The sequence below is a fragment of the Ixodes scapularis genome, unplaced genomic scaffold (genome assembly GCF_016920785.2).
Source record: "Ixodes scapularis isolate PalLabHiFi unplaced genomic scaffold, ASM1692078v2 PGA_scaffold5__190_contigs__length_132052651, whole genome shotgun sequence".
Lineage (NCBI taxonomy): Eukaryota > Metazoa > Arthropoda > Arachnida > Ixodida > Ixodidae > Ixodes > Ixodes scapularis.
Genome location: NW_024609880.1, coordinates 123,202,561 through 123,490,918, shown reverse-complemented (window position 1 = coordinate 123,490,918; position 288,358 = coordinate 123,202,561). Strand labels below are relative to the sequence as shown.

General features: G+C 46.2%; 4 protein-coding genes, 1 long non-coding RNA gene, 1 other non-coding gene and 1 pseudogene across 6 annotated transcripts; 5 read left to right on the top strand and 2 right to left on the bottom strand.

The window, feature by feature from the left end:
- The first annotated feature begins 90,858 nt into the window (after window positions 1-90,858).
- LOC115321692 lies at window positions 90,859-91,485 on the top strand. Its single transcript, XM_040222250.1, has one exon. The coding sequence runs from the start codon at window positions 90,859-90,861 to the stop codon at window positions 91,483-91,485; it is 627 nt and encodes a 208-aa protein (XP_040078184.1).
- Window positions 91,486-123,453: 31,968 nt separating this feature from the next.
- On the top strand, window positions 123,454-129,940 carry LOC121838252. Its single transcript, XR_006078429.1, has 3 exons — window positions 123,454-123,500; window positions 127,721-127,875; window positions 129,797-129,940. It is a non-coding gene; the product is annotated as an uncharacterized LOC121838252 (long non-coding RNA).
- Window positions 129,941-142,255: 12,315 nt separating this feature from the next.
- LOC115321688 (ribonuclease H2 subunit B) lies at window positions 142,256-155,217 on the top strand. Its single transcript, XM_029981941.4, has 10 exons — window positions 142,256-142,661; window positions 143,519-143,584; window positions 143,674-143,778; window positions 144,643-144,707; window positions 145,203-145,314; window positions 146,094-146,264; window positions 149,252-149,333; window positions 149,868-149,925; window positions 153,182-153,259; window positions 154,910-155,217. The coding sequence occupies exons 1-10, from the start codon at window positions 142,589-142,591 to the stop codon at window positions 155,003-155,005; spliced, it is 906 nt and encodes a 301-aa protein (XP_029837801.2). The 5' UTR covers window positions 142,256-142,588; the 3' UTR covers window positions 155,006-155,217.
- Window positions 155,218-156,447: 1,230 nt separating this feature from the next.
- LOC115321687 (serine/arginine repetitive matrix protein 2) lies at window positions 156,448-198,749 on the bottom strand. Its single transcript, XM_029981940.4, has 17 exons — window positions 198,567-198,749; window positions 195,270-195,361; window positions 193,816-193,908; window positions 191,192-191,391; window positions 188,504-188,640; window positions 182,197-187,664; window positions 181,837-181,902; window positions 180,179-180,515; window positions 178,267-178,358; window positions 173,910-174,014; window positions 173,104-173,183; window positions 172,913-172,964; window positions 171,908-172,097; window positions 170,114-170,333; window positions 168,844-169,001; window positions 164,858-164,987; window positions 156,448-161,420 (listed from the first exon to the last, which is right to left on the bottom strand). The coding sequence occupies exons 1-17, from the start codon at window positions 198,706-198,708 to the stop codon at window positions 159,740-159,742; spliced, it is 9,243 nt and encodes a 3,080-aa protein (XP_029837800.2). The 5' UTR covers window positions 198,709-198,749; the 3' UTR covers window positions 156,448-159,739.
- LOC8029568 lies at window positions 156,477-158,060 on the bottom strand (annotated as a pseudogene).
- A 291-nt stretch (window positions 198,750-199,040) lies between the features above and the next one.
- LOC8029565 (mannose-P-dolichol utilization defect 1 protein) lies at window positions 199,041-259,083 on the top strand. Its single transcript, XM_029981942.4, has 6 exons — window positions 199,041-199,222; window positions 200,283-200,348; window positions 202,114-202,246; window positions 229,617-229,821; window positions 256,340-256,522; window positions 258,950-259,083. The coding sequence occupies exons 1-6, from the start codon at window positions 199,135-199,137 to the stop codon at window positions 259,001-259,003; spliced, it is 729 nt and encodes a 242-aa protein (XP_029837802.1). The 5' UTR covers window positions 199,041-199,134; the 3' UTR covers window positions 259,004-259,083.
- Window positions 231,482-231,555, top strand: Trnai-aau. The gene has a single exon. It is a non-coding gene; the product is annotated as a tRNA-Ile (tRNA).
- Window positions 259,084-288,358: the final 29,275 nt, after the last annotated feature.

Sequence of the window (288,358 nt, the reverse complement as noted above, 5' to 3'; positions counted from 1 at the left end):
GAGCAACTACACTCGGGAGCTCAAGGACCAAACAAAAGCGTGGTGAGCTTTGTCGAGGACGTTCTTTGGCTCGTCAACCGCGCGGATCACGAGGCCATGGAAGAAAAGGAACTAAGAATTCTTATGCTTGGCGTCAAAGAAACGATTTTTAGAGGCCTTGTACACTACGCACCGTCGACCCTCGGACATTTCGTGACGGAGGCCACGAATATCAAACGTGCTGTCCAGACACGAGCCTCCCACTACCAGCGACTGAATGGCGTCGTTGCATCCTCCTCGTCAAGCTGCTACCTTGGCTCCACTACGTCGTATACACGCGAGATCATCCGGGACGTTGTCCGAGAGGAGCTCCGAAAGCTACTCCCCGCCGCTGAGCGCCCGGCGTCGCTGTCAGTCACCGAGATGGTACTCGACGAGGTACAGCGGGCCTTGCAGCCTGAAACTCCCGTCGATGTGCCAGCCTCCGGGGAACCAACGCTGTCCTACGCCGCAATGGTCCGACGACCACCGCCAGCAACCCGCCAGTACCAGCACCCAACGTCCACTCAACGGGAAGCCCCTACGCCGCATTAGACTTGGCGCATTAGGAACAAGCTCCTTCGTACGTCTGAGCCGAACCCCCGGCGCCAAGAAAGACGGACGCGGGGCGCACGGCTGACCGCTGCCCGCTGTCTAGCCACTGCGGGGAAGCTGACCACGTCTACCACAGAACACACAGAAAGAATAAAACACATGAAGGACGAACACAGACGCGCACAGTTGAAAGAACTGTGTGCGTCTGTGTTCGTCCTTTATGTGTTTTATTCTTTCTGTGTATTCTGTAGTTTTCAACGCGCTCAGTTTCGTGCACGTCTACCACCTTTACCCTTACCGGTAGCCAGAGCTATGCGGCTTCCACCCCGACGACTTGCGCCCACGCTATATACGGTGAGCGACCTCGAGAGATTAATGGCTTCCTACAACGTCCACCCTCTCCAATCTCTGCGCATCGACGTGGGTCCCTGCCACCCTCACCACGACATCCAGCTGTGCCGATGCATAGGTTCCGCCTTGAAAGCCTGTCGCCCTCACCCCTCGTCGGGGAACTAAGCGCGGCAACCTGTGGAGGGGTAGTTGCCGAGAACGACCGTCGGAAACACCCTCCATGAACGCCGGAGGGCCCACACTCTAGCGACGACCAGCATCGGAATGACGATTCCGCAACGGTGCTCAACAACCTCAATGTTGTCATCGACGGCCACGACGCGTCAGAACGTGTGGATACCGGAGCAGATTACTGCGTTTTGGATGGGAAGCTCTCTCGTCGCCTTCGCAAAGCCACGATGCCTTGGGACGGCCTGCAAATACGCACCCCAAGAGGACACGTCATCACACCCGCTGTGAGGTGCACTGCTCGCGTTGAAATCTACGAGGAGACCTGTCCAGACAAGTTCTTCGTGCTTCAGGACTGTGCGAGAGACGTCATCCTTGGTATGGACTTCTTGTGTGAATCCGGTGACATGATCGACCTTGGAGCGAGCTGGTTGACGCTGCAAAAGCCCGTCCAACCCCCGGAGGGATCCAAAACGGCGCCAGCCACCGTTCGAATCATTGCGGATCACGTCAACCTGCCGCCGCGGTCGAGTGTCCTCGTGGCCGTCGTGACCGATGTCGTCGCCTACGGGAAAGTTCTTCTGGAAGCAAACGTCCAACTGCCTCTCGGAAGAGGAATAGGCGTCGCAAGGGGCGTAACAGGGCTGCAAGATGGATGCACTGTGGTCCTCGTGACGAACTTTCGACAGGAGGTGCAGCACCTCACGAACAATGACGCTGTAGGCCAGGTCGAGGAACTCCGGAACGCCGCGGAAATTGCCGCGATCTACGATGAACCATCGTCCTTTAAGCCGTACAGTACAGCGCCGGCGTAGTGCGACGTTAACCCCAAGCTCAGTGTTACGAAACGACGACTGCTCAAAGACCTCCTCGCCGAATTCAGCGACTGCTATGCGCCGACGTCGAAAGTGCGCCGGACAACAGTTGCGAAACATCGCATCATTACCAGTGAGGATGCGCTACCCGTTCATTGGCCGCAGTACCGGGTCTCCCCGAAAAAAAGAGAGGCCACTCATGAACAAGTACAAAAGATGCTCAACGACGACGTAATTCAGCCTTCAAGCAGCCCGTGAGCCTCTCCAGTCGTACTGCTGCAAAAAAGGGACGGAACACTTCGATTCTGCATAGATTAACGGCGGCTCAACGCGGTGACGGAGAAAGATGTTTATCCGATCCCCTGCATCGACGACTCACTGGACCGGCTGCTCTACTCCCGATACTTCTCGTCGATGGACTTGAAGAGTGGCTACAGGCAGGTCGAATTCGACGAACGAGATCGCGAGAAGACATCCTTCGTTACGCCGGTCGGACTGTACGAATTTAAAGTAATGCCCTTCGGACTATGCAAAGCGCCGGCAACATTTAGCGCGTTATGGACACCGTGCTGGCTAGCCTTAGATGGCAAAGCTGTCTTGTCTACCTCGACGACGTCGTGGTATCCTCGACCAACTTCGCCGAGCACTTGCGACGCCTTCGGGCCGTCCTTCAGGCAATCAGGACCGCCGGACGCACCCTCAAGTCGACGATGTATCAGTTCGCCTACGGCGAACTGAAGTTCCCAGCTCACGTTGTGAGCAACGAAGGTGTTCTTCCGGACCCTGAGAAGACTCGCGCCTTAGCCGTCCGAAGATTCCTCGGACTTTGCGCGTACTCCCGGCGGTTCGTTCGGGATTTCGCCAAGCTACACTCTAAAAAAAGGGAGTAGTACTTCCTCCCTTAAAGGAGGAACTCACGTGTCCCTTATATTGCTCTATAAAGGGAGGAAATATCCTCCCACAAAACGGGGAGGAAATTCGCTCCCCTAAGAAGGGAGGCAAATTGCCATCTTTTTTCTATCAATGGAGGAAACTTTCTCCCCTTGCGTAATTGATATAGCTTCCAACAGAGGACGCTCAAAACGGCAAAAAAAAAAAAGTTGGAGAGGCGTTTTTTTTCTTCTTTAGGTTCTGCCGACATTCGAACGCTACATGGTAGAGATGCACATGCATCACTGAACACACAGGATACACGGAACACAAGCAGATCAACCACGTACACAACAGCAACAACGTAGCGACCACCGGGCGCCCTCGCCTCTCTACGTACGCAAAGTTCGCACTAGCTCTATATATGGCAGTCTTATTTTTGAATCCGACTTTTTCGGTGACTGCCATCATTTGGCGCAGAGGTGGAGTAAATATTGCTCTTACTTAATACATTATTTGAATTGTCTTTTGGAATAGCCCACATCTCTTAATTCAACACCCTGAGCAAAGCAAGTGTAGATCATTAGGCTAATTAACTAAAATGTAATAATTGTCTTCTCAATAAGTTCGACGAATCATCTTGACAATGCAGTGCTGAAATGCAGTACACTGTGCTAAACATTGCGATCAAGCTATTGCTTGATTGCAGTGTTCAGTGCCAGTGTAATTATTTCCAGTTTTGGTGGGGTAATGAATCTTTTTAATTGTTGCACAAGTTCAACGGATTTTCAAACAAACAATATTACTGATTTTAACAAGACTCGTTGCCACAGCAGAGAAGATATCTTGGGTCATGTTTTATCACCGGTGTTACAGAAATTTAGAATTGTTTTAATTTACTAATCTGGAGCGTTTTTCCTATAAAAAGTAAGTGCCGGGAGTGATAAAGACCCACGAACCATGACTTTGGTATCCTCAGCAGACAACTAAAATAAGACTGTCTTTGGTGATATAATGCAACCGCTTGAAAACATCACATTGCCCGAGTCGGAAAATTAAAAAGCCCGTGTAGAGAGTTTTAATAGATCGTTTAGTCACTCCCGCAACTTCATACGCAATCCGTTATGGCTTCCGCTATATATACCGTAGCGGAGCCGCGTTTTCATGTTCTAGTAGAACGTTCGCAGCCCGGTGCAGAATATAACGTTGCTAATAATGCTTGGAGTTGGGCTAGTTGGTTTGACATTGAGCCAACAAATTCAAGACATCAACCATTCGTTTTCTTAGTCGCAATTTCGGAAATACGGGTCGGGGGGAGGAAAAAGAGAAAGAAATTAAACAGTTGTTAGTCTGCGCAAATTCATGCATGTTTTGTCTGTCCTTCTGCTTTAACTGCATTTCTCCAGTTTTCTCCGCGTAACTACGCAGCGCAGCATTCCATCAATATAGCGTTGCGAGAGCTAAAGCAACGGAACTCTTTCGGACACTAAAGCTAAAATAGAGGTACGAAAAGCAATTGTTAGTAATCTTCTACTCATGTCTCTATATAAAGAGTATTTTAATTTATTATCGAGTGCTTATGTTCATGTTTGCTCCTTTTATAAGTACGTCCAGTCGTTTGCGACGAGTTTGAGATCCAGGTTGTTGACCCCGGGTTGGCTTGGTCGTGTACTACAGCCGCGCTCGTTTCGCGACGCAAAAGAAATCGCGCGATAACAGCCTAACTCGGCCGCATAAAAAAAAACAAAAAAAAAAACGTTTTTTTTTGTTTTTTTTTTGAGTGCCAGTTTGGCATGTAGCAGGAGGTGTGGCGCAATTCAAACTAAAAAGAACCAGCGGTGAACCGTCGGCTGTGGAAAATCATTCGTTCCTTCAAGCCCGCGGATCTGCCATCCTCCCCCACTTTGCCCCGCAACCAGAATGGAATGTCTGTACTACCCTTTCTTCCAAGTGAACTCTTCCCGAATGCATAGTTGACCTTGCTTTCCTCGTCCCTTCCCCGTATCGTCATTTCTGCGTCGTTTCTTGTGCGGGCCAATGGTTTTTGAAAAACGCGTGTTCCCGCAAGCCGGTCGTGGTCCCAATGTGGACGGACTACAGCGTGTGTCGGACGCAGTCGCTCGCCGCAACGCAGTGCTCGTTCCTATCGACTGAATATGCTGTTCTGTTTTATACAGAACTTAAATAAACGCCTCACGGATTATACTTTCGCTGTATGGTACGTACGCTTTATTTCAAGAGTATACGTTTCTCGTGGAGGTGACGGCAAGCAAGCTACCAAGCGCTCAAGTTGCCGCCACCGCCCTTACACATGTTTGCGGTGGCAGCGGCGGTTCGACCGCCGCTGCCGCCACGAATATAGAGGAGGCATTTTCGACCCTTTTTCAAGCACCACTAGGTCACGCTGCATGTGGATCGGTGAAAGGGAGGAACGGCGGCAACTTCCTCCCCTCCGTTGGTGACAGGGCGGAAAATCGTTTTTTCCTCCATTTCTCCTCCCTTTTTGTTTTAGAGTATCTTCGCCGCTCACATAGCTCACGAAAGACGCCGTGAACTTCGAATGGGGTGGAGCACAACAACAGGCATTCGACGAGCTAAAGTTACGACTCCAATCGCCACCGATTCTTGGCCACTACGACCAATCAGCCGAAACAGAAGTTCACACGGACGCCAGCAATACAGGACTCGGCGCGGTATGGTCCAACGATAAGAGGGTACAGAACGTGGGATTGCCTACGCAAGTAGGGCGTTGTCGAACGCAGAACGAAGTTCCTCGACAACCGAGAAGAAATGTCTTGTCCTCGTCTGAGCCAACATGAAATTCCGCCCGTAGTTATATGGGAGCCCTTTTCGGGTGGTCACCGACCACCGCTCGCTGTGCTGGTTAGCGAGCCTGAAGGACCCATCGGGACGGCTTGCTCGATGGAGGTTACGGCTGCAAGTGTACGACGTGACCGTGGTCTACAAGTCAGGCCGCAAGCACAGCTATGCCGGCTGCCTGTCCAGAGCCCCCGTCGACGACGACGACGACGACGACGATCTCTTTCTTGGTGCAGTAAGCGTTAACGGCATGGCAGCGCTCTAACGGGACGATCCTGAACTGCGTGCGCTGATCGACCACTTAGTGGGACGAGGGGGTACGGTTTCCCGAGCCTTCTCACGTGCCCTTCCGACATTTGCTGTCCGGCAGGGTATTTTTTACAAAGATAACTTTGAGGACAGCAACTCGACGTGGCTCCTAGTAATTCCTACAAGTCTTCGAGAAGAGGTCTGACATGACGACCCGACGTCTAGTCACCTCAGCTATAGCCGAATACTTGCACGGATTCGTAAAAATACTATTGGCCCAAGCTCCCGAAGACTGTCCACCTCTACGTCCGATCCTGCCGCGAATGACAACGACGCAAGGAACCACCGTCGAAGCCGGCAGGCCCTTTGCAGCCGTTCACTCCCCCGACAACGCTGTTCCCTGAGTTCGGAATGGACTTGCTTGGACCGTTCCTATCATCGACGCAAGGAAACTGGTGGATCATCGTCGCGACCGATTACCTCACAAGGTACGCTGAGACAAAAGCGCTCCCGTCGGGAACCGCTGTGGAAGTAGCCAAGTTCTAAATCGAGGCCACCGTCCTCAGGCACGGTGCTCGCGAAGTACTGATTACAGACTGAGGGTCGTAGTTTTTGGCACAGCTAACCTAGTAGAACCTTCGGCTCAGCCACACTAGCCATCTTTGAATGACGGCGTACCATGCGCAGAAGAATGGGCTGACAGTACAGTTAAACAAGACCATCGCCGACATGATTGCCGTTTACCCCGACCTGGAGCACAAGACGTGAGACGAGATTGTACCTTACGTCACATTTGGCTACAACACGGCAGTTCGAGGGACCACTCGAGTTACACCTTTCCAGTTTGTACATGGTCGGAAAGTAACGACAATGCTGGACGTAATGTTGCCCCACGTGCCAGCTAACGATTGTAGAAGAACTTATAGTTGGGCTAGTTCTTGAACGTTGGAAATCATGGTTTAAGGCGCAAAACATCACGGACACATGAGAGAACTCTGACATACAGGCGCCTGTATGTCTGATTTCTCTCTTGTGTCCGTTGTTTTTTTGCGCCTTACACCATAATTTACAGCTAACGATTGGGGAGACGGCGCCCAGGTGGCGTCGTCTCCCCAATCGCTAGCAGTTCAATCAGCTGCCGTCATTTCGCGCCCGGAAGCTTAGCGTGAATGTCGAGCTGCCCTGGTGACGTATACTGTCTTGCTTGGGTGGCGAGGATTCTTCAGTAATCACGGCGATTTTGGCAAAGTTCCGGAGTTCCTATATGTGGCCCACAGCTGCACCTTTCGTGAGGTGTTGCCTTTCTTTTCGGAAGTTCGATACGAGGACCACAGTGCGGCCACCCCGAGGTTCAGCTACTCCTCTTGCGACGCCTATTGCTCTTCCCAGCAGCAATTGAAGGTGTCCTTCCAGAACACCTGGGCCGCAGGTAGCTGCATCGGTCCCGACGGTTACGACAACACTTGATCCCGACGGCAGGTTCACATGATCGGCAGCGACTTGGACGGCGGCTGACGCTGTTTGAGGGTTCTCTGAAGGCGGAGCAGGTGTTCGCGGAGTCAATGAGTTCGCTCCAAGGTCGATGACGGCGCCGTATTCAAACAGAATGTCCATGCCGAGAATGACGTCTTTGGAACAGTCTTGAATAACGAAGAATTTCACACGACACTTCTCGACGTAAATTTGGACCCGAGCAGTGCACATTTCGACAGGCGTGACGAGGCGCCCTCCAGCGGTTCGCATCAGCGGCCCACCCCACGGCGTCGTTACTTTTCGAAGGTGCCGAGAGAACCTCCCACTCAAGAATGAGCAGACTGCTCCGGTGTCCACGAGTGGCTACATCATGGCCGTCGATAACAACGTTTAAGCTGTTGGTCACCGTTGCAGGAAGGTCGTTACGATGTGTGGCGTCGGGAGAGTGAGAGCGCTGCTGCGTTCGTAAAGGCTCTTTACGTCGTCCATCCACGGCAACTTCACCTCCAGGAGTTGCCGCGTTTAGTTTTCCCGTCGGGAAATGGGAGACAAGCTGTCACGGCGCAACCGACAGAAAAGTGATGCGGAACGTCGGGGGTATGGAAAACGGGAACCTCGTGGTGCTGTCGGCGCTGGCGACGGAGGGCGGAGGTATTTCTAGATGTCACGAGGGCGTTCGCCGTACCTTGGGCGAGGGTCGTTCGGCGCAAACCATCGTAGGCCCATTTGGTGGTATGGGCACCTCCGGTAGACGGTGTCAGCCTCACCGCAGTGGTAGCAGAGCGGTTGCCTGTCGGCCGTTCGCCACACGTAGGCCTTCCTTGCCGCAGCTTGTTCTGGGCGAATGCGCACCCGATATTCCTGTCGTCGGGGTACAGCGGCGCAGGAGGTTGACGTCGGGGAGGCGCAATGCACGGGCGCGGGGCTGGTGGGGCTCGTAGGACCATTGCGGCGTACCTCAAGCGGCCTCCTCGTGTGCTGCTATGGGTCTCGAGCTGGAAAGCTCGCTGAACCTCCTCTTGGACGACCTCGGCGAGTGAGGGTGAGTATGGGCGATCTGCAGCGGGTAAAGTCTTGCGGAGCCTTTCATAGACCACATCCCGGACGACCTCTCGAAGGCTGTCGACACCGCTGGTATTTAAGTCCAGAAGGGAAGCTGTGACGCATAGAGCAGTTAGCGCGCCTGCGAGTCACAGGTGGTGGCTTGATCGGGCCATCAGTGCGCACTCGATATTGGTGGCTTCGGTTACAAAACCATCGACAGTCGTCGGGGAATTGCGTACCAATCCTCCGAAAATTTCACTCTTTACGCCACGCATGAGAGTGCAAAGTTTCTTCTCCTCGATAGCCTCCGGATCGGCTCGGGCACTTAGGCGCAGGACATCTTCAACAAAGCTTGTCACGCTTTCGTTGGGGCCCTACACCCTTTCTTGAAGAAGGTCCTCCGCTCGCTGCCGACGGCGGTAGTTGATGAACGCCCGCTTCAGTTCGGCGGCGCATGACTCCCACGAAGTAAAGGAAGCTTCGTGGTTCTCAAACCAGTGCCTCGCGGTGCCTTCAAGCGAGAAGTAGAGGTTCTGGAGCCGGCGCTCATCCGTTCATCTTTTGTAATGGGCGACACGTTCATAATGATGCAGCCAGTCCCCTACATTGTTGTGCGCTTCGCCGTGAAAGAGGTCGGAGTGCAGGGAGTGGCAGGCAGGATAACGACGGGTGGGGTAGTCTCCGTCGCGGTCGTCTCCTTTGGCTTCTGCGGCAGGGTTCCTAATTGCGGGAGCTGGCCTTTGGTACGTCTGCTTGCTCGGGCGTTGGAGCCTTCTGCGAAGGGTAGCCTCCCGGTGCTGAGGTTAGGCGTCTGCGAAGGGGTACGCTTCAAGAGCATAGAATGCTATACCCTGCATCCTTACCAAAACCACGAATGACGAATTATGAGGTGGCAAATAACTGGGGAACTAAACGTTTAATTGAGCGAACTAGCGCCCAAACGTAAATAGGAAAGGGCCAGCATCGCAGGCGTCGCTGTGTGCGAAACAGCAGGATCGAACGCTGGATCGAGACCAACTCAGGCTCGCCACGCAGAGCCCCTTTTGTAGACACGTGGGCTTCTGGAACAATCGGCGTAGAAAGTTCGGCGCGAAGAACATCCTAACCTCAAATAAGCCCCAACAGGGTTCTCGAATTTACCAGAACGTGACATTACAAAAGCAGCAAAAAGATATATCTGTGGCCAGTCATCAAACCTCGGTTTTTCGCGTGGGAGGAAACCACGATAACCGTTAGGCCACGGGTGCGCTGCCTACTAGGCCAGCTGCGCGCGCGGCAATATGAAACTTTTATCACAACTGACAGCTTAAGCAACGCAGGGAATGGCGAGTCCCCAAGCATCTTATCATCGCTCCACTGCCAATCAGATCGCGGCATTAAGCGATATAAGGACGCTCAAGAACGAATCGCGAAGCAAGGCACGTTATCATAATAAAATCACGCCCTGCGTTTCTTAGTATTTCCCTGACTGTTAAATTGTGGTTTACGGGAAAGATTTACTCGAGATATACACATGCATACCTGATGAATGACTTCGTGAGCAAGAAAAGATCCACCATTTTTGACATCCTTTTCTAAGTCGTAATTTCTCAGGACAATGGCGCCCCAATGCTCCATCCCACCAAACTTGTACTCCGGCGTTGTAACAATGTCTGAAACACGGAACGAAGGCCAATTACGCCTTTTAAATGTGACTCCAAAATAACTTGAACCAGTTATGGTACGTAAACCACTCCGGTAATTGTGGTCGGAGTAAAACGTTAAAACTGAAAAACGTGACTCACCGAGCTTTGGCAGTGCGTAATTTATTCCAAAGTAGCGCTCGAAATAACCAAGGTATGTTTTCGTCAGAGAAAGCGCTTTGGAAACAATGTCATCTTCCAAGTCTATCCCGTACACGGTTACCTGCGTAAAATAAAGACCATAATCAAAGGGCAATACGTGTTTGCGGAGTTCTTGCCACAGAACCTCTACAGATTCACACATTAAGAAAGTTCGTGCCTCTGCTTCCCGCAAAGCACTTGGTAGAGTTAATCGCTGCAGTGTACGGAGAAAGACGTTGAAAAATATGTTTAGACCTAACAAAAAGACGGAGAAGACGCCGCAGTTTCAAACGCAGCCGAGTTTATCCGCGAGGGAACAGCAATTTATAGCGGTCTACACAAACAAAAAAAAGAGAAGACAAAAAAATGAAAGCCCTTTACAGCTTCCTGTTACGTCGAATTAGAGCGGAGCTCTTGAGAAGAAGGACGGGAGGGTACTGAAGGGAGGGTAAAACCCTCCTACCACACCTTCAACGTCGTCATCCTGCCTGCTAGTCCTCCCTCCGAGTGGCGCCGGCGTCACCGTCGTCGTCGTCGGCGGGACCCTGAGGTCACGTGACGTCACTTAGGTCACGTGACCTCACGCGGGTCGCGTGACCTCATGGGGTTCACGTGACCTCGTGGGGGTCACGTGACCTCGTGGGGGTCACGTGACCTCACGGTTACGCCGACGCCGACGGCGTAAAGCCCCTCGATGTGTTTGCGCTTGTCTTGCAAGTAGTGTCAAATGCGCGAGTGCACGAGGCCCATGTCTCGAGCGGCCCTTGGAAGCAAATGGCGGCGCAGCACTGAAATGAGCGGGCCTTGGAAGCGAATGGCGGCGGAGCACCCGCTCCTCGCACGTGTCTCGCGCGCTTCCACAACAATGGTTGGCGGTACTTGTAAAAAACGCTTTTATCAAGGGGCTTTACGACGGCGACGGCAATGGCGACGCCGCTCAAGCCGGAAACGGGCGCCTAACAGCAGCGCTCTAAAAAATAGTAAGCGTGGTGACAATTTCTTAATTAAAAAAACAAGGACAAAGAATTAACGTATACGCGCCATATCCTATTATACTGCATAAAGAAACTGTACACGTATCTATGCATTTTTCGCAATGAAGGACGCACAGGTCATATAATGTTTGGCCCTGGTTGTTCAGAGCATACTTTCGCCGTGAGAGTAAACTTATAATTAGCGAGAGTTTAATTAAACAAATTTGGAGCCAAACACCGACAATATTTTGTGCTTTTATGAGCATTCTATATGTATCAGATGAGATACATTTTCTTGAACTCCTAAAATTGTGAGGTCTGCTCAGATGTCTTCTTAAGTTTCAGATTTAACTGCATGTGGCTCTTTAGTGTGGTACAATATGCTATGGGTCGTACGTTGTTTTAGTATTTTTCTCACTAGGATAAGCTTGACGTCCCACGTGCTTGCATAAAAAAAATACCTGCAATCACCTATATTTTGTCTTTCCTTTGAACATGTGAAGGCTGTCATCAAAACTAGCAGAAGGTGCTGAATCAGAGCACCAGCCCAACCGTCGCCAGGGGTTGCTCGTCACCACCCTGGCTAAGCACAACAAGAACGAAGTGTCCTTCGCGTTCGTGCTAACTGTGGCGTGCAGTGTTATGTAACCTGAAGTCCGCTCGCTAATACTGGAAGCCAAAAAAAAAATAACAAATAAAGGAACGAAGTAAAATTGCCAAAAGTTTGACAAGTGTATTAAGCTAATTCTCCGAGATATTTTTATTCGCCATGTTCCGCACAACTCTTACCTTTCCGTCTGCTTTCTTAATATGCGCGTCAAACAAATACCAAGCCAGCGTGTATGTGGACATGACAGGAGTCTGCTCAAAGGTGTCTTCAATCAGGGAGCTTGACCTGTGCAAAGATGCAATTATCCCGAGCATGATCTGGCGTTTCAGTGTAGGACTGATGTCAGTAATCCTGACTTCGTAAACGTACGTTTTATTCTTGTATTAAATGTGTGACTGCTTCTATTAAGATAAACGGTCAAAGTAATACGCTTAATTTCTTCTGAATTACCATATTTTTACCAAACTACTAGTAACTTTTAGTTTAGAAATGCAAGTAGTTATGATCCGGAAAAGTGATTTTTAGTAGCTTTGAAGGTAACATGATGGTGCTTACCCCGAGGGAAGGTTAGAAAAAGTGAAAGCCGTTTACAACTCCCTGTAATGCCGAATTGGAGCGCAGCTCTTGAGGGGGAGGAGGGAAGGGTACTGAGGGCCACGTGTTCTCGGGGGGGGGGGGTCACGTGACCCACCGAGGGCACGTGACCTTGGTGGGGTCACGTGGGGGAGTCACGTGCCCCCTTACGAGGTCACGTGACCTCGGGAGGGGTCACGTGACCTCGGGGTATCACGTGACCCCAGGTCACGTGACCCTCCAGGTCACGTGACCAAAATTTCCCCGCTAGATTTAGCGGGGAAGTTTTTCCGCTAGATTTAGCGGGGAAATTTTTTCCGCTAGATTTAGCGGGGATATTTTTCCGCTAGATTTAGCGGGGAAATTTTTCCGCTAGATTTAGCGGGGAAATTTTTTCCGCTAGATTTAGCGGGGAAATTTTTTCTGCTAGATTTAGCGGGGGGGGTCACGTGACCCACCGAGGGCACGTGACCTTGGTGGGGTCACGTGGGGGAGTCACGTGCCCCCTTACGAGGTCACGTGACCTCGGGGTATCACGTGACCCCAGGTCACGTGACCCTCCAGGTCACGTGACCAAAATTTCCCCGCTAGATTTAGCGAGGAAGTTTTTCCGCTAGATTTAGCGGGTGAAATTTTTTCCGCTAGATTTAGCGGGGAACTTTTTCCGCTAGATTTAGCGGGGAAATTTTTCCGCTAGATTTAGCGGGGAAATTTTTTCCGCTAGATTTAGCGGGGAAATTTTTTCCGCTAGATTTAGCGGGGAACTTTTTCCGCTAGATTTAGCGGGGAACTTTTTCCGCTAGATTTAGCGGGGAAATTTTTCCGCTAGATTTAGCGGGGAAATTTTTCCGCTATTTAGCGCGATTTAGCGGGGAAATTTTTCCGCTAGATTTAGCGGGGAAATTTTTTCCGCTAGATTTTGCGGGGAAATTTTTTCTGCTAGATTGAGCGGGGAAATTTTTTCTGCTAGATTTAGCGGGGAAATTTTTTCTGCAAGATTTAGCGGGGAAATTTTTTCCGCTAGATTTAGCGGGGAAATTTTGCCGCTAGATTTAGCGGGGAAATTTTTCCGCTAGATTTAGCGGGGAAATTTTTTCTCTACATTCAGCGGGGAAATTTTTCCGCTGGATTTAGCGGGGAAATTTTTCCGCTAGATTTAGCGGGGAAATTTTTTCCGCTAGATTTAGCGAGGAACTTTTTTCCGCTAGATTTAGCGGGGAAATTTTTCCGCTAGAATTAGCGGGGAAATTTTCCCGCTAGATTTAGCGGGGAAATGTTCCCGCTAGATTTAGCGGGGAAATTTTTTCCGCTAGATTTAGCGGGGAAATTTTTTCCGCTAGATTTAGCGGGGAAATTTTTTCCGCTAGATTTAGCGGGGAAATTTTTCCGCTAGATTTAGCGGGGAAATTTTTCCGCTACATTCAGCGGGGAAATTTTTCCGCTGGATTTAGCGGGGAAATTTTTCCGCTAGATTTAGCGGGGAAATTTTTTCCGCTAGATTTAGTTGGGAAATTTTTTCCGCTAGTTTTAGCGGGGAAATTTTTTCCGCTAGATTTAGCGGGGAAATTTTTTCCGCTAGTTTTAGCGGGGAAATTTTTTCCGCTAGATTTAGCGGGGAAATTTTTTCCGCTAGATTTAGCGGGGAAATTTTTTCCGCTAGATTTAGCGGGGAAATTTTTTCCGCTAGATTTAGCGGGGAAATTTTTCCGCTAGATTTAGCGGGGAAAATTTTCCGCTACATTCAGCGGGGAAATTTTTCCGCTGGATTTAGCGGGGAAATTTTTCCGCTAGATTTAGCGGGGAAATTTTTTCCGCTATTTAGTTGGGAAATTTTTTCCGCTAGTTTTAGCGGGGAAATTTTTTCCGCTAGATTTAGCGGGGAAATTTTTCCGCTAGATTTAGCGGGGAAATTTTTCCGTTACATTCAGCGGGGAAATTTTTCCGCTGGATTTAGCGGGGAAATTTTTCCGCTAGATTTAGCGGGGAAATTTTTTCCGCTAGATTTAGTTGGGAAATTTTTTCTGCTAGATTTAGTGGGAAAAGTTTCCCGCTAGATTTAGCAGGGAAATTTTCCCGCTAGATTTGGCGGGGAAATTTACCCATAATGCACCGCGCGGTTACGCCGACGCCGACGGCGACGGCGACGCCGCTCAAGCCGGAAACGGGCGCCTAAGAGCTGCGCTCTAAAAAATGAAAGCCGTTTACAACTTCCTGTAACGCCGAATTAGAGCGCAGCTCTTGAGGAGGAGGAGGGAAGGATACTGGGGGGGTGGGTCAAGTGACCTCGGGGGGCGGGGGGTCACGTGACCTTGTGGGAGTCACGTGACCTTGGGACGTCACGTGACGATGCCGATGACGTCATCAGTGACGTCACTGATGACGCCATCAGTGATGATGATGATGACGATGCGGATGCCGGTGACGTCATCAGTGACGTCACTGATGACGTCATCAGTGATGATGCAGATGCCGGTGACGTCACCAGTGACGTCACTGATGACGTCATCAATGGCTATGACGTACACGGGGGGTCACGTGACCTCGGGGGGTATCCCCAGGTCACGTGACCCCGGGGGGGGGGGTCACGTGACCTGGATAACCATCGTGACCCTCGTGAGGGTAACCCTAGTAACCCTTGTGAGGGCAACTCTCGTGACCCTCGTGAGGGTAACTCTCGTGACCCTCGTGAGGGTAACTCTCGTGACCCTCATGAGGGTAACTCTCATAACCCTCGTGACCCTCGTGAGGGTAACCCTCGTGAAGGTAACCCTTTTGAGGGTAACTAACCCTCGTGGGGGTTACGAGGGTAAGTAACCCTCGTGGGGGTTACGAGGGTAAGTAACCCTCGTGAGGGTAACCCTCGTGAAGGTAACCCTTTTGAGGGTAACTAACCCTCGTAACCCTCGTGAGGGTTACGAGGGTAAGTAACCCTCGTAACCCTCGTAACCCTCGTGAGGGTTACGAGGGTAAGTAACCCTCGTGGCCCTCGTGATCCTCGTGAGGGTAACCCTCATGAGATTAACCCTCGTAACCTTCGTAACCCTCACGAGGGTTACGAGGGTTGCGGTTACGCCGACGGCGACGCCGACGCCGACGCCGCTCAAGCCAGGAACGGGCCCCTAAGAGCTGTGCTCTAAAATGCGGACGAATGGAAAGGGCTAGTACAGTCAGCTTCGTTATGAAGGGGAACACGAGTTTGTCTGTCGATCGGCAGCGCCGTAACAGCGTAGTAGCACCTCGTGAATAAAGAGCACAGAATGAGCGTCCTCAGACACAAGCAATCCGAGCCTGCTAAAGCCAGAAGCCTACTCTCGTTCCCACCATGGTGCGTGAAACGCATCTCCGACTTGTGTGTTTTCCTCTTTCTCCAAAGTGGCCCCTCAATTTTCGCCTGATGACGTCATACGAGTGTCCTTTGTCGACGGCCGCGATCCTGGCGGTAATTCCAGCAGCGGTGCTGGACGTTGCGGACGCCTGTTCTTCTGCAGCTTGCTCGCCAGCTTGACGGCCAACGGAAGCTTCGAAGGCCAGGAGTTGGGAAGCCGCGACTACAGCGACACCCGCGGTCACTCCTGCTTTTTGCCGGGACTTCTACGCCGAACCACTAGGATCGGGAAATGCAACAGAATGAAACGCTGGCTTTTATGACGCCATCTGTGTCCATTGGGGACCACTTTAGAGAGTGGACATACTTTATTACATCAGAGATGTATATGACTTATAGGTCGAATTTCTTGAATTTTTTGTGTCGTCGTCCTCACGGAAAAAAATAAACCTGCAGCGATTGAAGTGAAGAGTGCATATCACGCATGCAACACAGAGCACAGCATTCATTTCAATAAAGAACAAGCACAAAGCAAAGCATACGAACCAGATGATTGATGATAAGGTGCTCCTGATAACAATGCAAAGCACGTAGCAATCACCGCATACGTTTCCCGGTAAAGATTACTGTTGCGAACATGTTGCTGTTGCGCAAGCTGCCGCAACGGCAACAGCTTGCGACGTGAGGAGTGACGTCTCTAGCCCTTCATATATAAAATGTTTTGGTACAGTGCATTTGCACGAACTGCCGCTTGCGTCCCAAACGACTTCAGGTCGCACCGTCTTAGCAAGCCTGTTGAGCTTGGTTATGTCACCAGTGCTAACTTGCCTCCTTGAAGGAAGCAAGTTGGTTTACAAGAATAGTCGAAACAGTTTAACCCAGATCAAGCACTCCTTCACCTTTTTGGCGTTCACCAGGAGAATTAATGGTTAAACGAATCAAATATTCATTCCAAGCAGTGGTGTTAAGGTGGCCTTTGTTCATTCTTCTTGTAAACCGGCACGCATAATTACCTTTTCCGGCTGCGCAGAATGGGCATGTTGCTGACGGTTGTGAGCCCCGCAGGCCTGACAAGTGTCAGGTCGAAAGTAGCCTTCAGAGCAGGTTCGTCGAAGCACGGGAAGGCTAGGTGGGCACCATCAGGCTCAAAGAACGTGAGCCACTGATTATATGTTTCATACATCACTACGGGAAGACGGGAAAAGGCTAATTTTACCACACGGTCGACAGCGCGTTATAAAATGCCTTCGTCTGCTACTTTTGCAGAGGTTGTGGTTTTGTCAAAACGCTGAGTTCTCATTAATTCTACTTGAAGGATAGTGGGTAGACCTCAAAGCAAGCTCTCTTGAGGTCTACCCACTATCCTTCAATCAGATCCAATCACAGCTCGGTGTACTGACGTCACCACGACCCCTGCAATAGAAGCAGATGAACTTGCGCTCAGCATAGTCAGTTGCTGGTTTTGGAATGTTGGACAAGCCCCACCCACGAGGCTGTCTGCTTGCCATAATTGATGGTTCCCCCATTTCCAATCGGTTCGCGAGCGTTCGCTCAAATACTGCATTAGGAGAATACATTCTACTCCGCTCATTTGCATTATACAGCAAGCCTACAGCACCAAAGCTCTCCCCATCGGCGTGGGAAAAATTCGTCCGAAAGAATGCGCGCGGATGGCGGTGTTCACGCATTCGCGGTTTCGTGCCTCGCCGAGGGACAGGGCCGCCACCGACGCACCGAGATACCGGATTCGCCGAGACACCAAAAACGGCTGTCTCCGCTGTCTCATAGGCTCTGCACGACGATAGATGGCGGCACCACCCCTCCCCATTTTAAATATAAATCTCTCGAGGCTGCGCGCGTCCAGCCCTTCTAACAATGCAAAACCTGTGGACTCCTAGGCTATTATATTTTCGCGGAGTAAGATCTATTCCCTAATAAAGTATTTTGTTAGTTCGCGACTAAAGCGGAGCGAATGGAGGGCTTTCTGCTCTTAAGTAACCTGGAACGTCCACTTTCTCGCAAAACACTGAGGATACTGATCACTGTCATCTATAATCTAGGAATGAAAATATGTTTACAACAGCAACAACAACAAAAACGTTCGCGCTGTGGCACTGAACATGGTTAAACGTCCTGTTCAATCCCACGGCGCAAAATGTTTCAATTTTTTTAAAACTTCTTTTAGGTTTAAAGATATTTTGAGCTCATCGTTCGCCGAGTTCCTTTTTGTAAATTGCAGCGATTCGCTCTCCAAGATCTTTGCGGGAAAATGGACGTTCCAGGCTACTTAGAGTGCGAGATGGGCTTGTGCTGCAATTCTTAACATGCAATGAAAAGCGAGACATAGTCGATAAATAGACAAAAAGGTCTACAAGCGACAAAACACAATATGCGACTTACTCTTATAGAACCCTCTCGAGTCCTCTCCGAAGCTCCCCCGGAAATTCAGAGACAGGACACACGAAGGTGACCCTTTCCTTATCGGTTTGGCGAGCGGCAAGTGAAGGTAATTTGCGCTCCTGCGGAGCTTCAGGACGTGCGACCTGCATTTCCCCAGAGAATATGAGAGGATATCGATGGACTCCGATGCATGGAGAACAATTTCCTCGGTGTCCTCGATGACGCCAAAGGTGATGTCCACGCTGCCGCCATACCGACTGCTGTTGAAATCTGCAACATACGTGGGATTTTACTCTACCCGCGCGACGAGCGAAATGGCTTACGGAAAGTAAACGATCACAAAACATTTATGCACCGATAAATTTAGGAAGAGGATGAGATGGATGAGCGCCGAGCTCTGGTTCCGGTACCGGTATCCCGTTACTTTTTTTCAGTGATGTAGTAACGAACTCGTTACGTTCTCCAAACTATCACGGGTAACGTAGTTACGTTACTCGTTACTTCTTTTTAACACCTGAAAACAGTAGACAAAATATTTTTTTCGTGTATCTATACTTCGTGTTTTCTTTAGTCCAGACGCAGCCGACGCCACCAGTTGATGGGACCAATCAGAGAGCTTCGAAAGGACACCATCATGGTGCTCGTCATTTTTCTGCCCGTGTTCGATCATCACTGAACCAGTCCTCAACAGAAAAGTCCCAGTGACTCGCATTTTTGACTCTGTTTGATTCGTCCTGCATAGAGAAGAAAGTCGTCTGCTTATTTCACGTGAGTGGCGGTGACGTCAGAACGATAGCGAGCTCTGATTGGCTTTGATTTAAAAGATAGTGGGCGGACCTCAATGCTCGATGCCTCGAGGTCTACCCACTATTTTTTGAATCGGCCAATAAGAGCTCAGCGTCCTTCTGACGTCACAGCCACACCTGCGCAAGAAGCAGACGACTTGCTTTCCGCATTAGATAGTAGCATCGGCTGCGTTTGTACTTAAGCTGAAACGAAGTTTATAACGCCAATTCATTAATCATTACACATATTCCCGATACCTTCAAAATTTTGCCTTTAGTATCTTGCCCACGCAAAAAGTCTCACTTTAGATAAACAACAACGCCCACGGCTTTTGTCCTCAAACCAAAAGACGCTGTCGCCAAAAAAGAAAGAAGGAAACTCTATTACCGTTGTTTTATAAATACAAAGTAAGGCGAAAGTAACACGTGTTATTTTCTATCGGTAACCGTAACGGTTACGCGTTCCTTAATTTTGGAAGTAACGAGTAACGTATTTCGTTATATATATATATTTTTTTTTTTTTTCGGTAACGCTATGCAACGGTGCTTAAAGCTGCCTTGCCTCCGCTGCACTCGTTTGACGCGTCAGAACGCGGAACGCCGGTGTCCGGCGTTTGGCTCATGTGTTCGAACGAGTTCGACGAGTGCAGCAAAGACAACTGCGGCTAGCTTTAGGCTTAGCCACCAACCCTTCCAACCAGAACTCGGCGTTCTAACGTCCCCTCTCGTGTCCTCCTCTCCCTCAGTTTCTCTGCGCATACCGCCCATGCATTGACTGTTGCAACTTGTGACAACTTGCACGCGTTCAATGTTGCAACAAACGACGTCACGGGCAGCGCCGTGCCACGCTGTCAAATCTCGCGATCCTGGCGGTTCCCGGTAAGAATAGGGAGTTTTAGAATAACGTACGCAATTTTAGCGCACGCTAGCGCTAAATTTAGCGCTTGTATTAGCGCACGCGACGCGAGAGAGTTTTAGAATAGCGTTTCTCCGCCGCGACGCAAAAGCCCAAGCATCTCGCGCTTGCGACGCCACCAAGATACAGCAAAAATTTTTATTTCACACACGAAGTGATGTAACTTCAGAAGAAAATGAGTTTTTTGGTCCAGAGTAGCATTTTAACTTGTTTAAACATGAGAACGCGACGCGAGCGGTTGACCGGTCGTGTCCGCTTGCGTCGCCTCGGCAAGAGAGGTCTCGTGTACTGACCTTCGCACATCGTTCCTTCACCGTGAAATGTTCGCGCGTCGCAAGCATCAAGTTGCCGGTGATCGCTGCCAAACCGAGTACATTGTCGTCCCGTATTGAAAATTGCAGTCGCGAGAATGCCGCCGACGTCGCACTCACGACGCCGCCAAAGCAGCCGCCGACATCATCCTGGAAGCCGCCATTTTTTTTTTAACTCTGCTCGTCTTGGCTTAAGCCAACTTCTCATCACGAATCCTCCTTGGAGAAGCGCAAAGACTCTTTGCGTACGCACGCTATTTCCGAGAAATAGCGCACGCTAAAATTGCGCACGCAAAGCGCGACACCTGGTTTGCGTTCGGAGCATGCGCAGTGGCGACGACGCTATTCTTTGCGCACGCAAAGCTTTAGCGTGCGCTATTCTAAAACTCCCTAATGCCGACACAAATTTTGAGCGAACGCTAGTGTCCCTGTCATTGCGGCGTCGAAACTTGTGGTTTTGTGAAGCTTATGGAAACTGTCAAGCTGTGGAGCGACCTGCAGCAGAAGCACGGGCGTCTGCTAGAGTTCATCTCCGGTGCTGTGCCGTTGATAATCGCTCTCACTCGCGTGAGTTGAAACGGGGTGGCGCCTGTGTGCAAATAACCCTCCAACCGCTTCCGGTTCTGAACAAGGCGGCGGGTTTCGCAGTATTTGTGAAATCAAATATAGGCCTCTATCTGGTAAAAATGGCCGCTTATAGAACGGTTGTACTTAATTATTTGTCGCGATAAAAGAATGATGAGTCTAAAACCAGGAAATATATACGGGAACCGGAAGTGTGCCGGGGCTACCCAATAGATGGCGGTACTGAGTTTGTTGCCAAACTATACACGTTTGCAAGTCCGGTCTCAGGGCGCCGCCATCTTCCTCAGTGGGGTGCGCTCTCGGGAGCGGCCATAATCCGATTACGACGCCTTAGCAAGGCTTCGTAATCGGATTATGACTGGTCCAAGCGCACCCCAGACAGGCAAGATGGCGGCGCCCTGAGCCGGACTTGCAAACGTGTATATAGGGCGTATAGAATCGGGGTAGGTGACACGGGGTTGTATGACGTCATCAAGGAGGGATTGAGCAATACCAACTACTGTCAAGACCGGTTTATAACACAGTCAACGGGAATCCGAAATCACTTCGCTATATCCGCTATTTCGTTATAACCGACTTCGTTATAACCGGTCTCGATATTTGAGGACGAAAAGCGCGGAAAAGGGGGGAGGGGAGGGGAGGGGAGGGGGGACTCCTAAAAAAAAAAGACAGGTCATTTTTAGCGGATCTAGTCTGCACCGCCGAACTCTAGTCAGCGTTGCCGCCAGCGCTTTTCACAGCGTCCCACAACGTGCGCGACGCTTGGACCCGCTGGCGCGAAAACAGGAGCATATGTCGCTTTGCGGCGATTCTTGTCCAATTTCAGCGTGTTTTCCGCTTGGGGCGGGTTGTGAGTCAACTAGCCATGACGTCACGCGCGGGCCTTGTGTAATAGATAGTACTGGATCGACGCACCCCATTTGAGGGCGCGGTAAACACGCTGGTCGGAGATGCGTTCCAGGTATACAGTAATACCGGTGACGCCTTACGTAGGCTAAAATAGGGCCGTGCAAATAACGCTCCTTTAGCCAAGTTGTTGTAAACCTTAACCTGAGCGATACTATGAATCTCCGCACGTTGTGCTATGAGCCGACCAACCCGAATTATATTCTGACCTGAGTCCATCGTAATGGTGAGCTTGTAATTCTCGGGCCTGACGTTCTTCGGCAGACGTCCTCCGTGCGAGCTCTCGGAACTTTCCGCCCTTGAAACAGGGATATCTGTTGCGAAAATGCGGAAGGTAAGTTTCCAAGTTCACCTTCCGAATCTACCGCCTTCTCTCGTGGCGGGAATTCGCTGTAATGCGGAGGGCAAGTTCGTCTGCTCCTTGCGCAGGGGGTAGCAGTGACGTCAGAACGCCGAGCCCTGATTGGCTGATCGCGCCCCCCTATCTGAGCGTCGTCTGCTCCTTTGCAGCGTCGTCTGCTCGCAACGTCGTCTGCGTCTGTCTTACGTTTCCTGCGACTTTCGGAAGTGCAGAGGCCAGATTCACGAAACGATCTTACGCCAAAAATGTGCGTAAGACAAAACTTAAGAACGAATTCGTATTCACGAAACGGAATTTTCGTAAGTTTTGCGCGGGTTACGGCGAAATCCTACGACAGCTCCGAAGCTGTCTCACGCACTTCTCACGATCAACTCAGCATGGCCGACAGCGTCGCGGACGCGACGACCCACGGACGTTTATTTTTCTACGTGAGCTTCTCACGCGTCCTGACTTCAAGCGGCAAGAAAAAAGTAAAAATTACTTGAAACAGAGCACGACGAACAAGAACGCTGGATCCACCGACACCGGGGAAAAGCTCAAACGGCCACGATTCCACCGAACGCGACCAAACGAGCTGGGCAGTTAGGCCTAGCAGGCACTCCGCGACTCGGCGACCGTCTGCCCACGACCGGCTGACGTGCTGAATGGAATATGCCCGCGCGACCCTTGTGAACCCTTCCCGTGTTATACTTTGATCGCTGACCTCAATTTTAGATTAAGAGGTCAAGTTTCTTCCTCTTGTTATTTCCTTGTTTACCGAGGCAACGGTGACTCTCGCCGGTGAAAAAGCGGTGAATCTCCGACAGACGCAAGAAAGGTAAAGCAGCCATCGCTTTGACTAGCAGACGTAAAGCAGACGACGTTAACTGCGCCAACCCGCCGGCGCCGTTAAAGAGTGAGGGGTCTCGCCGCACACGAATGGAGGGAAAAAGTATTTGGGAGGGAACTTGCGGACACTAACACGCTCACTCTCGGTTCTAAGCAAACAAACCTCGGCGCCCCGGGACACTTCGCCAGTGAGTCCTTTGACTTCCCTCCTTGATGCACGTCTGCTAGTTGTTAGACAAAAACAACGTACCGCTAGAGTTATTTCGTCTGCCCTCCCTTAAAGGCGAAGTCGAGTTCGCTCCGAAAGTCGCAGGAAAGGTAAGACAGACGCAGACGACGTTGCGAGCAGACGACGTTGCAAAGGAGCAGACGACGCTCAATAGGGGGTCGCGATCAGCCAATCAGGACTCGGCGTTCTGACGTCACCACTACTTCCTTTCTCATGCGCAGAAGACGAAAATGAGCCCACTTGCGAGGCGTATAGACGCCTTTCAAAACTGCGCGCCATCTAGAGGCTGTTGTAGCAATTATCTGCGTCTGCCATTGTTAAGGCACACACTCTCGAGCATTGATTGGAAAAAAGGGTCTCGTCAGCGTTCGGCGAGCGCTCGGACCCATTCGGGCGCTCCGTGCCGAAGAAACGGCGACCGCCAATGTTGCTTGACGGCGTTTTTTAAAGGGTCTATTTATAGCTTCGAAGTCGCTTTACCTGGTTTTGTCTTCGTTGGCAGACTGAGGGCACGGATATTGCCCGTGTGACTAGCGTGCTTGGTTGGGCTTGTATTTTCCGCGAGCTTCTGGGTTCGATCCCTACATAGAAAAGACAGCTTTTACATTCTTGCTTCTTTATCAAATTGTATTTTTCTTCCGATTACACGAAGCCGTACATATACGTCAACACGTTACTTTCAGTGTATATTTAGCGCTAGGTAAATATGTTTCTAACTCTTTCCAGCTCCACCTGCTATTGCGTTGAATTCGCGAAGTCATAGAAAACATAATTATATCCACCGCTGCATCGAGCAATAAACCTAGGCCTTCAGAAACTCTTTTCGAAGTAGTCATCCCTCACGCGTATTGGCCTATTGCACCTATAAGTAAAATTTAAACGAGCATTTCCTAAGACATGAGGCGTAAGAGAAAAAAAAAGAACCACCCAAAGTGGTGCTGAGATTGAGAGCGTTAGCTGCCCCGTTCTGGTCATGCATGTCGAAGTTGATTTGCCTGCAGCCAGTGTGCTGCACAATGTTTGCAGTGGCTTCTTTGCTTTCGGTGGAATGGATAGAGGAGACGTGTGTGAGGAGATGAGCAATTTGGTGGAACCATTCTGCGAGATGTTGCATGTGTTAAAGGCCGACGTACACTTCGCGCTTTTCACTTTTGCCCGCCTCCTCCTTTTCTATGTACTCTCCGCTTTCAACCTTGCCTCAACTCGGCTCCCCTCGCAGCTTAGGAGAGGGGAGCGCTAAGGAAATTATGTTCCCTGCAGAAAACCGAGGTTGTACGTCGGCCTTTAAAAGAAGATTTTTTGGGAAAAGGGTTTAATTTTTTTTTCTTTGATTGGAGTTGCCCGTAACCGCTCAGGCGGTGTACGAAGCGAAAGTACGTACGCGAGCTGGGGGGCGCACACGAGAACGGAAACTGCGAGCGGCACGGGGGAGGCCGGTGTGCGTGTTCGCACCTCGCGACCATGTGGATATTTCGCAACGACGGCTGCCTTAAGGGTGGACTGTATGCGTGTGTGTGTGTGTGTGGGGGGGGGGGGGGGGACAGGGTCGCCGGAGGGTAAGTAGGGAGTTTTAGAATAACGTACACAATTTTACCACACGCCATAAAGCAAGCTCTAAATTTAGCGCTTGCGTTAGCGCACGTTATGCAAGATATTTTTAGAGTAGTGTATCTCGGCCACGACGAAAAAGTGCAAGCATCTCGCGCTCGGAAAATCACCAAGATGGAGTTACAATGTTTAACTCACGAAATGTTGTAATTTAAGAAAAACAAATTCCTTGGTCCAGAGTATCATCGTCACCTCGGCAAGAGAGGTCTCGTGCACTGACCTTCGCCGAGAAATGTTCGCGCGTCGCAGGCGTCAAGTTGCCGGCGGTCGTCGCCCACCTTACTGAGTCTTCCGAACCGAGTGCAATGTCGTCCTGTATTGAAAATCGCAATCGCGAGGACGCGCCCGACGTCGCGCTCAGGACGCCGCCAAAGCGGGCGCAGCCGCGGTCCTTGGAGCAGCCTTTTAGAGCGCAGCTCTTAGGGGCCCGTTCCCAACTTGAGCGGCGTCGGCGTCGCCGTCGGCGTAACCAAGGTCACGTGGCCCCCAAGGTCATCTCAAGGTCACGTGACCCCCAAGGCCACCCCAAGGTCACGTGACCCCAGAGGTCACGTGACCCCTCCCCCGGGGTCACGTGACCCCCAAGGTCACGTGACACCCAGTCACGTGACCCCCCTGAAGCCACGTGACCCCCCGAGGTCACGTGACACCCCTCCCCCGAGGTCACGTGACCCCCCCCCCCCCGAAGTCACGTGACACCCCCAGGTCACGTGACCTGGGGGTGTCACGTGACTTCGAGGGGGGGCATCCGCATCGTCATCGTCATCATCACAGATGACGTCATCAGTGACGTCACTGATGACGTCACCGACATCCGCATCGTCATCGTCACCATCGCTGATGACGTTATCGGAGTCCGCATCGTCATCGTCACTGATGACGTCATCAGTGACGTCACTGATGACATCATCGGCATCGTCACGTGACCCCCAAGGTCACGCGACCCCCCCCCCCCCCAGGTCACTTCACCCCCCCAGTACCCTTCCCTCCTCCTCCTCAAGAGCTGCGCTCTAATCCGGTGTTACAGGGAGTTGTAAACGGCTTTCACTTTTTTTTTAGCCGTGCTCGTCTTGCCTTTAGCCAACTTCTGCTTACGAAGCCTCCTTGGAGCAGCGGAAAGACTCTATTCTTGCCCCCATAATTCCACTTCAATGCTTACAACAACAACCACTCGGCCGACTCAGCGTGATGTATCCGGTTCTTCTCTCGCAGAACTTGTTTTTTCGTTTTGGGGAGCGGTGGAAAGTGTATTTTCCAAGGCTGCGATGGTTCAAGCTTGACAAAACGTCGGGGAAGCCGGCGGGATAGTCCCAAGATCGAACACTAGCTCCGACGTTGTCGCTGTGCGCCGCCATGTTGCCTTGGATTTCGCTTACTATTGGTGAGCCGCTAGCGACGATAGCGCGTTCTTATTGGCTCTTGACTGCGTTTGACCGCGTGTCAACACAACTGTGCGTACAAGTTTGGCGCAAGCGCTCTTCGCAATGCAACGCGTCCGCCTGCCGCTTCAAAACGCACCGCACTCAGACGCGAAAGTGCGTATGGGAGGGGGGGGGGGGGGGGGGGGCGGAGAGCCTTGCCGCAGTTAGGGTGTATGTCTGCGGAACGACGGGAAGAGTGAGAGCAGTGCTTCTCCTGCAGAATAAAGTTGTTCGTTCGTAGACGAGCATTTTTTTTTTGCCGGGATTGAGAGTTAACGTTGTAAAAAAATTGCTTCACTTAGTGCTTTAAAAAAAAAAAACATTCACATCACATAAAAAGACGTGGGTTATATGGGCGTTGGGAAAAGAACCACCTCTCAATGACACTGAAATATTCATGGAGACCGAAGATGAGGCGTCGATGCAAAAAGGTCGAACGCATTGTCTAATTTACAGAACGGGGGCGCCCATCACCACGCCTCTACTGAACAGCTCGAGTACTACGTACTGTACTTTCGCTTCTTCCACCGCTGGTTCTATCATGGGCGCCCCCGATCTAAAAAAAAACAACATTTCAGCGAAAAAAAAAACACGATTCTGTGTTTTGTTCCAATAACACATGCAACATCTCACAAATCGTTCCCCCAAAGCACACATCTCCTCATACACGTCTCCTACGTGAATTCCCCTGAAAGCAAAGAACCCATTGCAAACATTCTACAGCCCACTGGCTGAGGGAAAAACCCCCTTCAACATGCCTCTCCACAACGCGGCAGCCGCCGCTATCAATCGCATCACAATTTGTGTGGTCGTTTAGAATTTCAGAGCGCAGCTCTTAGGGGCCCGTTTCCGGCTTGAGCGGCGTCGGCGTCGCCGTCGCCGTAACCAAGGTCATCTCAAGGTCACGGGACCCCCAAGGTCACCCCAAGGCCACGTGATCTCTCCAGGTCACGTGACCCCTCCTAAGGTCACCTCAAGGTCACGTGACCCCCAAGGTGACCCCCACGTGACCCCCTGAAGGTCACGTGACCCCGAGGTCACCTGACCCGCTCCCCAAGGTCACGTGACCCCTCCCAAGGTCACCCCAAGGTCACGTGACCCCCCGAGGTCACGTGACCCCTCCTAAGGTCACCTCAAGGTCACGTGACCCCCAAGGTGACCCCACGTGACCACCTGAAGGTCACGTGACCCCGAGGTCGCCCCAAGGTCACGTGGCCCCCTCCCCGAGGTCACGTAGCCCCTCCAGGCCACGTGACTCCCCGAGGTCACGTGACCCCTCCCAAGGTCACCTCAAGGTCACGTGACACCCAAGGTGACCCCCACGTGACCCCCAAAGCCACCCCAGGTCACGTGACCCCCCGAGGTCACGTGAACCCTCCCAAAATCACGTGACCCCCAAGGTCACGTGACCCCTAGATCACGCCTCCCCGAGGTCGCTTGACCCCCCCTCCCCAAAGTCACGTGACTCCCCCTTCCCGAGGTCACGTGACCCCCCGGAGCATATTAAAGATGAGGGGAGGAGGAGGAGAAGGAGGAGGGGTCTACCCTCCCCTCAGTACCCTTCACTCCTCCTCCTCAAGAGCTGCGCTCCAATTCGGCGTTACAGGAAATTGTAAACGGCTTTCACTTTTTTAAATAAAAAATATAAGTGTAATGCATTTTTTTTTTTAGGTGAAGACATTACTATTCCGACATGGTATGTTTTCATAGAAATATCGTTACTAACATTTTCGCGTGCAATTGTGAGTGTTGACTCTCCCCGTGACCTAAAATTCTTCGTATTTCACTCAATACTAAGAACTTGGCTGTCTATTGAGAGGTATGAGATTTTGAAAGTTGTACTAATTGGTATAAATTTTTAACGAATAAAAAAAATCACAACAAATCTATATATTTCCGGTTTTTGCTCGCTTCTTTTTTTTTTTAGCACATTCTGACACGTACGAGTCCAATAGGGTGAGTCATCTGAGTGCTGGGGCGAGATATGCCTCTATGAAACCTACTGCAATTTTTCATCATTGGCTTCGGTATGGCCAAGAAGGAGACCCCAGAGAAGGACAGCAGCCACCACGGTCACCGCCAACATCGCCATAGAGGATGCGCTGTTTCGGGAATCGTCGGAAACGGCACTCTGCAGATGGTCTCCCTGCGGAAGCGATAGAGTACATAAGAAACAAGAACGCTGACCTAAAACAAATAAGCGAAACAAGTCTTTAAAGAAAAACAATAAACGAAACTGCACTAGCATTGCGTGTAAAGGAATGAAATGATTCAGTTCGTCGATATAAGGGGGGGGGGGGGGGGTGAAAGAAAAACTATTACCAAGATTTTACTGTAGGTTTATTATCAGTATACCTATTCCGTGTGTCCCTACATTTATCCAAATTTCCTGTCACGAAGCGATGGATGCTGATACAATCTGACCCAATAGCAGCTGCTATACGGTGGCACCGATCTAATGTATCGATGTAAAATTCACTCGAAAACCGGGCGCCTGCACGTAGAAAGCTCACATATTCAACGAAGGTATATTTTAATCGTGGAGGCATTCCTGTTAAATTTCTCGGCGCAACTTCGTTCCTGTGGAAAGTCCTAACAATGCATTCTTAAAAATTAAAAAAAAAATAAAAGTTTACCACCGGTGGTTTACCACCGCTGGACGCGGTCGTCCTTCGGTGGTAAACCTGTACTGGTGATGCCTTTTTTTTTATTTCAGCATGTTTTCTGTTTTATGGTCGTCTTTGAAAAGAGGGTAAAACAATCCGGGTGTATAACAGGGTGCCCCCCTGAACATAGCAGGCTGGCGCTCCAAGCACCAAACGGTGTTTCGAAAAGCAGACACAGAAATGCAGTCGAGAATGCCGCGATTCCTTGATGTCTCCGACGACCACCGTAATAGCGGCGCTTCAACACAGATGGCAGTGCGATCTCTCCCCTGACAATCTGTGTCACCTGCTAAGGCTTCCTCGCCTTGATAGCTGGGATACTTTATTCCCTCAACTTGCCACATGCACGGAAGTTTCGGTGCTGGGACATTTCGGTGCAGGGCCAATCGAAATCGAGGGGTTTTTTTTAGTTCTAAACGTAATAAGTACTATTTACTTAAAAATTATTTTTGTCGCAGTTTATAATTGTATAGACTTGGTCATCTATTTGCACCGCGGTCACTTACTGATATATGATCTAAGTGACTTTGTTAGGCGCAGCTGCACTACCCTGCGTGAAGAATAGAGACGTTGGGCGTTGCGGTTCGTTTGCCGGTGTCTTTTTTCCAGCGTACGCACGCATTACATCGCGTTTACGCGTCGGGTCGACAGAGGCGTTCTCGGCGTTTTCTGGAAGGGTATGCCTTTATTATTGGTATTCCGCGTAGGAAAGGCCCCAACAGCAAGAAGATTAAGAATGCTGAAAACAACCCGAGACTGTGGTAAAAGATGGGAAATATCGTGGAAATTTGAGACATTTGTTCTCTTTCCGCGAAGTTTCGCATCCTTTACCAAAGTCTCGGGTAGCTTTGAACATGATGAACATCCACCAGCTCGCCTGCACACTTACCGTTTCTTTCGTAAAGCTTGAGAAGTTGTTTCTGCACGATAGTTCAGAACGATTCGGAATATCTTCAAATGTGCGTTCACCGCGAAATCGTATCATCGATTGTTTAGCACACCTGACGGGAGAAATTAACGTTCTTCCTATTCGTCACGCGTTGCACTATTTGGCCCCCCGCAGCTTAAAGTTAATTTTCAAATATTGTTTTTACGATTTCATTGTTAACCATTTTTTAAACTTTCGCTGAAACGCCATGTATCTAAAAAAATAAGGTATTTTACTTGCGAAAGAAATAAATCTTGGTGCATGCGTCTTGCGTACTTTTGTTTTTCAACTCACAAAGTAAGCCCGTAAAAATATATATCGAGTCCATGGTGGGGCGGGCGCGTTATATTGGGGTATTTTTTCGTGTTTTACGGGCTTTTTTATTGGTCAGAAAAAAAAAAAAATGCACGCGAATCACGTTGTAAACAGCTGATTTGGGTGTTTTTCAAAGAGCTCTACAACTTTCAATCGTCATTTCTGCTCGTCTGTACCTTTTGTTATTAATTTGTTATGTTAAGTCGGAGTAAACCTTTTCAATCATGAATTCACCCGGCTTTTGGAACATTCTTGCATCTTAATGCAACATTAGAAAAAAAAAAGGTATTTATTCCTAAAGTTTTATTAATCAGGTCTTGTTTACGATAGATCCTTCCATAGGAAATGTTTTGTTTTATACACAATTCAAACAAAACTGTCCCCTTTGGCTCGAATGCAAATTTGTTTTAATGAATTCCCGACTCATGTAGACCTATTTTTAAGTTTTGCTGCGTTCAAACGACTACTTGATATGCATATTTTTGATTTCTGATTTGTGAAATGTTTTGATTTTAAGAGCTTATGTTGTTTGAGATCGTGAACTGTTTCCTGCTTTTTCTTTTTTTTTCAGGGGGATCGGTAGCCGAGTGGGCTGAAGCGCACACCCACCTCGACGCGCGTGGAGCGAAAGCTCGCGCTGTCGAACCCAGGGATCCTGGGTTCGATCCCCACCCCTGCCCGTTTCGATCTGGATGAGTATCGTATCGCCGTGCGGTCGTGTATCACTACTGCGTGGTGCACGTTAAAGACCCCAGGCTAGCAGTCGTACTGCACTGGGAAAATTGCTCATCTAAAGCTGGCAGACTTGTCGCCCCTCTTGATGTACCATTCACCCTTGATGAACTCCAGGCGTCACTCCGTTCCACCGAAAAGCGCACTGCCTCCGGACCAGACGGCATTACCCACCAAATGCTCTGAAATTGGCCAGATGAAGGTCTGCAACTGCTTCTGTCCGAGTTTAACGTAATCTGGTCGACGGGAAACGTACCTGGTGAGTGCCCATCCTCAAACACGGAAAGCCGAGAACCGAACCTTCATCTTATAGACCCATTTCGCTTACTTTGTATGTGGCAAAGCTAATGGAACGCATGATACACGCTCGACTTTCTTGGTGGCTTGAAGCTCAACTATTAGTGCCCGATGTTAGGACAGGCTTCAGAACTCGGCTTTCAACGGCAGACAATATCTTAGACCTGCTCAGCGCAGTTGAACACAATTGGAATGAAAAAAGATCAACGTTTACGGTTTTCTTCGATATCGAAAAGGCTTTCGACAGTCACGACGACGTGATTTCCCAACTCGCATTTGAGTTGAGGATTAAAGCTAAGGAGGAAGAAGTAGGAAAATCGTTTCATGACCCCTGCATTCGGTACATCTACGGAAAGCTAATTTGAGCTCTTACGCAACGGCACGACAATTCATGTCTCCTCCGGGGTGTGAGACTTTGGAGGTCCCTGCCTGACGCCATCACCAGCTTGCCCATCACAGACAGAGACGAGGTGACACAGCTCTGCAAGGCAGCAGCCAAACACCTCTAAACGAACACCCACGAATGTCTTGCATACCTCATCATACGTCACCCACCTCACTTTTCACCCTCTTCACCATCCCATCATCATCGTCCCACACCTCTCAAGCCAAGAAGCCTCGCATCGCCATCATCGTCTAGCTGGCCACATAGGCACATATGTGTACGGGCGGAAACGCCTTCTATGCGACCTGTACTTAAATGTACAAATAAATATCTATCTATCTATCTACTTCTTTGTTTAGCCAGAAACTACATTGAGTCAGCACCTTAGAAACACCGGTGGTAGCGATCGCAAACTCACGAAAACCAATTTTAAATATAACAAAACGACTTCTCAATACCACCTGATAGTTGGAAGGCCGACGTACTTATGACTTTGAATGCTTCTCTCCCCAGCGCCACTCGCGGAAGTACCGCGCAAATGTTTAGACAACTCGGGCTTGAACGGAATCTCGAAGCTTCCATAGTGTTCCGCAACGTGCATTTGACACCATCAAGGTTGCCGTTCTTAGCAGACGATAGGTAGCAGCTTGATCTGAGGATCCGGGGAACTCAGCCAAGCCAGCCAAACTACTCCACCACCCCCCCCCCCTCCCCCCTTCCCACATCGTTAAGTACACGTTAAAGGGAAGGTAAACCGAAATTTGGATTAAAAAAAAAACAAAAAAACAATGCAGGACATGTAGGCGGGACGCTACAATCCCTATAACACTACTCGTAAGGCGATATCTCGAATAGGGCGGCCGTATTTTCGGAAATAGAGGTCAAGATTGAACCAGGCCGACGAGGCACGTGACGTCAAGATATCTCTTTTCCTCCCCTCTTCGCTTTGCCCCCTCAAGGCGGCGAGGCGGAGAAGACCCGAAACTGTTCGCTCTCCCTCTCGGAGAAACAAGACGTAAACAAATCTGTGAAATCCGCCTCCTCTTTTTGAAAAATACGGTCATCCGTTCGAGATATCGCTGTATGAGCGATGTTTTGATGTTCGCAGTATCCCGTAGCACGTTTTTGCCGTTGTGTTTTGTGGAATTCAGATTTCGGTTCAGCCTCCCTTTAAAGACACCAGGCTAGCGGTTGTACTGTACGCGCAACTTTGAAATGGCTGACCAACTATACGCTGTATAAATATGTACACAACCCCTATTATCACTCCATGGTGCTTCCACAACGTGCATCCTACACCATCGAGATCGTCGTTCTTTGCAGACGTTATATGGGAGCTTGATCCGAAGATTCGGGGACCTCTGTCCAGGCCGGCCATACGCCAGTGCTTAGTAATGACGGATATTTCTATTTAATGGCTCCCTCGAGCCACTACTTCTGCGGTGTGAAACTAACACGGTGAGGCGTACTCTCGTGACACATAAATAGCGGCATGACCGCAAATGATGTTACGGGCAAGCTATATATAGGCTATAGGGCGTACAGTTCTCGGATATTAGTACTAGGCGGGATTGTCAGCCGCTGACGCAACCAAGCGGCAACGCTCGCAACTACAGCACCCTTAGACATGCAAAGACGCTTTGCTTTTCTCGCTGATTGATTTTGAAGCGAGAGGCGGAGTTTTCGCCGCGACGTCATTTCGTTTACGCACTCCTTTAAATTGGCTTTACGCCATTTTACCGAGACTTGCGCCGTCTCAAAAGTCAAAATCCTTCCTTCTTCCTTCGACAACCAAATCTTGCAAGAACTACATCACGCAGCGCATGAAAAACACGGAAAACGTCAATTTTGTTTCATCTGACAACGAGTATGTGAATGCCTGACGCCTTTTCGCGGCGCGCGCGTTGGATGCACATTACCTGCGGTGGAAAGGGATGCTGTCGTGGTTCTTGGAGTAAACGTAAAGTTCGCGCAAGAAGAGCTTCGTTCAAAAATGGTCCTTCTCCGTTGCCCGTGGAGGTGTTGACGCTGGCGGCGCTATAGGAACGCTATCCTCCCATATGCCTGCTCGCGGGCAGGCAACAGACAAGAACCTGACAGAAGAAGAATAAAACTTTATTGCTCCAGCACTGTCAGTGGGGTGACGGGTGCAGCCGTCTCAAAAACCGTTTTCGAACGCCGCTCTGCCCTGGAGCTTGTCAACTCATAGATCTAAAATCGTTGCTCGCCCTTATTGTGAAACGGTGTATAACAATTTTCTCCATGCTCGTAAAAACGTCGATGCTCATTTGTGAAAGAATGCGATGGCGCATAAACTCCAAGATTTCCGAAACACGAATTGCTCCACTTGCAGCCTCAGAGGCCTTGAAAGAGGGTAATTGGGAAACATGGGCCATTGTCAGCTTCTTAAATACAGAGTGTGATTTAATGGACAGTTCCTTTTTTATAGAGTGTATAGGGTATGTGTAGCGTGCGCTACAAACCACCTGCTCGAACCGATCTTAATTTCGCGTTCTGCGAACGTTCCTGGGCCCGTTTGCTCGAAGCCAGTTAACTTCAATTGCGGTAAAAAATTAACCGCCCTTCCTTACTAGACACCTGTAAGTACCTAGCCAAATTTGACGAGGGCTGGATGAGCGCTAGCTCCGTGTTTGATTATGGGGTGGTCGCTGGTGTTGCCTGCTGGTTGTTGCGAAAAAAAGTGGCTTTCGTGGAAAAGTACCCAAAAATGTGGGACCCAAGAACGCGTACTACCGGGTTTTCGCGACGCAGCGCAGCATACATTTGAGCTTAAGAAACCATTCTTGTTTCTCGTGGTACAGATATTGGGTAAGGTAAAACTAAATTAATCCTCGTATGGAAAATTTCTAAATGTTTCGCTGTCTGTAGTGAAGACAAGCCTCGTTGAAATTGCCTTCCAAGTTCGAAAGGAAACGACGAAGTTCAGTCTTAGAAACGATGAGGAAGGAGTGAGCAGTGAAAGGTTGGCATTACACCGACAGCGTGGTTGGCCAGCATATAAAAACTGTTACAACGCCACCATACATTGAAAACCACGTAATTTGGCTCCAGTGAAAATAGACTTGTTACTAAATTAGCCAAGCGTCGAGGAGAATGCAGAAAGTAATTCTAACGCTTCGCGCGCGCTGGCCTTCAACGTATAAAAGATTCGAAGTAAATAACCATAATAAAGCTTTGACGAACGCGCGCGCAGGGCAACATTTGTTTCATGCTTTTACTTTAGCACAGATATACTGAAGACGCCAGCACGCGAAGCGCCTGTAAAAAAAAAAAATTGGGTTGTGTGTGCGTTTATACAGCCTAGAACTTGGTCTGCCTCGCAGGGGCGACGAATCTCCCAGCTGTAGATGAGCAATTTAGCCAGTGCGGCACAACCGCTAGCCTGGGGTATTTAACGTGCATCACGCAGTAGTGATACACGACCGCACGCCGGTACGATGCTCATCCAGATCGAAAAGGGGCAGGGGTGGGGCTCGAACCCAGGATCCCTGGGTTCTGCAGCGCGAGCTTTCGCTCCACGTGCTCCGAGCTGGTGTGCGCTAGACCACTCGGCCACCGATCCCCCCGGTGGCCGAGTGGTCTAGCCTCTCAAGCCCCTCTCAAGCTGCTGCAGGTGTCATCAAGAAAGGTACATATCAGTAATGTGTGCGCGTTGAGGTTGTAACTATGACGCATACTCTATCTAACCCTATATTTATCGGTCTGCGGCTACAAACATTTTTGTTGACACTGCCTAGATGATATAACCATTCAGGCCTCGCATACGGTGTTGCGAACTCTTTGGTTCTTCTGGTTAATTGTGCTAAAAAGCACTTGGATGGAAAGTATTACAGCTACAGCATACAAGGGACAATCGAGGTCTTTATCCTGCGTTGTGTGTGCATGGACACTGGTGCCTGTTTTGGATGACGTAATGACAGTTGCAGCAGGTGAGCGTCACTTCGGCATCCCACTCTGCGACGGCGACTCGGCTGCCTCGCTGAGAAAATGTCTTCGGAAGACTTGCTCCGCATCAGTCTCACCCGAGAACTTCTCGGAGGAAGAATGGAGCTTCATACCGGGCCTACATGAAATCGAGAATGAACTATATAAAGGAGAACTACGATTTTCTTCTACAAATGGATGAGCGTAGCAGAGTCGCCGAAACCAGCGCGTCTGCGAATTCAGGGAAAGGGATGTTTATAATCTACAACCTATACAAAGCAACTTTTTGTCAAAATTAAAAGGTCGGGCAGTAAAGGGATAACCCCGGTACGAATGCTGTGTTGGACTTTCCTGACCCCGCAACTTTGTCAAAATTGTTCTAGAAGTTATACTTAACCTTCATATAACTATATGTGTATCCACTCTGTAATGTAGACAACGGCGTACATTTGAATAACAGGGACCTAAAATCCTTAATCCAATACTATCTGCCATATTTCTAATACTCAGTGTATGTGTTTGTGTATGAAAACCTATTTTTGGCCAAAAAAAAAAAAAGACACATTCGAAAGGACACGTCTCTCATGCTAATACATGTCTTCCAATTTACAATGCAGAGGCAAAACGAAAATCAATTGTGTACATCTACCATTTAGCATAAGCACCTTTTGCCGTTCATTCTTGAGTACACTCAAATATCAGATTAAGTTGCACTCGTTTTAAAAGCTTTGCCCTGTTTTGTAAAAAAGAAAGTTTAAAAAAACTTCTGTTTTTCTTCTGGCATTTAATACAGACTTTTGTTTGTGAGCAGATCATACACAGCAGATATCACCGTGGGAGATACAATCGAACGACCGATGACACTATTGCTGTTACAATAAAGCTCCCCACAAGAGCCAAAAGAAGGCTTGCAGGGGTGCAAAAGCACATTGAAATGAGATTGGCGCTTCCGAACCTTGTTTACATTATGCGTAAAAACGGGACGGTTGGCGACCAGCTGATCGCAACATAACACCAAGGATACGAATGTTTAGATGCATAGAACGCAGGAAAAAGACCTCGATCGTCCCTTGTATGATGTAGCTGCCATACTTTCAAACCAACCGCTTTTTATCTCAATTAACCGGAACAACAACCCAAGAGTTTGTAACGTCGTTTAATGCGAGGCCTGAATGGTTACATCATGTAAAAATGTCAACAAGAATGTTTGTAGCCGCAGACCGATAAGTTTAGGTTTAGATAAAGTACGCGTCATAGTTTCAACGCGCAAACATTGTTGATATGTACCTTTCTTTGGACCCGCGTACCTTCAGTTCAACTTGATGACAGCTGCACCAGCGTGAGAAAGCCGAACACTTGCACACATATCTTAACTATGGCAACAATTCTTACCTTCGAGTGGCTTGAACTCTTCATTTGTAGCATCACGGTAGGTCTCGCTTGAAGTTATGATCCTCTCGCACACGGCAACAAACAGGGAACGACACGCTTTGTTTAATTTATACGCTACCGGTCTACGGGCGACGCAAATCTACTCCCTTCTTTTCCACATGTTGGATCGATAACAGCGCCCCCTACATTCGCTGAAACTCCTCAATACTAAGAAAACACTATCGTAGTCAAAGTAAACGAAGACGACGGCACGAGCGTTACTGCAGTCTAGGCCACAACATCGCCGCACGAGTAGGTGGATCTTCCCTTCTAGGACGTGCTGGGTTATCATCGCGACAGACGACTAAAATTCAGTCAAGGATAGCGCTCTGCATAGCAGTGAAAAGGCAGAAAGCATTTCGAAAGAAAGCAGGTGTAAAATTGCCCGTTTTGCTTTTAAAAGTTCTATAGGAATTTTTTTTACCTCTATATTTTTTGGGCTTTGGTTTCATTTTTACACCTATTACAACGAGCGGTGGATAAAATTCTGTATCAAAATGGTTTCACGGTCCCTTTAACATTCTTCCTTTGTCATCTCCTACTTTGTGTTTGTTGTCGAAAAAATGTTTCATTTTAATATCATTCTTCATGAGATCTCTAAGACGCCACATTCCTATTCTTTATGCATGTAGTTTTGCAGATAATGTTCTTCATTTAGGTAACCCATATTTTCGGCCATCCTTTATTGGATTGATTCTATAGATATTTGGTGCAGTGGTCTCTAGACTTTTACTCCGTATTGGGGCGTGGACTTGCTTAGTGAATTGCATATCATTCTTAGTATGAATCTAGGGACCCGATCTTGTATGTGATACATCTGCGCCATTAATATCCTTACTACATAAACATTCAATTTAATATGTTTGTCTATGTGCATACCTAGATATTTGACATTAGAAAGTTTTAGAATAGCGTAAAGACCCTTGCGTCAGCACTGCGTACAACGCACGCTAGCTGTCGACGTGACATTACGGAGCGCGTTGAACGCGCACTTTTAGTATAGCGATATGCAAACGCATACGTAACGATACGTAAAGACTTGCAACGCCATCTAGATGTGCTCCTGCGAACTGCCTCAAACAATCCAAGGCGGGTATTCGGTCAAACCAATTTAACACCGCGAATCTCCTCGCTTTGCTACGAAGTGCGTGAGTCTCTTTCCAGTTGCCTGTTGTAAACGTGTTGTCTTATTTTTTTTTTTTTTTTTTTTTTTTTTTTAGGGCTGTGCGACCAGCAGTTTGATCTATGGTTCGTTCCAGTGTGTTGTGGGATGCCTACTATCTTATGTTGGCCTCGTCATTTGCTTGGAAGTATACAAGTAATAGGTCTCACCGCTCGCGTACCGATCGCACGGTAAGCACCTTTTTGGCTTTGACGACGTCGCCAACTTTCTTGGCTATCGACATCTATCTTTGTGGGCGCTCGAAAGGGTTCGTCGCGTTGATTTCTTTGAGGAGGTTGTGGGTCGCCTGTCAATACCGCCCGATCAGGCCGGGTTTCACTCGCTCCGGGCAAGTCACACGGGGAAGCGCTACTATTGGGAAAAAGTTTAATCTGTACTTAAGTTCGGAGTTCGATGGAGAGGAGGGCCAAGACTGTCTAGTGGTCCGGGTCTTCAGTTGGAGGCCTTGCTCGGCACCGGCTCTTTCGTCTCTCTCCAGCTCCGAACTCCGCGTGTCCTCGACCACCACGAGCCTCGCCCTTTTTCTCTTCTTCTTTCTCTTTCTTCCACAAGGTTGAGATCATCTTCAATGGTGAAACGAACCCGTACAACGCGTGTAGCACTTCCACTGGTTTGCCCCACCGTCGCCATTTTCCAAACTGGAGTAGTCTCACGCTTTCCCGTGCGCGACGAGAGCAACGAGACTCGCAGGCATGGTACCGCTACGTACGCTCGCAAAAAGCGATAGCGAGCGTACGTACGCATAGCTCGCTGCAGTGCGCACGTATGGATCATGTGCAGTGTGGAGGACGCAGCGTTAACGCTAACGTAGAGGGCTTGCGTTTGCTCTTGTACGTATTACTAAAACTCTCTATTACCAGCATATTTCAGTGGAACGCATGAAAAGTATTGCAATTCTGTTCGTGCATTTTTATTGGTAATTCAGTTAGGATTTGTTACCTAGGGTCTTGTTGTACACAGAAGCTACCTGGTTGGACGTGGAAGCTACCTGAAGATAGTGTATTTCGAATTCTGACAGATGTCTTGGTGAAGGGGAAGGTAGTACGTTTTAAGCTTTTGTTTTACTAAAATACTAATTGAAATGGGATAATTTATTTCGGTGGTCCCACTCATTATTTCAGTGTTTCCATCGACGCGCTTGGTCCAGGAACCGCTGGTGGAAGCTCCCCATTGAGCCAGCGAAGCAGGCCTGGTGTGCCCCTTTTTACTTTGGCAAGAGAGACCCGGACCTGGTCAAGTCCTTGACCTACGACGCTTTCGCTGCAGTTGAGACTGGAAAGCTTGGCGATGTACTGCATGAGGTCAACATTACACGCTTAAGTGACAATATACGTTTAAGTATCGCTAAATAAATGAGAAAAGACAGTTTGTAAAACTGTAATAAGGTGGCAAAGAAACACTTTACTTTAAAAAAATGCAGGTCGAAGTGCTATCTGCTTTGCTGCATGAAGCTGACATTGTAACCGTAGGGAATGTGCAGGAACGAGGATAAGAGAAACTTGGTGATAATAATCCTCGGAGAAGGGAAACAGGGGTACAAATGACAAACAAAAATCTTTAAACATGACTAGGTGGAAAAGGAGAGGTCCCTGGATAAATTACAGGGCCAGGCGGATTTTTTCGGTTGCGCACCAGTCACCTAGCTATGTTCGGAGATTTATTTTTGTCCTTTGTCCAGTCATTAGTATCCCTTGTCCAGTGAATATTTCCATCATACTTCCCCAGCTCGCTTTCATACTTGCATTAATTGTATTATCATCACAAACTTGAAGCAACTTCATTGGTGGATCGATGTTTCGGGGCTGAAAATGCTAAACAATCCGCTGGAAGTGCTGAATAAATAATTTACCTGACGCAACTAAGTAATGTGTTTCAGTGACATAAATTTATCAAAACACTGTGACTGTTTAGTAATGGCCTTAACACCCGTTCACACACTTGCAACCGAGTACGACCGAGACAGACAAGGTCGGTTTTTAAACACCTTGCGACGCGTTAGGACCGAATGCGCTCCTGCGGAGCCGGTTGTAAGATGTCGCAAGAGGCTTAAAAACCTGTCTTTTTTCTCTCCATCCTAATCGGTTGCAAGTGTGTGAACGGCTCTTTACGCTCAATCGCCATGACCGCCCCCTCCCCACTACACTCCAGGATTGCAACCTAAGTAGTAAACAAAGCTTGCCTGCACACTGGCCCGGGCTTCAAGATGAACTGTTGATGTGAAAAGCCTGTCAATATCGTTTTTGCTGGGGGTAGCTTTATATAAAGAAAGCCGTAGGGGTGTGATGTCTATTTAATTCAGTTTAATTTTTATATGAGGAGCAAAACGGGTGCCCACAAGGGACTGACCCTACTTTTGCAAAATACTTGCCTGCATTTTTTTTAATCACACATAAGAGGTGGTTAAATAAACAACTTTCTTAATAGCACATTGAGCCAACATGTATTGCCACAGAAATAAAGAATACAAGTTTTCAAACCGTTAAGATTTTTGTTTTTAATTTTCACGGTCAAGTTATTTACGAACGACCAAAAATTTTGGGCGTAATGCAAAAGCCACTTATAACATTCGAACAGTGCATTTCTTATCCATACAAATCCATACAAAGCATAAAATGCCCTTCAAAAAAAAAAAAATCTCAGCTCAAAGGCATATTATTTAAATAATCCTAAAATGTCGCCGAAAAATTCATGTTTATGTAATAGTTCCCGTTTTTTTTTTGTTTTTTTAGACATGTTCTTAGGTAGAGAAAATGAAACTAATTTGAATTGAACAGTTTTAATGTGTTATGGATACAAAAAATGTTGGGCGTACAAAATTACGTGTTTTATTCGTGAGGCCTTCGAGGTTCCGTCGACACGCAATTGTAAAATAGTGTTTTCTACCTCCTCTAAAATGCGATTTTTTTTGCACATAAACTAACCTAAAAAAATTAAATTAGTTTCATTGTGTGGACACGTTTTGCTACCTCATATGAGAATTATTTGAAACTGAAAAATAGACATGTCAAACACCTATGGCTGTTCTTTTCTGGCCACTTTTTTGGTGAGTGGAAGTGATTACGTTCGTCTGCTGAAATCATAGTGAATGCAAATATGACCTTTCACCAATGCAAAACAATAGATTTCTTGGAACTATCAGCCAAACCAGAAAAGTTCGAATTTTTCATAGTCTCTAAGTCATGTATATTTTACGAGAAAATAGCGGGCAAAACGTGGCGAGATTTAGGTGTATAAATGAAGGAGTCTGTTTATATGTTCTATAATATGTAATACCATGGAAAATATCATTTAGTCCTATCTTACAAACTATTTAGAGTCAAGTTCTTTTTTTAAATTCATCCCAGCTTGGGTTTCGTAAGTCATTTTCATGTGAGACTCGGCTTTTGTGTTTCACACATGATCTACATTCCATTCTTGATCGTGGATCTCCGGCGGACTGCATATTCCTAGATTTTTCAAAGGCATTCGATAAAGTATCTCACGAACTTCTCTTTCTCAAGCTGACTAAACTAAACTTAGACACCAACGTTCTTGCATGGTTGCGCTCCTCCCTCACTAACCGGTCCCAATTTGTGACGACTAACAATATCAATTCTGATTTATCTTCAGTTGGCTCAGGTGTACCCCAAAGCTCGGTTCTGGGGCCCTTACTTTTTCTCATTTATACTGACGACCTGCCCACTAATATATGTTCATCCGTCAGTCTCTTTGCCGATGACTGCGTCATTTATCGCGAAATTAACAGTGATTCTGACGTCTCACTGCTTCAGTCAGATATTAACAGTGTTTCTGAGTGGTGTGATTTGTGGAACATGAAACTAAACATTAATAAGTGTAAATCTATGCGTGTTTCCCGTCTTGATACTCCGTGTGCTTCGTGTCGACTAAATAATTTCTCTTTCGAAACCGTATCATCGCATAAATATCTGGGTGCTGGGTGTGCATAGATCTGCTAATCTGTCCTGGTCGTGTCACGTTGAATATATTGTAAATAACGCCAACCGCATGCTTTGATATCTTCGAAGAAATGTTTGTCTTGCTCCCAGCTCATTAAAATTACTTTTATATAAAACATTAGTTCGCACTAAATTGGAATATGCAGCTTCGGTTTGGGGATCCTGGTCAAGAATCACTTATTTCTGAATTAGAAGTGATTCAGAACCGCGCATCTCGTTTCATACTTTCAAATTATCATCGTACATCCAGTGTGACCGCAATGAAGTCTAGCCTATCATTACCTCTTCTTTCACAATGTAGAAAAGTGCTCCGTCTGTGCTTGTTTCATAAGGTATATCATAATAATCCGATTCTAAAAGAAAGACTACTAACAACACCTCAATACGTTTCAGCACGCATCGATCACCGTCATAAAGTTGCCATTCCGTCTTGTCGTACTAAACATTGTTGAGTTTTTTATTCCTAGTGCCTCAACAATGTAGAATCACCTTCCCGGAGCCATTGCCGGAATCCCCGATATCGAGTGTTTTAAAACTGCCGTTTCCAATTTTGTTTTGTAAAGAGCCATAACTACTGTATAATATTTTCTGATGTACACTGTATGTTGTGTTGTACCTTTTTAATAACCCTGTCCCCTCTGTAACGCCTCTGGCCCCTAAGGGTAAATAAATAAATAAATAAATATATGCCAGTGTATCATTTGACTCCTTGTTTTTATGCCTTCTCACCTATGTTTACACTCTGAGGTAAAAATATCACAGACTATTTTATATTATGATAGTAGAAGGGAGAAGAAGTCACCAGCGCTCGATTATTTACTTGACATGATTTGCATGGGTACAAAGTAAAGCAATGTCAAGGAGAAGGTAACGTTCAGAGGTATTATTCGCTGCCGAATATTAGATGTGAAAGCCATGCAGATATTGCATTCTGATCTTCAATCTATGTCCGCAAAGGTTTGGTTAGTTTGTAATTTCATTCAAGTATGCTAAGTTTCCCCAAAGCAACTTAACATCCGTATCTCGCAAAAGCATATAAGCAGTAGTATATCAATATACATTTATATTAAGTCCCTGCTGAGATCATAAAAGAAGTTCATTCTGATTGCTCTTAGTGATTCACTCTTTTTTACTGAATTAATTTGATAGACACTCCTGCGAGCATTACGGGTAGCGATCAGTCGCAATTCTTTGTTTCATTATTTTTTAGTGACGCCTGGATGTCTGCGACCATATGCAAATTTGTTGTCTTTCTTTCTCCCAGCTGTTTTATCCCCAAAACTCAATCGGTGGACGACAGTTCACGGTAGGGTAATTAGTGCCGATTCACGGTGTGTTGTAATTATTGTATTGCTATTTGACAAGTTTACCATCGGTTGTTGATGTATACATCTATTGCGCGATTTGTTGTCGTTTTGAGTTGCCATCTGGCGGTTATTCCGCATGAGCATCGAATTTTGGTTCACTACTTACCATATTGAGCTCTTCCTCGCTGTCAATAACCAGGCTTGGGATACAAATATATAGTCCCATTATATATCTGCAACGAAGTGCATTGAATTGTGACAGTCAGTCTCATTTTCTTTTTCAACGTGTGTTAATAAATTGTGAAGTGGTACATCCGTTCACGCTTCAGCTGATGGTGCGGGAGTGTCTAGGCGGTCGCCGTACCATTCAACCGCCTTCTTTTTATCACCGGACACTTCGCTCTCTGCGCGTGGTTATTGTTGGGAGGAGGGCTTGATCACGTGGCAAAACAGAGTTGAGACCTTCTTTGTTGATTTCGGAATCACGAGCATTTTAGTAGACGCGTCACACATGACCTCATAACTCGATGACGCCTAAACCCCTCCCCCTCAATAAAGTAAAAAAACAAAAGGAAAAGAGTAACCTCTGGTTATGGGTTTTTGTTCATCTCCTCTTGTGTAATGCCACGACAGAGTTTTTCAGCGGGGAGGGGTATAGGCGTCATCGAGTTTTGAGGTCATGTCAAGGATATTTGCTAATCTCAAAAACGTGGGTAGACCTCAAAGCAAGCTGCCACTATTCTTTAATCAGTGCCAATCAGAGCTCGTCGTTCTGACGTCACCACAACCCCTGCAAAGGAAGCAGACGAATCGTGAAAATTGAAGCGGACGCGCCCGCTTCGCGCCCGCTTCGATTTTCACGATTTGTCGGTGTCGTGCGTTTTGTAGTGTCCTGTTTGGACACCCCTTTACTGGTTTACGAACTCGTTCCGGGGTGTCATGCTGAACGCAAAAACGACCAGAAAGTCATGTTAGGGACTGGCGACGAGCAAGATAATCGCGGTAAGTAATAATTTAAACGGAATAGACTAAGGGTGACCACCTGGGAGCAAGCTCGCTAACTAGTGTGCAGACGACAAACATACGGTATAGGACATAGAAAATGCACGGACGCCGTTTTTGCACAATTTTTAATACCTCCCCACCTCTGAATAAAGTTCTAAAAAACAAAACAAAAAATATAAACATACGACTTTTTGTGATACGTTATTCGCGCGCCCAGTTTCAGGCAGACCTTGGAAGTAATCCGTAAGAAGTAACGGACTACTTGTAATCAGTTACTTTTTCAAAAAAAATTGTAATTTCCACGTTACGTTTCCGCGGCAGTAATTTGAAATGTAATTTCGTTACAAAATATTGCCAACAGATTACTCGTTACTTTAAAAAATATGAACATAATACAAAAACTGGAGCAATATGAGCAGTTTAACAAAAAAAATTAAAAGACGTTTACAATCCCCTGTAACGCCGAATTAGAGCGCAGCTCTTGAGGAGGAGGACGAGGGAAGGATACTGAGGGGAAAAGGTGGAAACTCCCCCACTATTAACATGGGTGTGGATCGACGTGTGCTTAACGCAAGTCCCAGAAAATGCACATCGTTAATGAGAGCATCGCGTGTAAATGTGGCGGGAGTTTAGTGGGGCAATTGCTCCCCTAACCTTAACGGGGAATTTTTTCCACTAGATCTAGCGGGGAAATTTTATTCCGCTAAATGAAGCGGAGTAATTTTCCTGCTACATTTAGCGGGGAAAATTTTTCCGCAAGATTTACCGGGAAAAATTTCCGCTAAATTTAGCGGAAAATATTTCCCCACTAAATCTAGCGGAAAAAATTTTCCGCCTAATTTAGCAGGGAAACTTTTTTCGCTAGATTTAGTGGTGAAACTTTTTGCGCTAGCGGTTAAAATTTTTCCACTAGATATAGTGGGGAAATTTTTCCGCTAAATTTCACGGGGAAATATTTTCCGCTAGATTTAGTGGGGAAATGTTTTCCGCTAAATATAGCTGGGAAATTTTTTCCGCTAGATTTAGCAGGGAAATTTTATCCGCTAAAGTTATCGGGGAAACTTTTCCGCTATATTTAGCGGGAAATTGTTTTCCACTAGATCGGGAAATTTTTTCCGCCAAATTTAGTGGGGAATTTTTCCGCTAGTTTAGTAGGAACCTTTTTCTGCCAGATTTAGCGGAGAATTGTTTCCGCTAGTGATGTCACACGTGACGTCACTGGTGACGTCACTGATGACGTCATCAGTGACGATGATGATGACGTCATCACAATAACGTCACGTGACGTCACTGGTTGTCCGTGTGACGTTACGTGACGTAATCGTCATCGTTACTGATGACGTCATCAGTGACGTCACAAGTGACGTCCTGCGTCCCATAATGCACCGCGCGGTTACGCCGACGGCGACGGCAACGGCAACACCGCTCAAGCCGGAAACGAGTGCCTAAGAGCTGCGCTCTAAAAAGGGAACATGGTGAAGGGGAGAAGAACCGACAAGAATACACAATTTTTTGTATGACCGGTCAATAGAACCACTAGAAAAACGTGCAAGGCATAACCAAGTATGCGAAAAACAAAACTCGAGAAGACAACGCTGAGTAGGCGTTGCATTCTTGATCTACTAGCGGAGGTAGACGCTGCTACTGAGCATGCGCACCGCCAGCTTTGTCTGCAGAATTCCAGGGATCACTTCAGGGGGCCCTGAGCTCGCGGGATGGCTGGTGGGGTTGCAGCTTTCACTGCCTTTTCAGCTTGCAGGTGAACGGAGTGCACCTACACTGTTTCTCTTAAATAACGATATTTTATTTTTACAAGGACTACTATAATGAGGGCGTATGAGAAATGGAAAGTAGTGACAAAAATAATTGCTGCAGAAGGGGAACAAGAGGCACAACGGACAAACACAAATTTTGAAACACAGATAGGTGACTGGTGCGCGACCGAAAAAATCCGCCTGATCCGGATATCGAACCCGGGACCTCTCTTAAAGACAAAAGAAACCCAAAGGGTTTCTTTCGTTTTTACTGTTCCCTTTCCCCAGGGATTATTTTCGTCATTCTTGTTCAGCTCGCTTGCACCTTTGAATTTAAGGCCCGTTCACACTCTTGCGACCGAGTTCGACCGAGAGAGACCAGACCGGTTTTTAAGCCTTTTGCGACTTCTTAGGACCGGCTGCGATGCAGCGGAGCTGGTCCTAAGAAGTCGCAAGAGGCTTAAAAACCGGTCTGGTCTCTCTCGGTCGTACTCGGTTGCAAGAGTGTGAACGGGCCTTTAATTGCATTTAATCATGAAAAGTAGTGTTGCGAACCATTTTTGAAAATATAAAAATTGTCTCTATTGTTTTCTTGGTACGTGTACGAGAAAAGTAACGTGAAAGTAATTAGTAACGTACAAGTAAAGTAATCCGTTAGTTTTCGGCGAAAGTAATTTGTAACAGTAATCCATAACATTTTAGGCTCGGTAATTTGTATTTGTGATCCATTACATTTTTCAAGTAACGGGCACAAGACTGGTTTCAAGTATGTGCGCGTAGAATTCGAATTTGGCAAGGTAGGCCTAGTGTGCTGGTCCTTGCGGCCTCAACCTGTACATGCGACTTCCTCGTGGGAATACACCATGAATGCAATGTATGCATATTGGCGTAGCTCCGGTGTCGTGCTTAATCGATTGTGCCAAGGCCTTATACTTGATCCACGATCACCGTCGAAGCGAGTAGGTAGAGAAAATACCAGCTTTTAGGCTTTTGCGTGCGTCATGGTTTAGGAATGTTAACATTGTGTTCAACAGATTCGCATGAATGGAAATGTTGCATACCCGTCAATTCGCCGAACGGCTTCCGGCATGCTTATGGCAACCCTGAATGCTGCCTTGTGGAAGGCGGTTGAAACCAGACCTTTTGGAGGCTGTATCTCGGCTAAACTCATGTAGTTCTCTCGAGCGAACCTAGTGTAGGAAACGACATGCTTAAATAAACGAATATTACGTGATTTCTAGAATTAATAAAACTAGAAAATTCAATAAACCCCTCTTGCCGAAACTATTTTCTAAATTTTTGTTTTGTTTTTCTTAAGAGGGGTTTTAATAAACGTTTCCATTATGTTATTACGAAAATGCTTGAAAGAAAAGAATATTGTGTAAAAAAGGCTCTTCATATTTTTTAACCTTAGAATATTATGAGGACACTGCGATAAATAAGCCTTTTTAAACACGCTTTTAAACATTTTTTTAAATCAGGCGAACGCAAATGTTTTCATGGTGCCTTGTTTTGGGCGTCATGGCTTTCAGCTTGCTGTCCACGTGGCCGTTTGAGTAAACAAAATTGTAATCAGTGTAGTCGTAAAGGCCAGCTTACAGGTTTGGAGTTGAATGCACTGCTTACGTCGAGATAACACAATGACGCCACCTATCGTGTAGCTCTCGCCCACCTCCGGTAGAGTATATATCCCGACTTCTTACGTATCATTCATGCGCCGTGGGCGTAAAATAATTCGGAGAGTTTTAAGCGGCAAATTTTCACATATAGTGCGTAAATTTGACCTTGCAATTACTGGAGAACATTCAGTCTACCGGGTGTATCAAATAGCGGCCAGGCTCTTTAAATCGACCGCAACAATCGGATTCCTAACCTATCGTGCTACGACTTTGTGCAGCGTTGCCCACGGGGGGTGCATTTTTTCTATAAAATTTACATAGAGCGAGCTTATTTGAGGAAAAAGTAAGAAAAAAAAGAGGCTTAACTCCTATAGAAACGCAGCGACGCCACCGGTCTTGAAACAATAGGGCGCCCTATTGTCTGAAGACCGGTGGCTTCGCTGCGTTTCCATAAGAGTTAATCATTTTTCTTTTCTTACTGTTTCCTCGGGTAAGTTCGCTTTTTGTAAATTTTATACGAAAAATGCCCATCCTGCGGGCAACGCTGCACAAAATCGTAGCACGATAGGTTAAGAAATCAATTTTTGCGATCGATTTAAAGACCCTGGCCGCTATTTGAGACACCCGGTAGCTTAGGACATACCAAGACCGAAAGTGTGCCAGTGCTGCGCGATAGATGGCGCCACTGTGCCATGTCGTCGTGAGCAACCCCTAGGGGTTGCAGCGCAGTAGGTTACTCGAGCGCCACTTTATGAACCAGTCTTAACCGTTCAAAAAAGGCAATGGTCAGATTCTTTTTTTCTTTTTGGTAGGTCTGCTGACAGTATAACACGGACTGTTCTTAGTACACTAGCCGTTTAACAATGGTTCCCTGCTAACATTTCTGACTGTGCTTTCTCGGCTGACATCGCAGAGCCAGAAAAGTATCTGTGTCACAAGTTCTACCTGGCTTTTCTTTACGATTAAAGAAAATAACAATAAGATAAAAAAAAACAATAATTATGGTATACAGATGTTGCGACATTAGTAGTTCTGAGATTGAAACAAAAGTACTAAAATACAAGTGTAGAAATATTGATCTAAAAACAGCATAAATTTGACATTCCAAACAACTCTTCTTTTGTCACACTACGTAAATGAAACAATTTCCCTGCAGTTATACGATGCTCACATTTCAATGAAAGACACATTGCTGCAGTAGGCGAGCACCTCCAAAGCAACTTTTTTGTTGTCCGTTTCACGGATCCAGGATGAAATGGTCCCCTGTTCTTCGGGGGAGCCAAAACGTAGAAGCATGCCCAGAACCACAACTCCTTCAAGGGAGGATCTATTTTTCACCCACCTGAAAATACGTTAAATGCATCATCGTGCAAAAAAGAAAAAAAGAAGATATACGACTTAGGTTATTTGACTTGTAAACCCGTTCAAAATCGAATATGTTTAATCAATTTTTTTTTAATTCCATTCGTAAACATGGCAAGAAAATTAGGAAAAAAATGCTTGAAGCTTTGTAAGTCTTCAGACCACGTGTAAGCAATTGGTGAGCAAGAAGTTTGTGCTTAGTAAAAAAACAAACGTACACAGATATACATGTTTATACAGGGATCAAAGTACCATCATGAAATATCTACTGGAGCCAAAACAATATTTTTAAGAATTTCACTTTTTTGCATTCAAAACGCTCAAAATACGGCATATTTTCTCAAAACATCTAAAGTAAATACTTGGGATGTACCAAACCAACGGAGGGCATATGGCACGCCCTAGCAGATTATTCGACGTGAGATTGAAGTCTCGATTTGTGTGATCAAGATTTCGATTACACAAATCACTTTTTCTGCCATGAACCTCCGTCAGACCGCGGGCAACTTGGCCGGGGCTCGAACCCGCCAACTAGGGATCTGTCGCACTTTGCCTCAAAGCCACCGGAACCGCTGGAAACATTGCGATGCCTCGTAACCAGCTCGAATGCAAACCTTCGCCTCTTATATCGGGTTATAATTTTTTTTTCTTTAAATGCAGTCTCAAGTCAGCCTTAAAATTGGAAAATATTTGGGAATGTTTTTTTTTTCGTTATATTCCTCATTATGCCAACGTACAATCAAGATAACAGAGTGGTCACTTGTGAATTTGGAGGGTAGCGGACATTTCATCGAACGCCGTTTCATCGAACGCCTTTTCATTGACCGCCATTTCATCGAATTTTTTTTTTTGGACCGAGTTTTGGAGCATAACAGTGCTTTATAGTTGTTTTACTTTGCGTTTTTGAAGTCTAAGCTATAGTCACCTGTGAAATTTTTTGAAGGTGGTGTCAAATTACTGGAAATAAAATTACTACAATTGTCATTTTTCCTCTTAAATTTTGGCTATTGAAGCTTAGACGGTAACTAAGTAGCAATAGGTGGCTGCAGGTATGCGACTTACTGAAAAGCTTTACTCCTGCACATGACTGGAACCCTGAGACTGCAGGTAGAAAAGGACAGACACCTAAAATACTTTTAAGTGTCTGTGTCGTTCTTTGCCTGCTGTCTCGGGGTTTAAGTCATGTACAAGTTACACCAGCTCGTTTGCGCCCTTACGGTTTATTCACAGAAACATTTAACTGCCAGGACGGCACACTTGAAATAAAATATTATAACGATACTCTGATTATCAATTTATTCATGAATTGGTCTTATATTCTTTATTTTTTTTTGTCAATCTCTTTTGGGACGAAAGCTGCCCAAAGGGTCTGTCAACAGGTCACTTGCAGTTGGGTTCCAGCGTGCGAGAAAAACAAATAAAATCAGCTTTGAAATTCAATGCCTTTTATTTCTGAACACTAGGGGTTATGATGTTACAAGTCCACACTCTTTAGTGTTTGAGATGGTGATCAATCAAACTGAGAAAATCTGGTAGGCTCGTGCTGAATCGATTTGGGGCACAAAAAAGCAATCCTTTCGCTCCTCTTTTTTTTTTTTTTTTTGGCGGTGCGGTTTTTGGTTTTGAAGCATTCTCTCCAGCTTGTCCTCGGTGACATAGTGTTCGGCGGTCATGCAGACCAGGAATTTTCAGATACCCGGGTGTGCACTTCCAACCACCTACAGGAAGCGCGCGTGCCAACTCTCCACAGAGTGGTTTCCCCTCGTCTGGCCCTGGTTCTTGAGTAGGTGTACGGACGATAGGTCGGAGCGAAACTTGGGCGGCGCGCGCACCACCAGGCCATCGGGAAGTGTCCGGGGTTTCCCGATTACGTAGGTATTCACAAACAATTTCAGGAGCGCAACTGCCTGTGCTGGAAAACTGAGCTTAATATCTCATTCCCCTGAATAAAAAAAGCAAAACTAATAATTACACCTGTTAGAACTTTGACTAAAACTACGAAACTGTTAATGAAACTGTAATGCGTAGGCACCCGACGTATTCCATGAGAATTCAGGAAGGAGAGACCTCAGAGTTGCTGCACTAAGCTCCGAAATTTGGCGCCGTCCCTGTCTTCTGCAAATGCAAAAAAAAAAAAAAAAAAAAAAAAGCATTTTGAGACAAACCAAAAAAAAAAGATCGAGGAGTACATTGGCTTGGAACACGCGACGCAACGCATTAATAGCAAGCCAACTCAAAGTCAGTTACAATAAACACCGGAGACAAGGGCAGTCCATGGCGCCTGGCAATGTCGACAATGGCCTGCATGATGAATCACGAACGCAGCCTGACACCACTAATTTGCTGTGGAAAGACTAGATGAAAAGGGTAATACACAAGCTAACTTGTGGTTATGTTTATGCATGATAGTCCTCACACATATCGCACATAGTGTGCATAACGGGACGACTTCCCGCACCTTTGTTTTTCTCGCTCATAAAATTTGCAGGCGTTAAAAGTTCGCATAGTTGCATCACGATCAGCTGATGGGCTAGTTGGTTGAACATCTAGACTATGTATTAAAATGGAAAATGGCTAAGAACAGAAGAAGGGGACAGGACAGAGCGCTTACTTACAACTGACGTTTTAATTAAGCGCGCTTTATTAAAACGTATGTTGCAAGTAAACGCTCTGTCCTGCCCCCTTCTTCTCTTAGTTCGCGTTTTTAACGCAGTCTAGGTCTTCGCACGGGTGGCCCAATGCAATACATAAAACGTACCTGAAGAATTCAGACCGATGTCCTGCAGCACCTTCTATTTGATGGTTGTCACTGTTTCGAGCACATCAGCCCTGGCAGAGTCTAAAGGTGACTCTTATGGGGTTTCAACGACACGACTTTGTGCTCTCCATTAAATGGATCGCGTAAAGTAACTACATGACCTCGACCATCACCACATTGTTCACATTTCCAGTAAAACCGACAGTCGACTTTCTTGTCAGCAACGTATGCATACGTAACGAGACAGAGCTTTGGCTTGCAACGCTTGGTCTCCTGCATCTTCATGTCGAGAGTGTGAATCCTTGAAGGGTGAACCATTTTATAGTGCACCACAAACACGAAGCTTGTGAATCCCGGATGCTGTGTGGTATATTACAAAGAAGACATCGGTTTGCCTTTCAGTTTGTGTTGCCCTTTATGTTCAGTGGCCTCGATCCACTGAGTATGTTTTCTGGTAAGATAAGTGGCTGTTCACCACACACTTTGTTCTTTCTCCTGTCCTTCGCCCCCAAAACAAGCCTGGACTGCAACCACCTCCCCTTCACCGTCATCTTTATGACCAACCCGTTTGCCTATAAATATTCTTCAAGACGCTTTTTAGAGAGGCCAACCAGCAACAAACAATAGTAAAGCCCTGGGTGTACTCCGTCAACCAAAAAGATTGATCCCTTCCGGACCCTCACATAACCCAAGGTTACACGTACGCGCTGTCAGACAATAAAACACTACGGGCTTCCCTGATAACCCATCGTGCTTTCTGTTTTCGGTCTCATTTGTTATTGCTTCATGTGACATCGAGAGGGGTCATTGTTTCATGGAGATCTCGAAGCAAGACACGTTCATGATGGAATTTATCCTCATCACTGCACCCTGTGATATAAAAAAAAGAGGGATGAAGATGCGTAAAAAATAAAAATAAAATACAGGCCGCAACGGCGTTCGATGAAACGGTGTTCGATGAAACAGCTTTCATGAAACGGTGTTCGATGAAACGGCATTCGACAAAATGTCTGGACCCGAAATTGGGTGGATTCACCAGTGGTCGGTATGCTACGTTGTTCTAGCTTGATTGGAATATTTAGTCTATGGACTGCGGAAAGCTTGCATGTTGGATGGAAACTCATTCCGCGATACATGCAACATCTTTTTGATGAAGCGAGTTACATAGGTATAAATATGAACTGGATACAAGCCGACGCAGCACTGGGTGCACACGTTGCGTATCCTATCAGAGTGCCCGAGAATTTTGTTTCCGCAAAACAATTAAAACACTGAAAGTTCCCAAAACTCTGTTGGAACGCCCTTATGGCTGCGCTGTTTATAGTGGCCTAGTGTTTTTCATGGTGGCCACCTAACGCCTTTCTTTAAAAAGGTCGTGAATTTTACAGACTGTCTGATAATAGAAGGAATACGAAATACGCTCCTATGTGGGATATTTAAAATTCTAATCCGCCATACGTTTTGAAAAAAAAAAAGAGAAAAAAAACAGAACTACACAACTTACTGGTTGAATTCTTCGTAACCCTCCTGCCAAACGGAGCTGCCTTCGTTCCAAAGCAACGTCGAGGCCTTCACACAGCTGGGGTGGCCGATACCGCACAGGGTCTTGACAGCGCCGGTTAGAACGTAACTGAGCGTGGACAAGCAATAGTAGGACGAGGAAGTAAATTGTTAGCAGCTGTCTGAGTCAGGGACCACGCGAAGCCCTCGGCGGCCTCGCTCATCTGCTCCGAACGCGTTTGTTCACCGGATTTCCCTTTCTTATCCTTTTTTATGGAGTGTAAAATTTTCTTCTGTCTTTTTATCCTTGGTAAAGTTTCGCTCTAATAAGAATATTTTAAAGTATCAGACGTAGCGCAGACTCCGAATTTCGTCACTCCACAATGACACTAGTACTCGCCAAGACCGAATTTACCGAAACAATATTTGTGCAGCCGGCCTCTTCGGAGACCAAATCGTCTGCTCCTTGCGTAAAAAAAGCGGTGACGTCAAAACGATGACGAGCTCTGGTTGGCTTTGATTGAAAGTATGGTGGGTGGACCTCGATGCTAGATGCCTTGAGGTCTACGCACTATATTTTTTCAATCAGCCAATTAGAGCTCGGCGTTTTGACATCATCGCAACCCCTTCGCAAGAAGCAGACGAACTTGGTCTCCACATGGAGTCAACACCACCTGGTATAATAAAAGCCAGTGAACATCCTGCTCTACCTCCTCGTGACGACATCACACTCAAATGACGCCAACTCAGCCATTGGGTCCGAGCCCGGTGGCAAGCGACCTTCAACGCGTTGGTTGGACATGAGGGTAAGCCGAACGCCGACGCGGCGCCCGTGTCCAGAGTTCGAGCTCCATCTCACTCTGATGACGTCAAAATGTTAGGGCACGCGCTTCGATCATTTCAGATGGCGTTGACCGAGTTGAATCTATCACATGGTCTCAGGGAATGAGTATAGGAAATAATTAACCAGGCTGCTCCAGGCCTAAATCGCTGTACTGATAGGCCCTCTCAGCAATGATGTGAAATGTCGTCTAGGGGTTGAAGGCAGCACAAACAGCAGTGGAGAACGAAGCTTCTCTGGCGCTGATATCATTGTAGATCGAAGTTACTCCTCTGCCTTAGGACCGCAGGCCAGACACATCCGCGAAAATTATACTTGTGGCCGTTCTGAGACTGTAGTACCATCACAAAAGAACCACCTCACTAATTTAAATTCACACGCATTTATGAATTGTTACTTGACTTGCACACATTATCCGGAAGTTCAACTTCAGTAAAAAGATCTTAAGAGACAAGGAACACGAAATCTCAAGTGTTCATACAAGCTCCAATTGAACTCCGTTAAAACACTGGATTTTCACCGGTTTCAGTCGCTGGATCGCATTGAAATAGTCGTTAATCATCAACATAACACTTCAGAGACACGTCAGTCAACTTGTGACCAACCCCGTAAAATGTTCGCTCTTCGACGAAGACTTTTCTACCACGCAAGTAACAGGTGGCGCTTGGTCTAGTGCCGGCTAGGTCGAATCACACTTTGATCTCGCTTAACCTGGCGGTTGCTTCTGCTCTTCACGCCATGGAAACCGATGATCTCAATAAAAATGAAAAAAACGTGGCAGACCGTTGGTCTTGCACCCCAATCGTCCCAAGCGGCCATCATCCTCATTCGTTTCAGGTCGGTCGTATACCTCAAACAAATTGACGCCCATGACCTAGGAACCACAATTTTAGAAGCAGAGCGCCTCACATAAAAAGAAGATCGGGGAAACCTATGTCAAGGTACGTTTCCTCCAAGACCTATTTGCCATCAACACGTACCGCACGTCTGCCGAGAAGAAAAGCTTAGCGTTCAGTTTGCTAACCTACGTAAACGTCAAGCTTGAAATCAAGTCTTACAAGGCCAACAGTTAAAAAGTAGGGGCTGGGGGGGGGGGGGGGGGGGGGTTATCCACCGTCTCAAGCCTCACTATTCTGTAGATCGAAGGCGCTCTCGTCCTTGAGTACGCCAAGCCCCTGGCTGCACGAAGGATTGGAGATACTCAAGCTATTCTTATCACGGTATAAGGGACCCAGGCTGCGCAGATATACCTTCGTTAACCGAGTCGCCTACCATCTATATCCCCATCGACCGCGTAGCACCCAGTGCGCGCACTGCTACGATATAGGACACCATGCGGTCGTCTGCCTATTAAAAATAGCATATAACACGTGCCCCAGGTGCAGAAAACGCTTCCCCCCGAATCAGGACCCCACGAATGTGAGCCGCACTGTGCAAACTGTCAAGGCGAGCACCCTCCCAACTTTCCTCTATGTCCTAGAAGACAGCAGGCTAACCAACCCGTCTAACAGGTCGCAATGGAACGCCTGGAAAACCTCCAACGGATCCTCCACAAGAAATCACTCCGAGCCGGCAGGATTCTCTAACAACTACGAACAATGGCCAGCGCTGCCAACGTCAGATCGCTTCTCCCTACTTTAAAGTGAGGAGACCCTACACAGAGGACCTCAAGCCTGCACCAACAACCGCAAACAAAAAGCAGTCTACCCTCAATTCATCGGGGGAATGGGCACGCACCCTACAACAAACACCTACCCCCAAGGAGATGCAATCCCCCAGTTCAAGATGGGGAAACACGCTTACACCCCTCACTAGGACATCTAACCTCCCAAGACGGGAACAAGAACAGGGCAACAAGAAAGCCCAGAAGAACGCCAAAGTGATACACTTATAGCACCCGTCACTCAGCTACACTCAGGAGCTACAGATTGCACAAGAGAATCCACGAACAGAAAACATCACAGAAGCCCTAAAGGAAGGCATTATGTCAAGAAATAACAGATTATAAATTCATCAGCACACAAACGACGCGCACGAGGCCCACCTTAACGCGCTCAAAACCAAAATGAACAACCTAGAGACAAAAGTCGACAGCATTCCGGCCAAACTCAACCTTTTTCATCAACGTTGTCCAAGCTTCGATTACTTGCAACGCAAGTAATCAAGCAAGAGACAACCTCATACAACAGAAACCTGACCCAGACATCCGAACAAGTTGAGGACATAGAGGCCGCCACGCTCAAAACCGAGCAGCTTATCGCCAACCTTCAAATCACAAGAAAAAGACACGCACTCTCACCTAACAGGCCCCACAAAGCTCTAGCCGCATTACCTGAGGACGACGACGCAACCATCAACGGTAAAAAAAAACTCGCCAACGAAAATTAATCCTCACTCTGGAAACCACACGTCGCACGTTTATGCACTTCAATAGAACTGCAGAGGCACCCGCCGCAAAAAGGACTATTCGTACAGCATCTCAATTCACTATAGTGCAAACCCGATATTATAGCTCTACAGGAAACGAAAGGGCCAGTCTCTATCTGGCTACGACTCATGCGCGCAACCAAGCATAACCAGCAAGGGAGACCAAACCGAAGCGAAATCCATGGCAGTTACTTTGGTATCCAAAAGTTTGGCTTCCATCCAAATGGACGCCACTCATCTCAACACTACGACACAAGAAACAGTCGCGGTCAAAATTAAGCATCCGGTCTCCCAAGACTCCGCCTCAGATATCTTTGTTGTTAATTACCACTGGACACCACGACAGTAGAAGACGGAGACCAAGCTACTGAGAAAGCTAATGAAAGACAACAACAGAGCTGCAACATTTGCTCCTCGGAGAATTCAACAGGCACCACCAGTCATAGGGTTACACAACTAACACCCCAAACGGAAGGAAATTGGCCACCCTAGCCTCGGAACAAGCCATGACACTCCTAAACGACACGACAACCTCAAACAGGAAAGCCAACAGCGTCGAGAGCAATACCTCCCCCGACCTGACATTTTACAAGGGCCGACTTAATCTCTCCTGGACAAACACGCATGAGAGTCTTGGAAGCGACCATTTTATTCTTGGAGTCACCGTCCAAATTGGAAAGGGACACACAAAGAGCGTACCCACTGCCAATATTACAAACTGGGACTCCTTGGTACAGGAACTCGCAGAACAAACGGGCTATTCTGAAAACCTTAGCTCATGGATTCAAACCCTTCACGAAACCCGAGACGATAACAGAAAAAAATATGCGGATCTGAAGACTTTCATCAGGTTGACACACACCTCTTGGCGCTATAAGATAAAAGACATAAAATCGTACAAAAAAGACTCAAGAACAATAACAAACGTAAATTCAAGAAAGCCATACAAAACGTAACCGAGGTAGCAAAGGAATACGCACAGACACTATAGTGACGAACAACTGACTTGATCTCTGTGATAGCCTAAATAGCCAATTACACACAGCAAGAGCATGGAACATACTCCACACGCTCCTCGAACAAGCTAAACCTAAACACTTTTTAACCAAGATACAGCTCCAAACGGGCAACCCTAAGAAACAAACAGAGACAGCACTGATCAACCAGTTTTATGCTAGCGCTGCGTACAAAGACGCCGCAAATATAGTAGACCAAACGCCTAGAGAAACGAACGAAGCAGAAGGAATAAGCTCGCCTTTTACGTTCAACGAGCTCACCAGAACCCTCACCAACATCAAATGAAACTCAGCCCCAAGAGAAGACGGTGTAAGCTACCACATGCTCTATAACCTTCCGGACAACCAACTTGAACACTTACTAAAAATCATCAGCGCCGCTTTGGAAACTGGCGAAATCGCCCAAGAATGGAAAATAGCCACAATGGTACCGATCCCCAAACCGGGTAAATCGCCCGACCAAATCTCTAATCCCAGGCCTATCTCACAAACATCCTGTATAGGCAAAGTTATGGAGAAGTTGGTCCTTGAAAGACTGATTTGGCACATCGACAAGAACGAATGTTTGCCTCACACGATGGTAGGGTTCAGATCCCACGTCAGAACACATGAAGTCATACTCCGCATTAAAGATGAAATATATGAGACTGAAGGCGCCCCCCAGCTACGGACGATCGTGGGACTTGACATCAAAGGGGACTTTGATACCGTCGATCGCGAAGCAATAATCCAAACGACAAAAGATCGAGATGTCAAAAATAGACTAAACGGAATATGTCCAAGAGTTTTAAAGCGAAGCTGTATAAGACCCGTATGTCGGGTTTTTTCTTGTCCGTCAACAAAAAACCATCGCACGCGCCTTATCACCGTTCGCGCGCACCTTAACATTTGTCGTGTGGTTCTGACACTTGCTTCAATAAGAAAACCACAAAACAATTGTCAAAACCACGTGATAGCGCGCAAACGATGGTAAGCACGTAACGGTCCCCGCTTGTGTTTCTCGGTAAAGATTTCGGTTGCACAAGCTGCCATGGCAACAGCAGAGTACGAAGTCTTTCATATGTAAAAAAAAGGGTTTTGTAGAGTGCATTTACATTTCTTTCGTCAATCATTTGGTATAGACCCTTTTGCTGTTTACAAGCATGAACTGCCGCTTGCGTCCCAAGCGACTTCCTAATCGCACAGCCTTTGCAGGCCCGTTGAGTGTGCATATGTCACCAGTGTTAGAAAGCATAAATGCTACATGGACAACAAAGTTGGAGATTTACCGAGGCCTTCAATTGTACAATATTATATATTGGAGGAGGCAAGTTGTTTAATAAGAATACTCGAAATATTTTAACAGAGCTCGCACTCCTTCGTTCTTTTGGCTTTCACCTGGAGAATTGGTGGTTAAACGTTTCATCTACATTTCAAGCAGCGGTGTTAAGGTGGCCTTTGTTCATACTTTTTATAAACCGGAAGTTCTCTGGGACACCAAAGACTAGAGCACCACCTGGTGGAGTTTGCCATAAAAAGGGTCTATAGTGCAGTGGGCAATAGTTGCAGGTGGTACCACAGTTCGCTGTCCAACCACCTTCACAACTGGGATCAGAGCCTTATTTTTTTTATTTTTTTATTAGACAGGTCCGTCTATACTTTGTTTCACCTTATGTGCGAGCGAAGGCAAAGCTGGAAGCGCGAGCACGAAAGCTCCATGCGTTCAGGTTTTGCTCGATCGCGCCAGCTGGGGAGAAGCGCAAAAGACGCTGGTCTCGCGCCTCTAGCTTTGGCTTTGCTCCCAGATAAAGTGAAACCAAGTATAGGTCAGAGTGGACGACCATAATACTCCCCAACACACGGCTGAGAAAGGAGTCCCACAGGGGGCAATTTCTCGTCCTCTTTTTAATATAACCATGAAAGACCTTCCGAACAGATATGAGACCACACTCAACCTTAAACTCGCCGTATACGCAGACGATATTACGCTATGGTGTAACCATGAATCCCAAGGGGAAGAAAAAGAAACGATTCAAAACGACATTGACGCTGCACATAAATATACTAGCGAGCTCGAGCTAACCTGCTCCCAAGAAAAGTCCGAATGCATATTTGTAACTAACGCGACTGGCAGGAAGGCCGAAGAAATCAGGAACCACATGAATCTCAACATCGCAAGGAGGCAGATATGACTCAAAGTCGTCATAAGCATTCTGGGCTTCTGGCTTCAGGACAATGGCAAATGGAACGTTTGGCTAACCGAACTCACCATGCAAATAGAGCAAATACATCAAATGATAAAGAGAATCGCACGCAAGAAAAGAGGCGTCTTTTTTTTTAGCGCTTTTAACCATGGTTCAATACAGTCAACACCAACTAGCCCAACAACAAGTTCTTTTAAAGAAAAGAGGCGTACGAGAAGAGCATCTAAAACGTACTTGAGGCCCTCGTAAACTCTAGGACTCTATACGAGCTACCACACACCTGACTCACCAAGACTCAAACCTCCAAACTTGAAACGGTTATTCACAAAGGCCACAGGCTTGCACTAGGTATCCCACGATTATCAGCGAGTTTCCGTATTGAAGCAACAGGCACCTTTACCGCGCTGAAGGAGCGGTGCGACATACAACGGCAATCCAAAATGACCACTTACTAACCTCGAGGCAAGGAAGACAGATCCTCAGGCAGCAGGGTTACCTTACACCTCCACCTCAACACTAACGGTCTTACCTATCCCTCGAAACATGAACAACAAGGAGGCGTCAAGGATCGAAAGACTCGGCAACTCTCCGATCCCGGCCCACGTCACACGATGCCACACAGACGCCTCACACAAAGAAGAAATGAGCAACACATCAGTTGCCAGTCACCAACTCACTTGGCAAAACAAAAATGCAGAAATCTACACGTCATAGGAAGCAGAGATAGCTGCTATCGTCGAAGCGATCACGTTACCCTACCACCCTACGGAAGAATCCTCATCCGGACGTACAACCATGCTGCATGCAGGGCTTTCCGAGACAACACGTTGCCCACACACATTAAGCATAATATCCAGGATTACCTGCATCTGCGAAGAAACATAACGGTCACGATACACTGGACACCATGCCATGATGACCTTGAGGGAAATGAGGAGGCTCACCTCCTCACACGAGAACCTTTACCAAGAACCCTTTTTATAAGGCCGTCTGATCACAACCCACGCACCGAGAGAGCCATCTGTAGAACTACAAGAAAATTCACACTGAAGCAACTGAAGAAAATGTCAGAACTCTGCCCCCTTCTCAACGCTCACGTGATAGTCAGGAAGAACTACGCCTAAGAGCAGCGCGGACATTATCACTGCTCATAGATAACTTCGTCCATTACATAATTATAAATGCTAGACACCCAACCTGCAAACGCTGTGGTGGATACCCAGGAAACCACCATACACGTTGGGCAAGCCACATTGCCTAATCTTCAAAGCACGCTGCTTTATTCTGCTTACCACCTACTGCACGGACCTCATTCTAAGAAGAATGGTTCACTGCACCAAAACACCACACCACCATTGTACCAAGAAACTCTCCTTCAACACACCATTACAACCCTCCCAAGAGAGGAATCGTAGACACCCCAGAATTTCCCTCACGAGCGCCGGACCAGGCGTGTAACAATAAAGTTTATTTTCTTTCTCGCTGTCTTAAAAAGAACTTGTTCGCGTATGCACTGAAAAAAAAAAAACAACATAAAATTGAAAAAAAAAATCCATAGAGCAAAGCATAACGACCATGTCGACGTGAAGTGTGTTATTGTTTAAAATGCTTCTATGAACATGTGCGAGGTTTACTGTATTTTATTTTCTGTCCTTCCTGCCAGGACCATTCATGTGGTCTGCAGTATGCAATAAATCAATAAAAAAATAGTCACTTAAACTTAGGAGAATATACACCAGACGTTACACGAAACAAAATCGATCTAATGAGGTTTACAAATCTCGCATGACTTCATTAAACAAAAATCAAAGTGAAAGGTGTTAAAACGTAAATTTGTACAGCGAAGTGTATTGAAATCACATCCAATTCATACTCACTTAGTGAAATTTGCCACAATCCTGAAGTCCACTTTCTTTGCTAGGCTATCCATAATAGGCCATAGTCGCTCCTGAAAGAGTTCCGCCATATAATCGGTTAAAATGATTAAGTTACTTTCGTCCCAACAAAATATTAAGATAAACAATAAGTGAAGCTGCATAATGTTGCAGCACATAAAAAGCTTAATAAAAATAGAGATAACTGTTCTGCATCTTATTCCGAATTCTAATAACACTTCACAGCACCCCGATTCTGTCCTAATATAAAAATTGAATGATTATAAAAATAGTGACTGACAACTACCACAAGGTGAACAAACCGATCGGTCGATACTTAAAACCCGATATTAAAAAGAGCACACACACACGTGTGCTCGACAAGATCGTGGACTCCAAAAGAGAAGATGTAAAATTAATTCAATAGTCCGAAATGCCGCAGTTCTCCAGTCAAAATGGTTAATTAAATACTGCATATTGAGCACAGACCTTAAAAAAAACGCAAGGATGCAAACAAGCTGGTGAAGTTGAAAACTAATAAAGGATCAGGGGCTTGACTTCCACGGAACCGCGATGTTCGTGTCATATTAATGCGTAGAGGTACAGCGCGATATGTTACAACAAAGGAAGTAGTAAAGTTGCTGTGTGCCCATTTTCTCTACAGGTGCTTTGAATGGTATAGATTAGGCAAAAAGGCGGTCGAAAGAAAACTTCGTTACCCTCAGAGAGAAAAAAAAAGTAAGTGTAGAGAAATAGTACGAGACTTTTCAATGAATCCCGATATTTTGATCCTCACTTGATCTGTACGAGCGTTATGCCCTTTCTTGGTTTGCTTTTTAGAACGGGACATAGGCCAAAATACAAATTCTGCCTTCCGAAACCGTCGTATTTCAAAAGGTCCCATTTGTAAGACGCTGTGTGAAGATTACATAAAACTAACATTGTTAACAAACTAATTGCGTTGATTTTGTTTCCCTAAAAGTAGTTTTATGTAAAGCAACTTGAAAGAATCCTATTGCTTTTTCGGAAATTCCTAAATTTTCAGATGCTCAATCTAGCGTCGATAACATAAAGTAATGAAACTTAACAACTTTTGGGAGGTTAATCTGAGGACATCTGGAATCAATGTAACACTGCAACGTGTAGGGCTATTGTGAAAAGTTTTGGATGCTCCACTTCCAGTCCGGTAGAAAGCAAGAGAGTAATGAAGTAGTGTTTGCTTACCATGATTGACTCCACCATGTCAGTCCGTTTAAAGTAACTATCCGAAAGATGCAAGAAATTATAATAATGATACGAATTCCAATGTTTCAGGTCAGATGTCCGCGCCCCATACTCCATCTTCCATAGCATAGTTTCCAGGGTCCTACGAGTAAGAGTCATTAATTTCCGAGCATTCTACAGAGGGCTAACGTATCTAATTGTTGTGACGTGCTTACTTAGACACTTTTGCTGACTGGTTCCACAGCATCCAAGCGGTCACCGTATCAATTTCCTGGGAAAGTACACAACGCGTAATAAATATAAAAAAAAAAAGAAGAAAAGAAACGACTTAGCTGCGATCACATAGCTTTTTGAAGTTCTGCGTAGCCACTCTCTTTCCGAATATTTGTATGCCTAAAGCATGCTGGGAGACTAATATAAAATATTCTGGGAGCCCTCAAACTTTTGTATTGTACAATTTTGTCTTCCCCATTGAGGATACAGGTTCTCAAATGTGTGTCCACAAACAGACACAAAACATGTGACATAGCTGCGATCACACAGCCTATCGAAGTTCTGCGCAGCCAATGTCTTACACAATATTTGTATACCTAACGTATACTCGAAGACTAATATAAAATATTGCGGTGTCGTCAAAATGTTTGATTGCACAATTTTGTCTTGCCCATTGAGGATACACGCTCTCAAACGTGTGCTCCGAGAACACCAAACAAGGCCCTACCGGTCGTAACTGGCGCTTATTGAGAGCGTATTGCGAATAATATAAGCTGGCCTTTGCTGCGTTCCGACAACCTTCAACTTCCAGCCAATAAATGTCCCCATTAAGAACACAGTGCACTGTTAGAAAATTCCATCAATCTACGTGGAAAAACCGAATAGAACATGTCCCGTTTTCTGCAAATGCATACAATGTGCTGTTTGCTTTCAAAAACGGGAACTGTACCATATGCATTGAAATGTGCTATTTAGGCAATAAGTATGAGCTTATCCGTATAAATAAAAAAAGCCTTACAAGACTACAGTTTATAGTCGGTTCAACTGGTATAAGCGAATTGAACGCGCCCAAAAGTGCCGGATATCCAGCAATTTTTATGGAACTCTATCAGACCGCGGAAGTACAGTGTCCGTGAGCCGTGTTACGCCGCGCGCAGGAAGACATCTCTCACCCGCGCATGCGCAAGCCGCTGCCGGCCGGCGTGGGCCCGCGAACTGCGGAGTGCTGCTGCCCGTTCGGAAGGCGAGTTCGACGTTGTTATCGCGTCGTCAGAGGCGTTCAGCGGTGCGTAGACGGCTTTGTTTTCCAAGGTACGTATACGTTAAGTTGTTCCTAACGCAGTGTTATTTTACTATCTCTAAGGGTGTCGTATATTCCAAGTTCGGGATGCCCAGCGTGTAGCGTCTCGTCTTCCCAGCTGCATAAAGCTAGCTCTTTTATAGTTCCTGATTCGGGGCGGCATACTGCCCGACTCGACTTAGTATTGATGGTATGCTGCGCTGCGTAGTTACGCGGAAAAAAAACTGGAGAAATGAAGTTAATGCAGAAGGACAGACAAAAACATGCATGAATTGGCGCAGACTATAACAATTGTTTAATTTCTTTCTCTTTTTTCTCCCCCGACCCGTATTTCCAAAATTGCGGCTAAGAAAACGAATGGTTGATGTCTTCAATTTGTTGGCTTTTGAACTTGATGGTGTTTGCTGTAGCTGCCTCTTTGATATACGAACTGGATGGCGTGTTTTTGTAGCGTTTACCTGGGGCCTGGTGTTTGCTCCGACAAGTTTGGTATCTTATTGAGTAGATCTATTTCTTCTTGTCGCAAAGCTAGTGATGGCTCACTGACGCACGCTCCGTGTCTACCCGAGGCCATGTGAAAAGCCTCGATTATTTCACGCTTTGTTCTGTCCTTTGATCTGGCCAAGATGGAAGTAGTGTCAAGGAGAGCTTTGCAGTTGCATTTTGAACAATGCGCTGCAAGGTTGCCAGGTGCTTGCAGTTGTCCGCATGCATGGTTGTGCTCCCTTAGTCTCTCGTTAAGGCATCTCCCAGTCTGCCCGACGTAGGATCTTCCACACGACAGTGGTATTTTGTATACCACACCTTCGACACATTCAACAAATTTGCTCCTGTGTTTCACTTGACACAGTGCCTTGCTGTTAGTCTCGTCCACTTCATTGTTGACCTTCCTGCGTAATCCTTTGAGCCTGAAAGGGGCAGATAGTGACACTCTGACTTCGTACCTTGCGGCGATGTTTTTTATCCACGAGTAGTAACTTCAGCGCACTGTTGCTCTTTTCACGCGCTCGAAGTCTTTCTAAAAATTACTGATTTAGGGGTTTTGGACGACGCTCAGCAAAATTTCTAATTGGAACCATATGACTATTTTCAGTAATTAAAAAGTTAATTAACGAATTTTAATTAATTAGCCGACTTATCGCGAAGATTAACCACCCCCAACTGCCCCCTGGGCGTATAACTCACTCGCACAAATCGGATAAGTGTAGCTTTCATGGCTTTTTTTTTTAAACAAAACTGTAAGAAAACGCTCGGTGTTGCAGACGCATAACGATTCCTCAAACGTATTGCAGTATTCCCATGTATATATTAAGGGTTTCATTCAGCTTGGTTACACTTTCGCTGAGGCATTGTCAATTACATTAAACAAAGTGTCTAACTTTCGGCAGCAATTCGGAAAGAAATATGTTTTGTAGAGCAGCATATTAGCGTTAGCATTTGTGTTTGTTTGGCACGTTCAACAGCAACCTGGAACATGTTGTACCATGTTTTTGTTGAAACTTTGAACTAAGAAAGGCAAAGGCCTGATGTTAACGTGCTGCTTTCTAGACACCCTTATTCACAATTCGCTTGAAAATATTCGTTGCTCACATTAATTGGATGTGCTGCAGTAACTGCGTGACCTGCTTGGGAGGACCGTTTCTCTGTAAGTCATATTATTATGTTGCAATATAATGAAAGAATCAGTATGAACCTGGTATTCAGATACATTGTCATATAGAACCAATACTAGAACTTGTGCATCCTACGGAGCATGCAACTTATATTTTAATCCGCCTTAGTATCGATCGGCTTCAAATACATGAGACCTTGTTCTGCAGGGGCGCACGAATATACCTGTGACCGGGCTATGCTTATCAGTTAGAATAAGTAATATGAACCAAAAGACATGAATGTTGAGCATTCTAATAATGGGTGTATCTCAAAACGTCCCATTCGCATTTGAACCTTGCACATTTCGTCCTATTCTCATTTGGTCCTTCTCGTTTGAACCTTCTCATAAGGTCCGAATCGTGTTTTTCGCAACTGGGCCCATTCTCATTTTGCCCGTTCGCCCTACGACCGAATGGCATTACTTCGGCATGCTTCTAACGTTGTTATGCATTCGCGGCTTTGTTGATGAGCCTTACCTTGCTTGGGCCCCCAACATACCATTAGGTATATGTTATGTGTAGAGGTGCGCACTAAAATCGTACAATGACGCGTCCTTCCCTTCCTCTAAGCAAACGAAAAAAAAAAAAAGCGATGAACATTTAATTTGGAAACTTTGTTTGAACAGAAATAGCATACATATTAGCAGTGGTTCTCAACCACTGATGTTTCGCGGACCCCATGTAGAAAGGCAAAGATGATGGAGGACCCCGCTCGGGGTGAGGGGAATAGAAAGGTATAGGCTATCATGATAATGATTTAATAAATGGATATAACTAATTGCTAGTGTGAAGTAGACTTATCTCATTGACACACGCACGAGAGTACTCACCCAAAAATTGGAACGTTTCTTAACGACGTGAAGAAAAACAACTATAATTGTCGTGCTTGACTGATAAGACATGGCTTCGCGGACCCCTATAGATGACTTCGCGACCCCCATTTGAGAAACACTGCAATATAGAAGTGGTGGCATTGTCCCAGGTCGAGAGACCCCAAAAAACGTGACATTTCGGAATATGATCTGGCTGCGATAAATGCTTGGTCTGTTTTATTGTCACCTAGTAGCTTTTCACGACGATCTCGACGCACTGCTAAAATCCTTGGCAGAGAGAGTATGCCTGTAGCGTGGCACACACACACACGCACGCACAAAATATATCAATGTACTTATTAATATAACCCCCCCCCCCCCCAAAAAAAAAAAAAAAAAAAAAAACGATTTTCGTATAGAACGAGTCAAGTGCGACGGGTCAAAGCGAGATATTTTTGAGAATGGCTGTTTTGAAAAGGGCCAGGTGAAAAGGGCGAAACGAGGACGGGCTCAAATGAGGAGGGTTCAAATGCGAAGGACGAAACGGGAAAGGACCAAATGCGCCAGGTCCAAGAGAGAAGATCTTTTTGAGAATGGTTGTTTTGAGAAGGGCCAAGTGAGAAGGGCGAAACGAGAACGGGCTCAAATGATAACCTCCCTCTAATAATAACCAGAATATTCTGCTTAAGCATTCAGGCAAGCATTTTTGTAATATTGCATTTACTGGTACTGTGAATACCTTTTTTTAACCGAAGTATCGTTGGGTACAACTTTACTAGACAGGCGAGCTGGTTAATATGACATTCTACAAACCGAGATGGAGGCTTCGAAGACGTACGTTTCAATTGAGACGGATGTGTTCGTGCTTCTTTGTAGCCTCCGTCTTGGGCTGTAGAATGTTTTAGAGTTGTGTGCTGACACAAGATCTGAAATGTCTCCAGTTATTACTGAGATCTGATGCCAGTAAGCTGAATCGTTTTTTTTTTTTTTTCTGTGTGTGCGTACAATCACAATTCGTCTTGATGCAAGGATCAGACTTGGAGGCTCATGGTGTGTGCACGGACTGTCCAAATTAAGGGCGTGTCTCGACTTGGAAGTATACTAAAGACGAGGTTTATAATTTGTCCAGATTGGATTACTAACCGATAGAGAAGTTAAAGAAGGAGCCAGGAACTCCTTAGCTTCTGTTATACATCCTCCTCTAAGGAATCCCACCCATTATTTATGTTATCTTTTTTTTCAGGCGACTTGTGGCAATGAACCCGCAGGAGGAGTCCCGGCAGTCGTCAAGAAAAGTTGCTCGGGTGCATATGAAGGCGCATGGAGCCCTCCAAGGGTTCTCGAAGTTCCAAACGAAGTGGAAAGAAACTTCGGTGCTTGTTTAGATTAATCTTTCTTTTCTATTGTTAATATTACATTTTGCTGTATAGGCCAAGATGGTTCTTTTCGAGATGTAGCATATCAGCATAATTTTTGGTCACATTTTTTTAGGAGACTGCTCACTTTGATATTCTTTTTATGGCTGAGCTGCCCCCCAAAATATTTGCGGCATGAACTGTTTTTTTTTTTTATTGTGTATCTGCTTTAGTCATTTAAAAGAAAAATAAATGTAAATATTTTTGAAGCAGCAAACTGTTCAGTCTTCTTTGCAACGGGTCCGTTGCTATGGGTTGGAACCAAAAGGACCAAGCGTGAACTTAGTTTGATAACGATTCTTTTACAAATGTTTATCTGCCTTTATCCCCGTCACTACATGTACAATGCTCTCTAAACTTGACGTAGCACGTGAACACTTTCTCATGGCATTCCTGACTGTTCTATTGAGTATATATGTCACAGATTAATTGTTCTGTTTTCAGGATAGTGCTCGCATTAGATACGACAGTTCAAATTTTCCATACATACAAGTTTGGGGAACATTTGCGCATCGCAGGTAATTTTATGTTGCAAAGACGTGCATCGAGTTGCGCCTGCAAACTGCCAGGACATCCCTGTTTTGCATGTCGCATATCAACTTTTTCAAGGAGGAGCTTGGCATGTGACATACAAAGCCCGGATGTACTCATGAATAGCGGCAGTAACATAAAGTGGGGCGAGTACTATCACAAACAAGACTGAACTTTTTCCGTACGTACAAGAAATGTAACCTGTGTCGTTTTGGACGCATTGGAACATGTGAGGTACTTCGTAAAAATGGTACATGTTCTGGCATGGCTTGCAACAGAACATGTGCTGCTGTGTGCCACGATGGTACATTTCCTGTAGCATACAGTACTTGTTCCGTGATGATGGTGTATGGAATTTGTTGTGGCTGCCCATACAGCAACAACATGTCCCGTATAAAAGAAGTATGGAACATGTTCTGTAGTCCGGTAATACATTACAATTTGTGGCTACAAGGTTAGCATGTATGTGTCCCATATTTTGACAGGAGTTTTTCTAACAGTGTGCTTTTCTTACTGTACCCCGTTTGACCTCACGATGGACAGTGTAGGACGCTACGAGCCATGAGAGCGAATCCACTGCCGTGCGAGCGTCCCGGGACTTTCCAGACGTGCGCAGCAGCGCGGGAGGCACGTGATCACGTGATGCGTTCAAAGCGCTGGATCGGCTTGGATGTGGCTTGATGCGACATCTGCGGTCCAACTTAGGGTGAAACGTAGTGTGCTTCTTGGTTTGAATCTATCAATCGAAGCTGAACTCGCTCTATCAATGGAACGAGGAAAGCGAACCAGAGATACGAACTCAACTGTGATGTTCTATACGTATGAGCGTTTAGCAGATGGTCACGCAATACAAATCTCCGTCACAAGATTGGTGCACAGATTCCAAGAAGTAGCCTTCTCCGCGATGAATACCAAGAGTCATGACTGCGATTCACAAAGGTTGTAAATGGTGAAACTGAGATATGTTTCGTTCCAAAAACAAACAATCGACGAACACTGTGCATGACAATACGGGCTGTTACCATGCGGCTCTCGATCCCGACAACACACTCTGAGAAAAAATGGTGTATTATTACACCCCTTGTCCCATATAATACACCCCAAAACTTCATTTCGACGTACAGCGCACTATAGTCGAACAGACGGAACCAAATTTTACCAAGGGCTTGATAACGGTGCGATATAACTTATATCAAAGACCAAAGAAAGAAAACACTGAGATTTTACAGTAGGGCCAAGGAAACCCCGATTATTCTTGTTGTGTTCAGTAAAACGTACATTAGCTATTTTAATAAGTTGTACCACACGGCTATCAAGCCCCTCGTAAACTTTGGGGCCGCCTGTTCGATTGTGGGGCGCTGTACGTCGAATTGAAGTTTTGGGGTGTATTATATGGGACAAGGGGTGTAATAATACACCTTTTTTTCTGAGAGTGCAGTCTGTTCGCTTGATAAAGAACTGCAGTTGTGCGTAGCGCGAGTTCGTCTGCTTCTTTTGCAGGGGTTGTGGTGACATCAGAACGCCGAGATCTGATTGGTTCTGAATGAAGGATAGTGGGTAGGCCTCAAGGCAGCTTGCTTTGAGGTCTACCCACTATCCCTCAATCAGAGCCAAACAGAGCACGGGGTTCTCACGTCACCACAACCCCCCGCAAAAGAAGCAGACGAACTTGCGCTTCGCATTGAATCCGCACTTGATCTGCAGTTAACTACACGTGCCGGTATTGCTTAGATTGTCGACGTACTTCTCCGGGATGGTACAGACTTCAACATCAAGCAAAGGTTGTTTTTTTTTGTTCTTGTTTCGTACCTTAGTGAAAAGAAGCCTCCATATCAAGGCCCAGTTACGTGCGTCGTAGTTAACGAAGTACAATCCTGCGTATCCAGGGTTGACAATCACGGCTGTGTTTTCGTCGGATGAATCCTCGATTATTGCTGTGCGAAAAATGTAAGAAAAAAAGCTGCGATTATTATTCGACCTGGTTCACAACCATTATTCAAAGAACAAACCTCTCGCAGTTTTGCGAGAAAATGGGTGTATATTGCACAACGTTATCTCGGTGTCCTTCTTAATAATTTTACAGAATAAAACAAAAAAATGCATTTCTTTTTTAATTTGCCGATAAGTTTTTGAAAATATGTGATCTACGTTGTCCGCGCGAGCGTTTGGTAGACCCTTCTGAAAACCCCATCAAGCGACATTGGGGGTCGCCATTTCTTGGGCACACAGCGTGTGATTGGATCCGAGTCGAACCCGAGCGCTGACGCACGCTCGTTTTGGATACGAGCTGAGCCGAGCTCACGCCGAAAGCTGTGGCAGCCCGAACAATGGCGGATTCTGATAATTGGCGCATTGGCTACTAGATGGCGCGTACTTTTGAAAAGGGTCTATGAAGCGCCAAAAGCAAGACGAACCGACCGACCACTATGAAAAAGTTGAGCATGCACGAACCGCGGAAAGGGTTGTTACGAAGCTTCTATTTCCACCCATATTAGCAAGTTAGTAACGTTTCGACATCGTTATCTTTGTGTGCCCAGTGATACTGGAACTCCGCATGAACAGGAAGAATGCCCAGATATCGGTCATCTAAAAGAAGCCGTACTCCGCGTTTTACCTGACGATGGACAGCAGATGACGCCGCGAGTCATTAAAGCCTATCCAATGTCGTGTGAGTATCATGTGACCTTGGAAAGGTGCCGAGCCAAATGTGGGACGCGAAGCCAGGTGACACGTCTACAGCCCTCGATTGACTGTGATCGAGTAGCGCCCGCTGTGGTCCATCGTGAAATGGTGTGCCATTTCCGTGCCGAGCAGCGAATAATAACGCCTAAAGGAAAGTTTTTGGTCTTGGTTTCGAAAATCTTTACAGTAAATCTCAGCAGTATGGTTCTTTAAAATAACTATAGTGATCTTATTATTCTGCACTTTAAAGAGCGTGATAATCTACCTTCTTTCGTGGTCATCCAATGAACTTTCTTCTTGGTTGGCGCAAACCTATCTGGTAACTCTGATGCGCCAAGGAATGTGATCGGTATAGAAAATATGTTTCTGAAAAAGGCAATACAAAATGCATAAAACACTTTTAGCTGCGACTATAAACCAAATGGTAGTAAACAGGAAATATACTTTATTGGGTAAATTACTTAAATATTTTGAATAATAAAAAAGATGTGAGCCTTCTTAGATTCTTAGATTTGGGGCACTGAAAATGTTCTTCGCATTATTAACTTCATACATTTGCAGGAATCTGGAAACCACTGCCTCCGTGAATAGAAAGACATAAAACGCGTGCCACCGACTTTAATTCCGGCGAGATCTTGAGACAGGAAGTGGCATTGCATCATGGTCACGTGCAAGAACCGAATACAGCGAGCAAGTGTTTCGGAACACGTCTTGTGCGCATCGGAACGTAAGGTGGGGAAAGCCAATCAAAAGGCAACAAAAAGAACGCTCAGAGAACAGACTATGGCTGTTTCGTTGACGTAGATATACGAGAGTAGCGCCTTAAATGGAGAGGAGAAACAACCACACGGTTCCAGTCCCCGTGCTTCTTCCCCTTCTACCCAATCAGGATCGTCATATCTGGATTCGATGCGCAACGGCCACATCCTTGTATCCGAGGCTAATGGCTGGATTCATATGGCAGCGATCGTCGAATCGAGCGGGGACCAATCACACGTAGCTTATATTTCTTCCACTTTCTACCTATCTATTAACAATGAAAATAGTTAAATCTAGACCCGATGCTCTCTACGGTCTCATCCATGTAAACTCAGCCAATGACGAGCAGCCAAGCGCGGGCCGTCACTGATTGAGATAGAGGGGAAACAAAATCAGCTGCCAACCTTCGGCGGGTTAAACAAACATTCGAGGAACCTGAAGTGCAGACCAACTTGCATGTCGTATAGAGTCGCAACGTTTCGCAATAGTCTCGCCCTCATTTGCCCTCAGGGATCCTGGGTTCAATCCCCACCCCTGTCCGTTTCGATCTGGTTGAGCATCGTGCCTGCATCCTGTGCGCGGCTAGCGATTGTACCGCGCTGGCTAAATCGCTCATCTACGGCTGAGAGACCCGTAGCCCACTAAGGCAAGGCCTGGCAGACTAACTTCCAATTGTATAAACGTACACGCACGAAGTTTTTTTTCATTTGCCCCGTCCTCCACCGCGAGCCATCTTGAGTGAGAGAAGGAAAATCTTTATTGGGAAACAAACAACGCGTCCGGCCCTCGAGCGAGCTTCTAACCATCGGTGACGCTTCGGTGTCTCGTGGGCCTTAAGCTTGGAGGATAGGAGGGTAGGAGAGGGCGTGACGTTAGCCGCGTAGCCTCCACAAGCCATGCTCCCTTGACGCCTCGCCTCTTTCTCATTTTCCTCCTTACCCTCCTCACTCATCAGGCCAACGTGACCACATCACGTGACCGTAGCTAGCCTTCGTTTACAGCCTTCGATCTGATAAAACCTACCGGACGGAGCGCGCGCAAGCCTGCAAGGAGTCCTTCTAGAATCAACCATGCATCTCACACGTGACATGTCACGTACACCAATAGCCAGAGAGATCTACGGTCACGTTGGCCACAACATCGTTTAAACTTTTTATGACTAGGCTTCACCAATATTGCATCCTGCCCCCTCCTAGTACTTCTAACCAGACTTGTACGTAATCCGTTACAAGTAACGAAATTACTTGTAATCCCTTACATTTATCAGTAATTTAGTAACGGAATAATTGCATATTTTCTAGAGTAATTTTAAAGTAATTCCCTTACATTTTTGACGTAACGGATTCCTTGTAATCCGTTACATTTTTTGTCAGACTCGACCCCATCCTCCCCCCCTTCCCCCCCCCAATTCTAAATAAAGTTTTATTTTTCATTTTTGTAAAGTTGAGCGCTGTGACACTGTCACGCGAATCGACCAGCGCAAAGGGAGGCTTTCAAGAAGGTCGATGCGGTAAGTGCACTGAAAAGAATTAACAATGTCCTTCTCGGTTATAGTTTCATAATGTCACAACACAAGACAACGCTCCGTCTACCCTACCCTTTTTGTGAGTCAGCTTTTTGCGAGCACTTAGAAAATGCTAATAGTCTTTCTTTCTTCTTCTTCCTGTTTCGCCCCAGCAGGACGCATTTTATCTCAAGCAGATATTTTTACAAATAAAACATAATGGTGGCTGACATAGACTTGATATTCTGGGCTTGAGGAGAAAGTAAATTTGTGAGTGGAGCCATAGCGCGGCTTACTTAGTACCCTACCCTTTGCTGCCCGTGACATCAGCGGACGTCTTTCTGGAGAACACCGGAGTAAACTGCAGTCGGTTCGTGCTCTGTGCGTTTTTGAAGTGCACCAAGAAAGGTACACACGGCAAACGTGTGTTTACATTCCCTTGTATTAACCGACATTCTAATTAATTGTTGTTATAAGTGTCCTTCCTTTTCTTTTATTACTTATATTTATATATTAGAAACTTCTTTTTATTCACCAACGTCTCAAGTGAGGCTCGAACTGTTCAGAACCAAAGGAAGAAGAATATCGAGCCAACCCTTATTTATTATTTAAATATCACCTTACTGTTACAACTATGTTTTGCTATTGATGACCTCTACAGCTTCGCGATTTAGACAATGGAGAATGTTAATAGATCGGCCCGATGACTCTAATAACGATATCCGATACTTTGCCGCCGTCTTTGCGTATGCATCATATCGTTACCGGGTGCCGTTATCGCGAGTTTCGGAGGTATCGGAAGGATCTACTCGCTCTCTCGAATAGCAGGCAACGGCTGCAACGACGAAGCTTTGCTCTACATTCGAGGTAAATAGTACTTTCCTTGCTTCGCTGAAAAAGGTCAATGCTCAAAGCTCACGAATGCATGAAGCATTCGTGAGGAACAATATGGCACTCCCATCCAGTGTCTCAGCTCAAATGGTGTTCAGCGTAGCAGTCGACATATTGAATAAGAAATAACGCAAAATGTCTGACGAGACATTCGAGAGCCAGCTGTTGCTCAAAATACTCAAGGTCATTAAATGGAACAGGTGGCAACGATAAGAACTTGAATAACCCTCTTCCGTTTGTTTCTTACTTGAGGGCAATAATGTTAAAAGCAACGCCACGAAAGTAACGGATTACTTTTTGTGGTAACAATCAGTTACTTTCATGGGAGGGTAATTGTAATTGTAATAAATTACAATTGAGCTTTGAGTAATTGTAAATGTAATTCCTTACTATTTTTCAGTAACGTGTACAAGTCTGCTTCTAACCTCCTTGGCCTCGAGCGTGCACGCGCAGCCAAAGCATGACGGAGAGCAGCGAGCGGGTGCCGGAGGCATTCGAAAGTCGCACCTTTCCCTTCTCATCCTGTCAGTGAACATAGAAGACAAAACCCGCGCATTTTGTCGTCATTAGTGAGTCTCCGATCCGCTCCATGCGGCAAACGCGCTCAAGTTTGACGAGAGTACGCGACAAAGCTGCAGGCGCACGCGTCTTGGCGACGCCAACGTGTTAGTGCGTACGCGCTCGTTGTAGACGCTGCAAGATGCGCTTACGGCGACGCCAACGCAAGGTTAGTACGAGGGGGCGCTGGGTGGATCCACTAGTGGTGACGTCAGAAGGAAAAACGCGCGGGCCTTGTCCTTTTCAGTCAGCGACATCCTAAGAAACGCGGGGCGTTGCGACTGCATTTTAACATCAGCCCGCAGCCAATGAGGCTGCCGCTGATAAGAAGGCCGAAGAACGAAACGTGAGCATAAGGAACCTTGCCCCGCTTTTCTTCAGTTGTCAGCGACTGATAATGGCGCCGAGTCGGCCCTCGGAGTACGAGTCCGTCACGCATGCTTTTGCAGGAACGAAGCTACGCCTTGAAATTGTACCAAGTACAACATACTCCGTTCACCTTCAAAACCCCCTGAGGCCCTGCGTCCGCCAGTGTAAACATTTAATCCTGAATTGTTGAAAAAAAGAAAAACGGCGCGGCACAGAGGGTAAGACGTCTGTACACCATTATGGACAGTCTGTGCAGCCATGTGGAGGAGAGTTGAGCAAACAGCACTGAAAACAACTGGCTACTCGCTGTTCCGAATGGCGACCTGCAACATTCGCAGTCTACGGGCGACGCCGAGATATGTAATCAGCTTATCTGACATACACAAACGGAGGCTTTGATAATTTATATTTCTAGAGTTATTAAAAGTTCACAGATGGTTAATAATGCTTAGTGTTGACAACGGTATTAGCATGGGTTGCGGTAGTCACTTGTCAAACTGTGTGTCCACATGGGTGGATGCTGCGACCCAAAAGCTTGAGACATGACTTTCGCGATGCCCATGTTTTGCTCATCATCAATGTCAAACACTCGCGAAGTGAATTCAATCAATCAAACAATTAGTTTGATTGATTGTGTTAAATTTTTCAGGACTAACAACAAATCAGGCTGATACCATTTTAGACAGTGTGTGCGGTGCCACAAGTTCTGATGTTGACGACTCCGATGATGACATTGATTTTGTGGCACCAGAAAACGAAATAGGAGAAGATTTTTCGTCTTCCGACGAATCAAGTGATGAAGAGAAATCCCCGCCGCTAGCCAGAAAAATTTGGAAACCCTCTGCCAACCCCCTTCCACCTCTCGCATACCAGTGATGGAGACTGGGTGCCCAAACAATCTAAGCAAGGGAACTTTCCCACCAGGCGACTACTTTCGGCAGTACTTACTTCCAGCATGTATCAGATACTGGCTAAAAAAACTAACATTATGATCCTGGAGCAAAATGGGACGATCGCAAAAGTAGTCAGGCAAGAGCTGCAACATTCTTTTTGAATATCTATGTTGATGAGTACAAGAGGGTACTCCCGTCTTCGTTACTACTGGATGGCTGGACTTGGAGTGCAGTTGATAATCAACAGCATGGGCCTAGACATGTCTTTCCAGATCCGTTCTAACCTCACGTGCACACTATTAATCGAAGTGCCTAGTGCAGTAAAGAAAGGGGACAGTCTGTGGAAGGTGAAGTCATATGCAAACATGATTCGGGATGGATGCCTATTTCTGCTTCGGCCGAACTGTTCTTCGATCGATAAGCCGATGGTCCCTTTTACGGGAGGGATAGCACTTAAGCAGTATGTTCCAGACAAACCGCACCCCATAGGCCTCACGAACTTCGTCCTTCCGGGACAGGATGGGTTGGTTTACGATTTTTATCTGTACCAAGTATAATCCACTTTCCCAGACTATGGACTTGTGGTGTCAGGGAGTCCTGTCGTGCATCTGTGTCAAACCATCCCACACGATTCCACGCTTCATTTTGATCGGTGGTTCGCGTCTGTACCACTTCTTGAAGCATTGTTTAAATTGGCAAATGGAACAATTGGAATGGGATCCCGAAAACAGCAGATCTGGCTTCAGACAAGGAATTACCACAACAATGTCGTGGGAAATCGGATGGTATTCTAAAACACGATGACAGCCTGTTTATAACCAAGCGTCTAATAAAAAGGCAGGCACGCTTGCATTCACAACATTTGGTGTTGAACCCGTGTTCAACACCAAATGCAGCGATACAGTAAGCAGGGGCACAGAAATGTCGCAGTTCCTCGTCCAATGGTGGTTGAAAAGTACAACGACAAAATAGGGGGCGTTGACGTCTGCGACAGGATGATGTCGTTTTACAGCCAACACCGCCGTACCTCGAGATCGCATTCAAAATCAGTGTGGCTGAGTCACTTTTCAGTACCACACTCGAAGGGGATTCAAGATCCAGCGATGAAGACACGGTGGAAGTTCCGCTCAAGAGGTCAAGCCGCTACGAAGCTTGCCAGTCCGGACGGCACAGGCACTTCACATGCCAAAGAAAGGCGACATAAAGAATGGTGCATGGTGCGGGAACCCTGGCTGCTCAAAAAAGACTCGGCACCGTTTCATTTCCTGGGATATCTACCTCTGGAATGAAACTCACCGGCGCCTCTTTTTTTTATTTTTATACCAAGAAATGAGCCTAATTTTTGGGGGGTTTCACTATAGTTTTGTTATTCTCCCGCCCGAAACCTAACTTGGAATAATTAACTCATAAAATGTTGAATAAAATCTGTGTTAATTTTCCAGGCTTAAATTGTAAAGTCCGACTGTTCAAGGGGTGGAGATTCATTATTACCGAACCTGCGAACTAATACTGCAAAATAAAAAAAAAAAAAAATAAGAAATTTTCAAATGAACCCTTAATAAAGCAGTTAATGGTATTCAATCTTAAATAGCTATGCCAGATTTTTCTCGGGTCCCACGAGGTTGAGCTGGGACTAGAAGCTCCACCTTCAGCGCGAGGTCGCTGACTTCCGCAGTGCTTTGGTTGCGCGTGCCTGCGCGCTCGCTCTTGTGTTAGTAAGAACAGAAAACGTGCATTGAATGCGGTGCTTCTTGTCTCAGCTTAGGGGTGAACGTAGTTTATGCCGGGAAACTGAGGGAGAAGAGGTGACGTGAGGGACGTCAGAATGCCGAGCTGGCGTTCCTCATTCCAACACGTTCGACGAGTGCATTGAAGACGAAGCCAGCCTGCGCCGTTTTTCTCGGCTCTTTCTACTTGCACCGTCGTCATTTGTGAAAACGTAAGACTGCTGGAATATTTCCACGGAACACTTACTTTTTGCTGGATCGATACCTGGCCTGTCTCAGGGAGATGGTTCTATTCAGATAGTTCCGGTGAAAAAACAACTCAGGAAATCCATCGCTCTCCAACCAAGATCTCGCGTGGTGAGCTATGTTCAGCCTCGGAGGACTCTGGTCAGCCTGGCAAGTAAACATATAATGTGCGACGTGTAAGAGTTAACGCGAGCATTAAAAACATGTAGAAATGAGGTGGTAGCGCTTTCATTTAATTGAACCACACTTCATCGATGAGTTCAATTCCCCCTCTACGTTCCTAAATTTTTGCGCATAATATTTGCCAGTCTTCATAGTAAGCCTGGCCTCAGCGTGAAGTGCCATTGGCAACATACCCGACCAAAGGCGTCGCTGTAATCGGCCTTCCACGATTGGCGAAACGCTCACTATAACGTCTTTAATAGGATTATTTCTGCTCTCATCGACGGAAATAAGTGTGAAGTCGGGCTCTCAACAAGGACAGTGTTGATTAAAAAATTGGCTTGCTCTTTATGTTTATACAGCCTTGATGGAGATGCGCCTCAACGGGTAATCGGTCTCTTAGCTTTAGATGAGAAATTTAGCCAGTGCGGTACAACCGCTAACCTGGGATTTTTAACGTGCATCACGCAGTAGTGATCACACGAACGCGTGCCGGTACGAAACTCATCCAGATCGAAACGGGCGGGGGCGGCGGGGATCGAACCCAGGAGGTGACAGTGTTGATTTAGGAGCGTGATGACTATACTCCGCTCACCCCCAAGCTGAAACTGCGGTGGGAGTGCCCGCCGGACCAATCAGCCGCCTCCCTTTGGTCACCTGACCCGTCTCTCTGCGTCTGGCTATGGGCAAAAGCGTGACGACGCGGCGAAAGAGAAACGCAGGTCTGGACCAACGAGGACGTAGCTTCCGTCGCAGTCTCAGCTTAGGGGGGGACCGCACTTTTTACGCACCATCGAACTTGTCGCTAGCTCCTAATGATCTTGGTCGTGATGTCAGGGATAGGAGCCGTAAGAGGGCGCCACCGAAAGATCTCGTCCTGAATAATCAACGGCAGTTTAGGAAGAGCAGAAAATTGTTTATTAATGCGAAAACATTAACTGTCCCATGGAACGACCCGACGTCATCAGCTTTGAGACCGCGCCAAGCGGCACCTTAAAGAGGCCCTGCACTGACATTTCTACTAAACATTAATTTGCACCGAACCTGAGAGCACTGAACGTGGTAACGTAATGAAACTTTTCTTTTCTCGAATTTCGCTTTATTTTAAAAGTTATAGGAAAATCTAAATTACAAAAACAAGCAAAAAATAACCTCCTTCATGATGTCCTTGGTTGCTTGAGTGGCCGTGACCTAGGGGAGGGGCAGTGAGCTCAGCGAGCGCTCACGGCTGCCGCACTCCGTGTCGACGGCTCAAGAGGGCACCACTGAAGCATGTTCTGGCTAGGCTGTATGAAGCGGGCAGCCAGGGCGGCTCGCATTGCATTTGCTGCGCGATTAAACACTAATTCGGCATGACACTTCATTGGCCACAAACGAGAGCAAACACGGGGTAAAGATCAGTTCAGAATGGGAGCCACTTCGCGCTTCTATTCTGAACGCGGATATATATAACATTATCACTTCTGTTCACCTCAATATCTCCGCAGGAATTTTATATGTCGTCGCCAGTTAGTGGAACTTGTATTCATCTCGTAGCATTATCATTATCTGGTTGCTTTTTTGTGCAATTGTGTTTAAGATTTTCTATTTGCATCTTTTTTTTTTTTTTTTGGCGGATGCCCTAAGGGTAAAACCGTTGTGGTTCTTTCGGACTACGAAATAAAAAAGAAATAAAAAATTATTACTAATAACACTCTTATAACTAATTTTGCGCATATATAACACAGTAGGAATATCGCGCCTACATACGTCATTCAATGCCTTGTAGAAGTCCACTTCTTTAAGAGTTGAAAATTGGGCCCGCTGTACTAGTAGCTGCAAAGAGCGAACATGTTCGTTACAAGAAAAATAATGATCGTCTAGATAACTATCAAATAATAATTTAAGTCAATATTTTGCCGATAATGTACGCAAAATAAAATATTACGTCGATCGAAACGGGAAATATGAGACCACAAAAGGTACCTTGATCGCCAAATGAAATTCGTCTCCCATCAGCATGTGAAACATCCTCATTATGTTGTACGCCTGTAAAGAACGCGAAGTTATAAGTTAATGCGTTTAAAAATATGTCATTTATTAACAACCTATACTGATAAATTTTCGTTGTCAGTTAAGGTATTTCTCAATAGATTTTCTTCACTTCGCTAGGTATCGTTCAATGTCAAAAGACACAATATAGGCCGTGAACATGACATTGTTTACGTAATCATACCAAGAAAACATTAAGACAAGACTGCTCACAAGCAACGCCGGACGTTCCCTTGTTGTGACATAATTTTGGAAATTTCGAGTTGTCTATTTCTTTCAATCTCTTCTTCTCAAAAATAGTGGACAAATTCGTGGAAATTCCCACGGTTTTCGTAGTCACGGGAACCGCCCGAAGATGGAAACAGACGAATGCAACTTATTGATAGGACACGAGAACTATGAAAGCACGCGATCTGGGATCATTTACGGTCGGCGCCTTGACTGACATTTTTGTTCGGGCTTTTGTTCAATCGATGCAAATAGGCACACGTTACCAATATCTGAAACTCAAAACGCGCCGACACTCCGGCCCGCGTGAACGATGTAGCGTGCACGGTGCATATTACTGATCTCAATGGCGACTGCTGGATCGCGCATCCACGCTTTTTCGCTGCAGCGCGAGTGCGGCCACCGGACGGCCATCTTGCATGCCGATTTTTCCCGTTTTGCTAGCGTTGCAGAAGCCGGCGGCAGCGTGCTAAAGACACGTTTTCTACTCGTCGGTCGTCATTCGCCGAAGACGTTCTTTAAGATCCTGTGTGGGGCGTGATACTTGCCGTTGAGAACACGTGGAAATTTTTACCAAAGCGCAATGCCGCAGGAAAAAGGCACAACTCGTCGAAAGCAACTGTCGCCGGCCTGGCGGCGTGTTCAAAGCTTCCTTAGCACGCCGAAGTGTTGTGTCTCTGTGCCTTCGCCCGCTTGGATACCCATCAAGAATCGACGCCGTGATAATCTGTTTTGCGAGTGCAACGTGCGTGAAGTGGTATGTGCCACCGGATCAGCGTCCTACTTTACTCTGACGACTGAATACTTGCGGCACTCGCGGTTTAGAAACGACCTTAATCCAGCGTCTAGTAGCGACGGAAGAGGAAGGGGGGGGGGGGGGGGGAGGCACGCCTTTTTTCGTCCTTAGACGATTTGCAGAATACTGCTCAAAACAGCTCCTCATCACTGATCAGTGCTGGCTCATTATCAACCTACTTAATTGCACTTGGCGTTTGAGCGCGGCTCGCCTAAATGTGATTGGCCAACAGATTGCACACTACAATATGGGCAGCGCTTCAAAAGGGAGTTTTAGCGAGTCGTTTTTCAAGCAAACGGTTCAGCTGGTCCGTTCCGTAAAACCGCACGCCAAATTTGACATACTTTAGCGAATCGTGAAAATGGCGCCATCTTCTAGTAAATATATGAAACATTCTGCAACGTGTGAATCCGTGGCGACTGTGGCGGACACCATGGTGGCGGCTCGTGTTTCCGGCGTACGACTGAAGTAAACAAGACGGCCGACGTAACATTTGCCGGTCGGAATTTCAAGAACTGTGAAACTAGATAGAGTAAAAAGTGTCCCAACGACCGTAAAGGTATGTGGTGTGCCTCCGTGTTCTTGAACTTGAACGATCGTTCACGTTCTGTGCCGTCGAACCAAATCATTTTGTCTGCTCGCGGTCGGCACGGCAGCTAGTCTGCCCGCAGATCGCAAAAATTTGCTAGCATGCGCAGTTTACAGCATTCACGATCGCCTACCATTCTGAGCAGTCCTCGAAATGATTTGGTTCAACCTCTCAAATAAAGCAGACGAACAGGACGGCAAATCGCCTCCCGGTGTCCTAAGCCTGACGCTCGGCTGGGTCGGCGAAGGCGGTCGCCGAACCGACCGTCATCTTTTTTTTTACCCGAGTCGTGAACGGAGCTGGCTGCGTTGCGGTGACGACTCCAGCGGCCGGAATGGGAGAAACGAACGAGAAGAGCCTCCCGACTCCCCCGAACGACTCGCGTGCGCATGCGCAGTGGCGTCGCGGCTGCGTTCGAGGGCGAACCGTTCGTGTGGAAACGACCTGCTAAAACTCCCTAAAGATTTTCACTCTCGCCGTCTAGTACTTTTGCCTTCGAAAACCCTCCTTGCTCCACAGCGTCGCTCCATTCGTGCTTCCATGTGGTCCATTAGAGTAAATTTGGAGCATAGTCATGGTTTACAGTACATAAGAGCACGTACAAATCACCCCCCGCCCTCCCCCCCCCCCCCTTTTTTTTATTGGTAGCAAATCACCACCGGAACAGCTGGACCATCCAGAACGCCGTGGCCGATATATACATATGATCGAAAGACATCTACGCGCGACACACCTTCAGAACTTTGGAGCGGCGTCGATTCATGATCGGTATCCAAGCGTGCGAAGGCACAAAGTTGCAGCACTCGGCGTGCCAAGGAAGCTTTGAACACGCCGTCAGACCGGCGAAACTTGCTTTCGACGAGTTGTGCCTTTTTTCTACGGCACTGCGCTCTCTTAAAGGGATACTACACCGTAATTTCGGCGCTCATTTTTTTTTTTTTTGTCTATATGTGTTCAAAAAAGCAGCATCACATCGAACATATCAATATCTTGTGAAAAAAGTCACGAAAAGGAATTTTAAAACGAATTAAACGATTAGCAAAGAGCACCTGGTGGATGTCGCTAACGCCTCGCTTGTAATGCCCGTCTAGGAACCTTGACAGCTAGTGAGGGAGGTTGTCTCGCCTCCGACCACGACGAGAGAAGAGGGGCAGGAGGAACTCCCCTCTTCGCGAGAATGCCTTTTGTGTGTCGCGGAAGTCGCTATTGTCCCCCTAGAAGATTATAGAAGATTAACCCGTCACTCAAAATTCGTACAAAAGCAGCCGCTTCGGTGGCTGGAACGACTAAGCCATCCTCTCGACGTCAGCCTCGCCGTAGCTTTGCTCGTCTTGAGACGACCTACGTCACGATTGCGTTGGATGTCACGTGGTCTCCGCTGGGCCTTCTCCGAGCGCTTGCCAGAGTAAGCAGTTTATAACAAAAAATACAGCCACCAGGCTCAAAATACAAACGTGCGATTGTCATTTACGGATATTATGGATCATATTCAACCTATTTTTGAACACGACGGGAATATTTCAAATTTCGTTGAAGTATCCCTTTAAAGATTTTCACGTGTTCCTCAACGGCAAGGATCACACCTCACACAGGATCTTAAAGAACGTTTTCGGCGAATGATGACGAACGAGCAGAAACCTTGTCTTTAGCGCGCTGCCGCTGGCCTCTGCAACGCTAGCAAAACGAGAAAAAAAATTGCCGCATTTCCACGTGGTGAATGATGTTGATTGGGGCGAGGCTCGGGTGGTGCTGATGATATTGATTTTGGTCATAGGTAGTGCTGATGGTGCCGTTTTCATTCATGTCAGTAGGAGAATGTGTGGTTTTCTTCTTTTTCTTTTTTTAAGAAGACAGATGGGATGGCATCTCAGAGCCCCCTATTTTTTCTCTTCTTTTTCATTTTGTATCTTTTTTTTTTTTCTTGCTCTCGCTGCTGAACTCACGAGCAGGGGCACGGCGGACGGACATACGGACATGGCTAGCCCCTAAGGAGCTTAGCCCCTAAAAACGGCATGCAAGATGGCCGTCCGGTGGCCGCACTCGCGGAGCGGGGATGCGCGATCCAGCGATTGTAATTGAGATCAGTTGTGCATATGCAGTGGCATATGCCCATCTCATGCAGCACAAAAGACGAAGTGGGTCAAGTTCGCATTCTCTGACGACTGCATTTGAGAGATCCGGCATTAACAATAAACCTAACTTCGTATATTGCTAGTATTTTTACGTTACACTGTGCCCCACGCTTAATTGAAGATGATGACGTAAAGAATCAAGTCCACAGGCCATGTGTTGTGTAAAGACTGAGGTGTGAGGACAACAAACGAGTAAGAGCGCCCCCTATAGTTCGATCTCCTCGCCCTGGCGGCGAGGAGTCTACTTATGAAATATCCCGAATCGCGTGCGACGGCTTCTCCGTACTTCTAGAAGCTTCGTGTTTACTTTGCACGAGCTCGGACACGGGACCCCGTGCGTTCCGTGCTTCGGCGAGCTGGAATCCAGGCAGCTGGTCATGTCCCTCCGACCTGCTGTATTGGAATAAACCGCCAGTACACCCCTCGACTCGGGCCTACTACAATAGCCAAGGAGGCCAAGATGACCTTGTAAAGGTAATAAATAAGAAACCCTGCGCGGCCTGGCCGACTCACTCACTCCTAACCGCACGTTTTATCTATGACCATTGCTACATTCGCACGTTGATCTAATAATTTTTTGCCATTCAGTTTCAAGATTCGTGACAACTTACCCTGACATTTGAAGAAAAGCTGAGCATATCCCAGACGCTGAGGTTGTTTTTTTCAGGAATGACTGTTGGTCGCACGTCTTCCACCATCCTTCCACTGTACATCATCACTTCAAAAATCTCTTGCTGCAGGCTCTAAAAAAATGTTAATACATTCTGGTGTTTACTCAATAGAACCATCTGACTTACTCTGAGACGGCTGCGTATTGTCTACTCTATGATTCGCACCTTTGGGTAAGTCGCATAACTATTTCAAAGAAATATTAAATGCTATTTCAAGGAAATAATAAATGAATCTCAACACGGTTTTGTAAAATCTGAAAGTGTTGAAACTAACTTAGCTGAGTATTTGAGTCACGTTGGCCCCATTGTTGCCAACCATGCGCAGGTCGACGCCATTTATTTTGACTCGAGTAAAACCTTTGACCTTGTGTACCATGACCTATAAGTGCACAAATTATCGGAATATGGAGTGTGGTTCCCGTTATGTTCGTGGTTTCAGTCATATCTGCCCGGGCGCATCAACAACGCTCGTGTTAACGGTGTGTTATCGAGATCATACATATCATCTGGCGTTCTTCAGGGCTCTATTCTAGGACCCTTGCTGTTTATATTTTTGCCAACGACGTCTCCCTTTGCGTAAGACATTCAAATCTGCTGCAATTCGCTGATGATATTAATATCTTCAAACAGATAAAATCACACGCTGAATGTGTTCTGCAACAGGAGGATATTACTGCTATTTCATCATGGTGTCTTCAAAATAATCGTCTAAACGCCAAAAAAACATGTGTAATCTCCTTATCAAGGACGAAGTGTGCCCTTGATTTTTGGTATAAGCTGGACAATCAACCTTTGCGACGCGAATATTGCATACGTGACTTAGGAGTGTATATTGATTCATCCCTTAGTTTTACAAATCGTGTGTCAAATTTGATCAGCTCTCGCTCGCGACTTTTGGGTTTGTTTTCACCGTCATGTCAAAGAGCCGTCCTGTGTCGTCAGGCTTTACACATCGATTGTGCGCTCAAAACTGGAGTTTGGCTCTGTAGTTTGGAACTGTGTGGGTGTGACCAACCCTGATGGCCTAGAACATGTGCAGAGAAAGTTGGCACGCATTGTTTACGAGCGTTATTACAACCGCCGGTTGCTTTTTTTTTTTTTTCGCTATGAGTCAATGTTAGATCGACTCAACTAGCAATCACTAGAGGCTCGTCGCAGTTTTCGTGATTATGTATTTTTGTATAAAACTGTGCATAGCAGACTACGTTGCCCTAGGCTTATTTCTCTGTTTTCTATACATGTCCCCCGAGTAAGCTGTCGATACCACAACACGTTTTACGAGCAAAACATATGTTCACTTTTCCCTATTTTACGAATTCAGAGGAATTTTAATGCACTGAGCACGGTGGTTGACGTTGTCGGGAGTGAGTGGGATTTTAAAAGCGCACTAACCATTCACATTTACTAACATCAGTGGTCGGGTTTTATATGTGCTCTGTCATTAAGTGTACGTGTTTTCTTTTTTCCTTTTAAAGTATATGTTGTGCGTAAGTGTGTACCAGTATTAAGGCCTCCGCTGTTTCTGGATAGACAAACAAAGAAATAAATAAATAAATATATAAATAAATTTGTACGGTCGGCGAGGCAAAACTGTATTGATCAGCCTTCGTATGTGTATTAGTTCTGGATTTATTCCGAAACAGAGTTCCATATCCTCACCAATAACAAAAAAAAATATTTATGGAGGATTTCACAAATGCTGCGAGGTGATAATTTGTCTTAAAATTGCATTTGCGTTCGTTAATTAGCATTGTTGAAAACGTCGCGTGTTTAGAAATTTTGCCTGATTGCATAAAGATGCAATAGATCTTGATGGCGTTTTTAACAAGTAGTACTTTCTACCGTAATGATATGCAGTTGGACACGTGGAAAAGGAATAGACCGATCTCACGGCCAGTCAGCTTCAATACTCAACCGCTGCCGCCATGTATCATGGGAACTGTAGTCTTTCTGCAGGAGGGATAACCGCGCTGAGGGATTGCGCTGGCAGAACACAAAGCGGCACGAGCTGTTTCATGAACTAGCGTTTCCTTCTTTTCTTTTTTTTCCAAGAAAAAGGGTGTTTTTTTTGTTTTTTTTTCATCAGCTGGTAGCGTTTGAAGACAGGACTTCTGGACCGCACTTTGATCACATTGTCCTTTGGAAGACGTGACTTATTTCCATTAGTGATGAACCCTTTCGTTGGCATAATCTATTAATGAAATAATGTAGTAGCCTAAAAAATCGTTTTCTGAGAGGGAAAAAGCCGCGTTGCTATGGGGTTATGTTCTCGACGGCGGAGGCACTTCAAGCAGGCGCATTAGGCTTGTGGGTGCAGCCGCAAAATGTTTATTAACCAGTCACTGACTATATACTCATTTTCTTGTCCTCGTTTTTTTTTTTTGCGTTTATTTTTAATATGGGTGTGAACATAGTGACCCACTTCATACTTTCCTTACGTTGTCAGTGACGGGTGTCACGCCTTAAGGACACAAATCATAAATAGACGCGCCATAAAGCAGTGCTTACAGGGTTTTTTGTTGCGAGCTTCTTGGAGGACACCAAGGATGCAAGGTAGTATGTCGGGGCCTCCTGTATCCAAATAGCGGACCACCAGAAGTTGGTGGCAAGGTTCCCGAGCCACTGGATAGAGGTGAAGAGAACCGTCAAATTGCACCTACCTGAATCTCTGCTTTTCACCAAGAAATATCAATAAATGAATAAATATTGAGCGTCTACTTTCCCTCAAAGCGCTTGTGAGTGTGCTGCAGCACTGTGCATGGTAAAACATCGTGCTCAAAATCCTAACGCAAAGCTTTTTTTTTTTTTTCAATTTTGTAATTTACCAAGCGCACTCCAGGAAGATAGCCTTTACGGATTTCAGCACAAAATAAAATAAAATAAAACGAATATGAAATTTTTATTTTTACTGACAACTTAAGAAACGCAGGAATTGGCAAACCTCAAGCATCTTGTGTTCGGTCCATGGCCAATCACATCGCAGCATTAAGCGATATAAGGACGCTCAAAAGAACCAATCGCGAAGCAAGAATCGTTATCATAATGAAGTCACGCCCTGCGTTTGCTAGAATTTCATTGGCTGTCAAACTGCCTTTCACGGGGAAGACTTACTCGAGATATACACATGCGTACCTGATGAATGACTTCGTGAGCAAGAAGGGTTCCACCTTCGTCGACATCTTTTATTAAGTCGTAATTTCTCGCGACAATGGCGCCCCAACTCTCCAGTCCAGCAAACGGTAACCGCGTCGTCGTAACAATGTCTGAAACATGGGACGGAAGACAATTACGCCCTATAAACGTGACTCCAAAATAACTTGCACCGATTATGGTATGCAAACAACTCCGGCGATTATGGTCCGAGTAAAACGTTAAAACTGAAAGAGTTGGAACGTGACTTACCGAGCTTCGGCAGTGCGTAATTTATGCCAAAGTAGCGCTCGAAATATCCGAGGTATGTTTTCGTCAGAGTAAGCACTCTGGAAACAATGTCGTCTTCCAAGCCTACCCCGTACACGGTTACCTGCGTAAAATGAGGAACATAATCAAAGGGAAATACGTGTGTGCCGAGTTAGTTGTCACCACAAAGCCGGTATACAGATTCACACATTAAGAAAGCTCGTGCGTCGGCTTCCCGCAGAGCACTTGGTAGAGCCAATCGCTGCAGTTTACAGAGAAAGGCAATGCTAAAAAGATGTTTAGACAGAAAAAAATAAATAAACAGTATGCGCGGTGACACTTTCTTAATTAAAAACAAACAAACAACGAGATATGCACCTATACGTCTCCTATCCTATAATACTACATAAAATACTATACATATACGTATCTATGCATTTTTCTCAATGAAGGACGCGCATGACATTTTAATGTTTGTCCCAGGTTGTTTGGATTTTAGAGCATACTTCCGCCGTGAGAAGGCACATGAATGCTTTGCTTTTTCTTGTTTTTAATCACCTTATAAATAGTGATAGTTTAATTAAACAGATCTGGAGCACAGCACCCATATTAATTCGTGGTTTTATGAGCGTAATATATGTAAAAGATACGCTTTCTTGAACCGCTGAAATTGTGAGTTCTGTTTATAAGCCTACATATTTTTTTTTTTCAGATTTTACTTCATATTAATCCTCAGTATAGTAAAATAGAATACGGGTCGTACGTTTGTTTGTTTTTTTCTCAATAGGGTAAGCTTGGCGTTTCACGTGCATACATAAAAAAATACCAGCTGTCGCCTATATTTTGTGTGTTTTCTCCGAAAAGTGTAAAGGCTGCCATCAAAACTAGCGGAAGGTGGTCATTTAGAGCACCAGCTTAACTGTTGAAAGGGGTTGCTCGTCAGCACCGCAATTAAGTAAAACAAGAAAAATCCTTCGTGTTCGCGCTAACCGTGGCGCGCAGTGTACAATGTAACATGAAGTCCTCTCACTACGACTGGTAGCTCCAAAAATCATTAAAAAAAAAGGCTCGAAGTAAAATTTGCCAAAATTTTGACAAGTGCATTAAAGTAATGCTCCGACAGTATTTCGGTATTATTATTATTAATATTATTATTATTATTGTTATTGTTATTATTTATTATTCGCGATGTTCCGCACAACTCTTACCTTTCCGTCTGCCTTTTTAACATGCGCGCCAAACAAATACCAAGCCAGCGTGTATGTAGACATGACAGGAGTCTGCTGAAAGGTGTCTTCAACCAGGGAGCTTGACCTGTGCAAACAATAATCCCGAGCATGAGTTTGCGTTTCAGCGAGGGACTGATATCAGTAATCCTGTCATGGTAAACTTAGGTTTTATTCGTGTATTAAATGTATGGCGGCTTCTATTAAGGTGAACGGTAAAAATAATACGCTTAATTTTAACTTAACTACAAGTAACTTTTAGTTTCGTAATGCAACTAGTTATGGGGGGGGGGGGGGGGGGGGTCCGGAAAAGTGATTTTTAGTAGCTCTGAAGATAACATGATGGTGCTTACCCCGAGGGAAGGGTAGAGAAAGATACAGACGAATGAAAGAGCTAGTACAGTCAGCTTCATTATGAAGGGCAAGATGAGTTTGTCGGTCGATCGGTAGCGCCAGAACCGCGTGTCGGCAGTCAGCATGGGCATCCTCAGACAGAAGCAATCCGAGCCTGCTAAAGCCCGGAGCTTATACTCTCGTTCCCACCACGGTGCGTGAAACGCATCTCCGACTTGTGTGTTTACCTCGTCCTCAAAGGTGGTCCCTCGGTTTCCGCCTGATGACGTCATACAAGTGACCTTTGTCGCCGGCCGCGATCCTGGTGGTAATTCCAGCAGCGGTGCTGGAAGTGGCAGATGCCTGTTCTGCTGCAGTTTGCACTCTAGCTTGACAGTCAACGGAAGCCTCGGGGGTTGGGAAGAAGCGACGACAGCCACACCCGCGGTCACTCGTGCTTTTTGCCGGGAGTTTTACGCCGAACCGCTAAGATCGGGACATGCGAATGCATGACGCGCCAGCTTTTGTGACGTCACTCGTTGCCACTTGGGGACCTCTTTTGATACATATGCAGGATAGAGAGGGGACAAACTTTATTTTGTAAAAGATTTACGTCTTTGTCAGGACGGCCTGTTCAGTCCACGCCTCGAGGATGGGTTCCGCGAGGGGACCGGGGTGGTCGACAAGTGCCTGAAGTGCGGTGGGTTCGTCGGTGCACGGGCGTGAAGCCAGCCATCCCTCCCAGGAAAGATTGTAGGAGAGGGAGAGGGGCAGACTTGTATGTAACGAGTTATAAGTAACTCATTGCTTGTAATGTAATCAATTACATTTTATTGTAACTTTTTAACGCTTCAAATATCTTTTTTGCGTTCACGTTCGCTGTAATTTAAATACTATTTTCGGTAATCAGTTACAAATATATGTTTCCGAAAGAGTTAAAGTTATATAAATTCAAGTTGTTTACATAAAAAAAAAGAAAAAAAAACACGCTCAGTTGGGTTGAGCGTCACTCGTCTATGTTGCACCAACGTGGCAGCCGCGACGGCAGTCCACGCATCTTTCTAAAACTGCGCTACTTTGCAGGTTGGTGTATATAATAATGCCCGAACATTTAGAAAACTTGCCGTCGCTGCTGCCAATTGTGTTGTTGTTCACGATAAGGTGTAACCCACCCAATGGCGAAGGACCTTACGCGCCTTTTCGCAGAATTTTTCGCAGAATTTCGGGGTGAGATGAGGGCCGAGTGGAAATCGTTGAGGGAAAGGATAGAGAGGGACTTTCGCAATGAAATTCGTGACCTCAGTTCAGATATACGGGAAGTGAAGTCTAGTATGAATTTTATAAATGCTGAATTTGAGAACATGAAGAAGAAACTTGCAAGCGGAATCGAGACAGATTCTGCGTTAAAAAAAGAAAATGATGAGCTTCGAGCGAGGTATCACGCCCTTGAGGGGGATGTGAAAACAAACCGGATGAGCATTGTTCAATGTGAACAGCACTCTCGCGCCTACAACCTAGAAATCAAAGGAATGGCAGTTATTGAAAACGAGGATCTTCATGCAACTTTGTGCAAGCTTGGTGAACTAATTGACCAACCGATTGATAAACAAGATGTTGAAATCCGTCACCGAGTCCGCACACGGGAACTAAACAAGCAAAATATTATCGTGCAGTTCGTACTAAGAGAGAAACGCAAAACGTTGCTTTCAAAAGCCAGGAAAAAGCGACTCACGAACAAAGACTTCGGATTATCGACTGACGCCGCGGTCTTTGTAAACGAGCATTTGTGCCCGACCTTGAAGAAGCTACTTGGAAAAGCCACTGCAAAAAAGGGAGACGCGGGATGGAAATACGTGTAGGTGCGAAACAGTAAGATTTGGGCCCGTAGATCTGAAACCGCAGATATCGTATCGATAGAACACGACGGTGATCTCGACAAGATTTGTTAAGCCTAAATTGTAGGATAAGCGTTTTCCTTTTTATTGTTGTTTTTTCTGCTAGGAAATGGCAGACAACGATCTGTTTCTTCCGCAAGATATTTGTAACGAAACAAATAAAACAAGTAAACTCTTGAAATTTTTTCACCTGAATGCTAGATCAGCTAGATCTAAGATAGACGACCTTATGTTTCTTTTTGAGTCATGTAAATGCTCGTTCGATGTTATAATGTTCACGGAAACCTGATACAGAGATGAAACATTGTAATCATTTTCATCAAAATTGTGTTTCCGTGCGGGGGGGTGGTGTCGCTATGCTTGTTGCGAGTGATAATTTCGAAAATGTTCCTGAATACACATCTGTTACGGATGACTATGAAATACTGTGCATAAAACGGGACTTTTATATTTTTGCTGTTATATATCGTCCTCCCAGCGGGAATGTGGCACGATTTTTGACATTTCTAGATAAACTGCTGTGTCACGCAAACGAAAGCAAATATGTTTTTTTTATTGGTGGTGATTTAAATATTAATTTGTTAAAAAATAGCCGCAACGCGACCGACTTGTTATTATTGTTAATGACGAACAATTTTGTTAATGTAACTACTCATCATACACGCACTACACTTTCTACATCAACATTAATTGATCTTTTTATTACAAACTTTGAGAAGGAAAAGATCAAAGCTGGCGTAATTAGCTCAGATATTAGCGACCATATGCCCATATTTATGCTAGCTGACACAACACGAGAGGTACACAAGCGTGACACAAATTCTATGATTTTCCAAAACATTACACCACTTACACTAGATGCATTTAGGCAGAAATTATTAGCCACTGATTGGACCGATGTACTGAACTCAAAAGACGTGGAGAGTGCATATAACGCGTTTTTGGAAAAATTTAAACAGGTTTATTTTTCTTGTTTTCCAAATAAAACTATTAAACTTGCTCGAAATGGAGGAAAGCCTTGGATGACCACTGCACTCCTTAAGAAGACGCGTATAAAATATAAACTTTATAAAACATTTCTTGTGACACGTGAGGCAGTGGCATTAGCCAAGTTCAAAGAATACAGAAACCAACTAACAGCGGAAATTAGAAAGTCTAAAAGAATTTATTATTCTAGTCTATTTGATGCTGAGTGTTTAAAAAAGGCCGATATATTATGGAAACGTATAAATAGTGTTTTCAATACGTCTTACAAGCCAGAAAGTTTTGAAATTTTTAAACTTAATGGAGAGGTCTTAAGTGCCTCAAATCTGGCAAACGTATTTAACAACCATTTTGTGAATATCGGGAACAACTCTTATTATCATGAAGCGTCAGAAAATATTAAGCCTATCTCGGATTCGCTCTTTATGTACCCCACATATGAGACTGAAGTGTGTTCCTCTATTATGTGTCTGAGTAACAGGGGCAGTCGTGATGCGGATGATTTACAAATTAAACCCGTAAAATATGTAGTAGATATTATTGCCCCCCATATATAACATACATATACAACCTCGCAATATCTTCCGGTATCTTTCCTAAAAAAATGCAAACCGCGAAAGTTGTAGCTTTATTCAAATCAGGAAACAAAAATGAGTTAGGAAATTACCGTCCTATATCCATTCTTCCAGTATTCTCAAATGGATTAGAAAAGATTATTCACTCCCGCATTATTAATTTCTGTGATAAACACTCGCTCATTACTGACTGTCAATTTGGATTCCGAAGACATAGATCAACAGAAACAGCCTTATTAGTTCAAAAAGAACATATAATTAGAAATTTCGAAGACAAAATTTTGACGCTTGGGTTGTTTTTAGATTTTAGCAAAGCATTTGATTGCATAAATCATTTAATACTGCTAAATAAATTATTTTCTTATGGCCTTCTTGATCTTCCACTCACACTAATCAAGTCATATTTACAGCATTGCTCCCAATTTGTGCAAATTAAAAATCAGAGATCAACACCTTTAAATATATTATCATGAGTTCCCCAGGGAAGTATCCTCGGGCCACTTCTTTTTTTTTTTTTGTTATATATAAATGACATACTGAAACTCAATTCAAGTTGCAGATATATTATCTATGCAGACGACACCAGCATATTTTTTTCAGATTCATCCGAAGAGGGTCTTGTAACTAAAGCAAATGCGTTTCTTATAAAATTAAAAACATGGGCTAAAGTAAATTGTTTAACTATTAATGTCTCAAAAAGAAAAGCAATAATATTTCGCCCACGTGGTTCGAGCGATAGATTATACAATCCTCTCAACTTTGGGTCTTTGCACATTAAATTTGTAAATAGTGTTAAAACACTCGGAGTTATTTTTTGTGATAATATGCTCTGGACTAATCACGTAAGAAAGCTCTGCTCTAAACTTGGTAAATCTGTAGGAATTATGAACAAACATAGACATGTTCTACCGAAAAGCGTAAAAAGGGTTTTATATAACTCATTATTTTATTCATATTTGTGTTATTGCAATCTCGTGTGGGGAAATACGTCTGATTCAAATTTAAATATGATACATTTATTACAAAAAAAATGTGATACGAATAATAGCAGATGTTTCTTACATTCATCACACCGAATCATTGTTTCAATTATATAAGATCCTTAACATACAGCAAATTTATGATTACCGTTTAACAATAGCTTACAGAAATGCGACATATGGCCGTTCCAGTACAATTCTTCAACTATCTGAATTAAAAGAAACAGAGAATTATTACCCGTCTAGACATCACCAACCTTGGAAAATTCCGAGATGCAGGACAAATTATGGAAAACAAACAATACGTTATGCTTTACCTTTTTTGTTGAATGAGTATTGTGATCAAAATATAGATGTAGTGAAAATGTCAAAAAGCAGTATACTCAATTTTTATTCTAATACTTAAGAATGTATTCCTTATGTGCGCACTATATTTGCATTGTTTATTTCTGAACGCATTTTATTTGTTTTGTGCCCGTCATAGCTGCTGAGTGGGGGTCCGGAGCTCGTCAAGCTGCATTTCTGCAGCTTTTTCTCCGGCCTCCCATTCACCACATGTATCTGTGGTGAGAATAAAGTTTGTATTGTATTGTATTGCATTGTGACGGTCGGACACATTTTTGACCCTTAAACCAGAGAATCACATTGAACAGGCGGTCGCAACAGTGAAGCGTTTCGGTTCCTAGAGGACTCGGAAGCGCCCTTCAAAGCACTAGGCAACCACAAACTGGTACGCAAAGTGTTTGTACGCTACAGCATTGCTCTTCCCTCAAGCGCACCCGTCGGTAGGGACTTCAGCGTCGCGGCAGATATCTTTACCAGAAAACGTGGGAAGGTGACTGACAAGAACTTTGAACGAACACTGCTGTTGAAGTTTAATAAGATGTGAATGTAAAAAAGAAACAAAATGTAACCACTTTGAACATCTGTATACATTTTTGATATTTTAATAAAAAGTAAAAAAAAATAAAAACGTAATGTGAAAAGTAACCAATTACTTTTGTGATGTAGTAATTGATTACTGTAAACACGTTCAGTTTTCAATGAAGAAATTGTCATTGAAATCGGTTACTTTATTTTAGTATCGCGTACTAGACTGGATAGGAGAAGGGTTGGTGGGTTACAGGACCAGCACGGGGGTGGGGGATGTAGGATAATCTCCATATTTGGGGCAGGTGGGGAAATCGGCACGTTTGTAAACGTGGTGGAAGATGTGCTGTGATGGTAGGGAATCGGTCTGGGCTTCTTTGACGAGGGGGGCTTGCTCTCACAACATAGTCTTTGGGGGCTGGAAGTACATGATCCGCTCTTGCCGCTGTTCTTCGAACCTCGACTTCAGCAGGGCTCGGTCAGTGTTCCTTGCTGTCCCTGCCCAGTAGACCATCAGCCATGATGTGGCGTGGCCCGGGAAGTTTCCGCGGGTGAAACAACGGGCTCTTTCATTTCCCTCTTCGCCTTAGTGACCAGGTTTCTATACAAGGCGGAATCTCTTGTCGGGGTGCCGCACATTTACTTTACGGACTAGATTAGCCGTGAGAACGCTAAACACACCTGTCGAAGACGTGCTCCAGGCACCGTAGTTCAGATTCAGCAAGGCTTGCTCAATATACACCATTCCAAGTAGGTCGATGCAGAAAGAGAAAAACACTCTCGAACCAGAGTGGTGCGCCAACGCTCTTCCTACCCCTTTCCCTCGAAAGCTCGTCTGCTTCACCAAGTGGACTGTTAAAAAGCACGTGCGCAGTGTACGGAGGTAAGTTGTTTCGACAATGTTAGGCGCCGCTTTGATATTATAGCGTGTTTCCGCGTGTGACATGGCCTATGGAAGAAAAGAATCGACCGGGCACAACTGTGCTGTAATCGGTTGTACAAATAACCAAAAAAAAACGTAAAATAAACGCCGGTTCGGTGTGCGAGACCCACGCTGTCAAACAGGATGAATATGGGCGTGGCATGTTTATGCTGCACCGGTTCCCCGCTGCCCCGGACCTACGACGCCGGTGGCTGGCGAATTTAAACAGGAAAGACTTCTTGCCATCGAAGAGCAGTCATGTGCGCTCCGACCATTTCTTGGACGGCCGGCGAGCTGCGGAGAACCCCGTGCCGTTCCTTCGCCTGGGCTACGACCGAAAGGTAAGCTGAGGGCGGCTTAGACATTGAAAAAAGAAAACAGTTGCGTGACTCCTGGTCTACTTACTGATTTAATAGTACACGCCGCGACACAGTTTGCGCACAAATAATTCTCTCGCGAGGCGATTACAGAGATGCACATCAATGTGCCAATATTATGACGGTGGATTCCAAATAAAAAAAAAAACGGATCCGTCGCACTTGCTATCTGTACTCGGTATTTATATATCGATTCATATTTAAATTTGAGGTTTCTACTATTTCAATTAAAGCAGACGTGGCAGCGCACGTCTGAGCTGCTAACCTCGCAATTACCGTATTTTCCGGACTATAGTCCGCACCCGGTGTATAGTCCGCAGAGGCAAATTTGGGGTCAAAAATGAAAGTTTTTGCTTAGATAGTCCGCACCCGCTGCATAGTCCGCACCCAGCGCATAGTCCGCACCTGGTGCTTAGTCGACACGAAATTCTCATACGCGGCACACCTTGACATATGTATGTTTTCTTAGCTCAAAAAAAGCCTATAATATACATAAATTATCAATAACATACTCTTTTATTCACAAAATCCGTCTCGTCTCGTCATAATCAACGATATTGAAAAACATAATTCCTGTATAGTCCGCACGCGTAGATAGTCCGCACAGCCAGAAATTTCAACTTTTAAACATGTATAGTCCGCGGACTATAGCCCGGAAAATACGGTAGTTCAAATGTTCCCGGCGCCCCCAAGTGCAACTCGAGTTTAGCGAAACTTCACATGCCGTAATTCGTGCCATCCTGGCTTCGTTCAATCCTTAATTTCACTAGCGATCCTCGATTTCACTAGTGATCCCCAATTTCGCTAGCGATCGAAACGCCGAGTTCGGGTTGGGAGCGACGACTGCCCCAGAAGCGCGCTGAATATTACCCACAAAACGAAGCCAGGAAAGCAGGATGCACTTTACCCCATGCCTGACATACAAATTAGGATAGTGCTTTCCTCCGTGGATGAAGACGATGAGCCGAGGACGCCGAATACGGCAGCCGTGCCGCAGAAGCAGCTGCAATCGGAGTGACTCGGTGAGCAGGGTTACAGTCCAGTAGTGGCGGTCGGTCATTCGGGCGGGTTCAGATTCTCCCAAATGCCCGGATGAGGGTAGGCGGCGCTACACTCGTTAAAATGGCGCCGGTTAGGAAGCCCAATTTGGAACGGTGTATACACATACTTACCTTTTCCGGCTGCGCAGAATGGGCATGTTGCTGACGGTTGTGAGCCCCGCAGGCCTGACAAGTGTCAGGTCGAAAGTAGCCTTCAGAGCAGGTTCGTCGAAGCACGGGAAGGCATGGTGGGCACCGTCCGGCTCAAAGAACGTGACCCACTGAATATTCTCTTCGGATATCGCTACTGTAAGACGGAAAAAGGTTCAGGTTACCACCCGGTCAACAGCGCGTTATAAAATTTCTAAGCGGAACGCAAGTTCGTCTGCTACTTTTGCAAGGGCTGTGTTGGCGTTAAAACGTCGCGCTCTGATTGGCTCTGATTGAAGGATAGTGGGTAGACCTCAAAGTAAGCTACCTTGAGGTCTACCCACTATCCTTCAATCAGAGCCAATCACAGCTCGGCGTTCTGACGTCACCACAACCCCTGCAATAGAAGCAGACGAACTTGCACTCCGCATAGTCTGTTGCTGGTTTTGAAAAGTGGGAGAAGCCCCTCCCACGAGGCTCTTTGCTTGCCAGGATTGATGGTTCCCTCATCGGTTCCTCGGCAACGTTCGCTCAAATATTGTATTAAGAGAATACATTCTACTCCACTCATTCGCATTATAGAGTGTGCCTACAGCCCCAAAGCTTCGCCCATCGGCGTGGGCAAAATGCGTCCGAAAGAAGGCGCGCGGATCACGCTGTCGCGCTTTCGTGTCGCGCCGAGGGACAGGGCGGCCGCCGACGTACCGAGATATTGGATTCGCCGAGACAACAAAAATGCTGCCTCCGCTGTCGTGTAGGCTGTCCATAACGATATATAGCGGCAGCCAACCCTCCCAATTTTAAGTGGAAAACTCCCGAGGCTACGCGCGTACAGCCGTTTCAACTACGCAAATGCTGTCAGCTCCAGAGGCCACTGTATTTTCGGGGAGCAAGATCTATTAATTAGTAAAGTATTTTGTTAGCTCGCGGCCAAAGCGGAATGAGTGGAGGGCGTTGTGCTTTCTAAATAGGCCGGAACGTCCACTTTCCCGCAAAACACCGAGGATACCAATCACTGCCGTCTACAATCTAGGCACGGAAGCATGTTTACAAGAGCAACAAGAAAAGTTCGCGCTGCGGCACTGCACATGATTAGACGTCATGTTCAGTCCTACGGCGCAGAATTTTTTTTAGGTCTAAATATATCTTTAGTTTCATCGTCCGCAGAGTTTCCTTCGTAAATTACAGCGATTGGTTCTCCGAAATGTATTGCGGAAATGTAGACGCTCCAGATTACTTTGAGTGTGGCGAGTGGCTTGTCCTTCTATTTTTCACATGCAGAAATAGCGAGTTACAGGCGATAAAATAAAAATACAGGTGTACACTTAAAGGGACCCTGCAATGGCATATTTACGCGTCTACTTTCCTTTTTTCTGTATCCACGTCTCTTGGGGCTCGGGCAAGCTAGCGGGCACGGAGAGAGTAATTAAATATCAATGCGTCATATTTTAACCGAACGACGCGGAAACCTCCTCCACCTAGGGGGCGACCGGCGGTGCCGAAAGCGTGCGATATGTGACTCTTTAGTCCTGGGCTTACTACTGGTCAGAGCCACTAAAAGCTCCTTTTTAGTCGAAATACAACATATAAGTGGCGCGAACCGTTTTATTTATTCATAAATGTAGTTTTTGTTCAGTATTTTAGATCAGAAAAGAAACAAATGCAGTTTATGAAGTACGGAAACAAGAAATGACCCGTCGACATACCCGCCACCAAGCGGTGGAAAAGGCGGCGCATACTAGAAAGGTCTAGTGAGATCAGGCGCCGTTCGAACTCCACAATGTGTATGCAATTCATTGCACGTTTTCCTCTTTTGTACCATTTGGCGTTCTTTTTTTTTTTGTTGCATTGGTGAACAAGATTCTTTTTTTTTTTTTTAAGTTTCTTATATATGTATTAGTCACGACATCTCCCCCATTCTTGTCATTCCCCCTCATGCAATGCATCAATAGATGCTTTTGAGGTCAATAAATGAAATGAAATGATATTCGAAAAGAGAAAAGTTTCATTAAGTTACTACGTTCAGTGCCCTCAGGTTCGGTGCAAATTAACAACCAGTAAAAAAGCCCTTGCAGGGCCCCTTTACGGCTGCTTACGCGTAGAAATGCGAAAGCATTTTCACAAGTAAGCAGTCCCCCCCCCCCCCCCCCGGACCTTCGGCCACGTCTGACACGTGACCCAAGAGGGGGGAGAGAGGGACTGCTGAGCTCGCACCACCCTCTCTTTAGTTGCTCGTAGGGAGCCTTCATGTTGCTCGTTTTTCGCGGTCACAAACAACGCCGGCTGCGCTCCATGGGCGTCACATTAGTTGTATTGAACCATGGTTAAAAGCGCTCAAAAGACGTACACAAGATAGAAGACAAACACGAGCGCTACCCTATCTTCTAACTTATGTACGTCTTTTTAGCGCTTTTAACCATGGTTCAATACAGTCAACACCAACTAGCCCAACAACAAGTTCTTTTACAGTCGCATTAGTTGCTCGGTTTTCGCGGTCACAGAAAACGCCGGCGTTGTTTCATGGAGTTAATGTTTTCGCATTAAAAAAGGTCGATTAGCGACGAAAGACAATATGCGACTTACCCTTATAGAACCCTCTCAAGTCCTTTCCGAAGCTCGCACGGAAATTCAGAGACAGGACACACGAAGGTAACCCTTTCCTTATCGGTTTGTCGAGCGGCAAGTGGAGGTAATTTGCGCTCCTGCGTAGCTTCCGAAGGTGCGACCCGCACTTCCCCAGAGAATATGCGAGGATATCGATGGATTCCGATGCGTGGAGAACAATTTCCTCGGTGTCCTCGAGGACGCCAAAGGTGATGTCCACGCTGCCGCCATACCGACTGCTGTTGAAATCTGCAACATACGTGGGATTTCACTCTACCCGCGCGACGAAGGAAATGGCTTAAGCGTGTTTCACATGCAGCGATTTTGGCCCTAGAGCGGCGCGATTTCTGCCGTCGCGGCGCTCGTGCCGCTCAACCGCTGGTGCTGGCCAGAGCGCCGCGACGGCAGAAATCGCGCCGCTCTAGGGCCAAAGTCGCTGCATGTGAAACACGCTTTACGGAAAGCAAACGATCACAAAACATTTATGTACCGATAAACTGAGGAAGAGGAGGAGACGGAAGACCGCCAAGCTCTGGTTTCGGTATCGGTATCGCGTAACGTTCTTCAGTAACGTATAGTAACGTACTCGTTACATTCTGAAAACAGTAATGGGTTAAGGACTCACGTTACTTATTTCGAGTAACAGGTAACATAATTACGTTATACGTTACTTCTTCCTAAGACATAAAAAGAGTAGACCAACTTTTTTTCTTTCGTGTTTCTATACTCCGCGTTTTCTTTAGTCCGAAAGCAGGCGACACCACCAGTTGATGGAACCAATCCGAGACCTTCAAAATGGAACCATCCTGGTGTTCGTTATGTTTCTGCTCGTGTTTGATCATCGCTGAAACAATCATGAACAAAAAAAAAAAAAAAAAAAAACAGTGACTCGCGCTTCAAAATATTGCCTTTAGTGTCTTCGGCACGCAAAAAGTCCCACTTTAGATAAACCAAAACGCCCGTGTCTTTTGAACAAATGTCAAAAAATGCAGTCGCAAAAAAAGAAAAAAAGCTGTCACTCTCAATTTATAAATACAAAGTAAGGCGAAAGTAACGTGTGTTACTTTTTATCAGTAACCGTAATGGTTACGCGTACCTTTATTTTGCAAGTAACGAGTAACGTATTTCCTTATTTTTTTACCTGAATGCTCCTATGTACTACCTCCTCACGTTGTGCTATGAGCCGTCCAACCCGAATTATTTCCTGACCTGTGTCCATCTTAATGGTAAGCTTGTAATTCTCGGGCCTGACGCTCTTCGGCAGACGTCCGTGCGAGCTCTCGAACTTTTCCGCCTCTGTGACAGGAGTATCTGTTGCGAAAACGCGGAAGGTTAGTTTCCAAGTTCACCTACCGAATCCACCGCCTCCACTTGTGGCGGAAATATTTCTCACTATAATAGACCCTTTTCAAAACTGCGCGCCATCTAGAGGCTGTTGCAGCAATTATCTGCGTCTGCCATTGTTAGAGCACACTCTCGAGGATGGATTGGGCACAAGGGTTTCGTCAGAGTTCGGCGAGCACTCGAACCCAATCACGCACTTCGTGTCCAAGAAATGGCGACTGCCAATGTTGTTTGACGGTGTTTTAGAAAAGGTCCATTTATAGCCTCAAAGGCGGTTTACCTGCTTTTGTCTTCGTTGGCAGACCGAGGGCACGGATATTTCCCGTGTGATTACCGTGCTTAGTCGGGCTTGTATGTTCCGCGAACTTCTGGTTTCGATCACTGTATAGAAAGGACAGCATTTACATTCTTGCTTCGTTTTTGAAATTATATTTTTTCTTCCGATTGCACGAAGCCGTACATATACGTGAACACCTGACTTTCAATGTATATTAAGCGGTAGGTAAATATGTTTCTAACTCTTTCCAGCTCCACTTGTTATCGCTGTGTAGTTCGCGAAGTCATAGAAAATATAGTTATTTCCACCGCTGCATCGAGCAATAAACCTAGCTCTTCCTAAAGTCTTTTAAAAGCAGTCATCCCTCAGGCGTATTGGCCTATTTTCTTAAGTAAAATTTGATGCGAGCATTTTCCAAGAGATGACGCGGAAGAGAAAGAAGGACCACACAAAGAGTGCTGCGATTCACAGCCTGTAGCTGCTGCGTTGTGCAAATAACAATTGAACAACAAATTAGTGGTTAGTTGTTTATACAAGTTCAGTCTGCCAGAAGATGTCGACATTGTTACCCTCTGTATATGAGCCATTTAGCCTGTGCGGTACAACCGCTAGCCTGGGGTCTTTAACGTGCATCATGCGGTAGTGATACACGACCGCACGTCGGTACGATGCTCATCCAGATCGAAACGGGCAGGGCTGGGTGTTGAACCCAGGATCCCTTGTGCGTTGCCTATGTTGAAACTAAATATGTAAAAGCGGGCATCCCGACAAAGAGGGAGAAGAAAAGGGATCTCGAGAAAAGCAATGCACTAGATAGACGATCGAGGCCTGGCCATGAGCGGGCGATGCCGGACAGTTTATTGTAAATATCTGTATATAGACGCTTTTGTTGATCTCATCAACCAACGACCAGTCAGCCGTTCTTACAACAGTGGACATGCATGTTGAAGGAGGTTTGTTTTTGTTTTCAGCCAGTGTGCTGTACAGTGTTTGCAATGGCTTCTTTGTTTTCAATAGATTGGATTTAAGAGACCTGTGTGAGGAGATGAGTGCTTTGGTGGAACGATTCTGGGAGACGTTGCATGTGTTAAAAAAAACGCAAAGACGTGATTTTTTTTAACGTCTTTTTTTTTAGAATGGGGTGCCTGTAACCACGCATCAACAGAACAGCTTGACTGTGTATTCTACTTTCACTTCCTTCACCGCTGGTGCTGTCACGGGCACGTCCGATTTGAGAGAAGATTTCAGCGAAAAAAAACAACAGAAAAACACATCCCTGCGTTTTTCTCCAACACATGCAACATCTCACAAAATCGTTCCCAAAAAGCGCACCTCTCCTGACATACGCCTGCTACATCCATTTCCCTGAAAGCAAAGAACCCTCTGCAAACATTGCACTAACTGTACAGCACACTGGCCGAAGGAAAAACCCCTTCAACACGCGTCTCCACAACGCAGCAGTAGCCGCTGTCAATCGCAGAACAATTTGTGTGGTCGCTGGCGATATTTCTTCTTCTTATTTCTTTTCTTTAAATATAGGTATAACGAATTTTTCTCACGCGAAGACATTAGTATTTCGACATGATATGTTTTCATACAAATATCGTTACTAACATTTTCGCATGTAGTTGTGATTGTTGACTCCCCCCTTGACTTTAAAGCTCGCCATTTCGCTCAATGCAGAGACTTTGGCTGTCAATAGATCGATCTCACCAGCTAGTTTGAGTACGCCACCGCTGCCGCCTTGCATCGTGGGAGCTGTAGTCTTTATGCACGTGCGACAACCCCGCTGGACGTCTGCACGAGCAGAGCACGAGGCGGCATGAGCTGTCTCGTGAACTGGCGTCTGCATCCTATGAACTATACAGTTATGGCGGCGTCACGCATGCGTGGAACGCTTGGTGAGATCGGTCTATTGAGAGGTATGAGATTTTTAAAGTTGTACTAGTTGGTATAAATTCTTAACGTATAAAATATAAACAAGCACAGTAAGTCTTAACGTATAAAAATCTGAGAAAATTTGAGCACAAGTCTATATTTTTCTACTTTTTGTTCACTTTTTTTTTAGCACATTCTGACAGGTACGAGTCCAATAGGGTGAGTCATCTGAGCGCTGGGGTGCGATATGCCTCTATGAAACCTACTGCAATTCTTCATTATTGGCTTCGGTATGGCCAAGAAGGAGACCCCAGAGAACGACAGCAGCCACCGCGGTCACCGCCATCATCGCCATACAGGCTACGCTGTTTCGGGAATCGTCGGAAACGGCACTCTGAAGATTATCTCCCTGCGGAAACGATATGAAGTACATCAGAAACCAGAACGCTGACCTAAAACAAATAAGTGAAATACGTCTTCAAAGAAAAACTGCAATAGCATTGCGTGAAAAGGAATCAAATGATTCAATTAGAAATTGAATAAAGTATTGTTTTTAGATTATTGAAAATCACAGAGTTCGTTGTGCGCCTAAATGATTACTCATTGAAGACGCAGATGTTGCCTTGATTATACTAACTGACCGCTTAAGAAAGGCAATAAGGCTTTCAAATATCTCATTATAACGCCTCAGCCAACGAGATTGATTCGTTCGGCGACAATAACGCCAAAGAACCCAACTACATCGCTAACAACAACGAATCGCAAAGCAAGAAAGCCGCGCCCCGAGTTTTTCAAGTTGTCAATGATACAGAATGCCTTTTGTATTATATAGACTGATCAGCCAAAACATTATGGAAATCAACGCCTTAAGCGCAATCAGTGTTATTTGCCATTTCCTGACGCGGCTGGTAGATAACGACTACTAGGGATACAGAGGAACCATTTTGATGCGGGGATTCCCGTGGTCTCCCTTCTCCGATAGTTGTGGTAACGGCCGAGGGTCGGAACGCTCGGCCTCCTTTGCCGTGAGCTCCGACCTGTTCGTGAAGCGAGAGTTTCTTGTCTCGGAGGGTCCTCCCTTCACTCTATCTCGGGAAGTTACCGTTCCCCCGCTCGGGTGCGGCTCAAGACCAACTGGCGAGGTGGTTTCTCCTCGTCTTTTCCCACTTTCAGGAAGGAGACTCGTCCGGTGACCGCGAAAGAGATTGGAAGGTTTTCGGCGACATCTCCGAGATTTTCCCGATCTTGGCTCTCCGGAACCCCGTGCCTGGCAGGTAAGAGCCTTTTCTTACCTTGCCGGCGCGGACAGGGGGGCATCTCGGATGGGAACATTGTATTTCTTTGGGAAGAGTCTTTTAACAGATATTTTTTTACTCTGCCCTTATTCTGGTACACGTGTCTTCTCTTCCGTTATATACGAGAGAGTAAGACAAGGAATAGCGATCATTGGCACATGCGGGAGTCTTTAATCAAACCGACCCGCGGTAATGTAGCCCTAAATGTCGCCTTACTGCCGCTGAGATCTGGAAATCGCGCAACTATGTTTGACGTCCCCTTCGAGATCGCCGCCGCTGTTGAGATAACCCTTTGGTTCCTCTATCCAAACTACTCTTAGTAGCTAACAATCTCACAAATTGGCAAATTTAAAGGCTGCTGATTTATGCGGCTTTGACAGGGTGAAGATTGTGATGTCAATATAGCTGCTTACTAGCTATTCCTTGTCTTGTCTTCCTGACCGCAGCTAGAATCTTCCAACTGGACAAGGCTCCATGACACAGGGCCAGAAAACGCGCTTTGAAGGGCACGACGAAGTACAGTTGATGACCTGACCACCGAACTCGTCAATATTGTAATCGTAGTCTAAAGGAATTGCGTGAAATGTGTTTACAAATTTCGTACAATCTTACTCAAGGCACTTACCAAGTACTTGTAGAATCCAAGCAAGCAACTGTCCTGCGTGTCAGAGGTAGACCAAGTATTAGGTGGGGGGTGGTTATAATGTTTTCGCTGGTCAGCGTATTAAGAATGTCGCGGGGCCTTTTGTCTTTTGGGCACTTGCGTCAACGTCGATCGCTGCTGCTCTGCGCGTGCAAGGTACGAGACGACGCGGTCCGTCTCGTGCACTGCCGCCTACCTCCTTTGGACTAGAGTACAGGTGGCGTCACGCATGCATCAGACGTTTGGAGAGATCGGTCTATTTAATGGCTTTCACCTCCTGCACAGGTTGGCTGGTCATTCCCATATGCGCGTTGCCGTTTGGTGCAGATGGATAGCGGGCGAAGAGACCAAGTAAATCTCGCCAAAGCGTTGAGATGCGCCATGCTTTCGCCACCTCCTCCTAGCACTCTGTACAGCCCATGACCTACGTCACCATATTCGAGCGGTTGGAACTATAGGGAGTACTCACTGTCGTACATAGCTGTGCGTGCGACTGTTGAGAGCGTGCTAACGGCCAGCTCCCACAGTTCTTTTCCCACGTGCATTGCGGACCATGAGGATTGCCGGTATTAGCAGCCTATTATTGTGAGCTCATTCTGAGCATGCGCTCTAAACATCGGCCTCAAATATGCCGTCCACTGAATACACCCTGTATTCATTGGACCCTAGAAAAAAATATCTCCAAGCTCCCCGTATCGCCCCAGTTTTGGTCGATAGAATAGGCAGTCTCTACTTGTCCTCTCCGATCATTGTTGGCCGATCGAAATTCTCGCTGACAGGTAAAACAACCGCACATCTTCAATACCGCCGCCACATGCGGCGTCGCTCCTTTGCGGCTTTAAAATAATTTCCCTGTTTTAAAACGCGCAAGAACCATGAGATTGCAAGAGATGTGCGGAGATGAGCATGACTGTTTGATAAGTTGTCTGCACACACAGTGCCAAAGACGATTTTATTGGCGAGGAACGCGTTCAGTACGATGAAACTCCATAGCGATTTCGGAGCGACTGATTCAGAACAACCCTTTCGAAGCTTCGAAGATCCGAAAGGACCAAAATGGCGATTACCTTAGTAACAGACAACGATCAGTCATTCACGTCGAGAGGGTTTGGTCGTCTGTATGTTAGTAGCTGTTTATGTTGGGTTAGCAGGCAGGGAAGACAATGGCGATACTTTCCCCGAATCCTGTGACTTTAGTTGGGAAACATTTTCCAAGATGCGCAAATCACATGTAAGAGGACGACGACGAACAAGCTCATGCTTACGGCACTGGACCCGTAAGAGACATTCTAATTTCATTCGTTCAAATGAGCAGCCATGAATTGACGTGAATTATTAAAGCAGTGAGGTAATTGAATGTGGCCTCTGCCTTCGTACATAACAGGTGGCAATGAGAATAGGTGGTATTCACTGAGCCTGCAGGTTCGATTTTGCCAGGGAGCGCCACCGTCGATCCGCCATCTTCGAGGTCTCGGTTTGACTGGCTTGGGTACGCTACGCGGTCGTCCGCTGCTAGTGTGTGCTAATTTCATATCGTTGAAGCTTCGTTGAACAGGAGAGAGAAGAAAAGTTGGTTTTGGGGGCGGGCCGTTTTCCTTGTTGCCGCCGAGTACCGTGTGTAAAGGCTGAACCGCATGTAAGCAATTTGGCGAGCGACGGGACGAGATGAGCGACAGCGACGAGACAAGCGACGACGACCCGCTTCGCTGTCGTTCGGTCACCCGCGCGACGTGGCAAACCGCATGAAAGCGACGGGAGCCAGCGACCAAGGCGATAAGCAACCCTTTCTAGAAATCCAAAAACCGAGCGACGCGACGACCGACCGCGGGAAATCTCCGCCGCTCGTCGCCGACTCCCGTCGCTGTCGCCATCGCTCGCTAAATCGCTTACATGCGGTTCACCCTTCACTGTCACTCGTCGCGTAGCTCGGTTTTGGGATTTCTAGAAAACTTAGCGCTGATCGCCTTGGTCGTGTGCTCCCGTCGCTTTCATGCGGTTTGCCTCGTCGCGCGAGTGACCGAGCGGCAGCGAAGCGGGTCGCCGCCACTTGTCTTCCCGCTCGCCAAATCGCTTACATGCGGTTTTTAAATCGCTTGGGCTAATGAAAAATGCGCCGCATTTTTCATCAACTACGCACTCTGTGAGCCGCACGGTATGTTTCTGCACAGGAACGAACACCGAAGGCATGACGTATGTACGAGACAGCGGCGATGAAGCAACACGGTCACACGGCCGTAGTACAGAAAATCCACTAGAGAAAAACAATAAAGAAACTAGCAAAACAAAGCAAAGAGTAATCACAACGTGCTACAAAAGCACCAAAGTAGAAAAATTAGTTCTTGCAAGAGCTACCGCCGTCGGCACGGCGGGCGACACGGAGCGCTTCATGGAGCCGAGGGAGCAACGCGGCCGCGGTAAACGAGTCCGATAGCGGCAAAAACGAACTAAAACACACAAAAAATACTCCCACGGCGCTTCAAAAGCACCAAAGTATAAAATTAACCCCTAGTTTCGATCAAAAAGACCCTTTAAAGTTGTAAAATACTGCTAAACCACGCTCAAAAGGTCCGGCCAGGGCCCGTTTGCTCGAACCACTAACCGCGGCTAAAGTTAACCGCAGTACCTAGGAGAGGGATTTTGAGATCACGTGACTGGCGCGGTAGGGATGCGGGGAAACATGGCGATGCCCCAGTGAGTGAGCGCCGGTCGCTTTGGAACTAATATGTCGTTGTAGCTGCAATATCGGGCGCGTTAGTTAGCAACAAATGGTGCAGGAGGCTTTCGCTTTGCCTTACCTCACTTAACCCGCAAAGCATGGGCAATGACATCGCCGCATTTTTTAGATAACGTTTCGATTCTGGGCACTCCTAAGCCTAAATGAACGCGATAATTGTCGGCATAGCAACGTCTTTGGAAAGCGGATTGTTGATAGCACACAAAAGCAGACGGCGTCCCAACAGACCTTTTTTCTTAATTATCCAAGCACCGAGGTAATGCTACGACTGTAGTTGCACGCGTCGCACGTGCTGGCGTCTGCAGTAGTAACCGTTCTAAAGCAAAAAGTATAAATCAAATTTTGCCTTGCACGCGCGTTCGTTAAAGCCTTATTATGATTTTTTACTTGAAATCTTTTCTAAGAGGAAGGCCAGCGCGTGGACCGTAGAATTACACTTCCAGTGTTCTCCTCGCGATGCTCGGATAATTTAGAAAAAAGTCTGTCGGAACGCTGTCTGCTTTTGTGTGCTATCAACAATCCGCTTTCCAAAGACGTTGCCATGCCGACAATTATCGCGTTCATTTAGGCTTAGCAATGCCCACAATCGAAACACTATCTAAAACATGCGGCGATGTCATTGCCCATGCTTTAAGGTTTAAGTGAGGTAAGGCAAAGCGAAAGCCACCTGCATTATTCGTTGCTGTCTAACGCGCCCGATATTGCAGCTACAACGACATATTATTTCCAAAGCGACCGGTGCTAACTCACTGGGGCACCGCCATGTTTCCCCGCATCCCTACCGAGCCCAGTCACGCGATCTCAAAATCCCTCTCCTAGGTACTGCGGCTAACTTTAGCCGCGGTTAGCGCTTCGAGCAAACGGGCCCAGATGGCATTCGCGATAGCAAGAGACCTCGAAGATGGCGACCGTGGCGGGCGATGCCAGCGAACCTAGCGAGTGACGTCAAGTGAATGTCACCTATAAATGACGATATCCTCACCGAAGGAGAATGGCAACGAAGCAGAGCGCTGAAGGACCTGCACGTAGACGACTGGAAGGGTTGGAAACAACGAAGTCAGAATCGTGACAGCAGTACGTCGAGCGACTTCAATTATACTTGCTGGCTAATTGAATCGTGGATGACGCCCCGAGGTGCGCCGTTTTTCTGCAGTGTATCTGGATCCTCCACGTACGCCTTCCTTCATACTCAATGTTCTCTAAAAACGCCGAGTGAAGCGCTTTTATAAGAATTGTTATGGACTTCGTGCCGAAGCTATAGGTTATTGTTCATTGATTCATGGAAAACAATAAGACAAAAGCGAAGCTTCCCCTTAGATTAATTGAGTCAGATAGATTGTCCATGTTTGAAAAAATTGTATTCCTATTTGCGTGAAAGTAGACACTAGAGCAGCATGTTCAATAATACTTGAGCTCATGCTGTCTCTCGAAGGTAGAAATGAACTACACTCGGACGCATCGGAAAGCAGTTCTTGGAATGCAAAAGTTCAATCACTGCATCTACGAAAGAAACACACAGAGAGGATAAACTGTTACTTTATGTATCTAAGAAACCGATATCGAAGCTGGTATCACCGAAAGTCATCGACCGCTTACAGCTACGAGTTGCTGTACCATTCATGTCGACAATTGTGGTATGCGGATGGACTCGGGCGACTTTTATTACCTCCACACAACTTCGATTAGCCCCATCTTCCAATAGGTGCAGGTAGCAGATAACAAAGTGCGTCGTCTGCTCGCTGCGCCTTTTGGGAGTTGGCACCACAAGTTACATTCGTTGTCAACTCGGTCGTCTGGGAACAGGTCCGCCGTTTTCGTTGGCAAGCTTGTTGGTCTTATTATTTACGAGAAAAGAACTACGCCTTGAAATTTCACAAGTTAAAATGCACAAGCTCAATGCACATTCGGTGAAAGTTTGAACATTTTATGTGCAGGTGCCAATTTTCTCAGGCTCGTTTTAAAGCGTAAGATTCACTGTGGCCACTCTATTAGCATTAGTTTCGCGACCTCTATATGTGGAAAGATTTTCGGAGGAGACAGGTCCATTGAGTTGAAAGATTTTTCCGGGCTAACATCAGAATAGAGGTAGGGTATAAATTCACAGCCGAATGAATCTCCGGAGGTTTCAGCGCAGGAAGAGGACGTCGAAAGGTGGGAGGTATTGCATGATTGGCGTCCACAACTGAGTTCGCGGCTGATGAACGCGAGCTGACGGCCAGATGATGATGTAAACGTTTAATTAAATATCAAATTATTCGAAGATGGGTGGAGCCCTTAGTCCAGGGCTACAGTGCTGGCCGCTGCTGCCTTGGCCCTTCAACTGGACGACGTTGGTCGTCCGGGAGCGAAGTGAGTAACGCAGTTTCCGAAGTCTCAGTGGAAAAGGAGGGGAGGGGGGGAAAAGATGGGTGGGATTTTCAGGCCTACGTGGCGTGGTATAGAGACTGGTACTCCGAGCAATGTGGGTAGCTAGCTAGGGTACATGGTGGGATAAAACTTGTGGGGGAGGGCGAGGTGTCTATAGGTGTGGAATTGGGGTTGGCGCCGGATCAAGGCCTCTTCCCGCGTCAGGCTCTGGTGTGAAGGGGGGTATCTAAATCTCTCACCTCGTTGATGAGTGAGGATTTCAGAGTATTCGTTGGGTAGGCGAACAAAATTTGACTATTTTGTTGTATTCCTCTATGTGTGACACCCTGTGTGTACAGACGCGGGCAACGGCATGAACTTGCCGATTTCCCTCTACAGATTCGTGGAGTCCAGATGCTTCGTTTCGGGAAGCGGGGTTTTGAGGTCAGTTAAGATGCGTAGAGTGCATGGTGTGATTCTGCCGGCTCGGAATCGTCGCAGGAAGGGAATCGGAGAGGATAGTGAGGTATTCCTTGCCGGAGGCGATTGCCGTGGCGATGGCCGTTTCTTTTGCTCTCATTGGATTGGTAGTGCGGATGGAGGCCTAAACTACCGTCTTTAGGTAGTGGTCTCTCAAGTTGACTGAGGCCGCTGGTTGATCCGAGTACATCGCAGTGTCAGTGAACCGGGTGTAGGCCTTGGTGCCATATTTGTGTGCGCTGGAGGACCCGAGCTCGGGCAATGCGGCGATCGAAGTGAAGGATGGGATGCATGTTCTTGGGGACCGTTGCAATAGCTCTGCGTGCTATTGCAACAGACATTCCTTGTCATAAAGATTGCCATTTGTCCATAAGTGTGAGCTCGTTCTAACCATGTGCAGTGAACAGCCCATTCAGAAAAGATGTCCAGTTCATACTGGCGGCCATAGCTGATTCTGCTCCGTGCGTGCTGACGGCGAGCTTCTACAGGGCTTTTGCAACGTGCATTTCATGCCATCAAAGCTGCCTGTCTTAAACACTTGCAAGTCTGAGCTCGTTCTGAGCATGCCCATTGAAGAGTTCACTCCAATACTGCAAGTATTCAATGGCGGCCAGCTGTGTGCACAAGCGCGCGGTGGCAGCGAGCGTTCACCAGATTCATTTCACACTGTCAAAACTGTTGTTCATGGCAGACAATAATTTGCTTTACCCATATGTCGTGCTAATGACATCTAAATAATTTTTATTGCTAATTTCATTTTATGAAAAACTGACGCCGAAGTTACAACTACGACCATGTTACCCTGAGCAATGTTTGGACTGCACGAGTGCGCGTGCTTGGCTCATACGCTGAAAGGCTTACAGCCCGGCGCTCACTCTTGGAGTTTTGTCACGCTCACACTTGTACACTGTAGTGAAAGGGTGTATAGGAAGTATCCACTAGTGGGCCATAGCTGTGTGCCCGACTGCTGAGCGCGTGGGGATGGCGAGCTTCCACAGTTCTTTTGTAACGTGCATTCCGCACTCTCAAGATTGCCGGTCTTAGCAGCCTATTAATGTGGGCTCGTTCAGAGCTTGCGCTCTAGACATCACCCACAAATATGGCGCCTACTCCTTATTGAAACAAGTGCCATGAGTGATCTCTCAACAGGCTTTCAAACGAGTTTATGTTAAGCACCGCGTTACTTTCTAATTATGTGTTAGGGTAGGAACCCTTCCGGGCGGCAGTGACGATTCCAGGGTAGAAGATTGTATTGAGGGTGTTATCACCCTATGTGAAAGTACGACAAAGGAGCCGGCACGAGATACGAATAAACCGTTCGGTATGTATCTGTTCGAATGAGTAGTTATACCATTTTACTTAAGTCGTTAAAGTACAGTTATTGTAGCCTCTGCCATCGTATACAAATAACGCTTTCGACCTTTTTTCTTTAATTAGCTATAGGGTTCATTTAAATCATTTTTTGCAGTAATTTGACTATTAAGTGACTTCAGCTCACCTGGCCGTTGGATTTCATCTTTGCTACCATCTGCTTCTTCTAGAGCGATATCAGCGCGATCATGACAGGCGCGAAGCGCGCGCCTCCGAAATCAAGTCGAAGCTATACTTCGTTTCAGCTTCGGTCCAGACACAGCCAAAGCTACAGGCGCGAGCTCCGGGCTTTCAGCATCCCTGCCAAGCACGCGCGCTCGTGCAGTGCAAGCACTGTTCTGGGTCACATGCTCGCGCTTGTAGCATCGGCTGCGTCTGGACCGAAGCTGAAACGAAGTATAGAAATACGAGCACGTGGCCTTTAAGAATCAAGGGGGTTAGGAGAGAAAAATTAAACGGGTGGATTATTCTTAAAATAGAATTCTCATAGGCTAAATAGTATATACACCAAGTTGTCGCGATTTTTACAGCTCTAGTAATTGCAATAATAAACTTCGAATGTTGATAAATTTTGTCTGGCGACCAGGCAGCACTGTCTGAGGTAGTCACGCCATGGAGCCCATAAACCACGTGATCATCATATTTAGTTGAACATTCTCTCATTCTAGGGTATATAAAGTGTTGGAGTAGTCAACGGGTGAGTGATTCCAGTGTTGTCTCCTCCATGTGCGTGTTTGCTCCATATACTTTTTTTTCTACATGTGCCATTCATTCTAGAATTATAAAGCCATACAATTGCAGAAAACATTTTACGAACCTTTGTTGCAAAAATTTACCTGATACAGAGTCACCAAATATTTATTGAAATTTAATTGCTAAAATTCAATTGAAACGCAATGTCCAGTATTTTGTGAAGACACAATGGGAACACAAAAAACAAGCTTTTTTCTTCACAAACTTTGCAGAACAGAAACCTGCTTTTTTACGAAAGCTGTGTTTCGCATTTTTAAGAACAAAAATTGTTTTTCTACTAGGCTGGTCAACAGCTAGTCGGTCATTTTACAGAAAGGACAAGAACAGAGAAGATAATATTTTAACAAAAATTAGAGAAACAGTGAAACAGACGAAAATGGATAATGTGTGACACGAGAGCTGCCAAGTGTTTTTCGTTTTCTGTTATTTTTTACACTCTACGGGTTATAATGAGAACCCAGAGAATGATAGCAGCCACTCCGGTCACCACCACCATCGCCGTAGAGGCTGCGTTCTTCCTGGAACAGCCGGAGACGGCTATCCGCCGATGATCTTCCTGCAACAGCAATCGAGTACATCGAAATCCAAAAGGATGGCATAAAAAAAAAACAAAAAAAACAGGTCTTTAAAAAAAAAAAAAAAAAAGCTGCGCTAGCATTGGTAGTAAAGGAACCGAATGCTTCCATTAGCAATTGAATAAAGTATTGTTTATATGTTATTGACAATCGCGTAGTTCGGTATGCGTCTAAATGATTACGTAATGGAGACGCAGATAGTGCCTCGATTATAGGAACTGCCAGCTGTGGGCGCCTTCCCCGACGCCATGCGCCAAGAACAGCAATAAAATCTGCTTCTGTCCGATGAGACGAACGGTGTAGTCTGGTCAATCATTACGGCGGGCGGCGAAAGGAGACACACTCTTAGAAAAGCCCGTGCGTCTACTGTCCCGCACAATACTCGGAAAGCCAATCATGCAACTTAGGGGGGCAGCTCAGCGAACGAGGATGCGGAGACATTTGATTAGACCAAAAGACGCAGTCTGAGTTGTGGCATTAGGTAATGAAAAACGTCACGCTTGCATTGGTTATAGTGTCACAACTCAGACTGCGTTTTTTGGTCTAAACATGCGTTTCGGCTGCGTCATTCGCTGAGCTTCCTCCGTAATTTGCGGTGGTTGACTCTCCGAGTGCTCTGCGGGAAAGTAGACGCACAGGCTTCTTTTTTTAGAGTGTTGAGCAGCTTAAAAAAAGAACTTGCTGTTGGGCTAGTTGGTGTTGGCTGTATTGAACCATTGTTAAAAGCGCTAAAAAGACGTACACAAGATAGAAGACAAACAACGCCCGTGTTTGTCTTCTATCTTGTGTACGTCTTTTTGGAGCTTTTAACCATGGTTCAATACAGCTTAAGAAAAGCCGGACGTGGCCATTCTCTACCACCTTATCATCACTCCGTAGCCAATGAGATTGCTTTGTTCGGCGACCAGCGAAGAGCAAATCGCAAAGCAAGAAGACGTTCCTCGTTTCTTAAACTGTCACTGGTGCAGAATGCATTTTGTACGATGTACCCCGATCAGCCTAAACATTATAGGAATGAGTGCCTGAAGCGTGATTAGTGTTATTTACAATCTTCCGATGCGGCTGGTATATAAGAGCTACTGAGGATTCAGAGGGCTCCTTTTGTCGACTATGTCTGCGTGTAGTTGGAGAGGCTGCTGATTTAAAGGACTTTGACAGAGCGCAGATTGCGACGTCAGGATCACTGCTGACCAGTTATTTCGTAACTTGTCTTCTTCACCGGAACTGGAACCTTCCAACGGGACTAGGCTTCGTGTCACAGGGCTAGTATTGTACTACAGTGGATTGAAGAGCACAACAGAGTTCAGTTGATGTCCTAGCCACCTAAATCGTCAGATATCAAAACTATTGGGCAAATCTGGGATGTGATTGGCTGCCCGTTCAGAGCTCATAAACCGTCTCCACGCAATCTACGGGAATCTAGGTACCCGTGTTCATAAATGTCGTGCAATCTTAGTCGAGACATTTATCAAGCACTCGTGGAATCCATGCAAGATGGATTCCAACTGTTCTGCGTGTCAGAGGTAGAACAACAAGCTATATACTATGTGAATGGTTATAATGTTTTGGCTTTTGGGCACGTGCGACAACCTCGATCTCTGCTGCTCAGCACGTGCAGAGCACGCGCTGAACAGCAGCAATCGAGGTTGTATCGAGCAGCAGCGATCGAGGTTATACCTCCTGTGTATACAGGCGGCGTCACCCATGCACCAAACGCCTGGTGAGATCGGTCTACTTAATGGCGTACACCTCCTCTACAGGTTGGTTGGTCATGCGCATGCGCGCGTTGACGCTTGTCGAGATGGATAGCGGGCTAAGAGACCGCGTAAATCTTGCTAAAACTTGAAAATGCGCCGTGCTTTCGCCCCCTCCTAGCACGTTTAACTGGCCATGACCCACATCACCCTAACCGAGCAGTTGGAACTAAAGCCACTGGATCCTAGGAAAGTAGCGCAAAGCTCACCGTATGGTCGCAATTTTGGTCCATGGAATGTGCAGTGAGTCCTTGATCTCTCCGATCCTTGTGAGCCGATTCAAAGTCCCGGTGTCAAGCAAAACGAGCGCACATCGCAACCGCCACCACATGCGGCGTAGGTGCTTGGCGGCTTTAAAAACAATGTATCTGCTTTAGAATACGCAAGAACAATAGCATTGCAAGAGATCTGTGGAGATGAGCATGATTGATTGATAAGTTGTTTTCACACAGTGCCAAAGGCGATTTTATTGGCGTACAATATAATGACACTCAATAGTGATCTCGGTGCGACTGTTTAAGAACAACCCTTTCGAAGTTTCGAAGATCTTAAAGGACCAAATGGCGATTACCATAGTAACAGAGACCGATCAGCTAATCACCTCGAAAGGGTTTGGTCGTCTGTATGTTAGTACCTGGTTATATTAGGCTAACAGGCGAGGAAGGCAATAACGCTACTTTCCCAGAATCATGTGACTTTAGTTGGAAGCTGGAGCCGCTATCCAAGATATGCACATCACGTGTGAGAAGACGACGACTAACAAACCTACCCGTACGAAAGTGTCAGATACAGGCCGGAATGAAAAATGCTGGTTCCGCCTGGACCCAAAATTGGGGCACCAGTTTGTATCCAGCCTGGAACCGCGCACTTCCAGACGGGATACAAACTAGTACCCCAACTTCAGACCCAGGTTGTGCGCCACCGGAATTCCCGCTGCGCTCACCGCTGGACCCTACAAAAGTATTTCGTGCGATGCCCTTAGCCGTTACAAGCGAGATCGTCGCGATTTCAGACCCAGGCGGAAGAGCCTGGGTTTGAAATCGCGACAATCTCTCGCTCGTAACGGCTGTAAAACTACAGCTGCGCTTCTTTGGACCCAATTGTACAGACACCTTGGTGGCAGCGGTGAACTTCGAGGATGGAAAGATGCAGTTCAGCGATCGGAGGGCACCCAGGAAAGACCGGACGGAAGAGAAAACCGCCGTGGAGAGCACAATGGCGAAAATGGCGGGAGGTCTACCTCGAAAATGTTCGACTGTTGTGACAGAGGCAATTGGAAATGTTGGATTGCAAGGTGGGAGCGCGACCGCATCCTATCAGGACTCCACCTGCGCAACGCGGGAACACGGGTGAGCACCTTTCTTCACGCAATGGGGAGAGAAGCTATGGACGTCTTCACTAACAGACGCCAGCGGCCGATCTTCCTTCGTCTCACGAACACTACCTCTGAAAAAGCGATTCAGTCGTCGTAAGCAAGTGGCTAAACCCGGAGCGGGTACGTCACCGGACCTATTATTTAGTTTTATGCTCCAAGTTTTTGACAATAAAGACTTGTCAACCTTCCATTTTGTGCCCCGTTGCATTGCTGCTGGAGTCGGCATCAGCGGTAACTGGGACCAACTACAACTGGGACCAATTCCAGCTGGGACCAGTTGAACAACTCCAACTGGGACCAGTAGAACAACTCCAACTGGGACCAGTAGAACCCCTCCAACTGGGACCAGTTGCAATTGGGAATTGTTTCATAAACCAGTTGCAACTGGATTGCAACTGGAAATTTTCGCCTGCAGGTTGTATACCCTCTGCCACCGTATACTTAACGCGTTCAACCTTTCTTTTTTTGAATAATCTCAACGGCTCATTCAAGACCTTTCTTGTGGTGATCTGACTATTCGAGGACTTCAGCTTATCAGGGCGTTGGATTTCATACTTGCTGTCATCGGCTTCTTCCAAAGCAATATCACCGCGATCTTGTCAGGCGCATTGCACGCGCCTCTGGAATCAAGCCGAAGCTAGAAGCACGAGCACGTGGCCCTGAACCTCAACGTTGTCTATAGGAAGTATTCACTGGCGGCCATAGTTGTGTGCACGACTGCTGAGCGCGTGCTGATGGCGAGCTTCCCCGGTTCTTTTGCAACGTGCATTCCACACCATCAACACTCTAAAAAAAAAAACGTGCCAACTAGCACCTTTTAGGGTTCTTTCGCTTGTCCAATGGGCGGCACCCTTAAAGGTGCAGAAAAGAACCCACAAAAAGGGTTCTTTCTAATGAACCCTATTTCAGGGTTCTTTTCGGATCGTTTATTGGTTCTTCTTAATGAACCCTATTTTTGGTTCTTTTCAGAACGCTTCTGGGTTCTATTTAACGAACCCTATTTCGGGGTTCTTCTAGGATCCTTTTTTGGTTCTTCCTAATCAACCCTATTTCGGGTTCTTTCCCGAACCCTTTTTGGTGCTCTTGATGAACCCCATTTCGGGTTCTTTCCAGAACCCTTTCGGGTGCTCTTAATGAACCCTATTTCGGGTTCTTTCCAAAACCCTTTTTGGTGCTCCTAATGAACCCTATTTCAGGGTTCTTTTCGTATCCTTTGTTGGTTCATCTTAATGAACCCTATTCGGGTTCTTTCCAGAACCCTTCTTCGTGCTCTTAATGAACCTTATTTTGAGGTTCTTTACGGATCCTTCTTTGTTTTTTTCTTTATGAAACCTATTTCATGTTTTATCCGGAACTCTTGTTGGTTCTTTCAATAAATCCCGACTTCTTACATTTTGTTAACATTAATTTAGTAAACCATATTTTGTACTTCTAACCCTCTTTTATGACAAATCGTTTTTTTACATTCCTAGTTAGTTTTTAGTAAATCGTATTTTGTATGTTTTGCTCCACAAGGTAAATTTTTTTCTACCAACCAAAATGTCTTTAGATTGTTCATTAATCACTAGCACTGGGCTTTTTCGACAGGTTTACAAACATCAGTCTGGCCAGCGTCAAGACACTTCATTCCTGTTCGTAATTAACTAAGTGACAGGCAGAAAAGTAATGATCATGTCCATTCATATACTTTATTGGAGTCGCAAAAATTTATTCTTCTGTTTGCAGTAAAAAAAACTAACAAAATTTGAAACAGTTTTAAGACGAGACGGTTATCACTGCCAGCAACATGCACACAGCTTCTACTGTCGTTCTGATGCCGCTCACTGTCAGGACACCGTCCAAAAAGATGTCAAATTTATTTTCCTGGAGATGGATCAGTGGCATCAGTGTCCGGACTTCCTACAACAAGAAAGCAAGAATATAAACACATGCATTTTCCTCTGTATAATTATGCTGCGAGTTCCTCATTCGCGACGCTTTTAGATCAATTATAATTGTATAGGTTTCACTAAGCATTTTATTTCTCGTTTAGCCTTACGCTCTAAAACATACCCGCAGATGTGATTTCCTTTAAAACATTTAGTGGGTCAATCAGTGCGATCTAGAGGGCGCGACCAGCTGAAGATATGTTGCGACTTAAAAATGAAGTCTTCAACGTGACACTGAGCATGAAGCCGGCACGTGAACGTCATACTCAGTGACATCTCTCGCTTCATTCATATGTCTAAACATGCTTTGGCCTTTTTATTCGCCTAGCTCTCTTCATAAATTGGTGTGATTGACTTCTCGAGCGTTCTGCGGGAAGGTAGATGCACAGGAATTTTAAGCACGTTTCAAGAAACGTTAGTTCTAGCCATATTACATCCTTCTTGCCATATAGTCAGTAACAGGTTAGAAAAAATCTACGAGCTGGAGAGGAGGAAGCGGACAGAAGCTTGTAGGGGAGGGGAGAAACCTCTCTATGGCAAGCGTCTGTCGGCTTTCTTCTTTCAGATTTTTCTTAACCTGTCATTGACTTTAGTCGCTTATATTTCCTTTGAATTATTTTCAGAAAATAAAGCAAGGATTTGTTTTATATTACTGGCTCGTATATTAGAAATATAACCCTGACAAGCTTGCATTACCATCTGTGACAATGCACTATACTCGGGGGTGACTTGGGCAACTTTTTTTGGCAATGTAGTCGGAGTTAAAAACGCCCGCGCATCTTGAGCGCCAATCAAGCCTATGCACACGCACTCTTCACTTCAGAAACGTCACAGAAAGTTGTTTCCGAGTATAATTTAACTCTGTTTTAAACGAATGGCGCCGACAAGCGGTCATCAGTTCGTAATGAGGTGGTAACTTAACCCAGCATATTTATGGTGGACGAAGGTAAAACTCTGCGCCGTCGCAGTGTGAAGCTTGTGATAGATTACAAAACCACCGACTAAAGTATACCTTCAAGCAGCTCTTCGAGGTTCAGAGTGACGTTTTTTTCCTTTGAGCAACACCAGTGTAGAAGCTGTAAATGCCTCCATCTTGGCTCTCATGTCCTCCGGATGTCTTTGCCGAACGGCAGTTTAACGTCTTGTAGTAACTGAAAAATAAACAACGAATGGAGAGTGTTGCTGGTTTACAAAAGTACATTTATGCGCTATAGATTTGCACACACGGATTGCTTACACACACACACACATATATATATATATATATATTAACTAAATGACCACTTACTGTCACTAGAGTGGAGTAGGGCTGCGCGTCAATTAAAATAATTTCGATTTATGTTTTCTTTTATATTGATTAGTTAATCAATTTATAGGTCCCGCTGATCTCCAGGCGTGATATTGTATCTCAGAAAAGGCCTAGAACAACCGATTTTTTAATTGACACGTTTTTACTACGTCTTATATAGGGTACTACATAGCAACTTGTCACTGCCTCGTACAGAAGTAAGGCATGGCAAACATTTAAAACAAAATATCTGTACATATTTGTACAATAACAAGTTCAAATAGCAACTTGCCATTGTATCTCATACACAAGAAAAACATGGCAAACCTTTAAAATAAAATATTTGTACGTTATCATTTAAACTTCAAAACCACTCTAGATAATAATTATAAAACACTTAAGTAGCCATCAGAAACAATTGTGTTATAACCACACAAAAAGAATAAATGAGTATTCTTACTTTTTTGTTTATAAGACTTTTCGTATTCAACTATAATATATAATAATTCAACGGCATATTGGTAATTCAACCAATATGCCAATTAAACTCACTTGATTGAGAGTAAAACGATAGTTAATTAATCGTAATGTTAATTCAATCATTGCCTAGCCTTATTACGAGGTAAAATTTTATCATTTAGCACGTATCAAAAGCCCTTATCTCATTCACAGGCGATAAAACGGGTAGTAAGAAACTTTTGAAGTCCTGATGACCTGTAAAAATCTCAAAACTTTAAGACTAAATATAAAGAAGACAATGTTGAATTACTATTCCGGGAATCGTCATTGCCAGAAATTCCTCAAGGACTGTGCGCACTCCAGCCTCGCTGAGGATCAATTCTTGGCAATACTGAAACATCCGCATCATGCGGTTTTGTATCAGGTCGACGTTCAGGGGCACTGTAGTTATCTCTTCTTTCGTGAGCAAGACATGACGGCGAACGCTCACGGCGTCTTCACATTTGTCAGTATCAACGAATTCCTAAAAGAAAAACCATTTGTTACGTTTATGCGCCGTCTACGCATGTAAGCTATTGACATAATAGTTGCGGCACTGGATATAGGACCAAGTAAAACAGTTCTTTTCATCAAACATACATCCATATTTGTGCAAACACAAAATGCGCAAAAAGTTCGCTCCTGTTGATTTCCGCACAACACTCCGAGAGCCAATCGTCGCAACCTGCGAAGTCCGCTCAGCGAATGACGACGCGGAACATACGTTTCGACCAAGGAATGCAGTCTGCGCTGTTACATTAAGCGATGCAAGCGTGACGTTTTGCATTCCTTCCCAGGCAGCACAAGATATTGTGCCGACATTGGTCTCAGCATGGTTAAGGTGGCCCCATATGGGCCCAGCTTGACCAGTCTAGAGCCAGCATTAATGATGCCGGCACTAAACTGGCTACATGACGGCAACATTGGCCGTTTCTGCCAGCGTCCAACCAATATTGCGGCATCCCGGCTACATGACGGCAACATTGGCCGTTTCTGCCAGCTTACAAAAGATATTGCTGCATCCCGGCTACATGACGGCAACATTGGCCATTTCTGCCAGCTTCCAAAAGATATTGCTGCATCCTGGCTACATGACGGCAACATTGGCCGTTTCTGCCAGCTTCCAAAAGATATTGCTGCATCCCGGCTACATGACGGCCACATGACGGCAACATTAGCCGCTTCTGCCAGCTTCCAAAATATATTGCTGAAAATATATGAAGTTCTATATCGGGCTCTGTTTTGCAACCACCGAATGACGGCACTGCACCAGCCAAGTCGCGGCAACATCGCCGGGATTCTTCCATATGTACTAGGAATATTTAGACACATAAGCATTTTTGCCTATAAAACCTTAACCACCAGACTTTACAACCTGAATTGATTGATGTTTCTTTCATCTTCGAGCGCTGCTCTTAGGCGTCCGTTTCTGGCTTGAGCGGCGTTGCCGTCGGCCTAACAGTAAAGCGTCGGCGTAACACATTTTCGTGACGCGCCACAAAAAAGCGTTACGCCGACGTGTTACGTAACGCGTCACGAAAAAGTGTTACGCGACGCCGACGCGTCACGAAAAAGCGTTACGTGGAAACGTTACGCGACGCCGAGGCGTCACGAAAAAGCCTTACGCCTACGCGTTACGCGACGCCAAGGTGTCACGAAAAAGCGTTACGCCTACGCGTTACGCGACGCCGAGGCGTCACGAAAAAGCGTCACGCTGACGCCGAGAACTCGTGGAACGCATCGTCATAACGTTTTTTTTGGGACGCCTCGGCCTCGGCGTCGCGTAACGCCTTTTCGTAACACCTTGGCGTCGTGTAAGGCGTCCGCATAACGCTTTTCCGTGACGCGACGGCGTGATGCTTCTTCGTGACGCCTCGGCGTCGCGTAACACTTTTTCGTGACGCGTCGCCGTAACGCTTGTTTCTGACACCTCGGCGTCGTGTAACGCGTCGGCATAACGCTTTTTCGTGATGCGTCGGCGTAGCGCTTTTTCGTGACACGTCAGCGTCGCGTAACGCTTTTTCGTCACGGCTTTGCGTCGCGTAACGAAAAAGCGTTACGCCGACGGCGACCGTAACGGTAGCCGTAACGCGTCGGCGTGACGCGTCGCCGTCGGCGTAACCGCGCGGTGCATTATGGGAAACGTGCCATAATGCACCGCGGTGCCGCGCGTGTTGCATTATGGGACGTCTCCCACAATGCACCAAGCGAGAGGGAGGAGGAGGAGAAGGGGGAGGAGGGAGGAGAAGGAGGGACAAGGATGAAAAAGAGGCAGAAGGAAGAGGGCTCCCCCCTGACAGCTCCCCCCGCCTCCCCTCTACCTACGTCACTGGTGTATGAAAATCTCAAAATAACCCGCTGTTACTGAGCCCCGCAACTCAACCAAAACTTCAGACAAAAAAAAAAAAAAAAAAAAAAATTAGAAATACAAATAATTTTTAAGCAAAACATAAAAACTCAAAACAAATATCTAATAATTAATTAAGATATTGCATATCCTCACATATAAAAAAAAATCAAGTTAAATTAAGATGTCGATCACCCTGTTCCTTTTTTTTTTATTTTTTGCACATAAGTTGACGTAGATTTCAGTCAGCAAACAAAGGTTTTCATGGAACGTATAGCAGGAGAAGAAGCTGGGACATTATCTCTGATCGCCCAAAAAATTCACTTCAAACTGCGTAGAGAACAAGATAACTCCTGTAATGGCTGGCCACGGTAGCGACACCGGCCACCGAAATATAAACTGCAGTAGAGTTGGGTCGAAACCGAAACTATATGCCGCAGTCGTATACTAATCCGATCCAAAGCCACAGCCAATCCAAAGTATAATCCAAAGCCACAAGCAGCTTCTGGAGTCTGGATTCTTTTCCGTCCCGTCCGTGCATACGAAGGCCTGTTTGAACCTTCAACGTGCGTGGGTCAAATGATTGTTTAGGTAAGTTTTCTCGATTTCATATTCATAATGCATGCCCGAAGAGTATCATCTACATGTGCTGGATGATCTTCCGAGCATCGTAGCTTACGTTGCCACCGTAATTCGGATGATACTTAACTTTTTTCGACGCTTGAGCGGTCTCCGCGATTTCGTGTCGCGTCGCAGTTCTGAGGGATGCTGGCTGCCTTCGGGAAACGATCGCTATCGCTTGTGGAGGCTGTTCGTTCAAGCCTTGCGTAAATCCTAGCCGCTATCTTGAGAATCCCGTGAATGTTCTGCGATACCGGAGCACTGCAGAGACGCTGATCAGATTGTTTCGAAAGTTCGCGTTGCTATCGGCGAGCCCTTCGGACACGCTGTAAGTGCCAGGCGCGCTAAACTGAGCTGTGCTGTCAAACGCTTGGATACGGATCTTAGAACGAACGCCTTGAATGTGTTCGGGAGGTTTTTCCTTTGACGTGTCGTCTCGTCCTTTCTCACGCTTGCGACAGCGTATCTCGGTCAGCGCGCGCTGGCTTTTTGAGCTGCGTCCAGCGGGATGGCGCGGTTGGGGTGCTGGCGTTTAGCGGGTTTCAGCGGGTTGTTAGAACACGCTCCAAGCTGGGCGTCGTCGTAGCGCTCGCGTACGGCGTGTGCCCCGCGCCGGCCTGCTCTGCGTGTCGTCGGTGTTCAGGCGCGCGGGCCTAGAGTTGCTTGAAAGTGTTGACAGCACCCTGTTAAAGGGGCACTGACACCCCAAAGGTCGTATTTATTTTTATTGTCTAAAACGATGCAAGTTGCAGCCATAGACACGCAAAAAAAACCGCATCGCGAAAAAAAATTTTCCCGCGCGCACGCGCGCCTTTTTATTTTTGGCGTTTGATTTTCTCGCCTCCTCGCTTCTTTTGATCGGTGACGTCAAAAATCAGGAAATTTAGAAGCTTTGTAGGCGGCATCTTTATAACATTTAATGACGGCAATCCTAAAACATGTTTTTTAACGCAATTGCGAACGCACTACGGCCCTTCTTTTTGAAATACCAAAAATCGGGAGTTCGTTGTGGTGCCGTCTCCTGGATTTGTATGGTACGTTGTTGGGCTAGTTGGTTCATCTTAGTAAAACATATAAAATAGCGCAACTGGAACAAGGAAGCGCCTGTCCTGTTTACTTCTTGTCCTTGTTCCAGTTGCGCTATTTTATATGGATTTGTATCCTCCAACGGAAAACAGGCGACACCGCTCAAAACCGGTCCGCCGCAACGCCGGCGCTAGCCGGCGCTCGCTCCTTTCCTCCTCGCTTTGGGTCGCCATGGCAACAGCAGAGAGTGGTGACAGGAAAGGGGACTCTCAGGTCTCCGCAATTTTTGACGTCAAGGCACCGGCGCCGATCGCGCGGGAACTTCGAATTCGGCATTTGGAAATTGTTTTTTTACTTCACGAATACTGAATTCCCAAATTTCAAATTTTGAGGGTAATGTCCCGGCATCGTTTTCGACCGTTTCGGATAATAAAAAAAAATATGATTTTGATGTGTCAGTGCCCCTTTAAGCTCGTCACTTCCGTTGTTTTCTCCCTTACGGGCCCTGCATATATGTCTAGCCTTGCGAGCCACCCAGAGTACTACTACTGTAGCTAATGAAGATTATTATTGTTTGCCTTAATGGCGTTTTAGTTGACCCCGGTCATATTCGTGACTTCTAGACCCCGGGGGTGCACACATACTTTACATGACTGAGGAAAGAGGTTATGTGTAAGCAGTGATAGAGTGCAGGCGAGCTGGTAATTAGTCGACATCTTGTAAACCCTGAGATGTTCGTTCGTTTTTTTAGCATTCCCCATATCAGGGTTTACAAGATATAGGTTATACGATTTGATTAAAATGCTCAAGAAAGTTGCAGTGTAAAAATCGCACACCTGGCAGGTGCTCTCGCTTGTATAGTGGACAGCTCGCAATTAAAACTCGCACGTCTGTCCCTTTTCGCACTCTGAAAACGGAAGCTTTGCCATGGTCAGCACATTAACATTCTGTGGTGCTTAGCTGGTGGGGGCAGTAATGTAGGAAGGGGAAGGGGGGCAACAAGCAAACAATTTTCAAGATGCAATTGCTTCCCCCCCCCCCCCGCACACACACACAGATGTTCAAAACTTCCGCTGCTGCCGCACCCAAAACAGCCATGACATCTATCGTCTACTTACAAACGTGCACATCATTCTATTAAAAAAAAAATCTACAGTAACAAATGGCCGGGGACCAGTGGCGTACCAACTTGTTTTTGAGTGAGGGGGCAAACGACTTCCCCCCCCCCCCCCCGAGCCCATGGGGGCGGTGCCCTTGGTATCCCTTCGGCGCCGCCGGCCAGTGTTTGCCCTGCCCAGTGGCGGCTGTTTAAGGGGGGGGGGGGGCTGCAAAACACATTCCTTGCCCCCCCGGTTGGTACGCCCATGCCAGGGACTTTTCAAGCATTCCCTCATCTAGTAGTGTTGAAAATGTTCAGAAGACGTGTATAGTCTTGTGCTGAGGTCATGGGGGCAGTGGCGTAGGAAATGGGGGTTCTTTTTTTTAATAATATTGTTTACTGAAAATGACTGATTTTCCTGCAGCCCCCCCCCCCCCCCCCCCCCTTTTCCTATGCCACTGCCCCCATCACCTAAGCACAAGACAATACACGTCAGAAATTGCACGCTGCTCTAGTTTCTTTTTTTTTCTTTCGTCAATAAAAATATTTAACCCTACCAAAAAAATTATCGCCAGAACTTTTTTTCTTTTCTTTCCTTTTTTTTTCGGGGGGGGGGGGGGGGTTATGTGATGTGTTTGGGATTCTCTAAGTTTTGGAGTGGGTACAAGATACCCACCCCTTTCCCCTAACCCCTCCCTCCCCCTGCGACAAACACATACACATACATTGATCGCCTGTGTCCGATCCCCGTGGCGTGAGTACCGTTTAATCTGAAGTGCACCATTCAATGCTAATTAATTTTGTTTTAATAGAAGCAAAAACATTTGCTTGAAATTATTAAAATTCTGAAACCAGAACCACCAATATTTTTATAAACTCGTCGAGGCTCAAAGCCAGTGTCATTCACAACACGAAGTTGAGAACTTCTAAACCACTCTGTTCATAGCGCAACAAAATCGCACCACACGCGAAGCGCAGACAAATAAAATCCAACACACTTAACGGCTTCGTGCCAACGCCTTCGTACCCTAATCTCCTAGTACCCCCCGTACACTGTCCGGCCTCTGCACGCAATCCGCACTCACACTAGAGTCTACTCACACACTTTGAGTGCGGATAAGAATCCAACACAATCCGCACTCGCAGTGCGGATTAGAATCCAAAATTATTTATACTCGGAGTGCGGATTAGAATCCACCACTATCCACACTCGGTGTGCGAATAGGGACAGCCACAAGCCAACTCCCACACCTGCCAGGCACTCTCGCTTGTACAGTGGAGACACATTCAAATCAAGGAGATCCAGCTTTGAATGTGAAGGCTTCCTACTTCAACTTTTAAATACTTGAGGTTCTGTTAAAGTTGAAGGGAGTCTCTTAAAGCATTTTTGGAACCATGTCCAAAACCCAGTGCTGGGTGCAATTTTAGTCTAAAAGGCTGGTCCACACTGTTGCTACCCGCTTCGACTGAGTCTGACAAAACCAGTCTTCAAGCGTCTTGTGACAGCTTATGATCGTGCTGCGCAGCAGCAATGTTATTCGTAAGCAACTTAAAACCCTGTTTTGTCCAACTTGGTCATAGTCGGTTGCAACAGTGTGAACCAGCTTTAACACCTTAGGTGAATGTAATCAACAGTAGCTTCAGGATAAACTTGCGCATTGTACTACCCCAAAGTATTTTGACAACATCTCCGGTGTTGATTCTTGATTTCTATCCCAGCACTACAGAACACGTCAAAAGGCTTGTTGATTGCTGTGCATGTGCCTATCAAGCGAGCTGTGCTATTTCTAGGTGGTGTTTAATTTGTTTTGAAGTTCCCTGGATCTTTTAAGGCACCGGTAGGTATCTAAGCTCCACATGCACACTGTTCTTAATACAATTACTTCATGCAGAAGTTAATTTTTCTTATTTGGTTGAGTTTAATGGTGGTGTCGTCATTGTCTTTGCACTGTCTATGACAAGAGAAGTGTCATGTTGCACTTGTTCTTTTGTTGATCCGTGAGGCAAGTTCTGGTTTCTTTTTTGTTCCAGAGTGTCAGTCTGAGTCTTATTCATGATGTTGCAGGAAGTCTGTATGATGACGAAAAAACTGCAGGTGACTAGAAGCTGCCGATGAGCTGCCAGTCCGGATGGCAGCTATCAACACTGCAAGGGCCTGAAGGCGCATCAGCCCTCCCCCCGTTCCTCTACTGGCATTGGAGACAGGATGCTTTGTAAAAGGTGAAACAGGGCCCTTGCACTGCTTCCACAGCGCCCTGCTGGATTTATCTCACATTTTGATGTTCAAAACAAACAACATTACAAACTGTAAAATACCGAACAAACGCCCACTCTAAATTGGAGATAATCATAGAGAGCTGGGGGTTGAGCACTTGGTAGGTACGATAGTTGGTAAGTGTTCATGGTCCCTTGCTTGGTCTGTGCACGGAATTACAAATAGCTGCATTTGCGGAGCTAGTTAATTATGCAAACACAAAAAAACGAAGCGTGACCTTTTTTTTTTCTTTTTTTACAAAGAAGCATTCTGAAAAGTGTTCGATTAGCATTGGCTGTTACTAAAGCCTTCAATTTACTCTTCTGAGTTAGAACAAAAGAGCAACCCATCCTTTCTTGTACGCCACTTTCTGTGGCAATAAAAAGAAAGCTAGGGGGGTGGGGGGGGGGAACGAGCATACGGCGCCGAAAGCTGGTGTCTTTAGCAGACAATCTTTTCGACTCAAAAGTGGCACGAGCTTTTCTGATATCAGTTGCCAATGCATAATTTTATTATCCTTACTGATAAAACATATTGAATGGACACATAATCGATTAGAAAAGTGGTTTGTTGGGATATTTTGACTGTTTTTTTCGGAGTACCGTTGTCATCTGCTTTGCAGTTCCTTGTTGTTACCGCGCCTGTTTTTGTTTCTGCGACTGTTGCCGCCTGCGGATTGCACTCTACTTTTGAGTTGAAAAGATTGTCTGCTAAAGACGCCAGCTTTCGGTGCCGTATGCTCGTTCGTTGGCGCAGTTGGCATTGTGGCCGCTTGCGCCATCCCTTTTCTCCCGTGCGAAATGGTGCCGTATTGTTTGAAAACCTTTGCCTTCGCCGCATTTCCATAGGAGCTAAGCCTTTTTCTTTCTTTACTTTTCCTCAGGTAAGTTTGCTCTTTGCAAATTTTACAAAAAAGTGCACCATCTGTGGGCAGCGCTGCACAAGTCATAGCGCGATAGGTTAAGAAACCGAATTTTCCAGTCAATTTAAAGAGCCTGGCCACTCCTTGATACACCCAGTAGTTACCACATATGTGTGCAGGTCACTCATGCAGTTGTTAATGACCATTGGTACCCAACACAACCTCGTGCAGGGTGTCTATGAACTGGAAAAATGGTAATTTTGAGGAAGTTGGCGATTGCAAAAGCCTGAAGATTTCCACCCTAATCACCATCGATCAGGGATATTCAGCCTTTCTTTGTCTGAATGTCGGCAAAAGACACATGTGGTGTGACACATAAACCTTCCTACTCAGGAACTCAGCCAGCTTGCCAATGTAAATCTCTGCTTGGAAACTATAGAGTCTTGGGAGAGTCCAGAGATACAATTTAATCTCGAAATGTATGAAAAACACAAACTTCTGTACTCTAAATGAAGTGCTGCTGCTTATGGCAGTGCTGCTTATGGCAGTGCTGCTTATGGCAGATTTGTGGAATGGTTTCATAGTGCAACAGGTTGTCTCTAGAGCTACCCATTTGCTCCTGAATGGACTTTCCATGGGATTTTTTTACAGGCTGTGAACATCATGGCTTTTGAGGTAGTTTCTGCTGCGGGGAAGAGAATATCCCTCAGCTTGACAGTCCACAGAAGCTTTAGCAGCCAGGATTTTGGATGTTGCGAGAGCAATGACGTTTGCCTTTAGCTCATATTTTTTGCCAGAAGTTGTCAACCAACCGCCAGGGTTGTCTCATCCGACAGCAGGACATGCCGGCTTCTGTGGCGTCATTTAATGCTGTCGCTTAGAGACCACCTTTAATGAGTGGGTGGTATAGAATGCTAGAACGCAGAGGTGCATTCCAGACACAATGCTGTAGCATCTGCTGCTGGGATTTTCTGATTGGTTCTCATTGCAGTCATTACAATTTTCAGATTGTTTCTTTTCTTCAGTGGGAGCTCATGAAGGTGGCACTGTGCACAGAGGGACAGAGTGGCTGACAGTGAGCTGCCCAAGACAACCTGCTGGCTCTCGTGACCATCTCCGAAAGCCTCTGGATGGGCTAATTGACAGGTGTGCCTGGACATTTATAAACGGTAAACACAATCTAGACTACCTTTGAATTACGCCTTGGTCTAACTGCTGTTGCCAGGATACCGTGTTTGGCTGCGAGAATTGAACTGGATATGCTAAGCGGCACATGTTGCCAAGTAGGGACACGCTGGGACGCTTATCCACAAACTGCGCTTCCCAGTCCATGAGCCACCAAAGACCCAGCCAAAGAGTTCCCGAGTCAAGTCAAAGTTTTCTGTTAATCTTGCTAGTAGCAGCGTCGTAGTCGTTAATTAAAATGTCGGCGTTGCCCCGCTCATTGCGGCACACCGAGCAAAGCAGAGCGAAAGAACGGAGATAAAGACTACCAAAAGTGACGTCATTAGCAAGGTCCGACAACCCTTGCTTGCCAATAGGCTGACTTGGGGATGCCAACGATGATGTCACGAAGCTTTGGACAGGTTACATATGGAAGAAAGGCTCAGTGCATGCCCTGCTATAATTGCTGCACATATTAAAAATAAATGCAGTTTGCGTTGACTTTTGCCCAAGTTTAGTGCGATTACTGAATTAACGTGCCAAAATGCTATGTAAGTCTGCTCCTAACTCAGATTTCTTACAAAGTGCTTCAAGCTCCCTTTAATGCTAGTTTGACTTATTTGCACAAGCCTGTGCTAGTGCACAAACTAGAGCCTATACATTGCTGTACTATTTTACATTTAATGCACTGCCAAAGGAAAAGGTTCAGATACAATTAAGCCCAAGCAGCTAAACCATTAATTTGAATGTGACATACAGTAGACTCTCATTATTTCAAACACCAGGAAGCCACAAATTTTGCATGAATTATCAAAAGCTCAAATTATCAGAAGTTCATCTAAATATGTTGCAAGATAAATTATGATTTTCTATATGGATGGCTGCACATACAAAACAGATATTTCATGATTTCCTCTGCACAGGCCCATTAGTCATAAGCTGGTATGCCATTCATGAAACATTGGTAAAATTTATGACACAAGTTTATTCAACCCTCAAAAATGTTGTTTATCAGGGACTGTTTAGACAGCACATGACACCTCAAAACAAAATTAAGTTTGGTCAACCAGAAAAAAGTTGTCTATTAGGGACTGTTAAGCAGGGAGCCATGAGTAATGGAAACGGGCATTGTGCTGCAGTTTCTATAGCAACTTGCGTGAACACTGCGATATAAAGCCATGCCGCCACATCAAAGCATCCTTGCAAATTGATATGGAAACTGCCGTGCGGCGCCCGTTTTTGCTGCTCATGTGTCCTCTGCTTCAGAGACGTATACAGAGATAGTTTAACCATTCATTTGGATGTATAGAAGGCAAATGAGGAGGCGCCTTTCGCTTAAGGTGGGCTGGGCATGTTCCAAAGCATTTTCACAAATTCATATGTGGCCAACCAGCAGCCGCGCATAATATCCTGGCAGTGGTTGTGAGAAACAAAATTAATGAGCTCGTCGGAGTAACTCTCGGTGACTGGGGTGCAGTGATGTTTTGATCGTGGTCAGGCAAAATCACGGTGGAAGATATAGAAAATATAAAAAAACGTGCGCAACCAGCTGAACGATTGACGTAATCCGTACACCAGGCGTCGAAGCGGTCAGACTCCATTTGAGCAAAACAGAAATCAAGCGGAACATTAGTTTCCTACATCTACTTGCATAACCATAATCGAAACAGTGCGTGCACCATACTTTCAACCATGGAGAGTTACTACATTTAACTCCAATGCACTTATCAAAACCGTTTCTCGCTACCATAGCTAGGGGATTATTTTCAGCTTCTGGTTGGCCAAGAGAGATTGTCGAACCCTCTATCTGCGTCTGATGCAGGCCTTGGCTCTGCTTGCTCCTTTCATATACCAAGATCTATATGTACAGCTCTGCTCTGCTTTAGCCCTGTAGAGTGTGCTTTTTACTGAGTACCAGTGCACCGCAGGAAAACAAAGCCTGTGAAAACAAGCTTCACAGCTGCTGCTTCTCCGCAGTGCACCGGTGCTCGGAAAGAAGTGAGCTCAACGGGGCCGCGAGAACAAAAAGTATGAATTACACGAAAACGTCGTTCAAATTAAGCGGCTAATGAATACATTGAAAACGTAGCGGGACAGCCCAAGTTTTGAAATTTGTTTGACTTAACCAGAGGTATTAAATCTCAGAGTTTGAATTATTGCGAGCCTACTGTATAGACCGTTTTATCGTGGGTAGCGCCATTTTGAGAGCGAGAGCGGAAAGGGCTACCGGCGCTTTCCCCCTTTCTGATTGTGTAGAAAGAGTGAAAGCCCCGGATGGAGAGGCTCAGCCGGTGTTGGGCGTCTGCAAAGCCCCAACTTCGTTCGCGCTTTCTTTTACGTTTCAAACTCCCAAACTTAATTAGAGCCATGGTCTTCGATGGCGACAGTCCCCCGGTCATCGGGACACGATTGCTGGGTGGTAGGGTGCACGAATAACGACAGAAAGTGTCGAATACTGTCCGAGGACCTATGTAGCTTGCATGGAATCCGGCAAGGCAAGTACGGCTGCAATGTTTTTAAGCTCCATTGCTTTCCGCATGACTGGAAATGATGAACCATTTATACATTTTTGCTTGCAATGGGCCTATTTCAACGTAGCCACTTTTAGTTGTAATCAACAAGCGATACACGAAACGGGAACCTCAATTAACTTTGTAAACGCCGGGAGCTGCTACACATCGTCTTGCAGTGCTGTTTTTATCTTCGTGTCCCTGTTCTCATATCTCCTTGTGAATGAACGACGAATACGCTCTAGATGTACTTTTATCGAACCGCAGAAAGCCTCGAAGCATCCACGGATTATTTTACTATTTGATGCAATATTTTGAGTACTCGCCTCCAATTTCCATCCCTGGCACGTTCGCTGCCGCTGTTCCCCCCATCGCCACACTGGCGGATGCCATGACTCAAAGAAACGTGCACACTGGGCTCGAAGACACAGATTGCAACACACGAGACGTCGCTGCAGCGACTATCAAGCGCCTGAAAGCGCCTTAGTCAACGGAAACAACCCACCAGCGGCACTTCAAGGAGCGCTTTTGCCGGCTCTCTGGTATCGCGCAGGAGATCGCGATTAAAAAACAAACAAACAAACAATAGAACTACGTTCTTAACAATTTCCAGCCTCACCCGGCAGCGGAAATGAGCCTTCAACTAGGTGTTGTAGATGATGAAATCGAGTCAGTCAGCACTGCAAATTATCACTATTAAGATAAATTTAGTTACGAAATTTTACAAGCTGAAACAGCAGTTATCATGAGAAAACTCGCACGCACATTGCGAGCGTACCCCATGTTCATCGGCGGTACAGCGTTTGGTGCGCGCTCCATTCACGAAATGTTCCGAGCGAAGTCAAGAGGATGGCGTTGAGGAAACGCCTTTTCGGTTTACGGACGCAATCCACTGCCGCCGGAAACAGGGGTCATGTGGAAAGCGATGGAGCTCAAAGACATTGCAGCCGCTCTCGCCTTGCCTGGTTCCTTGCAAGCTACATATGTCCTCGGACAGTATTCTATGCTTTCTGTTTTTATTCCTGCACCCTATGACCCAGCAATGGTGTCCCGATGACCGGGGGACTGTTACCATTGAAGCCTCTGGCTCTAATTAAGTTTGCGAGTTTAAAACAGGAAAGAAAGCGCGAACGAAGTTCGGGCACAGCAGCCACCCAACACCGGCGAAGCCTCTCATCCGGGACTTTCACTCTTTCTACACAATCAGAAAGGGGGAAAGCGCCGGTAGTCCTTTCCCCTTTTCTCTCTCGCCCTCTTTCAGTAAAACGGTCTATACTCCAAAGGAGATATGGCTCACTTGATTGTGCTTAATATCACTGAATGGTTATGCAAATTTTAATTTGCTAGTTTTATTTCTCAAGCACTTGTTGTGTTGGGTATTCAAATCAATGCAAATTCTTACTTTGGTTCAATTTATGGGAGGTTTGTTTTATATATCATGTGCAGTAGAAAGGTGGGGAGCTGGGCTAGGTAGTCAACACGTTGCTTGCTGATGTTAACCATGTATGTCATATACAGCTTGTTGTGATTGTGTATTGATTTCGAATCCTCTTCTGCTCTTTATTTCAGGCTGCTCTTATATGCACCATGAAGATATCGAAGAGGTCTCCAATTGAAGGACAACTATAAGCACAAGCATGGAGGGGCATCTAGATGGCGAGCGCAAGGACAACTGTAATGTAAAATTTCTCCCAACTTAAAGCAAGGCATGCCTTCTTCCAATAAAGGCATTGTGGCAAAACTTCTTAATTGGTTCGTTCGTTCAGCTGTCATCTCTACGAACAGCTGATCTCACACAAACAAAATCCTGGCAATGAGTAGTAGAGGTTGTGTGCTCTTTCTCTTGTTGAACTCTTGTTGTTTTGTGTAAGGATAAAAAATGATGCAAGTTAGTATATTGAATGACAGAGCCTATGAACTCTCCATACCAATCCATACCTCAAAAGTTTCATGCGACTTCGGCTTGCTTGAACATGGAAGCTGTTTGCACTAAATAACGGAGCACTAGACCTTTCCGTCTTCTTGAAGCCCATAGCTACGAGCCATCCGCACCAATCCTGCACCTCCGATACGTCAGGTGACACCCCTGGCAAAGGTATAGCCCTTCCAGGGGAGTCGCCTGATGTATCGGAGGTGCGGGTGGTACGGATGGCTCGTAACTTTGGCCTTATCTAAGGCCGAAAGGTATAGTGCATCATTATTTAGTGCCGACAGCTTTCATAATTCCTACGGATAGCCCTCCGTAGTGAGCTACAGGCATTCCGTCATTTTACGAAATTATGTGCCTTGTTTTTACAGACTGTCCAGTTTCTAGGGTACGGGAAATCTTGCCGGCAATATAAAACCAGCAACTTTTACCAATAAAATGGGAAAACGGATAACTGTCTGTTAAGTGGAATATAGACGTTCCGTCATTTTACAAAATTATATGCCTTGTTTTTAACAGACTGTTCAGTTTCTAGATTACGGGAAACCATGCTGGCACTATGGAACCCGGAACTTTTACCCATAAAATTGAGTGAACTTTTTTTGCAGTGCTCCCATACCCCTTGTCCAAGTCGAAGATGGTCAGACATCTCCGATTCCCTCTAAAATGAAGCATCCGTTTCCATTGAAAATAAAGAGTTTCACATTTGATGTCGTAGTACGTCATTCGCATTCTTACGTATTTCAAGAAGACATTTAAATCCCAAAGTGGTTCAACGATAACGGCCACAAAACATTTTGAAAGACAGATGTAAAACGGTTTCGAAAGACTGCCGAAAAACGGTTGACGACATCGGTCACAAAACGGTTGGCGATATCGGTCTCAAAACTTTCCCCGTTATCGGTTCAAGTTATTGGACCGATCTGGAGCCGGGGTACAAATCTTTATTGGACCGTTATTTCCTAAAACTTTGACCGATATTTGTCCGTTATTGGTCCAATATTTTTGTGCTGCCTGGGTTAATGTCACAGCGCAGACTGCATCTTTGGGTCTAACCAAATGTTCGGCATCGTCATTAGTTGAGCGGTGCCGTAAACTGCAGTGATTGGCTCTCGGAGTGTCATGTCCAGTCAAAAAAGGAAACGTTTACAGCACATATTCGCTCGCGTTTATTGCGGCTATAAATACGGATACATTAGCTAATTAAAGCCCGGTAACATAATTTTTTACATTTACGAAGAGATATCATTGATCATTTCATTCGCGCTGTAAATTCGAAGTTCTGTTCTTGAGATCTTTCTGGCGGAAAGCTTGAACTCAGTATTTTGTCATATTATATAAAGTCAATATTGTAGTAATGAGATCAGTGTTCGTTGCAGAAACGTTTTTCTCTTGTGCAGTTCAACGCACGAGAGTATCAAAATAATGTTTTGTTTTTTTGCAAAGTGCTTGTTTGGACAACTCCAAGCAAAAAATAGCATAAAAACAAATTTCAAACGACAAGTAGCTTAATTAATAAGAGGCCGCCCCCTGTCCTACTTATTCTGCCTATGCATCAAACAATTTCTGGCCATATTGAGCGTTACTGTACTTATAGCAATTTTTAAGAGAAATTACAAATATTGCCTGCTTAAGAAGTTTTACCTTGAAATGATGAACAGGCCGATCGCAGTTCGTTTTCAAAAGGCCACCTGCAGACGTCTCCAATCGTTCATGTGCTCACGTCCGCTGACATGTTGCAAGTGATGGCTAAGAGGAAAGGGAGGGAGGTACTTCCTTCTAGAGCTTCAAACCCAAAGGGAGAAAAGGTCAAGCATTGTTCCGATCCACCACTCGGACGAGCGAGCGCTGGCACTCCCTCGAGCAACGAAGCTAGATCCTGTTGGCCCATCCCTGTTCACCACTAAGCTAACAGCGTAGTGGGAGCTACGTGCTCGCCGAACCAATTAGTCGCCTGGTTTTTATCACCTGACACCTTCCTCTGCGGTTGTGATCACGTGGTGCAAGAGAGAAGGGTCACTGGTCAAACGAGCATGACGATTCCACCCAACTGTCAGCCCGGTGGTGAGCAGATCAGCCCCCGAAACGTCGCTTTTGAATACATTATGGCTTATCTTCTGGGGTGCCGTTGAGCTGTCCGAACCATGGTTCGCTGGCGAAGATAATATGCACATGTCATGAAGCAATGGTGACTTCGTCCGTGTCGTTCTGTGTTTTGTCCCTTGTCTGTATCCTCAGTCTCGGGTTTACAACGATGCTCAATGCACATGTCATCGCTTTTCCGTCCCTGTCTGCCAGGAAACACGGCGATCACATCACCAAGCATGTCCGTCAACCGCCGGTAAAATTGTTGGCAGTTCACTCTCTTGCCCAAAAGAAACACAAAATAAACAAAAGCGAAATTCTCGATTCAGTGTGACACTTTCCGGCAACGGAAAGAAGCAACAAATTGTGTTGAGCAACACGTGTTGGCCTATTTGGTGGCTGAGCGACTTTTGTGCCGGCAATACGACAGCGCACGTAGATTCGATGACTCAGTGTCCGGTCAGTGACGTGTTTTTTTATAGGAATTTACCAAAATAGAGGCCTGGAAAACAGGATTAAATGATAATCGAGCCTATTTTGGAACTGGAAAGAGAAGTGATAGGTAATAAAACAATCAGACAGAGGGAATAGATGTCGTTGACAAATAATTTTTATTCCAATGGGAGCGACTTCCGAACCGCCAATTGCCATTTCTGAACAAATATTAGCTCAGTTAAGCGCCACGTCACGCAAATGTTTGGGCGTGCAGTCGGCGCTTACCCCTTTTACACTAGAAATGGGAACCAAACACACAGAACCAGCCCGAGAACCGGAAAAATGGCCCCGGACAAAATTGTTCGAATAGTAAACTCGGACAAAAATAAATTTTGTCGTATTCTTTCTTGCTCCTTATGTTTGTTAGCTTAATTGGTACAATCCCAACATATAAAAAATGAATATTCGCATAATGCAATACATTTTTTTTTGTGAAATAAACATTTCATTACACAAAGAAACTAGTTGTAAATGTGCGCTACGTATGGCTTCCCTCAAAGCGTCTTCTTGTAGCTTTGTTGAACTAACGAGGGAAGTCCTTTAAAGTAAAACATTAAGTTCACAAAATGTAACTGTACCCCATCGATTTAAAGCTTCAAGCGGGAGATGGGAAAGAGTTGTATCAAGCAGTAAGATAGACTTTTGGGCTAGTTGGTTGATTGGCATAATGAAAACGAGTGCAAAATAAACCGCACAAGGTCGAAGAAAAACACACGAAACAGGTGCCTGCCCTGTTTGTGTGTTTCTTCAACATTGTCGCGTCTATATCGAGCTTCTTTTTTTTTTTTTATAGTCTCTACAAAAGTTGCATTATAAGAGCATTGAATGTACGCTTAATAGAACTTCAGAGTAGCACCTTATTAAAAGATGAGTGTCTAAAAATCACTTCGGACTATTCTCTCCGGGATTGCACTTGGGACCATTTTGTCTGTGGCCATTTCGTCCAGGGCCATTTCGTCCGAGGCCATTTTGTTCTGCATCCTACCATGCCATATTGCTCGCGAAAACTGTAAGAAAAGCAGTGACCACGTTTCTGGGCTTTTTTTTTTTTTTTTATGCCATCCCATTCTCCTAACGTTTGGTGGGCGACCTCAAAGTAGCGAACGGGGTTCACCGGCAGACCGAGCACTAATTTTTTTTACACTGTGTTATTATTTATAAATTTGAACGCACAACATATCGAAGTTTAGTTTTGCTTCACTCAAAACGCACTTATAGAATATGCCTATAGAATTATTTCGGGGTATCCTTCTAGACATAACTGCTCCTTGAAATCGAAAAACCACCATTTACAGGCTGATTTATTTCTGAAGATAAAGATGACTGCAGCAAACGACACTAACTTTCCGCGCAGCAGGATTTTTGATGCCACTCGCGGATGGGCCCCAACTCTATTTTTGCGGCTTGACGCGTGCCGCGAAACAATCAGAGACGGGCGGTGTCATGACCACAAGATAGGACAACTGCATTCTACAAAAAAAAAAAAAAAAAAAAAAAGTTCCTTTGTTCTATTTATTTTTCATTCATACGCGCAAATATACGTATATTGTTTAAACACGAAAGCAAGTTAAAAAATGTCTCTTGTTACTAAAAAAACACGACGCCGCTTAACCACCGTATCACTCATTCAACACGACACGCACTTTTTTGTGTGCGTGTGTTGCTCATTCATTGAAGTTTTGCACCTTTACAAATTTGTATGTAGTTTCTTTGTTGTTTTTTTCGGCGGGGGGGGGGGGGGGGGGGGGGGGGATAAAGTACAAATGCGATTTCCGCAGGTACAGATTTCTTCAAATAAACATTAATTCAATGACCCGTTTGGTTTATACAAATGAGTACCAAAAATTAGCTTTATACTAACATTTCTTGTTAAATAAAACACGGCGAGCAGTTACGTTTGCAAACGAACGCCAGTGTTCAGACCGCTGAAGCAGGTGGTCCGGGAGTCAAAGGCATCGAAGCCTGTTTCATCTGTGGTCGGAGGCGAAGATTATCTCGGCTTCAAATTGCACGCGACTTGGTAAATAACTACGGCATTCCACCTCTCTAAGCTTTCAAGGACTTGACAGCTCAAACGGGCAGCTTTGTTCCCACAGAATGGCACACCCAATTTCTCGCGTGCAAAGCCTTTCGAGCCTGGTCATTGTGTCCCCCTATCCGGTAGAAGACTTAAGTGACCTTCGTTTTCGAAAGATCGCTTTATCTTTTTCCTGGCTGCAACAAGAACCCTTTTCGCTCTCTCCAGGCCGGAAACTAGCTCTGCATTTCTTTTTTTATTTTGCATGGGGTGCTTTTGGTTGAGAAAGCACGCTTCATAGGGATCTTCCCAGAAATCGGTTCTTTTTTAGCGAAAAGAACCCTTTTCTGCTCATTTGGCTCCTTTTTTTCTGAGAGTGAAGATTGCCGGTCTTAGCAGCCTATTAATCTGGGCTCGTTCCGAGCATGCGCTCTAGACATCCCCCACAAATATGGCACCCAGTGAATACTCCTTATACTAAAGACCCTTCATGTTTCAAAAGTAGCGCAATGTGCATCGATGCACGAGGCACGTGCACGAGGCACGTGACGCTGCTTGATTTGCTTCATCGGATCAGCGTTGGTTGCGGTCCGACTTTTCGAGTGAAACGTGATATTGTAGTTGTATTCTAAAACCTGAAGTCTAAGATACGGCATCTAGTGTGCGGCTGAGACCTGAAGTTTTAAATGCCACACAACGTTCGGCATGATGAGACCACGAACGCGACGTTTCGAGGAAATTTTGTGAAAGCCTAAACGTATAAAAAGGGTGTAGAAATTAAGCTACCGAGCTGCGTTCCTTACTCGTTTTATAGACTATGGTGCCTGCATGTCTGTCTGTCTGAGGGTGAAGACATCCATTGTTGCCCCGAATGTGCCAGCGCGTGACGCTCTCGCGCACTCGGTGCGTGACTTGGGCGGTAAAATGGCGTCTATGCACTAGCCAAAGCTACGCGCTCGAGCTGAGTGACACCGGATTGCGCGCGCTTCAAGATGCATAAAAAAACGATTGGGCGGAAAAATGGCTGAGATGTCACCACTCAAGCAAAAGCGCGCGTGTGTATGAAGGCACTCAATTATAGACGTTTTTCGTTCTCAGTCACGTGTGTTCCGTTCCGTATCTGGTATGAGGGACGAAAAAATAATAAAACATTTCACCCAAGACAATAAAGGTGAAGCCAAACAAGGATGTGTGGCAGTCACGCATTTTTTGCGAACACCTTCCAGCGGAGAGGAGAGATCAAAACGAGATTTCAACGCATACCAGAAGTGACGACATTTAAGATGGCTGCGCCGTTGTGGGAAGGCATGGAGAATAGAAGGGGGGAGGGGGCATGACGTCAGACGCATAGCCTCCACAAGCCATGCTCCCTAGACGCCTCGCCTCTTTCTCATTTTCCTCTTTACACTCCTCACTTATCAGTCCAACATAACCACATCACGTGTCCGTAGCTAGCCCTCGTCTAACCTTCGATCTGATAAAACCTACCGGACGGAGCGCGCGCAAGCCTGCAAGGAATCCTTCTACAATCAACCATCCATCTCGCGCGTGACATGTCACGCGCACAAATCGCCAGAAAGATCTGCGGTCACGTTGGGCACAATATAGATTAAACTTTTTATGACTAGGCTTCACCAATATTGCAACGTGCCCCCTCCTAGTACTTCTAACCTCCTTGGGAAAAGGTGTAAAGCTTGCTATACTACAGTGTACCAAAGTGTTCTAGTACACTGCAACTATACTCGGCTGCACCCAAAGCTACAAACGCGAGCTAGCCCGCGCTTCTGGCTTTGAAACATGCATTTCTAGCGCGAGCGCTCGTTCTGTGGAAGAACGCTTGAAAGCGGCGACCTCAAACTCTCGTGCTGTAACAAAAAAAAAAAAAAAATGGTTGTGTGTATGGTTTACAGCCTAGAACTTGGTCTGCCTCAACGGGCGACGAGTCTCCCAGTTGTAGATGAGAAATTTAGCCAGTGTAGTACAACCTCTAGCCTGGGGTCACCACGCAGTAGTGATACACGACCGCACGCCGGTACGATGCTCATCCAAATCGAAACGGTCAGGGAGCTTTCGCTCCACGTGCTCCGAGCTAGTGTGCGCTAGCCCACTCGGCCACCGTAGTAGACAAAATGTTTAAAAAGATTTTCAAGAAAGCAAACAACTACATCAGTGCTAGGATGGCGGTGCAACGATTTTCGGACTTCGGTCAAAGATTTCTGCAAGTTGCCCCCTGACATTTCTGAAGTAAAGAACAGAAAACCGATTTCGCCTGCGTGTCCTAGTTTTTGCGTAAAAAAAAGATAAAGATTAGTATTTCGGGCACCCCTAAACTCACTCCCAGTCTTCAGGGTCACACCTGGTCGCACTCCCAGTGACGTCATTCGGAGTGCCGTGTAGCTTCCCGTGTGCTATCTCGGAGGACGCTTCCCCTCCCTCTCTCTGCGTACATTAGCGGGCGCTATGCTGCAGCTTAGAGCCGAGCGAGGTCAAGTAATCTTTCCGCCATAGTTCCTACGGCTGCCACTTGGGGCTGCAGGTGGGGGAAAAAGCTCGACTTTTGCTTTGCGATTATGCAGCGGAATCGCGACATTTTTAATGAAGGAAATGTTTTCTCTATCCTCTGGGACACGATAAACAACGTAGAAATGACGAGATGCAAATTCTTTTAATCATAAAATCGCTGCACCGCCCCTTTAATGCAAAGGGGTAGGCGAGCTGGACAAGAGTGACGAAAATAATCTTTCGAGAAGGGGGACAAAGGACAAACACAGCTCTCTAAACACAACTAGGCGACTGGTGAGCGACCGAAGACATCTGTCTAGTCCTGGTAGGGAGCGTCCCTAGGTCCTGGTATCGAACCAGGGACCTCTTTATGAGTGAAGTGGCGAGTAAAGAGCCGGGGCAGCTGGGGTGGCTGTCTGTCAACGGCACAGAGATGTCAACGGTGTCACTTCTGAAAATTCAAAATGGTTTCGTTTTGGTGATGTGAATAATATAAAAAAATCTAGTCTTATTTTTATGCAATAAATGCGCAATAGCATACTAAAGATACTGTGCAGTAATACTGATACGGCCTATGTGAATTTTCTTTTAAATATGGCGCCACTTACGCAGTTTTAAATTTCAGATGACTTTATAACATTTCGAGAAATACTGGTTGTACGTGACTTTTGAACCTAGTAAATTTTACCTTTATAAGTAATTTAATACAATAAATATTATATTATCTACAAGTATTACCCAAATATTTAATAAAATACTTACTACACGTCGGCTGTGATATGCTCTCCGCCAGGCAGTATCCGCATCCGCCGGAAACTCTGAAAACCGCGGAAATTTCAGGCGGCAGTTTTAGCGAGTTTGGCTTTAGGCTCGGCGCTTTTCTATTTTTTCCAAAGAGGTAGCGGATTGAGTCAACCGATCGACAGGATAACATTTAATACTTCCTTATTAAGGGTCTCGAACTGTCCCACTTCGTGCCTGCGGACGGGACACCAGTCCAGAAGATTACAAAACAACAGTCTTTCCAGCCGTATCCAACAAATGCACGCTGCTCCCATCTTGCATCCCGCGGTAAAAACATAGAGCTAGTCTTCCGGACTACTCAGATAAATCAAACATGCGCCGTCGTGTCGCTGAAGTTCAAGTCTCTGACAAGGAACCGAACCCCGTGCGGGTTGTGTTGCTCCCAAGTAAGTCTGCATCGCCCGCACTGTTGGTCTCCATGTTGATCACCTAGCACCATGTCACCACGATTCAAAAGCTGTGCTCGCCGTTTTGATATTTACAAAAAGACAGAGGGGGAAACGAATTAGCTGAGAAGGGAGAGGGAGGGTCATTATTTTGGTTTCTAGGCTAGGTGGCGCAAACTACTGCACGTTATAATGGGTGTAGCCATAGCACCCATCCATCCATGGTTGTGGGTTTTTTCTCCTCTCCACTCACCTTTTTTCGAGCATTCGCTTTGCTAAAGTAGAAAGAGTGGAGGGCTGCGAAAGGAGCTTGTCCTGCTAATCTTTACTGGCAACAGATTATGAGGAAAATTCTCAGGCTGGTGCATCTCTCTAGGAGATTGACCCAATCACGCTTTATTGACTAGTGTGCATTTGTTTGTTGCCTGTTGTCGGTAACTCCGAGATATTACAGTGGTGTCCAATAAGGCATTTGCGTCATTCCTGTGGACAGCGTTGGTTGTTTTTGTTTGTGCTTTCATATACCTTATCTGTGTCGAATGCAGGCAACTATTGCAACTTTTCTTTTAAAAGTAATCAGATATGGCTTATTCCAAAAATCTAAACTAATTATGGAAGGCAAGATATGGATTTGTCTTTTTTGTTGCACAACTACTTTCACCAACTCCGCTTCCTAAAACGATGCCCCCATTCACTCACACATCATCCAGCGTGGAGAGCGAAGTATCATTCCACGTAATGTTTTTCGTTCAGATTAATCCTGACCAATTCAATAATTTCTTTTATTTAGTCAGGATGGTGTCAAAGTATTTCTGTCTTTTTAATGCCCATATTGAACGGCCCTCTCCACCTCGCAGAAAGCTTGGTGCCAGAGGAGGACGAGAAACGGCATGCTGTGATATCGCTGCCCCATCCAAAAACAGGTGACCAATCTAACAAGCAAGGAACCATTACCTATGAAGCATTGTTTCGACCACGGACGGTATAATCGTGAAACTGTGGAATCTTTTAGGTGCACCTGCACTCTTCGTGAGAAGCGATGCGGGGCAGTATTTTGAGATGACGAAGTTCAAGGAGAAGTTTAGGTCGTGGTTTCTTGGTGACACCGTCGAGTCCGGTGGGTACCGCTTCCCCTACATTAAACTTTTTTCTATTCCTGTTCATCCAAAAATCTTACATTTGCAGCTCTAGTGTTTCAGACTGCTAGGTTCCATGCAGAATGCCCTAATAATTGACTTTATATTTTTATGAATCCCGTTTGTTTTATGTACTTTAAAATTTCTAGAAATCTATGTATCGTTGATGTTCACTGGGAGTCTCCTGACAAGGAGTGTCACAAGGAAAGAACGTAGAGGGAAAGAACTAGAGCACCATGTTTAATCTATGCCAGTAGCCAGTACACCAATCACCAGATATCTCCAAGGTCGCAAAGACCCTACTCATTCATGCCAGCTTGGAGAGCTACCCAATACTGCTGACACACCCTCAGTACGGTCCAGCTGTAATTTGGGAATTTCTAGAATACAAATTCGTGTAGGTGACGAAGAAAAATACTGCTTTAGTGCACCTGTAATTATATAAATCTATACATGGTGAACAAAAACAGTGCCAAAGACAAGGACAAAAGAGGAACATACACAACAGTGCTTGTCCTGTTTTGTATGTTCCTCTCTTGTCCTTGTCTTTTGCACTGGTTTTGTTCACCTTGTATAACAAATACCAATTAGCTCAGCTTTCAGTTTTATCATATAAATCTAATATATTCAACGCTGTGCGTCAGCCTAGTCCTTGTTCTGAGTGAAGCTAACATAACTTTAGACACCAGATGTTTCGAGCTCTTGAAATATCTGAAGCTTGATTACTTTAAAACAGATCACCTGCTGTATACAGCCTTATCCTTTGTGAAAATGTTATCTAGGGAAACGCATGTATTGGTGCACAGTACAGAAGAAATGCCGTGTTAACTCTCTACATCTTGCAGATGGTTCGTTGTACATTGTGACACCAATGGATCCATTATTTTTTGCACTGGCACTTATGCAAAAGGTAGGCAACATTTTACTACCGTTACAGTGTAGTCGCACGAGCAACCCATAAGCAGTTGTCGTGCAGCAGGGTTTTTTTCACATGCTTTCGCTGCATGCATGTACAGCCTCCAGATTTTTTAACTATATTTTGCAAACATCGACCGGCTGGAAAATCAGCGCCTTATCGCGGCGCGAAACAGCAGGTCAGCGAGACAACGCGCGTGTGCAGAAAGCACACGCCTAGCCTCGCTGACTTGGCTGTTTCACGCCGTGATAAGGTGCTTATCTACCGGCCAGTCAGCGTTTGGGCAATATTGTTAAAAAATCTGGAGGCTGCACATGCATATTTTTTGCTGGATCAGCTTATAATATAGCAATGCCTGTATAAATTATGACTACAACTTGTATTAAAATTTTGCTCCTGTAGCCGATAGTATCATACGATGGTGGGAAGATGACTTTCTCGCAAATTTGGACGGTGCATAAAACTGAGGCGTACCTTTTCTGATCACAGAGCAACAAGTTTCGTCCGTTGGAAGATTTTGCCGAGGGCAACGAGTTCCCCACGTTATCAAATGTGCTGAAGGGCTGTGAAGAATGCATCCAGCACATCGCAGATGTGAAAGGTATGTTTGCCACTGTTCCAGGGGTCCGAGTGTTTACGCACGGTTGTATGTTGAGAAACATTTTGGCACCCTCGCAACCCCTAAAAGTTTAAGTTGACACAAGCCTGTAGACCAGGGGTTCCTATACCTATGACTCTAAAGGGATGCCCAACTCTCTTCATTGAGAGCCCCCTCCTAGTCTCAGCATCATTGCAGAATCATACATACCTTGTAAACAACAATGCTTACACTTAAGAATGTTTGGCACCTGTTTCTGCATTAATGAAGGACTTAAATGTTTCAAAATATTGCTTAATCTGGAAGAACACTTTCCATACTTGGGGGTACAGACAGCCGAGGAAATATGGCAACTCGGAAAACCCCTGGGTTTCTAAGAACCTATGTTTTAGACAACAAATTTGGCTGTTTGCACATTTCAATAACCTTGATTTTTATGTGCCAGAAACGGTGGAGTTTCCTGCTCTGCAATGCCATTTTTTCCGTGTCTGACCGGATAGAGGCTCATTGCGGAACCGAGATTTCGGTTGCACGTTGAGAGGTCCTCAAGCGGTTGAAACTAATTCTGAGCCCTCCAATGAGGGGTGCCAGATGCCCTTGTTAGCTTGGCCCGTAAAATCCCCAGATTTGACTTTCTCCGTGTCTGAACTGCAACAGGTGGCCCGTCTCAGTGTACATGGATTTTTGAGTCTGACGTAGGCATGCCATTGGCTACGTACATCCTATTGATCAGCATGCCAAATGCTTGTTTGGCACATATTCTTTTGTCTTTCTCCCGGAAGTTTTGGGAAACGACAAAGTGTACCGCCACAACGAAGCCAAGGCCCTCGTCTGGCTGGAAAAGAAGGTGTCGGCGGTGTCAGGAGTTCTCAAGGCACGGGACATCACCGTGGGGGCCTCCTGCAAGAGCTCCGCCTTGGTCAGGAGCAAGAAGGACAGCCGCCCCACCGAACGTGAGTCCACTCACTCCCAGAACATGCAGCACACAACACAATCACCCAAACGTTCATACGATCGGATGTTATGCAAACGTGTCTGGCATTTTGGCTCTTACGGCTCGAGGATATCTGGGGAGACCTTGAAACTCGTCATTCGAAATAGCCGATTACTGTCTTCGAGTGAGCTATTGGGTGGTTATATGTAGAAAGTCAAGCAAAACTCTTGCGGTATAGAGTCGTCTTTAGTACAGTATGTGCTTTGCTTTGCCCATACCGACGAAGCAAAGCTAAGTCTTGCAATAATTGGTTGTCGTGGTCTTATTAAGAAAGAGTACACAAACAATGCCAGCGAGTGCGGGGAAAGAGTTGGCTGGTGGCAAACCAAAGTCATTCACTGTAAGTTAAACAGACTGATGTATGCTGCGCTGCAAAGTTACACTTAACACATAAAGACGTAAACTACGAGATGATATGAAAGACAGTTAAAGGGGCCCTGCAAGGACTTGTTTACTGGTTTTTAATTTGCACCGAACCTTAGCGCACTGAACGTAGTAACTTAGTGAAGCTTTTCTGTTCTCAAAATTCGGTTTATTTTAAAAGTTATAGGCAAATTAAAATTACAAAAACAAGCAAAAAATAACCTCCCTCATGATGTCCTTGGTTGCTTGAGTGGCCGTGAACTAAAGGAGGGGTAGTGAGCTCATCGAGCGCTCACGGCTGTCGCACTCCGTGTCGGCGGCGTGAGAGGGCGCCACTAAAGCATGTTCTGGATAGGCTGTATGCAGCGGGCGGCCAGAGCGGCTCTCATTGCATTTGCTGCGCGACTAAACACTAATTTGGCATGACACTTCATTGGCCACAAACGACAGCAAACACGGGGTAAAGATCAGTTCAGAATGGGAGCCAGTTCGCGCTGCCATACCGCGAAACGGCTAAACTTCTTGCCGAGCCAGTCGGAAAAGCTTCTCGCCGAAGGCCTTTGGAATGCTCAGAGCCAGTCGGATCCTCCTGTCCATACGACCGCAGCGCCGCCGCGTACATCCAGGACCTTTCCGTGTCGGCGCCTGATCCCACTACTCCTTTCTAGAATGCGCCGCCTTTTCCACTGCTTGGTGGCGGGTATGTTGATGAGTCATTTCTTGTTTCCGTACCCTATAAACTGCATTCGTTTCTTTTCTGGTCTAAAATACTGAACAAAAACTACTTTTATAAATAATTTAAACGGTTCGCGCCACTTATATTTTGCATTTCATCTAAAAAGAAGCTTTTAGCAGCTCTGACCAGTAGTAAGCCCAGTACCAAAGACGTCACATTTTGCGCGCTTTCAGTACCGCAGGTTACCCTCGTCGGTGGAGGAGGTTTCCACGTCGTCCGGTTAAAATATGACGCACTGCCATTTAGTTACTCTATCCGTGCCTGCTGGCTTGCCCGAACCCCAAGAGACGTGGAAACCACAAAAAAGGTAGACGCTTAAATATGATTGCAGGGCCCCTTTAAGAACATGACATACTTGTGAATGCGCAGACTAACAACTGTTTATTTTTTGTTTCTTCTTCCTTTATACCTTTCTTTTGAAGGATGAAGATTGCCTGATAATTCATGGAATTGAAAATTAATGTCTTTGCGGGCAATAGACCGATCTCACTAAGCGTTTGGCGCTTGCCCGAGGCAGCCATAACTTTAGTTCACAGGAGGCATTCGGCAGTGCACGAGACTGTTCGTGCCCTGCACGCGCAGAGTTCCAGCGAGGTTGCCGCACACGCAGAAAGACTAAAGTTCTCTCGATGCATTGCGGCAGCGGTGGCGTAACCAAACTGGCTGGTGAGATCGGTCTATTGTAGACAAGGCGGGACTGGAGTTTAGATGACATGTATGTACCTGAGAAATCGTGGAAAGGACTGGGACGATTAATGTCTTTTCTGTCATTTGTAGACAGATGATGCTGGTGGTGCTTGTGTTTACGCTCTTGCCATCCTGGAGCTGATGTTTGTCCTGTTATGCTGCAGGATCTTTTTAAGCAGTTCTATTTCTCTTTGTTTTAAGGCTATTGAGAAATAGCCTTAAACGAAAAATAAACAGTTGTTAGTCTGCGCATTCACAAGTAAGTCATGTTCTTAACTCTCTTTCTTACCATCTCATAGTTTACGTCTTTATGTGTTAAGTGTAACTTTGCAGCGCAGTATACATCAGAATGACAAACCAACTAGCCCAAATCCAAGCATTGTTAAACAGACACTGACAGGGTATTTATGCTCGCCAAGGTTTTTATTTATAGATGATATGTGAGAGCCCAACTTCCCAGAACACAATTTGCGGCTCGAAATTTGTTTTCTTTCTGCCCGAAAACCGCCGACCAAGAACTGACCGGTTTGAGTCACACCCACTCTCTTCTCCGTGGTCACGTGCTGTTTTCTATGGTTTAGACACAACCACCAAATATAATCAGAGTCGTGGGTCATCGAAAGCACACACTCAATATTAAAAATAGAAAAGGAATATGATACCCATTTTGTGTGGCTACTAAAAAGCCGCAAATAGGTTGATTGAAGGGAAAGGTAGTTACACAGCCACGTGACTTCCGCCAACTCTCTCCATCTCTATATTTCTTCTTCCTCCCCAATCCAGTTTCGGTTTAGAGCAGTTTCATTTTTTGGCTTTATTAAAAATATATGTGATGCTGTAGCAAAATATTGATTGGGTAGTCTTCTGATGGCCTTAATAGATCGCCTGGCAGGAAAAAAAAAAGAAAATTTCTGGGGGGGGTGTTAGTGTCCCTTTAAGCTCCTTCATATGGAAAAGTAGTGCAGTTTGCCACAGCACATTCTTTTTTCCTCTTCTAACCTTTTCCTCCCCAGGCTGCACACTACCATTTTTTTTAGCAGGAGTGCCCGTGAGGAAAGAAGTTTTGAACAGTGGTCAGCGTTACTCTTTTGCATACAGGGGTTTCAAGTGCGAATGAGTGTGACAGCCTCAATTGCGTGATTTCTGTGTTTTCTTTTCAGAGGACTATGTTGCGACTGCCTACTCTATTGTGGCCGACTACATCTTGCCCGAGTTGAGTGCTCAGCTCAAGTCATCCCTAAAGTGAGCAGGATTTAATCGGGTGTCTGGGAAAATAGTTGAAACCTAATCCGTTTCTGCTTTAAGCTTACTGCAGTCAATCTTGCACACTTTAATTTCAAAAAGAAGTCCTGTGCTCTGTTCCACCTTACAATGTACTACCATAACGGAAGTTATAAGCCATGTTAATCGATCCAGTGCTCCACGCATGCCATGGGACTTCAAGTGCCGCGTGTCGGTCCACCCAACCGAAAGGTCATAGGACAAACTTCGAGCTATGGCTTGGCTCTAGTGGTTCATAGCATCTGTTGCAGTACATCATAAGGTTAGATGGAGTATACCTATTTCATTTGCTGGTGCTCGAAGAGCATAGTTTATTTAAGTTGTTTAGATTACTTGATTATATGACTTGGAAGGCTACTACTAATACTGTTGCAGCAGACCTGAAACTCTTTCCCCTCTCTCTTTGCTTATTATGTGTTTGTACAATTGTTAGTCTTTGAGGACGAGCAAGTAACCTTATACTGAAACTGTATTCACCTGCTTCTTTCCGAAAAGGCTGGACTTGAAGACTGAAAGGATCGTTGAAAAGACACCAGAAGCACCACCAGCAAAAGTAAGGGTCCTCGCCGCTTTGTGTTCTACTGTCTCATTCTCTGCCTTACAATGAGGTAGGCATGTGCAAATGGTGGGGGGGGGGGGGGGGGGGGATTCTGAATTTGAAGCGAATGGTGGTTTTGTCTAAATATTTTCTAATTGAATGTCGAATAGTTTTTACAAGCCTTTCACTACTGCAACATGCCTAAAAGAAAACTCAGTTGAACTTGTGAAGGTTGTTACCAAGCTTCCACTTGTTAATTTTTTAGATAAGCTAATTTTAATCTAACTATATTTATTGACTGTTTCCTCCGAAAGTACATTGGACATTGGAATGGCAAGTAAACAACACATTCAATATAAAATTAAACCTATAGAAATGCACAACTATGCCCAATCAACAAGATTTATAAACATTCTTGCTAATAAGCAAATCTCTTTTCTTCAATCGCATATGATTAACGCAGGTTGCCAAAGCATGTCTGCTTAACATATACTTGTGCATGCCAGCTTAATTTTGTAAATTTCGCTGTAATGTAGATATTAATATTCATAAAGTTTTCGTTCCTTCCTAAATACATCAGGCGCGTGCGTGCACCATCCCACCTTGGAAAGAAGCTTTCCTCCTATGCACGCTGCTGCCATATTTGTACTTTCTGAAGTGTTGAGCGCACTTCTTACCAAGCACCGGTGTACTGCGGAGACGCTACACTCACAAAAGCGAGCTCCGCGGGTGTTGCTTTCCTGCAATGCACCGGTGCTCGGTAATAGCCATTGACACGACGGACTGATCTACAAACGGATTGATCACGTGATAACATGTCCGTGGTTCGTCCGTCTCCCAAGAACATCCACACGAAGGAGACGACGAGCGGACGCCAGCGAGGACGAACCGAACCTGTTCGCCACCCCACAGTGCTGCGAAACTCCAACATCGCACCGCGGCACCATTGTCCAAAAGAGAAATCAATGTTTGCTACCGCAATAAAGAATCATACGCTGCTGTTACGTACAGATAGAGACAAAACACCGTGATAAACTTCGCGCAAAGCGCCACCAGCTTTTGACACAGGCATGGTCTTGCTTGAGAAGGATTCGGCGTAGAAGCGACGAAGTTATGGGCTCGCTGAGGGTCATTTGGAGATGCCTTCATACAATCGGTGCGCGTGCACAACACTCAAGTACACCATAGCCACAGGAAAGGTCTTGCTTGGTAAAAGCCTGATCGGATGTGCAAGAATTATTGCGGCATGCTAGACGGGTTTTGACGGGAGCTTCTTGACATGGACCTGGAGGAGTACGCGGGCCTGGGTCGTGTCAGCCGGACAATGTTTCTGCAGTTTCTTTCATGTGTGGAACCAAGAATCGCAGAACAAAATGAACCAGTAAACGTATAAAATGCAACGATGAACCATTTTTGTTTTAATCGTCAGAAAACCAAGAAAACGTTGTACCGTTGCCAGACTAAAAGCTTTTTAAGTCAATCTCCTGCCAAAAATCTGAGAGTAAAAAGGGGCTCAACTTTATCAGTCCGCGCGTTTGCAGACGAGGCACGGATTGCAGGAATCTGCGACGTGCCGGTCACTTGGTACATGTTCCGCGGACGAAAATCGCTATTCAGTCTTTTGTGTGAATTGGCTATAAGAAGCTTGCGCAACGGGGCTAACCTGCTGCGTTAACACTTAAAAAAATATGAATATATCACAGTTCATCTCGAGGCGAATATTGAATAGCATATTATTCGAAACTGCTACTCGAAAATTCGAATATTTGCACTACATTACAATAAGGCTAACATTTTCCGTAATATCTTAACCTCATTATTTTCTTAATTCAACCTCTGTCGAATGAGATGTAGTAGATAGTGCTATGTCTTATTCATAAAAAGCGTATAAATCCTTGAAGTCTCAGCGACATACAGTACAGGTAGTTGAGTCAATGTTTCAAAGGCTATTGCTGATGTAGTGACTTGAAGTTTTTTCCAGTTTTTCCTAAAAAGGAATTGGGACTTATAGGGGCAATGAAGGCAATTTTGGATATTTTTTTGGTCATTGAACTGGGTTCCAGGCAGGCACGTAGCCAGGATTTTGTTTCAAGGAGGGTCCACCCATGACAAAATGCTGTATGAGGGGGAGGGGGGAGAGGAGGTCCCAGCAAAATGGAAGATTTCGGGAGGGGTTGGCCCATGGGCCCCCCCCCTGGCTACGTGCCTGGTTCCAGGCATGTCCCAAGCAACGTTACCCAAATTTCAGCCGAAACCGGTGCTTGTGTGCCGCGCAAATCAATTAAACAGTCACGATAATAATCATACCAGGATCAATTGCAGCGACGCCCCGAGAATTGCGGGAGAAGCCAGGAAAAGCAGAGTTTGTGCGACGTTGCAGGGCCTAGAAGTGCGACATCACAAGAGATGCATCAGTGATTGGTTGAAACAAAAGATGTGCCCTTGGTCACGTTTTAGTTTGCGATATTTATGAACACTTTTCCGATTTCCACTCGAATAACCATGAAAAGTATAAATCGCTCTGGAAATGATTACTAAACCGTAAATAAAATAACATAATTATTTTTCTCTTTGCTACGCTGGACGCGAAACAAGCAATGAGCAACTGTGGGCAAACAAAATAAACGAAAAAGGAACACGGCGCAGAACACGCGGGAGACGTTTGGTTTTGGTTTCAGATGCCGGACTCCGGAATGCCTCGTAAAAAGGCATTCCAGAGTCCCGCATCCTTAGGAAGCATCTCCTGTTCCGTTGGTGTTAGGTCATTGAACGGGAGCTCGAACTCGCTAGCGAGAGCGGACTCACTCATGAGAGCGGCATTATTTTGTGTCTTCCATGTTGACAGGTACGACGAAACGACCGCACTGCTATAACCCGCCGCTGTAACCAGACTCTCGACATCCTAAATGCTATTGATACCGACTATTCATGCTTGGCGTCACTCCCTACGTCACCTCCTTTTTCAAAAGCCCATAAACGAGGGTGGAGATAGTTTAGTTTCGGTTTCTTCAGTTCTTTTGTAGGCACAGAAATACGTGTCACGAATGTCTATAAAAACTTGGGCAGTGTGCTAGGTTCCCAAAAAGCCTAAAAACACAATTAAAAAAAAAAAGTCATTAAAATTATCTTCATTATCCTTTTAAGAAATAGCTTGTGCGATCAGATCGAAAAGAGCTTTTGTTTCGATTAATCACTTGCGTCGAAAGGTTACATCTTGTTCTTTGTTTGGCTCTTTGTTAGCCCTAGCACATTCTTATTTTTGTTTTTTCAGAAATTGAAAGGCGCTGACAGCGTGCAGCCGGTGGAAGACTACAGCAAAGGCATTCTGAAGAATGTGAAGGGAGCTGCTGTAAGAATGAGCTGAAGACTTTGCACTGGCTCCTTTTACCTACTTATCTTTTTGTGCACCATAGAACAGAGCACCGTCAGTGCAGAATCTATATGAATTTCGGAAATACCCGAGGTAGTTAACATTGTGTGACCAGTACCAAGTGGCTGAGGCATAGGTAGCATATGGCTGTAGTATTTCATTTCTGCCTGTATCTCCTAGCTTTTGCCATGCTTTTAAAGGGACACTGACAGGGTACTTATGCTCGCCAAGGTTTTTGTTTGTACATGATGTAAGGGAGCCCAACTACCGACCACACAATTTGCGGCTTGAAATTCGTTTCCTTTCCATCCTAAGTAGTTGATCGAAAACTGGCCAGTTAAATCGCGCTCACTCTCTTCTCCGTGGTCCTGTGCCGTTTTCTATTGTTTAGACACAACCACCAAAGATAATTAAAGTCATGGGTCTTCAAGGCAAACACTTAATGCTAAAAATTGACGAAAATTATGATACCCATTTTTTGTGGCTTCTAAGAGGCTGCGATAAAAAAAGAAAAAAAAAAAGTTAGACAGCCACATGATTTTTAGCAACTTTCTCTATATTTAGTCTTCCTCCCCAGTCCAGTTTCGATTTCGAGCAGTTGCATTTTTTTTACTTTATTAAAAATATGTGACGTAGCAAAATATTGACTGAGTGGTCTTCTGACATCACAATAAATCGCCTGGCGAAAAATTTAAAACACAAAATGTTGTAATGGTCCCTTGGTGGATAGCATCCAAGTTCTCGCACACACTCAGCAAGGACACAGAACATTGTCTTAAAGCTTTTGCTTGATTGTTTGTGCTTGTGCAGGAAGCATTCTACAGGGTGATTCAAGGAGACGCCAGGCTCTTTAAATCGACCACAAAATTCGGTTTCTTAACCTATCGCGCTACGACTTTGTGCAGCGTTGCCCACAGATGGTGCATTTTTTTTTGTGAAATTTGCAAAGAGCAAACTTACCCGAGGAAAAAGTAGAGAAAAAAAAAGGCTTAGCTCCTATGGAAATGCAGCAACGCCACCGGTCTTCAAACAACACGGCACCGTTTCGCACGGGAGACAAGAGATGGTGCAAGCGGCCGCGACGCCAACTGCCGGCAACGAACGAGCATACGACGCCGAGAGCCGTCGTCTTTAGCAGACAAGGAACTGCAGTTCCTTGTTGTTATTGCGCCTGTTTTTGTTCCTGCGACTGTCGCCGCCTGCGGAACGCGCGCCACTTTTGAGTCGAAAAGATTGTCTGCTAAAGACGCTGGCTCTCGGCGCCGTATGCTCGTTCGTTGGCGGCGTTCATTGCACCATCTTTTGTCTCCCGTGCGAAACGGCGCCGTGTTGTTTGAAGACCGGTGGCGTTGCTGCGTTTCCATAGGAGCTAAGCCTTTTTCTTTCTTTACTTTTTCCTCAGGTAAGTTCGCTCTTTGCAAATTTTACAAAAAAAGAAAAAATGAACCATCTTTGGGCAACGCTGCACAAAGTCGTAGTGCGATAGGTTAAGAAACCGAATTTTGCGGTTGATTTAAAGAGCCTGGCGTCTCCTTGAATCACCCTGTAGCTCACTTTTGGTTGCATAAACATTTCCTGCAGGAGCGACGGCCTGAATTGAAGTTCCATTTGCCATGTTTGTTTTTTTAGACGCCCAAGTTGACTGCAGGCCAGAAGAAACTTCAAAAGGTTGACAAGACTGGCATGAAAAGCATCTCCAGTTTCTTTGCAAAGAAAGGAAGCTAGAATCTCATTCTCCCCTACGGCTGCATTGTCAAGACTCCTCGCATTACCTAGTATAGTATGTTTATCATCTGTTGCAAATTGTGTTTTGAACTACTACTTAACTGCAACTCAGAAATGCATATTATTCCACTCAAAACAATTTTTGAGCTTGTGAAACAAGCATTTGTGATGGCTTTGGGCCATTGTTTAATAAAGCATCTTTACATTATGGAGTACCAGGTGTAGCACTGGTTGGTATATAGTGGTAGGTGTGCCTCCAGGGGTATTGAAATGTCCAGTCTGGGGGGCTTCTCTAAAAAAATATGCTGAATGTTTTCCTTTTTATTAATAACAGTTCAATTAAAAAACTGGTAATAAAAAAGTACAGTTTTTTTTTTAGATTAAAAAGAATTGTGAATTATTCAATAAAAGAAATCCCATGAACTCGTGTTTACAAACAAACTGGTGTGCTTTTAATGGCTTGCCAGCAGCACCGTGCATGCCCGATGGGGTGTGGGCAAGGTGTGGGCGAGTTGGTTCATGTTTAAGCAATGCATAAATCAGCATTGGGATGTAGTGTTCATGGTGCTGGCGCGAGTCCCCATGTTCTTTTTTGCATTAGTATTGTCGGTTCTGAGTCTTGTTAGCAATGTCCGACTACTTTAGAAGCCTTAGCGAAATGAACAAAACTCTCTTATATAGCAAAACCTCAAGTCAGCGATTGCCACTGTCAACATCACAGTGTGTCTACTGTTTACACCGAGCCAATTTACTCCAAAAACTGTTAGTTTTTAGGTGCCTACAATTAAGTCGCATCACAATTATTGTGTTGACGGCACATAAACAGATGGTGGTATAAGGGCCGCTGTCAGTTGAATGTAAAGATGGTTGTTTAAAACGAGCAGACGGCTGCTTGAACATAAGCAACACATGCAATCCCGGTGGTCCCGACCACTTCGAGTTCTCCCGCGTCGTTTTTTATTGATACAAATAAATCTTGCGACACAAGTCTCCATAAATTCACTCCAAAGTGCCTCCCATACAGGCAATCGTGATCGAACGCAGCGTTTCTCCTCTTCATGGCACCTGCCCACCTTCTCGGACAAATCTGGCAGGCAGGAAGATTTGTGAGAACTGATCTCGGCACTTTTTCCAGCTCTTGCAATGCAGCCCGTAGTGTCATTTTTTCGAGAAGGCGGGTTTCTTCCGAGTTGTGCCAGAATGTGGCGATGCCCGGCCAGCACGGCGTTTTTTGCCCATGCTCTGGGCAGGTGTGCCCCGAAGCGCTGTCGCCACGGCACAATGTAGGAGAGTTGAGTTGGTGTATAGTAGTGAGGATAACTGCAGCCATAACTGTCGGTGTGACATGCAATTGGGCCGTTTCTTTTCCAAACTAAAACGTTGGGTTCCTTTTTAAAGGGGACACCGCAATCCAGCATCGAATAAGCATACAGTACAACAGCCACGCGTGGTATAAAAGAAGAATCTCGTTTTAATGACACACTTCAGGATACAGGCCTGCACAATTGAGACAAAACGATTATGTACAAAAAAACCTCTCGCGGCTGTAGCGAAGGCAGGAGCACTGGGTCACCCCCTCGCCACCAATGGATGAAGAAAAAAAATATGTCTGTACAATGTGTCTGCCAGGAATGTGACGCTGCCCTCGCGACAAATGCGTCTGCTACCACGAAAAGCACAAGCGCGTCGGAAAAGCGTACCGTGGGAAGTCTGAACCGGGTTCCCGACGTGGTGGCCGTAAGCAGGTGGCAACGATACAAAACAAAAAGAGCACGATCGGGACAAAAAACACTAAAATTGCACGTTTTGCGTAAAGTGTGGCAACCTTGCTGATGCGGCAGCAGTTCCGGAAACGCACAGCGACTTTTGAGATGAGGCGTAGAAGCTGTTTCCGACATTGATTCATTGTTTCGCGTCGACGTTGAACAAGGTGTGAATGCTGTTGAGGCCACAAAACAGGACTGTAACTTAGCATAAATAGTGCAGCGAAAGAATGTGCCTCCCCAAAACAGGCAGATGCCCGAAAATATTCTTCCTCCTTTCCAGTTTCGTACGTTGAATTCAGCTTTCTCCCTTCGCTTACTTGGCATGGCCGTACTGTGGAGCAAGCAGAATTATTTTTGCGTACTTGACCGTTGTAGAGTTCGGTTGATGCTGCGTTTGAACAAAGTTGCAATCCTGTTGGACGCAGCTTTAAAGCCGTCGCTGCGGACACTGAAAGCAAACCGTTGGAGAAGTGCCCCTATACCCTGCTTCACCCCGCGTCGAACCGCAATGGATGCAACGAGCCGTCGAGGCCGATCCAGCTCTATGAGCACAGCACGTGATACTCTTTCCACCTGTCGCTGCACCCCGTCTCCAAGGTCATGTGACACTCACAGAGCCTTGGATTGGCTCCAATGGCTCGTAGCATCCGCTGCGGTCGGTCGTAAGATGAAATGGGGTATATTCGTCTTCTAGAGACACAGCCAGTCACAAAAAATGATAGGTGGATTTTTAGACGGGGTCAGAGTGTCGGAAACGGGAAGCATATATAAGTATAACTTAAGGAAAGATGAGTATGTACATCAGAAGATAACATGCTCCACTAATGACAATTACATGTGCCCCCAATTATTCTAGCAGACCACCACTTTCGGGATCTGGCATCGACAACGTTTTGTTCGGTCGTTGGCTGCTATGACATTTGCGCCAAATATATGGGCCCCAATTCGTTCAAACTAATAATAATGGAAGATGCACATTTGAAGACATAAAGAACATTGTAAGAACCAATGTTTGTCATTGCTCCTAAAAAGTTACATAACTCCAGCTGGTCCAATCCATAAATGCAAATACTGAATCTTGCGAGGTAGCAATGACAGGGAATCGAGTTATTTTTTTGTCACACTCCTGTCGAGCAATCATGGCAGTGTGCCAATGTTGTAGGGCGATCCGTTCACAATTCGAGTATACTTGGACATGTTTTTTTCGAAAACCACTTGGAAAAGACAATTTGAACGATTTGTTCAAACGGTGTGAAATCTCGTACAACCTTTAAACATCTATTCGTAACTTAGCTGCATCCTTTCAGCTCTTTTCGATAAAAGTGACCGAAGTGAGTTTCAGATAGCTTTGAAAAGTCACCAATGCAGACGCAAAACGTTTTTTCTGCCATCACTTTAAATCGAAACATCTTTTCAATCGCTCAAAACTATCGATCTGAAATGCTCGCAACATGTCACAAGTTTATGATTGTCCACTATTTACACCCTGAAAAGTTGGCCCATATTACACCTGAAACTCGACTCTCTGCAAAGAATGGAGGCATGACAACAAAACATGGTAATTACCGAGCATAATCTTTGCTCCGTGATTATGACGAATTATGCCGCATTTCGGAACCAACGGTATCAATGCCCCAGACTCTAGGTAATACGAGGCATCGCATTGCTAGGTGCAATCAAAGAAGACTTGGGAGAGCACAGATGTAGGTTATCGTTATCCTGAAAACTGATAAGACGCGCAGTTTTAAGAGCCAGTCGGACAGCCCGAGGCAAATGAACCTCAAAATGCACAAAAAACTAAAAACATTCTTGGACAAACTTTGCAACTCAATAACACCCGGCTGCCCCAAAGACAAGAAAGCAGTCGGAATAAGAGAGGGATTCTAAAATCGAAATGTGGCAGACACACGAAAGAAAATAAACAAGAGCAAGCTAACCCAGACCAGCAGCGGCAGCTGCAAACACAACACACCAATTATACAAGACACCTAAACCCAGCAACAGTGGCAATACTCAGCAAATAGATTAGTTCTAAAATGACACTTCTCTGGCAGCAAACGAAAGTGATGATGGATGATTGGATGTGCACATAAAAGTAGTAGCAATGTAGCTTTCACCTCGCACGCCGAGGGCCTCCCCAACTTGCAACCTCTTTTGCAATCGCGTCCCCGACGCTTCCTGGATGCCGCTGGGAGCCACAACTTGGCCAAGGTTCTTCTCTAGCTGAACACGGTTAACCTTTACCTAGCGAGACGCGTTTTCCCGCTTCATTTGCATATGTACACAGAAGCCAATGCCAGGCTTTTCTAACGGTCGTTGCACCGACGCTGGAAACTGGGCTCGCTGTACCAACTTTTACGCAGCTAGGAATTTTCACTTCGGTACACAATAACATGCTTGCAGTAATGCAATCGCACACTGTCCGAGTAAAGATTGATAATCGTTAAAAAATAAGACACAAATTGTAAAAACTCATAATTAAAATGCATGCAATGGCAAATGAAAGATTTCTGTTGCAACGATTGTCCGATGAATAGATATGTGGGTCAGTACTCCTCTGTTCTTTATCAGGCAAACTTTTACGTTTGCCATTTTGGTGGTCGGGCACACTGAGGTACCTGAAATTTACCGTCCTTTTTGAATTGTCTTTTGGCAGAACGAAAGATTACAGGAACTCTAATAACGCCACAAAAAAGTTATCATAATCTTACTTCCCCAAAGAAGGTCAAAGCTTTGCCAAAACTTGCCACTTTGCCCGACGTCCGCCGCAGTTTTCAGCGTCCGTTTTTGCAACGAAAACTCTCGACCCGCCTCTCGAAACGTAATCCTCGAAGACGCACCATTCGACCCCACGAGCATTCGTAGATGCCCCCCACCATCCGTTAGAAAAAAAAAAAAGAATACAAGGTCACCGTCAATTCGCAAAGTTCCATCGGCATTCAAAGAAGAGCCGGCTGCGCCGAAAGTGCTACTCTTGCGTGATGTACGACACTATGTCCGTCACACTCTTGAGCTCGTCCTCTTCTCCCCCCTCCGCGTTCCCCCTCTGCCGTAGGATGTTGGTGATGGTGAACCCGCCGTCTGACGATCCCGCCCCCCCCGGAGGGGGTGGGTGGTTCCCCGGACCCCACTGGGAACCCGGAGGCCCTGGCGGGTATGGCCCCGGGGGGCCGTAGGGTCCCTCCTCCGGCGGGACATAGTACCCGGGCGGCCTCACGCCACCGCCGTTACCGCCACCGTTGTTTCCGCAGTTGTTGTAGTACTCCGGGGGAGGCGGGGCCTGCGGATGGTGGTAGCCGGGATGGTGGTACCGGTAAGGCCCGGGGGCGGCACCCCTTGGTGGAAAACCGCCGCGGGGGCCGTACGCGAAGTAGGGTGGCGCCTGGTACGAGTCGGGGGGCCGGTAGACGTCGCGCGGAGGGTAGGGGCCTCCGCGCGGAGGTGGAAACCTCCCGTCCAGCGGGGTCAGCTGGTTTCCGCCGCGCTGCGGCGGCGGCGGCGGCGGTGGGGCGTCTAGACTCGTGAACTGGGGTGGGCTCGGGGAGGCCCGCGCGTATGCGTCGACGGGGGCCGGAGGCAGGGGCCTTCCGTAGCCGCCTTCCATGGGCACGCAGTCGCCGTAGGGGTCCGCCGCGGCGTAAGGACGAGGCGGGAGGTAAGGGTATGGACCTCCTCGCGGCGGGTAGTGTCCCTTGGCTGCGCTCTGCTGCGGCGGGGCGGGCGGGTTATCATCCGGGAACCCCTTCTCGTCGTCCTCGTCGTCTTCGTCCGGAAAGCCCTTGGATTCGTCGTCATCCGGAAAGCCCTTGTCCTCGTGTCCCCCAATGGGACGCGGAGAGGAGGAGGAGCATGCTGGCGATGGGACGTTGCTGCCGCTGTTGTTGTTCGAGGCGTCCTGCCCCAACAGGAGCCGCGAGATCGGGCCAGGCTTCGGAGAGTCCCGCTGCTGCGCCGCGTGGGGCTGGAAACCCCGTTGTTCCGCGACGAGCGATGTGGGAATCGTGGACTGGGGAATGGCCGCAGCCATAACCGGAGCTTGCACTGCGACCGGTGGCGGCACGGGTGGAGGAGGCGCGGTCACCTCAACAACGTTCTCGTGCGGGGCCAGAGATGGTTTCGGCTCGACGCTCGCTTCCTTTTCTGCATGCTCGCCGTCGGCGGCAGACGGTGCTTCTTTCACCTCCGTGGCCTTGCTTGCCTCCTCTTCCTCCTCGTCGTCATCCGAGCGGATGACCTGCCTGTTCTTCCCGAATTTCTTCTCCTCTTCCGATCCGCTGCTCTCTTCCTCTTCCGAGCTCTCCGTCTCCTCGCTCTCGTCCTCCGAGCTGCTGTCCGTCGCCCTCTTCTTGGCGGCCTTCTTGGGGTCCTGGGCCGTGTCCTCTTCCGTCCTCGCCTTCTTGGCGCTCCGGGCCTGCTTCCGCTTCTTGCAGCAGCTCTCCTCGCTCCCCTCCGAGGCGTCGTCGTCGTCTTTCTTGGCGCGGCCCTTACCCTTCCGGCCGTCCTCCGAGCTGTCCTCCGTGAACTCCGCCTCCTCTTCCTCCGAGGAGGAGACCTCCCTCCAGGTGCGCCGGTTCTTGGGCTTCTTCTTCTTGCGCTTCCACTCCACGTCCGTCTCCTCAGAGTCGCTCCTTGCCGGGCGGCGCCGCGGGCTGCGAAAAACGATTGAAGCACGTTAGGCTTCCCTAAAAAAGTGCACCAATTACCGAGGCATTCGTGTGTGCCTAGATTTTTACCGAAATATACTCCACTAATGCCCGACGATCGAGAAAAAATAAATAACTCAACATCTGCCCTGTAACTTCCTTTTTTTTCACGGGAAACTCTTTGTTAAGAATTGATTGCTTGGGTTTCTCCCACTCTTGTTTCCCGACTCAAAGTATGATCGTGACACAAAGCTTGAATTATCTGATAAGTAGCAAGTAGTTTGAGGCAGGTCATCCTTAATAAATGTATGGGAATCTAATAAACATGCTACTTTCAATGACCAATCAAGCACCGAGAGTGCACCGACGCAAAGAAACTGTTAGTGTATAGCTGCAGGGTGTGAAATTGGCTTGGGTGACTTTGGGTGTCTCTGACTTTGCACGTTTATGCGCTAACTCTCAGGTTTTGGTAGGAAAAGGATTCTCCCCAGAGTGGGCGGCAGTGGTTTCGCCACCCGCCACTCTGGCTGACTGTCCATTCCTACAGTGTCCAATGCACCTCTACAATTTGCACCCCCTGAACAAAACACTGTTGATTTTCAAAATGCACGAAGCCCCGCATTGTTGCATTGACAGACTAGTGTGGCACTACACAACGGGACTGCATAATCTCCACAAACAAAATCCCGGCTGTGCGGCAGAGAAAGTGCAGAGAACAGCAAAAGTTGTTGCAGCCAATCGCCCCCTCCCCTCAGCACACTGGAAATTGTCAGATGGCCAGATCCCAAGAATTTCTGGAGAGAACCCTGGTTGGAATATATATTTTTTTTTCTCTCTCACCAAATATGCAAGTTTGCAGAGAAAAACTAATCAGAAGGTTAGTTCTCAGGATAATTATAATTAACCAGATTTTGTTTCTAGAAACAATATTGAAAAAATATATTTCTAATTTTTTTTAGAAAAGAATGTTTTAACATATGGCCAGGTGCTACAAAATTATAAAGAATACAATGCTGAAAACCCTTCTTACATTGAACCATTATTAGTGACTTTAGAACACATTGAAGTTTAGTGCCCAATGTGTGGCTCCCAAGCAAGGATACAATAGTTCAGTTAGAAATTTTCCTACACCCAAAATTTAAATATTGGCTTCCAACATTGTATGCTTTGCACATTTAGCTATATGTTGCTAAAAAAAGTTATATTTCTGTCTACCCTAAACGCCGAGATACTCCCCCCGAAAATTTGTAAGGAGGTCAATATTTGTTTTGAGAAAGTGTTTGAGTGCAAGTTCAGCCCACATAGATATTATAAAGCAATATTATAGCTCATATATTAATCCTAAAAACATGAAACTTGCCAGATCGAAAGGAGAAATAGCTGTTACTTTCAAAATTGCCATTTTTCCAAAAAAAAAAAAAAACAGTTTTTTAGGGATTTTTTATTTCCAAAGACCCATGTCTCCCCTTACAGGGTAACTGCAAAGAAAAAAAGTAGGGGTGTGCGAATATTCGAAACTTCGAATACTTCGCGAATAATGCTTGCTATTCGATTCGATTCGCTTCGCCCTTTCGCTGTTCGAACTATTCGAGTTCTTCGAATACTTCGAGAACTACGAATAACGCGGAACTCATTGATTAGTGTCAACTTGCGGTCGAGTTCTTTGTTTTGTTTTTGCACTGCGCAGTATGGTTTCGAGCTTGGCAAACCTACACAACCAACCTAAGTATCTTTTTTTTTTTTTTCTCTTTGTAGGAAGGATTGGAAAGTTATTTGCACGCGGTAGCGCGATCTGTCCTTTGCTTGCCGTGATGTCCGGATTGCAGAGTTGGCTAAGTGGTCGTGGTGCAAACGCTGCGATAGATAGGATGAAGGACTACGGTTTGCAACGGCACATGCATCGTCGCGACGGACCGCACGATGTTTCGGGCGTCCGCCCGAGACGTCTTGTATACGTTGCTGTCCACATTCATAGCACAACCATATATTCGTGATTTCGTACCTAGAGTGACTACAGTAGCCAAGGTGCTATGGATTCGGATATGGATTTATAGCTCACCTCGGCTATCGGTGATATCTGGCTTGTGTTATTTTCCGCTTGATTTTCCGGTTTATCAGTTTGCCAGTATTCCGTTTGTTATTTATTTCTATCCGTTTTCAATGATAAAAATGAGACTTCCTCCCCCCGCCAAAAAACAAACAAACAAAAAAAAAACATATTCTTAAATTATTGCATCTTTGTGGCGCCCTCTATGGACAGAACTATTGCACACGGAAAGAGATGGTGCATAGTCAGTGCGGTTGCGCAGCGCGATCGCGCAATCTGAAACTCTGCTGTGGCCTGTCGACCCGCCTCCGCTTGTGTACTTCCGTTTACGTTCACGTGGTTGCGTTCACGAGCGTAAAAAGAGATCGCACAAAGTAGAGACGCAATCATCGACTTCGTATTGCGGCTTGCGGACTCGCCACCGCTTGTGTACTTGCGTTTACGCTCAAGTGCCTCCTTTCGTCCGCGATGCGATCTCCGACTGCGTTGTGGCTTGCCGACCCGCCTTCACTTTTGCACTTTCATTTACGTTCTCTAACCTCACTCAAGGAATGGTATTTTAGTGACTGATCTTTCTTCATCTGTTTTTTTTAACAGTCACATGTGGGACATTTTTCTTATTGCAATAAAAGTAACCTTTTCATAAACGTTTGTTGAAAAAAAATTCCAGTTGTGTTTTTTTATTAAGCATTCTTGTTTAATTCACATCAAATAGAAAATATTTGTTTTCAAATATATCCTTATTTGAAACTACTATTCGTATTCGAAAATATTCGATTCGATTCGATTCGTAACCTTTATTATTCGATTCGATTCGCTTCGAAAGATTTTGATATTCGCACACCTCTAAAAAAAAGTGCATTTTTAAACAGCCTAATTGGGGCAAGCATGTCACAAAACAGTCTTTTTCTGCCAAAAACAGAATTTTTTACAGCAATATTTATTGCGCGAGACTGATTTTAGTTTGCAGCTATTTCGTCTCTTTTAAATTGCGCGCCACAAAGTTGGTATTACACGTCACGGAGTAGCTGCTATACGTCACGGAGTGACGTATAGCAGCCACTCTGCATGCGTCGAAAGAGCGGGAGTTTCAAATGTGGAGAAGTTGTGACTAACTAAATTACATCCTGTGGCGTAAATATTGCTAGAAAAAGTTAGTTTTTTCGCGGAAGATTTATTTTGTGACATGCTTGTCCCATATAGGCTGTTTAAAAAAAAAAAAGATTTTTTTTCTTTGCAGTTACCCTTTAACGCGAGTTAAAAAATTTTGCCCTTGAGACTGATCGACTGTGTTGCAAACGCCTATGACCGCCTGTGACGGCAACACGTGAGCAACACGAGTCGGGCTCGGAAATGGGTCCCAATGACAAAGGAGGAGACCACAAGGCATACGCACGCCGACTTCCTCTTTCTAGCCTTGGCTTCCTCGTCGTCAGAAGAAATCTCTCGGTAGTTGACTTGCTTGGAGGCCGCCCGCCGTGTGGTGCAGCCCCCGTCGCTGTCCGACTCGTAGTCGTCGTCCATCACTGGAAAGAGACGGGAGAGAAAGGAAATGGCGCATCCACACTTCCTGCGTGCCGTTCTGACACGCCGGCCTTGCTCGCCGAAATTTTCAATGAGATCGAATCCACACGCGACAAATTCGAGAATGGTGCATTATCGGATACAACAAACTAATGTCTGTAGCAGAGTCTTGCTGGTATACTTTCCACATAATTTTAGCCCCTCTTAATAACAAATTTATTTCTTTATTTATTTGATATGTGCCCACAAACAGCATGATGCCATCAGCGTGGTGCACAAAAGAAAACAAAGCAAAGAAAGTATGTGAAAATAGGTGAATAAAGCGAAGAGGAAAAGAAAGAAAAAAAATGAACAAATATTATAAATGACTGTAAACGACATCGTGTGGGGACATGAAACTTGATAGAATATAGTAAATTGGCACAGTAGCGCCGTGGATATGTACAGTAATCCCTCTTTATAACGAAGTCAACGGGACAGCAAAAAAATTCAATATAAGCGGTAATTCGGTAAAAGCGAGAGACCCCAAAAAAAACAGCGACAGCAGCCTGTGTTTTCCCAAGTGCCTTTCCAATGTCACTTGGTGTTTACCCTAGCCACACGCAAGGTCTACGATAGCAGCATCCGTGGCAGGAGCAACAACGGGAACGTCCGCATCGACACGCGTGAACGAATCAGAATTATCCTCGCTGGCCTCGCCAACATGTTTGCACACGCTCCTGCAGAGATTGTTGCAGCCCTGGGAATCGTGCGCCGGCTCAGCAAGCATCCTCGCGAGAGAAAATCCGATGTGCGCAAAGCGGTCGGCAATCTTTCATCTTTGGGTGGTGCACGCTATCTCTTGCATGAGAAACTTCTCGCACCCGTCCAGTGTATCTTGCTTGTTCTGCAATATCTTGGGCAGTGTTGAATAGCCATTGCCGGAATAATGAATTCTTTGAAGATTTCGGACTTGGGCCGATCACTTTTCTGAACCTCGCAAATCTAACCAACTTTCGGTAAACTCTACCACCCTCCCATACAACGCATTTGTATGCCGCGAGCGCAACCACACAGGCGCGTCAAGGGCTCCCAAAGGGATGGTCTCCTCCGGGCTCCATCGGCTCCATCGCTCCTTTGACCCAATTCCGACAAGAATCAAGCAGCGTCGGCCGCGCAGGCACCATGAGTAGCGTCGGAACATGGCAGCTGGTCCTGCTGCTCAATGGCCGCGTTGGCACATCGGCACTGGAAGCGGCGCTGTGCGTGCAATGCCCTCCGTCACCCATTTGCTCCTTTTTTTCGTTTGCCATTTGCCTCGGTGGAGAAGAAACACAAAGGCCTCCGTGCGCCTCCGTGTAGACTCGTGTGCATTCGGCACCTTGGCCTTCGTAATAAACGTGGTCTGCCGCCGACACACTTCGAATGCTGTAAACGACTTAATTTTTGCGGGGACCTAATTTTCGTGAATTTTGCGAATCCCTACAATTCGCGAAAAATAGGTCCCGCGAACAATTCTGGTAAAATGTAAACACATGGAAATCTATATTGAGACCCCACCGCGTCGAGAAAATTAGAACCCACAAATTATTCCAAATCTTCAGCTTTGACCTAAATCGCGAAATATTGAGCCTGCGAAAAATGAGTCTTACTAAAATGCACAGTTGGGTTAGTTGGTATGCATTCGTGATGAAAAACAGCGCAAAACACAAGTACACAGAGGAGAGAGTGCCTTGTCCTGTGTTTATTTCTCTCCTCTGTGTCCTTGTGTTTTGCACTGTTTTTCACCAAAAATAAGTCGTTTACAGTAATCCGGTTCAGAATGTGTGCATTTTGGTCAGAACCACGTTGAACTTTGACAAAAGCAAAAATTTGATAAAGCAATTTCATTGAACGAGGGATTACTGTGCGAGGTAAAAAGTGGCAAAAGTTTTCGACCTAAATCCATAGCAAATTGGACGAAAAAAAAGTGGTGGGCTAACTCTTGGTGTGCCATAAAAAAGAAGTTGGAAAAATGCTAGTTTTACATTATGAGACCCTCGAAACTTGCGATCGCAGGAATTGGCGATGAATTAAAGACAACTGTCCTTCCCAGTCAGCAACGTTCGGTTATCTCCCGCTGTGGGTAACAATGTTTTTGCCGAGGTCACCATTGGCCAGGGCCCTGCAATTAATAGGAGTAAGCTATCTCTCGGTGCTTCAAAAAAAAAAAAAAAAGCTCGAGGTACACCTAAGCACTTCTTATGAGTTGTGAATGCAAAAGCACGCACACCGCTCTTTACTCCCTTCTTTAATCTGCGGCGTACAGCGCGCTGACCTCGGGCGTGAAATGGTGGAGCCACTGCCTCGTAGACACGCAGTGCCATCGGGTGAGCGATCGTTCAAACTGTCGTGTGCCTTGCGGCACGAGGAACGAACAGACAGCAACGTAGTTCCCAGCAGAACGAACCCCTTAGTTTATTTCATGCGCCGCATATATTGCCACGCGCCGTACAACCGACAAGAGGCGAGCAAACGCGGTGATCAGTGATAACACAACAGCGTGATAACACAGTCAGAATGACACCACACAAACTGACGCGCAGTGGCCAATGGGAGCCTTGTCGACGCACGCTAGCCAATGGGACCGAAGTGTGAAAGGTGCCATTGGCAAGCTTTGCACGAGGTTTCATTAAGGTGCCGTTTTGCATGATTTCAAAGCTGATGACGTCGGCTCGCTCCATGAGACCAGTTAATGGCATTAAAAATAGCAAATCATGCCAAAAATAGGGGGTGGGATATCTCTCGGCGGTAGGACATCTCTCGGGATATTACCGTATTTACTCACATGATGACCACACTTTTTTTCCCAAAAAATTTACCCATATTTGGGGGGGGGGGGGGGGGGGGGGGGGCTTCATTACGCAGGGTCAAACTTTTGCATTTACACTCTTTGCGCAAATGTCATTTTAAGTGCCAATTAGGCATGGCAGGGTACTTACTGTGGCCTGTCTCCACTAATGGAGGCGCGCCCACGGCTGGTCGTGGGAGCTCCACAGTGATCATGCTTTATGAATTGCAAACCTTTTTTAGGGCGCTTTTGGCGTGTCTTTTGCCGAAGTAAAAGCGCCCTACGAAGCTCACTCAACACAAAGAGCAACGCGACCGTTCTTAGGCCTAACCACTTTCACGATTTGACCGTCCAAAAGCGGACCACAGACGATGGCGTGTCTGTTGACATCAATGCATGCGATAGGCAAAGAATGACCGGGGCTGAGCAATTCCTCGACCCAAGCTTCGTCAGGTGTGCGTGCCGCTCGGTTGCACGGTCGATCACTTCCGCAACTATGCACTTGCACCCAATACGAGAGCGGCTTGGCTTGGCTTGACTTGGCCTGACCGCTTGGTGGCTAGCTAAATTGGACACAATTCGAGACTCGCGGAGCCAAAAATTGGAGGTGCGTTCATTACACGAAGGAAAAAAAAGAGTAAATATTGGTACCCGTTGTGAAGGGTGCATTCATTATGCAAGTAAATACGGTATGCACCATTTCTATCAGGTAGGTCACGGTTCCTGCTTTATGTCCGAAATATTAACAAGTCTGAAATTATCAGTGACCAAAAAAAGCGGTCAGCGACTACACCTTGGCTGCAGAAATAAGCAACGTTTACTATCCACAAAATCTGTGAGGAAAACACAATGACAAAGGAGATATTTGTGAACTCTGTCAAACACATGGAGTAGTCGCTGCTTATGCCAGATGCATGAAACAAACTGCAATGAAAGTTGTTCACTGCTGTTTGCTTGCAGTTAAGCAGCGCAAGTGCCGACACTTTGGCATTTGCGTCCTTTTGAGTTCCGAATACGTTGCGCGCAGTGATGCTTTCGAAGGGCCTCACCAAAGTCGTCCTTGCGGTAGCCGGAGCGGGTGGCCTTGCCCTTAGAACGTGAAACGGGGGGAGCCCTGCGCCTCCTCCGAGAACCTGCCTCCCAGTCGGAGCCCGTCGAAGGGGCGGCCTCGCTGGCGCTGGAAGCGCTCACTTCCGAGTGGCTCGCACTGCAAAACGCAAGAGCGTCAAGAGATCTTGACTAGGATAACCAGACACTAAGGCTGCCCTGGTCCCTAGGAATTGAGGTTCAACAGTATATGCATCATTTACGCAAATACTGCAAGCTAACCTTGGTTGATGGTACAGTTTTGAGTTTAAAGATTACCTCTAGACTGAGTGAATGTAAATAATTAAAAATGACAGTGCAGCATTGCGAGGGAGCTTCATTTTTCATGTTGGTATAATGCAAGAAGATGCCGAGTGGTTACGTCAATGATGGAACTCGAGAAGTATGTTTGACTAGGGACATATAAGGGTGGCATAAACCCATACTTACTTCAATCCTTTCCTTTGGAGTCTGCGAACGAGCTGACCGTTTAAATACCGGTTCATCTGAACTCTGAACAAAGGCCGGTATGCATAGAAATTCAGTACCGGTCTTTATGTCGCTGGCTACTCCCGCAAAAAAAAAAGTTTGAGCGAGCTGGAAGGCACTGCTTTCGCAAAAAGAAAAACAAAGGGCAAAGATTCACTGGAATGTATTCCGGCAATGCACCAGGCCAAGCAATGCCACGTAATATTGTCTTTTTCGCAGCTCCGGAGGAGGCGAGGCCACCCAGTGGCTGTAACGGGCATTTTTAATGCTCCAAAAACCCGCTGCACCATTGGCAGTGCCACCGTCCCACCACACCACCGCGGGATACTTAAGGGACAGCACATTAAACTTCTTTCTCTCCCTTTGACCCCACAGTGCCACTCTCATCGTCGTTCGACATGGAGGCAAAAATGCAACTTTTAGAAACGAGGACCTTGCGCCTGCCGAAATATGCGGCGAAAATATGGTACAGTGAAATCTCGTTAATTTGAACCCGAAAGGGACCAAAACTTTGTTCGAATAATGCAAAGCTTGAATTACCGGGAGTTTCCTCCCTAGAAACACATAGGATGGGACCTGCATGTTAGTTTGAATTATCCGCGAGTTTGAATTAACAAGATTTCACCACCTCAAACTCGAGTGGGACTGGTCTGCATCCCGTTCTGCCCCCGCACAAAAGTGGTCCCAAAGTGCCAACAGACAACATCACAAAAGCCGGAGTGTCGCACCGTCGGAGCTGCTCACCTCGAGCCCTGGTACTCGTCGGTCTCGTCGTCGTCGTCCTCTTCCGACGTGAAGTCCAGGTTGGTGAGCTTACGGTGCTTTTTGCGCTTCTTGCCCCCAAACACAGGGGGCGGGGCCTCCTCTTCCTCCTCCCCCTCCTTCTCAGAGCCCTTGCCATCCTCCTCCTCCTCCTCGTCGTCCTCACCAATCAGGTTCGAAATGTCCTTGCCACGGCTCACCACTGATGTACGCGCGACAAACGGGGGAGGAAAGACAGAAACACGAGTCAGTCTGGTTCGGGGAGTCCACTGGCAGTTGTAGTAGTAAGTCCCTCAATCTGCAAATCAGTGGGAGTAAGGAGCGTCGGCGGCGACAGACGACCTATTGTATTTACTCGAAAATAGGTTGACCTTTTCATAGATGAAACGTAAGTGTCTCTTTTCCTCACAGAGAACTCGTGATTTCTCTGCCTCGAGAGCAGAGATTACGGTAGGCTCGCAATAACCCAAACTCGGATATTTCATACTTCCGATTAATTCAAACAAATTTGGGTTGTCCCACTACGTTCTTAATGTATTCCTAAGCCGCTTAATTCGAACAGCGTTCTCCTGCAATTCATACTTTTGGTTCTCGCGGCCCTGCTGAGTGCGCTTTTTTTCCCAGCACAGGTGCGCTGCAGAGCGGCAACACCCATAGAGCTTGCTCCCGCGGGTGTTGCTTCTCTGCAGTGCACCAGTGCTCGGTGAGAAGCGCACTCAACGGGGCTCAGGCGGGGCTCACAAGAGCTATGAAAACGGGCACCACGCGGAAGTTTCTGTAGCAACTTGCACGGACGCTGCGACGTGGCGGCATGGCACAAGTCGAGGTCACAGCGTCCCCGCGAGTTGCTATGAAAACTTCCGCAAGTGCCCGTTTTCATCGCTCATCTGTCCCCTGCTTAATAGTTCACATTAGACAACTTCTTGGCCTGATGAACAAACTTAATTCTGTTTTGAGTTGTCATGTGCTGTCTAAACAGCCCATGATAAACAACAATTTTGAGGGATAAATAAACTTAAGTCATAGATTTCACAAATGTTTCTTGTGTGGTATACCTGCTTATGATCACTAGGCCTACAAAGAAGAAATCATAAAAAACTTTCAATTTTTCCACTCTGGTGAAGAAGGAAGACCAGCGAAGCTGTACGCTCGTCCCGTGTGTTTCTTCTTCATCTTTGTCTGTTTTGCGCGCTGTTTCTTACAATGAATTCCCACCAACTCGCCCAACTATCCATTCTATGATAGCTGGAAAGGTTGCCGCCATCTATGAGCGATGGCGGCAACCAGATTGGTTGTCTGGTTGCCGCCGTTGCTCATAGATGGCAGTAGTTGTCCAGAGTTTTGTGCAGTTTTGTTTCGACATTTGTTTAGTACCGGATACGAAACCGGGGAAACTAGCCCTTAACAGCTCCGCTGTAAAATATCTGCTTTGTATGTGTAGCCATTCATATGGCAAATCATAATTTTATCTTGAATCATATTTAGACAAATTTCCGATAATTCAAACTTCTGATGATTCAAACAAAATTTGTGACTGCCTGGAGCTTGAATTAATGAGTCTACTGTATGTTGGCACCCAAACCGACAATTTGTACTTGAACGACCACCACGAAATATGCATCCTCATAATCTCGATGCAGGCTGCGTTTCTCTGCCGCAGTGTCATCGGTACCACGTTACTGGGCGGTCTAGCTCTTCAAATAGCATCGGCTCTCACTGTGCACTCCAGAAAAGCGGATGTCTCGAAAAGGGAAGGGAAGAGGAAGTATCGGGCACCTTTTGCACTCTGCACGGCCACAATCTCCGGCTGCACGGCCTGGAAGATCATCTCGTCGTACTCCTTGAACTGGTAGCTAATGGCCTTTCGCTTGCGCGAAGACCGCTTGTTCAGAAGGAACGGCTCCTCATCTCCATCCTCCCTGTCGTCCTCCTCCTCCTCTTCCTCTTCAGACTCCTCCTTCTTCTCCTGTCAAAATAAAAATGAAAAATCACGACAGTAAATCTAGAGCTCGCGGTGGTTCAAAAGGCAAATGTGACCGGATTGCCGCTCTGGGTGGCTTTAAATATGCTGCAACGTCCCTTATCAGTATAGGGGCCTTCCCCCACCATACGCCAATGCAATGCAGGGAAATCAATAGCGTAGGTTTGCATGCCTCATGGCAGTGCCTCTCCTCAGTACATTGGAGTGTTGCAGAAGAGCTATCAAACAGTAGCAGCTTACAGCTGCAAATTCACTGATAAGTAGGTGCCTTTGGCTCAAAACAAAATATAAACATAACTATCGTGCAAAAATTTTTTTTCCTTTTTTAGTTACGAGTTTTGCACAAGCACGGCTTCGCTAAAATGTGCATGCCAAATCTTCTTAGAGAATGCAACAATTATTAAAGAGAAGAAAACAGCCAAGGCTTGGCATTTCTGGTTGGATGAGGGTTGACTGAGATATATATGGGCCTGCTAAGAGGAGCAGTAAGCTCTGTGTCATCTAGAATCACAGGATGTGCAATGCCCCTACTAAACCTCAGAAAGGGTCTTGATTGTCATTACTGCTGCACCTGAAGGCATTGCATTTATTTAAATGTAGTTAGTTTTAACATGTTGAAAATAAAAGCAACATCCTTCAATTAAATTAAGTGCTTCACATAACAACGAACATGGGACGACACTGCAACAGAAGTACATATAATCATAAAGACATTGTAAGTTAGTTATCCGAACTGAAATTTGACCAGTTCGACCACCGAAAAGCAGAAAACTGAAGTAACAGATCTGCAGGTAGCTTACCGGTTTGAGGACATTGTCGAGGCTGATCCCTACATAAGCCAGCCGTTGTTTCCTGCAGAAAAGACAACAGAAGTCCCTTAGAGAGAAGGCAATAAAGAACATGTATACTATATACCAACACACTTCCTGTTGCGCTCAGGACCCAAGTTGGTCTGACGAAGCAATTGATGCGAAGAAGGAGAAGAACCCACCTCAGCTCTTCCCTTTCCCTCTTCTTAGAGAGCTGGTCGTAGAGCTTCAGTTCTTCCAGCAGCTTCTCACAGAGCATCCTCTGTTGACAGAAGCAGAAAGAAACGCTTTCAACGGCCTCATCCTGTACCAACAGCCAAGCGGGTTGACAAATGCGAGGATGCATCACACCTGAGGCACCGAAAACAAAAAGGTGGCATAATGCAGTGTTCTCTGGGCAATTGGCTTTTTTATGAGAAAATAAGAAACTTGCAAGCCCCCTTTCCAAGGCAGTAGCTGCACTTAAAAGAAGAAACTTTTACAAACATGCGAAAGATTATACTCTGTCTCACCTCACGACGGACTGCAAAGGGCACTACAAGCCATCAAAGTCAATACCATGCCGCGCAAGTGTCACATGACCTTTGGAAGGGGTGCATCTATTCGCGGGGCACATAGTCACGCAACATTTCCCAGTGCTGGACTGGCTGCAATCACTCGTAGCATCTGCAGCGGTGTATCGTAAGGTGAAGCACAGAATATAGGTAGTCTGATCTTTGGAAGCAGTTCCTTCATTACTTGAAATAACAACATTATAAGCGAGACAGTTACGAAGCTCACATAAACGGACATGTGTAAAGCCATCTAAGATGCAAGTCTGAGAAGCGAGCTTTGGAGAATCGCTCGAGCACACAGCGAGCAGTAAAGCCCTCATCCACAGCTCCACCGACGGGGCTGCGTCCGGTCTGTTTCACAATTGACGGCCGAAGGAAGCTTACGAGTTTAATCTTTTTGGGAGCCCAGAGAACTAGATCATCAAAGCGCTTACGTGGTCACAGGGGGGGCAGAACCAGTCCCCATCCGGAATGAGCATCAGGGCTGGTTTCAGGCAAGATGTATGGTACCCAGCATCACAGGCATCACAGAGAAGAATCTGGAACAAGCCACAGAAAACCATAGTCAGATATATGCCACTTACAGGCATTAAGACAGATTCAAACCTAAAACATACCCCCAGAAAACAATGGAAAGGACGGTTCCGAGAAAAAAAAAAGAATGCTCCATACATTTGTTGCGTTTACCCCCAAGAAACAAGTTGAAACCCCCGAGGAAAAGTCCCAAAGAGGTCAGACATTTTCCTAATTATTTGTAGAAACAATGAAAGATGTCTACAATTCCCTGTAATACTGAATTAGAGAGCAGCCCCTCCTCCTCCACCATACCCTCTCCCCCTCTATACCATCTTCTCCTTTCCCTCCCTCTCCCTCCTCCTCCTCCTCCTCCCCACCCTCCTCCCTCGTGACGTTACTCATGAAGGTCATTGACCTTCACAAGTGACCTTTGTGACGTCACTCATGATGTCACTTGTGACGTCATTATAGGAAACTTCCCATAATGCAACGTGCGGTTACGGCGACGGCACTCAAGCCGGAAACGGGCAGCTAAAAGCTGCTCTCAGAAAAACTTTTGATATTTGGGTAGCTTCGATTTGCAATTTACATTGTACCTCTCACTTGCATGAACTGTTGTGACTCATACTGTTCAAGAAAAAGTTGCAACCGATCGCAAAGTCTAGAAAAAAGTGCAAAGACAAGGAATTGCCTGCTTGAATAGTATAGCATATCTAAAGAAGCGGCTACGGCTTATACTGCGTGCCTTTCTGTGGCGCCTGCACTTACGAGCGGCATCGGGTACTACGAAGAGCGGCACACTGCACTAAGTGGAGGAACATTAAGGCATCAATCTATTAGCAATGCGCTCATTCTGTCACCTCTTTTAACGTATGAATATGAATAAATGAAGTAATAGGCTGTGATTTCGCTCGTTAGGCGTTACTAAAACCATGGACTCTTTTTCGTATCTGCAGACCGCCACGCATGCTCTTGTCCGCTGAGATAATGAAACCATATTGCAGTTGCCTTTTACTATTTCAACATAAACATGCCATGAAATCAGACACTACTGGCCAGGAGACTGAGGCTGGCCAGGAGACTGAGCATATGTTAACTTATTAATGATTTGGTTTGTGGCCTAACCGTGCAGGCTAGGTTACTAGCCGATGACTGCATTATTTTTAGCAAAGTTAAATATAATTCGAACCAGATAAACCTCAAGCAATGTTTAGATAAGATTAGTGACTGGTGTCAGCAGTGACAAATGTCACTAGATAAGTCAAAAACTGTGTTTTTGACCACCACCCATAAGATCAAGACTCTACATTTTTAGTACACTATAGACAGCGAACCACTGACACGCGTTTCAGAATACAAATACCTAGACGTTACCACATCGCACAACGTTCGTTGGGGGTCCCACATTAATACCATCACTAAAAAGGCCAATTCAAGATTGTGGTTTCCGCGATAAACCTTGAAAGAAATTTCTATTGATACCAAACTAACAGCTCATAAATCGCTGGTGCAACCACTATTATTAGAGTACGCGGCAGAAGTTGGGGATCCTTGCACAAAATATGATGTGCTAAACTTGGAGCGAGTGCAGCGGCTGGCTCTGCGTTTTGTTTATTCCAAGTTCCGGAGACTGGATTCCCCTAATGAATTGTATTCTAGGGCGAACCTCCCCTTACTTAAATATCGACGGAAGAATAAAAAACTGAAACTTGTGTTTATGATGCAGAATGACACGCTTTAAACGGGCAACTTCGGTCAATTCCGGGAATTCTGGGATTACGGGCGATTATCATGTCAAAACTACTAACAAACGTTTCTACGTCATTCGTTTTCCGAAAAGTTAAATACCATAGTTCTCTTGCAAACCTCGCTTAAACGAGAATAACAAAGCGAAACCGAAACTTTGCCTACGACAGGCAACATTGGTCCCGCTCATCAACTACTGGACATCACGTGGTACGGAGACGTCGGCTATGTCATCAACGAAAGCGGCGGATGGCGCCTCACGCTCTCGTTTTTCTCTCTCGCCCTCGCACTCTGCATTTTGAAAAGAAACAAACAATCAAAACAATTCTTCCAGTTGTTGACGTTCCGCGTAGTGTTGGCTGTGTCCAGACAGCAGCGTTGACTGCGCTGCTTTGCACATCACTCGCTAGCTTGGGCGAATTTTGGTGAACGTGGAGCTGCTCCGACTTCGTTTGATGGTTTAATAAACTTTTAGGCGGAACTGCGTCATAATATTTTACATGTAGGCTTTTCAGATGATACAAAGTAGGACTGCATTGTTCTCTCAACATCAAAATATGACTGGAGTTGCCCTTTAATGAACCAAAGTAGCTGTCTAACATTGCACGAGTCAAGAATATCTAGAAATAAGCATAGCCACACACCTCAGCAGTACCAGTGCCTGAAAGATTGTTATATGTATTAATTTTTTCCCGTGATGATCAGCGATTGGAATCGAGTCCCCGAGACTGTTGTTTCTTGTCTGTCATTTTGTTCGTTTTGCGCGTGTATCGATTCTTACAATGACGCTTATTATTAGGCTTCTTGGGTCATGTCATATTGGTTGTGTGTTCTGTGGTACTGATATTGATAACAAACGTGCGCCGTGTAATGTTTTCATGCAGTTAATTCGGTTTCTTTAGTATTGTTGATCTGTTGTCAAGTCTTGTATTGTATATTGTTGAATAACCCACACCTATTATAGTATAAAAAAAAAAATAAATGCTTTCAGTTGCACCATCCCTAACCATATAGGATCTCTAGTTTTCAAACAATTTTTGTATTAAGTTTCTACACCCAAAGATTCAACGTTTTTGTCAAAATATAATGCACAATGCACCTAAAAAGAGCAATAATAGTAATGTTCCGAATCTCTACGCAATTAACTACTTTCATTTGTCAAATCTTGTGAATGTGGTGGGGACCCGAAATGCCCCCAACCCGCCCCCTCCCCCCCCCTTCCCCCCCCCCCTTCCCACACCCAAGGGAAAATAGTGGTTGTGTATTTCTATCGCTGGCGAGTTTACTAGAATACCTTGCCGTCTAGAACTGGTCATTCCTATCGACTAAGGCCCAACAAACAATATGCAATCAAACATCACTCATACAGCAATATCCCTAACATATGTCCGTATTTTTGAAAATTTTGGAAAAGAAATGCGCAATTGAACACGGCCGGCGAGGCAGACGAGACGTGTGACGTAGTGATTCTCATTCCCTCTCCTCTTCGCCTCGTCCACTCGAGCAGGCGAATTGAAGCGAGTAGGAGCGAATCAGGGTAGCTTCCCCTGATTTTTCTCAATTGTTCGAAGAGAGTTGTGACGTCACATTCTTCGCTTGATCGCATCCTTCTTTTTGCAAAAATACGGCTATCCGTTTGGGATATCGATGTATGAGTAACATTTTGGAGTTCATAGCGTCCCGTTCCAACCCTTCTGCGGCCTTAAGGGGGGACACTACCCAGAGAAAAAAAAATTCTGCAAAAAACATTGATCTTGAAAAATTACATACTTACATCCATCTACATCCTGAGGGTATTCCCAGAAATTTTCACTAGTTTACACTGCATAGTTAATTTTTTATAAATTATTTTCTGTCCACCGAAGCTAAAGAAAAGGTAGGGTTTGGAGCACTTTGAACCACATTTTTCTCTGTTCCACTTTTTGGCACAAATTTCATTTTAGTCAATCTATCGTTTGATAATGGCATTACAGGGAAGGCTCGTTCTTCACTTTTCCTGACTGAAATTTAATAAGGAATGTGCCTATGGAGTTTGTCACTTTATGGATGTCTTTTATAAAAAATATTTACAGTTCGTCGGAGACACAGAAAACCAAAAAGTTGACCAATTTTGCAGAAGAGAAAATTGATAGAAATCAATTACTTTTCACAAAATACTTTCCATAGGTGCACCTCCTAGGCATTCTGCTACATATCTAGCGAATAAAACTCTTGAATATTGTGATAATTTTCCGACGATAGATTAACTAAACAATAAAGGGGTGTTGCTGATAGAAGCTGCCCTAATTTCCTTCCCACTTAACATACAGACCTGAAATTTTGTCATGCGCCCTCTAGCATGACCACCAGCCTACCCTGTAAATTTCATTAGTTTTAAGCCGAGGGTTCAAAAGTTGACCCTCCAAGGGGGTGTCTCCCCTTAATTTGCGAAATCCAAACTTCGTTTCAGCATCCCTTTAAGGTCCTAGCCTCAAAGCTCGAGTCAATCTTTGCGACCCAGGATGGGGGAAAACGGCAGGTCAAGCTCACCCACTCCGGATGGTCTCCCTTCCCACATTTGGCACAGGGCTTCTCATCCTGGGGCTCCTCACCCTCCTCGCTGCTGTCCTCTTCCACCCGCACTGCCACACAGAGGACACACTTGTCGGCACTTCCGAAAGCAAGCCACACATGGAACATCTTGGAACGCGAAAAACTAAAGACCTTGTAGAAGCACTACAGAAAGGTAACTGTTGAAAGGTCAGAGGGATAGGGAACAGATATAGACATTTCTCAGAGAGCATCGTTCTCTGTGCCAGTGGTCGGCCTGCCGAAACCTAAGGCTCGACAAAGCCAGGGCCATTAAAAAGTTTGTTCAACGTTTGAATGTTCACTGCAAATTTCATGCCAAAAACGTAGTCCAGAGATGCACAAGGCGGGCTTTGAATGCTAAAAGAGAATAATGTTTCTACTGACACCTTAGGCAGACAAGCTGGGGCAGCTGTTGCAATGTCGTAACTCGTTAAAGGGACACTGACGACCCCCCCCCTCCCCAATTTTTTTTTTTTTTTGACAGGCGATTTATTATGGTGTCGGAAGACTACTCACTCAATATTTTGCTACGGCGTCACTTATATTTTTAATAAAGCAAAAAAACGCAACTCCTCAGAACCGAAACTGGACTGGGGAGGAGGAGGAGATATAGAGGAGGAGACAGTTGACAAAAGTCACGTGGCTGTGTAACTTCATTTTTTCAATCAACGTATTTACAGCTCTTCAGAAGTCACAAGAAATGGGTATCATATTTCTTTTCAGTTTTTAATATTGAGTGTGTGCCTTCAATGACCCACGACTTTGAATATATTAGCTGGTTGTGTCTAAACCATAAAAAACGACACGTGACAGCGGAGAAGAGTGGGAGTGACTCAAACAGGCCAGTTCTCGATTGGCGCTTTTCGGGCGGAAAGAAGACACATTTCGAGTCGCCAATTGTTTTCTGGGTAGTTGGGCTCTCATATGTCATGTGCAGCTGAAAATCTCGGCAAGAATAAATACCCTGTCAGTGTCCCTTTAGACCTGATGTTCTTTCACGGAGACAGTGTTCTTTGATAAGAGGGTCGTGGCCCGCAATGGTCGGGGCAGTTTAAGTACCAAAGTCATTGTAATAAACCCTTGAGGCGTGGGAGTGCATGGGAATCTTGCATGCATACACCCGAGCAACTAAAGTGAAGTGTTACAACCTGCATCGGTAAACACAGTCCAAAATTTCTTTCCCTTCTAGCCCAGAAGGTTCCCTAGCTTAGAGAGTTAGGGTTCAATAAAATGTAGATGCGGTGACTGGAACCATTTTTTAAGCTGCCAAAAACCTTCACAATTGCAATTCATTTTTTCTCACTCACTCTCTCTCTTGTTCAAACAAATAAGATGACTTCTTTGACTAACCGACACAGAAGAAAGGAACCTTTTGTTTTCAAAACAATTTCATCACCTGCTTATCACTCACAGGTAATGTAAAACCCTTTCTTTTTCCCATGAATTTGCCACAATTCACATACTCCCACAACCTTTTGTCATAACAGCAGGCAGAAGTCGGCAAGAAACCCAGAAAACTTGAAGACCTAACCGGTAACCAATCGGTGGACTCAAAATCCACCAAGCACCCTAGTGCAAGAACCATTCACGTGTCGATTTCAACAGCGCATGGCTTGCGACAAAGTTGGGATCCCTACTCCCTAAAACAACAGGATCTATACACCGTTTCACTCTAAGGGCAAGCACAGCAGCAGCTACAAGAGCAAGCTCTCAACCTTCAGCCCTCACCCCCCTCCCCACTCCCTGCCAAGGTTGCGCAACCTTACGGCACAAGCGTCGTTCGAGGCAACACGCTCGTGCTTGCACCTTCACATGCACGTACAAGAGAAACAACCTACACGTGGGCACATATGCCAACCGGTGGTCGTACCTTTCTTGACGGTGCGCGCCCGCTTGACCACGACCACCTCCGCGTCCGGGTCCTCCTCTTCGCAGGCGAACTCGTCGTCGTCCTCGTTGTCGAAGCGTAGCACCTCCTCCTCGGCCTCCTCCTCGTAGCCGTCCTCCTCCTCCTCCTCCTCGCACTCGGAGGAGGAGTCCGAAGAGGCCTCCCAGGGGTTGTGCTTGCGCTTGCTCGCCGAGCTCCCGCCGTTCACCCCCGGGTGGCTGCCGGGCTTCCTCTTGCGCCGGCGCTTCTTCTTCTTCCCCTTCTTCTCCTCCTTCTTGGGCGTCGCCTGCGCCTCCACTTGCTGCTCCAGGGCCCCTTTCTGCGAGGAAGGAGGGGTTCTGGATGAGAGCTCGAAAGAGACTGTGAATCTACTTGCAGGGGTGGATTTACTGGTCAGGCTTGGGGGGCATGGTGGGCATTTGGCACAGGAGGGGGGGGGGGGGGGGGGCGGGGTTCTGCACAAAGATCTGACATCATGGGCAAAGTGTTGCCCATACTTATTTATTTATTGCAAGTTTACAGGCCCAGCAGGGCCTTTAAGCCCTGCTGAGCTTTACAAAAAGGGCATTACAAAAGGGGGTGCAAAGAACATAAGTGAGTAGGAACAAAGCACTTACTATTCACTACTACCAATATTCATATATAAGAAATGGAAGAACAAAAGGATGCCTAATGTAAAGACACATACGTCAATAAATAACTATTTTGTTGACCTAATCTTTGTCATTTCACCAAAAGCTAAACATGTTTTGCTAAAAAAAACTGGTTTATGTTGGTTTTTCACTTAAAGAAAGTTACCCCAGAAGTTATGCCCCTCCCCCCCAAATCCATTCCCGACTACTTGGACAAGTTGGATTTTCCGAGTGCCCCAAGCAAAACGGGAATTTGTGCCAGAAAAATTTAGTAGTTCTGGAGGATTAGTAACACACATCTGTACCCTGTAGATTTTACTTAGAGTATGAGATTTGGATAGCTTCCTTTCAAACTGCACTATTCCAAAAACACTTCAAGACATAAACCCAAACGAACAAATTTCATGTTCGTGTTCAGACAGCGTAAGGTAGGTCTGCTTTTGAGATACAACAGCACTGGTTTACGTTGTAGATGAGAGATCTAGCCAGTGCAGTACGACCGCTAGCCTGGAGCTTTAATCTGCATCCTATGGTAGTGATACTCCACAGCATGCCGGTGTGATGCTCATCTAGATTGAAACTGGCAGGGGTGGGGATGAAGCCCAGGATCCCTGAACCCAGGGTTCCTCAGAAAGTACCAGAGTGCAAGTACATCCTCGGAGAAGGTACTTTAAGTAAAGTACCAGTTTGCTAAACTTACTTCAGTAATAGTACTTGAGGTACAATGTACCTAAAGTACTTCCCAACACAGGTTTCCGGTATATACAGTGGCGACAAACCCCGAAGAGAATGGGGAGTCCCTTCATTATAAGCCCCGATAAACACCGATTTTTTCATACGACAGTGAAAAGTGATACCTAAAAATGCTGAATCTTAGAGAAAGAATCAACCCCAAAATACACCCCAAACTAAAAAAAAAAAAGAAAAAAAAGAAACATTAAATTTTAGTCATAATGCCCTCAGGACACAGTTCATTTCGGGGCATGCAGAAGCAATAGCAAAGCTCACTTTCGACTTCCGTGGCGTCTTCACTGGAGGCGTGTAGTCCTTGTCAGTGAGCCGCCCACCTCGTTTCTGCAGAGTGAGCAAGAACTGCATCATCACTGGCAGCACTGTAGTTCCTTTCCTCTGTTCCCAGCATTGTTTATCATCATGGTTGCTAAATGATTGGCAAAGAATTAGACTACTGTAAGGACGCAGAAGCTACACATCGAGGTGTGTCTGGTACGTTTAGATAGCTATAGACACTGTAGCTACTGTGCAAAGAGTATGCACCGTATCCAAAATCTATCCATCAAGAAGCCATGGCAACGAAACTAGTTTTTCATTCTCATTATCGAAGCAAGGGCGAAACTCAACACCACCAACCTTGGGGGACTTGGCGACCTTTGCCTTGACTTCGTTTCCTTCCTGGAGCAATGTCTCCTCGAACTGCTGCTCCAGTGCAATCTGCTGAGCCAACTCCGAGAGCTTCTTCTGCTGGTCGTGTTTGATCCGGCTGCTCCGCCTCCTCCCCAGCCCTTCCTCCTCTTCCAGCTCGTCTTGCGGCGACAACTGCACTCCTAGGCTCAGCTCTGTCGCCAGGCCAAGCTCTGCCATTATGCCCCGCCCTCTGCCTGAGCCCCGTCTTGAGCCCCGCCCCCTTGCCCGTCCCCTGCCCCGCCCCCTTGATCGTCCCCTCCCGGAAAAAGCAATGGCGACTTCGGTCGCCGCCGAATCGACGGCCGTTGGAAAGGCGGCGGAGTGGTCTTCCTCGCAGAGTTTTTTGGGCGGAGGGGCCCCCTGGGAGCGGCCTCTGCCACGCCCCCTTCGACCCCCTCTGCCTCGACCCCTCCACCCCCTTCCCCCCCTCCTCTGTCCTCTCCCAGGAGGCCTGGGCACAGATTCGGATTCGTTGACTTCGACCGCTTCGATTGCGGGGTCGGTTTCTGTCGTCTCCTTTTCGGATGCCAGCTTGGTCGTCGAGTCCGCGTCTTTTGCTTCGCCCTCCTTCTCTTTGGATTTGGTTTCGCTCGTTCTGGTGACTCGCGTTTTCTGTGGTCTAGTGACCACAGGCACTGGCTTCGTGACAGGTTCCGCTTCAGCTTCTTTGTCCTTGGTTGCTTTGGCTTCGGAGTCGCTTCCTGCCCCTTCCTCGTGAGGCGCTGCCTCGGTCACCGACACGTCTCCAGCCCCGTCCACTTTTTCCTTGCCTTTTGATTCGTCCGTTCTCGGAGCCTTCGTCTTCTTGTCTCTAGCACCCGTAGGTGCTGACTTTGTGGAAGGTTCAGCCTCAACTGCTTTGTCCGCATCTTCTTGGCGAGATGCTCTAGCTTCAGAGTCATCCTTGATTCCTGTTTTCCCAGGCGAGACAGATTCGTCCTCAACTTCGACGTCGGCTCCCTTCCCTTTCCGTTTTGCTTCGCTCGCTTTAGATGCGGCTGTTGCTGTCCTGTGGCCTCTTGTAGCTGTGGACGTTGCTCTTCTGCCAGACTCAGATGCAGCTGCTCTGCCCCTCAAAGCTTTTCGAGTTGACTTGCCCTTTCCGTCACCTCCCGTTTTCTCTTTTCCAGCTTCTGCTCTGATGTCGGAAACGGGGGCTTCACAAAGTTTGGCGTCTTTGTGTCCTTCCTCTTTCCCAGGCCCTTTGGACTCAGCATCAACTTCAACTGCCTCAGTACCAGCCATTGTACTGGATTCAGCAATTGCTGACTCCTCTTTAGCAATGGCTTCCATAGTTGAAACACCATCTGTCTTTGCTGTGATCTCGGCTGCTGTTGTCTGACATTTAGCGATATTTGGTGATGCTTCTGAACCAGACTCAATTCTCCTCTTTTTAGTTTTGGGAGTTTTCTGGGGCACCTGAGCTTTCGCTTCATTACTGTTATTGACTGCCAAGTCTTCGGGCGCTCCTCCGCTTTCAGACGCCACAGCTTCAACTTCAACTTTTTCCCGAAGTCTCGTTTCCTTGGGCTCCAATGTTTCCTTGTCTGTGTCTTGACCTTCTACTGCAAGAGCCGTTGGTTGTACCGTGGGTTCGCGCTCCTGTTCTTGTTGCGCTACAGCACTGGATGAAGTCTTGGTGGATGTATGTTGCTTCTTGGTGTCATCGGCTGTTATTTTTGTCGATGCTCCCTCGTTGGCTGCTGCCTTTCCTAAACCTTTCACAGGTGTTTTAGGTCTAGTCTTCTCTTTCGAAACGCCCGCCTTGACTTCTGCAATTGTGGCTTCTGTGCTTTTTCCTTCATCCGCTGTTTTGTGCTCTTTAGAGGGTGCTCTGGCAGTGACCTTCTGGCCATCACCACTGTCGTGTGTTGCTTCCGCGGAAGGCTTCACTTTAACTTGTCCCGCTTCAAACACTTTCTTAGATGTTTTCACGGGTTTTAGAGCCTCAAGTTCCTTTTTATCGGGTGTGGTTGTGGTATTCATAGCCTCGCCTTCACCCATGGTTTCTTTGCTTTCAGAGACCGTTTCAAAAGCTGTAGTTGTTGCCTTTTCCTTAATCTTTTGGACCTCAGAAAGCACTTCATGCTCGGGGCTTAGGAGTAAGCCTGGAACATCTTTCTGCGCAGCTTCCTTTTCGTGATCTTCACACTCATTTCGACTGCTTTTTTTGTGAGAATTGGCAGCTTCCGGATGTGGCCTATGGCACTTCTCAGACTTCTTTGTCGCATCCTCCAGATCAACTTTCTTGGGGTCCTTTATTGAAACACCCTCAGATGTTTCCCCCTCCTTTTCCACCCCTTTCCCAGAGTCAACCTCCTTTGCCTTTGGACTGTCTGTTATTGCTGATTCTACTGTCGCTTGAGTGCCATCCTTATTCAATTCTTCTGTCGCAACAATGCCGGCGTCCTCTTTGACAGTTGCAATGCATTCATTGCTGACTGCATCAACGGTAGTGACAACTGGTTCTGCAATGTCCTCAACAGGACCTGCATTCCCTTCACCATGTTTGCATGTTTCTTCAGTGGTTTGCTTGATAGCAGACTCTTGCGAAGGCTTTAATGAAGTAGCTTTACTCTTCTTATCTTTGCTAGGGCCTATGCCACCAGGATGGATACCCGGCGCCTTTTCAGCCACTGGTTCTGAACTGCTGGATTTGCTTGGCTCTTCCTTAGCGGGGTCCTGTTGGCTGTCTTCACAAGCTTTATTAGAGGTTAATAGGTGCACCGAGGGAACGGACCCAGACTCTAGACATTGACTTCCTTTCTTTACTACAACTGCCTTTATACAAGAGTCATCAGATTTTTCAGGTGGGTCTGCTTTTTTATTCACAATTTTGACAGCTGAGGAACCTTCAGCTTTCTCTCCCTTCGTTGCATTACTTGCCAGATCACTTGGAGATCTCTTTTTTCTTTCTTTTTCAGAAGAGCTGGTAGTGTCCAATTCAGGTTTCTTGTGGACATCACTGGCCTCACTCGGTAAACTGGGCTGGCTCTCATCTGATTCATGTCCTGCCTCTTGACTTTTCACTGCTGCCTTGGCTGTGCTTTCTTGGGAACTGCTGCCCTTAGGCCCTTCTTTGCAAGACGCATCTAGAACTTCAGCTGCTTCTGCAATTGTCTGCGACTTTGTATCATCAAGCACCATTTCCAGAGCAGTGGTGCTCTTTGCTTCAACTGGTGATGTCTCTTTCAAGGATAACTTAGGACTAATTTGAGCAGGTGCTTTTTCTTGCAAGACTTCAGATGCTTCTGACTCACCCTTCTGAACTAACTCCACCTGCTTTGAATGGACCTGTGGTGGCTGAGCATGTTCCTGATTGCATGGCTCAGAGCAAGGTGTTTCGCTCCGTCTTTCCTTAAGATCTGGTGCTTGAAGACAATGGACTATTGCCGAAGAGGGACGCTGATGCTTGTCCTCGGTTGTTGTGCTGTTACTATGTTTCTCAACAGCGTCTTTTATGACCTTACTGCATGTTGCCTCGGAAGATGTCTTGTCTGACTTGGTGGCCATGGGGTCCTTGCCCAGTTCTTTAGAAGATACCTCAATGTCTGCGCTGCAAGATTCAGAACTAGTCGGCTTATCTGTCTTAATGGCTCCTTCTGCTGAAGACTTGACCAAAGCTGTGCTTTCTAGTCCGCATGCTTTAGAAGTTTCAGAAAGTGGACTCCTCTGACATTCCTCTCCCTCTTTGGAAATCTCACTTTCTGGCTTTGCAGTGTCCAGTTTCCTCTGGTCGGTTGTAGGTTCTTGCTTTTCCTTTCCATCTTTCGGTTTCTTGCTGTCTTTCGTTTCCTCACAGAGAACAGACTTCTTCAAATCTTCACTTCTCTGAACTGTATCTCCAAGCTTTAGTTTGTCTGTATGGTTTTTACTCTGTTTCTTCGTGGTTGAAACATGCTTGTCACCTAGAGGGGCACCACTCTCAGTTTCTGAGCATGCTGCTGTCTTGCCCGGTGTACCCGAGGTCAATGCATCCGTAGAGGGCACTTCTGCAGGAGGAACATTGACGGTGGGAATATCTACACAAAGCACATCCACTCGAGGAGCTTTGACAAAAGATGAAACGCACTTCTTCGCGGGAGGTGCAACGGAGGGATGGGCAGCACGTGAATCCGTGGCTGAAACGTCCGCAACAGGTACACTTGGAGCTGTCGCACCCTTGATCGGTGTATCTTCAACAGCTTCTTTCTTGGCAGCTAGACCTTTAGAAGACTTGTCCATAGCAATGGGATCCTTAGGTGACACTTCCTTGGTAGGGGCCTTTGCTTCCAATGCAGGCATATCTGCAGTCAACGCTTCCTTAGAGATCTCCGCAACCATCAATGCAGATGCATCCGAAGCCGCCATATTATTTAAGGACACAGCCTTCGGAGGTTTGTCTTGAGAAGGTGCATCCTTAGCAGCTGCTGCACTCGCAGCAGGATCATCCAAAGTAGGCGTGTCGGACGAAACGCAGGTGAGATCCAACGCCAGGGGCAGTTCTGATTTTCTCGCCGAGTCCTTCTTCTTGCCACCACCAGGGGGAAGGGCAGCAGCGCCCTCGTGGGCGTACGGAATGCTGCCTGGTGACTCAGGCTGACCGTTCTTCTCAGGAACCTTCACCTCGTCGCTCTTCTCTCCCGTCCTCAGGTCCTCCGCACCGACATCGACAAGCCGCCTTGTTTCCGAGGGCGTTGCGACGACAACAGCTGCCGGCGCCTCCGCTTCTTCGACGGCGGTGGGGCTCTCCCGGTGAACCGCCATAGAGAGGTCGCAGGCCAGGGTCTCGGCGGAAGACCCATTCCCGTGTGACCCGTTAAAGCTGTGCGCCGCAACTGGCTTGTCGGAGGGGGGCGGTAGTGGCCGGATGACGGAGACCTTGGCAGACGGCGGACTGTTTGCAGAAGACTGCTTAGACTCTCCTTCCACGCTGGAGCGGGTGCAGAGGTCTTCCGCGTTGGTCTGCATCGCTCCGGTCCTCCCATCTTTGCCGGCGCTTTTTTCGGCATTGGTCTCGTCTTTTGCTTTGCTGCTCTCTCGAGCGGCCGTCTCGCATGACGGCGCTTGGTCCGTTTCAGTGGGCTTGGGACTCTGTGTGGTTGGTTTTTGTGGCACGCTTTCTGCTTCAAGTTCGTCTTTCTTCTCTGGCACACGCTCCGCTTCGCAACCTTCTTTCTCTTCTTTTGATGATGTAGGTTTTGCTGGAGTGGAACACTTTTCTTCCCTTTTTGGGGCTTCTTCTTCTACCTTGGCTTCTTCCAGGGGCTCCTGCTTGACTGCGACATGGGTGGAAGTGACCTCGCTGCCCACCATGGAACCCGAGAAGACGACAGAAAGCGTCTCTTCATGATGGGGCTCTTCTTTTTTCACTGCCTGGCCGGTGTCTATGACCGCTGGCTTCTCATCAGCTGGTAGCAGAGATCCAGGTTTCTCTACACAGATAGCAAAGAAAGGCAATGTTATCCAATTGCATTTGCATAGTTAAAAAAAAAAAAAACTGGCAGCTGCTTTATTTTTAATAACTTGAATAGAGCACAAGCTCCAATACGTTGAATTGTACTGAGGCATCACAATTCAGCACTTGCAATAAACCACACAAAATGCTTGTTTAGAGGGCATTCAAGCCCTTTGCTAGGTTTACGAGGATGTTGAAATGTTCAAAGTTCTGAATACGGATGCATTCAATTCGGCCTTCAAGGTAAAGAAATTAAGATAATTCTCCAATAACTTTAACATTTTCAACAACGGCCACGACAGACTGTTTCATCCTTGTTGAGAGAGCTTCCCGCTGACATAGGCCTATCAGAAGCTAATGTAGCAATAACCAGAACCAAGTCAGAAATTTAAAAAAACAAAAAACAAGAGAACCTGACTTTGGTACAGAGGTTGCCATACAGTGGAAAAAGCCAGACACCATACATTTCAGGACGGAGCCTCGAGGACGTTGGTCTTTTGTCGCGTCACAAGCATATAGCAACTCGTTACGGACCGCAGAAAGAACCTCGTAAACAACAAACGTCAGTAAGTGCAACCTCCACTGGACGCTCGGTATGTAAAGCACTCTGTTTGGCATTACAGCGCAGATGGATGTTTTGCACGAGAACGCTGTTCTTTCCCAATTATCAATCTGCTCCTCCTCCACATTGCAACAACTGGATATACGCAGGTCTTACGAGAAAGTAGTCATGCCATCCGCATCAATACGCACACTGCAAACCGTCCGAGGCAAGTAGGAGAATAGACGAGGCATCGAATGGGAAGCGGGGCCCACCTTCGGCCTTGGCGGGATCCGGTTCGGTCAGGTTGCTCTCTCCCGTCTCACTGTCCAGGGACGAGCTCTCCTCCTTCTTGACCACCGCGCAACTGCCTTCCAGTTCAGAGATCAGCTGGGCCAGTTCGTCCCGAGATCTGTGCGCAGGGAGTCCACGGCACGCAAGCTAGATGCAGTTAACGGTCGCGAACAATGCCAGGTGTGGCGGGCAAGAGCAACACGTCACAGATAACGAGCTCGTAGCGCTGGGTTTCCTTCATCAGCTATTGGACAAAGGGGACAACACAAGTGGGACTTAAGTGTTGTCTCAGTGTTCGACTGGGACCGGTGCACGGTCAGCAACGACGCGAGTCCCGGCCGAAAGATGATGCAGCACTTGTGTCTGACAGTCCGACTTCTATGTCGCTTCCGGTAGGTGACAGAAAAAATTCGGTGCTACCTCCTCGTAACATTGGAAGTGTTGGTGTCTTTCACTCCTTCCTCGTTAGAGGTTGAAGATAACCAGATTTATTTTATTACATCGCTGAGAAAACCCTTGGTTGTTTTTTTTCCAGTTTTGGAAAACTGCAGAGGCACATGTAAGGAAACCTTGCCGACAGTCGTAAACGTTACGAGATATGAATATGACGAGGTCTATGTCACGTTCAGTCTACAGAATGGATTTTCGAATTCTTGGTCAACCATGTGAGTACGTTCCTAGAGCACGAAACCATAAAAACTGTTGCAACAGACATTTTCCAGAGTGGAAGTTAAAAAACACTAAACCTAAGAAAAAAAAAATTTTTTCTGCCTGATTAGGACAGGTATGTGTCAATATAACTGCTTTTAAAAAAGAAAAAAAGAAAATACTGCCTATTTTTTATGTTCTATACAATTTTTTTTTATTTGTGGGCCAAACAGAAATTGTATTCCTGTGGGATGATGACGATAGCACTTCTACCCAACTAACTAGTGTGCGCTCTGGGTTCGCTGGACCTCAGGGCACGTGCACATTAGGTGGGTACAAACGTTATCATTATCATCCCACAAAAGTACAATTTTGGTTTCACCCGCAAATCGAAAAATTCATATTGTAACATAAATATTGGGCAAAAAAAAAAAAATTTTTTTTCGACGAACATTAATTTTGGGACGCGCCTGTCCTAATTAGGTAGGAAAAAAACATTTTTTTTTTAGGTTTAGTGTTTTTTTAAGTGGAGATATAAAAATCAACTAGCAGAAAATGAAAAAAAAAAATGTTTTTCGGAAAGTCGAATATTTCACATCTATACTCCGTGTCACTAGTTGTGTGCAGTGCATGCGAAGGCAATGCCAGGCAAAGAGAGAAAGGGCGAGCACTAGGAAGGTTGGAGGGGAGAGGAGGGCAAGGGAGGGCGAAGGGAGAGCACTAGAGATATTAGAGAGGAGGAGAGGTTTCTGTCCTCCTCCCCAACCTTCCCAGCGCTTGCCCTTTCTCCCCTCGCCTGGCATTGCCTTCGCCTGTACTGCATGTAACTAGTGACACTCAGTATAGGGCCCTTTCCTTTGCAATCTGCAATTACTTTTTGCCAAACACTGTTTTTAAGCGCTAAAATAATAACTCACACCACCTCAGGAACTGAAATATCCATTTAAAAATCATTTCTCGAGGCTGTATTTTATTGCTTTTGCCTGTGGAGCTGGTATCCTTGCAACCATTTAGAATATTTTCATTTACTCATTAGTCAGTACTTGAGTTATACTCCTCTTAGTGCCATTCTTATTTTTTCAAATCATTTCTTCAATTTATAATGTGCTTCTTCACCTGCATGCCATTTCTGTGCCTGCCGGCAAGATGACAAAGAATACAAACTGAAATTGTGCGAGAAATTTAAAAATGCCAGAATGTCACGTTGTGTAGCCTACATTTAAAAAAGCAGCCCAAGTCTAACAAGGCTTCTATCATATTTTCTAAACTCTGCAGGCTCTCCACTAGGTTCAAAGCTGAGAAGCAGTGTAAGTAACAGGAATATGATTATAATATTTTGGTTGTTTCACAATACAGGCATTACCAACATGTGCGCCAATTTTTGTCAGAGTTCTCCTACAACTAGAAGTTTTTCTATAACCCCACATTTTACCTAAAAGGGTTGCCAGTGGTTACCAATCCTCCACAATCATGTACCGGGTAGTTCACAGACCTCGAGCAATTTAGTATTGCTCTCGCCGTGCAGCTGCCGCACTTTTACCGTGTTCGTGCCACGTGTGTTGGACCGAGCTATTACGTCTGCCACCGTGCATCGCCCCGATTCATTTTGCTTCCGGCTACTCACCGTCGGTTGCGACGGATCGACGCGTACCCTTTGCCTTTCCGTCTACGCCCAAACGAACCAGAACATGCATCCTGAGTACTAGGTGCCGCCACATCGTAAAGACACGTTTACCTGCCTCACAGAGCGAAACTTTGAAAATGCATCCGTCAACAAAGATTGTACAGTAGAACCACTAGGTCGAGAGCGGCTGTAGTCGCCAACGAGATGAGAACGAGAGGGCATGTTTTTTGGAATGGAGGGCTCCAGCTTTGGCTACGCGTGAGCGCTTGAGACTCGTCAGACGCTAAAGAGCCGTCGGAGGCGGCAACCCCGCGCACCGGAGGCGGGGCTACCGAAACTCCTCCCCTCCTTTCCTCTCCCGTCGGCGACCGTAGCGCAGCGTGCTGTGGATACTCACTTGGAAACGATGGCCCACGAGCGTTCGTCGTCCGGGTGCTCGCGGTACAACCTCAGGTTGAGGCTGGAGTCCCTTTGCAGCCAGTACTGGTGGCCCCTGACGTCCCTCCCTATTGGCTGCAGCCGCAGGGCGTTGGCTTCCACCTTGTTCACCTCCCCCTTGAACTTGGCGTTGCCGTCAAACTGGAGCTCCAGCAAGCGCTGCGGGGATTGCGACGAAAGGAACGGGGTCAGGAACGGCGCAAGTCGTCGTGTTTGCGCTCGGCTAGCCGTGAAGGTGGGAATTGACGCTGAAAGACTGCCGTCAAGTTTTCGGCGGAAACTAAAACGCAGAGAAACGGACGACCGAAATGCAACCGCAAGCAGGCAATTCCGGTGGCTGCTGCCACGGTGCTCGAAACATGGTTCCGACTGGTGTGCTTGGCACCCGCCTGTGCGTCAAAAGCGGTCTCGAAGTGGCAATGAAGCGCCGCATCGTGCCGCCAGATGTCACAATCAGCGATGGAAGCGGCATTTGACCGTTCATAGCAGCACCTGTAGCAGGCAAACTATTGGTTTGGAGCAGCCACTGACACTTTTGGAGCAGATACCACTTGAATTAAAAAAAAGAAAGTGATTGCAACGCTGAATGAGTTTATATTTCATAATGATTGAGGGTTCCTCTTTGATACTGGGTCGTCTAACTTAATTCCTTTTGTAATAGGAATAGATAGGGTGCAAAAGGAACAGAGAACATTTTTTGTAGAAATAAGGCTCTGGTCAAAGTAGGTCCCATCTATGATGGGCACTTATAAATTGTTCACAAATTAATCATGGCTCAACACATCAGTTGGGAGAAAGCCCTCTAACCTGCCACTTTTACACCCAGTTGTTTATTTAGCTTGAAAATATAATTTCTGTAAAATGCCAGCAAAACCAGCATATCCACTAACATCAATTAAAATATGCATCCCCCTAGTTTTATGAGTCTACAAAACTCAAAACTCAAATATTATAAACTGCAAAAAAAAACACCCAAAAATATGAAAACCTACACTTGTGCCTTAAAAGTGAAACTGCTCTTTAGCAGTGTTGGAACCAGAGTGAAATCAAAGTTTGCTGCTCTTTCGGTTAACAGCTGCCTCTGAACAACTTTGGCTATCGTATTTATTCAAAAATAGACCCTGGTTTTTGTTTGCATTTTCTCTCTGTTTTTTCTCTTTGTCAGCACAGCTTTTTTTTATTTTTTTATTTTACTTTGGAGATAAACGTACAGTCAATACCAAAGGGAGACCTGTAATAGTACAAAGCCTAATTTTCGAACCTATATAGTGCTAACCCAGGTGCTCACTCATGTACGCCGCTGCCCCTAGCACTCCAGTGTAAAGCGGTGGAGCTCGACGTACGCGCGCTGGGGAGAGGCGGCACGGAGGCATGCGGCAGACATGATAATCAAGTGATCTCACCAGGAGTACAAGACCCTGTTTCTGGCTTGTCACAGTAGCCGCCATCCTATTATATTGCAATGCTTTCTCATGACTTTATGCTCCTCAACATTGTCTTGAAATTTGAACACACACATCTGGAGCATTATGAAAAAAATAAACAACGAAAGGGAAAAAATAAAACATTCCTGGCAAAGCAGCAGTCACCCAAAAAGTTATCTTAGTTTTATGCGTGCTTTTACATCGGCTAGACCAAGGGTGCACAACTCAAACATGATGCGGGGCAAAACAATGCTTATTAAGAACTGCGCGGGTTTTCAATATCCGACATCATTGCACTGATTGCCGTCTTGAGCATATCTCGCAGTGTCATGTCCGCGGACCACATGTTGTGCACCCCGGGCTAAACCAATCAAGTGCAGAGAATGTCCCGTGACTTTCACCTTTAGTATGTGTGTTCGTGGTTGTATCTGTTCGAGTCTTTGGCTGTGTTCTGATTTAAGGTGAAACAAACTATACGGTGTGAAGGCAGACTGTGAAATATATATTTCCACCATTTTCTTTTCCTCCTACTCCTCTACCTACTAAAACCGACCAACAAAAAATTATTTTAAATTTTTACTTTTAAGCTTATCTCGGCGCAGATGCGGAGCAATTCTTAGCAAAAATGGCAATCTGGAGCAAGATGTACCAGACTTTCGTTTGTGGTGCAATCTGGCGTAAATGGCATAACACTTCCATCACTGCACGGTCCTAGCGGTTGGCTGCAGAAGTTCCGACAGGAAAAATGAGGAAATGAAAATATTGTTGTCATCGTGCCTTCCCAACTTGCGGCTGACAAAGTTTCTATGGACTGTAAATCTGGAGAGCAACCCGCACCCAAACGGGTGTCTGATCCATCCACCACTGCCGCTGCGACACCATTGTTGCCAGCAACAGCATGACACTTTGATGACGCTATCGGGCGGAAATCGAGGAATGAAAAATGCAGGCGCGGTAAACGTACTAGTTGAAGATGTTTCCCAGGCACCATACTGCCGCCATGCATGATGAAATTATAAGTGTCCAACCTATTTATGTCAATAACTAATTAATCTCGAGTGGCTTCCATTGTGTCTGTGGATTGTGTCATTAGAAGGGCCATATCACGAGCAAAGCGAAGAAAAAACCGGCTTTGTCCTATAGCAGAGCTGTGCCTTGCCTTGAGCACGGCCAGCTTGACTGAGAGTTTAGCCTTGCGGTAGCCAAAGCGTTCCAGTTCCCAGCCATCCACGTTGGAACCCTGGTGGCAGAACTGGGAACAAAAAAAAAGCCAATCAAGGAGTGCAACGCAGAAGCAGCATTTGGGTAAAGGGGCTCGAATTAAACTATAAATTAAGTGAAAATCTTTGTTACCTATGAAAAGCTCGTTGCTTTTCTCGGTAAAAAGCATACAAATTAAGCAAATCAACTTTGGACTTTATGAAGCAAAGAATCACACTTGAAGTATACTTTTAGGTATTTTAGCAATGTGGTTCATGCTTCAGCCCTGTCTGGTAACCAAAGTGTCCATATGAAAAGCATATGTTTAATATGCTATTGGTAAACTAAAAATATAGCTAAAATACATTTTGAGAAGTGCTTCATGAAACCACAAAATTAGTGTACTTTTAGTGTATTGCTTTTTACCGAGAGTTACAGAAGGGTGGATTAATTTCACCGAAAGGCAGAAAAAGATCATTACAAATAGATGGCACCAGCAGCCATATCAGTCTGCGTGATTAAAGGCCCGTTCACACTCTTGCGACCTCTTAAACCTGGGTTCCTTAAAACTTCTTAAACCAGAGAATACACTGGCGCCATCTATTGGGAACCAGTGTAAACTCGGCGGTCCGGCATATTTTTTTTAATTTCTCGCGCATTATCCTTATTTTTTTGGCTCGAAAAACTTTTGTCAATGTTATAAACGAGCCTTTCTATGGGTATTACGCACATTTGACCTCGGAAATCCCGCAAAACCTTCGCTTTTGTGAAATGCAGTTCTAGGGTCACCGCATAGATGGCGCCACAATGTCAGTGTGTTCCCTCATTCTAGAAACATTTAAGAAGTTGTAAGAGATCTCGTCTCTCTCAGTCGTACTCGGTCGCAAGAGTGTGAACGGGCCTTAATGCTCAAAGGGGCCGCGCAATGACATTGGGTCGGAATGTTGCTCTTTTCACACAAGCATACTGTACTTGTGTGACCCCAAGTATACTCACATGCAATGCCACTTAACCAAATGCTTCTTTGTTACGCTGAAATTCGAAGGATACAAGCGGGCTCTATCTTTCAGTCTCTCTTTCTGTCTGTCTCCTGTTAGTTCAATAACCCACCAGCATTACCCACATAGTTTCAAATTACCAGAAAGACACAACAAGCATCGCAACCATGAGTTCATGGCTTTGAAATTAAGACTTATTGGGTAAGCACACCAACACTACAGCCCGGAAGGTCGTGCGTCATTTACGGAAAGAACAGTTTCCTCCCCAAAACAACTTCTAAGAAATATTTGAGTGCGGATAAACTTTAAAAAATGAGCTTAGAACAAATGTCGAATTCCAAACAAGATATATGGTAAAAAGGGTATGTACTACCACCAGATTTCTGCATGCAGGGTAAGACAAGAAACCACTGACCTTGATGAGCGACTTCTCCCATCTGTCCCTCTGCACGCGCCTGTTGGCCTTCCGTAAGAGCAGCAAATGGAGGTCAATCAGGGTCTGGTCCACTGAGGGGAAAAACAACAGACAATGCAAGCAATAGTTTATTTGTTTCATGTTTTTCTACAGGCTTTACTCTATCTGAATAACTTTGGAGCAAGCCCAGGTATATACTCCATTTCACCTTACGATGGGCTGCAGCAAACGCTACAAGCCATCCCAGCCAATCTGGCACTGCGAAAGTGTCACATGACCCCACACGTCGCTGGATACAGGACACTCACACAACATTGGATTGGCTACGATAGCTCAAAGTGTAGTCTGCAATCCATAACAAGGTAAAACGGAGTATGGTAGGTTTTTCCTCTTCAATCAAGTGGTCACTTCAAATGCAACCAAGTCCTGTTCGTCTGCTTTTAAGAGTGAGAAACGCTACCTCTTGACAACCTCGCAAATTCTCAACGAAAATTAAACTCAATATCTTGGGCCTGAAGAATAAAAGTGTCAGTTTTGACAATTTTGGGTATAAATGGTGTCCTGAAACTGGTATTCGGTGACGAACAGCTTCGAAATAAAATACTACAAAAAATGAGAAATAGGTTCGTATTAGACACTAGACTTTGAAAAGTTTTTTTGTTTAGAACTACCTTGCCAGACAAAATGCAGTGACACTTTAATTAAGTCTCACAACAGGAAAAACTTTTTTTTTTTTTTTAAGCACTGTGTTTACCCAAATGTGAACAACTGGGAGAAGTTAAAGCAAAGTTAGCACAACACAACTCTTTGCTATTTCTCCTTGGCAATAAACAATGGAAAGCAAATTGATGCTATTTTCAAGGATTTTTCGAAGGCATTTGATAAGGTATTTCACAAAAATTTACTATGCAAATTGGAAAAAATATGTAAGAACACACAGTTAGTCAAATGGATTTCAGCATACCTTTCAAATCATCGACAATTCATTGTTTATGGTGAACATTGCTCTGACAGACTTTCTGTTGACTCTGGCGTTCCCCAGCGCTCTGGGCCCAGACCTCTCCTCTCCTTGTCGTTTATTAATTATATAGTACAAGATGTTCCGGTAAAAATCAAGTTTTATGCTGATGATTTTATGATTTACTCAGAAATAGCTAGTGCTTCCGATCAACTTTTGTTACATAGAGCTTTTTAAAATATCGCAGAATGGTGTACGAAGTGGCAAACAACCCTTAACTTTGAAAAAACGTTTTTTATGAGAATTACAAAAGAAATTCTTTGAAGTTTGTTTACAATACTAAAAATAATCTCATATCATAATTAACACAATATGAATACCTTGGACTATGGATCACTCATAATATTACTTGAATAAAACAGATTTATTATGTGACATCTAATGCTCTTCAAAAGTTATTCTTTCTTAGAAGGACCCTAAGACTTTCTACCCCTTCCTTGAGTCTTCTAAGATATAAAGCTATATAGTCTTACCAACATTTGATTACGCGGCTATCATCTGGGATCCCTTCGCCAAACTAAGCATTAACAAGCTCGATCATATGCAGAAAAAGGCAGCTCCCTACATTTATAATAGCTTTGGACATACCTCTATAACCAAACTTTGAACCAGAGCTAACTTAAAGTCATTATCTCACAGAAATCGGCATTCTGGACTAAAACTTTCGTATCAATTAATAAATGGACATTATAGGATGGATCTGTCTTACCTAATAAACTTCTCATCAGGCTATGCTACCCGACAAAGGCATGCCCTAACAATAACTCCTTTTCGATCGTATAATAATTGCTTCAAGTACTCTTTTTCCGCAAACGGTGACTGATTGGAACAACCTTTCTGAAAGTGTTGTTACGCAGCCATCATTGTCTTTATTTGAATCCCTCTTAAATTAGTTTTGTCCCTCTGTAAAATATGTGTTCTTTTGTTTCTCCGACTTGTTTGCTATTTTGTACACCTGCCCGTCTTATTCACCACCAAATGTACCTACCTGCTAAAATCCCTCTCAGGGATTGTAGTATCAATAAATAAAGAAAAGACATGCAGCACAGCTGAATGTATGCATCCGCTGAAGTGTACAACGCTTGACAGGGTTTACACATTTGCAACTTTCAAAAGTCGTGCAATTCTTAAGAAAAAACAACAGTCGTAACAACTTGCTGTAAGGTTGTGACCTCTAATGCACTACAATCACCTAAACAGTTGTACAAGGGAGGCTGCAGTTGTCCGTACTCTCGGAGCAACATGATCAGTAGCTATCCAGCAAAACCTTACAAGGCCAGTAATTAACACAGCTCGTTCAGTCACATCAGCTTACACAGTGGCACGCTATGTTTGAACCCAAAGGTGATGCTATGATGAGCCTAATCACCAAAAATCATGCAATTTAGCTAAAACTTAGGTACTTATATGAGATCTATCAGGGAGCGGGGAATATACTTCGTGCAAAACCGCGCGATCAGTTTTTTTTCCAGCGCCGTACATGGTGTGTTTATCGAATTCTCGTCTCCGAACACACCCTCTTTTAGCGATCCCCTTCCAATTTCTACCCTTAGTTTTTTTTTTGTTGTTTTTTTTTTTTCATTATTATTATTGTTGTTTCGAAAACAGGAGAAACGGAGGAGCATTACGTCAAGCGACTAGACGAAGGTTGTTTCGCGGCTCTGCGATTTTGTTTTTAGTGTCTATTGAATTTATGTCGATGCGAGACGTCGTGCGCAGTTACACAACGCTGAGAACAATGTTCCTACGCGAGCAAGAAACAAGACACCGACGTTGTAAACAACACCCGGGACTTTGAAAACAGCCTCTTTCTTTTTTTCCCCCCTAGGTGAGGGTTTTACGCGAGCAAAAACAACGCAGTGCTCACGGACGAGGAGTACTGTAAATCCTTGAACGACTGGGCAGCTTTATTGACTTTAGATGCATCATTAAATAGGTTATTTTAATCGGAAAGTAAACGCGTTAGCCATTAAATTCGCTTCGGAGCCAGCAGCCACTACGGGCAATTTGAATAATGCCGACTGAGCGCTTGACTGCTAAAACGATAAAGACGTTACGCTGCCCTACGAAGAAAGGCCTGTTAAACAGGTACAGTCGAGTCGATGCGACAGACACGTCACATAAGGCGATTCCGAGCGAGCGATTGAGTGATCAAAGATCGAAGGGCTGCGGGTACCAACAGGCAAAGGTGTAAAGCGATACGATGCCAATGGATCGTAATTTTTTTTTCTTGGAGGCCATAATCGCAGGGTGCTCGGCGGCGTTCCCAGGTCACGTACCGTTCTTTGTATCCTCTAGCATCGACTGCAGCTCGGAGATGGAGATGTTGAGGCCGCATTGCTCGCCGAAATTGAGGATGAAGGAGCAGATCACCGCAAAGTTTGGGTCATCATGACAGTTTTCGTCGGCGCCAGACGCCATTTTCCAAACGCTCGTCGACAAAGGTTGTGTCCGTCAATGTTGACAGATCGGTGGCATAAATCTACTAACATTTTTATTTACTTCTTATAATAAGTTGTGTCTTATTAGTAAATAAATGGGGCATATTTGGTTTTATTATCCTTGCATTCGCTAAATTCTTGAAACTTAATCTATTTATAAGAAAGCATTAAATTAATTTAAAGAAGAGCTTTGAAGTATGTCTTATAATATACCACAGTCATAAATATAAATTAGGTATATTATTAAATATATATTTATGTGTTTCTTATTGCTTAAATAAGGAAACGCAAGAGCACCTATAATTCGAAACTGAGGTTCGCCTTGGCTATTTTGATGAGAGCCGGGATTTTTTTGCGTGTGCGTGTGTGTGGTGTGTTGTTCGGGTCGGTGACGTGATCACGTAACATGACTGAGACGATCAAGAGGCTTTTGGAGACATTCTTTCCGGGAAAGTGTTTCGAAGATGTCCTCATACGCCAGAATTTCACGAACTGTAAGCATACGTCTCGTTCGTTCGATGCAATCGAGCGTGGTCGACGCGGTTCGAGCTGTTTCGTCTGCTCGTGCCCTTGCCTCGGCTAGCTTCCTTCGACTGAGGAAAACCTCGATTTAGAGCGTCGGTGACACGCAAAGATTTGCTCTAAACTGGTTTATAATACGTCCGCTATGTATTCGTTATTTTATCTCTCTATCTATCGTTCTCTGCTTCCGCCTCTTATGCTGGTATCACGACGAGTTGGCACTCCTACGCCGCCGTTTACGCCTGGCCGCCTTTCTGCTATTTTGTCAGCGCGTATTCAAACACGCTTACACGGTGTCTCTTGTCTCATCAGTGCTAACTAGTTTCCGAATAAGTGTTGCACTCTTATCCACTTGCCTTCTTTTTGCATTCTGTTCTACCACGCAGAAACGCTTACTCCTCAGGTTTTCTGCGATAAGAGCCTCCTTTCCCAAAGGAGACAAATTTATCTTGATGCGGACAGTGAATTAGCGAATTTTTTAAAGTTACATTTGTTTTATGACTGCTGTTAGTGTTCTGTAGATTGTATTCTGATCCTCTTGGCGCTAAAAATGTTGTCTCGGTTAAGGCGGTAGTTTCATCGCGACTTTTCATTGGGCTAGTCAATTTGGGTGTTTTACGTGCCACATCAACGAAGGGCATCTGGCAAGCCCCAGCGACCACCTCGGGATCTCTTGACGTGCAACCAAAATCTCGGTCCAGGATTCGAACCTGCTCCCTGGGGATCCGTAGGCCAGTGCTTTGCCACGCAGCCATCGAGGCGGCTTGATTGGGCTATAGCATACCTAAACCAAGTGAATAGCACTAACAGTTTCGTTCACAATTTCACCCCCCAGGAAGAAAGAGTGTTTGTCTCATTCCCGCTTGTGTGTGTTTGTGGATGTGTTCCTTGAGCAAACATCAGGAAAAAAAGTGACCGCAAGGTCATAGAGTCTTGGTTTTCCTGCTTGTCTTTAAAGCGACAAAGCTTATTGTCTGAAAAGAGCTTTATTTTATTTATTTTTTCTTACTTTTTTTTTTCTTTCAATTCCAGTGGAGTGCCTCAAGATAGCAGTGAGCAAGTGTCTAGGCTATGGAATTATAGTCGGATCCACGCTTGGTGAGTAGCCAGATTTCTCGTCTGGCACTGGTATGTGCACTGCTTTCTTGAACCTGATCTGTCTGCGATCGGACGTCAAGCAGTGATTGGCCTCATCTGTGAACCCATTACTAATTCAGCTGTCTATGCACCACTCCAGCGCTTATGACCCGAGCAAGAAATGTTGAGTCACGGGCAGTGAATGCATGTGTGACGTCCAATCTCCCGTAAAAGAAAGCTACTTTGCATGCTCAGAACGAGTTTTACAGTCCAGAAAACAAATATTCCAGCATGCAGAAGGCGATTAGTGGTATGGTCTGTAGACGTCACCAAGAAACACAATGTCTCGCTTGCAGACAACCTAGGGATCCTTGACGAAAGAATCGCAAACAGTTAACTGTTGCATATACTCATTCAGTAAATAAACAGGATATGCCATATTTTTACTGAATACTAGTTATGCCAAGGGGTGTGCAAATAGTGGTTAAAATCAAATAGTGCTGCGTCGTTTAGACCTTTTGCTGTGCTAAGGAAACCCACTATGTAGCATCTCTCTCGCACGAAGAGCTTGATGCAAAGAGGGCATGGTCACGCGATGAAAGGCGGGCGATTGATTGGTTCGGCGAGTGCATAGCTTCCACTGACGATAAATAGATAACTTTCGGGCTTGCCCAGACACCTTTAAGACTTTGCCTTTTCCTCAAACTGCCACACTGGAATAACCTTCCTCTCTGAATCACTCGGGCCAGTTTACCTGGCACTTTTTCCCTAACAGCTGGCCACTGCTTTAGTCAACGGAGTTGGATTTCTCTCTGTTTTTATTTGCTTCTTTGTTACCAGCATTATTTTTGTTTTCCCCCCCTCTTACAGTCCTTCTGTCAAGGAATAATAGAAGTTTCAAAGAAATAAATGTAGAAAAATGCTTAGGGGCTAAAACAGCTGTGTTGGGTGCCAGCTGGTACATTCTGTTTCACTTTTCGATGGGCTGCAGCGGACGCTACAAGCCATCCGAGCCAATCCAGCATTGTTAGATATCACGTGATCACGCGCCCCAACCATTGCTGTGCCCCCCCCCCCCCCCCCCCCCCCCCCCCCCCGAAAGTCTCCCGACACTAGCACGGCATTTGATTGGTTCTCATAAGTTGTAGCATATGATCAAAGATAGGCGCCGAAAAAGCAAGGACAAGAAGAGACGTAGAGCGCCAGTGTTTACGTTTCTTGTCCCTGTTTTTTTGCCGCCCATCTTCGATCATGAGCCCACTTGGCCAAAATGTGATCTTAATCGTAGCATATGATTCACGGTCCATTGTGAGACTAAACGGAGCATAGTACGCTTTTATTTGCATCCTATTTCCTGTTTGCCTCATAGTTGGAGACAGAAAAATCCAGCTTTCTCTCGTTATTTACAGTGTGACCTGCATGATATCTATGAGCCAATGCCCGAGACTATTTAACTCCCTATGTTTCCTATATTGGATCAAACTTTTTCGGTCTAAAAAAAAAAAAGAGGGTGGCAAGAATGGTGTGGAGTCTAGCCAGTGAAGAAAGGCCAAGAAAATGTTTACCATTTTGCTAGACCACCTGAGACTGGGTGGAAAAAACACGACGACGTCTCAAAAAGATTGAGACGTCGTTGTCAAAAAAAGAAATTGAGACATCGTTGTGTTTCTTCCACTCTCAGGTGGTCTAACAAAATGGCAAACCTACACCAGCTCGCCTGCACCCTAACTGTTTTTTTTAAGAAAATGTTGGCAGCATTCAGTAAGATGTGCTTTCCTCTTTACAGTGAAAGTGCCGCAGATTGTAAAAATAGTGCAAGCCCAAAGTGCCGAAGGGATCAGCGTCACGTCGGTGCTCCTGGAGCTCATAGGGGTGACTGCATCTACAGCGTACAGCTATGCACAACGCTACCCTTTCAGGTGAGCAACCCTCTGTCGGCTCACTCTGGTTTCTACCTCACATGCAGCTGCGTGCCACCTGCTTTGCTGTTGCGTCTTCATTACTGTCAAAAGTGTATCGGTGCCGGAGGAAGAGAAAGGGATCATCTCCTACTCGGAGAGAGGGGGAGGAGGGGGGGGAGAGGAGAGGAGACAAGAATCATTTCCTATCTTCAGAACTGTTTACTAGAAATATTCTAACTTTCTGGAGGGGTGGATTGACTGCTCCCCCCCACTTCTTCCTTATCTGACACCCAGACATGCATTCCATCATTAGATTCTATCATGTTCAAAGTAAATATTTTGCATTGAATTTCTTTGCGTGGTGAGTTACAGCGAGTAATAAACAACAGCCTCTTAACGCCTCCTCTCAGAAGAAAGTAATCTTTCTAGCCCTAAAAGATACATAGGGTAATGTACTTTCTTCTTTTTTTCGATAGCAAACTAATTACATTATAAATTATTTATTTATTTCATTAAAATATTCAACCAGTTTTGTTTAAAACTTTAGTTAGGGTGGCTATAGGGTTTCTTTTTTTTGTATTATTAGGCAGGAGATCAAGCTATAGGGGGCGCTCTTACCCGTTTGTTTCCCCACACCTCAGTGTTTACTCAACACAAGGCCTGTGCACATGCCCACAGGCCTCATGGGCATGTCCATGTCATCTTCTACAATAGAGCGCGGGGCACAGTGTAATGTAATTACACTGTGCCCCGCGCAATCGACAAAGTAACAATCGACAAAGTACTAACAATCGACAAAGTAACGTTAAGTGCCGGATCTATCCCGAAAGCAGTCGTCGGAGAATGCGAGCTTGACCCATTTAGGCTTTTATGCTGAGCTGTACACCGCGCATGCTGCATTGTCCATGCAGGCCGGAGTGGTAATAAAAGAGCCCCTCCTCCCCCTCACCGAAGAACACAAACTCCAGCCGAACGCTGACGCCGTGTTTGGTTATGTCGGCCGAGTGTTGAGTCATTGTATTTGTTGTCCCCATCCATGTAGTTCTAAAGTTAACCACTTGGGGCGTCACGATCTGTCCTCCTCCCCAATACACTTGGGTCGGCAACCTTTTTCAGTGGCAGGCCAAGTTGCCACGAATCCGACAAGGAGGGGGCCGAACGACAAGTCGCGAAGGGAGGGGGTTCCTTCTTTTCCGCAGTCCTTCTCTTGTCATTGGTCGGTTTCAGCTACCAGTTGCCAGCAATTTTTTGTCAGAAAACTAAGCTATGGAGAAAAAAATGCTTCGTACCGCACTGCAACTCGGGATACATGACGTGCAAGGAGGGTATGTCTCTTTTTGGCACTCCTAAAGAAGAGGACCGTCTAAAGAGTTGTGCACAACTTAAAAATGACGCGGGTCAAAAATTTTTTATTGGGAATTGTGCGGGTTTTCAATATCTGGCATCCTCGCTCTGGTTGCCGCCTTGAGCACACCTCACAGTGTCATGTCCGTGGGCCGCATGTTGTGCACCCCTGGTTTAAAGGCATGGCGTATTGCAATCTTGCACGTAGACCGCCTGCTGCAGCCAACAGACCATGTCTGCCAGAAACATTTAGAGTCCAAATTTGTCACGAAATCGTGGGAAGCAATAATATACAAGGGTCAAGTCCTCCCAAATACACCACGGAAAGCTGCTCTGGCAAAAAAAGCAGTCCCAACGAAGCTCCTGGCCTGCCCTAGCCACGTGTCAAAGAAGGAGAAAAAAAAAAATTCCCTCGGAACGTTGGTGCCTTTCATTCAGCAAACAATGACGTGTCCTAGAGGAATGCTCGAGAAGCTTGCATGCCACCGACAAAGACGAATTATAGTCTGAAGCCTCGCAATCATGCAGCACGGTTAGCAGAAAAAGTGTCTGCAAGTTGTGTGAAATTGGATGCCACCTCGTCGGAAGCAAAGCCCCTCGAGAAATTTTTTGAGGAGGTCGAGAACGTACTCCTTCCAACTGCGGCGTGGGCCTGTCGCATGGTTGAAGCCAACGGCCTGAGAAATGTCGTGTTCTGCGAGCTGGTCTTGAATAGGCGCAGCAATGACACTAGTACCAGGTGGTTTTGACAGTGACGGTGCCTACAATTACCACTCTTCTCCTTCGAGCCAAATCTTCGCGGGGAAAGCGATCAGCATCGTTGCAGACTTGGACGTGACTGTGGCCGCGCTGGGTAAGCAAGTAATGCTTCGACACCCCGACTTTCCGGGCAAGGTCACTTGCATCGAAGATATTGAAAAATTGGTTCAGGATGTGCACCAAATCCATTTGTGTGCCGGTGGGCCAAGCCCTAGGGCATATCCAAACATTGGCCAGCAAGTGCTTTTGTTGATGTCACAGGCCAGTGGTGACAGAAGCGGTGTGCCTTGTTGCTCAAGAGCAGTGAAAGTGCGTGTTCACAGTGCCAGTGCCTCCTAAAAACACTTCAGATTTCTGGACAATGCATGCTGCACAAGGCCTAGAAAAAAGGATGGTGCCCCCGATATTTCTGCTTGACCACTATCCAGAGCTGCAACATAGTTGCTTTCAGAAAAGCCCAGAATGCATTGAAGAAGTAGGGTGAGTGAGTCACTGAGCTGCAGTGGAAGGGCCTTCAAGAGAAACTCTTTTCAATTTATGATGAATTCCTAGAGGATAAGCTCAGCAGCTTGCATATCCCCAAAGCACAAGCAGCAACTGCTGTTAAAGGGATACTGAACCAAGGAATTTAGTGTCCATAACAAGTGGCGCACATTCTTTCCACGAGCCAGCAGCCGCCGGTGTGCGCGAGCCAACGTTACTAAAACACTCAGTTGGGAAACTCGCCGTCGAAACCTGGGCCGCTGGCGTCCACCGAGACCGTGCTAAATGCGACGACAGCGCCACTCTTTATCGTTTGTCTGTACTGTGGTCACCTTGAGCTTTTTGAAAGCCTGTTTTTGCGTAAAAACAAACGGAAAAGACTCTTTTTGTATGAAATTTATTGGAGTTAATTACCAGATGATGGGCGCGTGATGTTTTTATCATCTTTAGTTCGCAAGGTTTTTCGGAACAATTAATATTGTTTTCATACAACTATGCCTCAGCGGGCCTTTCAGGTAGCACGTCCTGACCTAGGTGCATTTTTACGTCGGCAGCTGATTGCGGCGCGTCCGCCGGGGAGACGGGGGTGGCACCCCTGTAACCTCTACCGCTGTATCTGTTCTTAAAGCTAGAAGTCACGTGCAGTTCTTCGACAGGCCGCTGCGGGAGAAATGGTGGCGTTGTGTTCGTCATTAGCTCGGTGCTCGGAGACGGATTAGGGCCACTTTTTCAGAGCTGTCTCTATGGGAGTTTCCCAACTGAGTGTTTTAGTAACGTTGGCGCGAGCACACGCAAGAAAAATGACGTCAGAGACCTCCGTTCGCAGTTAAGATGACAGTGAAATGGGCTTCGGGCCAAAGGAGAATAAAGACAAGTTTTTTATCTACACATTGGTTTCTGGTGTAAAAGGTAAGCGATTAATTGGCCTAACAAGCACGTATACCTTTCACTTGTAGAGATGAAAAGCCTGTCTTTATTCTCCTTTGGCCCAAACCCCATACATTTCACTGTCATCTAAACCGCGAATGGAGGTCTTTGACGTCATTTTCGTTGCGTGTGCTCGCGCACACCGGCGGCTGCTGGCTCATGGAAAGAACTTGCGCCACTTATTATGGACACAAAATTCTTTGGTTCAGTATCCCTTTAAAGAGTGTATAACAGCTGTCAATTATACAGGGAAAAAACAAAAAAAAAAAAACAGACTTTACACACTGAGTAGTGGCTCGTGCTCTGCCTTCTCTTGCACGTCTCCAGCCCGCTAGGGTAAGGGACACTGACAGGGTATTTATACTCGTTAAGGTTTTTAATTGTGCATGACATTTCAGAGCCCAACTACCCAGAACACAATTTACGGCTCGAAATTTGTTTTCTTTCCGCCCGAAAACTGCCGATCGAGAACTGGCCATTTTGAGTCGTGCTCACTCTCTTTTTCCGTGGTCACGAGATTTAGACACAACCACCAAGAGTAATCAGAGTCATGGGTCATCCAAGGCACAGACTCAATGCTAAAAATAGACTGAAAATAAGACACCCATTTTTTGTGACTTCTAAAACATAGGAAATGCGCTGTTTGAAAAGAAAAAAAAAAAAAAGCTGCACACCAGTTATTTAGTTGGGTTTGGAGATTTGTGTTTGTCCTTTGTCCCCCTTGTTCCCCTCCTCGGGGGATTATTTTCGTCATTCTTGTCCAGCTCACTTGCACTTTTGCATATAATTGCATTATAATAATAACTGTACAGCCACGTGACCTCCTGTAACTTTCTCCTCCTCTACATTTCTTCTTCCTGCCAAGTTTAGTTTCGATTTCGAGCATTTGCGTTTTCTGACTTTGTTAAAAATATATCTGACGCTATAGCAAAATATTGATTGTGTAGTCTTCCGAGACCATACTAAATCGCCTAATAAAAAATTAAAAAAAAAAATTGGGGGAGTGTCAGTGTTTTTTTAAGAGACAACAATGTCCTTTTTTTGCATATGTATCAACTATAAGGAAGTACTTATCCTTGGTTCATATCAAATGTGACTTTGACACTCGGTTCATCTCTGCTTTCAAGTAAAAGCTGACAACAAGAGACAGTTTTTAGGGGCATGGGATGCTTGTGTTTGATGACATCCATGGCCGACAGGAGATGGGGTGAATGCAAAAAGTATGACCTGCATGGGCCACACAGATTTTGGAAAAAAAGTGGAAGCACCGAAAAAAACCAGCAGCGCATGTACTTCTGTTTTCATTTGATTCTTTTGGAAAAAACTACTAGTACTCACATTCTGCTGTAGTTTTAGCCCACTGTGGCCCTTACAAAAAAAGAAAAAAAAACGCTTTTGCTCAAGTTTGGTGTGACAGGAGTGCTGGTGGGTACAAAGAACAGCTTGCATGTAGCGGTGTTTTTAAGACACGAAGGCTGAAGTCTGAAGGCCTGTCCAAAACTGTTTTTTTCTCACTTCTGTCCAAAAAGCACCGAAAAGATGTGAGTCAGGCTTACAACTCAGATGTTCAGCCTCAGTGTTACAAATGAGTTTGAGTTTTACTCAAAAAGAGGAACAGCAGGACTTCAAAATGCCACAGGCACAGTTGACAGTTCAAAATGCCAAAGGCACAGTGCAAATGAGTAACTTGTTTGAGACAATGAATCAATATTGGGGATAAACAACTCGAGTCAGGAAAAGTTGGCCATTGCAATTTTTTATCGGAATCAACTGCTGAGAGACTCTGAGTGTACCTTCTCTCAACGATTCTGCTTTCTAAGTACCTTCCGGTGAAATGTGGCTCCACAGATGTTCTAACTGCAAAGTTCAGTTGACATTCTTGAGAAATTTTTCAGTATCATGCATCAGGCAGGTGTCCAAAATGAACATAAGTGCCTGCCTACCTACTTGCAGTTGTACAACATGCTTTCCATTTACAGTCTCGTGAAGCCGCCCAATTATGTTAGTGAAAAACTGCGTCTGCTAAGCCTCTCTGATTTGACAAGAAAGATTGACCGATTAATGCGAGCTTTCGTTACACGTGCTCCGAGTTGAGGTGCGCGGTTTGTCAAAGATGAGATTGAATCGAATGTGATACTGTTTTTGATGGTGCATCTGCATTAGCCAGTGTAACTGACTATGGTTTATTACGTAGAAAGGTTCCTGTACAGGAAACTGTTCAAAAACACTGACTGTTCATTTTGCAAACTTGGGACTAGCCTCCACAGGGAGCTTGACGAGACCCAAAGCAGCTCCAGTAGTGTGCAAGGCACGAGGGACGGCTTCATCCAGATGCTGCCTCATTTGCACTTTTGAAAGAAACAGAGAAAAACATTTCAGAGGCATGCAGGGGATAAGGAAGCAAATGACATAACCATTTACTATGTGTTTGTTGGATAACTTCATTTTGTTGTTTCTTGGCCAACAACATAAAGTTGTCATCATGGCATGGGTGTTTCCTTACTCTGTTGCATTGCAAATATGGCACTATTTGCAAGTACGGTAGGTCAAAATGAATCGGGCAAACAAAAATTTAAGCCTCCATAAACTTTCACAGCCAGTCCAGTAGTATTTTGTCTGCTTCACCTTGTTGTGAAAGAATAATGCACTGTTTTACATACACTAAACTTGGCTTGTCCTTGAAGTGAAATCATACTACACTTTTGAATTTTCTAAGCAGTTAAGTTCTAAGTTAAGATAAATAACCAGGATGATTGAACCCGAGTGCCTGGGGCAAAAGGAGGATTTTTTTTTTTTTTTTTTACAGTGGAAGAAAAGGTAGCTGAGTTAGAGACGTTGTCTGTCCCTGTTACTTCTTCCACTGTAAAAAAAAATTTCCTCCTTTTGCTTTAGTCTCGGGTTAAAATCATCATGGCAAACTTCCACCAGCTCGCCCGCGCACTGACTGTAATTAAGTCAAATAAATATGAGCTGTATATCGCAAGTATATCCCTGGTTCATTGCGTTTGTGTGCCGTCCTAACTAAAGCTAATTGAGTTCACTGTGCAAGTGCGGATGACTAGCATATATCGTTTGGAAGGTAGCGCAAGTAACATTGTTTTTTTTTTTTTTTTTTGCTTGCGGTTAGCAGTATACATTTGTTTGTGCGAATAACCAGGGGCACGTTTTACAGGCTGTGGAGCCAGAGCGTGCTTAGGTCATCTAACTTAATAAAAACGCTGCCCCGACTTCTCTTTGCTTAACTATCCAAAAATATAAACTAACGCTGTAAGCGTCTACAATGAATTACATTATGTCGCCACGACGGGTTCTCAGCGTCCGGTCGCTCGCTGGGTTCTGAGCACTTGGCGTGTCGACATAGCGCTTGTATCTAAGAGCTTGTTGTGTTTTCTTATTAAGCATTAGGAACGCGCAACACTGCTTAAAAGTTCCATGTGCGACTGACGCATTCGGTTTAACACGTGCAGAGTTTGGCTGCAGTCGCTGAATGTGTCACTTCGCGCGTAGTAGGCGGCCTCATACATTGTGACGCCATCTGGCGGTGGATGTATCATGGGTGAAATGCGGTCGAGAGTTCGACGCCTGTGAGTCTGGCGGCAGCGTTCCTCCGCCTGAATAACTTTATTTCGCCATGGTGTAGTTCGCACTGGAAAAATATGGTGAAATGGAAAGAGAGAAATTCTCTCACCCTTTTCGATCCTTGGAGGCTTTATTTTATGTTGTAAAGAGGTATTTCTTTTGTCATTAATTAAGGGGTACTCCGGTGGTTTTTTTAGCTACACAGATTGGCTGCATTTTTTTTTTTTAAATATGTGAACCCCTTTTTGACATGCTTTTTTAGTATATTTGCAAAATTCGTAATAGCTATATTCAGAAAACGAGTACTGCAGGTGATGCCAAAACCAACATCCAAAAGTTCCTGCGTTTTTCATTGGTGTGACGTCGCATGTTAGAAAATTTGCGAGTCAAGCAGGCAGTCTAAAGAACAAACTTATGTATAACGCAATTTTTATTTTTGCTGAGGAAGTGTTGGAGTGAGCTTCTTGCATTCTTTTCCGTCATCAAACCTCTTGTAATCCGTTGGGAACTAGCCTTTACTGCCCATATAATAAACCTTTCGCCCTGAACTCGTCAAACCCAAGGTTGGAGCCGAAAGTTCGCGAAGCGCGCCGATTGGACGCCGGCGACAAAAGCACGAAGTCATCGTGGGGATAGTCCAATCGGTGCACTCCGTGAACTTCGGCCACCACAACTTTGTGTTTGGCGAGTTTAGAACCCCTGCACTCACGTCTGTCGTCACTGTTTTACTGTTGCCAATGGAAACCTTGTTTGAAAGAGCGACGAGGCGCAAACTTAAAATTTCAATCGCTTATTTGTAAAAAAAAAAAAAGTATATATATATATATATATAATGACCTATTTACTCGATTACAGTTCAGTCGCGTCTACTAAGGTGGTGAACCGATTTTGAGTCAAAGCAGGAACTATCAGAATTTCGCCGTGGCTTTTAGGAGTCGTAAATTTTGACATTTATTTATTTATTTATTTATTTATACATACTGGGACCTCAGATGGGGTCATCCCAGGAGTGCAAAATACAGGAACAAGACCACACAGAAAAACAAGATGTCCTTAAAAATGCTTCACAGAAAACTACATGCATTAAGGGAAAGAAGGATTGTTAATCGCTCTAATGAAATGAATACTAGAAGGAATACGTGTATGTCCGTCAATTTCATTGCAGTCATCGATACTTTTTGGGAAAACGATTTTTTTTAAACAATTTATATGACACTGAAGTAAAACAACATATTTGCTAACGGCTAATGCCATCGCGACCAAAACCAATGCACATAGCTTGCATGTGACGTCATTCGCGGCCATGCCAGTATTTGATGCGCCGCGAGCGTTTGGTTTGCCTGTAGTTTCACACCGCAGATGTTGTAGTTCGAAGAAACCGGTAAGTAGAAATAACAGCAATGGCGACACTTGCAAGCCATGAATACCACCAAAAGGCAAAGCCTAAGCTTCTCCCTCCCTTTTTTACCCCCCCCCCCCCTCCAAAAAAAAAAAAAAAAGAAAAAAAAAAGAATTTCCGTCAATATTAGTGGAATAACGCAGCACCGCCTAGGTTGGGTCAGCGCCGTCGACAGCGCTTCTTGCAGCATTTTACAACGGGCGCGACTTTAGCACGCGGCGACGCCAAGACGGACGCGTCTGAGGCTTCGCAGCGTCTCTCGTCGAAGCTTCAGCGTGTTTTTCTACTTGGGCCGGGTCGAGCATCCACTAACGATGTCGTAATGTGCAGGCCTTGTATTCTAGATGGTATTTAATATTTCCTCAAGACTACTCTAATCGCCACCTCTGCGTTTTCAAGACTTCGCGCGTGGGATTGAGTTGTGGCGCGATCTCTCGTGATGGGCAAGAGAGGGCGCCACGTCCCCGTCAGCTACGCACGGCCACGTTGGGGAGACCTTTCCCTTGCTGGCTCTGTCTGTGCGTGTTCGTTTTTTTTTTTTTTTATTATTGTTTGTTTGTTTGTTTGCTTTGCTCCCCGATTTTGAGATCGGCCACTGCAAAAAGTAAGAGGCAGACTTGGGGAAATATTTTGATTTAATTAAATGCTTGTAATCCGTTCCTTTTAAATGCAGTATTGTAGTTGCCGCATTGTGGCACTATAATTCCAATCTAATTTAATCGCATAATGTTCGTAACGAATAGTTCCTAACGTAAGACGCGAAATCGAAGCGCTATGAGCAGTAAATTCAACGGCATAAAAAAGAGCCGAAGAATAGACCGTGGAAAACATCGCCCTAATTCAAAGGTCGAAAGCACTGTATGGAAGAGAGAAACAGATGTGCAAGAGACAACAAGTGCGATTCTCACGTTAAATTGTAAGTGTGAATGAATTCGAGAGTACTTCATTTGATAATGTCATAGTTATTTTATGACATGCGTCAGGACAGACACTACTCATTCGTGTAGTATTCTGTTGACCTGTGTTACATTTCAGGTAATTGCGCAGTAGGACTTGACTTGTATACAATGCGCAGATTCGAATATCATAGACCTTATTTATGTTGCATCCATACTTTTAATTTTTTATTGTGCTTTTCGCATATTTAGATTGTGTAACTCCTATGATGCTCCAAATGTATTTTCTGCTACTGTCCACGTAAGCGGTTCCCAGACCCCGTCAAGTTGCAACATAGCTTTCGTTCCGTTCCATTCGGTCACGCTTACCGTAGCAACGCCACCCAAAGGAAAATACGCGAAGAAGGGTAATACCATAGCCTCCTCACATCTTTCCCTGTTAAATCTGCGTTTATTTACACTATGTTCACTTCAAGTCGGAAAGAAGCTAGCCATAGGGCACCCTAGCTAGCCATTGCTCATGGAGTTTTTGGAATCAGTGTGTCTCCGCTATCGTGGGTGCGCGCGTCTTCGTCTTGCTTGACCGCGATATATATCTTATCCCTCTTCTTGATTAACGTCCAGTACATAGTCTTCAAAGTGTGCTGGCTGCTTGATCCGGCGACCCCCTCGGGTAGTCCTTGGACCGGCGTCTGCCTGGACGTCCGCGTTGTCGTCCTCGGTGTCTGTCCCGGACGTCCGTATTATTGTCCACGGTGTCTTTGTCCTGGACGTCAGCATTATTGTGCCCGGTGCATCTGTCCTCGGGCTGTGTCATTTGCGACTCCACTGCAGAGAGTGTGGATGTTCTCCCCTCCTGGACAAATGCACCATACTGGGACGGAGCAGGAACAAACTGACGCGAGAAATAGTAGAAACCGCTAACATTGTAAGGCTAGATAGAATTTCTGTTAGTACTCCCTCGCTAGCCTTAACGGAAAAAGAGTTGAACTATATAGCACAAGCACAGTAGCAACGTCCGCTGTACAGAGAATCCATTATTTTTTCTTCCTTCTATTTTTTTCTTCCTTCTATATTTTGTTTTTATTCCTTTTTCGGTTTTTATCCTTTCTCTTTTTTCATATGATCATCGGTTTTTGTTTCACTGCCATTTGCATCGGAGTGAAGGAAGATGAAGATGATGCAAAATACACTTCAGTTGTCAGCGCTGCGTGAGTGGTGGAACAGGCTGAGCACCTGTTTCACCAAGCGTGGAGCAGGTGCTCAGCCTCGGCCCTAAGTTCGCGGTTGAACCCCGCAAGTCGGCACCTGAGCTCCTCTCCTTGGTCAGGCAGGTTTCACAGCGAGCCTCCAATACTGAAAATGATCGATGTATTTCGGAAGGAGTGGACATTCTCACGCGCCACGCAACTCCGATCAGCCCACTATCCATTAAGAGGGCTGAAACCTACTTAAAAGAGCGTAGCTTATCTCTTCTACCGGCAGACAAAGAAGGAGGTTTTGTGCTCATGCACAAGGCCTTGTTTGGCAATAAGGCCTTAACAGCCACTGAGTCCGTCTTCCAATGCCACCAAGATATCACCTTAAGTAAGATCAAAAGCCAAGCCAAGAAGTTATGTAGCTCTCTTGACCTCAAGCAACTTTGTTCATCTATCGACAGAAGCAAATCATCCAGCCTTGAGATTTTCTTCAGTGCAAAAACACACAAGACTGACTGCCCCCTCAGGGTCATTGTGTCTGAACGAGGCACTTGGCAAAAGTCCATCGCAGTGTTCCTCCAAGACAAACTAAACCTTCTTGACATCAATGATCCCTACCTGATTAGGAACTCAGATGAGGTCAGGCAATTCCTACATGATGTCTTTTAGTACAGCTGCCGAGCCTGCAGTGTTGCATTGCCGTTGCTAGAGAATGTGCTCAAGTCATCCGCCGCTTACTGATGTTGTCTGGAGATGTAGAGACTAATCCGGGTCCTGTTACCTCAAGTGAAATCCTAAGCGAATTGCAGAAGCTGTTTGCAGGTCAAACTAAACTCATCGAGGAGGTAAAGGGCCTAAAAAGTCAGCTGCAGATAACCGATAGGACCATATCGGACCTAGGCAGGCGGATGACTGACCTGGAGGGTCATTACCAAGGCCTTTCCACGCTACGTGCTGAGGTGGAGGCCACGGTGACCAGGGCCGCCCACGCGGCTCGTCAGGTCTCTGACCTTGAGGCCCGTGTGGACGACACTGAAAATCGATCCCGACGAAAGAATCTAATATTTTATGGTGTGCCCGATCCCTCACCTACAGAGACTTTTGCCCAGTCCGAACAAAGAATCATTCGCCTTTGCTCTGAACTTTTTGATGTAACATTAGACTCGAAAGAAATAGAACGTGCCCACCGCCTCGGGCGTCATTCGGTCGAGCGTCCACGACCAATAATAGTGAACTTCTCCTTTTTCAAAACTAAAGAAGCCATCCTTTCGAATGGCCGTAAACTAAAAGGTACTAACTTCAGCATGGGCGAAGATTTTTCCCGCTCAGTTCGCAACGCACGGAAGCACCTCCTTGCCTTTGCTAGAAGCAAATCTGCTCCCTTTTCTTTGCGCTACAAAACACTGCTCATCGGCGCAAAACGTTACGTTTTCGATGAATCATGCCAATCAGTCAAAGAAATCTCATAGCAATCGCACCGTCAACAGAAAATTACAACACGCCCCCAACGTGCCCCTCGAACTAATCTTTCTTTTTCGGTGATCTTTACTAACATACGCAGCTTTCTTCCGAAGCGCGAACTCGTATCTGGCGTTGTATTATCTTCTGAATGCAATGTACTTGTGCTCACTGAAACTTGGCTAACCAGTGATGTTACTGACTCCGAAGTTTTAGCGTACCTGCCAAATTTCCGTCTCTTTCGTAATGATCGCAAAGGTACTCGCGGGGGAGGTGTTCTCATTGCCGTAAACCATCAAATACCATGCACTACTATTAACACTTCATCCGATCTGGAAATACTCTGGCTCATCTGTCATGCCGCTCCTGAAACAGTGCTGTTGGGTGTCTGTTACAGGCCGCCTCATAATAGTCCCGATTTTCCGGGGCAGCTTAACGATATGCTGTGCCACCTCAATGCCAAACATCCCAATGCCCACATACTTCTTTTTGACGATTTTAATTACCCATATGTCGATTGGGCTAACCTGGCGCTTACAACAACGAGCAACGCAGAAACGAGAGAATTTATCGATGTTTGCCTCAATTTTAACCTGTCCCAAATATTAACTGAGCCAACACGTGTCACGCAAGAGACTGCAAGTCTCTTGGACCTAATATTAACCAACCGTCCTGACAGTATGTCGTCAATTACTTACCTACGGGAAATTAGTGACCATAAGGTCATTCACGCTGATTTTATGTTTTCGCCGACGTTGCCCCCTTCTCAAAATAAAACAATTCGCCTCTACAACAAAGGAAATTATGAAGCGATAAATAACCATTTAACCAATTTTTTTACTGACTTTGAGGCTGCTTATCAAAGTCGATCCATCCATGAAAATTGGGTACTACTCAAGAACAAGTTTAACGAATTAATAAATACATTTATTCCTAAAATCAGTTTTTGTGTTAGCCGACAGAAGCCATGGTTCACTAAAACCCTTAAGAGGCTGGAAAATAAAAAAAAGCGTCTTTTTCGCTCTGCGAAGTCAAAACCAAACCCATGCGCGTGGGAAAGGTACTACGAGGCCGAAGAAACCTATTTAAACGCGATCATTGAAGCCAAGCGCTCATTTTTCCTTATTGACTTACCAAACATGTTAATCAATAACCCAAGAAAGTTCTGGCAGGTCATAAACCCTCAGCAGACTCCCGGTTTAACTCTTGCCGATGAATCGGGGAATGTGCTTAGCGATAGTGAGTGCGCTAACATGTTTAATATCGCGTTCTCATCAGTGTTTACTCAAGAGCCCGACGCACCACTCCCACCCGTAATCGTAACTATTGAATCGGAAATGCACCCCATCTCATTTTCCACTGCCGGTATTTCGTCTATTATTGATAACATCAAGTTGTCATCATCAGCGGGCGTCGACGAAATCACCTCGAAATTTTTGAAGAATTGTAACCATGTATGTTCATCATTTTTCTCACTTATGTTCTCGCAGTCACTTTTCACAGGCGGCATTCCAGATGACTGGAAGGCGGGGAAGGTCGTTCCCGTTTTCAAATCAGGCAACAAGGACTCTCCATTAAATTATCGACCCATTTCCTTAACAAGCGTACCCTGCAAAATCATGGAACACGTCATTTATACCCACGTTATGAACTTCCTGGACTCTAACCAATTCTTTCACTCTTCTCAGCACGGGTTTCGCAGGAACTTCTCCTGCGAAACTCAACTAGCTCTCTTTCTCCACGACTTACATACCTATCTCGACTCTAACTGCCAAACTGACGCTATCTTCCTGGACTTTGCAAAAGCCTTCGACAAAGTACCTCATAGACGCTTGCTACTAAAACTTTCTCGGCTAGGATTAGACCCTGACGTCTTGAAATGGATACAGGAATTTTTGACTAATCGCTCTCAGTCCGTCCTCGTTAATAACCAGTCCTCCAACTGCCTACCAGTATCATCAGGTGTTCCCCAGGGCTCCGTCTTGGGCCCACTGCTATTCCTCATATATATTAACGATTTACCCTTACACGTTACTTGCCAAATCCGTATGTTTGCCGATGACTGCGTTATTTACCAACCAGTTACTAACATTTCTGACCAAATCAATCTACAGGAAAACCTCAACCGCATCCAGGAATGGTGCGACCACTGGCTCATGTCACTTAATCCTAATAAATGCAAACTCATGTCCTTTCATCGCCGAACCAACCCTTTCCTTTTCCCCTATTCAATTGCTAACACTCCCGTCGAACTAGTACAGTCCTATAAATATCTTGGTGTCACCTTAGGTAGCGACCTATCATGGCGCGCACATGTCACTAACATTATCTCATCAGCAAATAAAAGTTTAGGATTTCTAAAACGCCATCTACGTACCGCTCCTCAAAGCATAAAACTGCTAGCATACAAATCACTCGTAAGGTCAAAGCTGGAATACGCATCCCCCATCTGGAGCCCGCACCAAGCCTATCTCAGTTATGCACTCGAACAGGTTCAGAACCGCGCCACCAGATTCATCCACTCATCTTACTCGTACAAAGTAAGTATCTCATCCTTAAAAGCTGAATCGGGCCTTTTAGACCTCTCCTCTCGTCGCCAAACTGCTAGCTTATGTCTATTTCACAAGTTTTTCTATTCTCCGCTCCATCACGCGCCCTACATTGTACCCCACGCCCGCATCTCTCTCCGAACAGGTCACCCATTGCAGGTCACCCGTCACCGCACTCGAACTGCCACTTTTTTCAATTCCTTCTTCCCCCGTACTGCAACAGACTGGAACGGCCTTCCCGGCGAAGTTGCTACGATCACCTGCCCATTAAGGTTTGCTGAAGCTGTGTCAACCATCAATCCAACGTAACAACCTATTGTTCAAGTTATTGTTTTTTTTTTATATTCTCCCACCCCTTATGTAATACCCCTCCCGAAGGGGTCTTTAAGGAAATAAAGTGAAGTGAAGATGTCACAGATAGAAGCCTTAACGCTTTTTCCATCGATGTCAAAGATCTTTATTATGCTCTTCCTCAAGACCGTCTTCTTAGATGCATAGAAGAAAGTGTTGACTCCTTTGGTGTCATAGCCTTTCAAAACGCGTCAGGTGTCTCAGTCAAGGGTTTCCTTGATTTAATAACCGCCTACCTGAATTCTACTTTTGCCACCTGGGAAGGCTTAACGTACCTGCAGAAAACGGGAGTATGTATTGGCTCCTGCATAGCTCCCGTACTAAGTGACCTTTTTCTGGCATTTCATAACAGATTATTGCAGCATAACCTTGACCAGTCCAAAGTAGTGCGAGTGTTTCGGTACGTGGATGATTACCTGATTTTACTTGACAGTAACAGCAGAACCTTTCCCGACTTAGTGGCCAGTGTTCTGTCCACTTTCCAGGCCCGCCTTCACCCGTTAAGACTCACCCATGAACTTCCAGTTGAGCGATCTATAAGATTCTTGGACCTTCGACCCTTTTTTGAAAGCAGTCACACCTGCTGGTCCTACGAACCTCGAGCAAAGAAGCCACTTCTAAACCATAGTTCCGCCCACTCTAAGCTTGTAAAAAGAGGCATTGTAAGACTCTGCCTAAAAAACTCTCTGCAAAAATCTTGCAAGCACACAGTCCTCATGAGTTTCAACACGCAAATTTCCCAGTTGGTTTCAGCGGGCTACCCCCCGTCTTTATTAACCTCCGTTGCCGAAGTCCTACTCAAGGAGGTGAAGAAGGAAGGAGCTATCACACGCAGAGCCAGAGACCGCACCACGAGGCCTGTCATAGTTCCGTACATTCATAACCTATCCCACAAGCTCAAGAAAATGGCCAATAGAATCAACGTAAACGTTGTTTTCTCCGCGCCGAATAGACTTTCTAGCTTGTGCAAGAAAGTGAATGGGACATCAGGTCGACCAGTTGGATGCATCAAAAACCATCAGACAAAGTTCGTGTCCTGCAATGAGGGAGTAATCTATTCCTTCCCCCTCACTTGTGGCAAGTGTTACATCGGACAGACGGGTCGCTGTCTAAATGACCGACTTCGTGAGCATCACAATAACGCCAAAAATGCCAACTCGGGTCATTTAGGCATCCACTGCAGAGAGTGTGGATGTTCTCCACTCCTGGACAAATGCACAATACTGGGACGGAGCAGGAACAAACTGACGCGAGAAATAGTAGAAACCGCTAACATTGTAAGGCTAGATAGAATTTTTAGTACTCCCTCGCTAGCCTTAACGGAAAAAGAGTTGAACTATATAGCACAAGCACAGTAGCAACGTCCGCTGTACAGAGAATCCATTATCTTTTCTTCCTTCTATTTTTTTCTTCCTTCTATATTTTGTTTTTATTCCTTTTTCGGTTTTTTTCCTTTCTCTTTTTCATATGATCATCGGTTTTTGTTTCACTGCCATTTGCATCGAAAGAAGATGAAGATGATGCAAAATACACTTCAGTTGTCAGTCAGCGCTGCGTGAGTGTTCTTCCTGTGTATGCGTGAAATTTCTTTTAAGTGTGTCTGATCTTGTGCGCTGTGAAGCAGTATCGACTGGTCTATGTCCTCCGTGGTTGGGTAAATTAAGAATGGAGGAGCTTTTTCTTTGGCCTCTAGAGTTTCCAAGTGTGATCTTCTGGGGCGAATATGATCAACGTGTCGACGCTGAAGTTTTCCGTCCTCCGTTCTTGTTCGAAATGATCGAATTCCTAGTGGTTTCGTGATTACCGCGGTAACCCATGCTGGTCTTGCACCGAAATTTCTCATGTAGACGGTTTGACCTGCCGAATAATCTGCGTCCGTCGGAACTTTTTGGTCTTCGCCTGTCGACGAGCTTTGCTTCATGAGATCGAGAGATGTGGCGATCCGTCGGCCGAACATTGCTTCGGGGGGTGTTTTCCCCGTGGAAGTTGAAACCGTCGTGTGATGTCTGAACAACAACCTGGCGATTCAGCACTGGATTGTTCCTTCCTCGAGTTTCAGGAGAGCCTTTTTGTTTCGCCCACCGTACACGCTCCGCTTGCCCGTTTGTGGCCGAATTATATGGGGCGCTGGTGTAGTGTTTGATGCCGTTTCTCGTTAAAAACTCGTTCATTTCGTTCGACACGAAATTTGGTGCGTTGTCGGAGAAAAGGATCCTCGGTACTCCAAAAGTTGCAAAGATGGAGCGAAGGGCGTCGATGATGCGTGTAGACGTCGTGGGGTACGTGCATCGGCTTCACCTCCAACCACTTCGAGTAAGCGTCGACGACGATGAGGTACAATATCCCGTCGATCAGTTGGGCGAATTCGATGTGAATTGTTTTTCAGGGTAGAGGGGCATGTGACCAGCCAGGCGTTTGTACCGACTTGGCCCGGTGATGTTGTTGGCACGTCTCACACGCAGCTGCTGTGGCTTCGATTTCTGCGTCAAGCCTCGGCCACCAGAAATGGCTCCGAGCAGTACTTCTTATGGCCACAATACCCGGGTGGTTGGCGTGCAGCATTTTCGAGGCTTGCTCGCGTGCTGCTTTTGGTAGAACAACACGTGCCCTCCACGTCACACTGCCGTTGTGTGTTGCCAACTCGAGTTCTCTGCGCTTGTACGGTGCGAACTCGTCCTCTGTCCAGTTTGTGGTGGTTCCGTCTTGTAGTCCTTGTTAGACTTTTGACAAAACGGAGCCTTCCTTGGTTGGACGCGTGATGCGTTTTCCCGTCAAGGTGGGCACTCCATTGCTTCGAGCATAAGTACATCTCCTGGTGGTGCTGCTTCGTACTTTATACTTGGGAGTGGTAGACGACTGAGTGCGTCCGCGTTCTGGTGCGCCTTGCCTTGTCGGTAACGTAACTCGTAGTCGTAGCAGCCAAGTAGAAGGCACCATCGGGTCATGCGTGGTGACAGCATTACCGGAATCTGTCGACCTCGGCTCATTATTCCCAGAAGTGGCTTTTGATCGGTGTACACGGTCACTTGTCGCGCGGCGACGTACTGGTGGAAATGTTTCATGCCGAAGATGAGGCCTAGTCCTTCCAATTATCCAGCTGAGCGTAATTACGTTGGCTTTTGCCCAGTGTTCTGGATGCGTAGGCAATGGGAGCTTCCCCTCCGGCGTCGTCCAGCTGCGACAGAACTGCCCCAATACCGTATGGTGAGGCGTTGCAAGACAACATTTACCAGTTTCCGCTCGTCGTCATAGTGAGCGAGCAGAAGTGCTGAACTAAGCAGCACCTTCAGCTGTTTAAAAGCATTGTGCTCTTCGTTCCCCCAGCGTCACGTGGCGTCTTTGTCAAGCAGTCGATGCAGCCTTTCGGCGGTGGATGCCCTGTTCCGCAGAAAACGACTGTAGAAGCTCAACATTCCAAGGAAGGCTTGGAGCTCCTTTTTGTTGCTCGGTTTCGGGGCTTCCGTGATGGCCTTTAGCTTCTCGCCTCTTGGTCTCACGCCATCAGCATCAACGTGGTAGCCTAGGAATTCTATCGCTGGAACTCCGAATTTGCAATTGGCTTGGGACACCCGAACGCCGGCTGCCGCGAGGCGTTGAAGAACGGGTTCCAAGCGTTCTAGGTGTTCCTCTTCAATAGCCCCTGTGACCATTATGTCGTCAAGGTGCCTTCGATGCCTGCCAACAGCGTGTCCATGATCTGTTGAAACAGCAAAGGCGCAACCGAAACTCCAAAAGGAACTCGTTTAACGCGAAAGAGCCCCATCGGTGTCGTTAACAGTCACTAACTCTGCTGTGGCGTCGTCCACTCGCAATTGCTGGTACGCTTGTTGCAGATCTATCTTCGAGAAGATCCTTCCCCCCCGTACGATGGACAACAGGCCTGGTGCTGTGGGAAGCGGATATGCGTTTGCCTTGAGTGCCGTGTTGATCGTGCACCGATAGTCCCCACATCGCCTTAGTGCACTGTTCTTTTTTCGGGCGATGACTAAGGGTGTTGCCCAGGACGACGACTTTACCGGCTCCAAAGTGTTCTGGGCTTGATGCTTGTTCAGCTCTTCATGTACTGTTGTTCGCAGAGCGAAAGGAACTGGTCGACTCTTCAGGAATTTTGGAGCTACGTCCTGCTTGAGGTCTATGTGTAGCGGTTCGTCGACATGACCATCGAGTCGTCCCTGGAACACTTGCTGATGGGTTCTCAGTATATCTTCCAGGGTTGTTGAAGACACTGAGTATACGCCGGAAACCTTGATGTTCAACGCAGGAAACCAGTCCCGACCAAGCAGACTCGCTCCCTTTCCGTTAACCACGTAGAGGTCCAGACGAGAGTCTTTGTCCTTGAACCGTACGATGACCGGCAGCTTGCCAACCAGCCGCATCTTGTCTCCAGCCCAGACGCACAAGGAGAGGTCGCAACGTTCTAGCTTAGGAGGTTGTCCCTGCCAAAGACGTTTGCATGCTTCGGAGCTGATTATGGAGTGGAAACCTCCGGAATCCACTTCGAGTTAGTTGTCGTCCGTTTATGAGTAACTCCGCGATGACCCGCGAGGTGTCTTCCTGGGTAACGCTGCTGACAGCAAAAAGATCACCATGCGACTCATGCTCTGTTGCGTCCGCGTGATGCGTGCGACACTTCGATTCGTCTTGCGACTTGCGCTGGGCTCTGCGTTTGAAGCAGGCTTCTTCCAGACGACCTTTCTTGCGGCAAAATGTGCAAGCTGCTTTGATGTGCTTGCAGACACCCGGCGAGTGCAAGCCTGTGCAGCGGAAACAAAATCTCTTCGTTTTTCCGCCCTTGGAGGTCTTCACCGTGGAGGTTCTCTGGACCTTCCCTTCTTTTTCACCTTGAATGTAACGTTGCTGGCTGGCAGCAGACTCAGTATCCAAGGCAATCGCGTAAGCTCGGTCGAAGGTGATGTGACGTTCGATCAGCAAGCGTTGCTGTAGGCGTGAGTCCTTAAAGGAGCAATGCAACAATTTTTGTACTTTGCGCAAATACCGCTTAAAACGAATCCCTAACGTTAATGACCTATGAAACACGCGTTCGTTCTTCACCCCACGCAATAGAAGTCCCAGAAAAAAATTTAAGAAAAACGAGCAGCGTTCACCCCCTCAACTCGCAGCCAGAACAAGCGGCCACGTGATCTGGAGCCGATTATATGCCGCCAGTGTTGATCATAGCCACGCGCTGGGGTTGGCAAGGCACAGGACACGCGCTGAGTTCCAGACATTGTTATGGCTCGGCTGTTGTCGTCGTTGCAGCGATTGGACACGGGTCTCTACCCGTATGCTTCTCGAGCTAGGAATTATCACGAGCCCAAGTCGAGTGCCCACGCAATGCTCGGGTCCAATCTATGAACCGCATTCAAATATCGTCACTTGGGTGTACTGCGATCCCCACGTTACGTCATCAAATTTTGCAAAGGAGAGATTGAATTAAAATGATCGCTTTCGTCCTTGAAATTACACCGCAACAAAGGAGTTTCTTGGCCAGTGGCGTTGCGTGTGAGTATCCTTGAGTCCCAGGTGTGCCAGTAAGCTCGTGTAGAGTGAAAAACATTCCAATTGAATATCGTTGCACCGCTCCTTTAATGCTAGAGATGAAACGGTCACGGAGCATGACATCTAATGACAGAACGGTAGAAAATTCAGCTCCTGGTGTTTGTGCGGTCTGGGCCGCTTGTGTCACCTCGCTGGACAAACTAGCGGTTGTAGCTGCAGCAGTAGTCCTGGCCGGCACGTTATTCACCGTTCCGAAGTTTCGGTCGGCTGCGATCTTGCGGAGGGCGGCGACGTATACACCTTTCCAAAAAACGCTCCTAGGCCGCCGCCATGTTGCTGATGCTGATGCGGCTGGCGCGACTCTCGCGCCCTCTATCAGCTAGAAATTTTCTGCCCCTCTCTGGGACTGTGAAGACCCGCTCAGCGCGGTTCTCTACCTACGTTTTTGCGGTTTTGCATTCGAGGTTTTCTCGCCCGTCTTGAAAGTTTCCACTTAATTTTTTTTATGCGTGCTGAGTACTCTTCTTGTGTTATCCTCCATTGTGAGAAATAAGGCTGGTAAGTGCCTGCCATTCAAGTTTTTCTGCTTTACATTCACGGGAAGCGAGGAGGTGAAGGACGTCGAACGACCCTCGACGCGATTTTGCGAACATTGTTCTCCCCCCTCCCAGAGATAATCCGCGTAGAATCCTCAGTCATCTCCAAAAATAGATGTCCGGGTTGGGGTGAGAAACGGGTCAGTCGCGTTTGTTTCTTTGCCTTGGTGCGGTTGTGAAAAAAGGAAGCTCTCCCCGAAACGTGCCTCGAAACGAAGTCATCTCGGATTCCGTCCGATCGTCAGGATGTGACTGTCGTCGACTGTGACTGTGTTATTTGAGATCGTTCTCAAATAAATTATTTTCGGATAACGCTGCATCGTGTGGTAAGTAAGTAAGTAAGTAAGTAATATTTATTTTCAGCAATACGTACGATATATCGTTCGGTTGTTAACACTTCCTGAATTGTATGTCCGTGTCCTGTCCATTGGTAAACACGTTATTTGTGAGCGTGAAAAATGCATGACTTTCGGCCCTTTTCGGTTGCCATCTATTTTTGACAGCAAAGCGCTTTGTCATTTCACATACGGCGAATCCCGCGACGCCGTCAAAACTTATCGTGAGAAAAAAACAAATGACTAGAACAATACATTCCAGTCGCATTCGTTCTGTCGCGCGCGTACCCAACAAAAAATAATTTAGTTTTTTTGGTGCTTTTTTGTTTTTTTAAATGTGGCACAATGCTTTCTCAATGTCCTCGGGAACATACATGTGCCATGAAACACAAAATATAGCGGGAAAATACGAGAATTTAGCCGCCAGCAGCGTTTGAAACTGCGCCTACGCAGGCTGCGCCTGTTGAAATCACAGTCCACTCGGTTAGGGTTAGGAGGGACGCCGGTGAGAGTCTAGCCTCAAACTCAATGACTGGGCTCGAAAACGGTTTGTTGCCCCTGGGGTCGAGTGTTTTTTGGAAAGGTGTATACTCAGAGATGGTCTCTGCCGGTGCTTGGTTTCGCTGAGGGAACTTGAAACGGCTGAGCAGTTCTGCCGGCTTCGGGTCGTAGTGTTCGTTGAGGAGTTTCACAATATCTCCAAACTCGACTTCCGAAGGCTTTTTCGGAGCTAGTAGAGCCCGTACGGTGTCAAAGGTCGACTCACCGCATGATGTGAGCAGAACTGCTCGCTTCTTCATGGGGCTGGTGATGTCCTTGGCTTCGAAGTAGAACTCAAGACGTTCCAACCATGAACTCCAGTTTCCTCCGGAGTTAAATGCCGGAATTTGTCTGTGAGAGCCGTAATCTTCCATCTTCAGGGTTTGCGAAACTCCCTCGTTGCCAATTAATACATCTTTTCTTGTTAAATCTGCGTTTATTTACATTATGTACGGTTCTAGTCGGAAAGAATTAAGTTAGCCATTGCTCATGGCGTTTTGGAATCAGTCTGACCGCTATCGTTTCTACAAGTGTACAACGTAAACTGTCACAGCCTGGCGGCCGAATAGCGGAAACAGAGGAAAAAGAACGTAATGCGCGCGTGTTTTTAGTTCCAAATGCCACGACTTACTTCCGTTACGTTAGTTATAATACGTCCTTTCTTTTCTGTCTGCGAGCGCGTAGCCGTGATTAATAGGCACCGCGTGCCAGCGACTCTAGCTCACCCTCGGCAACCCCTTACTCCCCGTCGCCTGCCTCCGCTCACACGTGCACAGGGGTTCATAACGACCCCGGCAACCCGTTGGACCGATGCGACGCTCCTCTCAAAGCGAGTCAAATAAATAAGGGAATATCACCGTCAGAAACGAGACAAATAAACGAGCTAAGAGCGCGAAGAAAACATAAAATGGGTTATCGAATGACTGGCTGTACTCTGCTGCGACGGCGGGTCTGCCGAACTGTCTCCGTAATTAGTCGAGAGAGACTGGGGGACCGGAGTGCGGACGGGACACGTGACCGCAGTCCCCTCTTCCCCCGGGTGGCGGGAAATGAGGCGTGGGGAGCGAAGCCTGGAAACGCAATTAGGGTTACGCGGAGTACACTCTTCCGGCTCCGGAAGGAGTATAGTCGAAGGGAACGGGGTTTCGGCTCTCGCGGCCTCCTCCCTTTTTTTTTTTTTCTTCACCCACGTGAAGATGGACCAGAGGTTGAGGCTACGGCTGGGCTTTGGCATATGCGAGCTTGTTCGACTGTCTGATACGTCTACTGCGCGGTGACTCGGGAAAAAGATAGCGGGTTTATTTTGAGCGAGGTTTACGATATTGCGGGGCTTTCCTCGTGACTTGTTGACACTCTAGTGTTTAACAACGTTTTGGGGTGTTTACGTCGAGATGCGGGCAGTAAACAAAGGAAGCGACACTTGGCTGCCGCGATGACCCGCTGTCGTGGCTCAATGTAAACCTCCCGCAAAGTATACTCGATTTTAATCAAACTGTACTGTGCGGCGGAGCCCTCATTTTAGTTAGAGCAAAGTGTGAGTCGGCGTTTTCCTTCGGTTTAAACTTTATTCAGGGTGTAGGTTACAGGTCGTTAATGATGAGCGCTTTGTTCGATGTTGCTCCTACGTCACTCTCATCCACAAGCGCAGGTTTTCGATGACTGTGAAAGACGTACCCCGCTTGCTAGAGCCAGGACATCTGCGGCGCCGTCTAGCGCCAGAGAGGTCTAAAACGTACGCCGTTGCGGTGTGGGTTTTAGAAGGAACACGGTGGCGGACAGCAGCAGAAGGAACTACAAGATAAAAAAGGTTTTCGTCGATAGTGCTCGGGTTGGTCGTCGCTAGTTGTAAATGACAGCATTTAGAACCGTGGGGCGATATTAAGGGGGCTGTATGCACCGAGCAGCTCACCGACCCCTCTCAAACTAAAACTCTTGTCGCATCATGAACGTCTATTTAAAAAAAAATGTGCCGTCATCTTCAGCCTACTGAACACGGCGTGTTCTTAGAAAGAGCCAGGGTTCAATGTCTATAAGCAAGCACGTTTCCTTTCACGGAAGTGGTGGGCATTGCGCTTGCGCTGAGACCCGGTTTGAGAAGAAGCGAAGCTCTTATACAGCAAAACGAAATTATCCTAAACAAGATCGAAAAAAAACATATCTAACGTTGGGGATTTTTATCGATTTTTCGAAAGCCTTTGACCGCCTGATCATAAAATTCTACTGGAAAGACTTTTTTTTTTTTTTAATGGAATTTGAGGGCATTCTTTTGCACTAGTTGAAAGCTTTTTAAGCTGTCGGCAGCAAACAGTTGAAATAAATGGGTTTTCTTCAGTATTGAAACAGGGGTACCTCGAGAGTAGTGTCTTGGGACCACTGCTTTTTACTTTGTTTATAAATGACATTGCAAGTAGTACCTCATTTGCCATTTATGCCCACGATACTAGTATTTTTTTTTTTCGGGGAACAATATTGATAGGTTAGCTGCCGGTGTAAACATTTGCCTAGTGAATCTTAGTTCGTGGACTGTTTCCCATTCATTGAATATAAATGAAAGTGAAGCAAAAGCCGTTATCTTTAAATCAAAAGATGCAGTTTGTAATGCTACTGCAAAGTTAATATTGAACTCCTTGAAAGTTGAAGTTTTAAGTACTGTTAAAGCTTTAGGTGTAATTTTTCACGAACATATATTATTGGACTCCCATATTCAAAACCTTACACTTAAACTCTCGAATATTGCAAGTATTCCGTATAAACATCGCCATATATTACCATCCAGCGTGAAACTCTTAATTTATAAAGTATTATTCAATTCTCGAATATGCTACTGTCACCTGGTGTGAAAACCACGACCAGTAGGAACCTTAATAAACTGTATTTATGAAAGAAGAGGGTAATTCGAATCGTAGCTAATACGTCCTATTAAGTAAGCACACACCGAACCACCTTTTGTAAAGATAAAGTAATAAAAATACAAGAATATTTAATATAGAAGCTCGCCACAGTATACGCGGGATCCCTTAACATTTTTAACCGCTCATTACCACGGATTTCTAAATTAAGTATAAAAATATTGTATATGGGGTACGCGCGGTGCTGGGTCCTTGAGAGTACCTCGTCCTAGAACAAACTACGGGCCTCAAATGGCACAGCATACACTACCAACGGTAACACACTTTTTAAAGGGCCAAAGTGTTTGTCTTGGTGCATTTGGCATGCAAAGTATTAAGCTCATACTTTAAAATATTTTCTCCCGCATAACACTGATTGTTTCTTCCGTACTTTCATATAGTATTCTTTTTTTCCTGTCGGCCGATCTGCGTGTAGGGGGCAGGGGCTTTGTCAGGCTGCATTTCTGCAGCTTTATTTCCCTGTCTCCATCACCCATATGCACGATGGGAAGACATAAACGAATTGAAAATGCATAGTTTGCAAGCAGCAACCCTTGCGAAGCTAGTCTAGCAAGGCTTGACTACCAGACGGTCTATACACTGGCCAGCAGCCAAGATGGCGGCTCCCACAGGTTGTAGTCCTTACAAGCGACTACGCGCGTGCTTGGTTTCACAGCCAGCGCGTCGGCATGACGTCACATACACGAGTCGGTGGGTGCAGTCTCCCCTTTTGGTTCATCTCGGGACCAAGCGCGACGTCTAAAGGGGGGGGGGGGGGGGGGGGTAAACGGGACGGGACGGGGTATATCGAAATCAAGAGGGGGAAGTACATTAATGGTGGCCCCGCGGTGGTGAGGAGCCGGGGTTCGCATGTTCTATGTACGCCCTAATGTGCACGATGTGTGTGCAGTCAGCCTGGGCGGACGCTTGCGGGACCGCTAATTTTTCCTGCGCTAACAACTTGCCTTAGGGAAGGAGGGGGGGGGGGGGGGGCGTTCTTTCGGGAGAGGCGGGGGGGGGGGGGGGGACGGGGATCGGAGATAGCGGTTGATGGGGTGCGTTGTTTTGTGAGCCGTAAACGGTTCGTAATGTGGAGATAAACTGTTTTGGGGACAGGGCTGGAAGGCTTCGATGCCGTATAATGCCGCTTTGGGTTGAAAAGAGACTATGGGAGGCTTTGTCTCGTGCGATCCCCTATAGACTCTCGTACTTTATGAACTCGCACATGTTACTGTTTTCTGTGTTTGACGTACGTCACAGCGGTTTGGGGAATATTGCGTCGTTATGCTACTTGTCATTCTTGCTGTCAAAGGCTGATCAACGAGAAAGAATACTCTCTTGCTGACAACTGGACTTCACTGAAATAAATGAGACAGGCGCCCACCATATTTTTTTTTTTTTTTACGATATCGGGTTAGCTTGACGTCGGCTCATGGATACATTTTGTATTTCCCTTTTACCCTTCGATCCAGGTGACGTCATGTTCCCCAAACCTTCGGGTTCTATCACCACCACCAGGGTCACATTCTCTCGGAGTTTGAGCTTTCTGAGATGCGTAGTTTATATACGCAGTCCGAAAGACGCGCTTCTCTTTTCTCCCAGAACGCGGATACTCTAGTCTACTTTGGTGTTTCAGAAAAGTGTACAATGGACATTTTGCGTTTACTAGCGCCGTTTTGGGAGTTGCCTGAGAACTGCAAATGACGGGACAGCCCAGCATACCTCTCCACCCGTCAGGAAAACATCGGCATCGTCCCGTTATAACGGTTTCCGTTGCTTTCTTGTATGCTCCGTAACGAGCAAACAGGGGTGCTGAATATGTTGGTCGCACGGGGCAGTGCCCTCCTAGAATGTCGACAGCATGAAGCGAATGCCAGCGGAGAGAGTGAAAGCTTACAAAAAAAAAAGGGGGGGGGGGGTTAGTTTTAAAACATTGTATTTTTTTACAGCGAAGCATGTTATGGGGGGGGGGGGGGGGGGGGCTAGAGTTCCGTGGATTTTTCGTGTGTGTGACCAAAACCTCTGCGCTCGCACCGCACCCACGCTCCGCACGTGTCGGCGTCTGTAGCAGTAGCTGTTCTAAACTAAAAGCCTAAAACAAATGGCGTCTTGCACGCGCGTTCGTCAAAGCTTTATTTTGGTTATTTACTTCGAATCCTTTATATGGGGAAGGCGTGAGCGTGTGGCGCGTGGAACACTATTCCCTGCATTCTCCCTGAAGTTGCTGTTCTCCATTTTCAATTTCCTTTCTCTCGTCGTAATGGGGAGACCGCGTATAGTCGGGACTCTCGAAGAGCAACGCGCCTACGAAGAGCAACGGCGGGAACGGCAACGAGAATGTCAACGGCGGCGGCGGGCGGCACGCGTGTCTGCGTACCTTCCGTCACGATGACCACTGATCATAACAATAAATCTGTTCGTACCTTTATTCAAAATTCTGTGTCAAGTTTGTGTCGTGTGCTACACAGCTTCGCTGGTTATCCACCTTCACAGAGTGGAATGGCTTCAAATTTGTTTCTGGAGATTCAACCTTTTTCTTCCAAAAAGAAAGAAAAGCGTGTATTTAGTGTAGATGGTCTTGCGCAGTGCCTGGGGCGAGGGCCTGTTCCTGCTGCTGGAGACTGCCCTGATCGCGGCCCTGGTGCTCCGCTTCCGCGGCCAGTCCGGCCGTGCCGCCGCCTTCACGCTCAGCTACGCGGCCCTGCTCACGCTGCTCCTCTCCAAGCTCGTGCCGGTGTCCGTGCTCTGGGCCGCCCAGCTGGCCAGCGTGCCGGTCATCATCTCGGGAAAGGTGAGCTGGAGTCTAGCGGCGAGATGTTGTGGTGGCGCCCTCCTATGGTTTCCTCTCGTGACGTCATTACCTTGCGAACAACAAGTTCGATGGTGTTTGTAATTAGCATGGTGGAAACTTGAAATCTTTGGGCTCTTAAAGCAACACTACCAGCACCGTCGAAATTGAAGTTCTTCCATTCCTCTTATTTCTGTCGATGAGAAAGCCTTTGCTGACGTCATAATTAGTATCCGTACAATCGTGGAAGGCCGACCACAGCGACGCTTTTGATCGCGCACGTCGCCAATAGGGAGTATTCACTGGCGGCCATATCCCTGTGCGCTGCTGCTGAGCGCGTGCTGACGGCGAGCTTCCGCAGTCCTTTTGGAGCGTGCATTTACACCATCAAGGTTGCCGGTCTTAGCAGGCTACTAATGTGAGCTCATTCTGAGCATGCGCTGTAAACATTGCCCTCAAATATGGCATCCAGTGAATACCTCTTATAGACCTTTCCAATGTTTACAAATCCACAGCTCAGCGAGCGATCTCCACAGCTCAGCACGCGCGTGTGCGTCGCTTCGGAAAGCGAGCAAATCACGCGCGATACGCACGAACATTGAAAATGAAACCGGCCAGCAGCCCTTTTCTGGAAAGGTCTATAGGGTTGCACTAGCGGACCCGACGCTGTAAAACGAGCCGGAAAAATCGACACGTGCACATAAAAAGTCCGAACTTGCATGGAATGTGCACTGAACAGGTCAGTTTTACCGTGTGAAATTTCAAGGCGTAGTTCTCTTTCTGTAAAAAATTGGAGCGAGAAACTGGCCGAAGTCTACGTCCGACTCGGACGCGTTCGCAGACGGTCGAGTTGGCGACGACTTTAACTAGTGGCGCCATCTCCCGATAGGTGCAGCGAGCAGACAACATAGTGCATCGTCTGCTCGCTGCCCCTATCGAGAGTTGGCGTCGCTAACTACATCGTCTGCTAAAGTGCCCAACGTTGACTTCGGCAAGTTTGTTTTGCTTTGACTTTTTTTTAAATTTATTTATTTTTTTTTTTTTTTTTGCAGGAAGAGAAGTGTTTTTAATTTTCACACAGTAAAACTGACCTGCTCAGTACACGTTCGGTGAAAGATCGTGCACGTTCACTACTTGAGCATGCTGAGCGCACATTCGGTGAAAAATCATAGGCGTACACTTCTCGATACTGCTAGCGCGAACGAGCTTTTGTCGGTGTTTTCGGTTTTTCTCGGAAAATAGAATGGCTGCCATAAAAACTGCTGATGTGACGGAAATTTTTTATTGAAGGCACAAACTTAAAGGTAAATTCCGGTGTCTTTTCGATGTTCTGCTTGTTTAAAATGTGAAAAAAAAAAGTGAAGAAACAGCGCTCCCTTCGACTGCCAGCCTTGGCATAACGTAAGAAAAAAAAAAAAGGGTCGGCATATTAATTTAAGAAACTTAGAAACAGCACTTCCTTTATGCGGCTACGTGATGCCTTGGGGGTTTGATAGCTCGTAGTTTTTTTTATCGCTTATGGTGCTTTGTGATTGCTCTTGGCGTCGACGCTGATGTGTGAGGGGGCAGCGTTTATTTCGAACCTCTTGGCAAGCTGACAAGATCCAGAGGGAACGGCTGTGCTCGCCGTTATCTGGACACGTCGTTTGGCCGTCCCACGTCTGGCCTGCTAGCTCAGTCGGTTAGAGCGTCGTGCTAATAACGCGAAGGTCGTAGGTTCGATCCCTGCGCAGGCCAAGCATTTTTTTTTTTATCTTTTAATTATAATGCCGTTGTGAGCAGTTTTATAACGCACATGAGTGGAAAAAGTACCTCGTTAACTTTAGAATTGTCGCATTGAAAAGTGAATTTCGGTAGAATAATTAGTTGGCTACCTCCCACCGATAATTGGAAAATCAACGAATCACTTTTTGCTTTACATATATATATATTTTTTTTCAGCTGTATATTTATGGTGACAAAGATCACAGAATAGAACGAGTCTCTCAAACTTGCGTTCCATGTTTATTTTTTCTATTTTTTTGGCACATTAGAACAAGGCGTGTACCTTAATTGTTTTCCCTTTCATCTTCATTCGGACCGTGTTAAAGTTGAGCAGTACTTGAGAGATAAAGTTCCGCTTAGCCCGACATGCCACTTCCAACCTTCGAGAAAAGAATAGTATTAAATTATTAGAATAGATTATTGCCAATTGAGTAGAGAGAAATATTAGCTGAAGTGCGAGGAACGTTACTTATTAAAAAAAAAAGTAATCGAAAGATTACCAAATTAAACTAAATACTGTATAACGGATCACAAGCCGGTTCCCATGGGGACGGGAGACCGGCCGGGCGCCTTTGGGCAGGCGTGGTGGGGCCATTGTTGTCTTCTACCCAAGATACCACACACCAGGCATCGTGAGTTCTCCATGCGCATAATGCTAAAAAAAAAAAAAAGAAAAAAGCCTATTATTCTGTACTAAAACTTTAATTGGCCAAAGTTCAGAAATAAATATTAGTTTAAATGATTTCGCTTTCGTGTTCTATCATTGCGAAGGGTTTCTTCTAGAAAAATGCTAGGGTATGAAGTGCACGAAGGCGAAAGAGCTCGAAGAAAACAAAAATATTAACCCTCCAATTTCACGGCTACCTGAAAAACGAAAAAGGAACTTGCGGTTGCTCTTGCTTTTTAATCGGGCCGCCATTAGCGGAAGAGCTCGCTGAAACGAATGAAAGCGTACACCACCCTGGACGGGGAGGGTGTAGACTACAAACACAATAAGAGATTTGATGGTAATGTTTTGGGCTGACAAACTTACGATGTCCCCGGCTATTTTTTGACATCACGAGATCTTCACTCCGAGGCAGGCGTAGAAATTCCGGCAACTTGTAGTAGGTTGCGGCTCAAGGAGGTCGGGCGAAGGGAAGGAAGGCCGGGGAGGAGGAAGCGGACGAAACGCTGGAGAGAGGAGAATGTTTCCCCCTCTCCACTCCAGCGTTCCGTCTGCTTCCTCCTCCCCGGACTTGTTTTCCCTCGCCCTACCTTCTGGAGTTGCAACAGACTATTCACCACATTCGGTGGGAGTTGATACCACGAGGGCGCCACAGTATTTGGTGCCCCAGTAAACATCCGGTAGTGTATTTATTTATTTTTCAGCAACGCACAGCGGTCGGGTAAGAAGAGTTTCCTTCAGAGAAGTTTCTGTAGTATGTTTGTAAGAACATTAGTGCATTGTACAAAGTAGTGCAAATAACAAAAGGAGGAGACAAATGGAAAAGAAGAGGGAAACCGGAAGCGCGCAGGGGTCCGCCGATAGGGGGTGGTAGTGAGCTTGTTTCCAAACAAACTCGACTCATGAAGCACAAACACAAAACATCGGAGCTTCGTGTCTCGATCTGAATGTGCCGTGGTTACAACGGGGAGATTTAATAGAGATTTAATAGACCGTACGCTGTATAGAGCTTCGCGTTGCCAGCGGGATAGTCGGGCAGTCACTTCAAAGCGTGGATTAAGCAGTCACTCCCTCTATAGCCCGGTATCCGTAACCTGTATTGTCTACAAAAACTCTATCACGATGCGCTGCATGCGCAAAGGCGCCGGAGGAGTATAAGCTATTGTTATCGGATCCGTTACCGGAAATATGTATACCTATACTCCCCAATGTCTGTTCTCAATCAGTTGGCTCACGTTTACTTTGAATACGTGTATATGTCGCTGCAACTGGAAATACTTGAGCGTTTCGCTCTCCGCCCAGCGTGGAAGCGATTGATTCTATCCGCATGTAAATATGTGGTCAGAGATCGCGTCGTCGTTTTCTTCTTTGTGAGGCGGGCAGGCGGGGTTGAACCGTGAAGGTCGTCTGGCTTCTACACGTTTCCGCGCAGGCGCGCGTCCAGCTCATGCTGGCGGCGCCGTGGCGATGAGGTCGCGCGGGGGCAGGCACGAAGTCAATCAGGCGACTCCCGGCCGACGCCATTCGTCTTTCGGGATATCCCTCTTCTCGGTCGAGCGTCGCTGGTCCGCGGACGAAAAATTTGCGCGTGAGCGAGACTCTGCATGCACGTGCGTCTGCGCTGGGGAATGCGCGCGATCGTCGCTGCAGGCTGGGTGGGCTGAGGGTGCAGCAGCAGCGATCAGAGCTGGGCCCGTGACTCCTCGGGTGACCGCCGGTGGTGACGCGGATAGGGCACTACTATGAAGTATGAACCATGTGAATCGCTGCAAGGAAGCTTTCTGGATGGATGGATGGATGGATGGTGGCCGCGCTATCTTTGAATCGGGTGTTGACTGGCGACTCCTGCCCAGGAATGTCCTCGACGCTACGCTATGAGCCCCGTTTTGACCCGCCATCTTGCGGTTTCTTGGCGAACAACAACGTTCAACCCTATGGAGTAAACTTGGTTTCAGCTTAATTACAGAATAGAGCATCATCTGAGGCGTCAGTCACAACGCCTTTGCTCTTTATGAACATGCACGGAAACGTGACGAATAGAATTACAGTGCGCTTTTGACGCGTTCTGATTGGTCTTATGAGCTCGTAGCGTCGCCTGCGTCTGGTCTTGAGGGAGGTGAAAAAAAAGCATATCGCAACTGGTGTAACTAACCGAAATGAGTTTCCAATCCGCCGCGACCAGGGACAGGCTCACGCGATGGGTCAAAGCGGGCGATCGTGAACCCCGGCCTGGGGCCGAGCCCCTTTCGAGAAACGCTGGGACCCGAGCGTATCAATCGCACCGCGGATTGGCCAGTCCGACCCGCGCAGCGACCGTGTATAAACGCGTAATCCGATTGCTCGCGATGCACTCGCCGCCGCGCTTCGGCCATCCGTGTGTGTGTGTGTGTATCCGTGCACCGCGGCGTCGCAGTGTGCAGGGGACGGTCGGATGTCCCCCGTCGCCCTGAGTGACAGGCGGCGGCGCGCCGGTGCCCGCCTTGTTGCTCACGCTAATCCCAGTCGCCGTCCCTGCCGAGGGACGTCGGTTCAGTGTCCCTCCGCCGTCGCACGCCCCGCAACTCCGTTTGCACCTTGCGGTGCACCGCAGCGGAACGCTACCGCGAGCCACGGGAACCAATCCGCAGCTCCGAGCGTGTCACGTGACCTTTCCCCTTTTGAGCGGAGGGTGAGGTCACGAGGTCACGTGGTCCCTGCGCGGAGCGCTGGATTGGTCGAGATGAGTGGTAACTTCCGTTGCGGTGCGTGGGAAGAGGAAAGCGGAGTGTAGGGGACGTGTGCGCGGGCTCGCGATCGCCCGGTGCTTAGGCGATCTTCAAGCGGACGCCGCCGGCTCAACTCTGACCTCGGTGACTCGATCGCGACCGCGGGGTGGGGACGATGAGCGACGTCGACGACGCCGGATTGTGTCACACCTGGTCGCGCCGGTTAGGAGATGGTCGTGGGGATTCGTCGGGCGGTTCCGGGTTTGGCGTCTCTGCGCTGATTCGTGTTGGTGACGTCGTGGGAAGACGGGGTTCATAGAATCCTATCTCAGCAAACGCGCCTTCTTTCGTTAAACATCTACGACAGTCTGTTACAACTTAACCAGGAGAGGCTCGGCTAAAAATAAAAAAGGCTGTGATGTGCAAATTAACTTTTTTTTTTCTCTGGGGTTTAGCCCCTACCACTGCTCAGTGATCGGGGCTAAACACCCGACAGCTCCGTGGAATAAACGGGGTTATGTTCTAAACCGTGCCAGATATTTCGTAGTGTTTTATATTTCTTGAGTCCGGGAAATCGCTGCGTTCTCATTTAGGAGAGCATTTCTCTCCGGCGAACAAAGCTTTATTTGTTTTTATGTTTTACCTATACCAGTTCTGGGCGGCAGTGCGCGTGCGCCAAAAATCATATTTGCGCGGCGTGTCTGTGCATGGGCAGTTATAGCCAGTGCAATGCAACTGCTAACCTGATTTTTTTTTTCTTTTTCGCGTCTGCGCGCCGCCACGATGTCAAAGTTTGGCGCTGATCGAATCTGAGTAAACGAATCTTCCCCCCGGCTGTGATAACCGAGATGCGACCGTGATTTTTCTCCTTCTTGCTGCGATGCAAAGAGGAAGACTATTCACCTATTGGGCCACGAATGTCGGCAATGTCACACTGGTGTTGAAAAACTTTATGTTGGAGCGTCAACAGGGCCCGGAGTACTGTCGATTAAGGGTACGATGGGGGTGTCGCCATTCGTTCTAAATTGTGTCATCGTGGTTTGGCAAGCGCTAACCTTCTGACTTCAGCAACGAATCCGTATGGACCGTTGCAGTTTACGGAAGTACCGAAAGAAAAAAAAATTTTTTTTTCCTGTAAGCATTTTACACGGGAGGAAGCAAAGGCCAAGACTGGCGTCATTGTGATCGGTGCGAGATACCTGCGTAAGGTGCAACGTCATCAGAGCCTCGGAAGGTTCTCGCGCTGCACAGTACTAACTCGTGCGATGACAGCAGCCTTCAAAGCTTGATAGCTTTCCGCTTCCAACCTTCTCTGCATGGTATGGCCACTTGAAACATATGAGCAGCACGGAACGGAAGGGTCGAGATATATGGTGCCTCCGTGAAACATAGGACAAAGACTCGCGCCTGCAGTGGAGCTCAGCGGACCCTGGAACCACTTCTTTTTCCAGAAGTGAAGGTGTGCTTTGGTCGGCACTCAGGATGTACAAGCGTTGATTGCGTAACCTGAGAAAGTTTGATGCGACTGTATCCGGAGTGTGCTCGTATAAGCGGAGCGCGCACTGTCCACGACGGACCACAAGACACACCTGGCGCGCGCGGTCTTCTTGTTCTTGTCGGCGTCGCGTCGCGCGCTTGTCACACACGCCAAGGTCGCGCGTGTCGTCTTTTTCTTTTTTTTTTTTCTTTTTTGCGGGCATCTATAGGGTGCTTTTTTTTCTCCGACACGGCGAAGAACCATCCCACAGATCTGTACCGCGGGGCGCTTGCGGCGCCGTCCGTGTAAGCCGAGGCGGTTAGGCCTAACGAGCTGCCTCGCAACCGGTTCGAGGATTCGTCACGGAGCCTCGATGACACGACAGGAAGATCAAGATGAAGATTTTTTGAGGAGTGGAGCGCCTTCACTTTTCCCCGCGGTCCTCGGGCATGCGCGCGCACGTGCCGATGTCGTCCGGGGTTGCAGGGGCCGCTCTTTGTCTCCGGACGATAGTGCTCTAAACTTTTCTGTGCTTTGGGGACGGCCTTTTTTATGCAAATAAAGTTAAAGCTGAGCACGTGCACTCTTCGTTGCTTTTGAGGGATTGGAATAGGTGCCTCGAAGCTCTAGCCGTAACTCGTTAATTGTTATCTTCCTCTAGCGAGCGAAGGAATGAGTGAGACTCAGGGGCTCCGGAAGCGGGGGGGCAGGGTGGGCTTGAGCCCCTCCTGTCCCCAAAACCGAGCTGCCGAGCCCCCCCCCCCCCCCCTCCCTCTTTTTTTTTTTTTTTAGTTTGTGTGTTTGCAGGTTATCTGCTATGGGCCTTCGGCCTATCTGCTGTACCTCCGTCTCTCCTGAGCCGAAATAAATGATCCTTTATGCACGCTGACCTACCGCCCTCCTCACCTCCGCCAAGCACAAAAAGCACCGGGGCGACGGAGAGGCTTGCTTGAAAAGTCAAAGCCAGAAGAAAATGACAGGCAGGACTCATGAGCCTGATTGACAACCAGTTTAGAGCGAACTAAGAGGGGACAGCGAAATGAATGGATTCCGACACGACGACGTCCGCGAGCGTTTGTCTGCTTCCCCCGTGTGGAAGCAAGAAGCCCAGAAGATGCATGGTGCTTCTCTGGCCCGCGGACAAAACAGGCAGGCGGTACTACCGCGGCGCTTAAAGGCCATCATTAGGAGGGGGAGGGGGGGCTGGTGAGCTTGAGTGGGGATTCGGGAGTGCTTAGAAAAGGCAAGTCTACGAGCTCCCAAATTTGACAAGGCGCCTTCGATGGCGAAAGCTTTGCGCGCATGCGGCGTCGTGCCCGCAGGGTGGTGAGGTATTAGGCGACACATGTTTACAAATTCAGGACAACACAACACGAAGTCTCAAATAGCTCTTATCATTCAGCACCTTCCTTTTGTGATGCCCCCCAACTTGCATTGACGCCAGGAGTCCGAAGCGATCACGGTCGATGTACTTGACCCTGAGGTACATACCGATGTATGCAATCTCTGCCTCCAGTTGAGACATCTGATGACGCAACATTGCTGTGTATGAGACCTTGTGTTGTGTTGTCCTTTTTTTCCCCCCGAGTCTCGGGGTTTTGTCGAAAAGTTTTAACACTTGTTTGTCTACGTCTGCGTTAATACATCATGCTTCCCCGAGAATCCCTAAATGAAGGAACGTTTTCATTTTTAGACATAGCCAATTTGGCATAGGCACAGCTGCAGTTGATATGTAAAAGTTGGTATAGGAAAGAAAAATTAAAGAACACATGGTGCGGCTGATATCAGTGGTTATCCAGTCATTGTATGAGTTGTCAGTGCAAGCTTCTTACTGTTATTTTACTGAACCATCGTTTTACTTTGTTTTCCATGGATATGTGCATGAATATGCGAACACGCTGCATTAATATGTTTTCATTCCAATATGGCAATTAATGTCAACCTGAAACCGACCTAACCTTAAGGATTTCGGAGATGTCGAGCCCCCCCTCCAAAGAAAGACTTCCGGAGCCTCTGGTGAGACTAACTTGAGTTAAAGTGAGAGTGATTGTTATCTTGAGCCTCTTCGAAAGGGAGGCAGTTAGTGTGAGAGTAAGGGAAAGGGAACGATGGACAGAGAGTTTGCGTTAAAGTGAGTGACAGTGAATCAGCATTAGTGTAAAAGTTAAAGTGAATAAGGGAGAAGTTCAGTTGAAGTGACAGAGTGAGTGATTCAAAGTGAGAGCGTGTGCTGAAAGTCTGCACCGTCGTGAATTCACAATCCAGCCCCGCGTTAGTCATATCTTCTGTGTACTATACTTTCTTTCAAAAATTACTTGGCAAACGGTGACAGTTACGCTCTCGTGCGAGCCAATCCAAGCGACACACTGCCATGGGCGTACGAACCGGGGGGGGGGGGGGGGAGGGAGGAGGAGGAGGATGAGGAGGGAGGAGGGAGAGGAGGGAGGGAGGGAGGGAAGGAAGGGGGCGCTTGTCCCCCCCCCCGCCCCCCCCCAGTTCTGAGAATGGGGGGGGCAAGGCATGTGTTTTGCCCCCCCCCCAGAAACAGCCGCTACTGGACAAGGCAAACACTGACCGGCGGCGCCCAAGGGATACCAAGGGCACCGTCCCCCGGCCCTGTAAACACCGATTGGGGGGGGGGGGGATATGGTTCCCCCCCCCCCCCCCCACTCAAACACAAGTTGATACGCCACTGCACACTGCATACTCCCGTGAAGAGCTGTCATATGCCATCGCTCTGGTGGGCTCTGCGGTCCTTGCACAGCTTTCTCTTGTCGCCAAGTGCTGCTGAAGAGCATTCGTAAACCTCACAGTAATACTTCTAATGTGCTATGAGTGTTGAAGAGAATCCGCTTTCCCGTCACACTTTTCTAAATGCCGACTGTAGAAAGCAGCGCATAAGCTGCTATTCGCGTGCACTGCGGACGAGGAGTGTGCCCCTCGAGCCGTTCATATATGGGGGGCTCCTCCTCGCTGCCCCGGGGCAGCCGTGGGTGCCGGCCGACGAGCCATAGATCACGGCGAGCCAATTTTCGGCCGGAATGCGTGGCACCGCGAGAGGACCACTCCCCTCGGCACGGTAATTAATGGAGGCCGCGTTAATTGCCTCCCTTGCGGGCGGCCGAGCTCGCCTCGGCGCCACCGGAACTCCCCGAATCCGGCAGAGCTCCTTCGAATCCCCGCTTGGGACCCATCGTGTGCACTTTCTTGCCTCCCGCGGGCATCGAAAGTTGCAGGGCTCTTCGGTTGGGAGAGGTAAACATATCTCCTCTGACGCTGAAGTATTCTAAAAAGCATGCGGTGCTTTCTTTTTTTTTTTTTGAACCTTTAATTTTACATTTTTATTTCTCCCTCCGTCCATCCGTTCATTTGCCCGCTAAATTTAGCGGGAAATTCACGTCACGTCACCTATGGACAAATTCAGGTTCCGCGCTAAATTTAGTGGGGAAATTGACGTCACGTGACGTAAACACCGATTGAGTTTCCCCTCTGAATTTAGCCGGGGACTTGACTTCATGTGGCTTACGCAGCAATATAGTTCTCCCGCTAAATTTAGCTGGGAAATTTATAAAATTTATTCCATCTTCCTCGTTCTTAAAGCTACTGTTTAATATCTACGAAACAAACTGAAACGATTGCTCCTTGAGCCTCCCATGCGTTATAGAATTTAAAAAATAAATTTATCCTCACTTTTTTTTTTTTTTTTACTTTTTAGACATCGAAGTTTTGTGAACAGGTTTTTAGACAGGGAGTGATGCTCGACGTTGTAAACACTGATAGCCGTTACCGGGTAAGTGTTATGACCATCGTTGGTCATTTGCTGTTGTCGACTGGGAGTCTCCTACCTCCGATCTCGTTCAGCCTTTATGGATCAGGGGTGGAAGTCCAGTGTTGTGTACGAGCTTCGGACTCTTCCGATTTTCTTCCGCCCGGCCTGGTGGAACCATTACTTCAGGATCCTGCCGCCGAACAACAGACGTAGTTGCACCGTAAATTACCGGAAACGAACGGGCATTTATTAGCGCGTTAGCATTAGTACCCACGCTATAGGGAAAAGCTGACGGCGTCCGTCTGGGGACCAAACAGTGGAAAGGGGAGCGCGCCGCGTGGAGAGGAGGAGAGTAGTGAAAGACGGAGGTGACGTCACGAGGCGGAAGCCAATGCGCGCGCAGAGCTGGGGCGAGTCTGGACTTGCAGATGTCCAAAGCGCGTATGCTTTGGTTTGTGCTACAGAAATTAAAGGAAGATCCATCGATGGTGCCTTAGGGAGTCTTAGGGAACATGCAGTCCCCCTAACGCAAACACTGACCCCGCAACCTAGCCATAAAGCGGCATAAAAGAGGTAGCGTTTCCCAACGGGGGCGTGTGGGGAGTTCTCCAAGGGTCATGCTCACGCATTCCCTAAGGATATACCGATGTATTCTGCTTTCTATTTCAAGCGTCTGATACTCCTGTTCGACTGTATGCATGCTCGTGTTGCATTGATCGTGGCACAAACGCTGAAGGGGGTGGGGGTAGGAATCGACTCGCTTATCCAACGGAGACCCTACAGAACTTTGCCCCGACTGAATTGTATCCGGAAAATATCTGGATTATTATGTGAAGGGCAACACGTTCGGGCATCGAGATGAAATCAGAAACGCCTTTCGCGATTGTCTCAACTCTTTATAGACCAACACGCGTCCCTGACGTCACGCAGCTGCGGTGGCGCTGTCGACGGCACTGCGCATGCGCAGAAGCTTCAGTTCACTCGAATTCGGTTTCTGCGCATGCGCAGTGCCCACACCTGGTGTGGGCAAACGCGGGCTTGTTTGTAAACAACGTGTCGGTCTATAGAAGTCCCAACTTGTATGGAAATTGTAAGTTATGCATTTTCATCGCTCGGCAAGCACGTAGTGATTCTAGTGAAGCTTTCTTTTTTCGTTGGTTTACATTCGAGTTGCGAAATTAATTTGTTGGTTTTTAATTCCGCGGCAACTTTCTGAATGATCTTATATATGATGTCAATCCGCGGCGTTTTTCGCATGCTTGCACTTTGCGCAGATTTGATGTCAAGCAGACAATTTCCCTACTCGCCAAATCGTACTTTTTTTTTTCTTTTTTTACGATATTTTATGAAAGAGAGAAAGAAATAAGAGATTAAAAATTCTGCGAGACGGGGAAGAGCCTAAGGCAGGCAAGAAAAGCGGATGAGGTCGCTCGGGCACGAACTTCAGCGAAGTCATCGGAACGGAACGTTCGACGTGGTCTCTCTCTCTCTCCCGCGCTGCAAGCGGCAGCGGTACAAGACGTACGAGGGTTAATGTTGAGGCCCCGACGTCGACGTCGCCGCTGCCGCCGCCGTCGCTGGTCGTCGAGTCGGAGCGGTGCACGCGCACGCGTCGGCTGCCGGCTGCCTAATGACCCACGACGGCGACGCGGCCGAGCACGAGGCTGGTGATCCGATTGTGCGGCCGCAGGTCCATCCATCAGCGCTCATTTGAATGCGCCACTCCGCCACGACGAGGCTCCTTTCCCCTTTGGGCCCCCCGACCCTATGCTCCGTTTTCGGCCCGAGAAGATGGACCACCATCGAAGGTACGAGTCACCTCGGCCAATCCAGTGTTTCGTTCTTCTCACGTGACCTGACGCGCGTCTCGCGTCCCTCCGCTTGCAACCGAAGGGTCACGTGACAAAGGTTGACGTCCCGATTGGTCCAGGTCGCTCGTGGCGTCCGCTGCGGTTCCTTCCCCTTTGGACCCCCGACCCCATGCCTTGTTTTACCATTAGCTAGACCGCAGCGTGATCTGTACAAGCCATCGCGGACCAATCCGGTGCTTCGGTTTTGCCACGTGACCACACGCTCCGCGCGTCGCCAAGCACCAACCGAGAGAACACGTGACCGAGGCTGAACTCTGGATTGGATGAGGGGAATCGCATAGCGTTCGCTGCGCTTCCTTTTTGTCCCCTTTGGGCCCCCCGACCCTTTAGCTGCGTGCGGCGCTCGCGAGCGACAGAGTCGGGTTCGGGTGGGGGGAGGTTCTAGCTCGCTGGGGTTTTGGCCCGTGTGCTTGATGGGGAGGTTGGGGTTGCTTTATAGGCTGTCTGCGGTGCTCTAATCGATGCGAATTTGGGGTGGGGTATACGAGCGCGCAACGCGGGGACGTGGCGTTCGGAAAGTTGCACGCGGAGTTTTCTTGGAGGCTTTTAAAATCCAACTTGTACGTGGCAGTGCCGGGCTGTGCCTCGACATGTTTGTTACAGCTGTTCGTTGCGTGTGCGTGAAGAGTCCGGGGTTGCTGCGTAAAATGCTCTGTCACGCGAGGGGTACTTTCCACCACTCCTTACTGAAAATAAACTAAAAGAGCCTCATAAACTTTTTTTATGACTAATAATGATCTGCGGCTTGGAGGAGATTCATCTCGAGTAAAACCTCAATGTTGATACTCAGAACGCGTTACGCTTTGAATGCGTTACTTTTGGGACGCGTTACTCCTGAAACGTTACTTTTGCAATGAGCGTTGTCGGACGAAGGTCGCTTGTGACGCCACGCTTTCTCGACCCTTTATTGTTCGGGTATCGCCGTTCGCTTTCACCTGTTCGGGCACAGTCCTCGCCGCCCGTCGGCATCGCTGAAAACGGACAGTGTCGAACAAACGGTCGCGAGCTCGCGCGCGACGACGAAGGGTCATGGGAAACGATCCTCCACAGTTGTGTACCTTTGTGGCTAGAGAGAGTGTCCGCCGTTCTGGTTTGATACAGCAGCCGGACGACGACGGTGAACCGGCTCGTTTTTACGGGTTTAACCTCTTAACCCTAAGCGGTCCCGTTGCTCGGCTTTTGTGGTTAACCTTCCCGCGGTCTCAACTCGAAAACCCGAAATGTAAATGGAAGAACCCGCAGCAGGCTGATTGGTGCTCGACGCTAAATAGCCGGTCTTACGGGTGATTCGCGGGACGCAAAGAGACGTGGGAAATCGTCCCGTATTTTTAGAACGTAAGAACGGAACTAATGCCGTCGTAACGACTTTACGGACTTGAAACATAGTGTAACTTTTTTTCTCATGACCCTGTGTTAGCGCGACCATAGCCTCCTCTCGCAAAGCATGACAGTTTTCCGATGGAGTCATAGAGTGCCGGGTCGCAGATTTGGAGCTCGAGGATCTGGTAGCACAGAGCATCAAAGAGCAGTGGCGTACCAACTTGTTCTTGAGTTGGGGACGGGGTGGTGGGGAGGGGAGGGGGGAGGGGGGCAAACCAACCCTCCCCGGGCCGGGGGAAGGTGCCCTTAGTATCCCTTGGGCGATGCCGGCCAAAGTTTGCCCTGCCCAGTGGCGACTGTTTCACGGGGGGGGGGGGGGGGGGGGGGGGGGGGGGGTGTAAGACACATGCCTTGCCCCCTCATTCTGAGAACTGGGGAGGGGCAAGCGCCTCGCCGCAGCGGGGCGCCGGTCACGTGGCTCTCCTATCCTCTCATCCATTGTCTGCCGCTCCAGTTTTTCCATTTCGGCGGCTGCTCCTCGTGGCGATCTGCCAGGCAGTATATAGGAGGCTATGGCGCGATGCATCTCGAGTCTGTGCCGTGTTGCTTTTGGAAGTAGCTATGACAGATTAGGCTGAAATTAAGGGGAGGGGGGAGATGGAGAGAGAAGGGAGGGGAGGGGAGGAGAAGAAATGTATTTTTTGTAACGCACGTTGCAAAAGAACTGTGCAAGCTCGCCCTCAGCACGCGCTCAGCAGTAGCGCACACAGGCCAGTGAATGCTGCTCCCTATATACTTATTGCTATATTACCCAAGCATCGAGGAGAATGCAGGGATTGGTGTTCCACGCGCCGCACGCACGCGCCTTCCCCGTATAAAAGATTCGAAGTAAATAACCCAAAATAGAGCGTTGAGGAACGCGCGTGCAAGATGCCATTTCTTTTAGCTGTTTGCTTTAGAGAAGTCACTACTGCTAAGGCCAGCACGTGCGGCGCGTGGAACACCAATCCCAGCATTCTCCTTGATGCTTGGGTAATATAGCAATAGGTCTATTGGCACAATGGGGTCATAGCTTTCACCGTTAGCAAGCCTGTTGCGCTGAAACTGAGATCAGTCATTACAATTTCTCAAATTGGCGGCACTTTGATGAGGATCCAGTCATGTCATGTGATGACGTGGGTTGAAGTAGTCAACACCCTGCGTTTTATTGACTTTTTTTTATATTTTTAAGAGTTTATATATTTGTTTTTGTTCTTTGCAGACAACGGGTGTGGGGAACGTCGAGACTTAAATTTTTGGGAAGCTTTCATTTTTTCGTGAAACATCATTTCTTGCGCTTTTCACTGGCGCTTTTCACATAATTTGCAAACTATTAACAGATTCTGTTTATATAAATGTTTTAGTCTAACGAACTCCTCTAATTCGTGTAACAGTTTCTGCAGTGTCTTTTTTCTTTAGATTTGAGAGAAATAGGTGGCAACTTTTAAAAGGGGTTCGTATACGAGAACACGTAGTTCAGCATCCCGGATATTTATGAACATGCTGGGCAACACGTACGTTAACGCGCGAAACGCAACTGCGGAGAAAAGTATTCGCACATCCAAAAACTTTGACTCTTTTTGTTTCTTGTCCGCCTATACCAGGTGGCGGCATCTTTTGCTTAGAATCGTGATGGAAGCCATCTCCCCCTTTCATCGCTTCGCGTGTTTATGGCTGGGTGGCGCCACCTCGCTTCGAACTGCGACTACACTCTGAGAAGAAAAAAAACAACAATAAGGGTGTATAGTCTTACAACCCTTGTCCCGTACACTATACACCTCAACATTTCAGTTGGACGTACAGCCAGTGTTGCCAGATGGTCCCAACAAAAAACCGCCAAACGGCTGGGAGGTATAGCCCAAATATAGCCAAAGCCATAAAATAAATATAGCCCAAAATAGCCAAGACTAAAAACAACGACTTTTAAGCCTTTTATTGACAATTTTTCATATGCGCAAAAAACAACACGTTAAATTCTCTTTTTTCAACCCTCAGATGCGCCGCTTTTTGTTTACATTAGGTCCCTTGATATATACATATATATATAAAAGCTTCAGAAGGATGAAAATTTGTGAAACAATTATCCATCCTTCGTAGGTTTTCAGAAATAGAAAACATACGTGGACAGCTGTATTGTGAAGCCCGAGAGATATAATCATACAGTAAAAGAACATAATGTAGAAACAGAACAGTCAGAACTGGGAGTTGTAAACTAGCACCCCCTATATCTAAGGTTCTTACCAATAACCCACCCGTCTATTTTTCTTTGTGTAGAATATGAGCGTCCCCCGTTCCGGTTCAAGCTATTTTTTATTGTGTTTGTTTTCTTAAAGTTGGCGATGCCTAAGAATTTTCGCAATGGGCACCAAAGCTGCGTTTGGAGAGTCCAGTCTACGTCCGGGTAGAAGACGCGCTACCGGACCTGTAAAAACAGTGCAATTTGTTTGTTCGATTTGCTTCACTGTGCTGTGGGGAGACCGCTTGAACTCTGCTAGCACTGCTTCTCTGCGCATTGTGAAAACCCCGAAGTTTGTAGAAGTTTGAAGCCATTCTTCTTCCTCTCTCTCCTCTCGACTAGCCAAAAGAGAAACAATTTTTTTTCCGAAACTGACTAGAAGTTCGAAAATTAACTAGTCGAACCTCAAAGTTCGACGTCGAACCTGAGTTTCGACAAGAGTTCGCCGCGCCCTTAGAAATAGCCAAAAAATAGCCACATAGCCAAAGGCGAAAGTTTGACGCCAACTAGAAAAAAATGTAGCCCAATTTGGCTATATATAGCCCAATCTGGCAACACTGCGTACAGCGCACTCACGTCGAACCGGCGATACCAACTTCACGAGCAGCTTGATAGGCGAGTGTGGTAGTACTTATTAAGTTAGCTAATGTACGTGTTACTGACTGCAGAAAAAAAGAAAGAAAAACGTTTTTTTTTGTTGGCCCTATTGCAAAACATCGGTTTCTTTTTTTTTTTTTCTGTAGTTTTTATTACGTGCTCTAGGTGTTTAATTAGTCATATCCCACCGTTATCAAGCCCTTCGTAAATATTGAGACCGTTAGTTCGACTTTAGTGTGCTATGCATCACACTAAAACAACATTTTTTTTTTTTTTGAGGGGGAGAGGGTAGTTTCAGCACCGGTTTGCGATCGCACGTAGAAACAACAGCGAAAATACAAAAAACGCTTTGCTGTTTTTTTTTTTTCTTTTATATATATATATATAGATGTAAACTTTTTCCTTCTCTTCTTTTTTTTTTAAGTCGATTCTTGGTAGGTCTACATGTATCTGAACGCCGACAGGATGTTTTATACGACCGCGTTGTTCACGGTTCTCTACCACACCTTCGACAGGGTGGAAAGCAAACGAACCCCCGCCGAAGCCGAGGAACAAAATAGCGAGCGAAAGAGAAACGCCAACCAACCAAAAACAAAAAGTCGTCCAAGTTTGTTTGAAGTTCAATGCCGTCCTTTAGCGTTCCGTCTACTCAAATTTTCTCGTGTTAGTGTTTCGTTGTACCACGGTTTCTTTCCTTCTTTGTGACTGGGTAGTGAGTTCCCGTATGGACACACATTCGGACGACGCAACACGATTGGATTCGCTACTCGACCCGCGTGCATTTAATCATTTTTTTCTCTGTTTCTCATTTTGGCCGCCAGGCCGCACACTTGGATAGGCGTCGGCTGGGCGGCGGTGGCTCCTCGCTTCTCTCCTTCGCGTCTCTTCCGCCGGGTGCTGTCGCCTCTGCTTGAGTGACGAATATCGAATATTCGTCACTCAAGGTTGCGAAGCTATAGCCTGGGTTCGCAACGCCTAATACGGAGTTCGACAATCGACTTAAGTTCGGCTTTCGCGCCCATGCACGAAAATTGACAACCAGTTGACATCACCTGGCGGAGAAAAAGTGCAGTATTTATTGAGTTCACTATACTTCGTCTCACCCTACGATGGACTAAAGGCAAAAGCTATAGACCGACAGATCCAATCACGAGCCACTTAGAAATTGTGTGCTATTTCTTTTCGAGGCACGCATCGGAGCCCGCGTCTCGTATCACTGATGGGGATGGGCGGACAGTGGCTCGAATTGAATAGCAATGAGTGACTCGACAACTTTAAATTGCAAAAATAAGCCGCGACGTGCAGGCTCTTTGCGGTGTCGAAGTTATAGAAATGATGCAGCGCTTTGGGGTTCGGAGCATCATTCGTTCACCCCTAATCAGTGCTGAGCCGTAGTGTCATAGTTCAGCGTGGAACGTGATTGGACTTGGCGGCCCGTGGCTTTTGCCTTTAGTCCATCGTAGGGTGAGACGAAGTATAGGCATATTTGTTCATTGTTTCTTGTGGTATCTGTGCCTTTTCCTTCCTCTTCTAGTTCGCGCTATTTAATAGACTTATTTCTAAAGTCACTTGCCGGTTATTAGAAGGTCGGAACCACTGCACACTGGCGGAACAACTGCATCGAGGAACGTGCAAGTCGTTCGATAAGATAGTGAATGTCGGAGCGCGGTCAACACTACGAGCCGACGAGTCGATCAAACAGCGTCGAAAGTGCAATGTCACTGCCATCGTGTCCTTTTTTTGCGGGTGTTTTTTCCAGTGTGCCTTGACGTTCCAGTTTTAGTCTGGCATTATGCAAGGATTCCACATCTCTGCTGACAGAGGGCAGTATTTCGAAAGGTGTCTATTGATATAAATTAAACGTGCTTAACTGTGTGTGTGTTTTTTTTTTTTTTTTAGTGCTTCGTAACAATCTGTAATATTTTTTTTTTTATAACATGTGTATAAAGAAGCCAGTTCAGGAATTACTTGTTTCGCAAACTTTTTAAAGTGGAACTTCGTCGGATTTCGCGAAAAGTTCGAAGGTTCGCCGAGTCAGTCGACCTTCAGGTTCGAGAAGAGTTCGCGACACCCCTGCTCAGATCTCTCGATCGCAATTTGGTTGTCGCACCTCCAAATTGTTTCTCTCAGTGTCTCTCTCTCTCTCTCTCTTTCTCTCTCTGTCTCTCCGACGGCTTGGAGGACTGCAAGATAGCACAGACGGTCGGAGGTTTCGGTCTTCATCGCCTGATTTCTGGCGGCGTCGACGGCGACGTTGTACACATTCGCACTCCTCGGTTCGGGCGGCCGACTCCAGCGCCGCCTCCCGGGAAAGCGAGAAAGTGAAAACCCCGGGGGTAATTTCGAGGAACCAATGCGTTTTTCGTGCCCCGGAAAGAAGTGCGGACGGCCCTCGTCTTCGTCGTCGTCGTCCTAAGGCTGTCCTCCTCGTTTCTTTCGTCATCTTGTTTTTTTATTTAGCTATCCGATCACGTTTCGTTTTATACGTTTTCCGCGGGGGTGGTCGTCTGTGTCGGGGGAGGGGGTAAGCTGTACGGCTCACGCTTTGCGGCTTGCGTGGGTGGCCGCCGCCGCACGTTCGTCATAAGTGCGTCGGAGAAACTCCATTTACGTATAAACCGAAGGGGCTGTTTTTTTTTTTTCTTCTTTTTTTGACTAGTGGAAAAACAAACGTCCGTTTGCGAAGAGAATGACTCTGTCTCTCCCCTCCCTCCCTCGTCCGAGCCATCTTTGTTTCCGCCGCCGCCGCCGCCGCCGCGTACAGCTGAATGTTTATGTCGTGTAATTATTTTATACATATTCTTTTTGCTTATTTTGTATTGTGCGTGTAATATTTTTCTGGAAAGGGGGGGGGGGGGGGGGCTTAGCGGTCCCTGGCGCACGTTTCCGCCCCCCCCCCCAAAAAAAAAAAAAAAAAAAAAGCACGCGGGGGTGGTGGTGGCCAGACGTGCTGCCCTCGTTGCCGCTGAGAACGATCTTGCCGAGGGGCGATTTACTTTTTCCGCTTTATTCTGTGCGCAAGAAACAAAATTCTGCATCACCTTTGTTTCTTTGTTGTTGATGTCGCAATTATAGCAGTGTGTTGCCGATATAATACGAATATTCGCAACCGAACCAAAAAGAAATATTAAACCGTGTCAGTTTTGTTTGTCCAGGAATAGGAAAATGAAAGAAAACCTTTTGACAACTACGCTTACAAGTAGCCAGGGGGGAGGGGGGGGGGGGCCCATGGGCCCGCCCCCCTCCTCCCCCCCTAAATCTTTCATTTTGCTGGGGCCTTCTCTCCTCCCTCCCCCTCATACAGCATTTTGACATGGGCGCCCCCCCCCCTCCCCCCCCCCCCTCCCCCGAAACAATATCCTGGCTACGTGCGTGATTTATATATATATATACATTAATTTTATTTAGTTATATTTGTACTTAGACCAGGGACGTAGCCAGGATTTTGTTTCGGGGGGCGGGGAGGGGGGGGGGGGGAGGGGAGGAGAAGGCGGCCCCAGCAAAATGGAAGATTTCGGGGGGGGGGGGGGGGGCACCCGGGCACCATGCCCCCCCCCCCCCCCCCCCTGTCTACGTGCCTGCTGTTGCGGGGTACACGGAAGGGGTGTGCCGCTCGCCTCTCCAGAGATGTTTTTTCTGTGGGACAGTGGTAGCAATGGCACTGTTTCGTGTTGCTATTGTTGTTGTTTTTCCGTTAGTCGCTTCTTCCGCATTGGCAGAAACTGCAGCAAGCTGTTCAAAGAACTTCATGTTGCGGACGGCGGTCTCGACTGGCTTGCAGATTTAAGTTTAGAAACCTCCCCACGAGTCGAGTTAATTGTTTGAGTGCGAAGACAAATGAACGGAATTTCTTTACTCCGTTCCACGTTAAATCCGACCTAAAGAAAAACTTCACGGTCCTGTGGGGCCAAGCAAGCGGTGCCAAAAATCTTTCGTCGTGGCGTTCGTCTTCTTTTGTGCCTTTGCTACTCCGGTGGTATCAAAAGCACAACGTCGACAAGCGCCGCCACAATACGCTTTTTTTTTTTTTTTTTTTGCGCTGTCAGCGGTCGAACTTAATTTGAAGCAGAATGTATATAAGTAGGCGTATATAAGTTCTAACCAAGTAGCCGGTAACTAAATTTCCTTCTTTCTTTATTGCCCCCCTCCCCCCCTTTTCTCTCTCGGGAAGTTAAACATTGTCTCTTACTTCTCGTGCGGTAAACAGAATAGGATTAAACCTTATTCACGTAGACTTCTGATAAACGTTGGGCGGTGGGCGCCTGGGTCCAGATTCGACGGCGAGTTTCCATGGCAATCGGGCGACGCGAGGGACTTCCAAGTAAATGTTGAGAAGCCTAAAGGCTCGTTTATAGACTAGAGTATTGACTGTGCGTTCGATTTTGTTGCGAAAGCTATAGGACTGCGAGTTACCAGTGTGTTGCTTGGTTACCGCGGCAACGACTCGCCGCCGTATATGCAGTCAAACACGCCGCAGTGTGAACGAGTCTTTGGAGCGCTTCTTTTTGTTTATTTTATTTATTTCAAAAGAGTATCAGTCTCTGATGGAACTATGATAGGAGCGGGCATGCATATATATATGCACACTTCCTGTGAATATAAAAAAGTAAACAAGAAACACACACTAAAGAGAAAAACACGATAAGATTTGACAACACAATTTTCTCGGTTGCGTTGACCGAACTGCTGAAAGCAAATACAACAGATCGAGCAAAATCATACTCAGCGGGCTACGATGGGACACATGCCGGAGCAAATCCATGGAATACTCCAACTTTAAAAAAAGAAAAGAAGATACGTTGCGTTTTACCGCTTTATCGAGCAACAATATTGAAAAAGAAATCTAATACCTATAACTGTTTTATTTTACAAATCCGTAGATGTCTCGTAAGAGTAAAGGGACGAACGGAACGGTGGACCCTTCTCAAAATACAGTGCCATCTGGTGGTCCAAGAAGCGGATTCACTTTCGACAAAAGTTATAATGGCGGTCATGAAACTATTTCGTCGAGCACCTTTATTTTCACACGTCATAGTTGAGAATATTGTTTCTTCGATCGCCTCGTAACTCTTTCTTGATTTGTTTCGGTCTCGATGGGGTCAACACAAGAACTGACAGTACAAAGCTGCGACCCATAAACCCCCGGATTCAATTTTCGCCATCAAAAGGCTTTAGAGAGTATCTTGGGCCAAGAGATCGATTGGACGACACTCCGAAGTCAACGCTTCGCGCAACCGTTGCATCCAATTCGTGCGTCGTGCTGTACTGACGTCTCGAACGTACAGGCGTCCCATATCCTCCGCTCGTTAGTATCTTCAACTTCTTCCTTCGTCAGCCTCAAAAAGGCCTCTATTAGTCTGTCACAGATACCATACACGGATGGAGGAATGGTAATGGGTATACCCTTTGTAACGGGCGGGAGCTTGCGCCACCTAGCCTAACATTTCGTCATCCCTTCTATTTTAAAATTTGTTCGAACACAACTCCCCCCCCCCCCCCTTTCTTTAAGTGTTTCCATCGCTTATTTATATATTTTTTCATCCCTCCCTAGATATTTTCCACCAATCTTCCAGTCTGCTCTTAATTACCGCAATTATTTCCTTATCCATTCGTCCATCCATGTCTGCGAATCCCAGTGCCCCCTCCATATCCGTAGTCATCTCCCCCGACAGGGTGGGACGAAGCCCCGTGCACCTTAAAATTACATGTTCTATAATTTCCCTTTCGCGGCAGCTTACGTCGCACAGAGTGTCTACTTCCAGGAATTTAGCCCTATACGTTTTCGTTCTTAGCACCCCCGTTCTAGCTTTAAACAGCCAATGAGCTCTCCAATGAATTATCATACAACTGTTCCTTCTTTATTTCTAGTTTTTGTGCCTTGTATATTGTTAAAGCTGATTTCCCCTGCATTCTCTCTTCCCGCAATTTCCTCTCAGTTTCCTTCACTTACTTTTCTACTGATATGCTCTGATCCCGATCAAAGTTGCCAGACATTGAGTTGATAGCGATTCAAGTTGCCAGACTGAATTTCGAAAAGGGTCTATGCGGCGCCGAAGTCCGTCTGCTTCTTATGCAGGGGCTGTGGTGACGTCAGAAAGATACCGAGCTATGATTGGCTCTGACTGAAGGATAGTGGGTAGACCTGAAAGCAAGCTGCCTCGAGGTCTGCCCACTATCCTTCCAATCCGAGCCAATCAGAGCTCGGCTTTCTGACGTCACCCGCTGCAAAAAAAGCGGACGAACTTGCACTCCGCGTTGAAGCGGCATGATGCAGCATTTTCCGGAAGAAAGCTCCGGTCGCTGACAACGTCTCTATCCCGTCTCGCTGGTAGCGAGTCGCACCGGGGACCGTGCGGCGTTGTGATCGGCTAATGCTGCATTCGTATTGGCTGCGCGGAGCCCGGGACCTGCCACGCCGCACATTTCTTAAGCTGTCGCTGTGCTTGTACGGTGCGTCGAAGGTGGTCCGTGCTCGAACTGGCGCGGTATCCGTGCTGGCGGGCCCCCGGGTTTGCGAGTCGGGGGCGAGGGGGCGTGTCCGCCGCCGCCGTCCACCGAAGCGCGGCACAGCGAGGGGGGCGGGGCAGGCCTCGGCCGAGATCGATGGAACGTCCGCGCCGTCGCTGCAGTCTTGGGGCTGCGCGAGCTCCACGTCGCGTATACGGAACGCTGAACTTGGAGTTCCGTGCTGTGACGAATGCGGAACCCGATTCTTTTTTTTTTTTTTTATCCAAGTTAAAAGAAAGGTAGCACGATTCTTTGTGGTAAAGTTCCCTTAGCTTAATACGAAGGAACCATATATGGAAATGATTTTCCGATGTTTCCTAAGTAGTGCTGTAAATATATCCGGAATATTCGTAAAAATTCCATCAAGAATTTGTTTTTGTTTATTTATTTATTTATTTTTATTGTTTAGACCTTTTTTGTTTTGGAATATGTTCTGGCTCCGATGCGGAAGGTCCGGCTAGGCGTGTCTCACCGCCAAGGGTCCGGCGGAGGATGCGGGCCCCGTCGAGAGAGACGACCGATTCGAGTGCAGGAGGGGCCGGACCAGCCGATGGCTTGATTGCGGCGAGCCCGTGCCTTACTAGCAGGCCGCGCGGCTACGATTGCCCCGACCGGCGGGCCTCATTAATCGGCCCAGGTATCGCTCCTCGGCTGGTCGCGTCTCTGCCGGGCCTTCTCTCTGGTGTACGGAGCAGCGTCTCGAGGGATGGGCGCCAGACGAGCAAAAACAGGAAGAGCGAAGAGCAACAGTCTAATTTGGACGCTTGGCCGGCCCGTATGGAGGAGTGGGGGTGCCCCCGAGTTCGCTGCTTAGCTCAATCGAGGTATAGGTCAAAGTGATCCGCGTCTCGTATACGGGTCTCGACCTGTGCGGGATCGGCGTCGGCTGGGGAATTTATTTTACGTTGTTTACCGTTAATCTCTCGTGTCCAGATGACTTTTTTTTTTTTTTTGCAAAAATGGTTCGAGCACAAACCAGTCTGCTGGTCTGTGTTCGATGGTAACATATGGTAGTTTAGCACCAGAAAAATAGTTCGGCAGTAAGACGAGGTGTTTTAGCGACCGTGGAATTAACTTTTTGCCAGAGCACACTGATGTCCACTATAGGGAGCTGGGTGGTGCGTTGGGCAAACAGGTATGAGGCCACCGGAAGTAAATGGCTTGTCCCGGAAGTGAACGTTTGAAAGGCTCTCCAAGTCTTCCGAGCGTTCAAAATGTTCAAAAAGCACGACTTTTTTTTTTTTTTTTTTTTTTTCCTTTTTATCTTAAGAGTTTGCTTGTTACGCAATAACAGCTCATGCATACCCGAGAAGCGTCCTGGGAAGTCGTTTGATGTGTGGAAATTTCGAGATTCTAGTTGATCAAATTTACATGTCCCACGTTCAAACGCCTCATCATTAGGGTCTAATTCTAAAAGGGGCTATTAAAACCCAGTTTAAAAAACGGCAAGAAAGCGTGGACCCAGACATCGACCGAACGCGCAAAGAAGCCCAGCAGACAACTGACTTCCGGAACAAGCATCCAACTTCCGGTGACGTCGCTCGCGCCCGGCTTGGACAGTAGCTAAGCGCCATCGAGCCCCCTATCGGCGACTCTACCGAAATCGACGGCACCTCGCGGCCAGAATAGAAAGCTGCGTCGGCAGGTTCGCTCGCCAGCCTTCTCGACGGAATCGTATCTTCGCAGCTCAGGGTGGTCTTAATGCAAAGTATCGAAAGTGGGTTCGAAAACACGTGGTGGAAATCGCCAGTGGGGGAGATCAGTGGTGTTCCCATACAGGACACCTACGCGAAAAGATCGAGCAGGCTTTCCCCGCGCAACTGGTTTGCTTTACTCGCACGCGGAGCTTTGAGAAATGAGTGTGAAGCTGCGGCAGGCGCGTGATGCCCTCCCGCACGCTTGCATGGTCAACGAGTCTTGTGCGCAGCCGTGGAATGGAGTTCGGAGGTCGACTGTGTTTGCGCGGACACGATTTCTTTCGGTCGGCGTTGTGCGTGGCTCTCCGTCCTCGCGGTGGTCCTCCGCTTCGGCAATCGGTTTGCCTGGCGTGGACTTGGGTTACCTGGTGCTCCGAACGTCCAGCTCCGACCTTTGACCCGACTTTTCCTCTTCTTCTTCTTCGTCTCTTCTTTTTTTTTTTTGTGTGTGCTTTGTTGCGTGGAAAAAAGGTGGTTGTTGGTTAAGGAGGCCCGTCCTGGCCTTGCACCAGGACTTTTGGGCGGTAACGACCATATATGGACGATGCTGATACTTGGACCTAGTCAACAATGCGTGTGATTGGAAGATTCTGAAGGTGTGGCCTTCAGCCGTGTAGCATCTCATGCGCGGGCTCTGTGCTATGGACGTCTTGTCAATTCAGTGTAAACGGAAAGACAATGGCTGTTTTGCCGGTAACAGTTTAGGCTTCTCTTTGAGGTGGTATAGGTTCGACCGTCATACTTCGTTCACTCCTAAGCTGACAGTGGGGTGGGAGCGACGCATTTGCCGGACCAATTAACCGCCTCCCCTTCATCACCTGACCTCGCACTTCGCGCGTGGTATGACCATGGTACTCTTAGCTTAGGAATGAATGGAGTATTGAATCAAGTCCGTGCGGAAAATGCATCAACCTGATCCGTAGAAACTTTCACCGAGGTCATTTATCAGTTGTCGTTAGTTTGTCCCTACGGGGTCTCGGATCATCACGTGGCGTACGTCGCCTGTGTTATATAACTATAAAACTCACAAACATGAATTAGTGGTGTTTGATTCTCTATACCAGGGGTCAGCAACCTCCCCCCCATACACAAGGACAAAGGGTATGTTTAGTTGCAAACCCTGTATAACCTCCCGCATCAACTCTGAACACGTTCAAGAGCTTGGCCAGATATAATTCGCTGAACTTTATGACCCCCAAACATGCAATAAGCTCAAGAATCCATTTGTAGCGAACGACTTTGTCAAGTTTTCCGCTGGCTCTCCTGAATTAAAGTTTTCAAATCTACGAAGTCTTGCAGCAACTTTGATCGAGGAGTTCACCACGGCACGTATATATCAGCGAACATACTTTTTCCAGATAAAGACTGAAGTGAAAACGTAGTTCTTGCGAATGACATATGAGCGCCTCCAAAATGTTTTACGACTCTGGGTAAAAGTTCAATTGTGAATGTTTGCATCTTGACAAGCAATATTGAACACGCAAAATCTTACTGAGAAAGGAAACGAGCAATCTTATGTTACGTGTGCCTGAATCAAGACTTTTCATATCACTTTTATGTGTGACCGCCTTTTTTTTTTTTTTCGTCTATTTCTTCAAACCCATCCCCCCCTCCCCCCCCCCCCCCCCTCTCTCTCTCTCGCAATCTCCGTTTCGCGGCGATTTGACCCGCTGCAACAAAAGGTTGCCGTCCCCTGCTCTATAGTCGCGAAGCAAAGATCTCAGCAAGTACAAGGACAAATAGTTGAAGCCAGTAGTACGAGTGTCTGCACTTGTTCTTCACTGGCCGTTCTGTCTAATTACAAGAAGGGCACATTATACGGGAACTGAAGTCCCCCACGTGCTGACCGACTCCGTGCCGTCCACTTTCCAGATGATGCAGGTGTGGAGTAACCATCGGAACGGGCACACGGGTCAGCTGTCGGCCATCACCTCGGGACTGCTGTTCTTCGGCGCTTTGGCGCGCATCTTCACATCGGTGACGGAGACTGGCGATGCCCTCATGGTGGGCACCTTCATGATTGCAGCCGTCGCCAACTTCTGCATCTTTGCCCAGGTGAGTCAGGTGTCCACACTCGTCCCCTAGTTCCTGTTGGTCCCTTCGTTTCCCCCTTTTTTTTCTTGTTTCAGCCATACGTATTCCTTTGTCTATATGTCTGTCTGTGTCTTCGTCTATGGTTATGACTATATGTCTTCGTCTATGGGCATGTCTATGTCCTCGTCCATGTCTTTGTCGTTCCTCGTCTATGTTATTGTCTCTGTCTTCATCTATGGGTAAGTCTGTGTCTTCGTCTACGTCTGTCTGTATCTTTTTCAATTCGTGTACATTCGTCTGTCTTCGTTTATGGGTATGGCTATGTCTTTGTCGTCGTTTATGGATATGTTTTGCCTATGTCCTCGTCTCTGTGTCTTTGTCTATGGGTATGTCTGTCTCCGTCTATGTCTTCCTTTGTCTTCGTTAGTTTATGTCCCTTTGTGTATGTTTACCGCTCGTTCCCCTTGAGGTATTTACAGTGTGCTAATATTATTTATGCAGTACGATTGGGCCATGATAGATTGTCACTAGATTCATTTATAATAGCCCAGCGTGTTATGTGGAGGGCCTACAGAAAGTTACGTTTTCAAGTCGCGCCCCCGTGGGCGCGTTGTGGCTGAAGCTGTCCTCCGTTTCATCCTCTAAGATTTACCGCAGCGAGGGCGCTCGAACTCATAGCTTTGGCAGTTGCGACTGCCGCGCGTAAGTTTGTGCATTCGAGGTGCATCCTTGGGCAAGAAAGTATCTGCACTCGTGAACTAAAAATTTATATAAAAAAAAAAGAAGAAAAGCCAACTGTTTTTTTTTTTGTTGCTTACAAAGGATTATTAAAAAAAACACCTGAATATGGAAAAAAATATCAAATTTTTATTTAAAACTAGGCGTACTTTTTCAACTTTAACGCCAACGGCGGTAGTTGTGGCGATGGTATACTGATCATGAAAGGGAATGTGCTCTGGTACTGCGCGCTTTTAGTTCCTGTAGTATTTTAACAGATGCTTAAATTTGCCAAATCTTAGAAATTTTCGGTGAAACTTGTCGGATATTTTTCCCCAATATGTACGTACGAGCTCGCAGTATTGAAATACGCAATGACTTGAGGTTAATTCTAGGGATGGGCCGAACTTTTGTCGAATCAAAAATTCGGCGCCGAATCTCGGGATTCGGCAAAGCCCAACTTTGCCGAACTTTTCTGAAGATTCGGCAAAAATACGCTGTAGCCAGACTTAACATTGATATTTCGTTTTTCCTGGCGAAAAAAGGTTTACGTTTTTTTTTCTTCTTAACTTAAATGCAACATGTAATGCCTATTGGCACAGTTATTACTAAATAAGGTGATATTCTACAAGATAATTGTATCGGTGTCGTTTTTGTGTGTTTGCTGGCAATTTTGCTCTGACGTCTTGCAGAAGTGCAGTGACAACGATGTTGGGTAGTAACTTGCGCAGCCAACGTGGTTGGTGCGCAGTCACGAATCACGCTACGACAGTTTCGGTTTTGAGGCCTCTTCAGCGTTAGCCTGCAAGTGTGTTCACATTGTTAAAATAAAGGCAATAACTCTGCGTTCTTACTTTCTCTGGGAGTCACCGTTTTGTGTGCGAAAACGAATGCAACGGTTGCTGAGCCTTCACCAGAAGAGATAAAAATATTATTGTAAATATGCGTGTTTTTCGATTTCAGCCACTTGACGTCAGCTTTGCACGAAAGTGTGCTTCCCATATTCGCAACATCTCGTTTTAACCTTTAAGATGCCGGTTTCTATATTGTTAGGACACACATGGACGTTTAAGAAGATGGAAAGACTTAAGATGGGGTCGCATATGTAACATCGAGCATGATAGTTCTGTGTTTAGTTATATGCATATACATGAAAACTGCGAAATAACGCTAATTAAAACGGAATATTATTTCGTCTTGCCACAACCTACTTGTGAGCCGAAAAGAGGATTGTTATAATTCAGGGGAGTGCTTTAAAGTAATTGTCAGTCAATGTTTCAACTCCCTCCTTGCATCCCTGGAAAGGTCAAATGAAAATCACGTTATCCAGAATGTACCGCATCATTTGTCACTTGCGCAGTGCACTGCGTGTGCGTGAATTACCGGTTGATCTTCCGTTCTTGAGGCAGAAAATATTGAAGAGAACCACACTCGCAAAGCCTCTCAAACGCACAGTTACCATGTTGCCTACTGCACATTTCGCCGTAACCGCTGGTTGTACCACACTGTACGATGGTATCCGCGCGGCGTCCATTTGCAATCCATGGCCCCGTCACGTTTCCGCACGTGCCCAGACATATGCCGAATTTTTGCCGAATCTTCTTCGAGTCTTTGCCGAATCTGCCGAATCTGAAGTTCGGCAGATTCGGTCTATCACTAGTTAATTCATCGATTCACTGTGTTCTGAGAGCGCGAAAAATAAGCTCGAGTTCTTGTGGTCTTTCTGTACAGGTCCTTTACTACTGGGACGTGACCAACAAGAGAGTTCAAGACAAGAAGAAATAGCAGTTGGGACATAACTCCAAGAACGCCTCGCCTTTTAGAGCATTTGCTGGCCGACGGACTCTTGAACTACTTTTTTTGTTCTCTGTTGCTTCTTCTAATAATTATATTAATATCTTTTTATCTTTATGTTTTAACGTTAATAAATACCCGAATGTTATTTGGTAACACCATTGAACGGATAAGAAAATTTCTGTAGCGTTTATCTGTTGAGTAATATTTTGGGATGATATATTGTTATAACATATTGGTTCTGATCCCGAGTATATAGGTTCGGGCATGAAGAGGATTATTTGTTGCCTTGATTCTTCGGGATTGTTCAGACTACGGATGATGCTGTAAAAACTTGATTTAAAAAAAAAAACAAAAAAAAAAAACATGATAGATGCATTTCTTTCATTTGAGCTGTAGAAACTTGGATCCGCATCTGAATCAAAATAAGTGCGAGACGTAGCTTTAACCGGTACTGCGACCTTTGTGGATACCAATATCTCTTTAAATGTGTGAATTTTTTTTTGTTTACTTTAGTCGCGCGAAAGGAAATTTTGCTTTGGTACATACCCACTACCTCGTTACAGATTGCTGAAATATTATCATGTTGATTAAACTGAAAATTAAGTCTTTTGCGAGCAATTTGCACAATTCGCAGTAATACTCTTTAGTTGATGTCCCACTTCTTGCTGACCAGTACAAATTTGCCGATTGTTTTTCGCTGTTTATCTTAGCAATATAATATAAGCTAATATGATATCAGTATTTTGTTTATTTGTGTATGTTTGTGTGTGTGAGGATGTCATTTGCCGTTCGGAGCCTGCTTGCCTCCCATGTCGCCGCGTTCGAAGCTGTATTGTAAAAGCTTGTTGCTTTTCCTGAAGTATCTTCTGGCACAAAAGCCGATCGTTTAGCGAAGACGACGAAACAAGTGACTTTTACGCGACCCTTTTTAATCGCTGGGTCTGTGAACCAGTGAGTAGTAGAAAACGGAATAGACCGTTTTCTTGTGACGGTTGCCATGTTCAAATTTGGCGTAGTTGTATTAAGTGACGAAAACTAAAGTACAATGGTTTAAACATAATTGAAATTTAAAAGAAAAGTATAGTTAAGGAAAAAGTATGACTATTGCCACGTACCTCCTGAACCCTGCCAACTTCCAATCGGCAAATGAAGTGATTTGCTATTTTTTCGGAACTAAGCTACGTCAGAGTTCAACATGGCGGCCGCTACGAAGAAACGGTCTATAGGTTCGTTCAATTTGGTTATCTTTTGGGCGTCATCAGGGTATATCTGGGCTCGGAAAGTTAGACTTCCAATTCTACTGCAGTGCTGCGGAGTGTGTAAAACAAGCATCTGCACTTCTTCCTTGGGGTTTGGCATTAATGTCGCTAGCTTTTTTTAAGTTAGCCAGGGCAAGTTTTGACGCCAAAACGCTGGAAAACACTATACTTCGTCTCACCTCAGCGTGGACTATTGTTAGCCGCGCGTGCTAAGAGCGCCGAGTTATTTTATTTATTTATTTATTTATTTACCCTCAAGGTACAGAGTACATTTTAGAGGGGAGTGAGCAAACAATAAATAAACGTAATTAATCAACCAAGGGTGCTGTTAATAAGTGATTGCTTAAAGAGTGAAATATCATTAATATCTGCAATAGAAGCGGGAAGGTGGTTCCAGTCAGTCGATGTGCGAGGTATGAACGAGGTGCTGAATTTGAAGGTGTTAAAATTAGGTATGCCTACCTTGTGAATATGGTCGAGACGGGATGAACGGTAAGAGGGCTCGAGCATTAGTTTCAAACGGAGAGATGGGATGTGATGATAAATTTTGTGAAACAGGCATAAACGAGCTGTTTTGCGCCGAGACGACAAACTGGGAAGTGACAAAGTTAATTTCATTGATGTTACACTGGCTGTACGATGATAGTTAGATAAGATGAAACGAACGGCTCGGTTTTGTGTAGCTTCTAATCTGCTGATAAGACCTTGGTGACCAGGGTCCCATATGGATGACGCATATTCTAATTTAGGACGGACTAAGGACTTGTATAAGGTTAGTTTAAGAGAAGAAGGGGCTTGAAAAAAGTTTCGTTTTATGTAACCCAACGTGCGGTTAGCATTACTTACAACATATTCGACGTGTGTATTCCAGGTAAGGTCAGAGGTGATATGGACTCCAAGGTATTTATAACATGTAACAGACTCAAGGGGTTTATTGTTAATGCTATAAGTAGGACATAAACTGTTAGAGCGGGATACTCTCATTGACTTACATTTATTAGTGTTAAGTTCCATTTGCCAAGAGTTGCACCAGAGAGCTATGACGTCAAGATCAGATTGCAAATGAATTACATCAGAATGGTCAGTTATATTGCGGAAAAGGACACAGTCGTCAGCGAACAAGCAGATCGGCGAGGAGATATTAGTTACGAGATCATTAATATAAATTAGAAACAACAGGGGACCAATTACAGAACCTTGCGGTACACCGGAATCGACAGGCACCAAATGAGAATTATTATTATTTACGTTGACGAACTGGACCCGATGAGATAGAAAGGCGATAATCCAATCAAGCACATAAGGATCAATGTTTAGAGTGCTTCGGATGAAGCCTCGGCGGCTGCGCTCTTGCAGCGAGTGCTCCGATCAAGGCATTCGAGACTTGCGCTCGCGCTCGCACAACCTTCGCAGTTAGTCAATGCTAAGGTGAGATGAAGCGTAGTTAGCCTAGGAAATTGAAACACCAACATGTACTGCGCTCACGGGAAGGACAGTGATCGAGTCACCGGCAGGGTAAGAACGACAGAAAGCAGTCTCAGTAGTCCTGCCCCCAGATCGAGCTTCTTACCTTCGATAACGCGTCGGCACCCCGTGAGCCTCGAACGTGCAGAGGCAGTCGAAGCACGACGGAAGGCAGCGTTGGAAAGAGACTTTCTGTCGTTCTCACCTTGTCAGGGAATGTAGCTGATCATTTTTGCTTCGGTAAGTGACCAATTTACTCGGGTGGTGTCATCTACGAAGCGAGCAGGTGAGCCCCCGATGGTAGACCTAAGTGCACTAGTGGTATGCACGCACCAAAGCAGAGCTTCCAAAAAAATTTCTAATTTGTGCAAATTTTTTTGTGCGTGTGCGCATGCAAGAAAAATATATTTCTCTCCAGCATTGCGGAGATTGCTCTCTTTTCAGGATGTTTGTGCGAACACGTTTATATTTGGCACATGCGAACATGGGAAATGGTACAACGTGGGAACTATACCACAACTGTACGAGCCCATCTGAATCGCTCGCTAGTTGAAATCAACGCAAAAATACGATTGAGTATTGTTAAGTTGGAGATAGTTGACTATTGCTTGCTTGTTGTATGGGTCCCGTTTTCTTTCATACTGAGCGCCTCGGTGTTGCATTCTTCGAAGTGCGCGGTGCCGGTGTTGTAGAAAGAAGCTTCATGTGTCGTCACGTTCGTTCCACGCCTTAGCATTTGTTTCGTGTCCGTCACATCGTCAAAGACCTAGAACCTGTCCATCATGCTGCACCGCGGGGAGCAGAAAAAAAGCAACCTTGTATTAATAAAATGTTTCTATATTTCTAAATTCCCGTGTCTGGCTTTTTTTTTTTGTTTTTTTGTTTCGGGATTTTGGTTGATCCGAATATGACCCGCTGTATTTGCCTAAACGATTTCTTTTTTAGCGTAATTTTATTACGTCCGCTCAGGTAAGTAACAGAGCGTAAACAATTAGGACGAACGACCGATCACACGCCAACTTGAATGCTGTTGTCTTAAACTCTTAGATTGGTGGAGTGTACTATAATCCTCGGCAGCGACCTATAGGTGACATATATTGTTTTCGTCGATGCCCTGCCTGAATATCATCTCCAAGGGAGAGATCAAGTGATCTACGTCTTACTATGAAGCATACGGACGAAGGATCGCACCCTTCGTACGAAAGACAGTCTGCATGCAGACACTGAGGCGTTTTTCAAACGTGCAGCTTTTATGAATGTTTGCTTCCTATAGTTCCGGGATTCTCTAAAGTTGTGAAGCGTTCACCAGCTTGAAGATCTCGCAGCCTCACGATCACATTTGATTCGCCCTTTTCTCTTTTTCTAATTGGTCGTCGCGTTACCTTTTGATGAAGTGAGCGGCGCGGCAATTTGAGCCGCAATGAGCCTCACGGAGAATGTTAATGACTGGGCGCGTCTCGCTAATGAAGTATGGGCCCTTGATGAGTATATTACAACTTGCCGTAGCCGGGCAACGCGTGTCCATTGCTCTCGAGATGCTCCGATCTTTTATGGCCAAATTAATCGGGTTTTTCTTCTTTCTGTTACGGGTCGCCGTGCGGGTTGATTAGTTTAGTCTACCATCGGGTATAGACCCCCTTGGTTTCATTAGTACGATTAGAGGTGGTGGCTTGGTTACCTTGTAGTTTTGCATCCGCAGTTTCCTCTTTCGCGAGATGAATCGCCGCTCATGTTGTTGTTGTTTTCCGCTTGAATTCTTAGTCACTTTGCGTTCGTGGAGGGATACCGGAAAGTTGTGGATGACGCGAGAAAACATGGAGGCCTCTTTTTGAACCTTGGTGCGAGGAACTCGGAAGTGTTGAAGAACCAATAGCGACGAATTGATGCCCATCGTGACCAGGTTGCGGTAACTCTGCACCCTGAGGACGAGAGACTGATGGCAGGATGTCGGGAGGCGCTCCTGGTAAGAGTCGAGAAACCCGTTTGGAGGCTCTGACTTGTCCAGCGGATGCTCGGATTAATGCGGGATTAAGGAGTAATCTTGGGCTCGAACTAAAGTCGGGTCAATCACCATCATCGGTTTCGGTTTAAGAATAAACTACCCTCGCCCTCGCCTTTATTTTTTTTTTTTGTTAATTATTATTGTTACTTACGACAAGGCACACTTACAGTTTACGTTTATTGATTAAAGTTAATTAATTTCAGTGTATTTTGGTATTTGTTGGTTCTTAACATATTGCTGTTTGTTTGGATTACCTTTTCTTCTTTTTTTTTTTTTCAGAGAGTACGTAATTTAATTTTATACTTATCGTTACCGTGCACACTGTAATGACTCGAGAACATTTTAAAGTCATTTTCTTCCTTTTATATTTGTTGAAGAAAAGTATATGTTGCATCTCTTATTGTTTGTTGTCCCTTTTAGACGGTTACACATTTTGTTGTTGTTTGGAGTTGGGCCGGATGTTCTGTTTTTTGCTTGTTTTTAATTTAATAGGCGCTTCAGTTGAGCAAAAAAAGAGAAGTGACAGATCTGTGATTACTACTTGCTGTCTTCCCCTTTTCAGCCTCAGAATAAGCTAGGTTTAAAGTATCAGTCCTCCATTCCCTGATATTCTTGTGGACTTTATCCATTCAGAGCGGTTGCAATCGGTGATTTTTACGATTAGAAATTGCGACCTCCCGAGCCTTAGAAATGGCGCCTGGGAGCTCGTGCGATGTCGTCTTGACGTGTCTCTGGCTGTTTTAACATTTCTGGAGGACGTAGAACCGTTTTTTTTCTGCGATTTAGTTTAAGGTAACTGGCAAGCGTAATTTTAAGCATCAAGATAGATGGCGCAAGCTACCGCCCGTTATAAAGGGTACTGCCGTTAGCATCCATTCATCCATCCACGGCTGAAGTGTCGTCACTCCGAAGCGTTTAGCTTGTTTAAGTCGTGGCTCTAGTTTCACCCTTTAGTCAAAAGACCGCGCTATAGATGGCACGCTCGTCTCATTTCTTGAATACCAAATAAATCACGCGATGTCTCGAATAAGACCTGCCCATAATTATAGCGATCGCGTTGACTTTGCAGTCCCTCACTCTCCTAAATGTTTGCTCACGGCTCAAAGAGGCTTAGCATTTCCACCATCCCACACCCACTCACGCACAAAGGCAACTCGAAGACGATCGCTTGCAGTTCGGTCTCCCTCGAACCACGAGCTCCTACACAAGCAAGGCCACAGCGCTGCGTTTTTGACGTCACCGAAACAATACCAGTTTGGGACGCAGGACAGGCACGACTGCTGCGTCTTCTTTCAACTGGGACTTGCGTTTAATCACTTAAATGTAAAGAATGCAAATGTAACCACTTAGAGCACGAATCCCAGCCGAGCATTGGTGCACCACCCGTATACGGTCTGTGCCCCACGAGATGGCCTTCTCTAGGTGACGCCTAACATTCAGCAGGCCTGTCTAGAAGCTGTTGCCGGGGGACCCCACCCGTGGAATGCGCCCGTGGACATCCATCAACCCGGGGGCGACCAGTGTCCGAGCAGGCGCCGCGTCGTCTAAGTTAACGACGACCAGCATGTGAGGTTGGCCTGTCCTCAACTTCGCGTTGGGGTGCACGCCCCCCCTGCCGTGAGATCCATCTTTAATGGGATTAAAGGGGGCAGGGGGGGGGGGGGACTTTAATCCCTTCTCCCCCCGTCGTCTGAGCCCCCCTCCCCTTCCCCTCGAAGGGACATTTGCAGGTTCGGGCGTCGATGGCGGGGGACCGGTCAAGAGTAATCGCCCGACGGATTATACCATTAACCAGATGAGCCCCTGGCAGTCTTGGTTCGGGGGTCTGGTCCCAGGGGAATTAGCACGCGATGAAAATGCGACGCTTCTGCGTGCCTATATTCTGGCGCCGTGCGTGCTGATGTCACTTCCTCGCACTGATCGACTCTGATTAGTGCGAGCAATTCTGCGAACTCTGGACAAACATATTCCGAGGAACACGATGTGGTCACTGCGGTGCAGTTTTGGGGAATGGCGAGCAACGCGTTGTGGGCATCTGACTTAGGCGCCTCCACTTCCTCCTTCCGTAGCCTTTTAGTTTAAATCAGCTGCTTGGAAAATAGACAAATGGAAGCATTCATCAAAGCGGGGTTGAAAGGGAGTAAATCCGCATAAGAAGCCGAAACTGGGAGTACCTGTGAAGGATGTTGGGTCATACTCAATCTCTCTTGCAGAACATCTTCAATCCGGTTAGCCTGCCCCGTGTGTTCCAAGAAGTGCTTTACAGCCGAATCTCCTCAAAGGCTAGCCGAACAAGGCTCAACCAAGTACGCTCATTGGGGCATAGCCACTGGCACTTGCTGACGAACATGTTTGCCCTTTGTTGGATGGTGTCGCCGAAACGAAGGTGGACAGCAATCTGTTTTCGACATGTCTGCGAAATGAGCAGTCATGTTGGAGCTGAAAGTGAGCACGTTGTTTCAAACTAGACCTCACTGAAGGTAGAGATCAGATCGGGGCGGAATTTCTAGGCCCGACCCGAATCCGGCCCGATAAAACGTTGGCCGAATCCGGCCCGAACCCGAGCGGGCTTTTTGAGCGTAAGCCAGAGCTCGAGCCAACCAAAAACAAATTTGGCCCGAACCCGGCTCGAACCCGACAATGTTTTTCTATTAGTTCTACCTTTGATTTATATGACACAGTTCGTATGGAACGAGAATTTACATTCTCGCAAGTTAAACATATTTGTTTCGAACGTCTGCCCAGCCATTTCATTTACTCGGGCTGTTTCTAGAACGATGATGCGTGTTCCAAATTATTGTTTGTTTCTTCTGTGATGCAAAGCAAGGAATAGGCAGAAAATGTGATGTTTTGGTCTTCTTATAATATCGCATATTGCGCCTGGAGCTCAACGCAATTGATTAACGATAATAATCCCTAGAGAAAGGGAACCAGAGGGACAAAAGACAAACACACATCTCCAAACACAGCTAAAGAACTGGTGCGGGACCAAAAAAAAAATCCGCCTGGTCCTGGTGTCGAAACTGACCTCTCCATTTCCGTTGGAGCGGAATGTTCTCGGTCCCGCACCAGTCAGCTAGCTGTGTTTGGAGATTTGCGTTTGTCCTATGTCCCCCTGGTTCCCCTTGTCCGGGGATTATGATCGTTATTCTTGTGCAGCTCGCTTGCACCTTCGCGTTAATTGCATTATCATTGCAATTGATTTATTTATTAAGTATTCGATTAATCGGTAGCGAATAATCAGGTTGAATTGTTTAGATGTGCTTCAGCCCTATACACGCTATACTCCGCGACAACTTTTCTTGGCAATGCAGTGGAAGGTAGAGGCCCGCGTCCCCTCTCCCATTTTGAGTGTGCGCGCGCTCTCCTCCTCTCCCCGGAAATGGGGGAGGAGGAGAGCCTGCGTCGCGGAGTGTGAGCCTGTCGCGGAGTGTAGAACGGTGCATGAATAATTTTATGAACAACACACTGAAACAAAATGGTATGTACTTTCCCGCGGAACGCGTGGGGGCGAGGTCAAAGTTCCACATCGGCGAGTTGGTCGTCGAGTTTGCCCCCTGCCGCAATTGGTCAGCGCCACGCCTCCTGCGATTGCACATGCTATCAAGATTGAGACGTCTGCGTCATGGTGATGGTCTATCTGCGACTTTCCCGAGCGTTCGCGATCACGTCAGGTGTGATGCTGACCAATCGCGGCGGGCGGTAAACACGCTGCGATCAACACACACCTCCTGGACCAGATCGGGGTAGGATAGAGCTCAGAATAGTATTATACCTGAAATATGCGACGTTCTCATCACAGAAAATAGCAATAAACGTCATGCTCATTTTTTTCAGCGCAATGCGCACGTTGCGTTTTCAGGTCTAACCCATTTTGAGCTTCGTCATTCGCTATGATACCCTTGCGCAGTTCGCGGGGCTTGACTCCAGCGTGTTCTGCAAGAACGTGTGCGCTCCGGATTTTTCTGTTTTCGACACACACACGATGTCTGGTGCAGCGGAATCATTGATGTTGATAACTGTGTCCTAGACCAGTGCTTTCCAGGCCGTTGATGTTTCAGGGGCCGCTTGGGGATTGGCCGAAGGGATGGATACGCGTTATGGGGATAGGGAAATACCTGCGGTTATTATGTTCAAGGAACAAAGGAATATTACATAGCTAAGGGCTCGTGTAAAGTAGACTTCTCTCATTGACGTATACGAGAAAACAAATTACCAAATTATTAGATTCAATTATTCTATTCTCTATGCAAAAAAAAAAAAAACACGCATTAAAAAAAAGGTTTATTGTTAGGTTCGCTAATGAGCAAGGATTCCTGAATCCTAGAAATACATTCGCAGGGGCCTCAGCCTCCCGTTTGAAAACCACTGACCAAAACGGTCATCATAGTTTAGCGGGCTTTGTACAGAATCTAATGACCCGTGGCTCAATATCCAGATAGGCCCTTTTTTGTGTTAAAACATGCTTTCCGATACTTTTTTTTGTTGGTTTTCGAATGTAAAATAAATATTTACCCGAATTCCAAAACACTTGGCGAGGTCGGGCCGTCGGGTCTCGATGCCTTCAACTATAGGCCTGGCACGAGCTCGACGCAGTTCGGGATAAATCGGCCCGAACCCGACCCGAACCCGAACCCGAACAGTGCTCATATATTGGCCCGAGCCCGCTCAGGTCTCTAACTGAATGTATAAATAAACACAAGGACGGACAAACACTTCATCGGGTGGGGACTTATAATATGCACGGCATCCAAAATACGTGCAGCGTCGCTGTAGAAACCTGTGTTTCCTGTTGGCTGTAGGAGACGCAACGCCTTACGTGGGCCTGCCGAGGAATTCGAATGACCTTTGATTCCGCAAATGTTATTATTTGGTCGAATATGCAAAACCATGGTGTCCACAGATAGGAGAACAGGGAACGTCCTCACTTCTGAGCTTCGAGCAACCACCACCAGGCGGCGACGGGATGCGTATGCCGCGGCAAGCGCCGCTCGGTTCATTCTCCAAAGCTGACCGCGTTCACGGTGGGTCTTTTCCCCCGTAGCCCGCGGTCTCAATGAGAGAGCGGCTTTCCGGCGGGGTACATGGGCGTTCACCCCTAAGCTGACAGTGCGGTGGAAGCAACGTGCCCGTCGGTGCCCCGTCTCTCCTTGGCCACTGGTCACGCTCCCTCCCATGTATACCCACACGCAGAGAGTGCGGTCACGTGACGGAAGGGAGGCAGTGGATTTGTCCGGCGAACGCGCAGTTTCCACCGCACTTTCAGCTTGGGAGTGCACGGACTATATGACTGCCGGTGTGTATACGCACGTTGCACTAATTTGGGGGACGCGGTCCAATCAGGCCTTAGCGGGGAGCACGCATGGTTTGATTGCGGATTGTGTTGACTCGTGGTTACGTTTGGCTCGACTTTGTCGGTCTGGCTCTGAATGGACACACTCTTGATTGCCATCGGTTTGAAAATGGTCTACAAAAAAACGTGGTTCGCTTTTGAATGGGGCATGGTTACTCCATGCTCTATGGTATGCGCGGGAGGCGAACTGTGCAGAGTATATTATACTGGTCACAGACGGGAATGAACAAAAGGTCTTTTCATGATTGGCCCTTGTTTAGATCGTACGTTTTTCTTCGTTTTGTGTTTTGTCTGAACTTTATCTGGAAAAGAACACGGCCAGGTGAAGAACGTGCTAGACAAAATCTGAACTACCCTCTAAATAGAAGGGTGTCGACTTACACCCTTTTGTCCCATATAATGTACCCCAAAACTTCAGTTCGACGTAGGGCGCCCTATAGTCGAACAGACGACCCCAGATGCTACGAGGGGCTTGATAACGGTGCGATATAACTTAATAAATAGCTAAAGCACGTATCAAAAACCACAGAAAGAAAACACTGAAGTTTTGCAACAAAAAACAAAACAAAAAACGATTACTTATTTTTTGTAGTCAATAATACGTGCCCATTAGCTATTTTATAAGTTGTACCACACGGCTATCAAGCTGCTCGTGAAAGTTGGTATCGTCAGTTCGACGTCAGTGCGCTGTACGTCCAACTGAAGTTTTAGGGTGTCTTATGTGGGACAAAGGGTGTGATATTACACCTTTTGGGGGGTGTTATATTATATGGGACAAAAAGGTGTAAGACGACACTTTTTTTTCTGAGAATGTAGCGTTATTGCGTTGTTATATTGACGGCTGAAAGCACCATTAGAAACGTATTTATTTGTATACCTTGAAATCTTGAAGTTTGAGATTCTATCGTCGCGTCAAGCAAGCCCGCCGGGTTGGCGGTACCAAGCTTATAGAGAGGCACTATGAAAACGAACACAATGTCGTAGAAAGAGCGCGTGTGTTTGCAAGAGTGATAACCGCCCCAAGTGTTCCTACCAGCTTCTAACTAGCACTCGTAAAACAAACATAAAGTCATATTACGATTAAAAGGCCAGGCATAAGTACACTTTATAAGGTCAAAATGTGTCTAAACGCCGGATTAAAAAAATATTGAAGCATTTTGACTTAATGTTTTTGTCCGTGCGAATATATTCATGTAAAGTGGAGATATTTCGTAACTTTGCCCAAAGTATTTTTTTAAAATGTTAGGAGACACCACTTTTTTTCTCCATGAAGCAAAGTGAAACAAGCAAAATGTGTCGATTAAAATATTTGAAAGGAAGATAAATTTTGGTACGTCTCATGCCATATCTTCTCGTCAGCTTCCTGAATCTCTCTGTACGCTTTGGAATATTTTGGATCTGCTTTTGACCCCGGACAATCCAAACGCCATCCAAACAAATCACTACGAAGACCACCACGGGGAGATTAAAGCCAGTGGGCGGACCGGACAAATCACCGTTGAAATCGGCCTAAGGACGACTTAATCCCGCTGCACGGCGCGTTTGTATAGAAGTGGTCATGGGGCGCCTCTGGCGGAAGAGAGGGGAAGCGCACCAAAGGGAGGGAGACTATCTATGGCGCAATGACAGGCCGCAGAGCGTGAAAGCTGGGTCCTGTGGTGTCCCTCAATAGAGCGCTTTGTCCGCAGGAATAATATCCCACTCCCACTGTAAGGGACCGTAATAAACTGCGGCGATGATGTATGCTTGGGGGATACCCCGAGAGGGGGATAAATTCACTTTTCTAGAAAGAGAAAATATTTTCTTTTTGCTGTTGTTCGCGTGCCATGACAGTTCGGCTTAACGCCGTTTTGAAGTTTTTACGTGTCTCTTAGAAGTGTTCGCGATCAAAGAATATTGCTTTAAACCTTTTTTAGGTGTTTTTTTTTTTTTTCTTTAAGGGTACAATACTTTATGATGTAAACACCGCTTGAGGAAGTTGAATATTTAAGTTTGAACACAAGTCACTCCTTTCTCGCTGACCTCGAAGACATATATTTTTTTCTGGAAAAGTGAATCTTAATTAGACATGAAAGGCGCGGTGTATATTAGTGAAGAAGTATTTCAATTTATTAAAAAAGATATTGGCTTTTAATTTAGGGCTTACATTCTAACCACACAGCAACCGTCCCAAATATCTATTCTTGAAAACAGGTGTAGGTGTACTACAAAGACAAATTTGAAAAACGACTTTATCACTTCGTAAATGTAAATTTCCTGCGTGGAGCAGAGTCACTGACAAGCACCTCGACCGAATTTAAATCACTGATGGTTAATTTGTTTCACGAAGGTGGTTTTCGAAAAACTGCTTCCATGATTTCTTCCGAGGAAAACATTTATTCCATCACTGACAAGTTTTTTTTTTTTTTTTTTTTTAACTCTATTTAATTACCAGGTTGCCAGGCACGTAGCCAGGATTTTGTTTCCGGGGGGGGGGGGGGGGGGCGGGGGGGAGGGGGGGGGGGTGCCCGCCCATGACAAATGTTGTATGAGTGGGAGGGGCGAGAGGAGGCCCCAGCAAAAATGGAAGATTTCGGGGGGGGGGGGGGGAAGGGGGAGGCCCGCCCCCCCCCCTTTTTCTGGCTACGTGCCTGCCACACTCTAAAAAAAGCCCGTGCGTCTACTTCCCCGCACAACACTCGGAGAGCCAATCACCGCAACTTACGCAGGCAGCTCAGCGAATGGCGATGCCGAAATATATGTTTAGACCAAAAAACGCAGTCTGAGTTGTGACATTACGCAATGCAAAACGTCACGCTTGCATTGCTTAATGTCACTACTCAGACTCAGTTTTTTGTCTAAACATATGTTTCGGCATTGTCATTCGCTGAGCTGCCTCCGTAAGTTTCGGTGATTGGCTCTCCGAGTGTTGTGCGGGGAAGTAGACTCACGGGCTTTTTTTAGAGTGCATGTGCTATATTGACATAACTTCAAAATATAATCTTTTGTACTCGGAGTCATGGTTCCCACATAACAAAATAAAAATAAAAGCACAAATATGATGAGTAGCAAACACAAATTTGCTTCCGTCGTCTGGATTAGAAAGTGACGATTCGAACACAAAAATGCGATCTCTGGGATTTACACACAACTAAATTAAACACAATTTTCGCTTTGGTCCGTAGATCAAATGAGGCTATCTGCTGGGCTCTGAAATGAGAGATCTATTGATACAAACTTCTCTACCGACAGGCCCATTTGCTATATTTAGAGCTGATTCCCCATGGGTATCTCAGAGGCACTGAGTAAAATATGAGGTCGTGTCATAACTTCGCTGGCGATTCTATTTGTTCCCTGCATCCCAATTAAAGTCGATCTTGATATCTTAGCTTATCAGGTTCGGATGTTTCTGATGTTATATTTTCTTCAATTGTCACATTAAAACAATCATGAAGAATTACCTGAAATAATGTGAAGTAAGTTTGTGTTTGTCATGTCGTGAGTAGATTGTAATGCCGTAGCCATTACAAATTTCCAAAGGCTAAACTTTAACTATTAGAGCAAAACGTTTTTAAAGTATGTTTTCAACTACTTGAGACATCAAAGCTCTATGAGGTGCTGCACTTTCAAAACGACGCTTTTCTAAACAATACGAAATTTCAGACGCACATTTACTTCTGTCATGCGCACAAAACTTTCTTGAAAATGTCTCGTCGCCATTAGTGAACCCAAACAAGTAACTATGTTTTATTCTTTTTTTTTTTGTATATTCAAACCTTTGCAACTATAGATAGTATACATGTCTTCCCGCTAGGAGACAAACAAAGCGACTTATTACTTCAATCTCCAATCCCCGAGACGCCGAACTAACCGAGCCTTTACCCATCCCCTCGCTGCTTACGAACCACTCGAAACCGACGCCTGAATGTAACTTGACACCCGCTAACTTCACCGCAACGCTTCGCGCGATTTTAATTAAGACCGACCGCGTGGCGCACGACCCGTCGCAGCTGACGCGCCTCTTCCCCCACTCCGCGCAGCTTCGAACGCGTGCCGCAGTGCGGCGCTCTTAGCATGACAAACGCGACCAAGATGGCGGCGGCTGTCGGCATCGTAGTCGGCGACTCGATGCATGCGTCCATCCGCACGCACATGCGCCCGCCCGCCCAGCGCCCGAATCGAGTAACAAAAGAGCAGAGGGCAAAAAGCGAATCCGCGGTTACCCCGTGCCTTTGTCCGGGGGCCCAGAGCTCTCGAGGCTCCTCCAACAATGGCGCCGGCCACAGCTGCGACTTCTAATAATCGTATTAGAGACGCTCAAGAGGAGTTTTTCCCGGGCTTTTGTGATGCAAGGTGGAGCGTGGGGTGTCTATGAACTATACTAGGGACGAGCCGTTTCGGTTTGGAGATGTTGCTCACGCGGCCGCGGGCTGTGTATATTTTGTGCGGCGCGAGCTGGTGGAGGCGCTGAGTGTTGTGTATGGTGTGAACGGTCGCTGTACTCAATTAGTTTGCTCTGTCCCGAGTCTGGCAAGTCGTTGAGCGATGGCTACCGAGGTAGCTCCCCAGAAGTCCAGGTGTTTTTTTTAGGCTTTCGGAAAGTTTATTTCACTTCACTTAGACAGTGAAGTGAACGCAAACCTAATGCTTTGCTGCGTGCTTGTATATCAAGCAAGTATTATGCTTGCATTTTTGTGCTTTTAACGTTAAAGATGCTTGCTGGTCTTTGTCAATGTTGAAAATGGGATATACATCTATTTATATATTTATTTATTTTTACTTTTGTCATTCCCATCTTTCTTGTACACCAACGCCTCGCTGAATGCACTGAGATGAGAATTTCAACTGAACAACAACAAGCATAAGAATGTACTCCGGGAATATTTTAGATGGCAGTCATAAAATATCGACAGCAGTAACTACATTTGCCGATATGCATACTTGTTATTCCACGGCTCTACACATTTTTCTTTTTTGGCATTGAATAATATGGGTTATATTCACAAAATTATTAATTTCTACTTTTCTTGGCATAAGATCGTTATGTTCCCGATGACTGTAATGGACTGTGTATCATATAGAACGCAAATCAAATAGAACTTTGATATTTCCTTGAAAACTTTTTTTTTCCCCGGAATGTCCCAGAAAGTTGGCAATGCTTTATTTATTTATTTATTTATTTACAGAAAATTCTGTACCGTCGAAACATCATAGCAACGCCGTGGGTTTTACAGTCACACATCAGAACACCAAATTTATACAGATATATAAAAACATCAAAGTTACAAGTAGCATATATGTCAGCACACAACACCACAACAGCCATGAATTCGCAATGTATTGATCATTCTGAGAATCGAATCACTGCAAGTTAAGATCATCTTTGGCAACAGATCACCCCCTCCCCCCCCCCCCAAAAAAAAAAAAAAATTGTGGTTGTTGGCGAGAATGAGAACTTCATAAACCGCCATTTTATTTTGGGTATTTTTTTGCTAAGGCCCATACAACTCGACGTATGCAATGAGGTATCTTAAGATACTCAACTTGGTCTTTAGTTTGATTGCTCCAATCTTGTGCCGCCTTCCCAGCCAGAACTGTTTGTTTGGCCCCCTCTTCTCTATTTCCCCTTTTCACCACCAGGACGTACTTCTTTCCGTCGCACTTTTGCAAGGGCGCGAGCTCGCACTTTTTCTCTCCTTCACGTCCTGTCCGCTTGGTGGCGTGCGTCGCCTTCCTCCCAGCTTCGAATACGTTAATCATTTGTAGTTTAAAACAAAAATCCCTCCAATAAAAAAATAAAACCATATTTATATAAATAAATTGGAACTTCGGTTCTCTTTGCGTGCTTGGTGCAAGTATAGGATAGCAGAGGGATTAAGAGACATCGACTCCGCAAGCATGCCGTGCTCCCAGCTTGTCTCCGGTTCTGGCGTCTCAATGTCGACGTTTCTTCCCTGTATGCTTGTTCGTTTGATAATCGTTTTTTTTTTTTTTTTCATTGAACCGATATCTACTTTGGCGTGACTTTTGGGCATGAGTCACGTTGCGGGGGGTCATGGGGGTCTTCGAAGCCTCTCATAAGTCAGGCGCGATAACCAGTTCGCAGAATGGATTATGGGCCGCTGGCTAAGTCTCAATCGAAGCGATGACACCGCCTAAACTCAGTTTCGCCTCACCATTGACCGGAGCGGACGTTATGAGCTGTCCAAGCCAATCCAGGACTGTGAAGTTATATCATGTGACTACGCGCCACCCGGCGCGTCGTTGTGCTTTTCGCTAAGGTCACGTGACACCCACCTGAGTTGCTTGGATTGGATGGGGTTGGCTCCGATGGCTCGTACGGTCTGCCGCAGTTTATCGCCAGGTAAAACGACATAGACGTCTGCTGAACGACACCGCCCCAACACCGCGAAAAACGCGACCAACCGATTGCTGAAAGAGGGCAATTTCCGTGCGTTTAGAGTCCGTGCTTGGGTAAACAGGATAAAGCTTTCTCTGAAGGGGGGTGTTGGAGGCGTTTAAGCGCCACCGGGCAGTGAAATTTGGTTTTGCAGGTGGCGCCATCTTGTGGGCAATTTTCGCAACCCTGAGACGGCCAGCGTCCCTTATTATTGAATCCGACCTCCAGCTCGAATCCTAGCTGTGCTGCGGTGTTTGTCTCCAATCGCGGGGTGGCTATAGGACTTCTCAATGTCGCACTTTTTGACCACCAACCGCGCCGGCTGGCAGTCGACCGAAGCGCCCCCTATTCACTGCCCTGGAGCAGTGAATAGGAGGCGTCCGTTGTGACCAAGCAATATCTGACGCGGGTAACGCGGTAAAAAATTAATGATGTAATGCCTGCGGTGGTCACTGTTTATCGCCGTAAATACCTCGTCTTAGTCCAAGGTATTTTTCAGACTAAGATTAGAGAAGCAGGTAGGTAAGGTCTCGCTTTTTTGTTTTTAAGGCTGTTGAATATTCGCGTAGCATGTCAGCAGCTTGCATGGCCGTCAAGACAGGATCAAGGGATGTTCGTTCTAGGGACAGCTAAAGAGCCAATTGAGGCTTTGGGAAAGCGGCACTCATGCTGAGTAAGTACAGATAGCGCAAACATAGTTTGGCAAACAGCGTTAAAAAAAAGAATGGCAGCGACCTTTACCTTTAAAGACTTATAATGCATGCAATGCAGTATTTAAGAAGGCATCGGTTTTTTAGTTTGTCCCTTTTATTTTAAACTGAATGTGTGTATAGGTCACATGACGTCAGGTCGCTTGACAACACTTTTCCCGCCAAATTTAGCGATGGTACTGAATTGGTGCATAGGTCACGTGATGTCAACTTTTCCGCTATGTTTAGCGGGGAAACTGAGTTTCTCTGCGGGTCCCGTGACGTCAGGTAACGTGCCCTCAATTTCCCCGCTAAATTTAGCGGTGAACATGAATTCGTGTATAGGTAACGTGACATCGATTCCCCCGCTAAATTTAGCGGGAAATGCAAGGTCGGTCGGATGGACGGACAAAATGTTGGGGTGGGGGTGGCGTTAAAAAAACATAAAACAAACGTTAATAACAGGAAGTTCTATTTTAGAACCGATTATATTCGACGATCACTGTACCTTTTTCGTCCTTTATAATGTTTTTTTTTTTTTTTTTTTTTGGGGGGGGGGGGGGAGGTTGTAATATAGAGGGTGCTTTTTTTTTAAGCTTTATGGATTTGTTTAAAAAAAGAAAACGCGAAAGCTACACTTATACGGTTTGTGCAGTTGAGCTATGGCGACCGTGGGGGACATGATATATGAGGCTAATCGTAACGATCAGTCGGCTAACTAAGTAAAATTTTTAATGAACTTTTTAATTAGCGAAAATAGACACACGGTTCCAATTAGAAACTTGCTGAACATCATCCAAAACCAATAAATCAATAATTCTTAGGAATACTTTCAGCGCATGGGAAGCGTAGTAGTGCACTAAATGTACCACTCGTGGTGGAGCAGGTACAAGGCTGGGACTAAATAAGAGACGGAAAAATCGAGCTTTCGGCTTATCGCTCCGGTAGCCTTGCTTCTCTACTCCACGAGTGGTAACTTTGGAGCACTACTGCGCTTCTCACGCGCTCAAAGTCTTTCTCAAAATGACTGATTTAGTGGTTTTTGATGACGCTCAGCAATTTTCTATTTTGAACCATATCTGTATTTTCTCTACTTAAAAAGTTAATTCATACGTTTTACTTAATTAGCCGACTGATCGTTACGATTAGACCCCTATATTATGTCCCCCTGGCCGTATAACTCACCTACACAAGCCGGATAAGTGTAGCTTTTACGGCCTTTTTACAAAATCCCTAAAGCTCTAAAAAAAAAAAAAAAAAACACACACACACACACACACACACATACACACATTGTATACTGGGTGTATCAAGGAGTGGCCAGGCTCTTTGAATCTACCTTTGGCTTCACCGCATTTCCATAGGAGCTAAGCCTTTTTTCTTTATTTACTTTTTCCTCAGGCATGTTCGCTCTTAACAAATTTTACAAAAAAAAAAAATGCACCATCTGTGGGCAACGTTGCACAAATTCGTAGCGCGACAGGTTCAGAAACCGAATTTTGCTGTCGATTTAAAGAGCCTGGCCACTCCTTGATACACCCAGTAGTATTATAGTCCGTCGTTCTCAGGCTGCGCGCTTACAAAAAAAGAAAAAAAAATACTTCAGTCAGTCTATTAAATTCTATTCACATTTTAACGACTCTTTCGATTTCCTATCCACTTACGTCCTAGATATAAACAGTTTTCAATTGATGTTCTACAGGCTTCCTTTCAACCGAAGTCTATAGAGTACGAACGCTAAAAATGCTATCGAATTTCTATCGCCTCGCGTAATAGACTTCCTGTCGCCATATGTTTACAGAATTTTTATAGACTCGATGGAACAATAAGATGCAGTGCGGAGAAGCGACATCACACACAGTAGGAACCTCCATGTAGAGGTTGCTTTTCCGACTGGTGTCAGATAATTATCACCTCTTGCAAAACCCTTACACTCCACATTTCGTAAGGATTATTGGCGAGAAAAAATGAAAACAAACATACTTGTAATCCCCCTTTTTTTTTAACTTCTGGGGTGGTTCTCGTACAAGTGATTGCCTTTCAAGTGTAGGTTATAATGGCAGTGGAGCAGTCAACACCACTGAATTTTGTTTCGTGACGTGTGTATTTATGATGTCTGCGTATGTGCACACGGAAAGTGGCAAGTGCATGTTTATATGGATGTATTGTAACAAACCTAAAAGTAACGTTCATGTTGATGTTTCGTTTTTCGGGAAAAACTGGTTAACAGTCTATAAGAAGGATATAGTAAAGTTGTTAGAATCCTTTTTTGTTTTCTACACAATTTCTACCCAATCTCTATACAAAAATTTTTTATAGAAAGTCTACAGAAAAACAAACAGAGAAAATGCTATAGACAGTGGACTGAAAAGCAGATACATTTTCTTATCATATGCAGCCTCTATGAACTATTCTGTATAGAAACTCACTAAAAACTTCTATATATTTATATATATTTATTTATTTATTTATATATATATTTATGTATTTATTTGTCTTTGTTACCGTGCTCAAGGAGCGCGAGATGCAGAAGCGTTGGCGAAGGTATGAAGCTCGCTCAGGAGATGGGACAGCTGAAGCTTCTTCCTGCCGTTCCCACATTGTCAGTGACTGCAGTTGGATTTTGTCTTTTCTCCCATACGCATTCAAGGAAGAATCCGGACTCATATGGAAATATGAATGCGGGAAACATCGAGATTAATATTATTTCGAGGTGATAACAAGAACCACTCTACTTGCACTGGGACAGAGAGAAATAAAACGAAATACAAGCGCTAGCATTCTCTTGGAAATAAATCATATAAAACATCGCTTACACCAGTGAGCAGAGAGCAGACTTGGCAATAAGTGATCCGTAACAAGTAACAGATTACTTGTAATCAGTTACTCTTTAAAGTGATTTGGTAATTACCACGTTACTTTTTTGCGGAAGTAATTTGTAATGTAATTTCGTTACAAATATTGGTAAAGGATTACTTTAATTACTCCTGGCTTTGTTTTTCTAATATTTACATAATACAGAAATTGAAGCGATTTGAGCAGGGAATTCAGGAGCGTAAAGATACCAAGTTCACTAAAGTAGGAAACATCGTGAAGGGGCCAAATAGCCGAAAAGAAAACACAATTTTTTGTTTCATGGGTCAATAGAACCACTAGAAAAACGTGCAAGGCACATATAATTATGCGAAAAACAAATCGAGAAGACAACGCTGAGTAGGCGTGGTCTTCTTGCTCTCCTAGCGGAGATAGACGCTGCAACTGAGCATGCGCACCGCTAGCTTTGTCTGCAGAATTCTTATGATCATTTCCGTTTAGCGTTGCATTTCTGAAGGAATAAGTGCACCACTAAGGAGGCGTCAAGCTGTTGGTGGGTCACTGAAAATAAGAATAAACATAAACAGTAAGCTAGCGGGATGAAAGGTGTGGTTGCAGCTTTCGCTGGCCTTGTCAGCTTACAGGTAAACGAAATGCACCTCAATTTTTTTCACTTAAAAGCAATATTTTATTTTCGCAAGGACTACCATAATGCGGGCGTACGAGAAATGGAAAGTAGTATTGCACACCATTTTTGAAAACGTCAAAAATATTTTTTTTTATAAGTGTACGGGGAAAAGTGACGTGAAAGTAATTTGTAACGTAGCGAGTAAAGTAACTCTTTACTTTTCAGCGAAAGTAATTGGTATCGGTAATCCATTACATTTGAGGCCCGGTAATTTGTAATTGTAATCCATTGCATTTTTCGAGCAACGGGCACAAGTCTGGCAGAGAGCAGTCTCTCCACTCTCCATTTTGACTTTCTTCTCATCTCTCCCTCGCTACCCTCTCCGTTCGAGAAGGGTGGTCACTAAAAGGAGTCTTCCTCGCTGAAAACCCCAAAGTTGTACGTCGGCCTCCGAGCTTAGAAAACGACACAACGATTTTCGTCGTAACTCCCACCAACTAATACCAGGCTCCCACAACCAGTCCGATCGGCCACTTCAGCACGCTTTACGGCGCAAACTTTTTTTTAAGGTTTTAATCTAAAGAACGACATGACGGATTACGCACTAATGACTAATATCTTCGGGGCAAACACGCGGGGGGGAGAAAACGCGAGAGTAATTTCAGTCCTTAAAGTAGCCTCCTACACCAAACGAGTTGGGCCGCTCCACAAGGCTCCGTGCGTGGATAGTTGTTATAAACGACCACATCGCGTGACTCGTTTCTTTTTTTCTATTTTTTAATATCTGCCAGCGCGCAACAGGCGCCATACTAGGAGCCTAGAGCTGCCGTCGCGGCAGCGCCCGCAGCTTAGCCTCATACTTCGGAGAGACCGGGGAGCGGGAAGACAACGTATAGAGAAAAAGTCTATATTGCCGAGTACGGCAACCTTCTATGCAGCCAGAGTGGCTGGCGTCATTTCTCATGCAAAAGTATGCACGGTGCCACTTGCGCGCGGCGTGCCACGGCGCAGGGCGGCGCTAACGCTGCGAGGGGGACTTCGCGCGGCAATGTATATAGAACGCCGCAGCTTAGCCGCGAGATGGCGCCGCGTGTCGAGGGGCTTCCCAAATTTGGAGAATGCGGCCAATATCGAGGAGTGCACGGCGGCACTATGTCCCCGCGGTTCGTTTCTTTTCTTTTTTGTGTATGGTTGCCTGACGCGGTGTTAGATAATACGTCTCTCAGTTGAGGTATGCGTTGTTATTGTTTTTTTTATGTGGGATCATGACAAAAAATTTTTTTGCAAGTCACTGGACGACGGAACTTTAAATCTCCTTTCCGCGGATCTAGTATAGGTAGTCCCTGTTAGTGAGGGGCCAGTGAGCGACCTACACGAGTCTAGAAGTTTGGCCGGAATAATCAACGAGCATGAGACGCCATGATAACGGGGACATCTTCCAAAATTCGACATCCAAGCCTTCAACAATGCTTTTTTTAAAATACGCTTTTTTTTTTTTTTGCTCGTTAGTTAGGCAAGCGAGATTCCTAACAATTGGCCATGCAGCATGTGTGATATAGGCAGACGTGTACGTAACCTAAATACTCTACTCAAGTTACAGTGTCTTAAATACTTTTGGGAGTTCCTTAATTGGTATCTTGCAAATACTTTCAAAAATCAGTACTCCGGACTCTAACTTGGATACTTTTCGCGAGAAACTTGTATTTAAGTTACTTGTTAGCTTCGCCTTTTTTCAAAACAAGGTCAAAAATGAAAGCCGTTTACAACTCCATGTAACGCCGAATCAGAGCGCAACTCTTGAGGAGGAGGAGGAGGGAAGGGTACACGAGGGGAGGGCATAACCCTCCTCCCCCCTCCTCACCTCCTCATCCTGCCTGCTACTCCTCCCTCCGAGCGGCGTCGGCGTCGCCATCACCGTGAGGTCAGACCCTCGTAACGTCATGGGGGTCAGGTGACCTCACAGTTACGCCGACGCCGACACCGACGGCGACGCCGCTCAAGTTGGAAACAAGCGCCTAAGAGCTGCGCTCTAAAAAAACAATTGACGAACTGCAGTTCTCTAGCTCTGCAGTGGGAACCCGGAGAAGAGTTCCCGCTGCAGCTTCATGAGCTTCGAGATGTCTGGGCGTGGCACGAGCGCGCGCGAATATTCCTTCGAATAAGGACGCTAGATCCTGTTAGGTCTACAAAATGACGGTGACATAGATTCAGCTCCGGAGACATCGCTTTTGTGTCCATGCTGGCTATCGTGTCCATGGTGGTAGTACTCTACTCAGATACTTTTCAAATTTGAATATTTAGTACACTACTCAGTCACTTTTTAGCCTGGTGTTCAGTAACTTTACTTAATTTTTTTCTGTCTTGCTCATGTCTCGATTAGTTCAGTGTTTACTGAATAATCGTCGTGTGGGACGGCGAATTCTACGCTGCGGTTCATTCCGTATTCTCGACTGCAGTTCTCGACTGCAGTGGCGTGTTCACTCTCCTTGCCGCGGCATGTCTTGTCGTCAAGTCTTGTCGTCAGGTCTTTTCGTCAAGATCCATGAAGTTGTTGTGGTGGTTTTCTTCCTTATCGCAGACATCAAACGAAATCAGATAACGTCACCGCCCATGTTTTCCCAGCAGTGATCACAAAATCGGCGCGAAGAAGTTTGACATTGATCGGAACGCCAATTATACCGAATGTCAGGGAGGCAAACCACCCTAATACACAGCGCGCCTTCGGAAGAACCGCGGGAGCCCAAAATAATCGTAACATCACCGAGAGGAACGATAGAGAGAGCCAAAATGCAAAGACATCGTTTACACTCGGGGCGTTCGAAACTCGAGTCAGAGCTCATCGTCATTATCACAACCAACTCCTCGCCACCGAAGGGTGAGCCTGCAGTACATCAAGTCACAAACGCGGAAGCTTGTGGTTCAGGGATGCGGGTTAACGGCATACTACGCAGCGCGAAGCTCGACCGAGATATTATTTATTTCGCAACGGTAGGGGGAGGACCGGAATCTTTGCGCATTGGCAGCAGTATCTCGGCGCCACCATCATCCCCCCATCGAGTCCTGCGTGCATGGCCGCGGCTTTTAAAGTCGCCGCTCGCGAACTCATTAGGACGTTAGGGGGTTCGCCACGCGTTCGCACCTTCTCATTGTTGTCCGCACATCGGAAAACTTATCTCTCCTTGGCCGCCGTTCACCGGGCACCCAGCCTCGCCGGGAAAGGAGGAAAACGAGAACTAGGAGGGGTCGGAAAAGGGGGGGAGGACGGCGGATAACAGTAATGGCCACTAATAGGCTGCTCCTCTCTGATCTGCCGCTTCAATCTCCCGGAGGCTGTTGTTCTTGCAGCGCGCGCGCGCACCCCCGCCTCCTCTCCATCCTCCGCGGCATCACGCTCTCGCTCTCATCCCATTCTCTCTGCCCCGTATTTTGGTGGTGCGGCGAGATGACATTGGAAATTCATTAGTGTCCGCTCCTTGCAACAGCGCGCGGTACTCTCCCCCTTCCCCCCTTTTTCCTTTATTTTTATTAGTATTATTATTGCGTCCTTCTTTCGTTCCGGCAGAGTTCTCTCCCCCCCTCTTTTTCTTGATGCGTGCCGACCCAATCGCGGGTGGGCGTGTCTCGACACGAGGTGGGCGTGGTCCGGGAGGTCACGCCCCTCCTCCCGCTTGTGTTTCTTTCGGCTCGTCGGATGTCCCATGAGCCCCCCCTTGCCGCGTTGTGGCTTTTCGAGCGTTCCGGGGTCGGGTTACTTGCGGGACAAAGCCTGGCTTGCTGCAACGTTGCGACTTGGTTTTGTATAGGTTTAAGTTTCTTCTTTTTCTTCTTTTTTTTTTTTAATGTTTGTGCATGTGTGTATGATTGTATACTATTTCCGTTTTTTTGTTTTTTTGTTCGCGTGTTTCGAATACGTATTGCCAATAATACTTGTGAATACTTATTAAAAGGGAAACCTGTTCGCTGTTTATTTGGTCGTCACGCATGCAGCTATCAGTCTCCAAACACTTCTGCGCGTTCTTCGGTCATTGGCGCTACCGGAAACATTCCTTCTTTTTCTTTGTTTTTAAGTTATAGAAGTTGGGTGCGGACAGCGATAATATAAAAGAAATCGGAGCTGGCGTACATTAACAAATTATCTGAAAAGGCAGAACGAGTTATCGAAAGTTACCACGTGGCTTAAAGACGTCAGGCCGTAAGTGGTATTCACCTCACGCTACGGTTTTATTTACTCGTAAATTTCCGGCTTTAGTCAAGGCTAACACACTGTTTCGCTGGACTGTTCCAATTTACGTATCAGACAGCAGATGACAACGGGACAGCTGGCATATATGTAGTCGGTGACAGTGAGGTTTAGGCAGCGGTGGGCATCGTTCAGAATTGTTTATTCAGTTTTCCCGAACCTCTTTCACGTTGACATGACCGGTCACTAATTAACTACAGACTGAGCTAGCGTGAAAGTAAACAGTCTTTTTCGCATGGTAGCCCCTGCATATCCTGTTAGAAAAACATAAAATTGCAAGTTTTTTTTTTTTTTTGTGTGCTCATTTGGACAGGGTTTATGCTAAAGCGCCGTTCATATTCTTGCGACCGAGTAAGACTGAGAGAGACCAGACCGGTTTTTAAGCCTTTTGCGACTTCTTAGAAGTGGATGCGCTGCAGCGGAGTTGGTCCTAAGACATCGCAAAAGGCTTAAAAACCGGTCTGGTCTCACTCGGTCTCAAGAGTGTGAACAGGCCTTAAGATATGCAGGTATTCGGAAAAAAAAAAAACCATCGTCCCACTAAGAAAGCATTTATAGGCTTGCCAATAAACGAGCGGCTTAATTTTATTATGTTAGCGCAAAACGCTGAATGTCGCACGCGGTGGCCTTCACGGCAGAGCATGCGTGCGTTGAGGAGAAACGCACCCTCCTCACGATTGCTCATTCCGGTTTGCGAAAGTAAGGTGCGCTTCAAAAGTTTTCATTTCTGTATTTATCAACCTAATCGAATATCTGAAGTCTCCAATGACTGGGCAAGGCAAGCACGCGTGCCTGTAATCGTTGCTGAAAGTCTGCACAGGCTCTATACCAATTCTGTTATTATTACTTTGGCGAACGCTGTTGGGGAACAAACAACAGATCTCGTCATTGCAACCTAGTATTTACACCCTTCCCCTCCCAAAAGATGCAAAAAAAGAAAAAAAAAAGAAAAGGGGACACACCCCCACTAAACTTACTCGAATCGTTTAAAGGGTGCGCTAGTAGCACCACAATCTTAGAAGAAAGGGTCTTTCTATATATAGTCTTCTCTAAACGGAGGAACGCTCTTGTAACCTATGTTTCTTTAAATAGGGAAAAACTTTCGTCCTGAAAGCAGGGGAGGAAAGTTTCTGCGTCGCCAGCATCTCATTATGGCTGCCCCGAATCGAGCACATCGAGCTCAATAAGGCTTAAAGGAGCAATGCAACAATTTTTGTACTTTGCACAAATACCGCGTAAAACAGATCCCTAACGTTAATGACCTATGAAACACGCGTTCGTTTTTCACCTCACGTAATAGAAGTCCCAGAAAAAAATTTAAGAAAAACGAGCAGCATTCACCCCCTCAACTCGCAGCCAGAACAAGCGGCCACGTGATCTGGAGCCGATTATATGCCGCCAATGTTGATCACAGCCACGCGCTGGGGTTGGCAAAGCGCAGGACACGCGCTGAGTTCCAGACATTGTTATGGCTCGGCTATTGTCGTCGTTGCAGCGATTGGACACGGGTTACAACCCGAATGCTCCTCGAGATAGCAATTGTCACGAGCCCAAGTCGAGTGCCCACGCAATGCTCGGGTCCAATCTATGAGCCGCATTCAAATATCGTCACTTGGGTGTACTGCGATCCCCGAGTTACGTCATCGAATTTTGCGAAGGAGAGATTGAATGGAAATGATCGCTTTTGTCCTTGAAATTACACCGCAACAAAGAAGTTTCTTGGCCAGTGGCGTTGCGTGTGAGTATCCTTGAGTCCCAGGTGTGCCAGTAAGCTCGTGTAGAGAGAAAAACATTCCAATTGAATATCGTTGCACAGCTCCTTTAACGAGGACGCTACGTTTTTTGCATGGGGCGAGAGGGGGAGCAAATGAAAGCGTAACGCGAGATTTCCGCGAACTGTATTTATTTCCGAAGCCAGCTTCCTCTTTCAGGTGAAGAAACTTGCGTTTCGAAAGCAGTCACTCAGTCTTCTCGTCGTCAGCACTGCGATGTTAAACGGAGACAACCGACACCCAGTTACTTCGCACACTTCACGTCTTACCTTTGCTATTCCTCGAACCACAATTCCTTCGTCAAACGCACATCGCGGAGGAATGGTAAAGCATTCGCGAAACCAAATGCCACTCTCAAAAGAGCAAATTCGAGGCAACCTACTTGGCTCATTGTCGCACGGTAACCACAAATTATCGCGAAGCGTGAAACAACGTTAAATCGCTTGCCGTCAGTGGCAGGGTCAAGCAGAGTATTTGCAGGTAGGAAGCCTAGGTGGCGCTAGGTACCGCCCAATTCATGTGCTACAAAACATAATTTTATTTGTTCATGCTACCATTGCGCTTCGGGCACCTTTATTATACACACATGTAGATACATTGCGCATACTATGAAAGCATTAACTGAACACATACATTGAGCGCATACACATATACGGTACATACAAACATCAATACAACAGCACGCGAAACCGATTACTACTTCCGAGCCCTGCGTTTCCGCCTTTTATACTCGTCTTATTGAAGAAACAGATTTTCTCGGTGACCACCTAAGCCATAAATATTATTCCCAGCATGTTGATTTGTTTTAAGTAAAGTCACACATCTGAGAGTATCTTGAACGGCTCAGGGGATGAATCTTTTAGTAAAAAATAAACGCTGATGCCGTAATTATTTGAAAGCCGATAAAACAAGTTGCTCCACTGCGGTTCCAAGCATGTGTTTGCTTCCACGCGCAGCACGTCGTAGCCAGCTTTTCTATGGTAGTATTTGTTTTTCTGTTTGTGCTGTTCGCGTGTGGCTGCGATGGTCGTCTTCAATTAATCTCTGCAGAGGGGGTATTCACTCAGCTGGAAACGATGCTTCCCGGGCAAAAAAATCGCTTTTCGATCAAGTTGAATGCAGTCGAAGCCACGACTTTCGGCAGTTAAGTGTACGGAGCTACGCCGTGGTGAGCTGAAAAGCTTCTAGCGTTCATCCCAGCGCGCCACTTGGAGGGCAGTTTTTCCAGAAACCGTAGTATACTGATTTAAACAGAAAAATAAAAGGACATATATTTTTTGTGGATTTTATATATCTTTTTATTTAAAGGGACACTGACACCTCCAATTTTTGTTGTTTTTTTCTTTTTTTTTTTTTTTGTTAGGCGATTTATTATGGTGTTGGAATACTATCCAGTTAATATTTTGCTACAGCAAAAAAACGCAACTGCTCGAAACCGAAACCGAAACCCCCGCACTGCACGGAGACGTGGAGAGGAGAGAGGGAGTGGTGGATGTCACGTAACTACACCAGACCGCGCGATTTCTTTTTCCGCACGTAGAAGACGAAATGCGTCGCGGGATCCGTTCGATGTGCGATTCCTTTGCAATTATGTTTGTTCCGCTCGCAGTTCTGTGCTTCAAGATGAGTTCTTTTGAACATTTAAGTGTTGGCAATTAGTATAGTGAGTGCCTGCGGTGAATTCCCGTGATCGGCTCCGAAAAGAATACTCTCAAGATGTTGCGTGAAGAGTTGCCTCACATGTCCTGCATCTGAAAGTGGAATTGTGCGGCAGGGTGCAGAAGTTTCCGAAAGATCAACGGGTCGGGATCAATGGCTGGCTGCAATTCCTGTAGAACAGTTACGCGAAGTTTGGAAAGCGGACGCTACCCGATTCATATGCTCCTTGCATTTTTTCGAAAGTAACTAACTACATTGAGTTCGCAGGTGTCAAAAATGGAGTCCAATGCCATTTAGTTCAGCGACGTATCGTCAACAACAAATGTCTTTTTTAGTTAGAATAGTAAAAGAAGAAATAAAAACAACGCAAAATGTTTTACAAAAAAAAAAAAAAAAAGGTGCGCCTACACCAGGGATTTAACCCGTGCCCGCTGCGTGTGAAGCGGACGTCTTTCCACTGAGCTACTGAAGGAACTGTTTCGCTTGTAGTAATGCAGCCGGTCGACTGTATGTCGAAAAGTTTGCTGCCGATTTCTCTCCAGCGCATGCACTCCCGGCTTGAAGTCGGGCAGCACCACGCATATGCCACATTCACGCCTAGTAAAGAAACCGTACGCGTGCGTATTCAACCCGAAGTACGCACTTCATGCTTGACGTTTGAGCGAGCGACGTCTTCAGTCACGAGAAGGGACGACGGCTTGGCGACGCCTTCGTGCAATCAGCTTGCTGGTCGGGCGTGACGTAGGGGATGAATATAAATTTTTTTGACCGGGTCCAAAATTTCTCTTTCGAAGGAAGACAGAATTCGCCGGTACCGTGAACGACAGTTCTGGAGAAGAGGTCCCACGCTCGTCGTCCGCTGCCATCCGCTAGTCCCACGATACGCGAAACGACGCCATGTTCAGAATTATGCAGTGAACGCACAGAATGCTTCCGGTTGTGTGTGCAACCTTTTTTTTTTCTTTTTTCTTTTTTTTTTTCAATGAACGTATTTGCAGCTTTTTGAAAGCCACACAAAATGGGTTTCATATTTTTTTTTTCTATTTTTAATATTGACTGTGTGCCTTCAATGACCCACGACTTT

Bases quoted from the DNA above. Each gene is read 5' to 3' on its own strand.
- LOC115321692 (XM_040222250.1), top strand. From the start codon at position 90,859: ATGAGGGCCGAGTGGAAATCGTTGAGGGAAAGGATAGAGAGGGACTTT.
- LOC115321688 (XM_029981941.4), top strand. From the start codon at position 142,589: ATGCGCCGTCGTGTCGCTGAAGTTCAAGTCTCTGACAAGGAACCGAAC. The intron at 149,334-149,867 runs GTGAGCAGGATT...CTTTCCGAAAAG, and splicing joins CAGCTCAAGTCATCCCTAAA to GCTGGACTTGAAGACTGAAA. The intron at 153,260-154,909 runs GTAAGAATGAGC...TTGTTTTTTTAG, and splicing joins AGAATGTGAAGGGAGCTGCT to ACGCCCAAGTTGACTGCAGG.
- LOC115321687 (XM_029981940.4), bottom strand. From the start codon at position 198,708: ATGGCGTCTGGCGCCGACGAAAACTGTCATGATGACCCAAACTTTGCG. The intron at 187,665-188,503 runs GTGGGCCCCGCT...CTATCTGTGTAG, and splicing joins GGATCCCGCCAAGGCCGAAG to AGAAACCTGGATCTCTGCTA. The intron at 181,903-182,196 runs GTTGGTGGTGTT...CTCACTCTGCAG, and splicing joins AGGTCGCCAAGTCCCCCAAG to AAACGAGGTGGGCGGCTCAC.
- LOC8029565 (XM_029981942.4), top strand. From the start codon at position 199,135: ATGACTGAGACGATCAAGAGGCTTTTGGAGACATTCTTTCCGGGAAAG. The intron at 199,223-200,282 runs GTAAGCATACGT...TTTCAATTCCAG, and splicing joins ACGCCAGAATTTCACGAACT to TGGAGTGCCTCAAGATAGCA. The intron at 202,247-229,616 runs GTGAGCAACCCT...GGTCTTGCGCAG, and splicing joins GCACAACGCTACCCTTTCAG to TGCCTGGGGCGAGGGCCTGT.